Raw genomic sequence first — 288,358 nt, 5'->3', positions numbered from 1 at the left:
CCGTATCCTCTCCTCAATCAATCCCTAGAGTTTTTACACGGTGGAAAAAATCACCCTGTATATCTGTCGTAGGCACAATACAGCCCGCTGATTGCTCCACCCAACTGTGTCGTATGTTACATGGGGATGGAAATTTCAAGTCGTCTGATAGCTCGGAAGAAAACTGTTTTACATTAAGCAATGCTACATGCGTTCTCTGTAGCTAGTTTCTGGGTAAAATTTTTACTTTTCGCATAAAAAATTAAAAACCAGTGTTTTGGGATTAACAGGTATTTTCTACTACGCAACGTTTCTCATTCATTTTGAGAAAGCAATTTGGTAAAAAAATGTATTTTTTCCCATCTCAGTTTGATATCACAGCTTGACCATGAATTGGTTATTTTTCGCTATTACCATTAGTTATCGTGATACTTCAAAATTAAGTAAAACACAGCACATACTTTCAAAAGTCTGCAGTACAAGATGGATTCGCTGACCACATTTACGTTTGGCCCATTTTAGGTCTGGAAGGAGAGCAGTACTTCTTTCCAGTCTAGAGTAAATACGTGACAGTCCAAAGCCGGTGTTGACGGGCACAGGCGACGCGTAAAGCTTTGTGTCGTGCAGTCATCAAGGGTACACGAGTGGGCCTTCGGCTCCAAAAGCCCAATCGACGATGTCTCGTTGAATGGTCCGCACATTGACGTTGATGGCTTAGTACCGAAATCTGCAGCAACTTGCGGAAGGCTTGCACTTCTGTGACGCTGAACGATTCTCTTCAGTCGTCGTCGATCCCGTTCTTGCAGGATCTTTTTCCGGCCTCAACGATGTCGGAGATTTGATGTTTTACCGGATTCCTGGCATTGATGGCACACTCGTGAAATGGTCGTAAGGGGGAATCCCCACTTCATCGCTACCTCGGAGATTCTGTGTCCTATCGCTCGTGCGACGACTATAACACCACGTTCAAACACACTTAAATCTTGATGGCCTGCCATTGTAGCAGCAGTAACCGATGTAACAACTGCGCCAGACACTTCGCCGTATTCTGTCTATTTACATATCTCTGCATTTGAATACGCATGCCAATACCAGTTTCTTTGGCGCTTCAGTGTATTTCGTAGTTACATTTTCTTTCTTGTGTACGTCTATTCCGACGAGCCCAGAACGCACATCAACACGGCTTTGGTTTGTGCTTTGTTGTGCTTTTTAATCCACGCGAATAATAAATTTTCATGGGATATTAATGTCTGTTCAGAAATCATTATTCAACGCAAATAACTTACTTTAATCAACAAAGATTTTAATTCTTTCCTGTAGTCTTGGAAAAAAGGGCATAAAAAAGCTAAATGATTGTGAAAAAAGCCGTACTTCCATAACGCAGCTAAATCACTCATCTGCCAGCTAAATGTTATTAAAAGGAAGCCAGAGTTAGCTCTAAGAAAGCTGATTTGACAACACTGACCTCAAACACTGTCGGCGCGACACGACAATGCTTCAGCGTAACAGCAAAAACATGATTTAAGATTCACGTAATAGCGCATGATACGCAAAAGAGTAAAATGTCAAAGACATCTCACACAGTAGCTTTCGTCATCACATTTATTTTTCTTTATTTAAGCACTCGATAATTACCAAAAAGATCGAAAACGGTCGTGCTACAATGAAATTGACAGTTTCCATATTACTGGCTATGGCGTTTTCCCAGAACGTCTTTCTAACCCAGTTGTTCTGTTTTCTAAAATAAGTAATTCTCTATGCGAAAGACATTGGATCTTGTTTAATATGTAACTGGGCACACATGACCAACAGGGCAAACGCGAGGCTTAAACAACTCTATCCTATGCTCAACAGGAAAGTACACTGAATAGGAGGATGTCTAGGACATTATACATGACACTGATTAGACCGCTGATGACATACGGCAGCTCCTGTCTGGGGATACACAGCGTCCACACATCTGGACCGCCTCCAGAAAATACAGAACAAGGTATTACGTATCATAAGCAATGCTCCCCGATACACGCGGACAGCGGACCTTCACCGAGAATACCGACTGGAGACTCTCCAGGAGGTATTCAAAAAACTCGCCACACGACTGTACAAGAAATCAAGTCACTCGAACAATCCTCACATCCTACACCTGGGCAACTACGATCACAACCATAGATGGAAACACAAGCGCCCAAAGACACACCTTAGGGCTCGGCTCGGCTCTGAGCACTATGGGACTTAACATCTATGGTCATCAGTCCCCTAGAACTTAGAACTACTTAAACCTAACTAACCTAAGGACATCACACAACACCCAGTCATCACGAGGCAGAGAAAATTCCTGACCCCGCCGGGAATCGAACCCGGGAACCCGGGCGCGGGAAGTAAGAACGCTACCGCACGACCACGAGCTCCGGACACACACCTTAGGGTTCAAAATGGCTCTGAGCACTATGGGACTCAACTGCTGAGGTCATTAGTCCCCTAGAACTTAGAACTAGTTAAACCTAACTAACCTAAGGACAACACAAACATCCATGCCCGAGGCAGGATTCGAACCTGCGACCGTAGCGGTCTTGCGGTTCCAGACTGCAGCGCCTTTAACCGCACGGCCACTTCGGCCGGCACACACCTTAGGGACTAACCACCTATGGTAATTCCGTAACTACGCAAACGACACAACGAGGCGAGCCCCTGCACATTAGCCACTGACTAGCTTGCTAGCTGAGCCTCTGCCATGAGAACTGGCAATCGCAGGGAAGCCACACACGACTCACAAACAAACTCCCAACATATATCACACTGCCAGCTCTTTTGAGGACCATCGAACTGACAAACCTGCAACGACATGGCTATGTTACAGGAGCAGCAGCAGCAGCGCTCACCTCCTCGACAGGACTGATCATTCTATGACAATCTGGCATTGATTTTATGGTACTGATGCATGATACCCAACCACTGACATGACCTTACCTTGCACGATCTGTCGCAGATAGCAAGAAACCGCTACTGCCCTTACTACCCAACCTGACACTGTCGCCAAGGTTTTTTTCCCCTTGGCACTTTTATCCCTCTTCCCTTAAAACCGCTCTTCTTTCAAACTTGATTATGTCAGGCATTTTCGACCACTTCTATCACCCAGATGCGCCTGTATTAATGGGTAATCTTACCCAGGCGTAAGGAAAACGTCGAAGTTCCTCGCTCCTGCGACCTCCTCGATTCTAAACACTAACAATGCAGAGGTGACAGTATACCTTTTTAGTTGGTCACCATGCTTGTGCGAGCGTGGAAGGGCTCACACCTTATTGGAAACAAAAAGAGATCCGAATAAATGAAAATCAGAACGTGACTTGTATCCCTGAGAACTACAAGAACCCCACTGACACACCGGCTGAAATCAGCAACAAACCCGTAGCAACAACACGGAGCGTCGTGATTAAATGATGCTAGTTAGCGGTCCCCGTCGAGGCCGGACCGTTCGATGCTGCCGCCCCTTTCGCGACTTCCCGCCTGCTGACACCACCTGTTTGCGAACGCTACCGACTGCACGAGGCCGCTTCTAAATTATTCCGCGCCGCTGTCCACGAATTGCGGACAAACGGTGCGGCCGCTGTAGGCGGCTCAATGGGCTCAATTTCCCGTCGCTGTTGCGGGAACGGCACTTCACGGGCGCAGCAACTGTAGAGGTATCCATCCCCGCCGCTACAAATGGCAACTTCGCGTCATCTCATTAATAGCGGAGACTCGTTCGCGTGCCCAAAGAACATTAAGCGCCTGCAGATACGGTCTAACTTCGTGACTTCTCTGTATTTCAGTCCTTATTTCCTGTTATTTAGAGGATGTTTTAATGTTAATCGCAAACTTAATTCTTTCGTGGGAAACATTTCCAACGTAACAAAAATAACGCTTTTACGTGAGATAGAAGTGCTCCGCTATCAAAGCTATGCAATTAAACTGCTTCACTTTCTGAGTACTCGAGAGATGAAAACGCAGAAACGGCAATTAGTTCAGAAGTCGAAAGTGCAGAAATTTATTCTTCAGTCCGAAGGAAACACGTCTAATGCGCAAGATCAGGTAAAGCGGACGCATCATGCATCGACCGTATTATCTGAGTCGCAATATCTATGACAGCGGTTAACAAAAGTAGTTCCGTTCGGTGGCAATGTCTACTTCTAATTTGTTCTCGATCTGTAGACTTGTAGAATGGTTGGCAGCGTCTCTGTCCTCCATTTGCCCCTACCTTCCCGACGTCTCCGCACTTCACAGTGCTTTGTTAACTTTGTTGTGTTATCTGCTTGATCAGAAGAAATAAAAACTTTGAGATTTGCCGTTCAAGTTATAATTCTGTCAGAGACAGCAAAAGACTTGGAAGAACAGTTGAATGGAATTGACAATGTCTTGAAGTGGGGTTACGGGATGAACATCGACAAACTAAATGAGCGGTAATGGAACGTAATAGAATTAAATCAGGTGGTGCTGAAGAAATTATACTAGCAAAAATCAGGTGATGCTGAAGAAATTATATTAGCAAATCAGACACTAAAAATAGTAGATCAGTTTTTCTGTACTTGGGCCGAATTGTGGAGAGGATATAAAATGCGGACAAGCTATAGCACGGAGAGAATTTCTGAAAATGAGGTCTAGTATTAGGAAGTTTTTTCTGCACGTATTTGTATGGAGTGTAGTCTTGTGCGGAAGTGAAAGGTGGACGATAACAATTTTACAAGCACAAGAAGAAGAAAACAGAAGTTTTTGAAATGCGCTGCTACAGAACAGTGTTGAAAATTAAATGGGTAGATAAATAAACTAATGAGGTTGTACGAAACTGAACTGGAGAAAAAATAAGTTTATGGTGCACATATTGACCAAAATAAGGGATCGGTTGATAGGAAATGTCTTGGAGTATGGAGGAATCGTCAGCTTGACAATGGAGGTGGGTGTGTGTGTGTGTGTGTGTGTGTGTGTGTGTGTGTGTGTGTGTGTGTGTCTGGCGGGGGAGGGGGGGGTGGAGGAAGTGGGGAGTGATTAAAATCGTGAGAAAGACCATGGGATGAACACAGTAATCCAGTTCAAATGGATGTAGGATGTAGTAGTATTTTGTGAATGAAAAGACGTGCACAGGATAGAGTAGCGTGGAAACGTGCATCAAACCATCTTAGGGCTGAAGAAGACAACAGCAACAAACAACAACAACAACAACAACTGCGTGGTATACTGAAGTCTGGGCCTTCGTAACGCATTATTTTCTGACAATTTTTCTTCAGTTATTTGACAATCCAAAATGCTCCTTTCTCTCCTATGTTATTGAAGACTACTTCACTGTTCATTCTGTCTGCCTATGAGGTTTCTGCCTGTCTTTTTTTTTTTTTTGTTTATTTGGCCTTTGAGTGTGCACTCAATTTAATCATCCGCAACACACAATGACAATGAACACATAATTGAATAAACAAATACAGAAATGCATATTTACAAGAATAAAAAGCTTAACTGTTACAGTTTTGTACATAATTTTTTTTAAAATTGAATTGAATTGGAAAATAATTAAAAGTGTCTTGGCTTACAATTCACACCAATTCTGAAATATCTTCATCAGCAAGACATATTTATGATTTACGTACACCATTAAAGCCTACAGGTTGTAACCAGTACTCTTGATGAAGTTAACTATCACTTTATACACTTTAGTACACAAAAGAGAAGAAGCTGATTGAGGAAGATGGTAGCCCATACTCAGCAATGTCTTCAGAAAGACCAACCGTTCACGGTCAAATTTGGGGCACATAAATAAGATGTGGTTGACATCAGCTTCCGACTCAGGATCACATTCACATGCTGGTGAACTGTAAACGTTGATCCGATGTAGATGTTGTAAGAAAGAGGCATGATTTCTGCGTGTCTACTCCTACATCACGCCTGAAGGGCCCCATACCCTTGTTGTTACGTCTCGGCTACCTTATTTTCAGGTCACAGAGCACAACGCTCCTTAAGAAACATTTTACACGTTTTATGTTTTGTAACTTGAAAACGTCATTTCTTACAGCAATAGAAAGACGTTTTCAGGCTAAAAAAAGAATATCTACACACTTGCCGCGGAAGATGGCCACGCAAACAAGTTAGTTTTTACTGTCTTTTCATCCTGCCGGAATTACCAGTATGATGTACGCCATAACCGGATAGTTGCAGCTTACTGTCCTTCATGCCTTGTCATTCTCCCTTACTCAGCCGCATAGCTCTCTGACTCAACAGTAAAATCATAAAAAATGGAAGAGAGGGAACAGGTGGAGAAATAATACTAAATGCGAGGTTGCTGAAAACTTTTGTTAAAGTGATGGCGGGGGGAAAAATCGAAGGGTGTTTAAACTGCTATTCTATAATGTAATAGTTTATTCTTGTTAGTGATACTACTGTATGAGGCAGATGGTTGATGATGTCGGATGCAAGTGACAGGAATGGAGAGTTGCAATTGCATCAAACCAACCTCAGGGACTATGATGGAAATACACGACAGGTGATGATGTGACCAAACGAAATATCATCTGACGAGGCTATCCAGACGGTGGACAGACAGACTGCGGACAGATTCAGTTTTATTGGAACGGAAATTGCCTTTCACCCCTTTTAGATTGCTAAATAACGCTTGTAGGTTAATAACCATCGCGTTGAGAGCAGTTATCCAACCGGATGTCCGCATGGGCCGAACAGGACGGACGTATTTTTCAACCTATGGCTCTCCACTGTATAAGCGTGGCAATCTCGATAAAAATGAAGATCGACTTTCATTTTTATGGATCGTGAATGGAGTTTCTTTTGATGGTGATCACGGGATCAAGTAACACTCCAGGCAAGTCAGTATTTTGATACATACCTATCGACAATCACACATCCCAGTAACTGTCGTAGCTGCGTGGTCCAATGTCCCAGGTTACCTACAGTTATTCACCTTTGAACAAACAGCGGCGCATTTATTTACTTTTAATGTCCGCTAGTTTCATGAAGTAGTTCGTAAAGTCATACCCAGTGCAGATGGAAATAAACTACGACATATGTTGTCAGACACCAGTCTTTGTCAGAATTATTGTTTTAAATAACTACATAATATTAACTGGAAATCATTACACCGAATGGTGATTTATAGGAAAACAAAAAAGGGCAAATCTTTAAATATAATGAAGATATGAAGTTGTGGAACGAAAAACGTACGGAAAAGGAGTACTTCGGGAGAATATATGTAAATCCCATCTACGTATATACGGCCCAACACAAAAATTAAGCACCCAGAAGGAATGGAGGAAACGAAATCAGATTTCACAGCTTGAGAGGGTATGTGATGTTATTCCAGTCATTACAAAATCGAGTCAACTTATAAAGAACTTGACAGCATGAATCCACTTACTTGTACGACGTTGCATACGCTCTAGCCTGGAGGCATGCACTGATTTGGCGTCATAAAATAGTTGTGCCCCACACTGTTGTAACTACTCCTCAATATACTGGCTACTGACACTGGTACAGAGTTGATATCCAAGCTGGTCTCATAGGTGTTCTGTTGAGAACAGATCAGGGGATGGAACTCACGGAGTTCGAACGTGGTCAGGTGATTGGGTGTCACTTGTGTCATACATCTCTACGCGATATTTCCACACTCCTAAACATCCCTAGGTACATTGTTTCCGATGTGATAGTGAAGTGAAAACGTGAAGGCACACGTACAGCACAAAAGCGTACAGGCCGACCTCGTCCGTTGACTGACAGAGCCTGCCGACAGTTGAAGAGGGTCGTAATGTGTAATAGGCAGACATCTATCCAGACCATCACACAGGAATTCCACACTGCATCAGGATCCACTGCAAGTACTCAAATGGTTCAAATGCCTCTGAGCACTATGGGACTTAACATCTGTGGTCATCAGTCCCCTAGAACTTAGAACTACTTAAACCTAAATAACCTAAGGACATCACACACATCCATGCTCGAGGCAGGATTCGAACCTGCGACCGTAGCAGTCGCACGGTTCCGGACTGAGCGCCTAGAACCGCTCGTCCACCGCGGCCGGCCCACTGCAAGTACTATGACAGTTACGTGGGAGGTGAGAAAACTTGGCCGGCCCTTGTGGCCGAGCGGTTCTAGGTGCATCAGTCCGAAACCGCGCTGCTGCTCGGTCGCAGGTTCGAATCCTGCCTCGGGCATTGATGTGTGTGATGTCCTTAGGTTATTTAGGCTTAAGTAGCTCTAAGTCTAGGGGACTGATGACCTCAGATGTTAAGTCCCATAGTGCTCAGAGTCATTTGAACCATTTTTGAGAAAAGTTGGATTTCATGGCCGAGCGGATGCTCGTAAGTCACACATCACGCCGGTAAACGCCGAACGATGCCGCGCTTGGTGTAAGGAGCGTAAACATTGGACGATTGAACAGTGAAATCCTATAGAATACCTTTGGGTTATTTTTGAGCGCCGACTTCGTGCAAGGACTCACCGACCGACTTCGATACCTCTCCTCAGTGCAGCAAAGAATGGGCTGCCATTCACCAAGAAAGCTTCCAGCACCTGATTGAACGTACGCATGCGCGAGTGGAAGCTGTCATCAAGACTAAGGGTGGGCCAACACCATACTGAATCCCAGTATTACCGATGGAGGGCGCCACGAACTTGTAAGTCATTTTCAGCCAGGTGTCCGGATACTTTTGATCTCATAGTGTACCTCATCCCCCATCGAACATAGACTGAAGTCGTACGTGTTGGCCCACACACTATGAGGCCAGTAGTAACACTGTTGTGCCTCTCCAAAACATTGGCTGTGTGAGACTTCTCCCCAGGTCGCCAACACACTCGCCAACGATGATCATCTGACGTAATGCAGAACCGTAATGCAATGTTATTCATCAGCATTCCACACTTCCCACTCGCAACACCACTCAAAATGCTATCACGTGTGTTGTGATGCTAACAGCAGCCTACGCATGCGACCATAATTCGTTAAGTCTGGCTGCCGACGGTCTCCGATCAGTGATGCAGAATGTTGGAGGGAGTGTGTTATTCGTTCTCAGATGGCAGGCGCAGATGTGAAGGGGGCTACAATGTGCCTGGTGCACAACACGACGATACTTCCTTGTAGCGGTCAGGTAAGGCTGAACGGAACATTGACAACAAGTATGCCTACCCTTGTGTTTCCATGCAGGCCAACAATCAGAATCTGTCACATTTGAATGCCACACAAATCTGGATATTGCAGAAGTCAACTAGCCGGTCAAACGGAGACCCACAATGAATCCATTTCCTAATTGTGTCAGGTGCTGATAACACTGTCTCACGTGAGTAATCGGCCTCTCCATGTCGTCCACGGTTACTACTCAACATTTGATGTGTTCATGGCTGATAGTGAACTGCCCATAATTTCGATAATACTCATACTTATTGTGATATCCTCTAAAGTGAGATGTTGCACGGAATTGTTAAAAGTATTCAGTGACAAATATGGGTCGCTACTATTACCTTACGTTTGGTGCATATTACACTGTATGTCGCTGCGAATGAAATTTAGCTAAGAATTTCCCTTTAGACTTGGGAGTAGGTCTCTATCTGTCTCCAATCCTGAGAAAATGGAATTTATGTAGCACGTACACTTTTGACCACACACGCGCAAGAATGAAATATTCACAACATATCTCACATCTACTATCTACTACGCTGTTCAAGATATCGATATGAGATTTTGGCAAATGATAGTACGCAAAGAGGAGATTATTTTGCTGAATCGTTAACAAATGGAACTTTCTTATCTACAGCGATATGGCAGAAGCTATAGTTTTTTTCATCCAGTAGTGTAACTTTTTAAGAGTTTTCGACAGCTAATGAAAAGAGAATTTGCAAGTATGAAAATAGACGTGAAATAATACACCACAGCAAACTGACACAATGAGTTTTTCTGTATGGTATTGACCACACTGGTCGTCTATTTCTTGTCTAATACGACAACCTATTTCAAGATTATTTTATGAACTGCTTGAGACTACTGATTACGATTAAAACAGATTATAAAAATCTATACCTCAAATGATAATATGTGGAGTTCACCACTTCACTCTGAATGGGGATAGGAATAAAAATATGTTACACTATTACTGCGAATTATTTTCGTATTTCTCAGATGAAAAAAAAAACGGAGAAAATCCTTTAGTAAGTTTCCATTCCATTGCTGACTATTAAAAATCGGTGCGTTACACGATTCCGCCAAAACTGCAACAGAATTGGCGATATATTTTTTTTCTGAATTATTAACCATTTCTAATTTTAAGTAGCTTCGAAAGATATGAGGAACAGCTTCATTTTTCTTGTTGACAGGTTTAATTTTGCTTTTTTTGCCAAAACACAGCATGAACTGCACAAACACACCTTGTAATAGCTACTGCACCAGAATCTTGAAACAGAGTGTCTTATTATATAAGCAATAGGCGACCAGGGTAGTCAATACCTTACACAATGCTTCATTGTATCAGTTTGCTATAAGATAAGACCATAATTGTTTATTTTCATACTAGCAAATTTCTCTTTTCATTAACTGTCAAAAGCTCTTTAAAAAATTACAGTATTGGACTGAAAAAAAAATTAAATAGAAACTGTAGCTTTCAGCTATATTAACGTAAATAAGAAAGTTCTGTATGTGAACCATATGGCAAAATACTCTCTCATTGAGTACTATCATTTCGAAAATCTCATATCGACATTTCAAATCGTTTACGAGATATGAAGCAGGTTACGAATATTTCAGTATCGCGTGGATGCGGTCGGAAGTGTACTTAAATACAATTTTCTCGAGACTAGAGACAGAGATGTCCTCCCAAGTCTAAAGAAAAATTTAATACCTTAGCTAAATCCCACCCCCATGAACCATGGATCTTCCCGTTGGTGGGGAGGCTTGCGTGCCTCTACGATACAGATAGCCGTACCGTAGGTGCAACCACAACGGAGGGGTATCTGTTGAGAGGCCAGACAAACGGGTGGTTCCTGAAGAGGGGCAGCAGCCTTTTCAGTAGTTGCAGGGGCAACAGTCTGGATGATTGACTGATCTGGCCTTGTAACACTAACCAAAACAGCCTTGCTGTGCTGGTACTGCGAACGGCTGAAAGCAAGGGGAAACTACGGCCGTAATTTTTCCCGAGGGCATGCAGCTTTACTGTATGATTAAATGATGATGGCGTCCTCTTGGGTAAAATATTCCGGAGGTAAAATAGTCCCCCATTCGGATCTCCGGGCGGGGACTACTCAAGAGGACGTCGTTATCAAGAGAAAGAAAACTGGCGATCTACGGATCGGAGCGTGGAATGTCAGATCCCTTAATCGGGCAGGTAGGTCAGAAAATTTAAAAAGGCAAATGGATAGGTTAAAGTTAGATATAGTGGGAATTAGTGAAGTTCGGTGGCAGGAGGAACAAGACTTTTGGTCAGGCGAATACAGGGTTATAAATACAAAATCAAATAGGGGTAATGGAGGAGTAGGTTTAATAATGAATAAAAAAATAGGAGAGCGGGTAAGCTACTACAAACAGCATAGTGAACGCATTATTGTGGTTCAAAATGGCTCTGAGCACTATGGGACTCAACTGCTGTGGCCATTAGTCCCCTAGAACTTAGAACTACTTAAACCTAACTAACCTAAGGACATCACACACATCCATGCCCGAGGCAGGATTCGAACCTGCGACCGTAGCAGTCGCACGGTTCCGGACTGCGCGCCTAGAACCGCGAGACCACCGCCGCCGGCGCGCATTATTGTGGCCAAGATAGACACGAAGCCCACGCCTACTACTGTAGTACAAGCTTATATGCCAACTAGCTCTGCAGATGATGAAGAAATTGATGAAATGTATGATGAGAGAAAAGAAATTATTCAGGTAGTGCAGGGAGACGAAAATTTAATAGTCATGGGTGACTGGAATTCGATAGTAGGAAAAGGGAGAGAAGGAAACATAGTGGGTGAATATGGATTGGGGCTAAGAAATGAAAGAGGAAGCCACCTGGTAGAATTTTGCGCAGAGCATAACTTAATCATAGCTACCACTTGGTTTAAGAATCATAAAAGAAGGTTGTATACATGGAAGAACCCCGGAGATACTAGAAGGTTTCAGAGAGATTATACGAGGGCGGTTCAGAAAGTAACCTCCGATTGGTCACAGTGCGGGTTGTGGGGGGAGTAGCGACGCCATCTGTGCGTTCACGCACTCAACAGGTCAGTCGGCATCAAGCCGTGGTCGAGTGAACGTCGTACCTGCGCTAGTTTAGTTTTTGTGGCAGTTTGAAATGTGTGCTGCAATAGAAAACCCCGCCAAATGTGAAGTGCGTGCTGTCATAAGGTTTTTTACGGCCAAAGGATATTCTGCAGCAGCTATTCATCGTGAGCTTTGTGCCGTGTACGGACCAAGAGTTATGAGTGAAGGAGTTGTCCGTGAATGGGTACGTTTATTTAAAAGTGGACGAGAAAACGTTCATGATGAAGAGAGGAGTGGTAGACCATCATTGGTGACTGACGAACTCGTTCAGACAGTTGATGCAAAAGTTCGTGAAAATCGACGTTTCTCAATGTCGGAGTTGTCTACTGGTTTTCCACAGATTTCTAAGACTCTCTTGTACGAGATAGTGACAGCAAGATTGGGTTACCGTAAGTTCTGTGCACGATGGGTGCCCAAAATTCTTACCGACCACCACAAAACTCAAAGAATGGCCTCTGCATTAGACTTTCTGTCACGTTATGAGGACGAAGGAGAACCATTGTTAAACAGAATCGTGACCGGTGACGAAACCTGGATTAAGTACGTGAACCCTGAGACAAAAGAACAATCAAAGATGTGGGCACATTCAAATTCGCCTACCAAACCAAGAAAAGCCTCGCAAGATTTTTCTGCCAGAAAACTGATGGCAACGGTGTTTTGGGATGCCAAAGGGGTGTTGTTGGTTGAATTCATGGAACGTGGTACGACCATTAATCAAGACGTGTACTGTGAAACAATAAAAAAGTTACGACGGGCTATACAGAACAAACGCCGTGGTATGCTGACTTCCGGTATCGTTTTTTTGCACGATAACGCCCGTCCTCACTCTGCTCGCAGAACAACGGCCCTTCTTGAGTCCTTCAAGTGGGACGTTATCAACCATCCACCTTACAGCCCAGACCTGGCGCCAAGTGATTATCATCTCTTCATGCATTTGAAGAAATGGCTCGGGTCACAGCGGTTTGATGACGACGAAGAGCTCAAAGATGCAGTCACAGGCTGGCTCCAGGAACAAGCGGGTGATTTTTATGCAGAAGGAATTTCAAAGCTTGTGAAGAGATACCATAAGTGCCTCAATCGCTATGGAGACTATGTAGAAAAATAGTGCAAAGATGTAGTTGTAAGATGTATATATTAAAATATTTTTATTTAACTTGGTGTATTTTTTTAAATCAACCGGAGGTTACTTTCTGAACGGCCCTCGTATAATGGTAAGACAGAGATTTAGGAACCAGATTTTAAATTGTAAGACATTTCCAGGGGCAGATGTGGACTCTGACCACAGTCTATTGGTTATGAACTGTAGAGTAAAACTGAAGAAACTGCAAAAAGGTGGGAATTTAAGGAGATGGGACCCAGATAAACTGACTAAACCAGAGGTTGTACAGAGTTTCAGGGAGAGCATAAGGGAACAACTGACAGGAATGGGGGAAAGAAATACAGTGGAAGAAGAATGGGTAGCTTTGAGGAATGAAATAGTGAAGGCAGCAGAGGATCAAGTAGGTAAAAAGACGAGGGCTAGTAGAAATCCTTGGGTAGTAGAAGAGATACTGAATTTAATTGATGAAAGGAGGAAATACAAAAATGCAGTAAGTGAAGCAGGTAAATAGGAATACAAACGTCTCAAAAATGAGATAGACAGGAAGTGCAAAATGGCTAAGCAGGCATGGCTAGAGGACAAATGTAAGGATGTAGAGGCTTATCTCACTAGGGGTAAGATAGATACCGCCTACAGGAAAATTAAAGAGACCTTTGGGGAAATGAGAACCACTTGTATGAATATCAAGAGCTCAGATGGAAACCCAGTTCCAAGCAAAGAAGGGAAAGCAGAAAGGTGGAAGGAGTATATAGAGGGACTATACAGGGGCGATGTTCTTGAGGACAATATTATGGAAATGGAAGAGGAGGTAGATGAAGATGAAATGGGAGATATGATACTGCGTGAAGAGTTTGACAGAGCACTGAAAGACCTAAGTCGAAACAAGGCCCCGGGAGTAGACAACATTCCATTAGAACTATTGACAGCCTTGGGAGAGCCAGGCCTAACAAAACTCTACCATCTGGTGAGCAAGATGTATGAGACAGGCGAAATTCACTCAGGCTTCAAGAAGAATACAGTAATTCCAATCCCAAAGAAAGCAGGTGTTGACAGATGTGAAAAATAACGAACTATCAGTTTAATAAGTCACAGCTGCAAAATACTAACACGAATTCTTTACAGACGAATGGAAAAACTGGCAGAAGCTGACCTCGCGGAAGATCAGTTTGGATTCCGTAGAAATGTTGGAACACGTGAGGAAATACTGACCCTACGACTTATCTTAGAAGAAAGATTAAGGAAAGGCAAACCTACATTTCTTGCATTAGTAGACTTAGAGAAAGCGTTTGACAAAGTTGACTGGAATACTCTCTTTCAAATTCTGAAGGTGGCAGGGGTTAAAATACAGGGAGCGAAAGGCTATTTACAATTTGTACAGAAACCAGATGGCAGTTATAAGAGTCGAGGGGCATGAAAGGGAAGCAGTGGTTGGGAAGGGAGTGAGACGGGGTTGTAGCCTCTCCCCAATGCTATTCAATCTGTATATTGAGCAAGCAGTAAAGGAAACAAAAGAAAAATTTGGAGTAGGTATTAAAATCCATGGAGAAAATAAAAACTTTGAGGTTCGCCGATGACATTGTAATTCTGTCAGAGACAGCAAAGGATTTGGAAGAGCAGTTGAACGGAATGGACAGTGTCTTGAAAGGAGGGTATAAGATGAACATCAACAAAAGCAAAACGAGGATAATTGAATGTAGTCGAATTAAATTGGGTGATGTTGAGGGAATTAGATTAGGAAATTAGTAAAGGAGTTTTGCTATTTAGGGAGCAAAATAACTGATGATGGTCGAAGTAGATAGGATATAAAATGTAGACTGGCAATGGAAGGAAAGCGTTTCTGAAGAAGAGAAATTTGTTAACATCGAGTATTGATTTAAATGTCAGGAAGTCGTTTCTGAAAGTATTTGTATGGAGTGTAGCCATGTATGGAAGTGAAACATGGACGATAAATAGTTTAGACAAGAAGAGAATAGAAGCTTTCGAAATGTGGTGCTACAGAAGAATGCTGAAGATTAGATGGGTAGATCACATAACTAATGAGGAGGTATTGAACAGAGTTGGGGAGAAGAGGAGTTTGTGGTACAACTTGACTAGAAGAAGGGATCGGTTGGTAGGGCATATTCTGAGGCATCAAGGGATCACCAATTTAGTACTGGAGGGCAGCGTGGAGGGTAAAAATCGTAGAGGGAGACCAAGAGATGAATACACTAAGCAGATTCAGAAGGATGTAGGCTGCAGTAGGTACTGGGAGATGAAGAAGCTTGCACAGGATAGAGTAGCATGGAGAGCTGCATCAAACCAGTCTCAGGACTGAAGACCACAACAACAACAACAACAACAGCTAAATTTCATTCACAGCAATATAGAGAAATAAGCACCAAATGCAAAATCATAGGGAGGGACCCACATTTTTAATTTCAAACTTTTTCAAATGTAGCGCAACGTCTTACTTAAATGAGAACACCACAATAAATATCAGCATTAGCAAGATGATGGGCACTTCATCACGAAGCTGACATACAAAGCTACAAATAATGTAAAAATAATTTATTATGAATAGTTTCTGTAAAATCGTGTGAGAAAGGAGGGCTGATGACACCTTGTCCAAAATGCCACTGTTGCACCTTGACTTAGCAGGCTAAATAGTGTTCTCTGTCTGCACACACAGCCGCGTACAGTTGCACGGGACAGCCCGGCAGTTCGGGACGCAGACTACCAGCTTTCTTTTTGTTCTTAAACCACGTGTGCGACATTAATTTGACATCCGACCATGTCTTCTAGGCGCTTCGCTTGTTTTGGCATGGAATACGTAGATGCCAAAACCAATGTATAGTGAATACCGGGGGTATTTTGCACCAGTATTAGTGCATTTACGCACTATTTCATTAGCGTACTGAGTGAAGAAAAAATTTTTATCTACATGCCTCTGTGCGTGGCCTAAATGTACCTTAGTTTCACAATTCCTAGACAAGAAATACTACTGTGCTAGTAGAATGATCGTTGAGTCTTCCTCAAACGATGGTTCTCAGAATTTACCCGTGAGTGATTTGCAAGAGCTGCGTCTTGTTTCCTTTACGGATTCCCAGTTACATTTACAAAATATTCTACCACAATTGCATCTGGACTGTTACGAACCTAGCAGCCTGTCTCTGAATTCGTTCTTCGCCTAGTGTCATCGCTACTTATAAAGTCTCCAAACGCTGAAAAAATATTCTAGAACTTGCCGCACCACTGCCTTGTACACTATTTTCTTTCCAGATGCATTGAACTTGCTCAGATCCCTTCCAACAAATCTAAGTCTTCCATTCGCCATCCCTAGTACCGATTTTATCTGTTAATTCTATTTCATAGCGCTTCTTGGTATTAGCCCTAAATAGGAGGGGCATTTATCATATAATGCAACCTATTTTTTTTCTAAAAACAGGTTGTTTTTATTCAGGATTCCAGTACACCATATTATTCCCACCTCTTTTTGCTACAAAATCATGCTTTTCAACATAATCTCCGTTCAATGCGACGGCCTTCCGTCACCTTGCCGGGAGGACTTCTATGCCCACGTGGTACTACTCTATTGGTCGCCAGGAGCCAACATCTTGCTGCATCCAGAAGGTCCCTATTATCAATGTACAGCTTCCTGTGGAGTGCTTTCTTCATTGTGCCAGGCACATGACTTGTGTAAGGTCTTGCGTTGTCATGGAGAAGGAGAATTTCATAACCATTTTTTTGGCGACCAACACGCTGAAGTCGTTCGAACATTGCAGGAGTGACAGCTGTGTGTGTGTGTGTGTGTGTGTGTGTGTGTGTGTGTGTGGCCGGCCGGCAAGAGGAAGGTAGGACAGGTTTGCGCAAACTTGTTGCGATGCTGACGGACGCCTCTCCCAACAACTCAGCGAGCTTTTGTTCAATGCCAGGTCTCCGTAGACATTCTGCAAGCGCCTATGAATATCTGCGATGTCTAGTTTTCCGCCAAAAGAAATTCAACGGCAGTTCTCTGACTGGAACGCACCGCCGTCACAGACGACATTTTGAAGGCTTCTTATAGCGTCGCCCCCAGTCATAAGTTCATGAAATTATTAGGGCTAAAGTGGGAGTATTCCACAATGTTCCACAAGAAATTCCGCATTTTTTCAACCGAAATTGGCCGAGAAAAAAATTGTGTTGCATTACTTACTGAACGCCCCTCGTTCATACGCAGTATGTAGTGCTCACGATATCCCCTACTACAGTTGTAATCGAATACTGTCGGGTACTCTCTCTTTGTTATAAATATTATCTTGCATCTACTTGCCTTTAAAGAGAGCTGTCATTCATTACCCAGGGCCACTTGGTCCAAGTCTTTCTGCATATTCTTACGACACTCCAACGATGATAGTTTATTGTGAACAACAGTATCGCTAAGGAACGATCTTACAGTTGTGCTTACGCTATCGGATAAATCGTTTATGTATACTGGCAACATTTTAATACTCTTTGTTGTGGGGATACCAGATATTACTTTCGTTTCTATTAAACATTCACCGTCGATTATTGTGTATGGGGTTCTATTAGTCAAATATTCATCGAACCAAACACATATCTGCCAAGATACTCCGTATGATTGTGTTTAGCTAGCAGTAGACGATGTGATATAGTGTCGAACGCCTTCGGAAATTTAGGAAGACAATCTTCCCGTTCAACTGCATATACGAGATGTTTGCAAGACATCTTGTATGGTTAAAGCAAGCTTTGTTTCGCATGAGTGGGCTTTCCCGAATCCGTGCTGACGGAAGGAAGCATGTATTTTCTCCAGGAATGTATAATAGCTGAACCTCTAGGATTCTGCAAGAGACGTACATCAGTGATGTTGGCCTGTAATTCTGTGCATCCAATCCATAACACTTTTTGTAAATAGCAGTGGCATGCTCTCATTTTGAGACACGCGAGACTAGTCTTTTTGTTTTGTTTTAGGGCGCAAAAAAGAACTAAGCCCATACGCACCCACGTCAGAATCTTGGAACACTAATAGGAATAAGGAGTTAAAAAACGACTACACGTTAAACCCATTCACCCTCTTGGAGAAATGTCCATAAAATACGCTGTAGACACAATGGAGGTTTCGGTCTAAACATTAAATGTTTTTCGCCAAATTTCCACGCCGCATAAAAAGTAAAATGCGGGCTACATTTCGCGCGTCGTTCGATAGAACGGCCTATAACTCTGAGGGCAAACATACATTAGAACGTAAGTGGATCAAACAAGGGCGTTCGGTCAGGAAATAGCGAACTGTCAAAGGCTGATGACAATGAGCACAAAATGGTGGGAGATCACCACTTAACAAATGGCGATGGCTAAAACGACAGTGCCCAATACGCAACCTAGTTAAAATGATCTTCTCGCAGCGAGAGGAGGTGGTCCAAGCCACTGGGAGACATTTAATTCCTTGGAGCTTGTTCCCGTGCAGGGAAAACTAGGTGAGATTCCAAATTCACACCACCTGCTGACAGACGGCAACACGAAGATCATCGGAAGAAATACTAACGGGTCAAGGTGCGAGGACTGCAGCCTTGGCAGCAGCCTCGTTTCCCGTCAGACCGACGTGACCAGGAACCCACAAACACATCACAGTGGATCCCTGAAGAGTGAGCAAGTGGAAGCCTTCTCGGATCCATTGCACTAAGGGATGGACTGTGTACAGCACACAGAGGCTCTGAAGGGCAGTGAGAGGGTCAAACCAGATGACATAATTGAAAAGCCTGTGTCCTGGATGTATTGCGTGGACTGATACAGGGTGAAGAGCGCTGCTGTAAATACTGAGCCGTGTTCCGGAGCCGATACCGAAAATGGTCGGTACCAATGACGAAGGCACACTCGATACCATAGTCAGTCCGAGAGCCATCAGTATACACAAAGGTACTATAGCTACGTTCCATGGGAAGGTCGAGAAACTTAGAGTGATAGATAGAATCTGGAGTAGTTTCCTTAGGAAGTGAATTAAGCATAAGGTGAACACGGGTTACAGCACCAAGGTGGTGATGGGTTCACACGTATCGGGAAAGTGGCAGGTAGCGTGAAATTAAGCTGCTGGAGCAATAGCCAAAAGCGAACTCCAGGAGGAAACAGAGAAGAGGGACGTGCCCCATACTGGCAGTCAAAGGAGCTATTGAAGAAGCAGGCATAGGATGGGAGGCCGGGCATCGCCGTCAAATGGTCTATGTATCTGCTGAGTAGAACATCAAGCCAGTGTGACAGAAGTAGTGCAACAGCTTCTGCATAAAGACTCTCAGCTGGGTTAGTGCAAAAAGGTACCAGCGGCCAAATGGATTCCACAATGATGGATTGTACTTAGACGGCGTAAGGTGGACGGACGTGCAGATGCATAAACGAAACACCTGTAGTTTAGTTTCGAACAGACAACGGATCAGTACAAACGGTGGAGGGTGGTCCGATTCGCTCTCCGGTAAGTAACACTTATGACACGCAGGACACTGAAGGACTGGGTGCAGCGGGTGGCCAGGTAAGACACGTGAGAGGATCAAGAAGGTCCTCTACCAAGCATGCACCCAGGGAATTTCGTAGTTTCAGCGAATCGAAGAGCAACAGGCCCAAGATATAAAGAAGGTGGAAGAAACCCATTGCCTGCGAAAGGCAAAGGTCCCGAGTTCGAGTCTCGGTCCAGCACACAGTTTTAATCTGCCAGGAAGTTTCACATACAAACGGCTTTGTCAGTGGAAAATCGAAAGTCATTGTCGATGCTACACGAGTAAAAACGATCGAGTTATCGCTGAAGACGCCGCTGAAGGAGACAAGTCCGTGGAGAACTGCAATAGATCGCAAAATCGTAGACGAAATGGGAGCCAGAGACGCCCGGCGGGATACGAGCCGTAATAGGGTAAATGGCTATAACAAAGAGGACTATGCTCAGGACGGAATCCTGAGGCATCCCATTTTCCTGAATAAAGATGTCCGACAAGGCAGAACCAAACGGACCTTGAAAACTCTTTTAAAAATTCCTGAAGTAGATGGGGCACGCGGCCTCAGAAGCCCCACATGTTTAGAGTATGGAGGATACCAGTTCTCCAGCAGACGTCATAGGCCTTCTCCAAATCAAAAAACACTGTCATAGTCTGGTATTTACGCAGAAAAACATTCATGACATGGGTTGATAAAGTGACGAGATGGTCAACTGCAGAACGGCGCGCTCGGAATCCACATTGTGCAGCGGTTAGTAAACTACGAGACTCAAGCCACCATACCAGCTGGGCATGAATCATTCATTCCAACACCTTGCAAATACAGCTGATGAGAGAAATGGGGCGGTATGTAGAAGGAAGGCGTTTGTCCTTGCCGGGCTTAGGTATGGGCATGACAGTGGCTTCACGCCAGCGTCTGGGAAATGTGCCCTCTGTCCAGATGCGATTGTACGTATGAAGCAGAATGTGCTTGCCCACAAGAGAAAGTTGCTGCAACATCTGAATGTTAACATCGTCAGGCCATAGGGTGGAAGGTCAGAACGAAGTGAGAGCGTGATCTAGCTTCCTTACAGTAAAGGCGGCATTGTAGCATTCACGATTCTGAGAGGAGAAGGGTATCACCCAAGCCTCCGTCACTCGTTTCCGATGGAGGAAGGCAGGGTGATAGCGGGAGAAGCTCGAAATCTCAGCAAAATAGCGGGCCAAGGTGTTGGAGATAGCGATGGGTTCACAATGACATCATCTGCTACGATCAGGCCGGAGGGTGGGGATGGACCTTTGGTCCCACAGAGCCGCCAGAGAATGGCCCACACGACAGAAGAGGGAGTGGAATTGTTAAAAGAACAAGTAAATTACATCCAGCTAGCTTTTCTGCTATCCTGAACAATGCGACGACACTGTGCACGTAACTGTTTATAACGAATACAGTTCTCCGTCGGAGAATGATGGTTAAAAACCTGGAGAGCACGTCCCTGCACGCGAATTGCGTCGAGGTACGCCTTGGTCCACCAAGGCACTGGGACACGGCACAGCAAAGGTGAAGCGCGGGGAATGGAACGTTCTGCGGCAGTAACGATAACGTCTGTAACGTATTCTACCGGAGTATTACAATTGGGGAAATGTTGTTCGTCGAAGATCACCAGGGAGGGATAAAGCCTCGAGTCAACCTGAGAAAGCTGCAAGGTGGGTTTACACATAGGTGGAATAGGAGTCAGCAAATGGATAGCACACGGGAAATGGCTGCTTGAGTATGTGTCAGAGGGAATGGAGCATTCGAGACGACGGGTAAGCTGCGCAGTGCAGAGCGAGAGGTCCGAATGGGAACAGATGTGCGTGGAGTTTGAAAGCAATGTTAGTGCTCCAGTGTTAAGGCAGAGTTGAGTTGATTGAGAAGGTCAGGCACAAGGACACCTCTCGGACAGGTTCTGGAAGAGCCCCATAGAGGATGGTGTGCATTGAAGTCGCCGAGCAGCAGAAAGGGGTGAAGGAGTTGACCAATAAACTGCAGGAAATCTTCCCTGGTGACGCCAAATGACAAAGGGATGTAGACGTTACAAAGAGAGAGGATAAAGTGAGGAAAGAAAATGGATACTGCAACAGCTTGCAGCCAGGTGTTCAGTGAGATGGTGTGACTATGAACGTCATCTTGGATAATCAGCATGACTCCCCCAAGTTGCAATGCCATCCTCAGGGGGAGGCAGAAAACAAGTGAACGTTTCGATTCCACGAGTAGCTGTTACCTCCTTGTTGGATCTAATGCTGCGAACGTTCCATTGGAGGAGAGTCGTGATGGGGAAAGGGGAAGAAGGAAAAAACGAAGGGTTGTCACCATGGCGGCTGCTGAAGGCCAGCATTCAAAGACTCACTGCTACAGGGTGCAGAGGCTGGAGGAACCTGTTCCGTGAGATCTACACAGGCATCAGCATTCTCAGTGGGTCAGTCTGTGGATTCCTGTGCAGAAAAATGGTTGGCGGTATGCACCGACTAAATGTTGGTTGGTTGGATGAGAGTATCACGTGGTGACACACCGTTGAAGAGGATTGCAGTCAGTGAAGGAAAAGACTATTTGCCTTTGTTTGACTTTTTGAAGCCTTTCCACTTGGCAGAGGAAGACTGATGTTTGTCGGCTGGAGGGATGTGAAAAGTCTTCATGGGAAGTCTTCACAGCAGTATTCCTCCTGTTCTGTCTGGTCTGCGGTTGTGTAGCAGGTGATTTTGCTGCTGGAGGAAAGAATGTGGTGGCTTGTTTCACAGCTGGAGGAGGAGACGGGGAAGTTACCGCGACACTGGGAGATTTTACAACTATGGTGCTGAATTTGAGGTCGCTAATCTGTGGCGTCGTGTCCTTCACGGAGCTAGGTGTAGCAAGAAAAGAAAGAGTGGCAGATGTAACAACAACTAGCGAGCGACAGAATAAGGCACTTTTTCCTTCACTCGGATCTCCTGGAAGGCCTGATCATCGAGATTCGTGGGGCATTATCAGATGAGGCTGCATGGTCACCATTGCAATTGATACAGTGGGGAGACGGAGGCACGCAATCGTCCACGTGAGCTTCCCTACTACAAGTAACACATCTGGCCAGGTTTCAACAGGACATTCGAGTGTGGGTATAACACTGACACTGGTAGCAGTGCACTGGATTTAGAATGTATGGTCGGACTGTGATGACTTCATAGCCGGCTTTGATCTTTGATGGAAGCACTATCCTATCAAACGTGGGAAAAAGTGTGAGTAGGCAGTAAGGTTTCATCAGTCTTTTTCATTACCCGATGGACTGCAGTGACATCCTGTTCAGAAAGGTAATTTTGGATTTCTCCCTCGGTCAGCCTGTGAAGAATTCAGTATTCGATGAGTCTCAATATGAACAGGAGAGTCGTGGAGGAGTGAAGCTGCAAGCAGTTGTTGGGCTTGAGAATCGCAATTCGTCTCCAAAAGCAAAGTGCCATTACGTAAACGAGATCAGGATTTCACAGGGCCGGCAAGTGCATCATGGCCTTTATGAATTACAAACGGATTAACTGTAGCGAGGGACTGACTGTCTTCATTGTGTGATACCTCGAGGAACCGAGGTGCAGTCGGGACAGTCTTGAAATCTTTAGCCCCATTCCGTTTATTTTTGGTAGATGTAAACTGAGACAGTGATTGGCTCATTGTGAGAAAAATCCCCATTATTGGCAGCGTCTCCGATGGCACGCTCCTTCCAACTGGTGGCCCTCTCGGGGAGTGGGGGGGGGGGGGGGGTGCTCACCCGCCTTAGGTGATTGTTCACACTTCCTGAACTTCTGACAGAGGGACCAACTGGCAATTTGGAAAGGCAAACAGCTCAGGAAATCATCCCTCCCTGTCGACCTGGGGCTGGGAATTACACGTTACCCAGTCACCTGCTCCGCGGCAGACGAGAGGGCCGGGCTTCAGGAGTGCACAGGGAGGAAGAAGAAACAAAGAGGAACCACGAATGCTCAAGCGGAGGAAGGATAGCACTTGGGGAACGAAGAAAGAAATAGTGTGGAGACTGTTCTGATGTCAGGCTACTGAAAATTCAGAACACATTTCCAAAAATATCCCAGACATGTTCCCGAAGGGAGTGGAAAAAGAATAGCAAGAGGATCGACATTAAGCACATAAGGGAAAAGATGCTGCAAAGGCTGGGGCCCCATGGTAGCCAAGCAGGAACTCTTGGAGTGAGGGAGGGAGGAAGAGGGGGAGGGGGGGGGGCGAGCCTATTCGCTGCGAAAGAAATTTGTCATAAATATGAGCTAGGAAAAGGGGGCTAATTTAGCAGTGTATTCAACATAAATCCAACTGGTATTCTGTCATATTCTGGTGTCTAGTTTGCTTTATGCAGTCTAGATTTTTTTTCAATACGAGGATTGCTATTATTGATATCTTTCATTTGTGTGCCTGTGCGGTGATCAAACGTTCTCTTTTTCTGACCGTTAAGGAATATTGCACGCCACTTGATATGACCTGTCAAGCCCTTTTACCTATGCCAAACAATATTCATGGCATGAATTCCTAAATCGTGAATCTGACAAGATAAATGATTGATTGACTGATTGATTGATTGAGGGTGGGTTATGGGACTAAACGGCGAGGTCATCAGTCCCTAATAAAGTAAAACCAAGGTGCATCATCTTAATGCGAAAAAGAGACCGAGCCGCAATGTTGTGAGCATAATCATCCACATTCACAATGACCGCAGTTTCAGCAGTTTTCATCGCCACTTAGTGAGGAAAGCGTGGAATGACAGCGGTGTTACAAACACGGGTAGCCAGTTACTAGAGGAAGAGTGTCGCAGCTGCTGCCGTACCTCACGCCTGGTGTTTTATAAATATTTGTGCGGACGAGTACACACACGTGGCAGGCGCGCCGTGTAACGGACCGGGCCTGTGGGCACAGACACAGACAGGCCGTTTACTCGCTCTGCCAGCAGACTACGGTCATTGAGCCGCAGCTGTGTCCATTCATCGCTTCTACGAACTCTTAGTAGCCTCCTTCGGATTTTGCTTTAGTATTCAACGTCCAGTCATCACTGAATCTCCTTCAATACGTCTAAGACATCTGCAAGAACAGAAACTTTGTCAATTTTCCGAAAAAAGGAATCAAAGTATAATATTACCGTTCCTCGACATCAAAATAATTGGTAAAGAAGCATGAATTAGAACATGGAAAACAAAAGGGAATTACCTCAGCATTTATGTGAAGAAATTAAGGTTAAGCATAAGAAAGGCACTACATACGTAGTGTAATTTTCAGTCCGTGCTTGGAGGGGAATGCGGCGTGACGAAAGGTAAGGGAATCTCCCTATTCCTCCGCTCCCATAATCCACCTCACCTGAAGTGTTAAGTAGCATTGCATTCACAGTAATTCACGATGGACCAATGAGGATTCTAACATCCCTCATTGCGAACATAATATTTCGTAACAATATTCCGATAAAACTCGTCCGTAAAAGAGAAGGGGGAAGCGGGGATGAGAAGATATGACAGGACTCCAAACAAGGCCTTACCAGACGTGGCACAGGTGTCTTATCTCAGGCACGGAAACGTAAGCGCTGACGCAGGCAAAACAGCAGTAAGTAAAATCCACACCTGACTCCAAAAGCATGACTGAATTCAATATCTGCAAAGAGGAAAATCTTTACGAAGAGTTACAGAAATTGATAGACGAAACAAAACCTCCATATCAAGACTATGGCAAATTTTAATGTAGAGTACGACAAAAACTAAAGAACGGGTCTTCAATGGGAAACTGAGTACGAAAGTAGAAATGACGCAAGTTGCACATTAAAAGGATTTGCCGGGAGGATCAAGACAACTATGCTTTACGTCCTCTCTCATATGCATACAAATACAAAATGGGCCTGGAAATGGCCAAATGGTACTAAGAATGAGACTGACAAGATGAGTATTTATGAAACAACAAGGAAGTTTTATTTAATCGTATGGCTAAGGCCCCCCGTCGGGCAGACCGTTCGCCGGATGCCGATCTTTCAAGTTGATGCTACTGCGGCGACCTGCAGTCGATGATGATGATAGGATGATGATGATGGTGACAGCACAACACCCAGTCCTGGGCGGAGAAAATTCCCCGACCCAGCCGGGAATCGAACCCGAGCCCAGAGCATTAACAATCCATCACGCTGACCATTCAGCTGCAGGGGGCGGACAACAAGGAAGCAACACAGTATCAATACGGAGCGTGGCGAAGCTGTGATGGATATCATCTACTTGTAGGGCAGACATGTCTTTACCTGATGGCCACATACTCATATGGAGAGAGAGGAGTGTTTTTGTGATTGCTGTAACATATGGACTACTAGGGGCGTGCTTTCCTGGTCCACAGTGTTTGGTGGGCAACTGACAAGTTGTCAGATTGAGATCGTGGTATGGCAGGTACTGTGTACAGTGAAGGCAGCCTTTGGCTGGTGTAAATGTTTTGAATAACGAAGTTCCGATATTACACGGCGTGACCATGGGGGCCACAAGAGAGTGCGTTTGTATCGTGTCTTATCACCAAGGTGAGGACGTGTTCTACTGTTGTAAAAGAGAGAGTTACGTATTCTGTTTGTTATAACGCTGAAGGCGTGTCCAAGTACTGTGCGTAGCTTTAAGTTTCCTGGATTTTGTGTCGCTGTTGTTGTCCATAGTTTAGGTAGCCTTGGTAGTCATACTGTATGTAGCAGTGTTAAGTTGCTGGCGGAGGTCCTAGCTAGTGGAGGTAGATTCTGCATGATTTTATTCATTTACTGTACTGCATTATTATCGTGGTTGCCCGATTGTAACCTACTGTGGGGTGCAAAATGTGAATATTCCGCTTTCTTTTCTGTTGTTCTTAGTTGATGCCCACTTGTATGGCACAAATTTCAGTTGTCTGTACACGCTGTATTGCTTCGGAATTTGTTGTTTACTTTATTATTCTGTTGAGCTCATTTTTGCATAAGCCTAGGCTGTCGGCTGAACACTGTTGATTGATTATTAATTGTCTAACATTATACTGATGCCACTGTCTTCGTAAAAAAATATTTACGTTGCTCTTAAATGATTTTATAAAATAATCCCGCGACAGAAGAACCCGCAGCCCACACCCTACTCTACGCAAACAATGCGCAACACTTTACAGGTGCACTGTACTTTCCCTGAACCTTTACACTGAGGCCGGCCGGAGTGGCCGTGCGGTTCTAGGCGCTACAGTCTGGAGCCGCGTGACCGCTACGGTCGCAGGATCGAATCCTGCCTCGGGCATGGATGTGTGTGATGTCCTTAGGTTAGTTAGGGTTAAGTAGTTCTAAGTTCTAGGGGACTGATGACCACAGCAGTTAAGTCCCATAGTGCTCAGAGCCATTTGAGCCTTTACACTGAGAGAGTCCTCGATTGGTCTTGTGTTCTTTCCATTTCAGATAGTTTCTTGGCACTATTCCTAAGTCCCATAAGAAGTTAGCAACGTTATGAATTTCACGACCAACTGCCTTCTATTCTCCTCGGCGGTATTCCAACGCCATACCAGAAAGAGGCGATGAACTTGACTGCAACATTTGGTGAGATCTTCAGCTGGGCAGGAAATATTATCATTACGTATAAGAAGACTTCCACTTACCTCTATGCCATCTAAAAAATTCTAACTGTGCTTCTGCAGGGCGTCAATCGTACACTTAAGCAATCACTGGTTCTGCCAAACCTCCACTACTGCGATGAAATCTAAACTCGCACGAGTAGTGGAAACCCTAAGTCATTTATAACTAACCAGGAATACTTATGTAAGCTACATTTGTATCAAACGTCAATTTGAACAAGTCAGTGCCTCACACACCAGTTATGGTTACGGCCATTTAAGTTACATAACTGCAATTCACTATGCTAGCATATCGGCTGCCTGGTGGCCACGCACCCCAATACCTCACATTAGAGATCAAGCACAGCGACCTTATCATAATCACAACATAAGATCTCACTTATCCAGCATCCTAGCAGCACCCATTCGCAAAAGGAAATTTGGTATTCTCGACATACTCTTGACACTGTGGATCTCAGAATATAGAATTCTCTTACGATTTTCGAAACAGAGTGTCCCACGCGTCTAGTTCCAACTACCGGCCGGAGTGGCCGTGCGGTTCTAGGCACTTCAGTCCGGAACCGCGCTGCTGCTACGGTCGCAGGTTCGAATCCTGCCTCGGGCACGGATGTGTGTGATGTCCTTAGGTTAGTTAGGTTTAAGTAGTTCTAAGTTCTAGGCGACTGATGACCTCAGAAGTTAAGTCGCATAGTGCTCAGAACCATTTTGAACTAGTTCCAACTATCATTCCGTGTTCAAAGTCTGTTAATTCCCAACGTGCGGCCATAATCACGTCGGAGAGCTTTTCACATCAATGAGTATTTGTGACAGCTCCTCCAACGCACTGTACTTTTACACCATGTGTACGCAATAGCACCTCTATCTGTGTATGTGGATATCGCTATCCCATGACTTTTGTCACCTGAGTGTATTAGATGGAATACACTCTTCGTAATGAATACAAGGTAAAATACGTAGAACGCCTGATTAGATGTAAGAGCCTAATCTTACCAGGTTAATTAAATCAACAGAGTAAAGAAATATGTTTAAAGAATGTGACTTGCATCAGCTGTTTACAAGAAATCGTTTGTGAATAAAGCAAGGGACGGACATTAGCGATATTACACTGGACATCTGTGCGTCGTCTTTTTTACCCTTTTAGTAAACAGGACTCACCTGTAATTTTGTCCAGAAACGTAGAACTTTTCTTTTCGCGAGCGATTCTCGAGAAATGTAGTGTACTCCATCATTTAACAGTTACGCAACACAACATAACCATAAAACGAGAACAAAGACTGAAAACTCAGTAGTCGAACTAAACATGGGAACCGAACAAAAGCGGAGGAAACGTAATTTACGCTTACAAGAAAAGAAACGGGGGGCTGCCAAGGACAAAAGGGACAGCGGTGGTGAGACGCAGCGTCAGCTGAACAGACGATGATAAGGAGGCGTGGTGGTCCCAGGGGATGCACTACAGACAGGGAGCAGCGAGTGCTGGTGGGGAGGCGGGAGAGAGTGGTCAGACGACGGACGGACACTGCCTGCGGTAGCAGTCAGCAGCCAATACCAGCCTCTCCCAGAAATCGACGTCTTCCTCACAGCTCACGACAAGCAGCAATCGAGCTGCAAGGCTCCCCTATATTTGCTGCAAGGGACACAAGGACGAGGCACAGTGTCTTAAATAAACTGTTGTTGTTGTTGTCTTCAGTCCTGAGACTGGTTTGATGCAGCTCTCCATGCTACTCTATCCTGTGCAAGCTTCTTCATCTCCCAGTACCTACTGCAACCTACATCCTTCTGAATCTGCTTAGTGTATTCATCTCTTGGTCTCCCCCTACGATTTTTACCCTCCACGCTGCCCTCCAATACTAAATTGGTGATCCCTTGATGCCTCAGAACATGTCCTACCAACCGATCCCTTCTTCTGGTCAAGTTGTGCCACAAACTCCTCTTCTCCCCAATCCTATTCAGTACCTCCTCATTAGTTATGTGATCTACCCACCTAATCTTCAGCATTCTTCTGTAGCACCACATTTCGAAAGCTTCTATTCTCTTCTTGTCCAAACTATTTACCGTCCATGTTTCACTTCCATAAATGGCTACACTCCATACAAATACTTCCAGAAATGACTTCCTGACACTTAAATCTATACTCGATGTTAACAAATTTCTCTTCTTCAGAAACGCTTTCCTTGCCATTGCCAGTCTACATTTTATATCCTCTCTACTTCGACCATCATCAGTTATTTTGCTCCCCAAATAGCAAAACTCCTTTACTACTTTAAGTGTCTCATTTCCTAATCTAATACCCTCAACATCACCCGACTTAATTCGACTACATTCCATTATCCTCGTTTTGCTTTTGTTGATGTTCATCTTAAATAAACTGCTTGCTGCAAATTGGCCGAAAATGAAAGACGGGTTTTCATATTGTACCTTACACAAACGGGAAACAGAACAAAAAAAGTCGTCCATACACGTACCCAGTACTCTCTTTGTAAAACACGAGTTTGGGGATACTCTCACATCAAATACAACGCGGTAACAATTCCTGAAGATTTCAATATAACGGGTTATTTATTTAACTATAAGCTTTTGACAATGTTGACTGTAATACTCTCTTTCAAATTCTGAAGGTGGCAGGGGTAAAATACAGGGAGCGAAAGGCTATTTACAATTTGTACAGAAAGCAGATGGCAGTTATAAGTTTCGAGGGGCATGAAAGGGAAGCAGTGGTTGAGAAGGCAGTGAAACAGGGTTGTAGCCTCTGCCCGATGTTACTCGATCTGTATATTGAGCAAGCAGTAAAGGAAACAAAAGAAAAATTTGGAACAGGAATTAAAATCTATGGAGAAGAAATAAAAATTGTGAGGTTCGCCCATGACATTGTAATTCTGTCAGAGACAGCAAAGGACTTGAAAGAGCAGTTGAACGGAATGGATGGTGTCTTGAAGGGAGGATATAAGATGAACATCAACAAAAGCAAAACGAGGATAATGGAATGTAGTCGAATTAAGTCGGGTGATGCTGCGGGAATTAGATTAGGAAATGAGACACTTAAAGTAGTAAAGGAGTTTTGCTATTTGGGGAGCAAAATAACTGATGATGGTCGAAGTAGAGAGGATATCAAATGTAGACTGGCAATGGCAAGCAAAGCATTTCTGAAGAAGAGAAAATTGTTAACACCGAGCATTGATTTAAATGTCAGGAAGTCCTTTCTGAAAGTGTTTGTATGGAGTGTAGCCATGTATGGAAGTGAAACATGGACGATAAATAGTTTGGACAAGAAGAGAATAGAAGCTTTCGAAATGTGGTGCTACCGAAGATTGCTGAAGATTAGATGGGTAGATCACATAACTAATGAGGAGGTATTGAATAGAATTGGGGAGGAGTTTGTGGCACAACTTTACTAGAAGAAGGGTTCGGTTGGTAGGACATGTTCTGAGGCATCAAGGGATCACCAATTTAATACTGGAGGGCAGCGTGGAGGGTAAAAATCGTAGAGGGAGACCAGGAGATGAATACACCAAGCAGATTCAGAAGGATGTAGGCTGCAGTAGGTACTGGGAGATGAAGAGGCTTGCACAGGATAGAGTAGCATGGAGAGCTGCATCAAACCAGTCTCAGTACTGAAGACCACAACAACAACAAGAGTACATTGTAATTAACATTATGATGGTTTCTAAATTGACATCAGTGCATGGCTGACGCAGTGTTCACGCCTTCTTACTTTACTCTTCGTATCAGTGACAAGAAGTCTGCCTTTCATAAACGAATAGTGTACATAACCCATAGGTTTAAAGAAGGGCAGTGGAGGGCCAACTAATTTAACGAACGTCAAATTGCCGATGATTGAAAGAATGAAAATCTTGTGGGTGTTATAATGAGATTAATTCACGGTAACTCCGCACACAGTCACTGGTACATATGGGAACACTTCTCACTGCATTGAGAAGGAGGGATGCTGGTATATTCTTCTGTATCACTGGTGAGCTGAACGTACTTTATGTTTAAATATTTTTTAATCTTATGAATATAACGCAGATACGGTAGCCCAATGTTGTGCAATGTTCAAGCCTTGTTATTTCTTTCTATGCCCAAATTTCTTATTTCTTTGCAAATTCTCCAATCAGTTTTTTGTCTGAAACGATTAAACAGCTATTTTTCCCACAAAATACCATTTATTGATTCAAAGTCCAACATTCTACAGGTAATTTGACTTACTATCGTGTATAAGTTCGTACACTACATTTTCACCGTGGGTTCAGTGTACAGGTTTACTTTTTTACTTTCGTCGTCAACGCACAACTTCGAAACTCCTGACTTCTCACTGGCAGAGGAATTATTGACAAGTTTTATCTTTTTAGACTGAACAGAACGAGTGAAATAGTTTTTTTTTCCATTTTGCTGCTCATTCTACCTTAATCGCTACGTTAACTGGCAAGGAGAGGCAGGACACACAGTACATTCGTGCTTACAGACAAGTAGCGAACACTAAGCGAATAACTGAGTATGCCGTGTCCCGTGTGTAGGCTCACACACAGAACAAGTACACTCACCTACTGGCTGGCAGCGATTCAAACGCCGAGAACGGTTGCCTGGCACTTCAAAACAGTTCTTAATTGTATCGCTTTTACCAACCACAGACTATACTGGCACCGTTCATCTTGCGATTACCAACAAGAAAAAATGAAATGAATAAAACTTAGCCCGTGAAGTAAATTGTCGGCAAACTTTTAGGCCGCGTGGGATTAGCCGAGCGGTTTAAAGCGCTACAGTCATGGACTGTGCGGCTGGTCCCGGCGGAGGTTCGAGTCCTCTCTCGGGCATGGGTGTGTGTGTTTGTCCTTAGGATAATTTAGGTTAAGTAGTGTGTAAGCTTAGGGACTGATGACCTTAGCAGTTAAGTCCCATAAGATTTCACACACATTTGAACATTTTGAACAAACTTTTAATTCTCCAAGATCGTAAAGTAGTTACTTTGCGGACATTAAAGTTTAGGGGGCGCTTTTCCTAGCGATCCCGTTCATATAAACAGCCGTTTAACGTATAAAATGAAGAAGCGTTACACGAAGTCTCTCTCGACAGCCAAACCAGTAAGCCCCATTTCTGTTTTCCGTGAGGCGTCTAAGCAGCACCGCATACACGACACGCCGCCACGGCCGTTTCACATATACCCGGCTGCTATTGTGCACGGTGCAGTAGCTCCCTTCGTTTTATTCCTTACCAGTCTCTCAGTACAGATTCAGAGAAATGGAACGTCAACAAATGCTTCCACAGCATTTAGTTTATCGTTGTTTAAAAAGGAGAAATGGAACACTGTGGATTCAGGCAATTAATTCAAAAAGAAAGGAATGCGGGACGTTTCGCGTCCTATTTCCAAAGTACCGTAGCGATCCTCGGAAACTCATTCAGTACTTTCGAAAGAGTGTATCAACAATTTCAGCAAACAGCGTTAGCTACATAATGAAGGATTACTTTTTGACTTCAGATGGGTCTGTAAACAGCAGTTTTCTAAAATATAATTTTCGGAAATATTTTTATGTATTGCGTTCAGCGTGAACATATTTTTGTAAATGCCACAATAAAACATCTGTAACCACTTAAACAATTTACTTGCCACACTCATTTTTCTCTTTATCGTTCATTTTTAGAAATGATCCACTCAATTCCTTAATACATCGATCCACACATTTTCTGTATGAATCCTGTCCTTGTAATTTTCTACAGTTTGTGCTATAAAACTGGTCGTTCGTCTGCTAAAAAAGTTAATCTCTCAACCTCTACGAGTAGAAGTTACGAAAACAGAAAGAAAGGCGGATAGCAGTAGAACGAGTGAACTGATTTACACGCTGTTGCTGCCTGGAAGAAGACCGTGTCGTACGAAGGCACCAACTTTTACTAAGCCTCCCGTACCCCACACGTCGGTGTGCGGACATTTGCCACGCCGGACATTTGCCATGCCAGACATTTGCCACGATTTTACCTGCTCCGAAGGGTTGGGTCCCTGTCTCCCCCTCCTCCTTCTCCTCCTCCCCATCGCTTACTGAGCCTTTCCGCTGGTTTACTTAACATAGAACCAGAATCTCTTTAGATTTTCCGCCACATGTCTAGAGAGAGTTTCGTTGTGGAAACCATTAAATCCATCTCGCATTCAAATCCGCACCAGATTTCCAGCCTCAGTAAAACTTCGCCAATCTTGGAGATTTTGCGTTCGTCTAAATTATACTTGCCTTTTTCGGTGCTCCTGCAGCAGCTTTCTGTAGTGTGTTGTGTACCACGGGGAATCAGTTCCGTCTCTTATTAATTTATTTGGTATAAATCTCTCGAGTGCTATTGATACTATTTCTTTGAACTTAAGCCACACATGGTCTTCACTTACGTAGTTTGGAAGGATTGGAGACTGTCTCTTAGAAAGACGTCAACCGAATTTTTAGTTGCTTTTATAAATAGATATATTTCGCGTTTAGTTTTGGTGAATCTCTTTGTTACGGAATTGAGCCTCGCTACGGTTGTGTGTTCACTAATCCCTGTATGTCGTGATGCTCAAGATTATTTGTGGCTAAGAGGTCAAGTCTGTTTTCGTAACCATTTACAATATGAATGGCCTCGTGAACTAACTCTTCAAAATAATATTAAAAAAAGCATTTAGAACACTTACGGAAGTTGGTTTCTATCTACAATAGGGTCTGAAAATGTATTTTTGTCAACATACGGAAGGTAGATTGAAGTCACTGCCAGTGTATGAGTAGGGTACCTATTTGTGATGAGGCTCAAGTTTTCTTTGAACTGACAAACTGCCTATTGGCTTCTGTCTCGGGTTCTTCGGCCGACGTTCATCTAATGATTTTTCTGACGTTTCGCCAGCACGAGTGGCTGGCATTGTCAAAGCTTCACCCTCCATTGCCGGTGGTGAACTGGAGCCGAGCTCGCGGGCGCAGGCTATATGTACCTGGCGCGCCAACGTCCGAGGGCTTCTCCGCGGTCATTTCCGGTGCGGTTCTCCTCTTGCTACCTGCGACGGTCGTTCGCTGCAGTACGGGAAGCCAGGATCCGTTGACCTTAAGGCTTTCCTCTTTCTTGTTCAAACTGTTCGCGTGTTTTTGTATTTCTACAGCTTCTCTGAACAAGCGCGTGTGATAGTGCTTCTCTACAGCCAGAACTTCCGTGTCGGCGAATTTTATTACATGGTCGGTCTCATTCAGTGCGTGCTCTGCCACGGCCGATTTCTCCACCTGCCCCAACCTGCAATGTCGCTTATGCTCTTTGATCCTGGTGTTAATGGATCGTCCAGTCATTCCGACATAAACTTTTCCGCATGTGCATGGTATGCGGTATATTCCCGACATTGCAAGTGGGTCTCTTTTCTCCTTCGCCGATCTAAGACACTCTTTGATCTTCCTTGTCGGTTTGAAAATCGTCTTTACGCCATGTTTGCGCAATATACGGCCGATTCTGTCCGTCACTCTGGGAATGTATGGCAGAAAGGCCGTACCCGACAATTCTTTTTCCGGTTCCTTACTTCGCCGAGGGTTGGGCTCTGTTACACTTCTAATATAATTTGTGGAGTAACCATTGCTCCCCAGGACAGTTTCCAGGTGTTGCATTTCTCGTTTGAGGTGTTGCGGCTCACATATTCGTCCTGCTCTCGTTACGAGCGTACTAATCATGCCTCTTTTCTGGCTCGGGTGGTGGTTTGACAGTTTGTGCAGGTATCGGTCCGTGTGAGTCGGTTTTCGATACACGCTGTGTCCCAGATCTTCGCCGTCCCTTGTGACCAGAACATCTAGAAATGGCAGTTTCTTGTCCTTTTCTACTTCCATGGTAAATGTTATGTTGGCATGGAGGCTGTTCAAGTGTCTTAGGAAGTCACTGAGCTGTTCTTCACCATGGCTCCACACCACGAAAGTATCATCGACGTACCTGTACCACACCTTAGGTTTGCCAGTCGCCGAGTCCAGTGCCTGTGCTTCGAATTGTTCCATGAAGAAGTTGGCCACCACTGGACTGAGAGGACTACCCATGGCGACGCCTTCCAGCTGTTCATAGAAATCGCCATTCCACGTGAAATAGCTCGTGGTGAGACATGCATGGAAGAGCTTTCTGATGTCTAGCGGAAAAATGGAACCGATGTGCTCCAGAGCGTCACTGAGTGGCACTTTCGTAAATAACGAAACAACATCAAAGCTGACCAGGATGTCGTTTGGTGCAAGTAACGAGAGCAGGACGAATATGTGAGCCGCAACACCTCAAACGAGAAATGCAACACCTGGAAACTGTCCTGAGGAGCAATGGTTACTCCACAAATTATATTAGAAGTGTAACAGAGCCCAACCCTCGGCGAAGTAAGGAACCGGAAAAAGAATTGTCGGGTACGGCCTTTCTGCCATACATTCCCAGAGTGACGGACAGAATCGGCCGTATATTGCGCAAACATGGCGTAAAGACGATTTTCAAACCGACAAGGAAGATCAAAGAGTGTCTTAGATCGGCGAAGGAGAAAAGAGACCCACTTGCAATGTCGGGAATATACCGCATACCATGCACATGCGGAAAAGTTTATGTCGGAATGACTGGACGATCCATTAACACCAGGATCAAAGAGCATAAGCGACATTGCAGGTTGGGGCAGGTGGAGAAATCGGCCGTGGCAGAGCACGCACTGAATGAGACCGACCATGTAATAAAATTCGCCGACACGGAAGTTCTGGCTGTAGAGAAGCACTATCACACGCGCTTGTTCAGAGAAGCTGTAGAAATACAAAAACACGCGAACAGTTTGAACAAGAAAGAGGAAAGCCTTAAGGTCAACGGATCCTGGCTTCCCGTACTGCAGCGAACGACCGTCGCAGGTAGCAAGAGGAGAACCGCACCGGAAATGACCGCGGAGAAGCCCTCGGACGTTGGCGCGCCAGGTACATATAGCCTGCGCCCGCGAGCTCGGCTCCAGTTCACCACCGGCAATGGAGGGTGAAGCTTTGACAATGCCAGCCACTCGTGCTGGCGAAACGTCAGAAAAATCATTAGATGAACGTCGGCCGAAGAACCCGAGACAGAAGCCAATAGGCAGTTTGTCAACAAGTGGCCACGAAAGCCTCAACAATTTTGTATTACGCCTCTACGGGGAGGAGATTTGCAGATTGTACCGACGCCTTGACCAACGACGGAAGAAGAAAGCGCGACTGATGTCCTCTCTCGCCTTTCTGTCACGTTGCCGAGATGAATGTGCTACACCGAAGTTCTTGAGATGTAAGCGCCTATTCACCACCGCCCAAGCACATCGTATCTACGACAGAATGGAACGAGCTTTTCTTCGTGAGCGAATACATACAACACGGAGAGACTTGGCAAGAACGGATCAGGAACTTCTGGACCTTTTCTATCAACTAAGTAGCAGAATGCATCGAGACGACTGGGACAAGATTGACAGCATCACTCACAGGAGCATGCAGAACGAACTCGAGCGCTGCACCGATCGACAGAAGAAAAAGTTTGAAAGATGCCGGAAGCACACCGACAAGGCGACTCCCGACATGTCACACACAGTGGTCAACCTCACTGAACGACAATTGACCGAAGAGGAAGTGTCTGTTCTTCAAAAAGGAGGGAATTTCGCTATCATCCCGAGAACTATACCTATGGAGGACATCATTGCCAACACCGAAGCAGCCATTCGTACCCTTCCGTGTGAAAGGGCAGAGGAAATACGCACGGAAACAGCCAGGATACTGCGCCGAGCAAAACCACCAGCTTGCAACCTGAAGAAAGAAGAGGTACAAGCCATTAAGAATCTCAACGCCGACAAGAGTATATTGGTACTGCCTGCCGATAAGGGGAATGCGACCGTCGTAATGAAGACCGAAGATTATGAGCAAAAGATCCGAGACCTACTAGATCCGACGACGTACCGAAAACTAAGCGCAGATCCGACGCAACGTATCACACGGAATACGAATCGATTAATCAAGGCGTCTTCTCTGCCGGCGGACATACAGAGAAACCTGCGCAACACAGAAGCCCTACCACCTCGGCTGTATGGATTACCCAAGATCCATAAGAACAACGTTCCACTGAGACCGATCGTTAGCGCTCCTGGATCACCGACATATAAACTGGCAAAACACTTGGCCTCTCTGCTCCAGCCACACGTGGGGAAGACCGACACATACATTAAGGACTCAGGACATTTCATTGAGAAGCTGAAGAAACTGAAACTTGCACCAAACGACATCCTGGTCAGCTTTGATGTTGTTTCGTTATTTACGAAAGTGCCACTCAGTGACGCTCTGGAGCACATCGGTTCCATTTTTCCGCTAGACATCAGAAAGCTCTTCCATGCATGTCTCACCACGAGCTATTTCACGGGGAATGGCGATTTCTATGAACAGCTGGAAGGCGTCGCCATGGGTAGTCCTCTCAGTCCAGTGGTGGCCAACTTCTTCATGGAACAATTCGAAGCACAGGCACTGGACTCGGCGACTTGCAAACCTAAGGTGTGGTACAGGTACGTCGATGATACTTTCGTGGTGTGGAGCCATGGTGAAGAACAGCTCAGTGACTTCCTAAGACACTTGAACAGCCTCCATGCCAACATAACATTTACCATGGAAGTAGAAAAGGACAAGAAACTGCCATTTCTAGATGTTCTGGTCACAAGGGACGGCGAAGATCTGGGACACAGCGTGTATCGAAAACCGACTCACACGGACCGATACCTGCACAAACTGTCAAACCACCACCCGAGCCAGAAAAGAGGCATGATTAGTACGCTCGTAACGAGAGCAGGACGAATATGTGAGCCGCAACACCTCAAACGAGAAATGCAACACCTGGAAACTGTCCTGAGGAGCAATGGTTACTCCACAAATTATATTAGAAGTGTAACAGAGCCCAACCCTCGGCGAAGTAAGGAACCGGAAAAAGAATTGTCGGGTACGGCCTTTCTGCCATACATTCCCAGAGTGACGGACAGAATCGGCCGTATATTGCGCAAACATGGCGTAAAGACGATTTTCAAACCGACAAGGAAGATCAAAGAGTGTCTTAGATCGGCGAAGGAGAAAAGAGACCCACTTGCAATGTCGGGAATATACCGCATACCATGCACATGCGGAAAAGTTTATGTCGGAATGACTGGACGATCCATTAACACCAGGATCAAAGAGCATAAGCGACATTGCAGGTTGGGGCAGGTGGAGAAATCGGCCGTGGCAGAGCACGCACTGAATGAGACCGACCATGTAATAAAATTCGCCGACACGGAAGTTCTGGCTGTAGAGAAGCACTATCACACGCGCTTGTTCAGAGAAGCTGTAGAAATACAAAAACACGCGAACAGTTTGAACAAGAAAGAGGAAAGCCTTAAGGTCAACGGATCCTGGCTTCCCGTACTGCAGCGAACGACCGTCGCAGGTAGCAAGAGGAGAACCGCACCGGAAATGACCGCGGAGAAGCCCTCGGACGTTGGCGCGCCAGGTACATATAGCCTGCGCCCGCGAGCTCGGCTCCAGTTCACCACCGGCAACGGAGGGTGAAGCTTTGACAATGCCAGCCACTCGTGCTGGCGAAACGTCAGAAAAATCATTAGATGAACGTCGGCCGAAGAACCCGAGACAGAAGCCAATAGGCAGTTTGTCAACAAGTGGCCACGAAAGCCTCAACAATTTTGTATTACGCCTCTACGGGGAGGAGATTTGCAGATTGTACCGACGCCTTGACCAACGACGGAAGAAGAAAGCGCGACTGATGTCCTCTCTCGCCTTTCTGTCACGTTGCCGAGATGAATGTGCTACACCGAAGTTCTTGAGATGTAAGCGCCTATTCACCACCGCCCAAGCACATCGTATCTACGACAGAATGGAACGAGCTTTTCTTCGTGAGCGAATACATACAACACGGAGAGACTTGGCAAGAACGGATCAGGAACTTCTGGACCTTTTCTATCAACTAAGTAGCAGAATGCATCGAGACGACTGGGACAAGATTGACAGCATCACTCACAGGAGCATGCAGAACGAACTCGAGCGCTGCACCGATCGACAGAAGAAAAAGTTTGAAAGATGCCGGAAGCACACCGACAAGGCGACTCCCGACATGTCACACACAGTGGTCAACCTCACTGAACGACAATTGACCGAAGAGGAAGTGTCTGTTCTTCAAAAAGGAGGGAATTTCGCTATCATCCCGAGAACTATACCTATGGAGGACATCATTGCCAACACCGAAGCAGCCATTCGTACCCTTCCGTGTGAAAGGGCAGAGGAAATACGCACGGAAACAGCCAGGATACTGCGCCGAGCAAAACCACCAGCTTGCAACCTGAAGAAAGAAGAGGTACAAGCCATTAAGAATCTCAACGCCGACAAGAGTATATTGGTACTGCCTGCCGATAAGGGGAATGCGACCGTCGTAATGAAGACCGAAGATTATGAGCAAAAGATCCGAGACCTACTAGATCCGACGACGTACCGAAAACTAAGCGCAGATCCGACGCAACGTATCACACGGAATACGAATCGATTAATCAAGGCGTCTTCTCTGCCGGCGGACATACAGAGAAACCTGCGCAACACAGAAGCCCTACCACCTCGGCTGTATGGATTACCCAAGATCCATAAGAACAACGTTCCACTGAGACCGATCGTTAGCGCTCCTGGATCACCGACATATAAACTGGCAAAACACTTGGCCTCTCTGCTCCAGCCACACGTGGGGAAGACCGACACATACATTAAGGACTCAGGACATTTCATTGAGAAGCTGAAGAAACTGAAACTTGCACCAAACGACATCCTGGTCAGCTTTGATGTTGTTTCGTTATTTACGAAAGTGCCACTCAGTGACGCTCTGGAGCACATCGGTTCCATTTTTCCGCTAGACATCAGAAAGCTCTTCCATGCATGTCTCACCACGAGCTATTTCACGGGGAATGGCGATTTCTATGAACAGCTGGAAGGCGTCGCCATGGGTAGTCCTCTCAGTCCAGTGGTGGCCAACTTCTTCATGGAACAATTCGAAGCACAGGCACTGGACTCGGCGACTTGCAAACCTAAGGTGTGGTACAGGTACGTCGATGATACTTTCGTGGTGTGGAGCCATGGTGAAGAACAGCTCAGTGACTTCCTAAGACACTTGAACAGCCTCCATGCCAACATAACATTTACCATGGAAGTAGAAAAGGACAAGAAACTGCCATTTCTAGATGTTCTGGTCACAAGGGACGGCGAAGATCTGGGACACAGCGTGTATCGAAAACCGACTCACACGGACCGATACCTGCACAAACTGTCAAACCACCACCCGAGCCAGAAAAGAGGCATGATTAGTACGCTCGTAACGAGAGCAGGACGAATATGTGAGCCGCAACACCTCAAACGAGAAATGCAACACCTGGAAACTGTCCTGAGGAGCAATGGTTACTCCACAAATTATATTAGAAGTGTAACAGAGCCCAACCCTCGGCGAAGTAAGGAACCGGAAAAAGAATTGTCGGGTACGGCCTTTCTGCCATACATTCCCAGAGTGACGGACAGAATCGGCCGTATATTGCGCAAACATGGCGTAAAGACGATTTTCAAACCGACAAGGAAGATCAAAGAGTGTCTTAGATCGGCGAAGGAGAAAAGAGACCCACTTGCAATGTCGGGAATATACCGCATACCATGCACATGCGGAAAAGTTTATGTCGGAATGACTGGACGATCCATTAACACCAGGATCAAAGAGCATAAGCGACATTGCAGGTTGGGGCAGGTGGAGAAATCGGCCGTGGCAGAGCACGCACTGAATGAGACCGACCATGTAATAAAATTCGCCGACACGGAAGTTCTGGCTGTAGAGAAGCACTATCACACGCGCTTGTTCAGAGAAGCTGTAGAAATACAAAAACACGCGAACAGTTTGAACAAGAAAGAGGAAAGCCTTAAGGTCAACGGATCCTGGCTTCCCGTACTGCAGCGAACGACCGTCGCAGGTAGCAAGAGGAGAACCGCACCGGAAATGACCGCGGAGAAGCCCTCGGACGTTGGCGCGCCAGGTACATATAGCCTGCGCCCGCGAGCTCGGCTCCAGTTCACCACCGGCAATGGAGGGTGAAGCTTTGACAATGCCAGCCACTCGTGCTGGCGAAACGTCAGAAAAATCATTAGATGAACGTCGGCCGAAGAACCCGAGACAGAAGCCAATAGGCAGTTTGTCAACAAGTGGCCACGAAAGCCTCAACAATTTTGTATTTCTTTGAACTGTTCAGCAACTGTTCCATCTGAGACCGGAGTCGGTAAAAGAAGCCAGTTACTAATTTATTCCCGTTGTCGAATATAACCTCTGCCCATACTAAGTCATAGGAACTATCCTCTTCAATGTCGCTTGCGAGCTGGAACATACATTACATTATTTTTCCTTAAGTTGTGCTTCTTGTTTCTGTTGTAGTGCAGATCATTACAATTACGGATTTTCCCCTCCAAAACTTAGGATGCTTCCTCTGTAACGTAAATACCAGAGCTAAACAATGTAGAACAACAACGTACGTTACAAGCATAGCATTCTGTATTACTTCATTTCCTTATTTCTAACATTTTAAAATTGTACGTCGACTTTTAGATGACATGTCAATCATAGATGTTCTTATCTCTATTTAGTGAACGTATTTACAGTCATGTTTTGAACATTGTCCCGCTACACTCTATTAACTAATGTTTCGCCGCAAGGGATACCGCATTTTAGAGAGTAAATTAATATGGAGTACGTCGTTCTTCTTTTCAAACATTCACATACTCATTTCTTCTTTCCTTGTTGTCTTTTAGGCATGCAGTTGTAGTAATTAAAGTAGGCACAAATGCAGTGATCAAAAAGAAATGATTAGCGTACATTCGCATTCTCTTTACATCGTCCCTTTCTTGTTGCTCCCATGGCGATGGACTGTTTATATCGCAATCAGTAAGCGTGAAAGGAAGCTACCGTACAGACAGAGGAATCTATACTTATACTTGGCAGAACTAATTACATACTGACATAATCATCGGTATTGCTTTCGTTTCCCAAAAGTTATAAATATTTCGATTTCGGAAAAGAAGCTCTGTATTTGGCCAAGATGTCGAAGAAGAAGGTCCCTTACGTACTGGTTGTATCGAGTAAGATGTGGAGACGGCGGTCTGAAAGCGGACAGAAGTAGTACGAGGGAGGGAGTCCCGTACCTGAGGGATCGCTACCTGGCGAAGGGGCAAGTGTGGCAAATGTCCGGCGTGGCAAATGTCTGGCATTCCACACGTCACCGTACTAACGGCACGACAGTCATTTACTACTGTGTGAGTGCCCGGCAGTTCCAAGGCTGACGTGTGTCGTTTGGACGGCACCGACCCGTGCCGTGTAGATGTGAAGACTACCATATGGCTTCCCATACCACGGCCAACACGGTGCCGCACAGGCGGCCGCCGAACATGTGTGAAGTTCATTAAAAGTATTCGCAGTTGCGAGTATTGACAACCATCAGTTATAGAATGGAATGACGGCGATGAAAATTTGTGCCGGATCGGGACTCGGAAGTGGATTTCCCGCTTATCCTTTGGCTATCTGAGTACGACTTCACGGCCAGACCCAAACTAACATTCGTCGTCAATCATGAGTCTACAACATGCGTCATTTTGCATATTCCCGTACAGGAGACACATTTTAATGGAAGGTCGCCTTCCCGGTGTCGGCGGATAAATATAATATAGCATTGGCTGTGTTATTCCGAATCATGATGCTATGTTTCTCCGGAAATGCATTCATGTCCAAAGGAACAGGCACTTCGGCTACTACAACCTTTTTATGAAATACATGAAATGTTTTCGCAGCTGTGAATACGGACAATCATCAGCTGTATAATGGAATCACGGACAAGTGACTTTCAACTAAAATGTCTCCCCTGTACGGGAATGTACATAACGGATATACCAGTGAAGGTTGTAGACACGTGATATTCTAGTGGTAAGGCGACCGCTCGCAATACCCGAAAATCCTGGTTCGAGTCCGTGTTCACAAAGGTTCACTGCCGTCATTCCACAGCTGAAGGTACATTGCATCGTTCTTCTGAACAACACAGGCACTGCAATATCGATCGTATCGTTTGAGTGAAATTGGCCTTTTCCTAAATTTATTGGCTTGCGGGACGTGCTCGTACAGCCACCTCAAAAAAGTAATGTGAATTTCGACGATACGAACGTAAGGACTACACAACATCCAATCCCCGAGCGGAGGAAATCTCATACCAGGCCGGGGACCGAACCCGGTCCCCTTCGGTTAGAAATCCACAGCCCTGACCGAGGTGTACTTGGAGCAGGGTTCGGTGCTCGCATATGCAATGTAAATGACTGAAACAGTTCCACTAATGCACCATAAATCTGTATCTTAACACAATGTTGCAGTGCTTTGCACTCACACGTGGAACGTCTACGCTTTTTGTCATCCCTCGGTGATTCTGCTGACATCGACTCAGTAATAAACATCATTTCGCAATAGACTAATTATGTTCTTATCGATAAGTTCGAAAGCGCCTTTGATGTGAGTTCATAGTTGTGGCTGGTCGACTGATCAAACAGCTACGATCTATTCTCATATAAATCCAAACAAAACAAAAAAAACGTCGTATAGGATTAAGTAGAGTAATCGGTGAGTAGTGAACATAGTACACGGTAGTGCTATCATTTTCTGATCCGCAGATCAGCACACTGTGTATGTCCACAGTACCATTTGCAATAAATTTTGCTCCACTGCTGCGAATAAGCTTGTGACGAAAGGCATGCTTTTCCTTATGATTTTCCATTCGCACAGGAAACTGGCAGCAACTCACTCGCCTTCTGTATCACAGATCGTAGCAATTATAAGCCGCGACGTTTCTGCTTCAATCGTTTCTGTAACACTGTACAAACGGTCAGATGTGATATGTTCAGCACTTTGCTACCTCCGCAAGTTGCCTTTTTCTATTCATTTGCTTTACAGTACCCGGACATTAGGCAGCTCCATCTGTCTTTGTTGGGACATTCTCTGTAGACACTGTTACAGTGTAAAGTCAAGCCGCCGGTACGCCAGTCGGGAACGATAGAGAAGAGATGGCTGTGAGAAGACATCAGTCAATCGCACGCTGACACACCCCCTCTTCAGGACGACAACGTGTCAGCAGCGGCCCCTATGTGAAGAGAACATAGCGCCGCGACCGACTGGCGGCGCCACAGTTGAATAGCAGCTTCAAGATCAGCGAGTTCTATAGCTGCATCGACACTAGTTAATTTGCTACTACTATCTATGTAGCACAGACTTGTGATTGTTAATACTGAAGAAGATTGCTTATTTTGTAGGTCGTCCTTTCCTTGCGACACTTTTGTGTAGTTCTCAAAGTTAGGCATTGTCATTTACTTTTTCTAATAAAACTCATTAATACGGTTTGTTTTTAAAGTTGTCTTGCGATCCGAGTAAGCAGGTTCCCCTGACACCCCATATTTGACGACTAGCAGGGAGACACAATAGACACATTTCATCATAGGCATATAAATGATATGACTAACAGGGTACACCTTATCACAATTGTTGCACTCTCTCTGTCTATTACGTCCGAAAATTTAATGACAGAAACTCAGTGCATGTGGAATAAATGGATACTAAGTTCTCGCTCCTTGTATTATCGTGTTTAGGCCTATTCTGTCTTACCTTTAATGACAATTTGTCTATCAATTTCAGGCACAAGTCTAAAATGAATGCAGCATGCCACATGCATGTTATGATTATGCTCCTATCCGAAAATTAATCTCAAAGTTCAGCACAAGTCAAACATCCACTGGGGAAAGAAGATTCGCCGTGTCGCAACTACGGCAGTTACTGTTGTAGCAGACCTGCTCCGAAGCTTGGGGTATGATGGCATCCTGATACGTATCATTCCAAATTCTGAGTTAAGTGAAAAGTTGTTTTTGTACTCTCCATAGAGCTACCCTAACATAGTGTGTGGAAGCGCGGGCATTCTTCTACAACCATACATATTTGGCTTCACGTATTTGCATGCCGTGACTTAAAGTAGTACAGTGGGGCTTTAACATGAAAATGACGAAATCTGCTATCACAATAATTATTTTCAACAACCATAAGCGGAATGAATACATTCAATAATTACAGAAAATCTGTGAACTCTCGTAAGAATTTTATACGTTATTGGTTACAGTCTCACCATAATGGCACATTCCGCACTGAACGAGTTAACGAGTTTCAGTCTTTCTAGATATGTCGCATTAGCGCCATGTCCTGTTACGAAGTACCCCGTGCCACAAGCGGAGTTACCATGTCATATCATTCAAATTTCTTCCATCTTTGCATTAGAAAGAAGCAGTCTTCGACTCTTATGCTGGTCTCCCACTTACTATGCTACATGAGCATCTCAAAATCACGCAGACAGTTCACAGAGTCACGTACCGCGTTTGTCTTGTTGGAAAATAGCACCCGACGCCGTCGCTTGAGAAGTAACACATGCGAACGAAGGATATGCGTGACTTACAGTTGTGCCATCAGACCCTCAGTCTCTACCATCCGTGACCTGAAACTGTGCCCATTGGCTTCCCATACCGTTACGCCAGGAGTAACACCAACGTGCCTCTCCAAAACAATGGAAGAATGGACTCTCTATTCAGGTCGCCACTGTATTCGCCGACAGTGATCATGCAGGGATTCATCGGTGAACGCAATGCTACATCATTCATCAGCAGTTCATGCTTCCCGGTCACGGCACCGCTCCAAACGCAGCCGTTTGTTTTTTGGTGTTTATAGCAGCCTGTACATGGAATGGTAATTCCTTTGTCTGGCTTTCGCTAGTCTTCGACCCAATGGTGCGGCATGACACAAAATCTTGCAGGGACTCCATTACCTACTATCGGATGGTAGGCGCTACTGCGAAAGAATTATGATGTGCTTGGTGCGCAATACGGCGATTCTCGCGTGTAGTTGTCGTACATGGTCTGCCCGTACGTTCGCATGAAGCACATCATCGGTCCACTGACATATACGTAACGCCACAAAAATGCATATTGCACTATTCGAGAAGCCGGCCAAATGGAGACACAAGTGTCATGACTTAAGGCCTCATACAAGCCTGTGTACCAGAGAGGAGCTCATGAAACTTCCTTGGACTGTTCTTCCTCATCCCCCTACAGCCCGGAACTCGCACCTTCCGACTTCCATCTGTTTGGCCCAATGAAGGATGCACTCTGCGGAAAGCAGTACGTGGGTGGTGGGGAGGTTGTTGGCGCCCTCTGAAATCGACGATCAGAGTGGTACCATGCGGGCATATGCGTCCTACCAGTAGGGTGGCGTAAGGCCGTCGCATTGAACGGAGAGTACGTTGAAAGGGAGATATTATGTACTCGTTTGAGACGAAGTTATCCGCACCTGGCAGAATTTCAAAGGGACCTTGTTGTGTGTCTCCATTTGGAGAAGGAGAAGTTCGTTTACATCTTTCGTGGTGATGAACGCGCTGCACTCTTTTCTTAAATTTCCTGAGGGTAGAGCATCAAACAGAATAACTCTTTCCGAGTCCAGAAGATCGTCACCATGACCTCACCGGCTGAGGGAGCGGTTTTGAACTTTTTCTTCGGAGGAGCGGTGGCGTGGTGCCATTCCATGGATTGCCGTTTTGTTTCCAGTTCGAAGTGATGAACCAGCGTTTCACTGCCTCTGACGATGTTCGACAAAAAATTGTCACGATCAGCCTCATAATGCGCAAGGGATTCCGCACAGATGGTCATTCGTTGCTCGTCATAGTCTTCTGTTAAGGGGCGAGAGGAAACCAGTGGGCACAAATCCTTGAGTACCCTAATTAGTGGACGAGTATGTCAGCACTAACAACAGACACATCCAGTTGAGCGGCGAAACGTCCGATTGTGATCCGTCGACCATCTCTATTCGGAGTATCTGCACGTCCCAAGATTGCAGGAGTCACAGCTCTGGTCGGCCGTCCGGCGGGCGGAATATCGGACAGGTTTGCGCGACCTCGGTTTCACCTAAAAATTTCTGCAATGCTCTGATTTCCCCCCAAAATAAACTCAATGACAGCTCTCTGCTTGAAACACATTACAGACGCCATTTGGAATGCTACGTATAGCGCCGCTACCTATCTGAACTTCAAGAAACTATAGGAGCTGAAACGGGAATATTCCACTATGTCCCACAACAAATCCTGCAGTTTTTCAACCGAAAATTGCCAAGAGAAAAAAGGTAAATCGAAGCACTAGTTTTATTTTCTAAGGTTTGAATATGAGTTCGTACACAGTTCTTTGAATAGGTGCTACCGACACACGAAACTTATGTGCTAAATGGTGCAACGATTTCTTAACATTCTTTTTTTTTTTTTCAAGTCAGCTTCTAGCTCAAGATATTCTCTCTCTCTCTCTCTCTCACTCACTCACTCACTCACTCACTCACTATTTCACTATTACAAAAAGGTACGGCCAAACTTTCAGGAAACATTCCTTACACACAAATAAAGAAAAGATGTTACGTGGACATGTGTCCGGAAACGCTTAATTTCCATGTTAGAGCTCATTTTAGTTTCGTCCACCTACGCTCAATGGAGCACGTTATCATGATTTCATACGGGATACTCTACCTGTGCTGCTAGAACATGTGCCTTTACAAGTACGACACAACATGTGGTTCATGCACGATGGAGCTTCTCAACAACAGATTCGGTGACCGATGGATTGGTAGAGGCGGACCAATTCCATGGCCTCCACGCTCTCCTGACCTCAACCCTCTTGACTTTCATTTATGGGGGCATTTGAAAGCTCTTGTCTACGAAACCCCGGTACCAAATGTAGAGACTCTTCGTGCTCGTATTGTGGACGGCTGTGATACAATACGCCATTCTCCAGGGCTGCATCAGCGCATCAGGGATTCCATGCGACGGAGGGTGGATGCATGTATCCTCGCTAACGGAGGACATTTTGAACATTTCCTGTAACAAAGTGTTTGATGTCACGCTTGTACGTTCTGTTGCTGTGTGTTTCAATTCCATGATTAATGTGATTTGAAGAGAAGTAATAAAATGAGCTCTAACACGGAAAGTAAGCGTACCCGGACACATGCCCACATAACATATTTTCTTTCTTTGTGTGTGAGTAATGTTTCCTGAAAGTTTGGCCGTACCTTTTTGTAACACCCTGTATATATATAGGCTCGTCCATTGATCGTGATCGAGCGAAACATCTCACGAAATAAGCGTCAAGTGAAAAAACTACAAAGAACGAAACTTGTCTAGCTTGAAGGGGGAAACCAGATGGCGCTATGGTTGGCTCGCTAGATGGCACTGCCATAGGTCAAACTGATATCAACTGTGTTTTTTAAAAAATAGGAACCCCCACTTTTTATTACACATTCGTCTAGTACGTAAAGAAATATGAATGTTTTAGTTGGACCACTTTTTTCCCTTTGTGATAGATGGCGCTGTAATAGTCACGAACATATGACACAATTTTAGACGAACAGTTGGTAACAGGTAGGTTTTTTAAATTAAAATACAGAACGTAGGTACGTTTGACCATTTTATTTCGGTTGTTCCAATGTGATACATGTACCTTTGCGAACTTATCATTTCTGAGAACGCATGCTGTTACAGCGTGAGTACCTGTAAATACCACATTAATGCAATAAATGCTCAAAATGATGTCCGTCAACCTCAATGCATTTGGCAATACGTGTAACGACATTCCTCTCAACAGCGAGTAGTTCGCCTTCCGTAATGTTCGCACATGCATTGACAATGCGCTGACACATGTTGTCAGCGTTGTCGGTGGATCACGATACCAAATATCCTTCAACTTTCCCCACAGAAAGAAATCCGGGGGCGTCACATCCGGTGAACGTGCGGGCCATGGTATGGTGCTTCGACGACCAATCCAGCTGTCATGAAATATGCTATTCAATACCGCTTCAACCGCAAGCGAGCTGTGCCGGACATCCATCATGTTGGAAGTACATAGCCATTCTGTCGCGCAGTGAAACATCTTGAAGTAACATCGGTAGAACATTACGTAGGAAATCAGCATACATTGCACCATTTAGATTGCCATCGACAAAATGGGGGCCAATTATCATTCCTCCCACAATGCCGCACCATACATTAACCTTCCAAGGTCGCTGATCTTCCACTTGTCGCAGACACCGTGGATTTTCAGTTGCCCAATAGTGCATATTAAGCCGGTTTACGTTACCGCTGTTGGTGAATGACGCTTCGTCGCTAAATAGAACGCGTGCAAAAATCTGTCATCGTCCCGTAATTTCTCTTGTGCCCAGTGGCAGAACTGCACACGACGTTCAAAGTCGTCGCCATGCAATTCCTGGTGCATAGAAATATGGTACGGGTGCAATCGATGTTGATGTAGCATTCTCAACACCGACGTTTTCGAGATTCCCGATTCTCGCGCAATTTGTCTGCTACTGATGTGCAGATTAGCCGCGACAGCAGCTAAAACACCTACTTGGGCATCATCATTTGTTGCAGGTCGTGGTTGACTTTTCACATATGGGTGTCTCCTTAAGTAACCTAACTATCCGGCGAACTGTCCTGACACTTGGATGATGTCGTCCAGGATACCGAGCAGCACACATAGCACACGCTCGTTGGGCATTTTGATCACAATAGCCATACATCAACACGATGTCGACCTTTTCCGCAATTGGTAAACGGTTCATTTCAACACGGTTAATGTATCACGAAGCAAATACCGTCCGCACTGACGAAATGTTACGTGATACCACGTACTTATACGTTTCTGACTATTACAACGCCATCTATCACAAAGTGAAAAAAGAGGTCCAACTAAAACATTCATATTTTTTTACTTACTACACGAATATGTAATAAAAAATGGGGGCTCCCATTTGAAAAAAAACGCAGTTGATATCCGTTTGACCTATGGCAGCGCCATCTAGCGGGCCAACCATAGCGCCATCTGGTCTCCCCCTTCAAGGTAGCCGAGTTTCGTTCTTTGTAGTTTTTTCGTTTGATGCTTATTTCGTGATATATTTGGCCCGGTCACTATAAATGGACCACCATATACACTACTGGCCATTAAAATTACTACACCAAGAAGAAATGCAGATGATAAACGGGTATTCATTGGACAAATATATTATACTAGAACTGACATGTGATTACATTTTCACGCAATTTGGGTGCATAGATCCTGAGAAATCAGTACCCAGAACAACCACCTCTGGCTATAATAACGGCCCTGATACGCCTGGGCATTGTCAAACAGAGCTTGGATGGCGTGTACAGGTACAGCTGCCCATGCAGCTTCAACACGATACCACAGTTCATCCAGAGTAGTAACTGGCGTATTCTGACGAGCCAGTTGCTCGGCCACCATTCACCAGACGTTTTCAATTGGGGAGAGATCTGGAGAATGTGCTGGATAGGTCAGCAGTCGAACATTTTCTCTATCCAGAAAGGCCCGTACAGGACCTGCAACATGCGGTCGTGCATTATCCTGCTAAAGTGTAGGGTTTCGCAGCGATCGAATGAAGGGTAGAGCCACGGGTCGTAACACATCTGAAATGTAACGTCCACTGTTCAAAGTGTCGTCAATGCGAACAAGAGGTGATCGAGACGTGTAACGAATGGCAACCCCATACCATCAAATGGCTCTGAGCACTATGGGACTTAACATCTATGGTCATCAGTCCCCTAGAACTTAGAACTACTTAAACCTAACTAAGCTAAGGACATCACACAACACCCAGTCATCACGAGGCAGAGAAAACCCCTGACCCCGCCGGGAATCGAACCCGGGAACCCGGGCGTGGGAAGCGAGAACGCTACCGCACGACCACAAGCTGCGGACCATACCATCACGCCGGGTGATACGCCAGTATGGCGATGACGAATACACGCATCCAATGTGCGTTCACCGCGATGTCGCCGAACACGGATGCGACCATCATGATGCTGTAAACAGAACCTGGATACATCGGAAAAAAGACGTTTTGCCATTCGTGCACCCAGGTTCGTCGTTGAGTACACCATCGCAGGCGCTCCTGTCTGTGATGCAGCGTCAAGGGTAACCGCAGCCATGTTCTACGAGCTGATAGTCCATGCTGCTGCAAACGTCGTCGAACTGTTCGTGCAGATGGTTGTTGTCTTGTAAACGTCCCCATCTGTTGACTCAGGGATCGAGACGTGGCTGCACGATCCGTTACAGCCATGCGGATAAGATGCCTGTCATCTCGACAGCTAGTGATACGAGGCCGTTGGGATCCAGCACGGCGTTCCGTACTACCCTCCTGAACCCACCGATTCCATATTCTGCTAACAGTCATTGGATCTCGACCAACGCGAGCAGCAATGTCGCGATATGATAAATCGTAATCGCGATAGGTCACAATCCGACCTTTATCGAAGTCGGGAACGTGATGGTACGAATTTCTCCTCCTTACACGAGGCATTGCAACAACGTTTCACCAGGCAACGCCGGTCAACTGCTGTTTGTGTATGAGAAATCGATCGGAAAGTTTCCTCATGTCAGCACGTTGTAGGTGTCGCCACCGGCGCCAACCTTGTGTGAATGCTCTGAAAAGCTGATCATTTGCGTATCACACCATCTTCTTCCCTTCCTGTCGGTTATCTTTCGCGTCTGTAGCACATCTCCTTCGTGGTGTAGGAATTTTAATGGCCAGTAGTATATATATATATATATATATCAAAACCGAAACGCCATGCACCGCACTGGCCCTGCATAGGACTGGTGCTGCATCGTATGTGAAACGCAATGTATATCGTAGCCAGTAGAGATTACTTTCCAGGCAAACAATGATATTTTGTATGTATCTAAGTTTTCTCATTTAGACACGCGTAGCAAAACTTCCGAACAGCTTGATAGGTTCAGCGAACAACCAGGATAGTTTTCAATCTCGTCACGCACTTGGTGTACAGCTCATGCAGCCCCACGGCGCAGCCCGCGGCCGGGAACATCAGTATTCAGGGCGCGAACGCCGAGCTGGGTCTAATGCACTCGCCGGTAATTTGATGGAGCCTGCCCGCTACAGGAATTCTCGTCCAGCATAAATTTCCTACCGCAAGCCGTAATCTAGGCTCCGCACATAGGCAGATTTTCGCCGGGGGTGATCAAGTTTAGACCATAGCAATGTGCAAGCAAACTTTATTTTCAGTTCACCGATACGCCAGCACAGGAACATAGTCACATATGAGCACCACATTATTCTCTGAGAGAGATGGTGTAATGGTTAACACACTGGAATCGTATTCAATGGAAGTCTGGTTCAGGCATCCAGATTTCCATGCTCTCTCTAATTCAATTTTGTCATATGACGACATGGTTGGAGACCGTGGCTGTTATTTGAAGACAAATGTTGATGGTGTTGGGACAGCATCCAGTCACTAATTTACGTTCAGTTCCTTTATTCAAAGGGTACCGTTACCGGTTTCGAATCGTTATGATTCACCTTTAGGCGGTTTACATGCTTTCCTTACAACATGTGGTGCATTTTTTTACAGATTAATTGTCCTGAAATATAAATAATACATAATTATAAGCACGCCACACAGATGGTTGCGTTACAGATTTTCATTGCATGTGACTTACGTATAATGTCGGTTTGGAGTGTTTGTTTTCATAACATTCGTCCATCAGATGTGAATACCTTCCTACTGCATTCTTATCGTTGCACACGTAAATTTTTCTCACTGAACAATTTAGATTTGTCACCGAAAAGATTTATACCACCCACCACATGTTTTGATACATAAAAAGTGCTTACAAACATATGAGTATCAAAGATGCTATGATATGTCGTAACACTTGAAGATGTCTTATGTTTGGAAAAAGATCATATATTCACTTATGCAACTGAAACGCCTTTTACACTAGTACAGAGAGACATTGATTTTTTGAGTTTTTGAGCGGATACTGTTACATTAATTATAAAGCTGTTCCATTTTTTAAGTACTGTATAGGTAAAACAGTACATTATTTACTTACATTTAGCATTTCATGAGAATTATAGTAACATAAAATTTGCTACTTGATCTGCAGATAGACGCAGGAATATTATTTGCTTTGGAGGGTGGAAAATAATTTTTGGAAATTTTACTGAAAAGGGGTGTTAGCTAACTCGGTTTGTTCATCAAGGATATAGTCTGGGGTAATGTTTGTGTGTGTGTGTATTTCTATTTCTTCTAATATATTCATAGTGGCTCCTTTTTCTGCTAGATGTAAAATTTTTAAGTTGTTCTCAATGTTTCTCACTGAATGGTTCTCTTCAGCAATATGGGCTACAAATACAGATTTGTTCAAGTTGCCAAGCCTTATAGCATCAATGTGTTCTTTGTATCTAATTTAAAAACTTCTGCATGTCTGTCCAATGTAGAATTTTGGGCATGTATCGCATTTGAGTTTTTATATTCCTGATTTGCGGTAGGGACTCTTGGAGGTATTTACATCATGGATTACTTTTTGTTGTAATTTATTATTTGTGGAAAAGCTGATTTTGATATTTTTCTTTTTAAATAAGTTTGCTATTTAGTGTGCACCTATGTATGGGAGAGTAGCATATTTAGGTTTGGCTTCTGTGGCACACTGATTTGACTTGAAGTGACTGCTGTGAAGTGGATCTGTGGTTTTTGTGAACAACTTTATAATTAATGTAACAGTATCCGCTCAAAAACTCAAAAAATCAATGTCTATCTGTACTAGTGTAAAAGGCGTTTCAGTTGCATAAGTGAATATATGATCTTTTTCCAAACATAGGACATTTCAAACGTTACGATGTATCATAGCATCTTTGATACTCATATGTTTGTAAGCACTTTGTATGTATCAAAACATGTGGCGGGTGGTAAAAATATTTTCAGTGACAAATCTAAATTGTTCAGTGAGAAAAATTTACGTGTGCAACGATAAGAATGCAGTGGGAATGTATTCACATCTGTTGGACGAATGTTATGAAAACAGACACTCCAAACCGACATTATACGTAAGTCACATCCAATGAAAATCTGTAACGCAACCATCTGTGTGTGGCGTACTTATAATTATGTATTATTTATATTTTAGGATGATTAATCTGTAAAAAAACGCACCACATGTTGTAAGGAAAGCATGTAAACCGTCTGAAGATGAATCGTAACGATTCGAAACCGATAACGGTACCCTTTGAACAAAGGAACTGAACGTAAATTTGTGACTGGATGGTGTCCCAACACCATCAACATTTGGCTCTCTAATTCATCTCAGAACCAGAGTTTCCAGACTCACATTTATACATTTGCCGATTTCTGTCATCACGAAATTTTGTATCATCATCAAGAGAACACCTACTGCGACTATCCAATACGTTGAATAGTCTTAAGAAAGACTTTATCGTCGTGATGGGTCCATTTATATATAGGGTGCTAAGGAATTCAACAAATGATTATTTCATTGTGTGAAACCTGGGAAGTATTATTGTTGACCTGAAATTGCACAGTCACGGTTTTTAGTGAAACTACTGCCTGAAGCAAACATGGAAACCAAATGGTGTCATTCGATAATCTTACACTTTATCACTTTATGCAAGATTCGTAATGATGGCACCGACTGTAACTGCCTGTCACAATACTCATCAAAACATTGTCTCCTTCATTTCCAAATTTCAGGTTTCGGGTAATGGTTCTCTGATAACTTTGAGGTCTTCGATCAATAACGTGGGACCCACCGGGGTAAACGTTTTGTTAATCCAAGCTTTGAATCATTTGCTGAAGCCTTCAATACTATGTCCTGTTGCAAATTTTCTTGTAAGTTCGTTCACAGCGACACGCCTTTCTCCGCCAATGAACTTAACTCTTTCTTTCGATGATCTTATTGCCGCGAGCTGCGGTACATCCACTGCGGCATACTGGCTAGTGTCACTGCCCGGCGTGCTGCGGGTCGCCAGTTCAAACCCGACCATCATTGATTATTTCTTACGTAGTATTCATCAATCCGGGAGAGTTCTTGAAATATTCTGCGGGCCGGCCGTGGTGGCAGAGCGGTTCTAGGCGCTTCAGTCCGGAACCGCGCGACTGCTACGGTCGCAGGTTCGAATCCTGCCTCGGGCATGGATGTGTGTGATGTCCTTAGGTTAGTTAGGTTTAAGTAGTTCAAAGTTCCAGGGGGCTGATGACCTCAGATTTTAAGTCCCATAGTGCTCAGAACCATTTGAGCCAATATTCTGTGTTTCTATATTCTGCAATATTCGATGTTTCTATACAAATCAGCATTCTGGAATATCCGATGGTTGTATAAATAGCAGTACTCTCCATCTAGAAGTTCAGTTTTGTTCTGGCTGCACTTTGGTGTCAGTAATAAACATGTTTTCAGTGCTAAGTACTGTATTTCTTTGAAGATCCTGCTTCTGAATTTGTTTACAACGTGGAATTATGTATAACTGTCTAAATGATAATGCTTTTGCCATTTGGCTGTTACAGTATTTCATTTTGGATATGCTATTGCAATTTCGGATTTGTAGCCATTTTCAAGTGATTTATTATTGTCGATTCGACATTAGTTACATTCTACGCCGTAGTACGCTGCTTGACACTTGCAAAGGAACAGAGACATTGTTGGACAGGAAGAATCAATGGCAATCATGGTCGATGTGAAACACAGTAAAGACATAATACAGGTGGAATCGTATATTTATAGGTTGCATCACATGGGAAGGCAGAGTAACAGACATAAATAAGAATCATGTCTGACACGTGTCAGACTCCATACATAAAGGTCGACATCGGACTCAGTAAGGAATACGACCTCCTATGGCACTAATGCACTTTTTGCAACTGTATTTCACGCTAGCTACCAAACTGTAGAAGAAGGGAGACTTTGTCCCATTCCTCTCTCAAGCTAGTTTATAGTTCTTGCACGGTTCGGTGATGGGAGCGTTCGTTAAGAAACACGTCTGCCAAGAGCATCCCAGGCATACTCCATACGGTTTAGGTCCGAAGAGTAAGCAGGCCAGTTCATACGTTCAATATCTTCACTTTCCATTGTGTCCAATAACTCAGTGATCCTGTGTGGACGCATTGTTGTCCATAAACGGAAAGCCAAGGCCTATCGCACCTCTAATCAGACGGACATGATCCAGAATAATCTCCCTGCAATAACGCTGTGCTCTAACGCTATCTCGCACTAATATATGCAGCACTGTTTGGCCATTGAGCTTAATGCCTGCCGACACAATGACGTCTAGGCCATATAGATTATGTTCGTGAACTTCCTGTGGCGTGTAATGTGTTCCCCTCTACCTCCACACTAAATAGCGGTCACAATCACTTGCCACAGCAAGTGTGGAGTCATCGGAAAACATCTTGCTGCTGACGCCAGTCAACATGCTCCCTACATCGACGAACTATTTCTCGGTGATAGCGGTGGTGGTGGTGGTTAGTGTTTAACGTCCCGTCGACAACGAGGTCATTAGAGACGGAGCGCAAGCTCGGGTGAGGGAGGGATGGGGAAGGAAATCGGCCGTGCCCTTTCAAAGGAACCATCCCGGCATTTGCCTGAAGCGATTTAGGGAAATCACGGAAAACCTAAATCAGGATGGCCGGAGACGGGATTGAACCGTCGTCCTCCCGAATGCGAGTCCAGTGTGCTAACCACTGCGCCACCTCGCTCGGTCGGTGATAGCATGGTTCATGTGGGATGCATTTACGGTTTCAGGGCACACAAACCTCAAACCTGCTTCATTTAATAGCCGTGAAACGGTTCTGGCGGAGACACGTGGACTAGTTAAGGGTCTGCAGCGACCCGCCCAGAAGTGAGACGTATTTTCCTTTCGCCACTAGGGCTGCGTATCGGTCCCCTTGCGGTGTGGTGGTTCGCCAACGACCACGGCAGGCTTATGCTTAGCACTTCCACCTTTTTAGTTCAGAGATGACATTCTTGGTCACAACCACTTCTGTGGCCACAGTAGCGACATTTTGAGTTGAGTTGATTTGGGGGAAGAAACCAAACAGCGAGGACACTGGTCTCATCGGATTATGGAAGGATGGGAAAGGAAGTCGGCTGTGCCCTGTCAAAGGAACCATCGCGGCAATTGCCTGAAGCGCGACATTTTGACCGGCTTCGAGCTGTCCAACTGGTCGCCCACGGTCGTAAGCACTCAAATGATGTCTAGCAGACATGTTACCATACCACTCATAACGTAGCACTAAACGATTCCACAATAACCATCCTCAAACACCGTACTGCATGACCTGTCGAATACATACAATGTGATCATGCACAGGCTTCGCTGTAGTTAACGCGTCCTGCCTTCTACGTTTCCTTTTAGTAGCATTGGCCGGATGTTCCGTAGCAAATGTCGGTTGTTTCGTAACAACAGGCAATTATTCCTTAGCAAGTGTCAACTGTTCCCTATCAATTGTCAATCAGTGATATGAGAGGAGAAAAAAGTGATGTATGCCAACTGTTACTTTAGTTCTACATAGTAGTTGCGCTTCTGCAATTTTTTTAATAATAAAATGAGAAGACGAAGTGAACAGAAAAAGTTACTGTAAACGTACTTGCCTTACATTACGGCTTTATTATTTTCAATTCACGTTAAAATAGTGACGATACAAGAGGGGTTTCTGAAGATCTTGGTGACAGAAGGGAGAAAGGTTAGAGTTTAAAATCCCGTCGACGACGAGATCTTTAAAGACGGAACACCAAATGGTATTGGGCAAGGGTGGTGAAGAAAACCTGTTGTGTCTTTTCGTCGGAACCATCCCGGCATTTGTCTTATGCGGTTTAGGGGAACACAAAAACTCTAAGTCTGCTTGGTCGAACAGTGATATTCCAGTCTGTCCCGTATGTGAATCCAGTACCTTAACCACGGCGTTAACTCACTCCGTGATCAGGAATCTGTGAAATATAAAATGTCGTCAAATGGTAACGGGAACTTTTGTTTTTCTTTAAAAAACTTTGTTTATTCATCAACATGAACTTTGTCCCCTTCAAAGTACTCCCCCTCACAAATAACACACTTGTGTATTTTTCAATCTTTGAAACACTTATGGAACTCACTTCTCGTTATGGTGTTCAGCTCCTTCAGAGATTTTGTTTTTATCACATCAATGGTGGCAAAATGACGTCCTATCATGGTTGTCTTCAGTCTCGGGAATACAAAGAAGTCGCGTGACTTTCAGGAAGTGTTTCTTATTGACCGTATAATCATAAGGAAAGGCCGCGCGGGGTAGCCGCGCGGTCTAAGGGTGTCTTGTCACGGTACGCGCGACTCCCCCGCCGGAGGTTCGAGTCCTCCCTCGGGCATGGGAATGTGTGTCGTCCTTAGCGTAAATTAGTTTAAGTTAGATTAAATAGTGTGTAAGCTTAGGGACCGATGACCTCTGCAGTTTGGTCCCATAAGACCTTACCACAAATTTCCAAATTTCCATTAGGCAGCAACTCATGCTGTACTATCCCATTGTAATCAAAGAAAACAATAAGAACAATCTTCATATACGACCGAACATGTCGATTTTTTTTTTCGGTCTTGATTCTTCAGGCAGTTTCCACTAGGACGATTGGGCCTTGATTTCGAAGTCATACCCGTATACCCATCTTTCGTCACCTGTTATCACACTTTACACGTTCGAGATCGTTGTGGATTTCATACATCAATTTCTGAGCGATGTCTACGCAACGTCGCCTTGGTCGAAATTCAACAATTTCGGTACAAACTACGCCGCTACGCGTTTCAAGCCCAAAACATCCGAAAAATTGCTTGCCATGTATCAACCGATATGCCGACATCATCATCATCAACCTTTCTGATGAGATTCGGCTATTTTCCAGAACAATTTTCTTTACTTCTTCCACACTGTCGTCAGTATGTGATGTGGTGGGGCGTCAAGGGCGCTGGTAGTTTTCAACGTTTTCTCCACCCTCGTTGACACGTTTATAGCACTATTACACTCTTGTCTTACTCATAGTAAATTTGCTAACAGCCACAGCCAACTTTTCGAATGCGGAGCCGCACTTCATTCCATTTTTCAAGCAAAATTTAATGCAAATTCTGTGAGCCATCTTTTTCGCAAGTAAAAATTTGTCAAGCACTCGAAAACACGTGTAACATTTTTAACTAACAGCAATAAACTAAATATTCAAAACAAATGAAAATTCAAACATACGTAAGGAACATGTTTACCAACAAGACAAAAACAAAACAAAACAAAAAAATTAAAATCTGAGCCGATCGGGGTGGCCGAGCGGTTCTAGGTCTGGAACCGCGAGACCGCTACGGTCGCAGGTTCGAATCCTGCCTCGGGCATGGATGTGTGTGACGTTAGTTAGGTTTAAGTAGTTCTATGTTCTAAGGGACTGATGACCTCAGAAGTTAAGTCCCATAGTGCCCAGACCCATTTGAACCACTTTTTTTGAAAATCTGATGTATAAAGCCTGTGAAATTAAAAAAATTCCCGTTACGTCTTGATCGCATCTCGTACGCATTCTTTTTTCCCTAGAACGTTTAATAAAATATTAGGTGTTGCGCAATTGGCGTATATGTAGTTTTTTTCGTTTAGTTATATAACAACAAGACAACATTCAGAATCAGTAAGACAGATACGTTTTTCCAACGACTAAATATGACGATGCACTCCATATTCGTGTAGGGGTCTCTATCGTTAGGAACTAATGAATTCATTGGTGTGGCGTGGCTGCGGCGGCGGTGGTGGTGTTTTGTGTGTGTCTGCGTGTATACAGAGTCCGGATCATCAGGCAGGCAGGTTGGCCCGTAAGCGCGGCGTTTCCGGCCACTTAGCTGCGACCCCATTTCTACTAATGGCCAGCCCGTGGTCACACAGTGGTGAACGCGACTTCCCGTCAGTATCTGTTCTCTGCCAACTCCGCAAAACGCTCCCCAAGTTGGCGGACAGCAAGTTAGCTATGTTGCAATTCATCCGGAAAAGCCGGCTGCACGTTACCTATTAGCACGGATACCACCACAATGACGTGTACAGGAAAGCGGACGCCGCGAGATTTAAGCGGATGTGCAAATGCGTACGGCTGCATAATGAAATTGCGGGACAGTTGTCGACTTTCGCGTAGACAGAACTCAGAGGGTTATAAATCAATGCATACCACAGCTCTCTCGTTTCCCGTTTCCGCCATTTCGAGTCGTAACTACAGTTGAACTACATGCTGAAGACAAGTTGACTGTTACTTATCGAAATGGAATAAAGACTAGCGCCCTACAATATTTCTCAACTTATATGTGTGATTCGCCATTTACGTGCAAGCTTAAGCAAAATTTTGTAAAACCTAACAGCTGGCTAAACGTCCTCGTTATCACTCAAAAGACAAATACAAATTAAATTTTATATGACAACATTTTATTTGGAACATGTTTTTACAGTCATAAGCTTCATGTCCACGCTATAAATGCGATCAGACAAGACAGTTGTGGGAGGCGAGTTGGCAGTGATACTTAATGAAAATGTTCAAGTGGGTGTGAAATCTTATGGGTCATCAGTCCCTAAGCTTACACACTACTTAACCTAAATTATCCTAAGGACAAACACAAACACCCATGCCCGAGGGAGGACTCGAACCTCCGCCCGGACCAGCCGCACACTCCATGACCGCAGCGCCTACGACCGCTCGGCTAATCACGCGCGGCTATACTTAAAGACACTTATGGCTCAGATTGATACTTTTCTGCTGGTAGCCCTGTAGCCATTTCGTCACTATCTAAATCTGCCAAATGAGGATAGACTATGTGCTAAATTAATGGGAAGAAATGTTGTGCTGCAAATATGTGGTAGGTGTTTGAAATAACATCCTCAGACACATCCCACAAAATAACAGATAACATACATCGCACAGTAGGTACGTGTGCTTCTTTTTTATGGAATGAAAGTCTTATGGCACTGCTGACTGTTAAGTCCCCTTAGGTTTCAACCGCATGATTGCCCGCACTACTACTTTCGCAACTCATGGCGCACAGTTTTTGTGAGCTATCACCGCTGTACCTTAAATGCAACGGTCTCCTGAAAAAAAAGTATAGTGTTATCTTTGTGTTGTTAGTGTTAGTGAGAGAATGGGGAGAATGAAGTTTAGTATCGGAATACATCTCAATCCTCTACAGAAGTACAAACGTGGCCAGCTAGCTTCATCTCCCTAGCAAACGAACAATAGTCAAAGTAAGTATGCACACATACTTTCAATACTTAACAACGTGGTGTTTGTATGTAAAAATAACGTAAAATAGTGGTAAATAATTATGCGCATGGGGTCTCTGACTGGGTTAATTCTAACCACCATGTATTATTTTCCATCACCAGAATGAAAGTGAATGTTTTAGTCCGTGATCTGTTACTGCAGCACACACACGACTCTACTCTGGATTTTAGTGCTCAAATTGGGAAAAAGCAACCACATCATTTCAAATCTTTCTATTTAAGATCACACCAATACAAAGTTAACACCACACAGCTTACTTCAGGAGCTCCAATTTCATTTATTAATATATCAGCAAAGTGAATACATCCTCAATAGATACATGGCTAACGCAGTATTGCATTCTTGGGAGAAACCTCCGTGCCCATATCGAGCATAGGTCTGATTAGGCCTGAAGTGTGTCTGTTCTCTGGTTTTCTGTGTCGGAGCCGGCCGGAGTGGCCGTGCGGTTCTAGGCGCTACAGTCTGGAACCGAGCGACCGCTACAGTCGCAGGTTCGAATCCTGCCTCGGGCATGGATGTGTGTGATCTCCTTAGGTTCGTTAGGTTTAATTAGTTCTAAGTTCTAGGCGACTGATGACCTCAGAAGTTAAGTCGCATATTGCTCAGAGCCATTTTCTGTGTCGGAGTTTAAAACCTTCCACGAGTTCTAAGTGACCTGAATGAAACATGCACATAAGGAATATGAACACAGTCTGTTCTTCATCAAAAGGTGATATCAGAAGTCAATCGTTTACACATACAGGGAATACCTGGTGGACTGGAACGCTTTGATGTCTGGCCACGATAAGTGTAGCTAACGTCCCGTAAATATTACGTAAGGTGTGGACCTATGACAAGGAAGAGGCTCACTTTTCTACGTTTTATTGCAGAATAACTTACTAACATATGCGTATTATTCAATATAAACAGCAATAATATCAGGTTTTCAAAATGATTATTTGCAGGTACATCTGTTTCGTCCAAAGTTTGACATACTTAGTTGCATGAAACCAAAATCACAAAAAGTTAATGTTTTAAAATCTTGAAAGATAGAGCATACTAATAAATAATAAATTACACATTAAATGATGTCACAAAGAGAGGAACAACATACTTTCGTGTTGCAAACAAGTAGGTCCTAAATCATACTGTCGCCGCGCGGGATTAGCCGAGCGGTCTGGGGCGCTGCAGTCATGAACTGTGCTGCTGGTCCCGGCGGAGGTTCGAGTCCTCCCTTGGGCATGGGTGTATGTGTTCGTCCTTAGGATAATTTAGGTTAAGTAGTGTGTAAGTTTAGGGACTGATGACCTTAGCAGTTAAGTTTAAAAAAAAATCATACTGTCAACTCAAGTATCTTTCTAAAAGTAGCAGGAAGTTTTATTAATCGTCTTCTTAGTTCCCTTTCCTTCTTAGTATGACTTATGTCACAGTTCGAATGTCAAAATGTTTGCGAACGGGTTGCTAACAAAACTGAGTAGTACATGAGCTGATTATATCCTATAAGGCAATTGAGCTTTTCCTAGTTCCACATGTTTATTCATGCATTCTGCGCCGCGTTCTTACTCAGCGCTGCCGGCCGGGGTGGCCGAGGGGTTCTAGGCGCTACAGTCTGGAATTGCGCGACCAATACGGTCGCAGGTTCGAATCCTGCCTCAGGCATGGATGTGTGTGTAGTCCTTAGGTTAGTTAGGTTTAAGTAGTTCTAAGTTCTAGGGGACTGATGACCTTAGAAGTTAAGTCCCATAGTGCTCAGAGCCACTTACTCAGCGCTAGATCGGGTGTACTGCCGACATTAAAAAGGTTCTGCGTTCGCCACCCAGATTTCATACCTTACACCAAGCGACTTATTTCTTTGGGATCTTGATATTTTTTATGCGCAAAAAATGTAAATGCCGTGTGACGAAGGCCTCCCGTCGGGTAGACCGTTCGCCTGGTGCAAGTCTTTCGATTTAACGCCACTTCGGCGACTTGCGCGTCGATGGGGATGAAATGATGATGATTAGGACAACACGACACCCAGTCCCTGAGCGGAGAAAATCTCCGACCCAGCCGGGAATCGAACCCGGGCCCTGTGGATTGACAGTCTGTCGCGCTGACCACTCAGCTACCGGGGGCGGACTTTATGCACAACTGTTGTCTACATGCAACCAACAGCTTCACGATTCGATAATGCAATGCAAGCCGCAACAGTAAAATTGCAACACAGCGTCTGTAATGCGACGAATTACCATGTGGATGTGCGTCGTGTGACCCTGAAGGAACGCACTGGAAACTTGCAGATCACACATCGCAACGCGGACGCTTGCCACTACTAATGCTCTGCTCTAACTAGTGCTAAAGAGTGGAAATGTTACATGGAGGGCTGTATCGGTAGAGACCTAAAACAAATGTTCAAATGTGGGTGAAATCTTATGTGATTTAACTGCTAAGGTCATCAGTCCCTAAGCTTACACACCACTTAACCTAAATTATCCTAAGGACAAACACTCACACCCATGCCCGAGGGAGGACTCGAACCTCCACCGGGACCAGCCGCACAGTCCATGACTGCAGCGCCATCAGACCGCTCGGCTAATCCCGCGAGCAGACCTAAAACCCAACAAAGAAAACAAATAGGAGTGAAATAAGTTTTTATTAATCTGCTAGCTGACAAACCCGGCGTTACCCACTTATTCATTTTGCCAATTTTCTATTACAAACAAAAACAAAAAATGAACTGTGTTTGTAGTACAACATCACAAGAGTTTCTGTACGCTGGACGCGGCTGCTTCACGTGTCTCCAACGGGATTTTGCAAACCTCTCTGTGGCGACGCCGCTTCTTAGCTCTACAGACGGCTATCGTAGTCGCCTACAGCCGTCTGCGTTTCGCAGTTGAAAGCTGAGAAAAGCGCTGCCAGATGTCAGGGATTATTCCATTAAGTTGACTCGACTGCAGGAGTGTGGCAATAATAGAGAACAAATGTTTTAAAACTTCATGCATGATGTGGCATTGTTTCAAGCATTTCAGTGTTTATGACCTAGAACTGTGTGTCACACAATGATATATTTGTGTAGATATATTCAGCAGCATACAGGCACGTGGTTATTCTCAACAAAATATGTCGCGAACAGAGTTCGTAGGAAAGAAGCAATAAAGTTAAACGTCATGCACACAGATTTAGTGATCCACTTCGGACCACAATGGTGTAAATAGTCACATCACAGTACTTTCGCGGAAATTCGGAGATTGGGCACTCCGAAGATGAGGCAAATAGCTTTGTATCCTAAGTTTGTGAGGCACTGATCACTTCATATAACGGATCTCTTCGTTGCATCTGGTAGAATGGGAGCGAAAGACGATGTCGATTGTGATGGAGATTCCGGCGGCTCCGTTGGTGTTTACCTGTCATTTCCGTCCTTTGGCATCTCCCAAACGTCTCATCAAAGTCAAACACTGCTGCAAGACTAAGACTTACACCAAAGCATTAAATGGATTTGCGACATCTGTCTTATGCCCTTAATGACGCAAATCTTATTGAATATAAGAGTACTGGTAATCAACAGTGATGGAGAACAAAGAATTTAATTTCTTTCTTATTTGTGACTTTCTATTTATTCCAAATAACACAGGTGAATACACAGGGTGTCTCAGGCGGAATGGTCAACAATCAGGGCTATGACATGAATGATCATTAGAAACAAAAACTTCTATTAGACATATGCCCTAAAATGCATACCTTAACTTTAGCAACACCAACGCATTTTAAGTTACCTGTATGTCCAACGTGGAGGATACTTTATACCCACCCTAAAACAATTTAGCCGGCCGGAGTGGCCGTGCGGTTCTAGGCGCTACAGTCTGGAGCCGAGCGACCGCTACGGTCGCAGGTTCGAATGCTACCTCGGGCATGGATGTGTGTGATGTCCTTAGGTTAGTTAGGTTTAATTAGTTCTAAGTTCTATGCTACTGATGACCTCAGAAGTTAAGTCGCATAGTGCTCAGAGCCATTTGAACCATTTTTTAAAAACAATTTAATTAAATTATTAATTGTTGTTGACCTATATTAACAACATACCTTTTTAAAGAGGTATTGATGTGTAAGTATGATCCAGAACCTGAACATATCTTTTAGCACACACTTAGCACTACCAACGCACTTTCAATAGCGTACTACTAGCGGTGGTGTACTTTAGCACAAAAATTTTAAAAAACGCAAATTTCGTTAACTGTTGCTAACTTTTATTTGCAACAGTTTTTAAAGATATTCTGACGTGTAAGTGGGGTCTCGAATCTGAAAATATTGAATAAGACATTCGTTGTGTAAAGTCACATCTACTACTAAGACTTAAAATTTAGGTTAAATAGTTTAACTGATACATTTGAAAACTTTATGGATCTTGGTAAAAGGATTCGTTAAAAAGAATATTTTATTTTATCAAATTTTAAAATCTAAAATATCTGACTAGATTTCAATATTTTCAAACGGTAGGAACAAAGTACCTCCCCCCTCCCCGCAGTATCGCGAGGGTTAAGAGCTATGAGCACTTGTTCAGTAGAAGAGATGTGATTCACAGCAGCGAAGATGATTAAGTGATCATAGATCGGTATGCACTTTGGAGCGTATGTTTAGTGGATATTTATTTCTTTTTTTGGTCCATAATACCAACACTCCAAATATGAAAAGCAAAGAACTTGCAGCAGAAGAGATTTGTTTTAAAGTAGCCTATCGAAGATGAAGAAGTGCTCATAGCTCTTAAGGTATGTATTTTAGAGCGTATGTTTACTAGACTATCTTGATTCGAATGGTCGTTCCTGTAATATCCCTGAACACTGAACATTCCTCCTGGGATTCAGTGTACACCTATTCTACACAGCTCGAACCTCTCATGAGATACACCATGACGAGGAGACACATCCACCCATTCTTAACTGGTAAGCCGTTTTCAAGCCGGGATCTCCTGTATTGGAAACTGGATACAAAATCATCTTCCGAGCCGCAAAATTAATGCAGGATGGGTCGAGCTTAAATAGCCAATTTAGGCATTTGGAAAGAAAAAGTAAAGTGATCAGGTAAGCAATTGTGCAAAATTGACTATCAAGGTCGCGCTTCTAATTTACCGACAGCCCTCTGCGTGCACTTAAAGTGGGTAAAATTGATTAGTCACGGAGGGGCCCACACCGAAAAGTGCCGTTCCATAATGAGGAATCAACGTGTTCCCAGACGTGCCCAAGGCGGTTCTTGATTGAGCTCTTAACGGATAACTCGGAGAAGATTATGCAGGAAGTAATCATTAGGCAAATGGCGCGCATATCTGATGCGGTGTATGAGTACGGTTCTACGACCAGCACGGCAGCTGGTCCTGAACTACTACTGCTGCTCACCTTTAACGCCTAAAACCAGAAACTAATTTCCAGGGCTTTGAGTGAAAAAGTATTTACTGTTATATCGTACGAACTTATGGCATATGAACAAATACACTGACGAAAAATATCGTTAACACCACAAAATTATAAATGTACAGTCCTGAAATTTCGGGAGTACATTTGTCTAGGCAATATATTTAAGTGATATGGCAAGATCACTGGCTAAAGCAAGCGCGAGATAGGCCATTGCGAATGCAAAAAATGGTTCAAATGGCTCTGAGCACTATGCGACTTACCTTCTGAGGTCATCAGTCGCCTAGAACTTAGAACTACTTAAACCTAACTAAGCTAAGGACATCACACACATCCATTGCAAATGCAAAATGCTGGTACATTAGTAACCGGTGTAATAAATAGAATGCTGAATGCAAGCATGCAGACGTGCATGCATTGTGTTATATAGGTGCCGTATGTCAGTTTGTGGGATGCAGTTCCATGCACTTGGACGGGACAGTTAAGGTTGGTTGTGGATGACGCTGGAATTGTCGTCCGATGATATCCCCATATGTGCTCGACTGGAGACATATCTGATGATCCAGTAGGCCAAAGCAACGTGTCGACACTCTGTAGACCATGTTGAGTTCCAACAGCGGTACGTGGTCGAGCGTTATCCTGTTGGAAAACACCCCTCGGAATGCTGTTCATGAATGGCAGCACAAAGGGTTGAATCACCAGACTGACGTAGAAATTTGCAGTCAGGGTGCGTACGACGACCACGAGAATGCTGCCGCTGTAAATACGAAATCGCATCCCAGATCGTAACTCCAGGTGTAGGTCCACTGTGTCCTGCTCACCGACAGGTTGGTTGCTGGCCTTCATCTGTCCTCTTCCTGCCCAACACACGGCCATCACTGGCAACAAAGCAGAACCAGCTTTCATCAGAAAACACAACAGACCTCCACACTGCCCTCCAATGAGGTCTTGCTTGATACCACTGAAGTCGCTAATGGCAGTGGTTTAAGGTCAGTGAAATGCATGCTATAGGGCGTCAGGCTCGGAGCTGTCCTTCAAGTAACCGATTTGTAACAGTTCGTTGTGCCACTGTGGTGCCAAAACGCGGCTCACATTGCTGCTGCAAATGCCGTGCGATGAGCCAGAACCACAAGCCGGACACGGTCGCCTTCCCTCTCGGTAGTGCCACGTGTCCGTCCGCAGCCCGGTCTTGTTCCGACGAACATTCCCGTGACCACTGCTACCAGCTATCACGTGCAGTGGCTACATTCCTGCCACGTCTTCCTGCAATGTCGCAGAAGGAACAGCAAGCTTGTCGTAGTCCTATTACACAACCTCGTTCAAACTCAATGAGGTACTGATAGCGGCGTCTTTGTCGCCTTAAAGGCTTTATTGACAAACATCAGCTTACCACGTCCAGTTTCAAAGGTAATTAACGCTCACGACCGTTACAGCGTGTATTTAAAGCAAACCTCATTTGCGCCCTCATAGTGGCGCTACTAGCACTGGCGACTGGCACGAAATCTGAATAGATATCATCTTTCGCATGTAGAAACACTCCTACCAACTTTCATTTGTCTTGCACAAATTATTGCAGGTGTTATGACTTTTGTGGTGGCAGTGCGTTGCGAATCCAGCATTAAACTAGAGATCCTATACAGTTATTTGGGTTGACTCACCCATCGGCAGAACACAAAGGCGTGCTACTCTTGGAAGATACGCCTAGTAAACTCTTAACACCTTTTGAGAGAAGATAAAGATGCGACCACGCCACTTCCAAACAATACGTGAGTCCGCAACAATGTGTGTTTTACGCGAGATGAAACAGAAAATATTACGCAAACGACCACTTAATTGTCTTCCTGGAAGTATTATATAAGGAAAACGTGTAGACAAAGAACTTGCGGTAATTATTTACTGGTAAACGTTATTATGTCGCAAGAGAAAGCAAGAGAAAGCTTGGGAACGACAGTGGACTAGCCACTAGCCACGCCCGTTGAGATGCTGTGACGTCACAATCGAAGCTATCGTACCCAGACGCCACGTGAAAGTAGCAGCGGCCATGTTTCTCTATTGGCTGCCCAGATGTGCGCGCTACTCCAAGATTCCTTAAGAGATAAATAACGCAATTTAACTAATGACAGTAATCCAAAAAAAGTTTGTCTAGATGATCCGAGAAAAACTTTCGAATGTTATGGTACTTAGGGTGACTCAACTGAGAATCGGTCCAATTTTGTTAGTCGTCTATTAAAGTGCACACCATTACTATATCTCCTCGAAAGAAGGTAATTTTCAAGTAGTTGATAGATCGATAAGTATATTAGTAGATAAATAAAGAGAGTTGAGAACACAGCCTCCAAAGAGTTTTTATGGTAATCAAGAAACGAGAAAATACTACTTTCTGAGCTTTTCCTGATCGCTTACGTGGCGGGGAGCGAACGATACACGCTCCTCCCAGCAGACAGACAGACGAACATACTATAATAGAACTGCAGTGTATAGAGCCACCACAACTCTAACAATACACTATAGCAGATCGCATCGTAGCACCTGGCAAACACAACTGGGAGAAAACTTGTGTTTACAAACATATTAGTGAAATGAAGAACGAAAATTTTAAAATATGAACGCAAAAGTTAATGTTAGGACACTGTGGAATGAGCAAGAGAAAAAAATACAGTTCCATTGCGGCGCCGATGTGTGAGAATGGGCCATACGAAGTTGTAAGTGAAACCAATAAACGTTAGAAATTAGTGTAACGTGTGCTAAAATACCTTGTTTTATCTCGACAGTGGAAGGCTAATACCGAAAATTCAAGTCGATAATATGTTGTCACATATCTAGTATACACATTCTTTCCCCTTTTTTTCCTGGCCTTTATCCCGTATTTTCACGTGGTCGCCATGGTAATCTAGATTTGGCACTGGAATGAGATTTTCACTCTGCAGCGGAGTGTGCGCTGATATGAAACTTCCTGGCAGATTAAAACTGTGTGCCCGACCGAGACTCGAACTCGGGACCTTTGCCTTTCGCGGGCAAGTGCGCTACCATCTGAGCTACCGAAGCACGACTCACGCCCGGTCCTCACAGCTTTACTTCTGCCAGTATCTCGTCTCCTACCTTCCAAACTTTACAGACGCTCTCATTCTGGAAACATCCCCCCAGGCTGTGGCTAAGCCATGTCTCCGCAGTATCCTTTCTTTCAGGAGTGCTAGTTCTGCAAGGTTCGCAGAAGAGCTTCTGTAAAGTTTGGAAGGTAGGAGACGAGATACTTGCAGAAGTAAAGCTGTGAGGACCGGGCGTGAGTCGTGCTTCGGTAGCTCAGATGGTAGAGTACTTGCCCGCGAAAGGCAAAGGTCCCGAGTTCGAGTCTCGATCGGGCACACAGTTTTAATCTGCCAGGAAGTTTTAGATTTGGCACTGTTAGTGAAAGTGGGTGGCCGAATATACTCTTTCTGGTCCCCCCCCCCTCCCCCAACCCCGCCACCAGAGGACGGGATTTGTGGCCCCCACCATCTTCATTAAGGGTTAAACTGACTGTATATCCCGTAGAACGGACAGTTTTATGCCTAACGATCATGACGTTGGTAATATTTCGAAGAAGATGTGGTGTCACTGCCAGACACCACACTTGCTAGGTGGTAGCTTAAATCGGCCGCGGTCCATTAGTACATGTCGGACCCGCGTGTCGCCACTGTGTGATCGTAGACCGAGCGCCACCACACGGCAGGTCTCGAGAGACGTACGAGAACTCGGCCCAGTTGTACGACGACGTTGCTAGCGACTATACGGACGAAGCCTTTGCTCTCATTTGCCGAGAGACAGTAGAATAGCCTTCAGCTAAGTTCATGTCTACGACCTAGCAAGGCGCCATTAGCCTTAGATAGCTTGTATCAAAAGAGTCGCACTTGTATCGCCACAATCTCCAGATGTCTCATCAAGAACGATGTATACAAAGGAAGGATTAAAAGTTAAGTAGTCCAGAAGATATGTACTTTTCTTTATAGCATTCATTAAGTCTCCTGTTTCAGACCTCACTCCATCCTTCGTGAGTTAGCGCGTGCATCTTGGCTGCCTCTCTCAATTAGTGTGCGTAGTGTTGGCAAGTCTGCCGACACAACAGAAGATTTCTGCGACTTCGACAGTCCTGGGGCGCTCTGTTGATACTTGTTCGTTTTTCTTGCACTTTCCTATCAGATTCCGAATCACAACCCTGGGAAGCAAAGCTAAATTTTCGAAGCGGTAACAATAGACAGAGTTCAGTTACAGATGTTGGTGCTTCTTTAGTTGGTATGAAAAGTATTTTTTTAACGTTTTTATATTTTCCCATATGTACAGAGCTGGCGAAGTAAAATAGATACGCTTCTCATTTTCTTTTATAGTTATGATGACGCCCAATGGCGCTCAACAGCTGTAAAAAATATGGAACAGAGTTTGTCACTGCGTCAAACAAAATATTAAGTGTACAATAAAAAAGTAAATCATTCTCCTCAGGGCAAAATGTAATTTTTTTCTAAAAGTTATGGGTTATCTAAGTCTGTGAATCTTTCATTAGATTACGATGTTTATGAATAATAACCATCAGCCGTCTGACATCCTCTGCTGGATAAAAATCGACTCTAGAACTCTCCACGCAATTCCAGTCTTCACCCTGTACGCATCCCCATTGTTCCAGTACATTCTCAAATGTGATCTATCCATCTTACTTAAGGTCGTCGTCTCTAAATCTTTTTATCCCTTGGAATCCAGAAAACAACTTCCTCGATCCATCTACCATGCATTTCATTTTCACTGCAGCCATAATTACGTCCTCTACTCCAATCTGTCCCTTGGTCCATTTGGTGGTTTTTCTTCAATGGTTTTCGCATTAAAAGTCGATACATCACTGCCATAAATCACAGCTGACAACACACACTGGCTGTAAACTTACCCTTTCAAATAAATGGACAGTTTGGTTACCGCCATATTTGTTTATTGGAAGAATTATTCTCTTTACTTGTATTTTTTTGCTCTCTACTGAATGGTAGTAGCCAGCGCTTATCATTAGCAGTAACTTCTTGAAATCCATGAATTTAATACAGTGAAAACATATTCCGATAAAACGCAATCGGTAGCGAAGATGCAAAGCAAGCATTCGTTATTGATAGAATAGCCGTAAGTACACCGATTCCATAACTGGCATGTATGCGAGATTGTTCGACTTTGATAACACTGAAAATAACTGCAAGGAGCCGAATGAACTAAAGAGTATAGCTTACAATGTGTAGTAGCCAGCGTCTAATGTATCAGAATGATATTAGTAGGCATTAGGAAGTATAACATTACCGCCTGTAATTACGTGAAATTTGCTTTATATTCTGAGTCTGATAACCAAGAGTATTAAATGGGTCGTGAAATTATTTATATAAGAAAACTGAAACCTAGTTTTTACTTTTCGTTTAATCTCATTTGTTTTCGTAAAAATAAAGAATGATAATAATAATACTGTTAACCTTCATTTACTTTAAAACTGCAAAATAGCTATGGCCCATAGTTAGCTTGAAAAAATTCGTTTGGTATTTGACTGACCATGAAACGAACTGAGTTTACTTTTGTAATAACTGCACTTAGAAAACTTATCGCACTTCGAGAAAAATACATTACTACAGGTTCTATGGAATGTAATATGCAAATAGTAATTACATACAAAAGGCTCTTGAAAAAATCAGAACGAAACGAAAAGCTTCAGTATTTAAGTTCCACACTTTTCATGAATGAAATCTATTTCTTCTTTTCATCCAAAATGAAAGAGGATCTTCATATAACGTAGTCGTAATACGCATTTCACCATTTTGTGCTCCAATGAACACTAGTCTACACACTTAAATACAACTCATACAACTCACATTTAGAAATACAGCTTAGCAATCAAATAAGGCCTAATTCCCAACAAGACCTAATCGTCAGAGAAAAAGAGCGCAATGGAAAGCTACAGAACAAAAGTGTTTTACACACGTGTACATGTCCTACAGTGTTATCTTTGCATAATTTTACCTACGTACTAGTTACAACGTTCATGCATCACTGCATTACATAGATGTTGGAATCGGTAAAATTAAATACTGTGTCACTTAAGCGTTCTAGACACTGTCATTCAGTAATTATTTTTCTTGATAGAGGGAAAATTCGTTGAAGTCTGGTTGTGACACGAAAATATGATTGGTTCATTATTTCTTGTTTTAGAAAAAACCTACTAAAACAATTGTTTTTGTTTCTGGGTTCAATAATTATTATTTATTCCTGGTCTCTTTAAAAGTATCAGAGATAGGTGCTACAATTAGTTGCAAGTATTGGTAGATATTTCGCTCCCTTCATGGGTAATGGTCTCAGGAAGGGATACTCTGTTAGGTTATGACACATGAGCGACATAAATTTGTCGGAATTGAAACAGGAAGCCGGATTAGACATAAAGATACTATTAGACTCCTGCATGAGCGAGTAAGCAAGAACAAAATGCAACGTGGGCCGAGCACAGCCTAACTCGATAGGCTGCCTGCACCAGAAATCGTGGCCGGGCGTAGAAGGCATCACCGAACCCTTGGTAATGTTTGGTTGCGAAGACGTTAAACGCGCGTCCCTCTACGATATAGCCAGCACAGGCTTCTTATTCATAGTTTTATCCGGCCGTTGTGGCCGAGCGGTTCTAGGCGCTTCAATCTGGAACCGCGCGACCGCTACGGTCGCAGGTTCGAATCCTGCCTCGGGTATGGAAGTGTGTGATGTCCTTAGGTTAGTTAAGTCTAAGTAGTTCTAAGTTCTAGGGGACTGATGACCTCAGATGTTAAGCCCATAATGCTCAGAGCCATTTGAACCATTTTTATTCATTGTTTGTGTGTGTCTGTAACATGCATCGTGAAGAAGCCAGAGCAGTAAGAAGTAAGGTTGAAGCCAATGCGTACAAAGTGAAAAAAAACGAGAGGGTCTAAAAAGCGATGTACGGAATTTCTGTTGATTGTAGACGAAAAGCAACTCTAATTAATATGTATCCTGCATAAACTGCTTTACATTACGTGTTTACATTAGGGAAGAATTCATTTAAAGAAACAATAACTCCTACACTGACACAGCTCCCCCAGAGACACCGGTACTAATAATAAATACAAAGTGTGTTATAATGTGGCCTAAAGGCATGAGAGCCTTCAATGCTCTTGTCATGAAGGTTTCAAAGAACTATGCGAAGATTCGGGTGAAATTTATGGATAAGCAGTATTTCAGATGTTATTTGAGACATCATGTCACGTTCCTCTACTGTAAGTACACGAATCAAAGAGCAGGTTGTTGCCAATCGAAACATAATGCCTTCTGTTATAACGGAAGTTACTGGTACAACAGGTGCTGCGAAATTTGATACGTGGACTGATACGCACAATCAGGTGCATTATTTGACGCTTACAGCACATTGCATAAACACACACTGGTCTCTTGTCAATAATGTTTTACTTAAAACTAAGTTAAGAAGACGGGAGTAACTAGTACAAAAGGAACAGAAGAAAGGATGGCTGATTGGAACTTTTTACAGGCCATGTTCCGTAATTTTATTTTAGTCTCTGGCGAGGATACCAATATAATAAAAGACTTGGAAAATCACGAAAGGCTTCCTTATGCTCCTGATTGTACAAACCATACTTCCGATGAACATGGCATCTTGTTAAATCATGCCCCGTACATCGCAGCGACAATAAATACTGAAAAATGCTTGATACAGTACATGAAGGAAGATGGCCTCTGGTTGTCTTTGAAATTACTTTTTGAAGCAAGAAGTAAGCACACGTTGGAACAGACTGTACATTACGCTAGAGTCGTTAGACACTTTGTGTAACGAAGCCACTGCTTTAACGACGAAAAAGAATTCCTCTCGCAGATTGCGGGAATGTGATAATGAGCTTGAAGGAAGAGTTCTGAATTTCTGCAAACCATGTAGAGGACGTAGCTGACTCAGAAGACGAAAAAAACCTGTAATCCAGTTAGTTAGTTCTTTGATTTCAAAAACTTCAGCAAATCTATAGTTGTAGAATGAAGCATTCGGCTAGCAATACTCACCCTTTTCCATTGCCTGTGCGTTAATTACATAAAGTTGTCCTTGTGATAGCTTTGTAAGCCCGCCAGCAACTGCGCAACATTTGTTCAAAAATGGCTCTGAGCACTATGGGACTCAACTGCTGAGGTCATTAGTCCCCTAGAACTTAGAACTAGTTAAACCTAACTAACCTAAGGACATCACAAACATCCATGCCCGAGGCAGGATTCGAACCTGCGACCGTAGCGGTCTTGCGGTTCCAGACTGCAGCGCCTTTAACCGCACGGCCACTTCGGCCGGCCGCAACATTTGTTGACTAGTGACAGTCGGTATACTTCTTTCGACTCCTTCTTTGCGAAGAGAGTAAATCTGGCTTAAGTCCAGTAATGGCTGTCACGCTCTCGGACAAAATCCGAAATTCAATCTTTCCATACCTGCTCGACAGCCGAGTGGGAAGGAAAAGGGATCCGGAATTGTATGTGTTAAGTGCCAAAGATATAATTTCTTACTATTTTATTGAAGGAGTATCAACTGAAGACCGCACGAGAGCAACTCATAGAGAGAATTCGCTGTCGAAGGTGTGAGAATTCTTTCTTTTAGAACAACGATGCCATGAACACTATTTTCAATAACATATGCTCTGGTAACTGGCTACCCACTACTCATTGCAACGATCTCCTCTAGGATGCCACATTTAAATAATGAAATAAGTACAATTAGGAAATCTATGCTTGGCGCAAATAAATGTGTTTGCGCAGAATACCATCTTCAGTGTCATTCATCCCCCAGTTTGTAGAACTCCTTTAGTGAACTTTAAGCACCAGGAGACGTGATCGTCGGTACGATCCATCGCCTGTGTTTGGTAAATCGAAAAGAATAAACTGACAGCGACGTCGACACGCGGTAGATGAAACACTGCTTCTATTCCAGCCTTTCACTGACGCAGCACCAATCTGGAATGTACCCTACACTTATCAGAGGTCAATAAGGGAGCAAGTACATGTAATTTCCTCCTCGCCATCCATCACACACCCAGTGACAATCAATCAATCAACTGGATTCGGCCTTTCAGGTTAATGCCATGTGCCATAACCTGACCTTCGATACAGTTCCGTACTGTCGATTAGTGAACAAAATACGAGCGTACGGGGTATCGGACCAGCTGTGTGGCGATTGAAGCGTTGCTAGCAAACAGAACACAGAATGTTATTGTTAACGGAGAGAACTGTTTGACACTTAAATACCTTCGGGCGTACCCCAAGGGCATGTTTCAGGACCATTGCATAATATATAAATCATCTAGTAGATAACATCAGAAGCTCCATGAGGCGGTTCGCGAATGATGCTGTTGAACACAGAGAAGTCACAATGGTAGAAAATTATAGTGAAATGCAAAAAGATCTGCAAAGCATCGACCCTTGGTGCAGGAATTGGCAGTTTACCGCACAAAACAAAGAAGTGTAACGAATTGCGCACAAATAGCCGAAAAGATTCATTTTTGTAATTATGATTACACGATTACCGAACAATCAAGCGGCAAGTCACATCCATTATATATTTGGGAATATGTGTACGGAGCGATTTCAACTGGAACGACCGCATGAAACTATTGCGTTGGTGATAAGTTCGTAGCGTTTATCCATAAATTAGCAAACACAAAAAAATGGTTCAAATGGCTCTGAGCACTATGGGACTCAACTGCTGTGGTCATAAGTCCCCTAGAACTTAGAACTACTTAAACCTAACTAACCTAAGGACAGCACACAACACCCAGCCATCACGAGGCAGAGAAAATCCCTGACCCCGCCGGGAATCGAACCCGGGAACCCGGGAACCCGGGCGTGGGAAGCGAGAACGCTACCGCACGACCACGAGATGCGGGCTAGCAAACACAACAGATACATATAACACAGACTTTAGTCATCATTAACATATTATTTTTCACCATTTCCAAAAGTCTGCCAGCACTGCTGTAACTTTTTGATTCCGCGACTGTAGAAATCATGTGGTTGTGAGGCGTAGAACTCGTCGAGCCATGTTTGGAGCACATTTTTACCGGAAAGGAAGTTCCTTGAAGGTTGTTCGATAGCGGAAATGGTGAAGATCTGAGGACGCAAGAGAATGTGAATAACTCATTTTACTAAGGTTTGAAGCTCCTCTTTTCTTTCTTCCGTGTTTGCGATTTAAAAACTGGGTGGTTTTGGAAATCAGCCTTATGCAAACTAATTGTGTTTGCGTAAGGCTGATTTCCAAAACCACCCAGAATGTGAATAAGGTAGGTGCAGAATCACTTCCCAACCCAACTCCTGTACAGTGTTTTCTGTCAGCCTAGCAGAATGCTGGCGGGCGTTACCGACGAGTAGCATCACTTCCCTGAGTCCTCTGGGTCGTTGTTCTTCAACTGCGTCTGCAAGACTTCTCAGCTGTTGACAGTAAATGTCAACAGTGACGATTACACCTCGGGGAAGCAATTCGTAGCACACCACTTCGTCGCTATTCCACCAGATGCATAACATTATCTTCTGTAGGTGCGCGCAGGTCTCTGTGCGGGTAGCTGCTGCTTTGTTTGGGCTCAACCATCCCTTTCTTTTCCTTATTTTAGCATAAAGACACCATTTCTCGTCACAAGTAACGATACAATTTTCGCTTAAAGCATGCCTTACCCATAGACCCGATTTTTTGAACCTTCCCCATTGCATCCAAATGTCGCACGGTGGTGGAATGAGCACAGTTCATCACATCTGCAACTTCTCGAGCACACTGACGTGAACCACTGTCGACTAATGCTTTTAAACAATCTTCATCAAACCCCGAAGATCTTCCTGAAAGTGGAGAACCACTAGTGTCAATACGATCCTCTTTTAAATGAGGAAACCATTTTCTTGCGGTGCTCTGTCCAATGGCATTATTCTCATACGCGGCTGCCTCTGCTGCTGTCACCGCTCTATTGAATCCAAACAGAGGAACACGTCGGAAATGTTACAATTTCTCCACTTGGCACTCATTTTCTAGGTCACAGCTCTACTATCTTAAAATGACAATACGTAAACTTAAATAGCAAGAGTGAACTACAAATAAAAAGTGACAATCGATAAATAAACTCATAGCAACCGGAACATCAACATACAAAACAAAAACGCCACGAACTTGTGCACCAACCTAATAGTTGCAGAAAAGGCAGACGCAAGACATAGTCATTGAAAGAATCGAAAGGAAATGTAGTCCATCCACAATGGAGGTTTCGCAAAAAATCTTCGTTCGACCAATACTTGAATATAGCTCCTCAGTCTGGAAACAGTAACACAGAGGACTGATACAGAAAATAGCTCTCTGAAGAAGAGCAGCGCGTTTCGTCACAGGTGCGTTTCGTTAACAGGAAAAGCGTCAATGAGATGCTCACCGAACACCAGTGGCGGCCGCTACAAGAGAGGCGTTGTGCATCACGGAGTGATTTACTGTTGAAATCCCGAAAGAGTACGTTCCTAGAAGAGTCAGCCGATATATTGCTTTCCCTTACGTTTAAATGGCGGAAAGACAATGAAGATCAAATTAGAGGTGAGGGTATCATCTGGAGTGCCCCAGGGACGTTTGGTAGGTCCGCTGTTGTTTTCTATCTACATAAATGATCTTTTGGATAGGGTGGGTAGCAATGTGCGGCTGTTTGCTGATGATGCTGTGGTGTACGGGAATGTGTCGTCGTTGAGTGACTGTAGGAGGATACATGATGACTTGGACAGGATTTGTGATTGGTGTAAAGAATTGCAGCTAACTCTAAATATAGATAAATGTAAATTAATGCAGATGAATAGGAAAAAGAATCCCGTAATGTTTGAATACTCCATTAGTAGTGTAGCGCTTGACACAGTCACGTCGATTAAGTATTTGGGCGTAACATTGCACAGCGATACGAAGCGGGACAAGCACGTAATGGCAATTGTGGGAAAGGCGGATAGTCGTCTTCGGTTCATTGGTAGAATTTTGGGAAGATGTGGTTCATCTGTAAAGGAGACCGCTTATAAAACACTAATACGACCTATTATTGAGTACTGCTCGAGCGTTGGGATCCCTATCAGGTCGGATTGAGGGAGGACATAGAAGCAATTCGGAGGCGGGCTGCTAGATTTGTTACTGGTAGGTTTGATCATCACGCGAGTGTTACGGAAATGCTTCAGGAACTCGGGTGGGAGTCTCTAGAGGAAAAGAGGCGTTCTTTTCGTGAATCGCTACTGAGGAAATTTAGAGAACCAGCATTTGAGGCTGACTGCAGTACAATTTTACTGCCGCCAACTTACATTTCGCGGAAAGACCACAAAGATAAGATAAGAGAGATTAGGGCTCGTGCAGAGGCATATAGGCAGTCATTTTTCCCTCGTTCTGTTTGGGAGTGGAACAGGGAGATAAGATGCTAGTTGTGGTACGAGGTACCCTCCGCCACGCACCGTATGGTGGATTGCGGAGTACGTATGTAGATGTAGATGTAGAGAGATTCGAGCTCACACGGTAGTAACTGGAGGGGGGGCGGTGGTTGACAGTGGTACGCTCGCGAAGTATCTTCCACCACACAAAGTAACGAGGGTTGCGGAGTATACATGCAGAAACTCGTGGGACTGCTTGTGTTTCGCATAATTAACGCTCGTTCGTTCTCTCTCCCCTCTCTCTGCTTTACGCACCGTGTTAAGGTCCAGCCGCAGGGGAACACTGCCACGAAAGGCATCCGAGCTACCTGGAACGCCGTATGTGGCCCGTGTGAGCGATAACACGCGCCGTGACCAGAGTCCGCACTTAGGCGTCCGACTACAATCGGCCTCCTCCGGCCCAGCCAGCAGCCACGAGCACGCACTAACTCAGCCCCCCCCCCCCCTCTCTACCCCGTGGCCCTATCAAGATTACTCCATGCGGTGCCTTCAAGGTCTCCCCGCAAGTCGGCACGGACTACAGGCCCGTATATGAACACGCGATTGTGTACACTGCCTTGTCATCCAAGGATACCATCGGCAGCCTACAGATCATCTCGCTTGTATCACATGAAATTCTTGCCGTCGTGGTTTGCTGCTTTGTTATATACTGAGATGACAAAAGTCATGGGATAGCGATATGCACATATATACCGGGTGATCAAAAAGTCAGTATAAATTTGAAAACTCAATAAATCACGGAATAATGTAGATAGAGAGGTACAAATTGACACACATGCTTGCAATCACATGGGATTTTATTAGAACCAAAAAAATACAATACAAAAGTTCAAAAATGTCCGACAGATGGCGCTTCATCTGATCAGAATAGCAATAATTAGCATAACAAAGTAAGACAAAGCAAAGATGATGTTCTTTACAGGAAATGCTCAATATGGCCACCATCATTCCTCAACAATAGCTGTAGTCGAGGAATAATGTTGTGAACAGCACTGTAAAGCATTGGCGTATGATGTTGTCTTTCAGCATCCCTAGAGATGTCGGTCGATCACGATACACTTGCGACTTCAGGTAACCCCAAAGCCAATAATCGCACGGACTAAGGTCTGGGGACCTGGGAGGCCAAATATGACGAAAGTGGCGGCTGAGCACACGGTCATCACCAAACGACGCACGCAAGAGATCTTTCACGCGTTTAGCAATATGGGGTGGAGCGCCACCCTGCGTAAACATCGTACGTTCCAGCAGGTGTTTATCAGCCAGGCTGGGGAAAAAAATGGTTCAAATGGCTCTGAGCACTATGGGACTCAACTGCTGTGGTCATCAGTCCCCTAGAACTTAGAACTACTTAAACCTAACTAACCTAAGGACATCACACACATCCATGCCCGAGGCAGGATTCGAACCTGCGACCGTAGCAGTCGCACGGTTCCGGACTGCGCGCCTAGAACCGCGAGACCACCGCGGCCGGCAGGCTGGGGATGATGCGATTCCGTAACATATCGGCGTACCTCTCAACCGTCACGGTAGCAGTTACAAAACCAAAATCACGCAAATCCTCGAAGAAAAAAGGCCCGATAACAGTAGATGTGGTAAATCCAACCCATACCGTGACTTTCTCGTCGTGACTTTCTCGTCGTGAAATGGGGTTTCCATGACAGTTCTAGGATTTTCGGTAGCCCAAATTCTGCAGTTGTGGGCGTTGACAGACCCTTGGAGAGTGAAATGAGCTTTGTCGGTCCACAACACGTTAGTCAACCAATTGTCATCTTCCGCCATCTTTTGAAACGCCCACACCACAAATGCCCTCCGCTTCACTAAATCGCCAGGTAACAATTCATGAAACCGATGGATTTTGTACGGATAGCATCGGATGGTACGCCTAAGTGCCAACCAAATTGTAGTGTGTGGAATGCCGCTGTGACGTGCGACTGCACGAGCGCTGACTTCCCCGTGCATAGACGAACCTGCTTCAGTCTCCATTTCTTCCTGAACTGTCTCAGCAGCATTGCGCCTTGTGCTCGGTCGGCCGCTACGGGGTCTATCGTCTAAACAACCCGTGGCTTCGAACTTCGAAATCATTCTCGCCACAGCTGCATTTGTCAACGGACCTTTGCCCGTTCGAATCCCTTTCCATGGCGATAGAATCGTAACGCTGAACTAGCACATTCCTCATTCTGATAATACTGCTTCACTAAAAGCGCCTTTTCAGGCAAAATCAACATGCTGCGACTGCTGGCGCATATGATTCTCTCTCTGTCTCATTACAGCTCCTTTTGTGTTATTCCAAGCATGTGTGTCAATTTTTACCTCTCTATCTACATTATTCCGTGGTTTATTAGGTTTTCAAATTTATACTGACTTTTTGATCACCCGGCAGATGGCGGTAGTACCACGTACACAAAGTATAAAAGGTCAGTGCATTGGCGGAGCCGTCATTTGTACTCAGGTGATTCATGTGAAAAGGTTTCCGACGTCCTTACGGCCACACGATGGGAATTACAGATTTTCACCGCGGAACTGTGGTTGAAGCTAGACGCTTGGGACATTCCATTTTGAAAATCGTAAGAGAATTCAATATTCCGAGATCCGTAGCGTCAAGAGTGTGCCGAGAATGCCAAATTTCAGGCATTACTTCTCACGACGGTCAATGCAGTGGCCGACGGCCTTCACTCAACGAGCAGTGGCGTCTGCGTAGAGTTTTCATATCGGTTGGACCCTAGACCAACGGAAAACTGTGGCCTGGTCAGACGAGTCTTGATTTCAGTTGGTAAGAGGTGATGGTAGAGTTCGAGTGTGGCGCATGGCCTACGAAGCCATGGACCAAAGTTGTCAACAAGGCACTGTGAAAGCTGGTGATGGCTCAATAATGGTGTGGGCTATGTTTACATGGAATGGACTGAGTCATCGACTGGAAATGGGTTCGGCTACTTGGAGACCATTTTCAGCCTTTGATGGACTTCGTGTTCCAAACGATGACGGAATTTTTCTGGATGACAATGCACCATATCACTGGGCCACAACTGTTCGCGATAGATTCGAAGAACATTTGGACAATTAGAGCGAATGATTTGGTCAGCCAGATTCATCTATATCTACATCTACGTGATTACTCTGCTATTCACAATAAAGTGCCTGGCAGAGGGTTCAATGAACCACCTTCATGCTGTCTCTCTACCGTTCCACTCTCCAACGGCACGCGGGAAAAACGAGCACTTAAATTTTTCCGTGCGAGCCCTGATTTCTCTTATTTTATCGTGATGATCATTTCTCCCTATGTAGGTGGGTGCCAGCAGAATGTTTTCGCAATCGGAGGAGAAAACTGAAATTTCATGAGAAGATCCCGTCGAAACGAAAAACGCCTTTGTTTTAATGTCCAATTCACGTGTCATGTCTGTGACACCATCTCCCCTATTTCGCGATAATATAAAACGAGCTGCCCTTCTCTGTACTTTTTCGATGTCATCCGCCAGTCCCACCTGATGCGGATCCCACATCGCACAGCAGTACTCCAGATTATGGCAGACAAGCGTAGTGTAAACAGTCTCTTTGGTAGACCTGTTGCACCTTCTAAGTGTTCTGCCAATGAATCGCAATCTTTGGTCTGCTCTACCCACAATATTATCTATGTGATCGTTCCAATTTAGGTTATTTGTAATTGTAATCCCTAAGTATTTAGTTGAATTTACAGCCCTCGGATTGGTGTGACTTATCGCGTAATCTAAATTTAGCTGATTTATTTTAGTACTCATGTGAATAACTTCACACTTTTCTTTATTCAAGGTCAATTGCCACTTTTTGCACCATACAGATATCTTATCTAAATCATTTTGCAAGTCGTTTTTATCATCTGATGACTTTACAAGACGGTAAGTGACAGCATCATCTGCAAACCATCTAAGACGGCTACTCAGATTGTCTGCCATGTCGTTAATACAGGTCAGGAACAATAGAGGGCCTACAACACTTCCTAGCCGGCCGAAGTGGCCGTGCGGTTAAAGGCGCTGCAGTCTGGAACCGCAAGACCGCTACGGTCGCAGGTTCGAATCCTGCCTCGGGCATGGATGTTTGTGATGTCCTTAGGTTAGTTAGGTTTAACTAGTTCTAAGTTCTAGGGGACTAATGACCTCAGAAGTTGAGTCCCATAGTGCTCAGAGCCATTTGAACCATTTGAACAACACTTCCTTGTGGAACGCCGGATATTACATCCGTTTTACTCGATGACTTTCCGCTATTACTATGACATGAATCCTGTCGAACATTTATGGGACATAATCGAGAGGTCAGTTCGTGCACAAGATCCTGCACCGGCAGTGCTCGCAATTATGGACGGCTATAGAGCCAGCATGGCTCGGTATTTCTGCAGGGGATTTCCAACGATTTGTTGACTCCATGCCACGTCGAGCTGCAGGGCAAAAAGAGGTTCGATAGGACTTTAGGAGGCAACTTATTTTTGTCACATTCGTCGCCCTGTGTGATACAATGACTTTTTCCACATCAAAACGACGGGTGCTCTACTTCGCGGAAACTCGTCCGTAGAAAATTCCATGTCTGAAGTAATGATTGAAACAAGAAATGGTAGATATCAATATATAAGTCTGTCATCTTCTACACGTCTTAATTATTTCCTGCACTGACAAACAGAGTCATAAAATTTCCGACCGCCGGATGTCACAAGATTTAGTGTAGTTTCTAGAAAAATTGCATTCTGTAGCGCGCTGTCAGCTGGAACTTGCTGTCAGATTAAAGCTGTGTGTCAGAGCGGGATTCGAAGCCGGAACCTTTGCCCGGTTAAATGATTTGAATCTCACGAGGATCATTTATAGGGTGTTTTATGGGTACTTTGGCATAAGACACCTGTGGTCTGCGGTTGCTCGTTGCAGGCTAATTTTATTTCGTTTCATTTCTTCCTCTCATTCATCTTTGTATCTGTATTGCACAGAATAGATCAGCACAACAGTGCAAATGTCGTAGTATATGCTGTATGTCTTGTTTGAAAATAAATTTCTTTTCTTAAGGGTCGGCAACACAGAGTGGTAGAGGAGCAGCATCGCAGGAACACGGTAGTATGTAAACTCACGTTGTTTGTATCCTGTTGCGTGAAACATTAGTAAGAAATCCAGCCAAGGGTGATCCACATGCTGTGATCCGCTGCCTACTCGCGAAAGGAATAACACCTACCGAAATTTTTTCGCGAATTAAAAAGGTTTATTGCGAAGGTGCTATGAGCAGAAAGTGTGTGTTTCAGTGTAGAACTAACGTTCCAGATGAACAGAGGAGTGGAAGACCTTCCATTTTGACAACTGCAAAAAACTGAGGAAACTGTTCGTGATGACCGTCGACTGACAGTGGATGAAATGTCTGCGATGTTTTCACAATTCTCCTGAAGTGCAAGATGGGTTCCAAAACAGCTGACAGAGCAACACAAAAAAAAAAAAAAAATTGGATGAACAGTGCCCCCGAGTTATTTGAGCGACTTGAACTGAAAGGTAAGGATTTTCAGATCTCTACTGTGACTCGAGATGAAACGTGGGTGGCTCATTAGACGCCTGAGGCAAAAAGATAGCTGTCACAGTGGCGTCACCCCAATTCCGCATCTGCCAAAAATTCAGAACCACAATCTTGGGCAAAACAATCGTGTCCTCAGTGTTTTGGGATCGAAAAGGCATAATTTTGGTCCAATTTATGCCTCAGACGGAGACCATCAATGCACAATGATATTGTGTGACAGTAGAAATACTCAAAAGGAGCATTCAAAACAAAAGGAGGAGAATGCTGACGAGAATAGTGTGCTCGTTGTAAAACGCCCGTTCTTACACAGCCTTTGCCACCAAGGCGCACTTGGACTCTTTTAGCTGGGATATTTTGGACCACCTTCAGTATCCCCCCTGATATGGCGCCTTCAGATTCTCATCTTTTCGCCTCCCTGGAGGCATATACGCGTGGAATTACATACTCAACCGACGAGCAGGTGCAGAAAGAGGTTCTGAAGTGAGGTAAGGAACCGGCGGGAGAGTTCTTTGAGGAGGGTATAAAGAAGATTGTGCCGAAGCTCACCACATGCACTGAATGGGATGGCAATTATGTGGAAAAAATAGTCAACAAGTGTATAAACAATATCCTACAATTTTTCTAACATACTTTTTCTAAAAAATATAAAATCCTAGTATACTGAACATATCTCGTATGGCAGCAGTGATACACAGCAATATGTATATTTTTACTGACGAAAAGTTGAACGATATGCATCTCGTGCATCTGTTCACTGAATCCAATACAAGAGCGACACAACGACGCTATAGTAAACTGTTCCCGCAGCGGCCGCAACCGCATCACAGTACTTTTGTATGTTATTGTTGTTGCATTATTCTGTATATTGTGCTACATTTTTTGGTGACAACGTATTACAGAATTTTTCACTACTGTGGCGGTAGTTTTCACCGAACAAAGGTAACTGCAATAATAAACAGAATAAATTATAATTATAGTATTATTCTGCAACGAGCCCCTAGCCCCAAAACACCCAGAAACATCTATGAACAAGCACCGAAATTTTGTCGGTTCTGAACGGCTTCACCTCGAATAACCGACCGCTCGCTTGGTGTGTATCGTGTCAGTAGGTTCATAAACATACTGAACGATCAAAAAGTTACCGTTCGAATGTCGTACAGTGAAAAATCGGTACGCCAATCAGGCAAGCTCGCCGTGAACACTGAAGAAATCATTCCACCGACGGACCAGGCTAAGCCACCCGTTTGGTGAAACAACGTGAAGAAGTCCGTAACTGCCTGCTGCACATCTTCGACAGGAATCGTCAACCCTTCGAGGCCTTTTTTAAAGGACCGAAAGCGCGATAATCGCATGGGGGAGATGAGGACTAAAGAGCGAGTGCTCGAGAGCCTCCCACTTGAGTTGGCGTAACTTCTGCGTTACGACATTTGCGATGTGGGAACGTACGTTTACATGAAGCAGCAACACCTCTTGTCGCACCGTTCCACAACGGTAGATATCGACAGACATGCTACCCCCATAAACATTCTTTATTCTGCCATGAATGCCTACCGGCGTCTGTCATTCGGCAGCTAAGAAACAACAGCACGTTGGCTTTGTTTGGACGCATTTGATGATAATAGTGCTCGTTTACGCATTTACTACACGCTCGTCGGAAAGACACGAATCCACACTAATCACTTGCCTACATGTCGGTGCTCGTAAACCCGCATCGGAGTCGCACTAAGGTGCATATACGCTGCAGCAACGCTCCCAAACGGAAACTTTTTGATCGCCCCTTACAGCGGGTGATTATATTTAAAGTGCAGTTACTCACAGAGGTCCACTGTGGGCTGTAATTATCGAATGACAGAGAAATTAGGTAAATATTCTAATGTGTTAATGTGGAACCGATTTCCACTGGAAAAAAATTAGTTCCAATTTCTGCCACCAGGTGCAAATCTGGCGCTGTGAATGCAAGATTGACGCATAGAGATGTTTTCACATGTAATGGTTTAGGAACGGAACACGATCAGAAAAGGTCAAACAAGTGAGAAAGTCACAATGTTGATTTTATTATTAACTGCCACTTACACTATTTGTTCAATATGTACAGCACCAGATTTGCACCTAGTGGCCAAAATTGTAACTTTTTTTCGAGCTAAATCGGTTCCGCACTAACACATTAGCGTATCTAGCAAGGTTCACTGCCATACGGTAACTGCAAAGCCATACTGAACCTTTGAGTAGGTACACTTTAATTATAACCAGCCGGTATAACAATTTTTCAGTGTAAATGTGGCCACATATTTACCATTTATGTAAGTGAAATTATAGCATAACCGTTAACAGAATTTAATACATATAATTCACCGCAATAGCGAGAGAGATGGCATAGTCGTTATGAGACTGACTTCTCATTCGGGAGGACGGTGCTTCATATCTCCAAGCACTATGGGACTTAACATCTGAGGTCATCAGTACCCTAGACTTAGAACTACTTAAACCTAACTAACCTGAGGACATTACACACATCCATGCCCGAGGCAGGTTTCGAACCTGCGACCGTAGCGGTCACGCGGTTCCAGAGTGAAGCGCCTAGAACCACTCGGCCACAGCGGCCGGCTATGCGTTCCGTTATTTCCCTGTATCGTTAATGCAAATGCTGGGAAGGCTCCTTCGAGACGGATACGACACATTTCCTTTGACATCCTTCCCCAATCCCAGCTCTAATGCTCTCGTTGTCAACGGGACCTTGAACTCCAATCTCCCTTCTCTTCCTCCCAAGCGCACACATTCATCTACTCAACAAATGCAGCTGTCAAGCAAAGAACTTTTCAATCTGTTTTTAAAATGGGTTTTATTGTCTGCCAGCACCTACGCTTCATAAAAGGAATAGTCGAACATTTGTATCACTGAATACCTTCTAACCTTTTGAAAACGATATTAAACTGAGATATTGAAAGTGGGACCTTTCATATTAATTAATACTTTGTTCCTTCTGTACACGAGTAAGGTTAACTTATGCACAGGGGACCATTTTTGTTCTTAGTGTTATGTTTATCAGTGCTACTACATATTTAAAATTGTGACCACTTCTTCACTCAACTTTTATAATATAGTTAATGTATTGTGACGCTGTAGCTGACATACCTAGTTTGTGGAGCACTTGCTTAGATCAGGTTAGAGGATGAACAGAAAATATAGTCCTTAGAGAAAATTTTTGCGCACTGAATACTGTGTGTCTAATTGCAGAATTTCCCCCAAAATTATTCCATGCGACATTAATGAAGGGAAGTATGCGAAAGGAAGCGAATTTTCTGATGTTTTCATTATCAAAATCAGCTAGTCATGACAAGCAAAACCCTAAAGACAACCGCCAACTGATATCGCACGATGACGGTGCTACGATAGAAGTCGGAACTCTGTGTTCACAATGAGAAAGAAAAAAAAAATTAATCAGTTTCCTATAACCATAAATCTGAATTACCCTACCCAAAATATGAAAACAGAGCCTTTCCACTTTATGAAGCCTAGTGCACCCGATAGACACTTCATTTTTTCTATTCACATCGTACAAGTCGTTTCCATATCCGGCCTTTCTCGCCCACTCACTTTATCCTTACCAGGTAACTTTGTCACCTAGTCACTGGTGACCAAGTGATGGCATTAATGCAGAATATATAGTTCGTGGCGAAAAGAAGGGAGATCAACAAGTCTAGGAATAGTAATCTTCATTACCAAAGAGTTAGCTAGCTGCATACTCAACCATAACGACTTTCTTGTTCTAGTGGTTAACGTCGTTAGCAGCGAACATGGATTCTGCATTGTTTTAAATAATCTAATAATAACTTTAGAATCCCTGATCGCTCTTGTTAGACGTAATCATTTCAATGCGGTTCAGCAATAATTACGAATGTGAGAACTTACGGTACAGGGCTACCAGTACTCAGTGAACTCATTTCCGTCAAAATTATATCTTACTATCCTCACATCTCGAACTGGCAGGCTTTATTACCAGATCGAATGCATAGTGTTTCAAAAATACAGAAGCAAATATACAAATTTCAGTTCACCAAGGAGCCTGCAAAAGCATACTTTCCGTATAAAGTTGCGTGAACATGAAAGCCGAAAATAATTATCTTCCAAACGTCGAACGTATTGTCATATGTCTGCTTATTTCTTTTTAATTTTGCTATCAAAACTTCAATCCCATCAGGAAGATACCGACCGGTAAACTCCGCAAACTATTTTATATCAGTCCCGAGTTCACACTTTTTTCATACTTTTCACAGTGTAATAAGCGTATCTATAGGAAATTGTGTTATAGAGTCACTTTGGTATCTTACTTCGTTGAAAATTCTTGCTAGCGATAAACGCAACTTCCTTTAAATCCCACAATGACACTTTATTACGCGTATATGGCTGAGCTCTGGTTGTTACGCCCGTTCAATAATGAGTACAGGTAGTTATTCCGGCATTCAGTAATCTTGATCGTTTTGCAAATGTGCATAATGTACAGTGTGGTCAGACAGCTTCAGGAGAAATGTGCTTCATCATATCTGTTATAACTAATTGCAGTCAATTTATTTGTAAATCGGTCAACAGTCTTGGTGCAGCGGTAACACAGTCAGATCTCCAAAGCTATGTGCTGTCAAGCTTGGCTAGCACTTGATTGGGTGACCGTCCGGGTCTGCCGAGAGCTGTTGGCAAGCGGGGTGCACTCAGTCTTGTGAGGCCAATTGGGGAGCTACTTGATTGAGGAGTAGTGGCTCCGGTCACGAAAGCTGACACCAGCAGGGAAAGCAATGTGCTGACCAATACCCCTCCATCTCTGCATCCAGTGACACCTAACGGATGAGGCTGACACGGTGGTCGGTCGGTACCGTTCGGCCTTCTGAGGCCTCTTCGGACAGAGCTTAGTTTTAGTTTATTTATCAACTGGCCTGAAGTGCACGTGTTGCACCGTTTGATAGTTGTTACGGAAATATCTAGAACATGTGTATTGGAACCATATGAGGTTCTGGAGAACATGTACATATAATTTAATAGTACGGCGGGAATTTCCTCACTACACACGAACACAAAACAACGAAAAACTGAATGCTGCACTCTGAGTAGTACAATGCAAAGTAACTGTCATCGTCACTTGAGGGACAGCAGATAAGTAGTCAGTACACTCAACATGGACAGTAGTGCACGATCTGCATCTGTTTGTGACACTCAACACGAGTCTCCTTGTACGTCCAGCAGGTATGTTTGTTCCATGTCTCAATCAATGCAATTTGTAGGTCCGAGAGCATCCCACAAACCTTTTATTGGATTCAGATATAGCGAATATGTAATAGATTTATTCATGCGATGTCCTCACTCTTCAGTACCTCTGCAACGCACGTAGTTCTTGCGTGGACGGGCATTATTGTCCATGCGAATGAAGTCATAGCAAGTACACCACGGAAATGTTGAAACTGTCCCTCCCCTATCACGAGCAACAGCTGCAAATGAGCTGCTGCTCTTGTTGTTGGTGGTGTGATCCATTCGCCTAGTCGCTGTGCGCCTGCGACTGCCTCGCAAGATGAGCAAACGTGTAGGTTCATGCCTCCTTATCGACATGTGCGCATGCCTGATCCCATTCGCACTTAGACAGAACCACATAAGATGTTCCAGTGATCAATACAAAATACACAGTTTCTACAAAAGTGATGACAGAGTTAGGTCTGACAATTCGAATTCTTGGTACCAGCGGCAATTACCGCCCATTTGAGGTTCCAGTTCGAAATTTCCACTGCATCGAAATCCAACATCATTCCTGAAATTCTCCAGGCTCTCGTGAAATTCCTGCAAAACTAGATTAAGCTAACTTGATTACCACTTAATGTTACTTTGAGAAACGAAACACACTGAGATGATAAAAGTCATAGGATTGCGATATGCACATACCAAGATGGGGAGGGGGGGGGGGGGGCAGTATCGCATACACAAAGTATTAAAGGGGAATGCACTGGCGGATCTGTCGTTTACTCATGTTAAACGGTTTCCGAGGTATTTATAACCGAATGACGAGAATTAACAGACTTTGAACGCTGAATGTTTGTTGGTTCTAGACGTATGGGACATTCAGTTTCGAAAACTTTGTGAATTCATTATTGCGAGCTCCACAGTGCGAAGAGTGTGCTGAGAATAAGAAATTTCGGGGAGTACCTCTCACCAAAGACAAAGCGATGGCCGACAGCCTTGAATTGACGACCGACAACAGCGCAGTCGCAGTGCTGTCCGTGCTTACAGACAAGCAACACTGCGTGTTCGCTATATGGGAGCCGAAGCAATTGCTGTCTCTGAAATTCAGAAGAGAATAATTGGCGAGAGACGAAAACAAAACGGCATACGTATTTTCTGCAGGTGGCTGCACGTGACAGCATCTCAGAAACACATACATAAACTGGGCTAGAGAGATTCCACATGATCCATCTGGCTTAGTGTAGTGATTTTCGAGTCCTGAGAACTTAACACTGTAACAGGTAGTTTGGATACAACCTCCGCCACAGCAAGTACATTTTCCTGCGGCTGCGAAAAAACACACTGCTGGGAGGATTAAACAACGGAATCGTAAGGGCGTTCTATGAGGTTGATGTCTTCAAAGTTTTGCAGAGAATTATAACGTGTATAACAATCTTTAAGGATAGATGTTAACAATTTCGAGGCAAACAACCGGACGCTTTTACGGTAAGAATCATGAATGACATCTGAGAGTAATAATTATCTGGTGCCACCTTCAAACCACAGAGAAAGTTAGTGCACAGAAGAATATTTCTAGAAGTTTGACGCTTTACGTGTGTTAGAGCTCTGTGTATGGCTGCTAATTCCGCAGTGTAGATAATGTATACAGTCAAGTAGTGGTGGTGTTCGAGAAAGAGTACTGTTAACATATATTTCATGACCGAGCCTGTGTGCCCTTTCTGTGGCCGTCGATAAGATCGATTTATAGGGTAAGGTGGCTCTCTTCAACCTGTAGTTGAAGGGCCAGTGTTTCCCTTATCTTCCTGGGTAGATATTTTGGCACACGAGGCTGGCTCAAGGACGAGGGTTCAAATGGCTCTGACAAGGGAACCTCCCCATCGTACACCCCTCAGATTTAGTTATAAGTTGGCACAGTGGATAGGCCTTGAAAAACTAAGCACAGATCAATCGAGAAAACAGGAAGAAGCTGTGTGGAACTATGAAAAAATAAGCAAAATATACGAACTGAGTAGTCCATGTGCAAGATAGGCAACATCAAGGATAGTGTGAGCTCAGGAGCAACGTGGTCCCGTGGTTAGCGTGAGCAGCTGTGGAACGAGAGGTCCTTGGTTCAAGTCTTCCCTTGGGTGAAAAGTTTACTTTCTTTATTTTCGCAAAGTTATGATCTGTCCGTTCGATCATTGACGTCTCTGTTCACTGTAATAAGTTTAGTGTCTGTGTTTTGCGATCGCACCGCAAAACCGTGCGATTAGTCGACGAAAGGACGTGCCTCTCCAATGGGAACCGAAAACATTTGATCGCAAGGTCATAGGTCAACAGATTCCTCCACAGGAAAACACGTCTGATATATTCTATACGATACTGGTGACGGCATGTGCGTCACATGACAGGAATATGTTGTCGACCCACCTAACTTGTACACTTGGCGAATGGGTAAAAAGTTTCTTCTACCTTGCCCGATTTAGGTTTTCTTGTGGATGTGATAATCACTCCCAAAAAAGTGATGAAAACATAAGTGTGTCACATAAACTGAAAATAAAAAGTTAACATTTTCATGCGAGGGAAGGCTTGAACCAAGGACCTCTCATTCCACAGCTGCTCACGCTAACCACAGGACCACAGTGCTCCTGAGCTCATACTATCCTTGATGTTGCCTATCATCTTGCTCATGGACTACTCAGTTCGTATATTTTGCTTATTTTTTCATAGTTCCACACAACTTCTTCCTGTTTTCTCGATTGATCTGTGTTCAGTTTTTCAAGGCCTATCCACTGTGCCAACTTATAACTAAATCCGAGGGGGGTGCGATGGGGAGGTTCCCTTGTGAGCGCTGTGGGACTTAATGGTGGAATGGTAGGGAGTTTGGGAACTCCAGTCCATGTTAGGAATGTTGTCCACAACATTTGTCTCTCAGATGCTGCTTTATGACACAGTGCATAGTCATGCTGATCCACGCAATCATCAGTACCCTAGAACTTAGAACTACTTAAACTTAACTAACATAAGGATACCACACACATCCATGCCCGAGCAGGATTCGAACCTGCGACCGTAGCGGTCGCGCGGTTCCAGACTGTAGCGCCAAGAACCGCTCGGCCACTCCGGCCGGCAAGGACGAGGGATTTTTTTTTTTTTTCGCCATAACGGCCAGTGTCTTCCAGTAGTCACAGATGAACTTCAGGAAGTTTGCAATGAGAAGCAGCACTTTACAGAAGCGCTGTAAGTTGGAGCAGAAAATGGCCAACGAAAATGGTTACATTTTGCTCCTTATTTTGATGGCTGAAAGACCTAACGTCGAATAATTCCGTGGAGCAGTTTTGGAGTTCGGGAAATCGGGAATTGTCCGGCAAACCTCGTGTGGTGTGGACGTTGCGTGCCATCTCAAGCGTAGCTGCCGTTTTAGTAGCGTATTACACAAGTCGCAAGGTGGTGGTCATTCGTGCATCCAAAAAGTCGAGAGATTCTGAATGTGCGTTCTCGTGCGCGGGTGTGAAATTCAGGTAGAACATTTACAGTTTTCTACGAGACTGTTGCAGTTTTAGCGAATAAGCAGAAGTTAAACTAGACAAAGGCCTCAAATTACGTCGTGGAGCCAGGTAGCTGGCTGGACGATGGTGTTTAATGAACGAGACGGACTTGGCGCGGCTTTCACTGAAGTCAATAAGTTATAGTCATTTCTGTGGAAAGTTGTGTGAGGTGTTTTTGTGTAACTCTTCATCTGTTGCCGAGGAGCTGCAATCTTGTTTTGTTGTTTTGGGGATTAACGATGGAACTTGTCAAGAGGCGTTTGGAGGCCATGTATGATGTATTACTGGTGTACACCATCTGATTAACAGTATCTGGACACCTATTAGTGGGCATTAATAAGGGGTGTGTCCGCCCAACGGTCTTAGGGCGACTTGATCTCTGCTGGGGACAATTTAAATGAGGCGCCTGAATGCCTGTGGGAGAAAGGCAGCCCATTCTACCCCAAGAGACGAAACAGAGAAGGTCGGACGCTGGGATCTGGAGCGAAATCGACGTTCTAACACATTCTTCATGTAGGGAGTTTGGGAACTCCAGTCCATGTTAGGAATGTTGTCCACAACATTTGTCTCTCAGATGCTGCTTTATGACACAGTGCATAGTCATGCTGATCCACGCGATCACTGTCTCCGAATTGTTCGTCAACTGTCCGCAGTACACAACGCCGTAAGATGTGTTCACATTCTTCCACCACCGTAACACCGCCTCCTCCGTACTCCACTACCGGCAGTATATGTCAATGCTCTCCTGACATTCGCCAGTCCTAAATCATTCCATCGACTTGCGATAGGTTATAGCGTGCTTCATCACTCCAATCACTCCAATTCGACAACCACTACCCAGCGGAGTCGCTCATTGCACGACCTCCAGCTAGTATCTACATCTACATGGTTACTCTGCAATTCACACTTAAGTGCCTGGAAGAGGGTTCATCGAACCATCTTCATACTACTTCTCTACCATTCCACTCTCGAATGGCACGTGGGAAAAAGGAACACCTAAATCTTTCCGTACGAGCTCTGATTTCTCTTATTTTATTATGATGATCATTTCTCCCTACGTAGGTGGGCGTCAACAAAATATTTACGTATTCGGAAGAGAAAGTTGGTGACTGAAATTTCGTAAATAGAACTCGCCGCAAAGGAAACCGCCTTTGTTTCAGTGACTGCCACCCCAACTCGCGTATCATATCAGTGGCACTTTCACACTTACTTCGCGATAAAACGAAACGAGCTGCCCTTCTTTGCACTTTTTCGATGTCCTCCGTCAATCCTACCTCGTAAGGATCCCACACCGCACAGCAACATTCCAGTAGAGGACGGACAAGTGTAACGTAGGCTGTCTCTTTAGTGGGTTTATCGCATTTTTAAGTGTTCTGACAACAAAGCGCAGTTCTTTGTTTCGCCTTCCCCACAACATTATCTGTGTGTTCTTTCCTATTTAAGTTGCTTGTAATTGCAATTCCTAGGTATTTAGTCGAATTGACAGCCCTTAGATTTGTGCCATTTATCGTATACCGAAAATTTATCGGATTTCTTTTAGTGCCCATGTGGATGACCTCGCACTTTTCCATTTATATAGCACTGACTACAGAAATATGTGGCTCATGAGGAGCAGCTCGACCACAATACATTATTTCCAGTTCCCTTTGCACTTTCAGCTGAACTACTGGTAACAGTTTTCAGCTCACGAGTGATTCCTTCCGCTGGTTTTTACAACCATCCTCGGCAATGCTCGACGGTCCCTGTCCATCAGTACTAGTCGTCTGTATGGTCTTGGGTTAGCTGTGGCTGTTCCTTCAAGTTTCCACATCACGATCACTCACCAACAGTCGACACAGGCAACTTTAGAAGCGTTGAAATGTCCCTGATGGCTTTGTTACTCCGGTGACATCCAATGACCAGTCCACGTTTAAAAGTTACTGACCAATCCCTTATGGTGTCACCGCTTCTCTAGTCACAACCGTACACTCACCGCCTCCTTTCATACTGGCGGGTCCGCCTCTCGTGGCTTCTAGAGGTCGGTACCGCATTACATAGGGGTGTCCGAATACTTTTGATCAGAAAGTATAAACACTTCTGTCTAATAGTCTGACTGCGGGAGGTTTCTGAAAGTAGAGGGACTTTTAATTATTTACATTGGAGTAGCGAGAATTTAACCGTATCTCGCGAGTCAAAGCCTTGTGCTGACCATTATTGACACTGATTTTACATACGTAGCAGAGTAGAGAATTAATCTGGGTCCGGCAATAAACGTTTGCAATTAATCTGCGAGCCAGTAAGTCGCATAGTTTGTCTCTTGCGTCACACATCGCCAAGGGTGGATGGAGCTTGGCCGCGGCCGCAGTGCGATTTCGCGCTGAAAACGGTCAAAAAGGACATGTTCTGAGGCATCAAGGTTCAAAAAATGGCTCTGAGCACTATGGGACTTAACATCTCAGGTCATCAGTCCCCTAGAACTTAGAACTACTTAAACCTAACTAACCTAAGGACACCACACACATCCACGCCCGAGGCAGGATTCGAACCTGCGACCGTAGCGGTCGCGCGGTTCCAGACTGAAGCGCCTAGAACCGCTCGGCCACACAGGCTGGCAGGCATCATGGGATCACAAATTTAGCTTTGGAGGGCAGCGTGGAGGGTAAAAATCGTAGAGGGAGACCAAGAGATGAATACACTAAGCAGATTCAGAAGGATGTAGGTTGCAGTAAGTACTGGGAGATGAAGAAACTTGCACAGGTTAGGGTAGCATGGAGAGCTGCATCAAACCAGTCTCAGGACTGAAGACTACAACAATAACAACAACAACTCTGAAATCCTTTTAAACGTGTTTATCTTCAAGGTCGATAACCTGCCCGTCTTTCGCAGCCAGAACCTTTCTCTCCGCTCACACCACCTGTTGCACACTCAGTAGCCAACCAGACGTAATGAGTAATACGTGCTCGTTCGTGAGCTCTTGTTTGTAACATTTGTTTCTCTCGCTTTTGTGGTTACGTTTAGATGAGAACACCTACTGAATATGGAAATGAAAGATATGTACTTTATCTTACATCATACCTTTATTGTTTTATTGCTTAAACTGTAGGTTTATAGAGAGCATGAGTATTTTTGTTACCTAAAAATCTTGAGATTTCAATGTTTATAGTCGCCTGTCGGATCTTGGCGTGATATATTTCTTTTATAGGCATGACATTTAGACAGATGCAATTCTTTCAGACAGTAACATTGTCCGCACTCATCCGTCATTTTCTTCTTTATTCATTCAAAGTGAAAGGTTAGATTAGTTACTCTATTGCAAATAGCAATTTTCCGTTGTAGATTCCTTCAGAGCAATCAAGGAATTTACCAGCAGAGCTTTGTACAATCAGAATCCTCTTCTCGAATCGCTGGACTCAATGTGGATTGAAATAAACGATCCAGATTAATCCTGGAAGTAGTTTCCAGGGCACCAGTATAGACACTGAGAAATTTTATGCTCTTCCTCGTGAAACTGAAAAATATACAGAGATTTTTGGAATGGTACCCTATGTCACCAACTCGTCATAAAATTTTAGTGCGAAGTGCCGAAGTCGTATCTAAAGCAATTCACCTACAGGCCAATTGACGGAGGAAGCAGCAGAGGCCCGAAACGAGCAGGTACGGCAATACGGAATACATTTTTCTCGCAAAGTTTCACATGTGGATTGCAACAGAGATGTCATACGCAGATTTTTACCAAATCCAGATGCATAACGAAGTCGAAGCAGACCAAGGCATTATAAGAAAAATGGTCGATTCTCACAAGAGGCAATCAGTCTGAAGGTCGCAAGCACACACTCGTTACTCTAGATGAACATTATAGCGACGAAACTATTGAGGCACGCGAAGATGACGAAGAGGAAGATGGACAATAGTTTGACAATTAATTAAGATACAGGGTGATTCGAGAGGAATGCCACATTGTTTCTAAGATAGTTCCTCATGTGAAAACAAAAAACGAAAATGTCCTATGAACATGTGTCCGATTTTCGATCGTTACGCAACTGTAGCAGGTTGAAGAACACACACACACCCATGAGTGAGGCTAGCGTTGCTGCCTCTGGATCACGGGGTCCCGGGTTCGATTCCCGGCCGGGTTGGGGATTTTCTCTGACAGGGGACAGGGTGTTTGTGTTGTCTTCATCATTATCATCAACATGCGTGACAGTGGCTAGATTGGACTGTGTAAAAATTGGACTTTGTACGGGCGCTAATGACCGCGCAGTTGAGCGTCCCATAAACCAAACATCATCATCATCATCATCATCATCATCATCATCATCATCATCATCGATGAGAGATTATGAAGACAAGTGTCAACATTTCATACCAAAATTTTTTGTAGGCGCTGTGGTGGACAGTGTAATGATGGGGCAGATGAGTAATCCCGCCTATAAAAGGTGTTTAAAAAGAGACCCACCCATCTCAATGCATTTGTCAGTGCGTTGGAGGGGGTGTTTCATATCGACATCATTTCGGTGGGTTTTAAAGCGGGCAACAGCGTCACAGATACGAGCAACACGTTCTTCATGTGTATCCACCTTCGCAGGGCGCACATCCCACTTTAGCCAGCCCATAAACAGAAAATCTTATGGGGTTCGGTTGGGTAATGTAGCAGGTCAGTTAATGGATCTGCCATGGTCAATTCACCACCGAGGGAAGGTGTTATTCAAATACTGTGATACTTGTCTGGTACAGTGAATCGGTCATCCGTCATGTTACAGGTACATTTGCCCCCTTGCTATAATGTCATGTCTTCCAAAAGTGCAGGTAGGTATTCTATCAGGAAATGTGCAAATGCTACAGCTGTCATGCGATTTGGCAGGAACACAGGCCCTATCACCAGGTCGTCATACTACACCAGACGTTCACTGAGAACCTGACTTGGAATCTTGTGTCATGTAGTTTATCCACCACCCATGTATGAGAACAGCGGGTGTTCATGGTACCACTGCGTGTAAATGTGGCCTCACCTGTAAATAAAGTGTATTGCATGACATCTCTGTGTACAGCGAACCATTCACAAAATTATTGTCTGGTTACTGAATCACCTGGATATAAACTTCTGGCCATTAAAGTTGCTACACCACGAAGATGACGTGCTACAGACGCGAAATTTAACCGACAGGAAGACGATGCTGTGGTATGCAAATGATTAGCTTTTCAGAGCATTCACACAAGGTTGGCGCCGGTGGCGACACCTACAACGTGAAGGCATGAGGAAAGTTTCCAACCGATTTCTCATACACAAACAACCAGCAGTTGACCGGCGTTTCCTGGTGAAACGTTGTTGTGATGCCTCGTGTAAGGAGGAGAAATGAGTACCATCACGTTTCCGACTTTGATAAAGGTCGGATTGTAGCCTATCGCGCTTGCGGTTTATCGTATCCCGACATTTCTGCTCGCGTTGGTCGAGATCCAATGACTGTTAGCAGAATATGGAATCGGTTGGTTCAGGAGGGTAATACGGAACGCCGTGCTGGATCCCAACGGCCTCGTATCACTAGCAGTCGAGATGACAGGCATCTTATCCGCATGGCTGTAATGGTTCGTCCAGGCACGTCTCGATCCCTGAGTCAACAGATGGGGACGTTTGCAAGACAATAACCATCTGCACGAACAGTTCGATGACGTTTGCAGCAGCATGGACTATCAGCTCAGAGACCATGGCTGCGGTTACCACAGACAGGAGCGCCCGCAATGGTTTACTCTACAACGAACCTGGGTGCACGACTGGCAAAACGTTATTTTTTCGAATGAATCCAGGTTCTGTTTACAGCATCATGATCGTCGCACCCGTATCTGGCGACATCGCGGTGAACACACATTAGAAGCGTGTATTCGTCATCGCCATACTGGCTTATCACCCGGCGTGATGGTATGGGGTGCCATTGGGTACACGTCTTGGTCACCTCTTGTTCGCATTGACGGCACTTTGAACAGTGGACGTTACATTTGAGATGTTTTACGACCCGTGGATCTACCCTTCATTCGATCCCTGCGAAACCCTACATTTCAGCAGGATAATGCACGACCGCATGTTGCAGGTCCTGCACGGGCCTTTCTTGATACAGAAACTATTCGACTGCTGCCCTGGTCAGCACATTCTCCAGATCTTTCACCAATTGGAAACGTCTGGTCAATGGTGGCCGAGCAACTGGCTCGTCACAATACGCCAGTCACTACTCTTGATGAACTGTGGTATCGTGTTGAAGCTGCATGGGCAGCTGTACCTGTACACGCCATCCAAGCTCTGTTTGACTCAATGCCCAGGCGTATCAAGGCCGTTATTACGGCCAGAGGTGGTTGTTCTGGGTACTGATTTCTCAGGATCTGTGCACCCAAACTGCGTGAAAATGTAATCACGTGTCAGTTCTAGTATATTTGTCCAATGAACACCCGTTTATCATCTGCATTTCTTCTTGGTGTAGCAATTTTAATGGCCAGTAGTGTACATGTTGCACAGCCTGCACATGGAATGGGTCCAAGCCATCAGAATTAATGTAAGCCACAGTCGCGTTTGTGAGACATGGAGCTGACACTTGATGTGGTGGTGGGGCTCAATTCTACCATAGTAATAATTTCTTCCCTTTCCTCAACTGACTGAATGGTCTCGCGTCCTGGTGTTACATGTATACCCGGTAGTTTAATGCTTGAAAAACCGTGGGGATTCGTTGACCAGGGAAAGTTTTCTAGTATTCTGTCACAGCCACACGGGCGCTGCTATTACAGTACCTGTAGACAAAGAATGTAATGGACTTGCTCAATTGAAGAACACTAGAGCACGACACGCACATGGCCTCATGACTGCTCACTGATCCAATCCACCATTGCACACTGGGTGTGCAGCTGTTGCCTCAGTGCGATGTGACTGTGCTGCCATCTGTTGGAGAACCCACACACCTCTTGAAGGATGGATCAGTCAACTGTCCACCATTATTCTGTCCACCACAGCGCCTATGCAGCATTTCGGTAAGTAATATTCGCACTTGTCTTCTTATCCATTCATGGACGTGTAGAGTCTTCAACCCGCTCCAGTTCCGTAAAGATCGAACATCGGGCACATGTTTCAAATGTAAAATCACGTCAGAAATTATGTGACACTTCTCCAGAATCACCCTGTATATTGTAATAGTTTGCATGTCAGATCTGTATATTTTGTAAATAAACATACAATTAGGGTCAAATAACGCGTTTCACTTGATTCCATTGCCGGAAGAAAGATATAAAATAATTTTGACCAGTTTTTTAGTGCCACGGAGCTCCGAGCCCAACGTTTAGCCGGGAAATGACAAGTGCATTACGAACGTGGTGACCTCGCGGTGTGCACAGGTGCGAGTGGCGGCAGCCGACTTACCCATGACGCCGAGCTGCTGCGGTGTGAGTCCGGCGGGCGCTTCGGAGGCGGAGGGCAGTCCGAGGCCGAGCGAGGCGGGCAGCGAGCCGCGGTCCGACGACAGCACGGAGCCCTGGCGAGTCAGCGGGCGCGCGCCGCCCGGGCTGCCGCTGCGGCGGCCGCTCTGCACGCTGCCCGCGTCTGCAACACACGCCGCCCGCCATGAGGGCACACTTATAATGTCATCTCCAGTCGCTTCGGGGAATGGCCCACACAACCGAGCGCGAAATCCACTAACACGAGAGTAATTTAAATCGCACACCGCCTTACAAAACAAAACAAAAAAATAATAACTCCCACAAACACACAAAAACAATAAAGCAAGTGGTGAAGACTCCATTATAGCAGAATTATTGAAGTGGTCAGAACCAAAAATCATAAGGGATCTACAGCTGCTTTTTGAGTACACTTGGAAAACTGAAAAGATTCCAGTTGAATGGAAAGCGGCATTAATCCACCCGCTACATAAAAAAGTAGACAAACAAAATGTCAGTAATGACAGAGGAGTGTCACTTCTGCCAGTGGCATACAAAAATTATCAAAAATTCTCCTCAACAGAGTGGTAGATACTTTAGACAAACAACTAGGAGAATATCAGGGTGGTTTTCGAAAGGGAAGATCCTGTGCAGAACGAATTTTTAACTTAAAGTCAATAATTCGCCATAGAATGTTAACCAGCAAACCAATACTAGTGTCATTTATAGATTTCAAGAGAGCATTTGATTGTATAGACAGAGAAACGGTAGACAAGGTCATTAGAGAATTTGGTGTTAAATCAAAACTAGCAAAGATAATTCCTGAAACACTAACAGGTACAGTATCTAAAGTCAAATTTATGGGAGAAGTATCTCAGCCTTTTGATATAAAAACTGGTGTTAGACAAGGTGATGGTTTATAACCTTTAATGTTTAACTGTGTTCTAGAAAAAATTGTAAGGATCTGGAATTCGGAGCTAAAAAAAAATCACAAAATTGAACCAATAACTCTGGGAAGGAAAACAAATGGAATTAAGGTAAACTGCTTGGCTTTTGCGGATGATTTCGCAATACTTTCAGAAAACCTGACAGAAGCAGTTACTCAAAAATTCTGGAAAAATTAGCAAAACTGAACTGGTCTCAAAATTTCAGCTGAAAAAACAAAATTCATGACATATAAAAATGCACCAAAATACATAGAAACACAAATAGGTAAAATAGAGCGAATAAATAAATTTCAGTATCTTGGAGAAACTATACAACAGAATGGACTAGGAAAATCTGCAATAGATGTAAGAATTAACAAAATGGAAAGAGCATATCGTTTGACCAAAAATATTTACAACAAGATATGTATATCTAGAAAAACAAAACTGAAACACTACACCACAGTGGTACGACTAGAATGTTTATATGAATCTGAATGCCTACCGACTAACTATAAGATGGACAAACTAGAGGTACTGGCAAGAAGGATTATTAGAAAAATAATGGGTACAATGAGAACTGCAGATGGTTGGAAAATAAGAAGTAATGAGCAGATCTACAAAAATATAGAGAAAATATCTGAAGTAATGGCCAAACGAAGATTAACCTTTTTTGGACATCTCTACCGAATGGATGGAAATAGACTAACAAAACAAATACTCCTATATTTCTGGAAGAAGAAATCGACAATAGCATGGATTACAGAAGTAAGAAAAAAATCTTGAAAGAAACAACATCAAAGAATCACAAATAGCAGAAAGAAACCGTTTTAAAAACAAAATTCTACATTTGGAAAGCTTTCAAAGCAGAAGAAATAAAAAATCGGGAACAACCTGGACAGAAGAAAGGAAGAGACTTCATGGGGAGAAAATGAGGGACTACTGGAAAAATAGGAAACAACAACAAACGAAGAAGAGGAACTGAAGTTGTTAACGTGATCCTAGTTGGTCAATACGATGGTTAAAAAAAATCCCAGAAAAAGTGGAGAAAATGAAATTGAATTTCACCGGTTGAGAGAGTATACACTGAGGTGACAAAAGTCATGGGATAGCGGTATGCACATATACAGGTGGTGGTGGTGGTGGTGGTGGTGGTGGTGGTGGTGGTGGTGGTGGTAACGTGTACACAAGGTACAAAAGGACAGTGCACTGACAGAGCTGTCATTTGTACTCAGGTGTTTACAGCGTGATTATGGCCGTACGTCGACAATTAACAGACTCCGAAGACATTGTCAAGAGTGTTTTTTTCCCCATACGCGCCCATGTGAGAAACGTAGAACACAAAGACAAAGAAGGAGTTAAAAGGGCAACCCGTTAAGCCCAATCGGCGGAAAGAGTGGCAGCTAAAAACATGGACTTTCTCTTCGAGAAAGGATCATACTATACGTCATAAAGACAAGGGCAGTCCTCAGCTAGAGATTAAACGTTCTTCGCCATATTACTATGACGGATAAAAAGTGGAACGCGGTCAACAGCCAGCGCGTCGTTAGCGAAAACGGCCGATACCTCAGACGGCAAAATTTGGAGTTAATGGGCTACGGCAGCAGGCGACGTACGCGAGTACCTCTGCTAACAGCACGACATCGGCTGCAGCGCCTTTCCTGGGCTCGGGGGCATGTTGGTTGAACCCTAGACCAATGGAAAACTGTGCCCTGGTCAGATGAATCCTGATTTCAGTTGGTAAGAGCTGTGTCACCAGGCCACAGCTGTTCGTGATTACTTTGAAGGACATTCTAGACAATTCGAGAAAGTGATCTGGCCACCCAGATCGCCTGACATCAATTCAAGCGAACATTTATGGGACATAATCCAGAGGTCAGTTCGTGCACAAAATCCTGCACCGGCAACACTTCCGCAATGATGGATAGCTATAAAGCCAGCATGGCTCAATATTTCTGCAGGGAGCTTCTAATGACTTGGTGAGTTCATGCCATGTCGAGTTGCTGCACTAATCTGGGCAAAAAGAGGTCCAACACGATATCTGGAGGTTCCCATGATTTCCATGATTTTTGTCGCCTCAGTGTATTTCAGTGAGTATAATATCGAATCAGCTCCTCAAAGAACTTGTCAGAATGAGCCCAGTTATTAGTATGACGTTGCACCCACTCTGGCCTGGACACATTGGTTCAAATGGCTCTGAGCACAATGGGACATAACTTCTGAGGTCGTCAGTCCCTTAAAATTTACAACTACATAAACCTAAATGACCTAAGGACATCACAAACATCCATGCCCGAGGCAGGATTCGTACCTGCGACCGTAGCAGTCGCGCGGTTCCAGACTGTAGCGCCTAGAACCGCTCGGTCGTCACGGCCGGCCCTGGACACATTCACTTATTCGGTTCGGAAGAGTGTTCATAAAGCGGTTGTATCCTCTTTCGAGGCAAACTGGCCCACAACTGTTCTAACTGGTCCTTGATATCCTGGATGCTGGCACTGCGAAGGAGTGACGTCCAAGCAGGTCCCATAGATGTCCAGCCGGGTCCGATCTGGGGATCTAGCTCGCCACGGGGGTATCTCAACATCACGCAGACAGTTCACGGAGACACGTGTCACGTGTGGACGAGCATTTCCCTGTTGCCGGACGAAGTGGCCGTGCGGTTAAAGGCGCTGCAGTCTGGAACCGCAAGACCGCTACGGTCGCAGGTTCGAATCCTGCCTCGGGCATGGATGTTTGTGATATCCTTAGGTTAGTTAGGTTTAACTAGTTCTAAGTTCTAGGGGACTAATGACCTCAGCAGTTGGGTCCCATAGTGCTCAGAGCCATTTCCCTGTTAAAAAATGGCAGCACAATACTGTAGCATGAGAGGTAACACATAAGGATGAAGGATACCCGTAACGGCCGTTATGACCACAGAGTGCCCTCCATCACTACCATCTGTGACCTGAAGTCATAAGACGGCCGGAGTGGCTGAGCGGTTCTAGGCGTTTCCGTCTGGAACCGCACGACCGCTACGGTCACAGGTTCGAATTCTGCCTCGGGCATGGATGTGTGTGATGTCCTTAGGTTAGTTAGGTTTAAGTAGTTCTAAGTTCTAGGGGACTGATGACCTCAGATGTTAAGTCCCATAGTGCTCAGAGCCATTTGAACCATTTATGAAGTCCTAACCAATGGTTCCCAATATAGTGACGCCAGAAGTAACACTGTGATGGCTCTCCAACATTGGAAGATCTACCCAAGTCGTTGCCATACTCGCTGACGACGAGGGCCATGCGGTAGAGTGCAATTCATCACTGAACACGAGATACATGTTTGCCTAGGCAGTGTGCTTGCAATAAAACAGGAGTGAGAGTCACCTTGTGTTGCGTGTTTCTATTTGTTGTTCCATTGCCGGTTTTAAGCCGATCTCGGTTACCTTCGGACGGACTTGCTTATTAGCAAACTAACATCACATGTTACTTTCCCTATAAGCATGGGACTTAAAACTGGCAGTGGAACATCAAAGAAAAAAGGTAAACCAAACGTTGATTGGCTGCTCTTTTTTAGGACACACTGTCTTGAAATCTTTAAAAAAATAGTTGACCTGTTTCTAATGCAAAATGTACAGCGGAAGCAGAAATGTAATTACGCTGGAGGGAAGCGTATAACAAGACCGCTAATGTTCTCAGTACGTTAAAGAAATTGTCTGGCGCAATCTGCAGAACCGTACGATTGTTCATTGATGATACCGTTATTTAAAAATAGTTGTAGTATGATTGAAAAGAATTGCATAATGACATAGTGCACTAAATGAAATCTAAGGATATGTATAAGGTAACGCCCAGTAAAATGAGACAGAACCCGATTGTGTCATATTACAACAATAGTGCCACATATTCGGAGCAATACTAAAAAGCTACACGAAGTGGGACAAGCACACTAAATCATAAGGGACGATCAAAAAGTTTCCGTTCGATGGCCGTACAGGCCACAACAGGTACGCCAATCACGCAAAATCGCCGTGAGCATTGAGGCAGTCATTACAGCGACGTACCAGGTTGAAGATAGCCTTTTAGTAAAACAACGTGTCCTGCTGCTTGAAGAAGCCCGTAACTGTCTGCTGCACATACTCATCAGTCAGGAGTCGTCGACCCTTCGAAGCCTTTTTTTAAGGGACCGAAGGCGTGGTAATCACATGCGGAGGGATCAGGACTATACAGCGGGTGCTCGAATGTCTCCCACTTGACTTGCCGTAACTTTTGCGTTATGGCATTTGCGATACGGGGACGTGCTTTATCATGAAGAAGCAGCAGCCCTTGTCGAAGTTTTCTCAAACAGTTCGCTTGCCCCATGTATATTCTCGATCCTCCGATGGATGTTTACCGGTGTTTGTCCTTCGACAGATAAGAAAAAAAAATAACAGCACGTTGGCCCTGTTTGGACGCATTTGGTAATAATATCGCCACATTTCATCTTTCCGCATTTCCCGTACGCACGTTTGAAAGACACGAATCCCGCACTGGATCCCTTGCCGGTGCTTACGTACCGTCACCAGAGTCGCGCTGCGTTCCATATACGCTGTAGCAAAGACCTCAAATGAAAACTTCATGATCGCCCCGTATCGTATTAGGTCATGCGACCATTTCTAAAACACTACTTGTCTGGGACCAGTATTCTTCTCCCACAGTTTTGCATTAAGCGGTGACCCCACATGTACAATTACACGAAAAAAGTGTTACAAACATACGTGTCGCTGACTTTTATCATACGTAATGAATGTGGTAAGAGAAGATTCCCATACACTTTTCTTTTCCTTAGCGTTCATCCCGTCTTGTACGGGGTGCGCGATTTCAGGATTGGCAGGTTTTATTATTTAACTCTGTGGCTGGATGCCCTTTCTGCGTCACAGTCGTCAAGGTAACCAAGGGAGGGAAGTCGTGTGCGCCATCTGTCTGTGGATCGAGTAAACTTTGATCTGTGTGTCGTCGTATTTTAACTGTTTATGTATGTTATTCTCTCAACCGTAGTTTGAGGAACAGCGCAGCATCGGCCTGAATGAGCGTGGTAAACCGCCTAAAAACCATACTCAGGCTGGTCTGTGTACCAGTCACGGACGAATAGGCCGCGCGGATTCGATTATGGTCTTGCCACCTTCCAGTCTCGCAAGCTAGTGCACTACGCGTTACGCTGTAGGAGGGATTCACTAGATTCTGACACAATGAGGGGTCAAACATTATGACCAGTGGTCACCGCGAGGACGAATGCCGCCCTGTGGCGGCACGGGACGCGGTAAGGAAAGAATGTACACTACTGGCCATTAAAATTGCTACACCAAGAAGAAATGCAGATGATAAACGGGTATTCATTGGACAAATATATTATACTAGAACTGACATGTGATTACATTTTCACGCAATTTGAGTGCATAGATCCTGAGAAATCAGTACCCAAAATTGCTACCTCTGGCCGTAATAACGGCCTTGATACGCCTGGGCAATGAGTCAAACAGAGCTTGGATGGCGTGTACAGGTACAGCTGCCGCTGCATCTTCCAGTCGGATAACTGTCGGTTTATAAGCCTTGAATTGTGCGACAGTGGTTTGAGGAGTACAACAGTGAACTAAAGTTGATGTCTTGGTGTCCAAATTCGCCTGATCTGAACCCGATGGAACACATCTGACACGTTATCGGTCGCCAGCTCCGCACCAACAAACCAGCCATCGGATCTTAATGTATGGGAATTGAATGAGCTGTGCACAGATGCCTTGTGCTACGTACCTGCGGATACCTAACAAGGACATTTCGATAACATTTTGGCTCATGAGTGTATGTGTGAAAATTATTTCCATGAACATTATGTAATTCTGAAGTCAAGGAATAATGTCGGTAAGAACTGGAATTCACTGTGGAAAGAGAGACGACTCAGTACTACTGTAGTCCTTTAACAGCACGTCACACACAGACGCAAGCCAACAAAAAATAAAATTTGTAACCTAAGTATTTAAAGAGTACAGTATAATTTACATATAATGTATTAGGCACGAATCGTCGTAAGTCACAAATAAGAACAAAAATGCATTTTTTGTACACTTAGTCTTTTTTTGCTATGTCTTAGGACAAAACATGTTAGCACTGATCAGAAACACGTCACTGTAATTACATTTACTAACCGTCTAAAAAATGTAATTTAGCTATATTGTTCGTAAAAAAATGTGAGTTACGGACGTAAAGGTTGCTTGTCAATACGAGGTGAATTGTAAATGTCTTGCTGAATGACATACGTACAGCTGAGTTATCGTTTTATTCTGGAGAAATAAAAAGGAGAATAACAGAAATATTTTTTAATCTGATGACGCTTATAATTTGTAGGGTTAAGAGTTGAGACTGGGCTCTCCATCATTTGCTGACTACTGCAAAAACATATTACGAACAGTGAAGGAAATTGTGTACAAAGTAGAAAAAAGGTATATATTCATTTGTTTAGTTTTTCAAAGTACTCAGTGTTTGTTGAATTTTAAGATTTTTAAATTCTAATAACGTGGTTCGTCAATATTATCCCACATCGCCTACGATTATTGTGTGAACTGGGAAATTATCGATTAGCAGCCTGTCAAGAACTAAATCCAAATGAGAAGCACAGTTTCTACATCGTGACAGAGTTGAGTTATTTACATGTAGTTGACATGTTTCATTTTAAGCGGTCAGCATCCAAAGAGATAATAAGCGCCCTTCCACATTACATATCTTTGGTAAAGGATAGCTTTTAAGTCAGACATATACACTAAACACATTTTATACCTTTTTAAAAAAATATTTCTTCGTGTTGCTTGCTAACGCCTCGCGCGAGAACACAACAAAAATTTACAAGGGGCTTTCAAAAATGATTTACAGTTGTAGTTTTTATACGTTATTTATAAATAAACATGAGTTATATACGAGGTCGTTCAGTAAGTAATACCCCACATTCTTTTAAAAAGCCTATAATATACATTGGCAAACGTCCTTGATGGTACTTCACATCTGATGTTTGTTCAGTGCGCTGGTGAAGTTTCGAACCGTTCTGGCAGAGGGCAGAGCCGTAGTACAGCGTCAAAATGGCGTCTACATACGACTCACGTTACAAGCAGCGTGCTGTTGTTGAATTCTTATGTGCAGAAAAAGAAACCGTGGTGAACATCCATAAAAGTTTGTGTGCAGAATATGGCGGTACTGCAGTTGATAGGAGTAAAGCTGGGCGATGGGTAAACAAAGTTAGAGCCTCAGGAAATGCAGAGAAACAGCTCCATGATCAGCCACGCTCGGGGCGTCATGTCACAGCCACTGCTCCAGACATGCTGAATCGTGCGGATGCCATTATTCGTGCCGACCTGTGCATCACAACTCGACAATTGGCTATACAGTTGTCGGTCGGCATTGGAAGTGCGTCTGCAATGATCGAGACTCTCGGATATTCAAAGAGGTGCTCACGATGGGTTCCACAAATGCTCACAGCGGACCACAAGAGTGACACAAAGGTCATTTTATCTGAATTGTTGGAGCGTTTTGAGACCGACAGAGAGGCCTTTCTGTCACGGATCGTTACGGGGCACGAAAGCTCGGTGCACCACTTTGCGCCGGAAACAAAAAGGCAGTCCATGGAGTGGCATCATCCTCATTCACCACAAAAGAAGAAATTCAAGACAACCCCTTCTGCCGGAAAAGTCATGGTGACAGTCTTCTGGGATTGTGATGGCATCGTTCTTGTGGATCTGTTGCCACGAGGAACAACCATCAATTCAGAGGCATACGTGAAGACTCCGAATGAACTAAAGAACCGTTTCCGACGTGTTCGATCACACAAGAATCCAGCAGAAATCTTGCTCCAACACGGTAGTGCACGCCCACACACACGTCTGAGAACCCGGAAATGCATCGCCAAATTGGGATGGACCTCATTGCCTCATCGACCCTACATTCCAGACCTGGCACCCTCGGACTTCCATCTCTTTGGGCCGCTTACAGATTCTCTACGGGGAGTGTCAGTCATGCAGTGAAAACACGGCTACGCCAACAGGACAGGAGCTTTTACCAGCAGGGAATACATGCTCTTCCACAACGTTGGCGTACGGCCATAGAGCGTGATGAAGACCACGTAGAAAAATTGGACATGGACAAGACACGTTGATGTATATTGTCACCAAATTCTGACTTTTAACAATAAAGATGTTCTGAGAAAAAAATGTGGGGCATTAATTATTGAACAACACTCGTAAATCGCTACCATCTGCCTAGCAAGATCAGCACTGCGTCATGGAACAATTATTTGAGGGTACTATATACACACTCGTGGACAGCTGGCTGCAATTCTTCGTTCTTAACGGACCTCTTACCCTTTTTTTTTACTATACTCAGTGTTTACAACTGCCATCTAGTGTCTGCGCAGTGACATTGACTCAGTTGATAGCCCAATGAGAGTATATGCACGAAGATTGAGTGGTATTTACGAAACAACGCAACTGTATGTCATTTCCGAACGCCTCTTGTATTTTAGGCTAATTGATGGTGTTTTTCGATAAACTCTGGTGTTGTGTAGAGGCTAATTTCTAATAGCAGCGGTTGGTTCGACAATATTAGCAAATATCATTGATAACACATGGATATGGAAGTCATATGAATTGGCCTCACGCAGCTGCAACTTTTCCACTGCTGCCGAAAACAAATTACCGCATGATATTGCACTTCATCAACGGGCTGCGCCATTCTGTTTGGCTCCGCCAGTGGCGTGCTACGATACTGAACTGCGGGGATTTCAGTCTATACGAGTATTGCAGACACGTACCCACAAATATACGAAAGATTAATTACGTAACTTTATTTTTCGAGATGTCTATACTCTTCGTAAAACAAAAAACCGTGCCTTCAGAAAGGAGATATTTTTCGGATCCTAGAAATGAGATGAATTTGTAATCTCATATTCTGGTCTAACGTGTTAAAAAATCTACACCTCTTCGCAGTCTCCACACAACTATGTTGCAGGGGAGGGAGGGAGAGGGGGGGAGGGAAAGGGGGAGAGAGAGAGAGAGGGAGAGAGAGAGGGGGGGGGGGAGGGAGGGGGGAGGAGAGAGAGAGAGAGAGAGAGAGAGAGAGAGAGAGAGAGAGAGAGAGAGAGAGACAGAGACAGAGATATGGATAATGTAATATGTTATCGGCTGAGTCTTCCAAATACACGATGAGGGTGATTGCTCATTGAGAAAATATGTTCACCTTGATAATGCTTTTCGGGGTTGAGTTGACAACATGTTGCCACATAGTTGCGCCTTCTACTATTCTACATAGTAACATCGTAAACGCACTCATTACAGCTATACAACATGCTTTGGTACGGGGTTTATTGTAGAGAAAAGGTATAAGGATGGCATAACAAAGGAAGAGTTGGTCAGCAAGGATATTAACACTGACAATCCGAGCAGGGAACTATTTATGGGGGGAACTACACGATACACGCAAAAGCACAGCCCACAGACAAGTAAAGACACTCGCAGGTTATTATAATGCACATATAGGAAGGGGAACCACATAGTAAGGGAATAGTAGGCGAGTACTTAGCACACCAGAGGACAAACAAGAACGGGGGAAACGTTAATCGAACTGTGTCGACAACACAAAATGACAATGATGATAACTTACTTCAGAACCAAAACAAGTACGAAAACGATGTAGGTAAGCCCATGCACCAGCCTTGAAGAATTTCAGACTGACCTCATAGCAATCAGTTGGACATAAGGGCAGACACAGACGAATTAAGACACAGTCAAACCAAATACGAGGAAGGGCTGAAATGATGACATGAAACTGAACATAGGAAACAGGCTGAACTATAGGGAAAGCAAGAAAAGAAGAGGCACTGGTGGTGGAGCAAGGACTATGAGGAGGCGGTAGGGGCCGTTGTACATTTACCGTAAGGATCACAAAGATAAGAGAAATTTGGGCTCGTACGTAGGCATATAGACAGTAGTTTTTTTCTCGCTCCACTTGCGAATGGAAAAGGAAAGGAAAAGACTAATAGTACAATGACTTGCTGAATATGTATGTATATGTAGATTTGGATGTATATTTAGATGTAGATGAATCGTAGGAAAGTCTGCAGAGACTAATGCAGGAAGAAGGACCCGGAAAATTTGGAAACACGGCAGAATAACAAGATGGAACAGAAAACAGACGGTAGAGTCGGGATTGGACGCGATGAGAAATTTTTTAGGAAAAACAACAGTTCGGGAAGCTCAAAAAGTATCTGATTGGATACATGGGCAGAGAAATGTTTATAAGAGGCAAGAAAGAGAAAATTGGCCGTTAGTGAGAAGGACAACTGTGGGATACTCGCAGCGCACTTTCATGAGTCGCTGAAGTGCGAAGCACCTGAAAAAGAGCTGGAATTGAGGGCAGGACAGAATAGAGATAGTCACGTTTCCCAAACAGGGATGAGGTCAAAATTGGCCTCAAATGGCTCTGAGCACTATGGGACTTAACATCTGTGGTCATCAGTCCCCTAGAACTTAGAACTACTTAAACCTAACTAACCTAAGGACACCACACATCCATGCCCGAGGCAGGATTCGAACCTGCGACCGTAGCGGTCACGCGGTTCCAGACTGAAGCGCCTAGAACCGCTCGGCCACACACACCGGCCGGCAGGGATGAGGTCGCAGTGGCCATAAGCGATCTAGGCAACTGGAAAAGATCGGATAACAGCCGAGATGATAAAAATGTGGAGGCCACAAGGCGGTCAACGATACGGTTAACTTTATATGCCAGGTCTGGAGAACAAGAAAAAAAACCGGAAGAAGGGAAGAAAACGATCATAGTGATAATACATACGAAGGGGAACAAGAGGAATGCAAACAATTACACAGGAATATCACTACTACAAGTCAGCTACAAGTTGCTGTCGAGACTCCTCCTCAAGAGATTAGAAGAAGAGATAGGAAGTTCAGTTAGATACTGTTAAGCGGAATTTAGGAATGGAACAGGAAACGTAGAACAGGTATTTATCATGAAACAACTAACAGAATGTAGTGTCTTAAAGAACGTAAAAGACGGTAGTAACTATCGTTGACTTCATGAAGACGTATGACTCCATCGACAAACAGACTCTTGGAAGGATCTTGAAAAATAGAGGACCAGACGGCACTACACGAGAACTAACCATGGAAATTCTGACAGACGCAAAAGTAAGGGTGGGATTCAGAGGATCCCTGTCAGAAAATTTCGAGACCAGTACCGATATCAAACAGGGAGATGGACTCCCACCAATTTTATTCGAAGCAGCACTGGACGAAGTGATAAGCCTGTGGAAAGTAATAAACTGGAAAATACGAATACCAAAGGTAGACGTGGGACCAGAGCCCAAGCGGATTGCCTAGCCTTTGCGGGCAACATAGCGATAGTGACATGGAAAAAGATGCAAAGCCACAACTCGATAACAGAAGCAAGATAGCGAAGAATGGGACTGAGGATCGCTACAAGACAAAGGTATTGAATATCACTGGGGATTGGGAAACACCAGAAGGCACCATGCAAAAGGGGGTCAAATTTATATATCTGCGAGAACATATAACAGCAAGAAAGAGGAGCAATGAGCGAACAGAGAGGATCAAGACGATAAAATCAGCCTTCAGTATGACCAGATTATAGAAAGTAAAAGTAATACAAAGGCCAGACACTACAAGACAAAGATGAGGAATTCGGTATTACATGCTGCTCAGACGATAACACTAAGAAGAAATGGTGCAGAACAACGAGATAAAAATAACGAGGACAATACTAGGCCCTCAAAGAGGCGACGAGAGATGGATGCGAAGACTTAGGGAAGAACTGTACCGGAATATGAGGACCAGATCAGGAACAATCAGACTGAAAAGGGAAAGGTTTGTCGGACATGTGAGCAGGATGAATATGGACAGAACGACGAAGAGAGTATGGAAAACAACAGGGAGGACAAGGGGAAAGACAGGAAACAAGTGGGTTGTTGAATTCCGGAAGGAGTGGTCAGAACTAGAGATCAAGGTGGAAGGAAAGACAAATTGAGAAGAAAGTACACACCGTCCAATATGGCAGACCGACGACAGAGAAGGATACAGGAAAAGCATAGTCACCAGTGGAGCACACAAGAGAAGAGAATGCTGCAGATCTCGGAAGAAGGACGGGAGAGAAGAAGAGAAAGCATGAAAAAGTTGTGGGAGGAGAAGACGAAAATACAATTAATGAAGGGGCTACATGTGGTAACGCAAAAGCAAGAAGGTATAAAATTTCCATGGTAGTTGCGCCTCTGACGCAGTATTACAGCCATTAACGACATACCATGCAACATTCAAACGCCTTACTACGCACTTCTGCGACAGAGGAAATGCAAGCACCTTACGCAACACTGGTTTTCTGCGTTATCCAGCTCGCAGTTTTATTATCCATTTTGTTACGATTCGTAATGACTTTTTAATGAATTCTCTTCGAGGGACGACGACGACAGTATAATACGATAAATAATGGCATACAAGCCTGCGAACGTAGAAAATTCCTTTCGCGGACTCACGGCGTATTACGTCGTTAATGCTAGAGATACGTACATAAAAAGCAGGACAGAAACAAACACGTTTTCTGGGAGTATCAAGACGTTAACTTCACAATGGGCATCTTACCCAACTTACCTGGTATTATTTCGGTTTTTTGTTCTTATCACTTATAGCTTCCGGAATTTAACGTAGTGGCTTTACAAATAATTAGTCAAGCGCTGAAAATGAAGATGACCAAATAACGTCTATCTTGAATTCAAGGTGTGATGTAACAGGGTCTACCATATTCGTCGTTTTTGTGAGTGACTACCAAGGATAGTTGTCAAATGAATTAGCTGTTCAATGGTCTTACGCTTCTACAAGATAAAAACTAGGAAACAAATACGACACTGGAAGTTTTGTATTTCACTGATATACAATGGCAAAACATAAGCTCATTAAAACGGATTTTGTCGCTGCGGATATTGTAAACCACTTATTGAAAATTATGATACTGTTAGAAGAATCTGATTACAGTCTTTAAATGTAGTCATGTTAAGAGAAAAAAATGGAACTATTTAGAATGTGCAAGCACTCAAACGACAAAATATCCAAACATTTCATCTGATACGACTGATACAGAACCTAAATTTTGAGAGCGAAGAATGTCACATCGATGAAACATGTCCTGGAGTTATCGAGACAGTGAAAGTGTTTAAGAGCCATCCTAACCAACGGCTTCTCAATAGCCCAAAACAACTAACCGTACAATGGTCGCAGAAGGGTGTGACGTGATCACAACTCATTTGAAGATGTCCCATACGAGCGGGGCAGGACTGAGGTCATGTCGATGACGTGATAGTGTTAAATATGTAATATAACACTAAAACGCGTTTGTTTTCATGTTTTCTTTGTTGCATGAGCACCGCAGAGCGAGAAATGACGGTTGTCCGCGCGGCACGGCGACTTCAAATCACCGCATTAAATCTTCACCGAGTCGACGCCATGTACCACAAGAAGCAGCCAGAAGCCCTGCCATATACCCTCCAGCTGTTATTAATAATAATACAACAAAAATGAATTTAAAAATTGTAATGTTGACATTAATGTTGATATCAGTTATGATCTACCACGTTTAAGTCTACACGCATGTTTTGCTTCACCAAAAGATTTTTTAATACTTTTTTACTCAGTGGTGAAAAATAAACTAATTTGAACTGTTCGTGAATAAAAAATATTCTTTGAGTTCTGAATATTTTTGGAAGTTGATACGAGGAATTAATCGAAAATGTGTCTTTTGAATGGTAACTCATAAGTAATGACATCGGAATCAGATTTGACAGTAAAGCCTTGGGGAAAGCGATCACTTTGTGGGATGGGGTTCCACGCCTGTTCCGCTCGGTCGGTCAATACAGGAACGGTTAATGCTGTTTGTGGATGACGCTGGAGCTGTCGTCCGATGATGTCCCGTATGTGCCCGATTGGAGACAGATCTGGTGAGCGAACAGGCCAAGGCAACATGTCGACACTCTGTGATTCCCAATCTTTCTCAGACCATTGTTCATGAGTGCAGACAGACATTAGCTAGTACCCTCGCCGTTCCCCCTCCCCTGCCGTCTGTTGCCCCCACCTCCGTCCCCCACATTATCACCAACTTTAGCACCTAACTAAACTGTAGAATGAAAAACTTTTCTTGGAACACTTTCATTTTTAAAATCATGAAAGATGATCGATATTTAGTTGGTGTGTGTGTGTGAGCACCCTCTGAAACCCTACTAAAATGTGTGCACTACACTTACTGTTCGTAAATCACTTGATTGCTGCACTCTTTACTTCTGAACTGTCAGAAATTGGAAGACTTCAGGCCGTTAATGCTTTGTGTCTGACCACAGCCACTAATAGTAGTAGAAGTAGTAGGAATAGTACTCATACTACATACAACACTATAGTAACCCTTATGTAGTTATGCTGTATCGTGCTGTCAATTAGTTTGTCTCTTTCGAAGCCAGTAGTGAAGCAATTTCTGGGCTTTTTTTTCACTTGCCGCCCTTATTTTACGACCTCCCACCTAATTGCTTACGGTGAGTCTTTATTGACCTCTTAGCCGCTGCGATTGGTGTACGGGCCCTGATGTGGATTGCCGGCCAGTGTGGCCGAGCGGTTCTAGGCGCGTCAGTCTGGAACCGCGCGACCGCTACGGTCGCAGGTTCGAATCCTGCCGCGGGCATGGATGTGTGTGATGTCCTTAGGTTAGTTAGGTTTAAGTAGTTCTAAGTTCTAGGGGACTGATGACCACAGCAGTTGAGTCCCATAGTGCTCAGAGCGATTTGAACCTGATGTGGATTGTAACTTCTTCACCAGTTCCCGCATCCGGTCGCACCGTTGCCTGTGTCCCGCCACGTGGAAAATGTTCAAATGTGTGTGAAATCTTTTCGGACTTAACTCCTAAGGTCATCAGTCCCTAAGCTTACACACTGCTTAACCTACATTATCCTAAGGACAAACACACACACACCCATGCCCGAGAGAGGACTCGAACCTCCGCCGGGACCAGCCACACAGTCCATGACTGCAGCGCCTTAGACCCTCGGCTAATCCCGCGCGGCCCGCCACGTGGAGGCGGGTCTTATTCGATCTTATTTTGATTGTATCTTTTTATTATTTTCATTAATTTCCATTTTTTTCTTTTGTTTTTCTTTGTTTTTCTTTCTTTGGCAGCTTACACAAAACCATTTCACAAAGTGTTTTGAAAATTGGAAGAGAAATACAAATAAATAGTTATGAATGAAGAAGAAGAAAGAAGGTAGGAAAGGAAGAAGTTCGAAGTCCCTCCATCGTGGGGTACTGAGGATGAAAGCCTTGGAATTCAGCGCCAAGCCGCTGATCCTCAGGCTCCAATACCCTTTAATTTTACCCTTAAACCAGGAAAATCAATGCTAGACTAGTGCTACTTCTAAACTAATTACACTATTTACAGGTTTAAAGTGTCGTGTTTGCCTATGGCAACTGCGACGGTGCGCCGACACTGTTTACGTCTATGTACAGGCTTGGATCTATTCTAGCATTGTCCACTATCTTGGAAATACTTGTGTTAGATCTAGGATGACCATTCTAGGTTAAGGATATTTCTGTCGGGTCATTTGTTCTGTCTTATTCCTCACCCTCCATACTATGGTGTCTGTATAGGTGCTGCACATAGGTTTTTCATCTATACGGCCTCTCACGTCTGTATTCTTTATGGCATTCGTCTGATACTTTTTTTGTGAGTGCGTTTCAGTTCGTCCCATAGTTCTGGTATTCTGGTTGCGTCGCACATGTGGCGTTCGGTTTGCATGTGTTGAATCCCAAGTATGTTCTTGTGTTGTCTATATTTCCCTCAGAATAGGACTGTGTGTTCGTGGATTCCCATACCTCCGCATGTACATCTGGTAGTGTCTCTTAGACTCACGCGGTACAAGTGGGTGGGATAAGGTCCGTGCCCTGTCAAGAAATGCACCATGCCGCGGCTAGTATCCGCATGTTTCATTCTTAACCTTTTCGTTATATCCGTAAGAAATGTGTGTACTCTCCGTCCCTTATCACTTGTGCCCCATTCTCCCTGTCATGTGTCAATTTTCCATTTTCTGAGGTCCCGCTTGTTATTCAGAGGTGACACAGTTGTTTTGTTAACCAGTACAAAGCGGCTCGATATCTGATTGTAATATCTATCGGGAAGATTCCGAGCACAACACTAAGTGCTTCGACTGGTGCTGTACCAAAAGCTCCAGATAGTCGCAATAGGACGTTTCTCTGTCCTCGCCTCACCGCTGTTCTGTTTGTGGGGGTTGAGTCTGTGCAGCCATGAACTGGCCGCGAAACTTAGTACTGATTCGAAGATTGCGCAGTGGTATGTTCGTGTGACTGGCAGAGGGGGGGGGGGGGGGGGGTCTGTATTGCCCTGAATTTATCCTTGCTAGTTTGTGTAGTATTTTTTCTGTCTTGTCCGTTGCGATTCTGATGTGTTCATGGTAGTTCAATTTTTCATCTATGTGTACGCACAAGTAACGGGTGACTTTAGATCTTTTTATGTTGCTGTCTCCGATTTTTACTGATGGGTTACGTCTTAGTTGGCCTTTCAAAAGTGTGCATTTTGTTTTGTTATCCGCTATCTTGAGCTTGTTTGTGTCGTACCTCTACGTTATTGTTTGCAGTATACTACTCGCCTTCTCCTCTAGCTGCGTTCTTGTATTTGCTGTAATTGACCACAAGTAGGTCATCTGTATATGCGACAACTGCATCTGTCCGATGTCCCCATCCAGCAGCTGCAAGGAGGGTTCAATAGTTATGTCCCAAAGGATGGGCCCACAGAACCCTGTGGACAACCCTTTGTAATTTTCCTTATTACCTTCCGGTTGCCCGCACGCCATTCCACTACTCTATCCCCGCAGTAGTCTAGCAGACTATTGTATAGGGCTGCGGGTACTTCCATCTGGCATAACCTCAAAAACAGTGCTGGCCACCACAGGTTATCAAATGCCCCTGCGATATTAATCATATTTGCCCATGAGTATGTGTTGTCTGTATTTTGTGTAATTTCGAAAGCTCTGTTAATTGCGCCACCAATGCTTTTACCTTTTCTTAATCCAAATTGGTGTGGGCTGAGTTCCAGTGGACCTGCAAGCGGACAGACACACAGTAGTCTCTCTTGGATTTTTGCCACGGTGTTTATTAGACATACAGTATGGGTCTATAGGATTTTGCATCTGAAAGGTCTTTGTCTGTTGATTTTCGTATGACAACTGCATTTGATGTTTTCCAGATTGTCGGTACTCGGCCTAGCCGTAAGGCGTCATTTAGTAATTCTGTTAAGTATGGGGGTGATCTGTGGTGATAGCTTCTTCAGCATTTTGCATGGCTGCTGTCCGGTCCTGGTGCTTTCTTGTTTTTAGTTCTCTTATCGCTACCGCAACTTCCTCGTGCGCAAAGGGACAGGTGACAGTATTCGTGTTATACGGTGCATGTAACTCGCTCCTTAGTGCAGTCTGTTTCTCTCTGTCTGTGTCGATGATACCCTCCGGAAGTAGTTCATTCAGCAGATGATGCGCTGTGTTTCTCCAATCCGTTGTCATCGTACCGCCACCCTGCCGTAGCATGCCTAGTACCAATGGGGTCTTGATTCTGTCTTTTAACATCTTATATTGTTCCTCCAGATGTTTTGTTGTGTGTGTGGCCACATAACTTTCCAAGTGTTGTTTTCTGGTTTGTAGCAGAGTCTTTATGAAAATGTCTTTTGCTTCCCTACATACAGTAAGTCTTATTAGTTTATCCCTTAGTATCCAGGTCTTTTAATACAGTTTTCGCTTTCGTGTCATGTCGCGTTTAAGTCTGGTTAGTTCGTCTGACCATGGTGTTTCCCGTTGTTTGCTGTTTGTGATCTTTGGTATGGCTATTCCTTGTGCTTTTTGTATTACATCTGTTAGTTTGTGTGCCCTATAGTCATGTACGTTTTCGTCTTGTACAATGTGTTCTAGTCTATTCTAGCTTGTCCTTTTAAAATTGAAATGTGTCGTGTTGTGTATCGTGTGCTTATTGTTTGATGTGAATTTAATTTCTATTACATTGTGATCACTGGTGGTCAAAGATTCGTGTACAGTCCATCTTTTTACCCGTCCTAGTGCTCTGCCGTTCATTAAATAAATGTCAATTTTGATACTGGATCCGTCTGCTCCCCGGTAGGCGGGTGTAGGTCCATCTTCATTTATAATATGTAGCTGTGTCTCCTGCATGGCATCAGTGACTATCCGTTCCCTGTCGTCTGTTTTGTCAGAGTGCCATAGTGTGGATTTGGCGTTAATGTCTGCACATATAATTAGGTTCTTATATATAGAGTGCTGCGCTGTATCTTTTATCAGTTCTACATATGGTTCTATATTATCACTATTGTGCGTACAGTGATGCGACCACCAATGTACCTCTACACTTAGTTATTTCTGCCGTATCCAGGTGACTATTGCACAGCTGGGAGATCTTTATAGTGCTTAATGTTCTGTTAAGAACAACTAAGGCAGCCTACTGACCTGGACTACAGCAGGTACTATCTACAAACTGGAGAAGACATTTTCTTGAGATATTTAGCATTTGTTAAGTGTATGTCTCACTTTTATCATCAGCGATATACGAGACAAACCACAAGATATGTGTTTAGTGAGTGGACTATGTGGGGAACCTGTAAGGCTCACCGCATTAATGCTACTAATTGAGAAAAAGTAATTATTGGTAACTTATATAATCAGTATTAGAGTCTTACAATACTGTGATAACAGTAACTATCTTTCGAAAATAATTTAGTTTCGTGAATGAAATAGGATCGAATCGTTTAGTTTTTATCCCTCAGCAAGTTTCCTTTTACTCCTCAGGGGATAATTACCCCCCAGGTTGGGAACCACTGCTGTAGAGCATGTTGGGTTACAACAGCGGTGTGTGGGCGAGCGTTATCCTGTTGGAAAAAAATCTTTGGAATGCTGTTCATGAATGGCAGCACAACAGATGAAACCACCAGATTGACGTACAAATTTGCAGTCAGGGTGCGTGCAATGACCACGAGATTGCTTCCGCTGTAATACGAAATCGCACCCCAGATCGTAACTCCAGGTGAAGGTCCAGTGCGTCTAGCACGCAGACAGGTTGGTTGCTGGCCTTCATCTGGCCTCTTCCTAACCAACATACGGCCATCACTGGCACCGAGGCAGAACCAGCTTTCATCAGAAAACACAACACACCTCCTCCCTGCCTTCCAATGAGATTCTCACTTGACACCACTAAAGTCGCAAATGGCGGTGGTTTGGGGTGAGTGGAAGGTATGCTACCGGGCGTCTGGCTCGAAGCCGTCCTTAAAGTAATCGATTTGTAACAGCTCGTTGCGTCATTGTAATGCCAACTGTTGCTCAGATTGCTGCTGATGATGCAGTGCGATGTATCCAAGCTATACTCCAAACATGATGGTCTTCCCTCTCGGTAGTGCCATGTGGCCGTCCGGGACACAGACTTCTTGTGGCTGCATATTCCCGTAACCACCGCTGCCAACCATCATGTACAGTGGCTACGTTCCTGCCAAGTCTTTCTGCAGTATTGCAGAAGGAACATCCAGCTTCTTGTAGCCCTGTTGAACGACCTCGTCCAAACTCAGTGAGGTGTTAATAATGGCGTCTTTGTCGCCTTAAAGGCATTGTAACATCGAGTCACAACGTGCAGTATCAAAGGCAACTAACGCTCACGACCGTAACGTGTATTTCAACCGAACCTGATTTGCAGCCTCAAAATCGCTACTAGCGCCACTCTTATGCGACTGCCGCGATATCTGAATAGCAATTTTTTTCTGAAATGTAGAAACACTCCAACCAACTTTCCTGTAAATTGTACGACTCCTTCTTGGTATTGCGATTATTATTATTTTGCCGTTAGTGTACTTCCGGAATATGTTAAAGTGGAAAATATTGAAGATTACGTTGGAATGACAGCGCACAATCCGGAGATCCTGAGTCTTTAGGTGACCGCTATGTTAAACACAATCGGTGGTTATATATGCAAAGTAACAATCAACAACTATACTACGATGACTTTAATTTAAAATTTTCACAAGAAGTCATTATCCTTTCTCCCCATTATTCTATCTTAAGAAAAGATGAACCTGCACACTACCGCATAAAATGAGTGGTGGAGTGCACATAACTGTACACGGTTTAAATAAAGGTTCAATAAATTGTAATTCGTAACAAAATTTCACTGCTACATGTAATATCTCCATCACTACAAAAACCACAATTCAACAAAAAATTCAGCAATTAAAAGCGGTAAGGCAATGTCTTCAAATTTCAGATAAAATTCTGAATGTCGCTGCTGACTCTGTAATACGTTGTAATCAGCTCTGGGTAATCACTGATCAGATTGAGCGTTTGTTAAACGCGTGTGGTACAAAAAAAAGTCTGTTTTCTTCAGCAATTCTACGTGGTGGATGCTTGGACTGGATCCACAGCTGTATAACAAATTTTATAGGTTAAGAAGAGCTACCGAAAAGCTACATTTTTCCATGAATAGTACTATGAATAAAAAATTTGAAACAAAAGTTTGAATTCGACCTTCGCCCCCCCCCCCCCCCCCCTCCTCTGGCTGCACTCCATTCTTACATCAGCTAGCCAACTATGCCAAAGCAATGCACTACTATTGGTTTTGAACATTGCCACTCCTTTATCATTCACTGATCTTATTGAAAGAGAGAGATAAACACACACACACACACACACACACACACAGAGAGAGAGAGAGAGAGAGAGAGAGAGAGAGAGAGAGAGAGAGCGCAAGCAGGACTTCAAGTATCTGTGCTGCTGGGAGTAGACGTCAGTGACACTTGCAATCTGCTCCGATGCTCCGAATGATTTCTGCACAGATCTCAGAACTTATTTGACTCCAGCCGGAAAGAATACTTACAAGATCAGGGTGAAGATTCCCGGCCTAGTAGTGAGAGACTGTGGATGTTTAGGTAACAAATAACACTTATTTCTCGAACCCTTTCACTTCAACACACTTGATCCAACTTCTGTCTCCGACAACATTCCATCGTTCATGTGCTGTTCCGGAAGATCCGAAAAACACCCGTTTACGACTGCCATGAGGTCTTCGCTGCACTCTGAATGTTCCAACAATTGCTCCTCCAATTCCCTCAGTATTCTCACTGACAAAAAAACCGTTTTTGGGAAGTTGTACTTGTTAAGTAACTATTCTCACTGACAAAAAAACAGTTTTTGGGAAGTCGTACTTGTAAACTAACTACACTCACCAGATTGGCCACGTATCGGGACGCGTATGTATGCGCTCGCACAAGACTTCTACCACAGAGGGAGCCAATTAATGATTAATAACCAGTCCATCTAATTACGGCCAACCCATGGGTGAATTTGTTTTCGAGCTATTCATTTTATTTCGACTTACCCAACATACTGCCTGACAAAAACAAAAATGAAGCACCCAGAAGGGAAGGAGGAAACAAAACAAAACTTCAAGGATTGAGATTGTATGTGATGTTACTTCAGTGATTATAAAATCGAGTCACATTCGCAAAGAGCTAGGCAGTATTTTAGATCTGTGACTGATTTCGGCTAGCAGCCACGGAACACACACAATGTAATACAAAAGGTAAAGTTCATATATAATTTAAATAACAACAAAGTCAGCATGATGTTGCAGCCCTTCTAACCTGGTTTCATTCACTGATTCGTTGGAAAGGCGTCATAAAGCCGTTGTATCAACCCCTGAGGCAAGCTGGACCACAACTGTCGTATCTGGTCCCTGATATCTTGAATAATTGTAGTGGAACGGACTTGACATCCGAGCTGAGCCCGCTCATGTTCTATCGCGGACAGATCTGCGGATCTTGTTGGCCACGGGAGTACCTCAATATCACGTAAACAGTTCATAGACACAGGTACCATGTGTGGACTAGCACTGCAGTATTAAGAACAGTAGCACGATACTGATGCATGAGAGGGTGTTAACACATGGGGACGCAGCATGTCCGTGACGTACCGGGGCACCGTCAAGAGTTCCCTCAGTCACTACCAGCCATGTCTTGAAGTCATACCCGATGGCTCGCCACACAATGGCGCCAGTAGCCTAAATATTCTTCTCCATTAACATTGGAAGAACGGATCTTCTCGCCAGTGTTGCAGCCCTATTCGCCGAGGATGTCATCTGGGCCAGTTCTGAAGTGCGATTCATCGCTGAACACGGTTGGTTGGCTGGCTGGTTGGTTGGTTGATTTGGGGCAGGGGCCCAAACAGCGAGGTCATCGGTGCCATCGGGATAGGGAAGGATGGAGAAGGAAGTTGGCCGTGCCCTTTCAAAGGAACAGTACCGGCATTTGCCTGAAGCGTTTCAGGGAAATCAACGGAAAACCTAAATCAGGATGGCCGAACATGGGTCTGAACCGTCGTCCTCCCGAATGGCTAAACAGAGTGCGACGCAGTTCATCAACAATCCTTGCTTCCCTTTCACGGCACCATTTCAAACGCAGAATGGAGGGCGGAAAAAATAGATTTCTGAAGTTAGGAGGTCCGCAATATTATTTAAGTTGGCAGCATTCATAAAACTAACTTGCTTATAATGCCGGTGAATGTTAAAAAGTACGTATCGTTACAAATGACTGTCTCTGTCTTGTGGATGCGCAGAGATGCAGGACCAACCGTTTTCGACAGGTGGAAATGAGGTACAATGAGAAACCAGTGTCTGGACAAGACACTGTCAGTTCTCTATGCCGCAATTTTAAAATCGCGATGTAACCGCTATCCGCCTCCAACAAAAAAATGGTTCAAATGGCTCTGAGCACTATGGGACTTAACATCTGTGGTCATCAGTCCCCTAGAACTTAGAACTACTTAAATCTAACCAACCTAAGGACATCACACACATCCATGCCCGAGGCAGGATTCGAACCTGCGACCGCAGCAGTCGCGCGGTTCCGGACTGAGCGCCTAGAACCGCGAGACCACCGCGGCCGGCAGCCTCCAACAGCGTCCTAATTAATTAAGAAGTCCCTGGATGTAGGTAGCAAGCCGATTCTTTCCGCAGTTGTCACTCAGTAGCACTCCGTCTTCAGGCCACGAGTGGCCTACCGGGATCATCCGACCGCCGTGTCATCCTCAGAGGAGGATGCGGATAGGAGGGGCGTGGGGTCAGCACACCGCTCTCCCAGTCGTTATGATGGTATTCTTGACCGAAGCCGCTACTATTCGGTCGAGTAGCTCCTCAATTGGCATCACGAGGCTGAGTGCACCCCGAAAAATGGCAACAGCGCATGGCGGCCTGGATGGTCACCCATCCAAGTGCCGACCACGCCCGACAGCGCTTAACTTCGGTGATCTCACGGGAACCGGTGTATCCACTGCGGCAAGTTCGAATTTAGATCTCAGCAGCGCGTTAATGTTATCCGTCCTGTAAGCAAGAACAAGTTTTATAGAAACTGTCGTCCGGCAGTGGCCGCTACAACAGGAGGAAGTTAAACATTGTCCTGTCTACATCCATACTCCGCAAGCCACCTGACGATGGGTCGCGGAGGGTACTTTGAGTACCTCTATCTGTTCTCCATTCTACTCCAGTCTCGTATTGTTCGTGGAAAGAAAGATTGTCGGTATGCCTCTGTGTGGACTGTAATCTCTCTGATTTTATCCTCATGGTCTCTTCGCGAGATATACGTAGGAGGGAGCAATATACTGCCTGACTCCTCGGTGAAGTTATGTTCTCGAAACTTCAACAAAAGCCCGTACCGAGCTACTGATCGTCTCTCTTGCAGAGTCTTCCACTGGAGTTTATCTATCATCTCCGTAACGCTTTCGCGATTACTAAATGATCCCGTAACGAAGCGCGATGCTCTCCGTTGGATCTTCTCTATCTCTTCTATCAACCCTATCTGGTACGGATCCCACACCGGTGAGCAGTATTCACGCAGTGGGTGAACAACTGTATTGTAACCTACTTCCTTTGTTTTCGGATTGCATTTCCTTAGGATTCTTCCAATGAATCTCAGTCTGGCATCTGCTTTACCGACGATTAATTTTATATGGTCATTCCATTTTAAATCAGTCCTAATGCCTACTCCCAGATAATTTATGAAATTAACTGCTTCTATTGCTGATCTGCTATATTGTAGCTAAATGATAAAGGATCTTTCTTTCTATGTTTTCGCAGCACATTACACTTGTCTACACTGAGATTCAATTGCCATTCCCTGCGCCATGCGTCATGCGTCAATTCGTTGCAGATCTTCCTGCATCTCAGTACAATTTTCCATTGTTACAACCTTTCGATATAGTACACCATCATCCGTAAAAAGCCTCAGTGAACTTCCGATGTTATCCACAAGGTCATTTATGTATATTGTGAATAGCAACGGACGACACTCCCCTGCGGCACAACTGAAATCACTCTTACTTCGGAAGACTGCTCTCCATTGAGAATGACACGCTGCATTCTGTTGTCTAGGAATTCTCATTCTTGGTCGGTAGCAAAATAAAATTTTACGTCTTGCCCGGATGAAGGTCATACTGTATGAGCGCCAGCTGGATTGGATATGAGTCGTACAGGAAGCCCGTGGTCATCTGCGTTAAGCAACCGTGTCGCAAGGGCAGCTAAGGCACTAGCGAGTAATCTCCTGTTGTGAAAACATTTAACTATAGTTCAATTCTTTTATCTTGGCGGTTCGCACATGCCTGCCCAGACGCGGGAGATTGCTGCGTTGCCAGATGTACGCGCCAAGAGAAGCAGCGCCATAGTATAGTACGCAAACTTACGTTTGGGAGCGCGCAGTTCATGAAGTCAAGTCACCATGGCCCCATTAAGCCTTTCGCTGCTACAGAGACGTGCTCCCCGCATTCCGCGCTGTGCGCGATTTTGTCACTGCACTGCTCGCCTGTGCAGACACATGGTGTTTCGACTGCTTTGACACACTTTATCATTCGATTTCACAAAAACTATTTGGCCTAAAAATTTGATTTTTACACATCTTCTTGACTGATACCTTCCCCCTATAAATGACTTAATTTTGTTTCGATGTTCAAAGCAGTTATTGTGCAGCATTAGATGTAGTAAACCATTGCACGACATTCTGAAGAGTTTGCAGAGGTAAAAGTCCATAGCGTATACTTTCCGTATGGTCGATTTTAGTTGCCACCAGAAATTTCAAAAAATTACAATCAAACGAATAACATTCATGAAGTAAGACACTTCGATATTGTTTTTAAATAAAGAAAATTTTAAGCACCAAACAAGGTTTGAACTCAGAACCTTTCACTTAGCAGCGATACTCTTTAACCATGACGCTAACACAACTCGTCACTCAAAAGATCTCCCGGTGGATGACTTTAAAATATCACGCAAAATACCGACAAACACTGTTGGTATGATTATGAATTACTCACGTTTCGTCGAAGTACAATAGTTAATAAACAATTTCCGCTGTTCTTTATTGCGAAAAAGCGGTTAGTGAGAATGATACAAACACCTTTCCTTGCTATCGCCTGAATTAGGAGGCTTATTGCTTATTTGGTTTAATTAATTAATTAATACAATATGAAGCAATTGGTATAACGAATGCTTGTCCCAAACTTTCTATAAAAGAAAGTCTGCTATCAAGACATTGCTTTTGTTAAATTACTTTATTTATGACTGTTGTTGTTGTGGTCTTCAGTCCTGAGACTAGTTTGGTGCGGCTCTCCATGCTACTCTATCCTGTGCAAGCTTCTTCATGTCCCAGTACCTACTGCAATCTACATCCTTCTGAATCTACTTAGTGTATTCATCTCTTGGTCTCCCTCTACGATTTTTACCCTCCACGCTGCCCTCCAGTACTAAATTGGTGATCCCTTGATGCCTCAGAACATGTCCTACCAACCAGTCCCTTCTTCTTGTCAAGTTGTACCACAAACTCCTCTTCTCCCCAATTCTATTCAATACCTCATCATTAGTTATGTGATCAACCCATCTAATCTTCAGCATTCTTCGGTAGCACCACATTTCGAAAGCTTCTATTCTCTTCTTGTCCAAACTATCTATCGTCCATGCTTCCATGTTTCACTTCCATACATGGCTACACTCCATAAAAATACTTTCAGAAATGACTTCCTGACACTTAAATCTATACTCGATGTTAACAAATTTCTCTTCTTCAGAAACGCTTTCCTTGCCATTGCCAGTCTACATTTTATATCCTCTCTACTTCGACCATCATCAGTTATTTTGCTCCCCAAATAGCAAAACTCCTTTACTACTTTAAGTGTCTCATTTCCTAATCTAATTCGCTCAGCATCACCACACTTAATTCGACTACATTCCATTATCCTCGTTTTGCTTTTGTTGATGTTCATCTTATATCCTCCTTTCAAGACGCCATCCATTCCATTCAACTGCTTTTCCAAGTCCTTTGCTGTCTCAGACAGAATTACAATGTCATCGTCGAACCTCAAAGTTTTTATTTCTTCTCCATGGATTTTAATACCTACTCCGAATTTTTATTTTGTTTCCTTAGCTGCTTGCTCAATATACAGATTGAATAACATCGAGGAGAGACTGAACGTTTCTAAAACTTACACTCGTCCGTGCTCTGCACTACAGTCCAGCTCTGGCAACGTCGTTTTCTGTTCATTGGCTGACTGTGTTTTGTGACAGATGCGCAGAACGAACCTAAACTCGGCCGCCGTCGTAAATGACGCGCACTTTAGTCGCACAAGCTAAGGGTGAAAAATTTCTGACTGATGCCCGGAAAAGAAAATAGAATGCTGATGAATTAGGGCCCAGACGGAACCTTTTTTTAATAAATAATGAAAAAATAATAAGAAAGAAAGAAAAAAGCTCAGGAGCAGCTAGCCGTCTGGGGCTGACTATAAGCCGAAAACGAGCAAGTATTCAAAGTGCTGTTGTTGAAGTAAACATTTACACTTTGCCGTCGGTACCGTATGTGGAGAGAGGGCGAGCCGGCGAAGCCTCTCGCCGGCACACGGGCCACGCCTTCCTGGCAAATACCGCGACGCTCTGGCGGGGGACCGCAGCCGCGGCCCCCGGCGGCCCGTATCCGCCCACCGGCGCGTGTGGAGGCGCGCCGCGTCCGGTCCCACCGGCCCTTCAGCCTTTCCGCTTCCTCGCAGGTGTTCCGCGGCCGCGTGACGTCACACTAGGACGGCCGCGCCTCGGATGCACTCGTCATACTAATAAAACACTGGCACGGCACAGCACAGCACCGCTATTTACCTGACAGGTGACACGTACGTAAGCATCCTGTCTATCACCTGTATCCAAAACTTCCTGGCAGATTAAAACTGTGTGCCGGACCGAGACTCGAACTGGGGACCTTTGCCTTTCGCGGGCAAGTGCTCTACCAACTGAGCTACCCAAGCACGACTCACGCCCCGTCCTCACAGCTTTACTTCTGCCAGTACCTCGTCTCCTACCTTCCAAACTTTACACAAGCTCTCCTGCAAACCTTGCAGAACTAGTACTCCTGAAAGAAAGGATATTGCGGAGACATGGCTTAGCCACAGCCTGGGGGATGTTTCCAGAATGAGATTTTCACTCTGCAGCTGAGTGTGCGCTGATATGCCGGTCCGGCACACAGTTTTAATCTGCCAGGAAGTTTCATATCAGCGCACACTCCGCTGCAGAGTAAAATCTCATTCTGGAAGCACCTGTATCCATTCTCCATTGCGCATTCCTATGCAGTTGGGCAATTCCAGCAGAACTGCTATAGAGTATCTCCAGAACACCCTTCTGAGTTTAAACACTTCAACTGGCTACCATACTCCCCAGACATGAACATTACTGAGAATATCTGCTGGGATGTCCTGCAACGTGCTGTTCAGAAGAGATCGCCCCCCCCCCCCCCCCGCTCTCTTACAGATTCATGGACAGTCCTGCACGATTCATGGTGTCATTTCCGTCCAGCACTGCTTCAGATAGTCGAGTCCATGCCACGTCATGTTGCGGCGCTTCTGTGGGGTCCTACACGATGTTACGCAGGTGTATCAGTTTCTTCGGCTCTTCAGTCTATATATTACGTATCTCGAGCGTGAGTGGCAATGTTGTTAACAGTTCCCTTGCACTAATCTAACTTTCAGCACCTGTCTGGTCCCGAATCCAGTGAATAACTGAATAACTAGTAACATGTGGAGCTGGGCTCTTCTGGACGGTGACCGTTACATTAACTATTAGATACACTTTGCTTGAGTGGAGCTGTGCTGCCGCTTATATCGGTATTTGGCTGATGACTGCTCACTTGGGAAGTATCTGCGTGACGTAAGGGACAAGCATAACATAGTGTCGTGTGCGGCATCTGTGGTGTCTGGCCTTTACTACTTTGGTGTGAAAGATTTCAGAACGTAAGTAACTAACGTACAGAAGGTAACTGAAAGAAATACGCAATGAGACGAAGAGAAATGACACTTTTATTCTGATACAATAATTACACTGATGTCACTGCGATTTGTGATGGTCCCCTGGACATAACGAAAAGCGGCAAAATGGTTCTTAATAGGGTGTGTGATCATCACAGACGACAATGCGCGCTCTGATACGTGCTCCCACACTGGCCACAACGTTAATAAGGAATTCGTGCAGTATGCCGTTCCGTTCCTCCACCAGCCTGGTTGACAGCTGCAGGATTCATATGGAAGTGTGATGAAATACATCTCCCCAATTCATCCTATGCATGCTCGATGGGATTTAATTCGGGGAAACGGCCACGCCACTCTACTCACCGAATATCCTCTCGTTCAAAGAGCTCTCTCCCACCTGCGCAGGCCGGCCGCTGTGACAGAGTGGTTCTAGGCGCTTTAGTCCGGAACCGCGCTGCTGCTATGGGTCGCAGGTTCGAATCCTGCCTCGGGCATGGATGTGTGTGATGTCCTTAGGTTAGTTAGGTTTAAGTAGTTCTAAGTCTAGGGGAGGCAACGGCCTTGCCGCAGTGGATACACCGGTTCCCGTGAGATCACCGAAGTTAAGTGGTGTCGGGCGTGGTCGGCACTTGGATGGGTGACCATCCAGGCCGCCATGCGCTGTTGCCATTTTTCGGGGTGCACTCAGCCTCGTGATGCCAACTGAGGAGCTACTCGACCGAATAGTAGCGGCTTCGGTCAAGAATACCATCATACCGACCGGGAGAGCGGTGTGGTGACCCCACGCCCCTCCTATCCGCATCCTCCTCTGAGGATGACACGGCGGTCGGATGGTCCCGGGAGGCCACTCGTGGCCTGAAGACGGAGTGCTAAGTCTAGGGGACTGATGACCTCAGATGTTAAGTCCCATTGTGCTCAGAGCCATTTGAACCATTTTGAACCACCTGCGCAGAAAAATGAACTCAAGCACGAATGCACACGTGAAAAGACGAGCATGGGAAGCAGTACTGTGGCACAACAACGCTGAGCGGTGACTGGACCGTGTTCGAAGATTTGGAGGCCACTACGCCGCTTACCGTAACACCCCGACCACCAACATTGTTCAACAATGCTGCACTATCCTCAAATGGCGAGACGTGGGAGCACGTAATGCACGCAGGACCGTTCTGGTTGTGCAGGTGTTATCGTATGGACAATGCCGTATGTCCATTGGCGCACTGATCTTCAAGTCAGAACACGGTACACTCACCAGTCAACTTAATTGTGACACCGTACTCCTTCCAGATAATCGTCTTTTCTGGTATGCATTCGGCAAGGACTTCATTTTTATGGATGACGTGCGCGACCACATCGAACAGAGCAGGTGAAGGAGCTCTTGGAACGAGGGGATATTCAGCGAATGGACTTGCCTGCCCGTTTCCCCGAATTAAATCCCACCGAGCACGTGTGGGATGCGCTGGTGGGAAATATTTCAGCACGCTCATATGCACCAGCAGTTGTCAACTGCACTGACGGACGAATGGGGAGCCCTACCATAAGAACTCTTTACCAACCTCGTGGCTAGCATGGAAGCACGTTGCAGACCATGCTTCGCCGTCCATGATCACACACCCTATTACGAACTATGTTTCCCCTTCTGTAATGTTCAGGGAACCATCATAAATCGCCGTGACTTCAAAATAATTGCCTCTGAATAAAAGTGTCATTTCTCTTCTTCTAATTATACGTTTCTTTCAGTTAACTCGCCGCGCGGGATTAGCCGAGCGGTCAGAGGGGCTGCAGTCATGGACTGTGCGGCTGGTCCCGGCGAAGGTTCGAGTCCTCCCTTGGGCACGGGTGTGTGTGTTTGTCCCTAGGATAATTTACGTTAAGTAGTGTGTGAGCTCAGGGACTGATGACCTTAGCAGTTAAGTCCCATAAGATTTCACACACATTTGAACATTTTTTTTTTCAGTTACTTCCCTTATTATACTGTAGCAACACTTTCTATGTATAGTCCAAGTTTCATCGAGTTATATTCCCTGGCAGTGACACATCATGTGAAAGTTACTTTCGCCATTAAAGTTCTGCGCACTATTGTACGGGGCAGCACAGACAACCGCACCCCAGTTGATGTTTTTCCTGACTTCTGGAAGGCGTTCGACGCAGTTCTGCACTGTAGGCTAGTGAACAAAATACGAGTTTATGGAATATCGCGCTAGGTGATTGGGTTCAGGACTTCCTAACAAACAGATCTCAACACTTTGTTTCTAAGGAGCGGAAATCCTCAGATGAGTGATACGCTTCGAGCTACTTCATAAAACTGAGCCAAAATACAAGACGACTTGCAGGACGGGCAGTTGACACTTTTAGTGGAAATATTGATCAGAAAATGGCAACCCTTGGGATCCTAACGAATCAGAGGAATTATTGTTCCATGGAATTTGTGCGAACTGCCATGTGTCAGTATCTTGCTACCACGATATTTCGGCATAGATTCTTCTGGCCGTATTTACATGTTTACTGGAGGAACTTTACTGAGCTCCCCTACTTAACCTGTCAACCGAAACGTCGGCATGAGACACCTTTACGGTTGTTTTTTTAAATGTATTGAGTGGCAACACTGTTCTGTTTGCTTCTATCCCGTATACATTACCTCATCACAGGCAAATTATTTACGTAACTAAAAATGTAAATGTCATGAGACTAGGGCCTCTCGTCGGCTAGACCGTTCGCCGGGTGCAAGTCTTTCGATTTAACGCCACTTCGGTGACTTGCTCGTCAATGGGGATGAAATCATGATGATTCGGAAAACACAACAACCAGTCCCTGAGCGGAGAAAATCTCCGACCCAGCCGGGAATAGAACCCGGACAATTAGGATTTACGTAGCTGAAGCACTGCAGTTCGGTTTGTCGCTTCTCGTTGTCAGGTATGTATTAATTTCATAAAACGTAAAGGTCTATCCGACCACGTGTTTCGTATTTCGTTTTAACTGGCTCGATCTGTTAGAACGGACCGGATGTTACTAGACTAATTTATTTTTTCTATTACTCCTTTTGTTTTGTGATTTCTCTGTATGGCTTAGAAGATGCTATAATGAATAATTCTTCAGAGTGTGCACGTAAATCTACAAGAGGCCCAAGGATGACTGAATACAGTGTAGCGGTGTCAATTTTGACAACAATCTTTCAGAATGGTTGCACCTCTGCTGCAAGTACACTATGTGATCAAAAGTATCCGGAAACCTGGCTGAAAATGACTTACAAGATCGTGGCGCCCTCCATCGGTAACGCTGGAATTCAATATGGTATTGGTCCACCCTTAGCCTTGATGACAGCCTCCACTCTCGCAGTCTACGTTCAATCAGGTGCTGGAAGGTTTCTTGGGGAATGGCAGCCTATTCTTCATGGAGTGCTGCACTGAGGAGAGGTATCGATGTCGGTCGGTGAGGCCTGGCACGAAGTCGGCGTTCCAAAACATCCCAAAGGTGTTCTATAGGAATCAAGTCAGGACTCTGTGCAGACCAGTCCATTATAGGGATGTTATTGTCGTGTAACCATTATGCCACAGGCCGTGAATAATGAACAGGTGTTCGGTAGTGTTGAAAGATGCAATCGCCATCCCCAAATTTCTCTTGAACAGTGGGAAGCAAGAATGTGCTTAAAACGTCAATGTAGGCCTGTGCTGTGATAGTGTCACGCGAAACAACAAGGGGTGCAAACCCCCTCCATGAAAAACACGACTACACCATAACACCACCGCCTCCGAATTTTACTGTTGGCACTACATACGCTGGCAGGTAACGTTCAGATGTTCACCGGGCATTTGGCATACCCACAAAAATCGTTCAAATGGCTCTGAGCACTCTGCGACTTCTGAGGTCATCAGTCGCCTAGAACTTAGAACTAATTAAACCTAACTAACTTAAGGACATCACACACATCCATGCCCGAGGCAGGATTCGAACCTGCGACCGTAGCGGTCGCTCGGCTCCACACTGTAGTGCCTAGAACCGCATGGCCACTCCGGCCGGCGGCATACCCCCACTCTGCCATCGGATCGCCACATTGTGCACCGTGATTCGTCACTTCCCAAAACTTTTATTTTTACCGTTCAATCGTCCAGTGTTTACGCTGCTTACACTAAGCGAGGCGTCGTTTAGCATTTACCGGCGTGATCTGCAGATTTTAAAATCCAAGTTTTCTCACCTTCCGCCTAACTGACATAGTACTTGCAGTGGATCCTCATGCAGTTTGGAATTCTTGTGTGATGGTCTGGATAGATGTCTACCTATTACACATTACGAACCTCTCCATCTGTCGGCGGTCTCTGTAGGTCAACAGACGAGGGCGGCCTGTACGCTTTTGTGCTGTACGTGTCCCTTCACGTTTCCTCGTCACTACCACATCGGAAAGAGTGGACCTAGGAATGTTTTAGGAGTGTGGAAATCTCGCGTACAGACGTATGACACAAGTGACACCCAATCATCTGACCACGTTCGAAGTCTATGAGTTCCGCGGAGCGCCCCATTCTGCTCTCTCGCGATTTCTAGTGACTACTGAGGTCACATATGAAGTACCTGGCAGTAGGTGGCAGCGCAATGCGCCTAATATGAAAAATATATGTTTCTGGGGCTGTCCGGATACTTTTGATCACATAGTGTATGTGCACTGCTGTGAATGACCACGTGTTGAATGCATCGAGTCCTGATTTAGAAAAACTTCGTGCTCTACGTATCCGGCATCGATCTGCGATTTTACCTTATGAAGACGATCGATCTGATATCGACAAGGCGAGCTTTCACCACGAGGGCGCCCACAGCAACGCAGACGTGCAGCCGGAGGCCTTATGCGCTTGCATTAACGCAGGCGCACTGAAAACTAGGTACATCACGCATGCGCAAGCTGGATTTTAGCAGGTGAGCTCACTGTAGTTTCGCCAGTATATACTTGAAGAACGCCCAAAGACTTTAAGATGAAATATCGTGACAGCAAGTTATTGCCATCCGGCAGTTCGCTCGATATTTCATAGCATAGTCTATGCGCCGGGAAATTTTTAAATTTCACATGGAGTAACTGTTACTTCTTTAGTCAGTATTGTATCGCTGGACGTAGATGGATGTGGCTTTCCAGATGTTTTACTGCAGTGCATCCGGTGGCTAAGATGGCGAAAATTCGGGTTTTGCGAAGTCCCAGCGGCGGTAGAAATTTGCAGCAAGTAATGACAAACACGTCGTCCGAGTACCAGGTTGCAGACGGCAGCTTAGCACCGTTCAATCCGCCCGGCTAGTTCCCAGAATTGCCTGCAGACAGGCTGCACGGACGGCTGAGTCACCAGCTATTGCCAAGAGGCCAGTGCGTCTTAATGCTTTCCTAGCCCGCAGCAAGAGCCGTTGCGCTCCGCATCGCGGACGCTAGCAGATGCTCTGCACCGGCGAAACGTCAACTCTCTACGCGTTTCTTTATCTGATTCAGTCCGATCTCTCGATTTCGTGTCTAGGGATCACTGAAGAATGGAGCATGTTCTACGCGACTAAACTGTGTACCACAGTTAAGGAAAAAAAGCGGGAGCGTAGCCAGGGTCAGGAACACAGCCGTCTTAAATGAAATTGAGCCGTGCCTGCTGGCTTCGCAGCCAGATTAGTGTCTCCCTGGTTATCGATGGTCGTCCGTGGTTTATTTTTCCGATCAGAAACGCGCGTCTGAGGGCCTTTGACTGGAAGACTAATCGCGCGCGGCGTGTCGGTTGCTCTCGAGTCCTTCAAGTTTGGTTTCGCGGTGGTGCGGGGATAATCCGCAAGGTGGTGGGTCACGCAGCTGCGGGCAGAGTGACAGAACAAGCGGACAGTGCAGTGAGGGGCCTGTTGTCCGCTGTGATTGTGCTGAGCCGGAGTGACCGCTGAGTACGAGTCCGACGAGAGTACTGTACTCGAGTCTGAGGGGCAAATTTCCACTGGTTTTCACAAACAGCAGTGGCTGTTTGTTAGTCTGCTGGCCAAAAGGCTCTTTAAAGCATTAGTGTGTCCCACAGCCTGGTTACAGTAAAAGTACGAATACAGTTACGCTATTACATACTAGTCTGTGACCGGATTGCACTACTGAGCGTACAGGGGACAGGCAAAATAATGTGAGCACCTGTACTTACTTGGGAATGGTTTATTAATAAGGGGTTGGACCCGCATTTGCCCGTAATACAGTTGCGATTATTCTTGGAATACTGGCATATAATGATTTTATAGCCTCCAGTGAAATGTTATGCCAATCTTCTATCAGAACCTCTTCTAAATCCTGTAGTGACGAAGGAGACGGAAATCTGCTCCGGAGTCTGCGCTCCATTACCGCCCGCAAGGGTTCGATAATGTTCGAGTCCGAAAGAACAGATACCATCTTCATATAGTTAAGGCTAACCGTCCATTGACCTCCTCCTCCTCCTTCTTCTTCTTCTTCTTCTTCTTCTTCTTCTGTGCTGGATGTACACGCATTGCCCGAACTCTTGCGGGACTCGGTAAGATTGTCTACCGCGAGTAATGAGTGTAATGGGCAGGGGCACTACAAATGTAGTGTGTGGACATTGAGTTGGGAATGTGGGTCTCACGGGGAGCGTGCAAGGGATAAATCCCTGCAGTCACACTATCCTCTGTGCCCTCCGTGTCTCAGATGGATAGAGCGTCTGCCATGTAAGCAGGAGATTCCGGGTTCAAGTCCCGGTCGGAGCACACATTTTCAACTGTCCCCGTTGATGTATATCAACGCCTGTCGACAGCTTAGGGTCTTCATTTAATTATCATTTCATTCTAAGAGAGCTGCATGGTCACCGATGGTATCTGTTCTTTCGGATATGTCCGAAAGAACAGATACCATCTTCATATAAGGAACTAATGGCTAGATATTAATAATTAATGTTGTAGTTCTTCTTATTTTCCGTGCTTGCTAAGAAAAACCGGATAGAAATCTCACCGTATGAAAGACACCGTTTCATTTGTTTTCCTATTACCCAAACACGTTTCAGCACTTTAAGTGCTACCTTCAGTGGGATTTCATGTTTAGTTTCTTTCCTACATAACACTATCCGTTATGTATACTATTAGTTTTACAGTTACCATGGATCTACAACTTTTTATGCTGTTTTTGAAGCTGTGGTCTTGTTTCTCTTGTCTATGACGTATTAAAGCACTTTTCTTTTGCTGTTCTCGTTTTTAGCTGTTACTCATACATTTCGTTAATAGTTCAAAACAATAAGTGTTTTATCACTTCCTAAACATAGGTAGAAGATGACGGCACATGAAAATAACGAGAGTCTGTAGAATACACAGTAGCTTTAAAAGTAGCAGCATACGTAACTCTTAGCGCTAATTGAGAAACGAAATAAACAAAAAATTCCAAGAAACACGTTTGGGTAATAACAAAACTGATGAATCAGCGTCTTCCATCAGGAGGAATCTCTCTCCAGCATTTTATTTAGTTTTTTATTGAGATAAACTGATAAACAACTTACTTTCATAGCAACAGCTCAGTGACAACCGCCAACCTCAATTATACAACACAACCGAGTGACGCGACCGAACTCTTTCTTGAAAATCATTTGGCTCGATGTTTGTACAGGTTTTTTTTTTTTTTTTTTTTTTTTTTTTACGATAGGATGTGTAATTGCTGCTCCATGAGCATTCTCCACACTGTGTACTTCGAAGTGTGCATTTTTTTGACAAACTGGAGGGTACTTACTGATGAATCTTCTCGCAAACACTTAACCAGCACCTCAATTTTTCCTATGTTAATTTTTCGTTCTCTGGAACCTTGACCAGCTCTCTGCGGCTTGAACGACCAGGTTTCTACCCACAACGATAAATTTCTTCCAATTGGAAGGGCATCTATGCGAAACTTTCTCTGCGCATTAGTTCGGATTTCCGTGCACTACATCCCCTCCTGCAACATCCATTATCCCTGCTGTTATCTTCGAGTCAGTATTATCTGGAAAAGAGTTTGTTTTTCCGTAACAATTTCATATTTAAGCACTTGCGCTCGAAACTTTGACACTATTTTTCCATTCAATCTAAATAGCTGAAGGATCAAATTAAAAAAATCGTTACATTCGCACCTCTTACGCCTTTATGACTTGGGCGTTTAAAAAATCACAACATATACGAATATCGGCAGTAAAATTTTATTTCTGAGTGTCTGAGATATTGTACATGCGTAACGATTACAAAACATTATTGCCACCCCACAGTTTCATCAACTGTTAGGTGCGGACACAGTTCGTGTATCTCACGTAGTAATTCATGTGGGGGCTATCACGATGAAATGAGTTCTTCCTGTCGAGCAGTTAGAAGCAATAGTACATGCATACGAAAGCGAGGACAATATTTCTTAAGAAGAAAATCGTGCCAGTAACGACAGCGTTTACTCTGCATCTGAATCCGACAACGCTTGAGACATTGATAGCACATACGGCAACGGGTAATTAGGGCAAGTGATTCTGTCGAAAGAAAAAAATGATGTGGAAGTTAGAACTTTCCTACAACATGAAGAGAATCCAGTGCTAACTGTCACCTGGTCCAAAAAGATATGCTACAACCAGAGTAAGTGATACAAAAGCCTTTTTTCAAGCCCTTATGAACGACAACATTCAGAGATGTCTGGTGAAAATGATTAATAACGAGGGTCAAAAAGCTTGTCGTTTCAGCTGGGAAGAATTAGGCCGAATTACATTTGAAACCTATACTAGTTTGATATTACCGGCTGGTTTGTATAAATCGTATGCTGATTGAAGATAGAGTCTGTGGGGACCAGAAACAGGGTAAGGCCACGTTTCGGGCTGTAATGTCACAGAAACGATTCTGTTGCATTTCCTCTGTGTCACGTTTCGAAGATAAGTCTGATCGAAGAACAAATGGCAATTGACATAAAAGTTTTCTGAGTGTGGAATCGCGCCATAATATAAAAACCGATACCGGAGAAACCAACTTTTTCAGTAGACCCTGAAGAAGGCCACTGCAACCGCAGCCGAAACGTTGGTTTCTCCAGTATAGTTTTTTTTCTTTTTTAACATTATGACGCGGTATCATACTCAGAAAACTTTTATGTCGACTGGCTCCGGCCGCGGAAACCTACGCAATTACATCAGCAAAAGACAAATTATCACCTGTAAGTGTTCCCTGGGAAAAGTGGTTGGATATATTTTCGAAACTCTATAATCCTGGAATAAATGTACTTGTAGCTGAGCAAACAGAAGGCAAAGTAAAATTTTAGAAACTTCGAATAACTGATTGGCTTCAACATCAGTCGGGTCAATATGAAAGAGAATATGTATATAGCTTTTTTAAGGAAAGGAACAGGGTTACAGGCATGTACTGTGTGCAAATTCGTGTGACGACTAATACTATTAATAAAATCTTTTCGGGCTTCAAGCAGTGTCACACAGTCAAAAATCTCACGAAATTTCGAATGGTAAATGATGGCCGTGTCCCCATGGCCTCGCAATTACAGAGCCACTCTGCTTGCTGTGACGTCACTGGTGCTCTCTTCCTCCTCAAATTTGGTAACGTTTTCGTCCCGCATCCGTCATGCCCGCATCAACCTCGAGGTGGTCGGGTACCAGGTTGTGATGAGCTGCAAACCGCCGTCCTTACTAATAGTGTTTGCAAATATTTTTATTTCTATAGTCTCTTTTTATAACACTATCCCAAATGCCTTTCTTCTCCTAATGACAATGTTTCGTCGAATAGAATTCGGTGTCGATTCTCCAGAGCATGTTCTTCCACGGCTGAGTTTTCAGGATAGCGTAAGCGTACGAATCTCTCGCATTCCGTGCGTACTGTTTGGCCCACTCAGTTGCAGCCACAATGACATGATATCTTGTACACCCCATGCGTTCTAAGCCCTAGATCGTCCTTCAAGGACCTCATGAACTGTCGTATTTTTGCTGTGGGCCTCAAACGATTTGCCTTGCTGCGTTTCTTCAGGAGCAGGCTAATCATTACCGACACAGTGCCACAGAAAGCCAAGAACACAATTTTCTTGGTCTCTTCTACTGCGGTGTCTTCCCTGCGCGTCTAACCGGAAATAGCCTGTTATACCTGGCGGTGATTATAGCTATTTTCCCGACAGAGTTTCCGGAGGTGGCTTAGTTCTAATGGCAGATTTTCAGCGTCTGAGACGACTTTAGCACGCTTGACGACGGTGTTCGGAACGCCACGTGTTTGTGCCGGATGGTGGTGGCTAAGAGCGTGCAGATAGCGATCTGTGTGTGCAGGTTTCCTGTAGACACTGTGGCTGAGGTGCCGATTGGTTTTTCGGCGAAAGCGGACGTTCAGGGACGGCAACGCATCATCTACCTCTACTTCCATCGTAAACCTAATGTAGACGCGAATGCCGTTCAGATGTTCTAAGAATTCTTCCAGTTTTTCACCTCTATGGAGCCAGATGATAAAAGTGTCGATGTAACGATACAAGCAACTTGCCTTAGCAGGAGTTGTGTCCAAAATGTTGTCTTTAAATTTCTCCATACAAGGGTTGGCTGTGGGTCGAGCTAACGGACATCTCAACGTCACGCCGTCCAACTGGTCAAAATACTGGCCGCCATACAGGAAATACGACGATGTTAATGTGTGCTTAAACAATACTACAATTTTACTACCAAATAACTGGAAGAAAAGATCTATACAGTCTTTGACAGTAACACGCGTAAATAAAGAGACTACATCAAAACTGACCATTATATCATCTTTTTCAAGACGCTGATGCTTAATTCGGTTGATAAAATCGTGTGTGTTTTTGATGTGATGCACGCAACGACCCACAGGCGGCGTAAGGAGGATGGCCTGACGTTCTGCCAGTCTGTAAGATCACAACAAGGCGGAGGGGAGAATCCGTTCTGTGGATCTTTGGTAGCCTATAAAGCGTAGGTGGTTTCAGCGCCTGAGGGGGGAGAGTCCTAATAACGGCGTCTTCCAATAACGGCTGTTTTAGGAACTCTGATATCTTCCCCATTATTCCTGACGTCGGCTCCCGTGGCCGTTTCCGGTACGTACCTTCCTCGAGAATCAACTGTATCTTAGCGTCGTAGTCAGCTTTATTCGGAATCTACATCTACATTTATACTCCGCAAGCCACCCAACGGTGTGTGGCGGAGGGCACTTTACGTTCCACTGTGATTGCCTCCCGTTCCTGTTCCAGTCGCGTATGGTTCGCGAGAAGAACGACTGCCGGAAAACGACTGCCGGAAAGCCTCCGTGCGCGCTCGAATCTCTCTAATTTTACATTCGTGATCTCCTCTGGAGGTATAAGTAGGGGAAGCAACATATTCGATACCTCATCCAGAAACGCACCCTCTCGAAACCTGGACAGCAAGCTACACCGCTCTTCTTTGGATCTTCTCTATCTCCTCCGTCAACCCGACCTGGTACGGATCCCACACTGATGAGCAATACTCAAGTATAGGTCGAACGAGCGTTTTGTAAGCCACCTCCTTTGTTGATGGACTACATTTTCTAAGGACTTTCCCAATGAATCTCAACCTGGCACCCACCTTACCAACAATTAATTTTATATGATCATTCCACTTCCAATCGTTCCGTACGCATACTCCCAGATATTTTACAGAAATAACTGCTACCAGAGTTTGTTCCGCTATCATATACTCATACAATAAAGGATCCTTCTTTCTATGTATTCGCAATACATTACATTTGCCTATGTTAAGGGACAGTTGCCACTCCCTGCACCAAGTGCCTATCCGCTGCAGATATTCCTGCATTTCGCTGCAATTTTCTAATGCTGCAACTTCTCTGTATACTACAGCATCATCCGCGAAAAGCCGCATGGAACTTCCGACACTATCTACTAGTTGCATTTATATACACTCCTGGAAATTGAAATAAGAACACCGTGAATTCATTGTCCCAGGAAGGGGAAACTTTATTGACACATTCCTGGGGTCAGATACATCACATGATCACACTGACAGAACCACAGGCACATAGACACAGGCAACAGAGCATGCACAATGTCGGCACTAGTACAGTGTATATCCACCTTTCGCAGCAATGCAGGCTGCTATTCTCCCATGGAGACGATCGTAGAGATGCTGGATGTAGTCCTGTGGAACGGCTTGCCATGCCATTTCCACCTGGCGCCTCAGTTGGACCAGCGTTCGTGCTGGACGTGCAGACCGCGTGAGACGACGCTTCATCCAGGCCCAAACATGCTCAATGGGGGACAGATCCGGAGATCTTGCTGGCCAGGGTAGTTGACTTACACCTTCTAGAGCACGTTGGGTGGCACGGGATACATGCGGACGTGCATTGTCCTGTTGGAACAGCAAGTTCCCTTGCCGGTCTAGGAATGGTAGAACGATGGGTTCGATGACGGTTTGGATGTACCGTGCACTATTCAGTGTCCCCTCGACGATCACCAGTGGTGTACGGCCAGTGTAGGAGATCGCTCCCCACACCATGATGCCGGGTGTTGGCCCTGTGTGCCTCGGTCGTATGCAGTCCTGATTGTGGCGCTCACCTGCACGGCGCCAAACACGCATACGACCATCATTGGCACCAAGGCAGAAGCGACTCTCATCGCTGAAGACGACACGTCTCCATTCGTCCCTCCATTCACGCCTGTCGCGACACCACTGGAGGCGGGCTGCACGATGTTGGGGCGTGAGCGGAAGACGGCCTAACGGTGTGCGGGACCGTAGCCCAGCTTCATGGAGACGGTTGCGAATGGTCCTCGCCGATACCCCAGGAGCAACAGTGTCCCTAATTTGCTGGGAAGTGGCGCTGCGGTCCCCTACGGCACTGCGTAGGATCCTACGGTCTTGGCGTGCATCCGTGCGTCGCTGCGGTCCGGTCCCAGGTCGACGGGCACGTGCACCTTCCGCCGACCACTGGCGACAACATCGATGTACTGTGGAGACCTCACGCCCCACGTGTTGAGCAATTCGGCGGTACGTCCACCCGGCCTCCCGCATGCCCACTATACGCCCTCGCTCAAAGTCCGTCAACTGCACATACGGTTCACGTCCACGCTGTCGCGGCATGCTACCAGTGTTAAAGACTGCGATGGAGCTCCGTATGCCACGGCAAACTGGCTGACACTGACGGCGGCGGTGCACAAATGCTGCGCAGCTAGCGCCATTCGACGGCCAACACCGCGGTTCCTGGTGTGTCCGCTGTGCCGTGCGTGTGATCATTGCTTGTACAGCCCTCTCGCAGTGTCCGGAGCAAGTATGGTGGGTCTGACACACCGGTGTCAATGTGTTCTTTTTTCCATTTCCAGGAGTGTATATTATGAAAAGCAATGGTCCCATAACACTCACATGCGGCACGCCAGAGGTTACTTTAACGTCTGTAGACGTCTCTCCATTGAGAACAACATGCTGTGTTCTGTTTGCTAAACACTCCTTCAATCCAGCCATACACCTGGTCTGATATTCCGTAGGCTCTTACTTTGTTTATCAGGCGACAGTGCGGAACTGACGGATACATTGCTCTTGTCAGCTGGCAGAACCTGGAAGAGGGGGCCGTTCCGGAGAGTGCGAAGTACGTTGCGATCAGCCAAAGTAAAGACAGAGGTCGCTGATTTACAGTTGGAAAAAAATACGATAGCTTTCACGCCGAGTACTGTGTCTTTGGCTCCCAGTCACAAAATGTAAAAAGTAGTATAGTCCACTGTGAACAAACCTCAGACGACTGTGCGTTATTTTGTAAGTTGGCGCCAGTGCCGTAAGTGAGTATAACGATGATCGAAACAACAATTGCATGCAATCTGAAGTGAGTAAGATGCGAGAGTGTTGAAGATTACCAAGGTAGAAGCAGCAACCCCAACGAAGGAGCGCAGCAGCTTCCCAGCGCTGTTTTCGCTACGCGGCGGATTCTGCCTGAGCCGCGGACAAAAGGACGACCCGGTAAACAGGAGGAACAGATGAATGGGGGTGATAAAAGGGCAACCAACAACCGGGCCCATTCAGGCCAGCTGCTGCCGGCGGGGTCTATCCAGTTCGTTTCTCTCGCACTATAACCACACTGCTCACACTCGCGCCAACCTTCCACGCGCTTTACTGCCGCCATTGTCATATATCTCGCTTTATATATCGCCTTCTTCCCTTACATCCTCGTGTCTCGGAAAATCCATTGTCTGCCTTACGTTTTTCTTGAAAGTCTTACACATTGTGCTCAGATACAAACACGCAGCAGCCAGCAGTGTCTCTATCCTGCCAAATTTCTGATAGCAGATACTGTCCGTTCACAATCTTGCAATAGCTGATGTTCACATTTTATGTCCCATTGTTTGCCTTACGTTTTTCTTGAAAGTCTTACACATTGTGCTCAGATACAAACACGCAGCAGCCAGCAGTGTCTGCATCCTGCCAAATTTCTGATAGCAGATACTGTCCGTTCATAATCTTGCAAGAGCTGATCTTCACATTTTATGTCCCTGGATCTAATCTATCCGATTTTATGCGTTTGCGCTTGCATCAAATTGTAGTCGTCTCCCATAGGTCGACCGCCTTGAGGTTTTAACAATGGAAAATTGTACTGAAATGCGGAAGGATCTGCAACGAACTGACGCATGGCGCAGGGAGTGGCAACTGAATCTCGATGTAGACAAGTGTAATGTGCTGCGAATACATAGAAAGAAAGATCCTTTTATCATTTAGCTACAATATAGCAGGTCAGCAACTGGAAGCAGTTACTTCCATAAATTATGTGGGAGTAGGCATTAGGCGTGATTTAAAATGGAATGACCATATAAAGTTGATCGTCGGTAAAGCAGATGCCAGACTGAGATTCATTGGAAGAATCCTAAAGAAATGCAATCCGAAAACAAAGGAAGTAGGTTACAGTACACTTGTTCGCCCACTGCTTGAATACTGCTCACCAGTGTGGGATCCGTACCAGATAGGGTTGATAGAAGAGATAGAGAAGATCCAACGGAGAGCAGCGCGCTTCGTTACAGGGTCATTTAGTAACCTCGAAAGCGTTACCGAGATGATAAATAAACTCCAGTGGAAGACTCTGCAATAGACACGCTCAGTAGCTCGGTACGGGCTTTTGTTGAAGTTTCGAGAACATCCCTTCACCGAGGAGTCAAGCAGCATATTGCTCCCTGCTACGTATATCTCGTGAAGAGACCATGAGGATAAAATCAGAGAGATTAGAGCCCACACAGAGGCATACCGACAATCTTTCTTTCCACGAACAATACGAGACTGGAATAGAAGGGAGAACCGATAGAGGTACTCAAGGTACCCTCCGCCACACACAGTCAGGTGGCTTGCGGAGAATGGATGTAGATGTAGATGCTGTTTTTCATTTTGCATGTACGGGAATGTTCTCTTAGATACATTACGCACTTTGAATACAAAGAAGGAATACATGTTAATGGAACAGATCCGAACCATCACCGTTTTAGTAATGGTGTTGGGTACCAGTTTAATACGCCGACTTAACATTCCCAGTCATCTTAGCCGTATAAACGATATAAAAAGTGACCCATTTTGGAGAGATCTTCAGTGCTATGTATCACTGAAACCGCATATTTCCGTAATACGCTTGTATGAATACGAAAACCACCGAACACGCGACGTTAACACAACGAGAAGAAGACAATATAAAGTAAAAATGAATATATGAAATTGTTGAGAGTTTTTGTTCTCACTGTAGTCGAAGGTAACGACTGGATGGACAAGGAAATAAACATTAGATTAAAAATGGCCTATATCTATTTTTTAAACTAAATACATTTTTAATTAAGCATCGGATGTACTGGAAAAGGAGAGTTTTCAATCAGTACCATCAGTTTTCGTTTACGTTAGTGCCAACGATCTAAAATCTAAGGGTTGGAGAGACGGATGTCGGAATTACTATTAGAGATATGAAAACAAACAAATGGATCAGCTAACAGACTGTTGTGGAAGACGTATTGATGAGCGTAATGGAAATGATTTGATGTAAGTGGAACATGTAGTCAGACGAATGGATGCTAGTTCTTCGCCGGGTTCCAGCAATATGAAAAGAACGAAACCTAGTGGAAGGTGGGAGTACGACGATTAAACCAACGAAGTGAACTGACAGTTGCGCACGGAAGGGAGTGATGTTGTTGGTTCACGTTTATCTACACACACAATATGGCTGCGACAGTACCGCGCGTGGTAGCAGCGTGGTTTAAGGCGTCTTGTCACGGTCCGCGCGGCTCCCGCCGTCGGAGGTTCGAGTCCTCCCTCGGGCATGGGTATATGTGTTGTCCATAGCGTAAGTTAGATTAAGTAGTGTGTAAGCTTAGGAACCGATCACCTAAGCAGTTTGGTCCCAAAGATTTTACCACAAATTCAATTCGCTGCGACAGTAACAGATCGGCATTTGCGTTCCTGATACGTTCACACGCTGCCCATCAACGTGCACCATTTCGTTCACTTAACAGGTTGTTAGTACTTTTATCAGGATGTTAGTACTATTATCGCTTTTCTCCGCACTTTCAGGACCAGTTTACAGCATTTTGTCGCGTAAAATACACTGAGGTGGCAAAAGTCACGGGATACCTTCCAGATCATGTAGACCCCCTTTTGTTCGGCGTAGTGCAGTAACGACGTGGCAAGGAATCAACAAGTCGTTGGAAGTCACCCTTGAGTCATGCTGCCTCTATATAGTCGTCCATAATTGCTAAAATTTAGACGGTGCAGGATTTTGTGCAAGAATGGACCTTTTGATTATGTCCCATAAATGTTCGATGGGATTCATGTCGGATGAGCTGGGTGGCCAAATCATTCTATCGAACTGTCCAGAATGTTCTTCAAACCAACTGCAAACAATAGGCTATTTCTCCGTGTTAAAAATATTGTTGGGACAATTGTTATTCTGATTACAACATTTAAATAGCGCTTACGGTCAATATCCTCACTAAATATATTTATGTAATTAAAGCTTAAAAATCATTAAATATCAAGATCTGGTCACGCGGTCGACAACGCTCTGTTATTGGCTGGTGTCCTGCTGACGTAACAGGCTAGGAGTAAGATGAATCTATATGTGCGTTAGCCGAAGTTACGAGGTTCTTATGTACTTTTACTGCACACAGTTTAGGTATTTAGTGATGGAAAACGCAATTACAACTTTTAAGTAAAAATAGTTATTTTGTGAACGCTGACAGTGGAAGCCTTGCGGAAGTTGACGTGCTTATGCTCCACCTATTTAGAGCGGCGATATGTGCAACGACGAACAGTCTTTTCCCTGCTCCCAGCGACGTCATTAAACTCTCTCAAAACTAGGGAACTGCAGAACTTTTGCAAATGGGTCCGTATATTACAACTAGTTTGTCGACTATCAGTGATGGGCTACGAGCCAAAGCACAACAAAATCACTGTTGGCAAAACTTAGTGCTGCTTTCCGACGGCACTCAGCACAGAGCTCCCATCCAGCAGACGTTCCGTGGCGTTACGGACAGCGCATTCGACTGCACATGTTCGAATCGTGGAAGGGTCATAAATTTTAAACGTTTTACACGAAATACGAAAACAGTGCTAGCAAGAACTGACTGTAGCAGTTGTTTCCATTGGGGGATGTATTATATATAGCATTACATTCGTCTTACTCTGAGAATAATCCAGAATGTTTTTCAAACCAGTTAAGAGCAATGGTGGCCCGGTGACATGGCACATTGTCATCCGTAAAATGAATAGCTGCAAATGGTCTCGCCGGCCGTGGTGGCCGAGCGGTTCTAGGCGCTACAGTCTGGAACCGCGCGACCGCTACGGTCGCAGGTTCGAATCCTGCCTAGGGCATGGATGTGTGTGATGTCTTTAGGTTAGTTAGGTTTAAGTAGTTCTAAGTTCTAGGGGACTGATGACCTCAGAAGTTAAGTCCCATAGTCCTCAGAGTCATTAATATTTTTTTTTTGCAAATGGTCTCCAGGTAACCGAACATAAAAATTTCCAGTCTATGATCGGTTTAGATGGATCAGAGGACCTAGTCCATTTCATGTAAACACAGCCCACACCATTATGGAGCCGCCACCAGCTTACACAGTGCCTTTCTGACAGCTTGGAACCATGGCTTCATGGATTCTTGCCACACTCAAACCCCACCACCAGCTCTTATCAACTGAATTCGGGACTCATCTGACCAGGTCACGGGTTTCCGGCCCTCTATGGTCCAACCGATATGGTCACGAGCCTAGGAGAGGAGCTGTGGGCTATGTCGTAGGAAAGGCACTTGTGTCAGTCGTCTGCTGCCGTAATCCATTAACGCCAGATTTCCCCACACTGTCCTAACGAATTCGTAGAACAGTGCGACGTTCGTCGTGCGTCCCATATTGATTTACGCCGTAATTTCAGGCAATGTTGCTTGTCTGTTAGCACTGACAATTCTACGTAAATGCTACTGCACTCGGTCGTTAAGTGAAGGCCATCGGGCACTGCGTTGTCTGTGGTGAGAGGTAATGGCTGAAATTTGGTAATCTCGTCACACTCTTGACACTATGGATCTCAGAGTATTGAATTCTGTAACTATTTCCGAAATGGAATGTTCCATGCGTCTGTTAATTCGTATTGTGCGGCCATAATTTTGTCGGAAACCTTTTACATGAATCACTTGAGTACAAATGAAAGATCAGCCAATGCACTGCTCTTTTATACCTTGGGTACGTCACACTACTGCCATCTGTATATATGCGTATTGCTATCCCATGAATTTTTCAACTCAGTGTAAAGGCGCCGCACAGAAAAACAATGCAAAAAATGAAAGTGAAACACATTGTTGCGTTACTCGCAGAAAGTGACGTCTACAAATGACTGTGGCAGCTGGCACCTGGAGCAGCAGAGGGACATGACAATGGTGAACAGAACTGAAGCCATGACCAACCTCATTTTCTGATTGTTTCTACGGTAGCTGTCCTGTAAACAACTAACTGTCCCATTCTGATCCAGATGGCTGATGTGGTGTCACCGCCAGACACCACTCGTGCTAGGTGGTAGCCTTTAAATCGGCCGCGGTCCGTTAGTACACATCGGACCCGCGTGTCGCCATCAGTGATTGCAGACCGAGCGCCGCCACACGGCAGGACTAGTCTAGATACTCCCCAGCACTCGCCCCAGTTAAGACAGCCGACTTTGCTAGCGATGGTTCACTGTCTACCTACGCTCTCATTTGCCGAGACGTCAGTTTAGCATAGCCTTCAGCTACGTCATTTGCTACGACCCAGCAAGGCACCATATTCAGTTACTATTCTGAACAGACAATATTGTGAGTCATGTACCGTCAAGAGCGACGTTCATCATTAATGGATTAAAGTTAAGTATGAAACTAATTGCTTCCACTTTCTGAATTCTCATTCCTTGTCATGTTCCAGACCTCACATCAATTTAGTTCTTCCCTCTTCACGCGAGCCTGCGTGAGCTAAACGCGTGCCTTTCGGCCTCCTCTAGTAACACGGTGTTGGCTCTTCTGCCAACACAACAGCTAACATTTGGAAACACACAATAGCTGCATTGAGATATGTACCTTTAGACCACAATGTGAGGGAAAGACCAGGGAAGCCTTCATCCAACAGTGGACCCCAAATGGTTGGCTGCATCTGCTGTTTTTATACATCCATCTGAGAAATATAGAGCACGCACGCAAGTATTGTACATGTGTGTCGTCCACTCTAGTGAAATTAAACTCTCACTAATAATCAGCTGCGGTATCAAAACGTAACAGGAGATGGAATGGAGGGGCCGGCCGCTGTGGTCGAGCGGTTCTTGGCGCTTCAGTCCGGAACCGAGCGGCTGCTACGGACGCAGGTTCGAATCCTGCCTCAGGCACGGATGTGTGTGATGTCCTTGGGTTAGTTATGTTTAAGTAGTTCTAAGTCTAGGGGACTGATGACCTCAGATGTTAAGTCCCAGAGTGCTTAGAGCCATTTGAACCATTTGCAATGGAGGGTTCCATATGATACACCAGAGCACCTACGCAGTATAATATTACTATTTGCTGCAGAATTTAGGAATTTTAACTGTCAAAAATGTTTTAAAAAGATATGTTCTTGGCAAATGGAAAAACTTAAGCCATAAGATGTAGAAATAGTAGGGAATTGCCGAACATGTTTCAGGACAGCAAAATCTAGTTTTGACCACATCCTTACCACGAGACAGATATGAGAATCTGTATTCGTCACATCTGCAGATTTTTCAAGGACATACGATAGTTTCTATAAAGTGAACCGTACAACATCCTCAGGGGGTAATGATAAATTAATCAACCTAGTAAAAGCATGTCCAACAAAGACGGAAGCTAAGGTAAGATATCAAGGAGGAATGACAAAGGAAGTGGAAGTATGAACTGGCACGACAAGGTGGTGCATTGTCACCCGTATTATTTAATTTTGTCTTTGAAAAAGTTGTACGCGAGATCAAAAGAGTAGATCAAAAGAGTCCGAATGGAAGTATCTGCAAATGATAGCAAATGCGGATGATATGGCTGCTGTGTCAGAGCCAGAATCAAGTGAAGGATCTGAGCAGTAGTGCATGAAAAGTGGGCTTGAGAATCAACTTAGAAAAGACAGAAGTAATGAAACTAAGTAGAACGATGAATCACAACGTGCCTGTCGATTTACACGTGGAAGACATTAAGCTGAAGATAATTAAGAACCAATCGGAAAAATAATGTCCAGCTAGAAGGAAATCAATGAATCACTAATGCTTCCAGATCACATTACACCCTAAAACCTAACATGTATTCATGGGTGACGTCAACGAAAGTTAAAATGAAGTCATATAACGCAATATGCTAGTCGTCGCAAAGATTGCGATATTCTGACATTCGAAGCGAATGAATAGGCGCAGGGGAAAGGTTTGTTAATACATCACAATCTCACCCCATGACGCCCTGAACGCTCGTTCTTCATTCAAAGTTAAACGGTTTCACGGTGAGAAGTCCTTCGTACCTTGCAAAGAGAGAAAAATTACGAGTGAGGGTGGAAGAATTCATCCAATCGAAGTCCATGGATCTAGAGAGACGGTAGCCGTAAAGCGATAGCGTGCAACCAACGCAGCCAGCCCACTGGCCGGTGTCCCTCGACGTAAGTGCACTGGTACATGTTCCGACAGTTGGTACCCCTGACGGAGGATTTCGCGCTTCACTAACAAGCTGCACAAACATAACCGTTCCGTCTGAAAGACGTACTGCGTGCAGTCGACATCCTCATTTAGAGTTCATAATTCAGGGGTAGCTCAACTACGTGGACTGAGATGTTTTAAAATCCATAATATATTTAGCTGCCTCTGCCTCGTCTCCTAGGTAATTTTTCCCATTGCATTTATAACCTTTTTTTTCCTCCAGCTTTAGTTCGCTAATTTGGTAATAATTTTAATTCTGTACTCTGACGTTTTTCCTCCTACAGTAAATTTCAGGTATTCGAAAGGGTGAAAGTCATATACATATGTCTATGAATCCTTTTAACATCGTTTCATGGGTATTCCTATTTTAGCCGTTTGTGATATGTATAGCTGACAGTAAAATGAATACGAGACAGATGGAAGAAAAGTAAGTAAACTATTTATTATTTCAAAAGTAAGCGCCCAAACTTAATACATTTATTCTGGTGTGAGACAAGATAGTGCCTTAATGGAAAAACGTTTATGGTTGCCTGCGCTATCGTGATTGTACTTAGGCGTGCACCCATCTCTCCTCATGTGATTTCCATACTTTTTTGGAGCCCTGACGAACGACATTCGTGGCCGTCGATTTGCTTCGGACAAAGAAGTGTACGGCTAAGCACAATCACTGTTCCGCAGACAACCGCGAACATGTTTGCAGCACCGAGCGAGGTGGCGCAGTGGCTAGCACACTAGACTCGCATTCGGGAGGACGACGGTTCAATCCCGCGTCCGGCCATCCTGATTTAGGTTTTCCGTGATTTCCCTAAATGGCTCCAGGCAAATGCCGGGATGGTTCCTTTGAAAGGGCACGGGCGACTTCTTTCCTCGTCCTTCCCTAGTCCGATGAGACCGATGACCTCGCTGTCTGGTCTCCTTCCCTAAAGCAACTCTATGTTTCCAGCAGTGACCGTCTTATCTCTTTTTCCGTCTGTCTCGTTTTCGTTAAGTGCCCATTATACTACTGAGGCGCAGGTGGGAACCAGGGCGGCACAGTCAAGAATGGGAAACCAACGCACGGAACAGCTTCGTCAACTTACGATTCGTGAGTAAATTTTCTCTCGTTACCACACATACTCACATACTCAGAAAAGTATAGAGAAGAAAAAGAAAGAGTAAAACTTTTCGGCGATAGCTAATCTTCGTTGTTGGAAACAATAATTGTGAACTAAGACTTGGGACAACCTCCTGCTTTTATTGTGGAAAATCGTATAGCGGCAGTTTCAGAAGTATAGAAACGTTGGATAAAAGCTATATACTTAAAGCCATTAGAACGTTCTTAATGTCAACGATGGTGGATCTGAATAAATTTATCTGTCCCTGGATTATTTGCGAAAAGTGAACTGATAGGCGTTCTCAATGGAACACAAGTTTACGTCGTGCTGTGACTGTACTCCTGGAGAACGCCGTGAAACGTCTTCCCACTCTTCTTTCTAGATTCTGCAGTAGTGAATCAATGGTTCTTTTCTTGGTGAGAGCTTTGTTACCAGGACACACACAAAATGATAATATTCCTTAGTGGTGACCAAATTTCGTACAACAGATAACAATTGCACGTACTGTTCTTTATAACTTAGCAGTATTTGCAATAAAAAACGACATCTCATCTGACCCATCTCAATACAAACAAAATTCTGATTTCATTAAATACATCATGCCACGTTCACCAAAAAATTATTTTTAGAATTTTGTATTTCAAGAGAAAAGTATTCATTTTTTACTTTTAAATATCACATATACTGTCTTCATCTCGTAAATCCAGTAACAGTAGTTCCATACCAAAAGAAATGACATTCTGCGACTAACACCATTTAATTTTTCAACCTACTTATGTGCATGTTTGACTGGCCTTCAGCCAACAATAACGTTGGTGAAAGAGATTTGTGAATCCTAAACGAAACCTCATATGTTTTATAACCAACAAGCAACTGCATTGCAAGCACACGCGGATTACATGTAAACAGCGTGTGCGCGTTGGGAGGGAATGAGCACAATTATACCATTTGGCAAGATGATCGCGATAATAAAAAATTCTGCAAATACAGGTGAAGAAAAAGAGCGCTATGGTACGGGAATAAGTTTGTAACCTACTGCGTGAGGCACTTTCTCGGGGCAAAAACTACAACAGGCGGCGGTCAGTCCAACACCGCCTAGCGGACTGAAGGCTGTACCTGGAGTGCTCGTTAGTACAGTGGGAGAACGTGTGTCCAAACCTTTTTTTTTAATTCCCTTATGCTTCGAACGGCCGGGTAATCTAACTCCAGTCGAGACTAATATTATTGCTCCCAATCACTTTTACCTCCACTTGGGTGATTAGATCAGGGTAGAGTGATTTGTTGGTCACTTTCCCAGTGGTTCAACTGATCATCAAACGGCTGGTAGTCGTTTCCCTCCTTACTCACTTAGGGATGATTTTCCAAACAATTATCAGGTGGCTGACTGCAGTGGTTTCCCACTGGGCGATGGGGTTGTCACACACCTTTGCCATGTGCCCACACGTCTTGCACCTAAAACGTCTCATAGGAGGACGAAAATAGTGCTTGAATCACAGCTTTAAGCCATGACCTTAACTTTTTCTGGAAATCCGAAGGCTTCGATGAATGTTCTAGTTCTATTAACGTTCCTGTTATCCTTAGGTGTTCTCTGAATGCGACGAACAAAACTAACAACACACCACTCTAGGTTAGAAGTTCATCTGTTTGTAGTGTTAGGTCCCGATGGAATTCGACATCTTGAATCCTGTTGAGTTTGCTATGAGGGGGGTGGGTGAGGGGGTGATGGTAACCAGTACATCCAGAAACTTGTCATAGGCTTGAAGTGCCTGTGATTGGTTATCATTCAAAGTTTTGAGCAACCCACTTTCTTTACTGCGGCAACTTCTCCGAGCGTATCCTCAATCTTTTCAATGAAAACCAGTGGCTTAGTTGCTGCAAGAGGTTTTCCGTCAATTAGGGAGCATACCAAGAATAAGGCAAACTGTCCACCTCCAGTTCTCCTTACCTGATTCCCATCCAATGCCGTGTCGAAAGACAGAAACGCCAGGGGTTTGTGAGCCTCTGCATTAAAAACTTGCTTTCTATCTGCTGAGGCGGTCCTGTTGGCATGGCCACCCATATGGTTGAGTTGGATACGTTTCATTGCGGCTCGTCTGCCCCGATGGCACTCATTCCGATCATGGGCTTTCCCTACGGGCGCCACACAGCCACGTCAAAGGCTAAATGGTGTAGCAGCCATTGCCCGGTTCCGGTACCCCAGACTGGAGAGGCACCTCGGCACGTGTATAGAGGCTATAATTCAGGCATTAGCAACGCGATCCCTGCATTTTCAGAGGGCTAAAATCGTGACGGTACATGATGACCCCACACGAAAAAATGACTACTGTCCTGAATTTAGGATACGAACATAGACGCACTCCACCCCGACTGTAGCGCACCTCATAAGGCAACCTTTCTCAAACTGTCAGCGCTAATGTAAAATTTATACAAGCGGACTTCAAATCCTAAATGGGGGACCACAAGTAATTAAAGCCAAAAAGGCTGAGGGAAAGGTTGTGAAATGAGCTCAAACTGACAGGTATCCGAATAACAATCTGGTCATCAACGCAAAATCTTCACTAGCGTTAGAATTCCTTTTAGTCGCCTCTTACGACAGGCGAGGAATTACTGCGGGTCTGTTCCAGCCCTTGACGTCGCAGGGGGAATTTGAATTTGAAAAGCTGTGCTAAATATGAAAGTCATTCACATATACGCAAGCTGAAGCCTTAGGCCCCACAACCTCTGCAAGCCCATTAATCACTACCAGAAAAAGTGTCACACTGAACACGGAGCCCTGTGTGACCCATTTCTCCTGTATATAGAGAGTACTACAGGACGTCCCAACTCTGACGCGAAACAACCGGAGGAACAGAAAATTCCAGATAAAAATATGGAGTGGTCCTTGAAACACCACCCGTACAGTGTGGCAAGGATGTGGCTACGCCATCGGAGCTCATAGTCCTTCTTGAAGTCAAGTAATACAGCAGTGGGATGTTGGCGACGCGTAAATGCTGTCCTTACGGCCAGTTGTGGTTTGACCCTCTCTAAATCCACATTGGCTGTTAGATAAAACGCCCCTCATCTCAAGAGCCCAACACAGCCATCGGTTCACCATTCGTTTAAGCAACTTAAACAGAACATTTGTGGGGCTGATGGGCCTACTGCTATTCATTTCACATGCAAGTTTACCTGGTCTCAAAACTCTTTTCTCCACAGTGTTGGAAACACATCATCATCCGAAATGCACTGAAGAGCAAAAGCATATGATGTCTGTAATCTACGGTTACATGTTGTAACATTTCATAGTGTACTTCATGAGCTTCAGGCTCAAAGCCATGGCCAAGGGCCAGAGCTTTGAGGAGTTCCCACACACTAATAGGAGTGTTATATGGTTCCAGTCGTTGAGTAGTGAAGGCTAGGTTCCCATCTTCTTCAGCTCGAAGGCTGACGGGTAGTTGTCGGATGTGATGATGATGATGGAACGAAGTGTACCGCAAAGTGCGATAACAGTAGGATCAAAATAAATACTGTGGTCTGAGAGGATACCGCCAATACCAGTTGCTTGCTGGCAATAATAGAAGTCTACATCCACACTCTGCAAACCACTGTAAAGTGTGGGGTAGTGGGTACTTTCCTTTACATCAGTTTTAGGGCTTTTCCCGTTCCCTTCACGTATGGAGCGCGGGAAGATAACCGTTTAAATGCCTCCGTCAGTGCTGTAATCAATATAATCCCCTCCACATGATCCCTTTGGGAGTAATACGTAGGGAGTTTCGGTATATTCCTAGATTCAAAATTTAAAGTTAGCTCTTGAAATTTTGTAAGTAGGTTTTTTCGGGATAGTTTGCGTTCATTTTCAGGTGTCTCCCAGTTTAGTTTCTTCGACATCAAAATGACGCTCCCCCAAGGAGGAAACAATCCTACAAACATTCGTGCTGCCATTCTCTGTACACGTTCAATACCTCTCTGTTAGTTTTATCTGGCATGGGTCATCGAAGTTGAGCAATATCCTGGACTGGGTCGCACGAGTGATATGTAAGCTATCTCTTTTGTAGATTGACTGCATTTCCCTAGTAATATACCAATGAACAGCAGTATTACCGCTTTACTTACAAATGAGCCTACATGATCGTTCCTTTTCATATTCCTACATGGAATTTCACCCAGGTATTTGTATGAGTTGACCGATTCCAACCGTGACTCGTTGATACTGTTGCCATAGGATACTACTTTTTTTTCGTTTTTTGAGGTGCACAATTTTACTATGCTGAACATTTAAAGCAAGATGCAGTCTTTGCACCACATTGGAATCTTATCAAGATACGACTGAATATTTGTGCAGCTTTTTCATACAGTATTACATTAGAGATAATTGCATCATCCATGAAAAGTCTGAAGTTGGTATTTATATTGTCTGCTATGTCATTAATTTACAGCACTAACAGCAAGGGTACCAACACAATTCCCTGGGGCACGCCTAAAGTTACTTCTACATTTGTCTTCATCTACAGCTACATAACTATTCTGCAGTTCACACTTAAGTGCTTGGCAGAGGGGAGGGTTCGTCGAACCACTTCCAGACTGTTCCACTCTCGAGTAGCGCATGGGAAAAACAAACACGTAAATCACTCCGTGCGAGTTCTGATTTTTCTTATTTTATTACGATGATCATTGATCATTTCTCCTTATGAAGGTGGGCGTCAACAAAATATTTTCGCCTTCGGGGGAGAAAGCTGGTGACTGACATTTTGTAAAAATTCTTGCCACAATGAAAAACGCTTTTGTTTTAACAACTGCCACGCAACATCCGTGACACACCTTTCCGTCTTTCGCAATAATACAAGACAGCTGTCTTTGAACTTTTTCGATATCCTCCATCAATCCTATTTGATAAGAATCCCACGCCGCCATGCAATATTCCAGACAAGGATGGTCAAGTGAAGTGCAGGGAGTCTCTTTAGAAGATCTGCTGCATCTTATTTATGTATTTATTCTGATCTGATTAGGGCCATCGCGCCCTCTCTTACATAAGACCAGGGTTTCAGACAAACAGTATCCATTACACCACAGTTTCCTAAGAAAACAATAATTTTAATATGAGGGTGGTTCTCGTAATCACCACGCTAGCGCAACGAGCTGTTCACGAGGTATTCGTTGGACTGTTGCCTGTAAACACGTGCCACGTCAGTGCTCTTGGAAGAGAGCTGTGGCAGTGACGTAGCTTTGTTGTTTGCTCCCGCGTTGTGCTTAGCGAAGATGGAAAAAATCGAGATTCGGGCAGTGATTAAGTCCTCGTAAAGTAAGGTACGAAAGCAAAGGACATTCATGCCGATTTCCACAATACACTGGGGGACTCTGCTCCTTCATATGCATATTGCTAAGTGGACAAATGAATTTAAATTTGGTCGGGAGAGCTTAGATGATGATCCCCGCTGTGGCCGGCCAAAATGTGTCACTACTCCAGAAATCATTGTAAAAGTGCACAAAGTGGTCATGGAGGATCGCCGATTGAAAGCACGTGCAACTGCTCACGCTTGCCAGATGTCATCTGAAAGGGTATATCACATTTTAACTGAAGAAATAGAAATGAAAAAAATATGTGCAAGATGGGTGCCGCGACTCTTGACGCTGGCTCAAAAACGTATGAGAATGGACATATCGGAACAATGTTTGGCCCATTTTAGGAGAAATGAACAAGATTTTTTGCGCCTAGTTTGTGACCACAGATGAAACTTGGGTGCACAGACAAAACAGTCAAAGCACTGGAAGCATGCTGATTCTCCGCCACCAGAGAAAGCAAAGACAATTCCTTCGGCGGGAAAGGTCATGGCATCATTGTTCTGGGATGCAAAGGGGTTCTGTTTGTAGATTATCTCCCCACTGGACAAAGAATTACTGGGTAATACTATGCTAACCTCCTGGACAAATTGCAACAAAAGATGCGCGAAAAAAGGCCAGGTTTAGCAAGGAAGAAAGTCACCTTCCATCAAGGCAACGCGCCCGCACACATGTGCCGTCGCCATAGCAAAATTACACGAACTAAGGTATGAATTGTTGCCACACCCGCCTTATTCACATGATATGGCGCCGTCAGACTTCCATTTCTTCCCAAAACTGAATATTTTTCTTGGTGGACGAAGACTCACTTCAAACGAAGAATTGATAGCCGGAGTTGACAACTATTTTACAGGCCTGGAGGAAACACATTTTCGAGATGGGATCAGGGCACTGGAACATCGCTATAACAAGTGCATTAATCTACAAGGAGATTACACTGAAAAATAAAAAAAAGTTTCAGTGATGTAAGTACTTTTTCTCTATTCCGTTCCGAGAACTTTTCAAACCACCCTCGTATGACAATTAGTATTAAAATGATTTTAGTGTCTGAAGTGGCAGTTTGAGTAAATTATACTATGAACTAACAAAGTTAATACTGGCATTACTCGTACTAGTGCAGCTGCAGCCATTGATAGTGGTGATGATGATGATGATGATATTAAACGCAGACTCGCAATTCGAGACAGCACGCTGGGGCTTTCCTCACAAGAAATCCTCAATTTAGTCACTAATTTCGCATGATACCCATCCGATCGTATGTTTGATAATAAGCATAGGAGTGGTAACGAGTCAAATACTTTTCGAAAATCAAGAAGAACTGCAGCTTCTAAATATCCTCCCAGTAAAACGCAGTCTTTGGGTCGATTTTACCATGACTTTTTTCTGGTCGTTCCAATTTAAGTTGTTCGTAATTGTAATCGCTGACTCGCAATTGAAGATAATGTGCTGAGTCTTCCCTCCCGAGAAATCCTCAATCAAGTCACAAACTTCGCTTGAGAGCCCATAGGATCGTGCTCTTGATAATAAGCATAGGTGTGGTACCGAGTTAAATGCTTTTCGAAAATCGAAAAATTTGCATCTACCGGACTGCACTGACCTGTAGCGTTCAGGATGGTACGTGGACACTTTGCAAAAACTGAAGCGCGCCATCAAGTCCTAACACCCAGGAATGTTGATGGACCGCATAATTGTGTTGCAAGATAACGCCCATTCACATATTGCCAAGATTGTTTCCACTAGGCTGTATAAGTCCCACTGCGAAGCACTTACACGTCCTCCGTACAGTCCCGGGCTCTCCCCATGCGATTTCCATATTTTTGTAGCCCGGAAGAAAGACATTAGTGGCCATCGACTAGCTTCGTACAATGGAATTACTTTTGAAATAATAAATAGTTTACTTTTTTTTTTTGTCTGTCTCGTTTTCACTTGACTGCACCTTATAAAACATATAGACGTGAAGGTTAATGGACAGTAGATTTTTGGATCACTTTTGTTAGTCTTTTTGTAGACGGCTGAGTATTCGATCGATTGCTGTAACTGTATGAATTGCCAAACAATGCGTAAGGCAAATTTTACATTACCAGTTTAATATGAGAAAAGTGTGTGCGAAACTGGTGCCGACAATTCTCACGCTCGAGCAAAAAAAACTTGTGAAAATATTTGTACTGATATTTGTATTGACACTATTATGAATAGCACTGAAAATGATACAAACTTCTTAGGAAGAGTGATCACATGCGAAGAATCTTTTTTTTTTTTTTTTTTTACTTTTGATCCAGAAACTAAGCGTGAATCTGTGCATTGGAAGGGCCCAACTTCACCGAGAGCGAAAAAAGCTGGAATGATTAAAATTATGATTCAAAGCGATGATGATTTTTTTCGATATTCATTAAATTCTTTATCTTCGCTGGGTAATTGAAGGTCAAGCGGTGGTCTAGCGGTTCTGGCGCTGCAGTCCGGAACCGCGGGACTGCTACGGTCGCAGGTTCGAATCCTGTCTCGGGCATGGGTGTGTGTGATGTCCTTAGATTAGTTAGGTTTAAGTAGTTCTAAGTTCTAGGGGACTTATGACCTAAGATGTTGAGTCCCATAGTGCTCAGAGCCATTATTAATCAACATTATTACCGTGCAGTTCCTGCTCTACTCCATGAGAAAGTAAGAATTGTGGGTTCTGCGTTAGGACTCTGAATTGCCCCATACCGCATTGTCTGTTAAAGAGGTATCTGGCGTAGTACAGCATTCCAGTGTTAGACCACTCATTTTATTCACATGACCCAGCACCATGTGTTTTTATGCATTCCCTATGGTCAAATCTGCTTTAAAAGGAACGAGATTTCCATCCGTTGAAGTACTGAAAGAGGAAGCGGCATGTGTCATCAAGGAAACCACAGAGGAAAACTTACAGCATTGTTTCCATCAACGGAAAATTCACATGGAGCGCTGTAGGCACAAGGGAGGGGAGTACAAGGTTGGTTTGATAAGTCCTGTAAAGTTCCATGGAAAAATGTAATATTTTTCTTGCGCTTTCATGATTGGTAAGCTTGATTATTCCAACAATGTGCAGCGAAAAGTTCATTGCTGACAGGGGCCGAAAACTGGAAGCCGTGGGCTAGAGCCCATGACTGCGTCTTGTGGATGGCTCCCTATAGGCGCCGCTCAGCAACACCAATACCGGTGAAGCAGTACGAAATGCAGAAGTCGTCTGCATACAGAGAGGGTGAGATAGACAGCCCTACAGCTGCTGCTAGACCGTTAATGGCAACTAAAAATAGTGATACACTCAATACAGAGCCCTGCGGGACCCCATTCTCCTGGAAATGTGAACTATGGGAGGCACCAACTTGGACACGGAAGATACGGAGCAACAGGAAATTCTGGATAAAAATCGAGAGCGGGCCTCGGAGACCCCACCCATATAATGTGGCAAGGATATAATGCCGCCAGGTGATGTCAAACACTGCGTAGATCAAAAGAGACGGCAAACAGGTGTTGGCGTCTGGAAAATGCTGTTCGGATGGCAGACTCGAGGGACAAGATTATTAGTGGTAGAGCGATCCTGGTGGAAGCCGCCCTAACATAGAGCCAGTAGGCCAACTGACTCCAGGACCCAACCAAACCGCCGACACACCATACGTTCCAGCAGCTTACAAAGGACGTTGGTGAAGCTGATGGACCGATAGCTATCCACATCAAGCCGGCTTTTACCGGGTTTGAGCACCGGAACGATGGTGCTCTCCCGCCATTGCGATGGAAAGATGCAATCGCACCAAATCCGGTTGAAGATGGCGAGATAGCACTTGTAGTCAAACGAGAGATGTTTAATCATCTGACCCGGCCCAGGAGCTGTGTCGGGACAATGTGGAAGTGCGCTGAAGAGCTCCCACTCCGTAAATGGGGCTTTATAGGGTTCGCTGTTGCGTGTAGTGAACGAGAGGACTTTCCTTTCCATCCGCCGTTTGAGGGTGCGAAAGGTTGGGGGGTAGTTCTCCGACGCAGAGGCTCGAGCATAGTGCTCAGCAAAGTGCTCGGCTATAACGTCTGCGTCAGTACATAGCAAGCCATTGATGGTAACGCCAGGGACACCTGTTGTGGTTTGGTACACAAAAAGACGTCTAATCTTCGTCCAGACTTGGGAAGGTGACGTATGGCACCCAATGGTCGACACGTACCTCTCCCAACATTTCTCTTTCCATCGTTTTATAAGCTGGCGTACACAGGCATAGAGCCACTTAAAGGATATCAGGTGCTCTACGCAAGGGTGTCGCTTATGTCGCTGTAGAGCTCGCCGACGCTCTGTAATTGCCTCAGCGACTTCCAGTGACCACCAAGGAACTGTCTTTCGCCGGGAGCACCCTAAAGAGCGAGGGATCGCGTTTTCTGCTGCAGAAACGATTGTGGTAGTCACCTGCTCAACATCACATCGATGTTACCATGTGGGGGAGAGACAACGGTGACATCAAAGGAGAAAGTTTCCCAGTCCGCCTAGTTTAATGCCCATCTGGGCAGGCGTCCATGGGCCTGAGGCCAGGGCAGTGACAGGAAGAAGGGGAAGTGGTCACTACCTCACAGGTCGTCATGTGCTCTCCGGTGGATAGATGAGAGAAGCCCTGGACTGCAAATTAATAAATCAAAGGCCGAGTAACTACCTCGAGCCACACTGAAATGTGTGGCGGCCTCGGTATTTAAGAGGCAGAGATCGCACTGAGACAGTGAAGTTTAGACATCTCTCCTCGGCCAGTAAGCACGGTGTCACCCCACGAGGGGTTACAGGCGTTAAAATCTCCCAAAAGTAGGAAAGGTTTAGGGAGTTGATCAATCAGTGCAGCTAATACATTCAGGGATACTGCATCATCTGGAGGGAGATATACATTGCACACAGTTATTTCCTGCATAGTCCGTATTCTGACAGCCACAGCTTCAAGAGGGTGTTTACCAGAAATCCTTCTTACGGCTTCCCATACTTTTGTAGAACAAGTGGAACGATTGATTGTATCCAGGAACGCTTGCCGTAAGCTTTTCTGGCTCTTCTTAATTACTCATCACTTCTTGGCTCTTGCGACTCGAAAGGCGATGAGGTTGTCTGCTGTTGGATGGCATTTAAACTGTCAGACAGCCACATGCCTGGCCCAGATTATTGAACTGCACTCATATGTCCACCAAGGTACATGTCACCTCCTAAGATGACCTAAGGCTTTTGGGATCGACAGGTCAGCAGCATGACCAGAGAAGCCGCCACAGTTGCTGCATTATTTTATTACTGAAGAAAAATAATGAGACATACTGAAAGCAGAGCAAACGCTCTCCGAATGTGGAGGTGACTGTATACAGCCAACTGCAGTGCTATATCACACGTCCTGATCAATGCATTTGGGCTAGGTGGTGGCTCTGTGCTATATTTACAATCAATTTTAGAACACAGAACGAGATGTTATGTCATGATCGCATATACAGGGTGTTACAAAATGGTACGGCTAAACTTTGAGGAAACATTCCTAACACACAAAGAAAGAAATTATGTTATGTGGACATGTGTCCGGAAACGCTTACTTTCCATGTTAGAGCTCATTTTATTACTTCTCTTCAAATCACATTAATCATGGAATGGAAACACACAGCAACAGAACGTACCAGCGTGACTTCAAACACTTTGTTACAGGAAATGTTCAAAATGTCCTCCGAGGATACATACATCCACCGTTCGTCGCATGTAATCCCTGATGCGCTGATGCAGTCCTGGAGAACTGCGTATTGTATCACAGCCGTCCACAATACGAGCACGAAGAGTCTCTACATTTGGTACCGGGGTTGCGTAGACAAGAGCTTCCAAATGCCCCCATAAATGAAAGTCAAGAGGGTTGAGGTCAGGAGAGCGTGGAGGCCATGGAATTAGTCCGCCTCTACCAACCCATCGGTCACCCACTCTATTGTTGAGAAGCGTACGAACACTTCAACTGAAATGTGCAGGAGCTCCATCGCGCATGAACCACATGTTGTGTCGTAAAGGCACATGTTCTAGCAGCACAGGTAGAGTATCCCGTATGAAATCATGATAACGTGCTCCATTGAGCGTAATTGGAAAAACATGGGGCCCAATCAAGACAGCACCAACAATGCCTGCCCAAACGTTCACAGAAAATCTGTGTTGATGACGTGATTGCACAGTTGCGTGAGGATTCTCGTCAGCCCACACATGTTGATTGTGAAAATTTACAATTTGATCACGTTGGAATGAAGCCTCATCCACAAAGAGAACATTTGCACTGAAATGAGGATTGGCACATTGTTGGATGAACCATTCGCAGAAGTGTACCCGTGGAGGCCAATCAGCTGCTGATAGTGCCTGCACACGCTGTACATGGTACCTAAACAACTGGTTCTCCCGTAGCACTCTTCAACAGTGACGTGGTCAACGTTACCTTGTACAGCAGCAACTTCTTTGACGCTGACATTAGGGTTATCGTCAACTGCACGAAGAATTGCCTCGTCCATTGCAGGTGTCCTCGTCGTTCTACGTCTTCCCCAGTCGCGAGTCATAGGCTGGAATGTTCCGTGCTCCCTAAGACGCCGATCAATTGCTTCGAACGTCTGCCTGTCGGGACACCTTCGTTCTGGAAATCTGTCTCGATACAAACGTACCGCGCCACGGCTATTGCCCCGTGCTAATCCATACATCAAATGGGCATCTGCCAACTCCGCATTTGTAAACATTGCACTGACTGCAAAACCACGTTCGTGATGAACACTAACCTGTTGATGCTACGTACTGATGTGCTTGATGCTAGTACTGTAGAGCAATGAGTCGCATGTTAACACAAGCACCGAAGTCAATATTACCTTCCTTCAATTGGGCCAACTGGCGGTGAATCGAGGAAGTACAGTACATACTGACAAAACTAAAATGAGCTCTAACATGGAAATGAAGCGTTTCCGGACACATGTCCACATAACATCTTTTCTTTATTTGTGTGTGAGGAATGTTTCCTGAATGTTTGGCCGCACCTTTTTGTAACACCCTGTATAGATCTGACGTCAAATTGATAGAATTGCGAAAAGTGACCAGGAAATAGGTATATATTGACCGAATACAGAGCCTAATGCAGTGAAGTTGAGGAAGTACTTTGCTATCTTCTCGTTCACACCGAACAATTTGTATATCGGACCAAGTATGCTGCAACAGGAGGAATCCCGGAAAACGTAGACATCGAAACGAAGGGAATAAGGGACGCAGTCAATTTTTTTCCCACTGAGGCTGCATTATACTATATGTCTATTGAGGTACCAGTGATTCTAAATGCATCAGCCACGTGACATAGCCTGCGTTCTACTCGTATACAGCTACATGTTCCGTGTGTGTTTTAAAGCACTGTCTACTTGCGATCGTTAATGGTAAACCTGTTGATCATCAGAGGACTGCCATCTCATGTGTGAAGAAACTTGACACACTCCTCTAATGGAGCTTTGATTTATGCGATCGCCACTGTCGCAGCATGGGTGTAAAATCGAGACTTCAGGGTCATAACTAACTTAGCGGTAAGAGCTTGTGATGCGCTGCAATCCCTGTGTACACATTTGCCAAACTGATGCCCTGTTTACAGAATTAGTGACGGAATGACTTGTAATTTTCACATGTCGGACGCTGCTGCTTTGCATTTATCTGATTCTTTGTACGACGTAGCCCCCGCTACTAACTATCATTTTATGTAGGCCTTATGCAGGCATGGTATAATTTCTGAACCGTGGGCGGATCTGAACAGGAGACACTATACGTCTCAGCAAAGCTATATTGCGCTCCTATCATGCAAAGGAAATGTTTTACCATTCGATAACATAGTTCACCGTAGTGAAAGTGTGAAGAAGGATGTATGTCTGATAGGCGGGAAAGGTATTCGATCTAATATTATAGCCCGTTTTTAAGTGCAGAACATTGTAGTCTTAGGAGTGTGTGTGTTTATGTTCTCTATCTTACCAATACCTTCCAGGTACAGATCCTAGACTCTAGAACAATAATTTAGAGTTGATAGATTCGTTGATTTAGGTAGAAATGTGTCCAACTCAATTCGTCTCGAACTCCATCGCGTATAAAAATAAGTCTTTTCTTGTTCTTCTTAAATGTATGCTATTACATTACGGCACTTTGAAATCTGTTACTATACATCGACAAGGAGTGCTAAGCTCCTTGACATGGTCACATCTCGAGAAATCTCATGCACTTGGATGGGTTGGGACTTGGAAAGCTATATTCATTCACGAGACATGGAGAGTAGCGCTCTTTTTCTGATCGCTTGGAGATTAATTCTATAACAGTGCTGCAGGACGGGTTGGTCAATGACTGTGTCAGGTTGGTCTTTTATCCTAAGACAGGGAGATTGCTTTGTGACTCTCATACGCTGAAAGATAGATCGTAAATTAAACACTATGCTCGAGGTGATAGAAATATGCAGAGCACTGTCTCGTATACTTTGATCATGTTCGAGAATTAAGAGTTAATAGACGTACTGCTCAGTCATCTATCGATGTTCGCAATGATGCTCGCACCGTGGAAAGGGGCATGGTTTAGCTATGATACTGAAATTGGGGAAACATGCTGTCACATCATTGGCTGGTGCTGAACTTAGTTTAAAATCCATCACACTATCAAGGCTGTTGCTTAATATTACAGTACATCGACGGTGTCTTTTTCCATCACATCTGCGCATTGGTTACCACATAATGATTGAGTGACATAGCTTGTTTGAGTTGGGAAAGAAGTTTTGTGGATGGGTGACAACTTCTGAGGGTTGCTAGCAGCTAAATAGCGATCGCGTACATGAGTGCAAAATTACGAATAACACAAAATGGGACGCCGAGCCATCATCTATTCCGTCACGGTGACATATGGATTTAACTGTAGAGGTCATGAACCACTTTCAGACGGTAGTTTGGAAACTCTCCACAACGCTGCCAAACTCTTCCCGTTTCCTTATGTTGTAAGTGTGTTTTATTTAAAAATAATTAAGTGTTATGCTATTCGAGGTAAGCATATGATTTACATAGTGTGATGTCTAGTTTTCTGTGAGAGGTCGTGGATCAGAGCGTCTTAATGCCAGTTTAGAGTCCGCCCCCGGTAGCTGAGTGGTCAACGCGACGGACTCAATCCTAAGAGCCCGGGTTCGATTCCCGTCTGGGTCGGAGATTTTCTCCGCTCAGGGACAGGGTGTTGTGTTGTCCTAATCATCATCATTTCATCCACATCGACACGCAAGTCGCCGAAGTGGCGTCAAATCGAAAGACTTGCACCAGGCGAGCGGTCTACCCGACGGGAGGCCCTCGTCACGCGCCATTCCTTCATTCATTCATTCATCTGACATAGACCTCAAAGTCGTGGCAGAAAAATAAATGTTTGGCTGTGTACAAAGCATGTTAGAAAACAGTGTTTCAAACAACTAAACAGGACCACTGGGGGCGTTTCTTGCGATTTACAGTATAGTACGGGGGGTACGATCATTCTCCCAGAGTAGAGGTGATGAAACTTTAAACTATCCTCTGTAGTGTATCAATACGTTTGTATTTAATAGGTCTGTTCCACACAGGGAGCAGTAGCAGCAACAGTTTGACAGGTGAATTCAGTGAGGGACAAAGTATGCTGTTAGGAATGCCTGGAGGGCTGCACGCTGTGCTATTCTGGAAGCATTGCGAAATCTCTCTCTGTCTCTCTCTCTCTCTCTCTACGCACTGGACCCCGAACGCAGCTTTGCGTCATCACCTGAGTAATGGCATCTATGTGAGTTCTATATCGGATGAAGTTGTATGAGCTTCTATAGTTTTTAATTTTTGTATGCTGTGGGGTAGAGAATAACGATGATAACATGTTGGGCTTACAGATTTGAATGGACGTGGATCTGTGGTAATTGTATGTAGTTTGGGAACGTACCACAATGCGCGTATTTCCGCCTAATGGTCGAAACACGGCCCTGTCGCAGTAACTCAGTTCACTCTGCTTCTAGACGGGCTGCAGAAGGTGGTGGGTATGGCTTTGACCAATTTTTTCTCAGTTCCGCAAAGCTGTAGAAATGGAAGCAGTTGCAAGATGTGTAGGGACTGACTCAGACCTTGTTGGATTTTTACTGTAGCAGATAGGATCGAGAAAGGTGACTCGTTTCGAGATATGAGAGCGCCAGAGATATGATTCACTTGTGGCTATGATCCGGCGCAGGGGGGGGAGGGGGGGGGGAGATTAGTGTTTAACGTCCCGTCGACAACGTGGTCATTAGAGACGGAGCGCAAGCTCGGGGGAGGGAAGGATGGGGAAGGAAATCGGCCGCGCCCTTTCAAAGGAACCATCCCGGCATTTGCCTGAAGCGATTTAGGGAAATCACGGAAAACCTAAATCAGGATGGCCGGAGACGGGATTGAACCGTCGTCCTCCCGAATGCGAGTCCAGTGTGCTAACCAGTGCGCCACCTCGCTCGGTCCGGCGCAGGTATGTGGCTGAATGGGAGGACATGATTCCAAATCATAGACATCATTTCTAGCGGATAGCGTAACACTAGAGGTGTGAAAAGCTAGTGTACATTTCTTACGACCTCAATAACCAGACGATTTACTACTGTTTGTGATCCTTGTCAATGAGTCATCGCCTTTAACTCACTGGATATTTAACGGAGCCTCTGACATGGTATCTCGACAGAATACGTAACACATACTGGATAAATATTTAGCAGTGTGAGGGAGTTGCAAATACCGGTCACATACCGTGTTCCTTTGCCGAATGACTTTCGAAAATTGACCGATTTTATCATGAAGTTGGATTGCCTGTTTGTTTCTAGTTATTGAGCTGTTTAGAGCAGGGTCCACTTAGCTAAAGTTTCGTGTTTGTAAAGAAATAATTCCCAGTCTATATGTTCAGAATTATGTTGCGTGAGTGATCGGTAGGACGCTGCCTGGTGCTTGATATCGAGAAGTACAGCTAAAAGGTATAATATTATAGCGAAAATATGGGTGTTCTTGTAATCGACGAGTCTGGAGATGTATGTAGAAATGCGAGCAAGAAAGCGGAACCCGTAACGCGTTTGTGCTGCGGGGAGATGCCCCTCTCCTTGCACATCTGTTCTGAGAGTGACTTCGGTTCGCTGTTGTAAAGGGGATGATTTGGTATGGTGAGGGATATGAATTGCATGTTTACTAGATCGAGACGGTACTCGGTGATATATTCCCTGGTTGGGGACTGGTTTGAGGTTCCAATATTCCTGCAAGTCTGGTATGTATTTGATGACTTGTAGACAACTTTACGATGTTTAGTTGTCGGTGCAAAATGGTGAACAGTGTTAAAATAGTTTATTACTGTTGAGTGTAGCGTCTGTAGAAAGAAAGAAAGAACAGGATGACAGTGCTTCCCTAGGACTCGGGGAGCATCGTGACATATAGGCAGTGTGAGTGTGGGCATAAGATAATTTTTTCGGGTGCTGTACAGATCTAAAAGATAACTGCGCTGTTTGTGTCGAATGTGCATATATTGTATTTTAAAATTAGTGTGGCTTACACTATATGAACTGTGTATATATCGCATTGTAAAGTTACTGTTGTTTATGTTATGGGATGACTAGAGAGGATGACCGTGTCCTATCGCGAAGGACATATAGATTGAGTACATGGATAATGGTGAACGATTTTTTACATGGAAAATTATATGCGCTATAGATAGTGAGGCACAGTCGTCAAGCGGAGACATTAACTGTACACTGTCCGGTGTCAGAATGTAGCAGCAATGGTAATATTTAATTTTTTTTACACTGGTAATTGCCTTCCTCTCTTCCAGCATTCTTGTGAATCTGGCATGTATTTGATAATGTGTAGGCAATTTTGCGTGTTTAACTGTCAGTGCAATTTAGCGATCTGTGCGAAATAAGCACAGAAAGCCTCGGAAAGAAAAAGTGGATCGTGCTTCAATACTGGCTGAATCACTAATTCGGCGCGTAAATTCGATAAGAGCGAATCAGAATGCTCGATTGATTGTGGTGGGATATAGGAGGGAACGTTTGTGTATGTTGAGAGTTGAGAGCTGAAAGGGTACCACGTTAGGGGCGTTGGGAAGAGTGGATTCGATGCTATTTTCGTAAACAGGTTCTTTTATGGGAAGAATTTCCGTGTTCACAACCTGAGATATCTAGAAAGCAAGCGTTAACTATTTATGGGACATCATACAATTTCCGAGAGGTTGACTTGGGTGTTATTTTTTTACGATGTGAGGTAAGAATAACGTTGAGAATGTTTTAGATGGCAAATCGTCACACAGACGTTTCGCGGCGAGGCGAGAGCCGTGTTGGGTAGTTAAGTAGGGTTAAACGTGTGTGTATGTCAACATGCCCTGCCTTCAATGGTAGGGACAAGTGGCACCTGGAGATGCCTGGCATATGAGACTGGCGTGAGTGCTGCTTGGAATGCAACTTTTACCGGTGTTCGACGACGCCGACTCAGGGCCCGAGCTGTGGCTGCCTCACTTCACGAGGGATGTGGTGCGCGTGGGTCAGCTTCGCTCGCATCATCATCTGTGTAGGTGAACATGTATTTGGATGGGAATTTCACGGGTGTGGAGTATGAATGCGGCTGTCGCCACTTCATGTTTGCGGAAACCGAGCAGGGACCCGTGCGTAGTTTGACGGCTGTCGGGCATGTGACTTTGCGGGTGACAGGGTGTGGAGGTGGGTTCTTGCGCGTGTCTGTTGCGTTATTTTGCGAGCGGCCCTGTAGGCTGTGCGATGCATTATTTGGACAGTTTACGAGTACTGAGCATGTTTGCAGATATGTGTACTGCATTATTTAGGAGCAGTTTGCTATTGTGTACCGAAATTAGGAGTTGTTTGCGCGTCTGTGAGCTGTGCAACATGAATCCAGGCACATCTGGGTGAGTGTTTTGTGATACTGTGATCATATAATCCATGCCTAAATAAAATGTTCGAAAATAAATAGAGTGCACTCATTCCTTACTCTCCCCAGCAGCGAGCAGGCTGGGTGCTTTTCCCTAACCACCTTGGTTTACGTCAGGAAAGGGACAACAGCATCCTTTGCTGGTGGTACTGAGTAATAGACCTTGTGGAGAACATACTGTTTGCCACCATCACGGATGGCGTCATCAGTTGATGTCACGGTGGCGTCCTCTGACGGCAACGAAATGTACTAAGCCAGTTGGGGTCTGGAACTCGTGGTGAATCCACTAGGTGGCGCCGTCTTAGATTACGGAACTTGCGTCACTATAGCGTCCTCTAGTGGCATCGATATGAACTACGTCAGTTGGGCTATGGACACAGTGGCGAATATACTTGGTGCTGGTGCTGCTTCTAATTGTTTTAATAAAGGCTGGTGTATGATTTCGACAGTTGGCGATTAGAAAGCATAGTCTTTTAGTTGTGAAAATGCAAGTGAACTTTGTTTACTGGCAGAATTCAAACTTGGCGCCGCTTCCTAGGAGGAAGTGTCGGTCGGGTGGCTGAGATTAGTACAAGTGTCCTTTCTTTCCCACAGTTTTCTTAGGTTGGTAGAGAAAGTGCAAGTCACCTTTCTTTACTGCCAGAATTCAAACTCAGCGCCGGTTCCTAGGAAGAGGTGGCGGTCTGGACCTTGAAAAGTAGTTGAAATTAGATAGTTGAACACCTTTTCATAGATATATGAAATTGTAAATTGAATTATTTAGTATAATTAAAATTGAAATGGAATTAAGTACTTAGGTAATTGATAGGTTTGATGCGCGATGTGGGTGTTAGCAGATTTACAGAAGACTATGTCCGGTGCGTGTATGGAGGTGGCGGCCGAGGGTGTGTGACGTAAGCAGTAGGACGCCCGTGGGCCGGCGGCGCGGCGTGACAGAGAGAGTAGGCGATCTTGTGTCATCACGCGACGTCACAGTAGCGTCCTCTGGTGCCAGCGATATGAAGTAGACTCTGGACCTCGTGGTGGTGCACACAGTGGGTGCAGCCACATTGAATAACGGTACATACGTCATGTTCTGACGTAAGGGTAGCACCCTCTGCTGACGAGAATATGAACTAGGCCAGTTGGAGTCCGGACTTCGTGGCGAACACACCTGCATGATATTGTTTAAATAGTAATAAAGACAAGTCAGTTTTTCCCGCCATTATCGTAGGTGTGCCGCATTATCATTTGGAATTTGAACTTCCTGCGATTTTTATTGGGGAGGGGGTTAGGTTGGTGGGGGTAGGCCAAGTGTACAAACTTACACCACCTGGTGGATACACTGGGTGCAGCCATCTTGAATAACGGTACTTCCGTCATGATCTGACGTCACGGTGGCGTCCTCTAGAGGTGGCGCTGTGTGCTAAGTCAGTTGGAGTCCAGACCTCATGGTGAATAGCCACACTGGGTGTCGGCATCTTGGATTAAGTAACAGACGAGAGCGCCCTCTGGTGGTGGCGATATGAACTAAGCCAGTTGGGGTCCAGACCCAGTGGAGAAAACAACTGCTTGAAATTGGTTAAATAATAAAGACAAGTCCGGTTTCACCACCATTATCGTGCTGGAATTTGAACTTGCCGCCATTTTCTAGGGGGTTGGCGGTTAGGTTAGTGGACGTAGCCCAATTGCTCTATTTTCCCGCCATTTTCGTGGTGAGACGCATTATCCTGCTGGAATTTGAATTTCCTGCCAATTTTTTTCAGGAGAGTTAGGCTAGTGGAGGTAGCACAGTTGACCTATCTTCCCGCCAAAATTCAAAATTCCCGCCAAAATCCGCCATCTGGGATGATGTCACAGTGTCGCTCTCTCGTGGCGACAATATCAGCTAAGCCAGTTGGGCTCTAGAGCTCGTGGAAAACACACATACTTGAAACTGGTTACATAATAAAGACATGTCCATTCTTCCCGCTATTTTCCTAGGTGTGACGCATTATCCTGTTGGAATTTGAGCTTCCTGTCATTTTTCTGGGGCAGGAGGGTGTGGCACTTTCCCACCAAAATTCAAACTTCTCGCCAAAATCCGCCATCTTGGACGAAGTCACAGCCACCATCTTGGATGACATCATCGCCGCCATCTTGGATAACGATACTTTCGGGTAGAATCGGTGTAGTCCCAATACTAACATGGAATGCAGTCAATAAGTCACTGGAAATCCCTGCATAAATATTGAGATATGCTGCCTCTATAGCCAACCATAACTGCGAAAGTGTTACCAGTGTGGGATTTTGTGCACAAACTGACCTTTAATTTTTTTTTTTCATCAGTCTCCTAACTGGTTTGATGCAGCCCGCCTCGAATTCCTCTCATGCGTCTTTTCATCGCAGAGTAGCATTTGAACCTATGTCTCAATTATTTGCTGATGTACCCCTATCTCAGTCTTCCTTTACAGTTTTTACCCACTACAGCTGCCTCTAGAACCATGGAAGGTACTCCCTGATGCCTTAACAGATGTCGTATCATCCTGTCCCTTCTTCTTGTCAGTGTTTTCCATATATTCGTATCTACGCGGATTCTGTGGTGATCTTCCTCATTACATACCACTCCACCTGATTTTCAACACTGTTCTGCAGCACCACAACTCAAATGCTTCGATTCTCTTCTGCTCCGGTTTTCCCACAGTCCACGTCTCACTGCCTCACAATGCTGTGCTCCACACGTATTTTCACAAATTTCTTCCTCAAATTAAGACCTACGTTTGATACTGGTAGACTTCTCTTGACCTAGAATGCCCTTTTTGCTAGTGCTATTCTGTTTTTCATCTCCTCTTTGCTGCGTCCATCATAGGTTATTTTGCTGCCTAGGTAGCAGACTTCCTTAACTTCATCTACTTCATGATTCCCAGTTATGTTGTTAAGTTTCTCGCTGGTTTTATTACTGCACTACTTTCGTCTTTCTGCGATTTACTCTCAAATTTTCTTTCCCATTCTTCTGTGTATTATTCTTCTCAGCAACTTGGATGATAAGTTGTTAAGCTGATTGTGCGATAATTCTCGCACTTGTCAGTCTTGCAATCTTGGAAATTGTGTGGACGACGTTTTTTCCGAAAGTCTGATGGTCTATCGCCAATTCTCATACTTTCTGCACACCAGCGTGAGTAATCGTTTTGTTGCCACTTCCACCAAGGATTTTAGAAATTCCGATGGAATATTATCTATCCCTTCTGGTTTGTTTGATTTTAAGTCTTCCAAAGATTTTCTGATACTGGATCCCCTATCGACTCCTGTTTCTTCTTGTCATGTGATCAGAAAAGTCCTCTGCCTTACAGAGGCCCTGAATGTACTCTTTCCACATATCCGCCCTCTCCTCTGCATTTAACAATGGAATTCCCATTGCACTTTTAATGTTACCACCCTCGCTTTTAATTTCATCACAGGTTGCTTTGACTTTTCCATATGCTGAATCAGTCCTACTGCCAAGCATTTCTTTTTCGATTTCTTCACATTTTTCATGCAGCCATTTCTCCTTCGCTTCCCTGCCCTTCCTACTTATTTCATTCATAAGTAATTTCTATTTATGTATTCCTATACTTGCCTGAACTTTTTTTTACTTCCTTCTTTCATCGATCAACTGAAGTATTTCTTCTGTTAACCATGGTTTCCTTGCAGTTACCTTCTTTGTACCTATGTTCTTCTTTCCAACTTCTGTTATTGCCCTTTTTTGATATGTCCATTACTGTTACTGAACTGCCTATTCATTATCGCAGTACCTATAGGTACCTATAGCCTCACAAAACTTCAAGTGTATCCCTTCATTCCTTAATACTCCCGTATCTCACTTCTTTGCACACGGATTCTTCCTGACCATTCTCTTAAACTTCCGCCTACTCTTCACCATTATCGGGTTGGTTGGTTGGTTGGTTGATTGGGGAGGGAGGGGTGCAGAGGACCAAACAGTGAGGTCATCGGTCCTATCATCTAAGATGGCAAAAATCAAGGGAGGAAAAACACAAACAGCACAATCCAGTAAAGGGGAAGGGATAATGAGTAAACAAAGAGGGAAAAGAGACGTCAGAGTAGCAGAAAGAGTAAAGAACAGCAGAGCACCACCACTGACCCGTCCCGACACCCACACCATACCATTATCACGATACAATGGGGACACCACCAAGGGAAGAAGACACGAGAAAAGGGAAAACAGAACTACACAATAGACCAGACAAAATGTAGGGAAAAGGCAGGGAGAACCTGGCCAACGTGGAGGCAAGATCAAGGTCTTCACAACCAACGTCTATGCTAACAGGACTCAAATCTAACAGGGGAAAATTCCAAAGGAAATTTCAAGTACTTGAATCTGAGAGGAAAAACCTCTTTCACGATCAAAACTGAGTACAGACATAACCATGCAAGGGTCATCCGCTAACACCTGAGACAAGGAAGGTGAGAGGACATATTTAGTACGAAAAGCCAAAAGGGGGGGGGGGAGGAGGAGGAGGAGGAGGGATGAAGTCCAACAAAATATGAATCACCTTGAGTGGAGCCCCATTACTACAAAGGAGGGGGGGGGGGAGACTCATTGTGGAGTAGAAAACCATAGATCAACTAGTATGGCCAACGCAATGACAGCACAGGATGGTAGATTCCCGCTGAAAGAGACAAAGGGAAGAATGCCACGTGGCTGGAGTCTTTTTGATTGCGCGAAGTTGGGGAGGGGATAGGGGCAGCCGCCCGAGAGTCAGCCCACGATTAAGCAAAAAGGGATTTGATGCAAAGCCACAAATCTACCCCTGGAGGGGACATAGAGAACGGGGAGCACCGTCATGGGCAGGAACCCAAAGGAAATAAGGAAATCAACTGAACAAGCAGCATCACCAAGAACAGAAGGAGGTCATGGACGGCACAGACCATGGGGTGGTGGGAAAAACTCTGAGCAAGAGCCTGAAGGCCATTCATTTAGGCCGTACATAACAAAGCTTGTGTAAGTGAGGACCGTTTAATGAAGCAGAGGGCCAGATAGATGGCCATCAATTCCGCAGAGGCAGAGCTCCATGTCAACAAATGTGAAGGCATATCACACATGATCGGCAGTCATTGGTGTAAAATATGGTGGCATCCTGAAACTTCTGTAAGAGTGTTTGGAATAAATGACAGAACACTATTGAAGTGATGGAGGCTTTTGGATCCTGTGTGAGATCTATCCAAATCTGGGGCCAAGGAACTAACCAAGGGGGGAGGGGGGTCGGGAGAAAATGTGGGTAAGGGGGCAAGGAAGGGAAATGGAAGTCGTGGTGGAGAAAAGCAGTAAACCCACGCGAGGACAGGCAGCAAGCAGGCGATGGCCCAAAGCTGTGAACAGAATAGAATAGCAGGGGCCAGCAGGGCTAGAATGGATAGTGATAGTATAGGTAACTACGAGCTGGGACCGCTGCATTGAAACGGAAGGGATCCCAGTGTCAACCAGAAGATTATGGACAGGGATAGTGTGAGAGGCACCGACGACTAAATGGATACCACAATGGTGAACTGGGTCCAAGAGGAGTAGCATGGAATGAGCAGCTGATCCATAAACTTGACAACCATAGTCCAGATGAGACGGACCTAATTCCCAGTAAAGGTGGAGAAGGTTGAATGATCTGTGCCCCAAGAGGTGTGGGCAAGGAAGCAAAGGACATTGAGTTAATGGAAACAGCCAACCTGCACCCTCAACTCAAGGGGGCGAGAACTGAAATCAATGCAAGAAATTCAATGTGGAAGTGTGCCAGATGGCAAACTGGAGCTGTCGTTCTACAGAGGTCACTGAGTGGGAGCTAGCCCAAATACAGAAATCATCCACATAGAGAGGAGGGGTGACCAACAGTCTGCCAGGGCCACAAGTCCATTAATAACGATGAGAAAAACGAGGACGCTTATTACGGAGACCTGTGGAATGTCATTCTCCTCAGTCTGTGGAGAGCTGGGAACGGTGTTAACCAGGATTCAACGACTGGTGTGACAGGAACTGGCCCCGAAGACTCCACTTGTGGAGCACAAGGAGGATGTGATGTTGCCAAGCAGTGTCAGATGCTTTATGAAGAGCGAAGAAAATTGCGACAAGATGGCGGCGCCGAGAAAAGGACTGCCGAATTGTGCTTTCCAATCAAAGCAGATTACTGACTGGGGACTGTCCCTCCCAAAAGACACAGTGGTAAGGAGATAAAATGTCTCGAGATTCGAGGACCCTGTTGAGCCAACGAGCCAACAGCTGTTCTAGTAACTTGCAGGAGACATTGGTCAGAGTGACTGACCAGTAACTATCAACAGAGGACAGATCCTTGCCACGTTTAAGGACATGAACTACAATACTGCCTCTCCGTTGGGAGACTAAAATGCATTGGAGCCAAATATGGTTAAATATGTGGAGGAGATACTGTCATTGTGGAGAACTGAGGTGTTGGAGCAATTGGTTATAGATGGAATCAGAGCCATGAGATGAATTGTGGGAAGAAGAGGGGGGCCAGAAGAAGCTCCCATTCAGTAAAAGGTTCATTGTAGGATTCTGCCTGACAAAGTATAAAACGTAAGCAGGAAGCTTCAGAACATTATTCCCAGAGAAGAATGGTGGCTGGATAGAAGGATGACGCTGATGTCGTAGCAAAATGGATCTCAAGGTGATCCATGAGAACTGATGGATCTTTACAAAGGCTAACTGGAAGGGTAAGGCTAGGAGTGGAAGAATGCCACTGACAACCCTGGAAGGTGCACAGTGTAGCCCACACCTGTGACAAAGGGACATAAGACACTAGAGAGGACATAAAGCAAGCCCAACACACCCACTTGCTCTGTTTGATTAAGTAATGGGCTTTGGCGCATAGATGTTTAAAGGTAATAAGACCGGTGATGGACGGTTGCCACTTGAGATGTTGCAAGGTGCAATGATGATCACTGATAGCTGTGGCAATGGCTGTGTTCCACCACGGAACTGGCCAATGGTGAACAGGTCCTTTCATGTGGGGAATGTCAATGCCAACAGTGTGGATTATCTTATTGGACAGGTCACGAACGACCTCAGCAATACAACCTGACAAAGATGGTGGAAACACGACCTGGGAAGTATATACAGGTCAATCAGCGTGATGGGAAGCCCACCATGGTAACCTGGTCATCAGTAGGTGGTAAGGGAGAAAGGGAGTCAACAGGAAGTGGTCACTATCACAGAGACCAGGGTAAAGAAGAAAGAAGGGGAGGGTAAGTCAGCGAAAGATGAATGGCAGAAAAAGTGCCATATGTGGGACTAAAATGAGTAGGGGAACCAATGAACAGGTCATAGTCTCCAAAAAACCCCCGACTAGACGAAAAAGCATTGTCCCACACTGACCCCTCCCGGGTCGCCATCCATCACCAACGAGGACTGGGTGGCATCCATAAATGAGAGGTCAGACTCAGGTTGCAAGAGGAGAGATAACGCCTCCAGGGCACCAAGGGTACGCATCTTGTCCTGGAACTTATATTTCTTCTTTTTTGTCTTCTTCTTCTCCTCTTTCATAGGCTGAGGAGCGCAGATTTCTGCAAGATCCAAAACCGAAAGAGAGTGGGGTCCATAGACTGTGTGTCCCATAGCTGAATTGTGATAGAAGATCTCTAGACTGAGAGACACTGAGGGGAGAGGTTCTGGGGGAAGCCCCATCACTGGCGGGTGCCGAAGTACTGGGACACTTCTTTAAGCAAGGAGGGGGAACGACACCCAGAGACTCTTCCCATGGCCACCATCCAGCCACAGCAAGGGCCATCTGGCACAGTGGTCGTTCGCTGGAAGCCCCAATGGTCCAGAATGACAAGCAACCACTCTTATGCATACCTGGGGAGGTAACAACTCACATATCAGAAGTGCGTCCTTTGTGGTGTCACGGGGCCCAGCCGGATGGGTACATAACAGCCCCACCACATGGACTGGCTATATATGCTGGTGACCCAGCCGAGTGGAGAGGGCTATGGCAGGGAAGGAAGGAGGAGGGAGTTCTTCCCCAAATGGCTTACACTACTGAGAAAAAATTTAGAAGTGGACCACAAACGCCAAAAAGGATTAAAAAGAAAATGCAAGGGGAACAAAGCTGCAAGGAATACAGGAAACCAGATGGATAGCCAGGTCAACATAAAAAAGAATAATGAGACGGGGGAAAGAGGGGGCAACAGGGAAGGAGCAAGGACAGGGAGGGAGAGGTATGGGGAGGGAGAGGTATGGGGAAGGAAATGCAGTCTGGGAAGGAATAATGGGCTGCAATAGCTCAGGGCCGAAGGTGCCACACACACGAACTCATGAAAGAACTGTGAGCCCCCTGAGGGGCTATATCTGCCCCTGGATACGCCTTACAATCAAATATATGATTTTGGAATCTCTGTGTGACCACAATGTAATCTACCTGAAATCTTCTTGTATTTCCAATTGTTCTTCCTCCTCTTGTGATTCTTAATCAGAATATTCGCTACTACCATCTGAAATTTATTGCAGGACGCAAATGAGTCTCTCTTCTCTCAGTCCTACTAGCAAGCCCATATTCTCCCCTAATGCTTTCTTCTACTCCTTCCCTTAAAACCACATTCCAATATCCCAAGACTATTACATTTTCATCTCCCTTTACAACTGAATTACCCATTCAATATCTTCATATACTTTCTACAGCTCTTCATCTTCTGCTTGTCACACCAGAATGTATACCTGAACTATTGTTGTTGGCTCAAAATGGCTCTGAGCACTATGGGACTTAACATCTGAGGTCTTCAGTTCCCTAGAACTTAGAACTACGAGGGCAGTTCAATAAGTAATGCAACACATTTTTTTTCTCGGCCAATTTTGGTTGAAAAAACCGGAAATTTCTTGTGGAATATTTTCAAACATTCCCGCTTCGTCTCGTATAGTTTCATTGACTTCCGACAGGTGGCAGCGCTGTACGGAGCTGTTAAAATGGCGTCTGTAACGGATGTGCGTTGCAAACAACGGGCAGTGATCGAGTTTCTTTTGGCGGAAAACCAGGGCATCTCAGATATTCATAGGCGCTTGCAGAATGTCTACGGTGATCAGGCAGTGGACAAAAGCACGGTGAGTCGTTGGGCAAAGCGTGTGTCATCATCGCCGCAAGGTCAAGCAAGACTGTCTGATCTCCCGCGTGCGGGCCGGCCGTGCACAGCTGTGACTCCTGCAATGGCGGAGCGTGCGAACACACTCGTTCGAGATGATCGACGGATCACCATCAAACAACTCAGTGCTCAACTTGATATCTCTGTTGGTAGTGCTGTCACAATTGTTCACCAGTTGGGATATTCAAAGGTTTGTTCCCGCTGGGTACCTCGTTGTCTAACCGAACACCATAAAGAGCAAAGGAGAACCATCTGTGCGGAATTGCTTGCTCGTCATGTGGCTGAGGGTGACAATTTCTTGTCAAAGATTGTTACAGGCGATGAAACATGGGTTCATCACTTCGAACCTGAAACAAAACGGCAATCAATGGAGTGGCGCCACACCCACTCCCCTACCAAGAAAAAGTTTAAAGCCATACCCTCGGCCGGTAAAGTCATGGTTACAGTCTTCTGGGACGCTGAAGGGGTTATTCTGTTCGATGTCCTTCTCCACGGTCAAACGATCAACTCTGAAGTGTATTGTGCTACTCTTCAGAAATTGAAGAAACGACTTCAGCGTGTTCGTAGGCACAAAGATCTGAACGAACTTCTCCTTCTTCATGACAACGCAAGACCTCACACAAGTCTTCGCACCCGAGAGGAGCTCACAAAACTTCAGTGGACTGTTCTTCCTCATGCACCCTACAGCCCCGATCTCGCACCGTCGGATTTACATATGTTTGGCCCAATGAAGGACGCAATCCGTGGGAGGCACTACGCGGATGATGAAGTTATTGATGCAGTACGACGTTGGCTCCGACATCGACCAGTGGAATGGTACCGTGCAGGCATACAGGCCCTCATTTCAAGGTGGCGTAAGGCCGTAGCATTGAATGGAGATTACGTTGAAAAATAGTGTTGTGTAGCTAAAAGATTGGGGAATAACCTGGTGTATTTCAATGCTGAATAAAACAACCCCTGTTTCAGATAAAAAAGTGTTGCATTACTTATTGAACTGCCCTCGTACTTAAACCTAACTAACCTAAGGACATCACACACATCCATGCCCGAGGCAGGATTCGAACCTGCGACCGTAGTGGTCGCGCGGTTCAGAATGAAGCGCCTAGAACCGCTCGGCCACACGGCCGGCTATTGTTGTTGGTTTTATCAAAGAGGGCTGAGGAGCAGATGTAAGTTCTGGGCACTGTCTCTCTCGCCCCTGGGGTGGGAAACTGCCTGTAACAGGCGGAAGAATCAGCAATGATCAACGGCATGAGGATGTGGAAGGAAATGGAAACCACTGCATTAAACACACATAATGTGTATTCAGGACACACTGCCTGTAAGTGGAAAAGTGTCTTGATGATCTCTCCCCGAGCCAGTGTGTGGAATGTCAGAAGTTATGACACGACAGCGAAGCTAGAAAATACGAAAAGGGAAATGCTAAGGCTCAATATACAGTGGGCGTCAGTGAAGCAAAATGGAAAGACGACAAGGATTTCTGGTCAAATGAGTACAGCATAACACCAACAGCAGCGGAAAATGGAATAACGGCAGTAGGTATCGTTATGAATAGGAAGGTAGGACAAAGAGTCAGTTACTGTGAACAGTTCAGTGATATGATATCGACAGCAAATCAACACCTCTCTATTATGTCCCATATGTTACAGCGTTAAGTCAGCGCCGGCACGCCAGTCGGGAATGACAGAGAAGAGACAGCTGTGAGAAGAGGTCAGCCAATCGCATGCATCGACCTCCCTCCAGGACGACACTGTGACAGCAGGGGACCCTACGTGAAGACAACATAATCCCCGTGCCCGACTAGTGGCGCCCACTTCGATAACAGTTTTAACGTTAGCCACTTTGTTAGCCGACACATTGTAGCCTCTATCATCAGTAATTTCTACGAAGCACAGTTAGAGATCAGTAGTCGCTGCAGTTCATTTGAGAAACTTTTGTAGTAGGATCAAAGTTAAGAATTTGTACTTGTCTTGTTGTAATGAAACTCATTAGTAAGTTGTTTGATTGTTTGTCTATCGAACTGAGTATACAGGATTCCTAGACACAACACCATAAAATTTCGATGGGATTCATGTTGGGCAATCTGGGTAGCCAAATAATTCGCTCAGACTGTCCACAATGTTCTTCAAACCAGTTGCGAGCAACTATGGCCCGGTGACATGGAGCATTGTCATGGGAACATGAAGTCCATGGCTGCAAATCGTCTCTAAGTAACCAAGCATAACCATTTCGTTGGACCGGAGGACCCAGTCCATGCCATGAAAATACTGCTCACACCGAAAAGGAGCCACCACCAGCTTACACAGTGCCTCACTGACGACTTGGAACCATGGCTCTGTGGGGTCTACGCCACACTAGAACCCTACTATCAGCTCTTACCAAGTGAAATCGGGACTCATCTAACCAGGTCACAGTTTCCTCGTCGTCCACGATCCAACTGATATAGTCACGAGCTTAAGACAGGCGCTACAGTCGATGTCGTGCTGTTAGCAAGGACACTCGCGTCGGTCGTCTGCTGCCATAGCTCATTAACGCCATTTTTGCCGCCTGTCCTAACAGACACATTCCTCGTACGTCCCACAATTATTTCTGCGGCTGTTTCAAGCGGTACTGCTTGTCTGTTATCACTGACAACCCTACGGAAACACCGCTGCTCTTGTTCGTTAAGTGAAGGCCGTCGGATTATTGTGTTTCCTATGGTGAAAGGTGATGCCTGAATGTTGGTATTCTCGGCACACTCTTGACAGTGTGGATCTCAGGATATCGAATTCTCTAACGATTTCCGCGATGGCATATCCCATGCGTCTAACTCCATCAATTATTCCGCATTCAAGTCTGTTAAATCCCGTCGTGCAGCCACAATCACGTCAAAAACCTTTTCACATGAATCATCCGAGTACAAATGAGAGCTCCACCAATGCACGGCTGTTTTATTATATCTTGTGTACTCGGTACTACCGCCATCTATATAAGCGCATATCGATATGCGGTGACTTCTGTGTTTGCCCAGTAACGGTAGTTCTGTTTTTTCATATAACCTTTGAGATGAAAATGTACATCTGACATCCACAACTTGCTTAGAAATTCAGCGTCATTGTTTATTTTTGTTATCATTTGTTGACAGAATCCGAATCGTAACCGGTAATCGTTGTCCTTCAATTGTTGCACCATCTGTAGTTTGTACGGATGAAATTTTAAATCAAAATGAAGAACTCTGCGAACACTCTCTCGGGCCATTTCAACCACTGCTGCTTGCTTACGAATTGAACGGCGTATAGGCTCCGTTAAGACAAACATCAATGTTCGCTGGAGAATGCACCCTTCTTGGTCGTCCTGCTGGTTTCTTCTTGAGGGCAGATCCAGTCTCTTCAAAGTTATTAATTCAACATTTTATCGCGTGTTTCGACGGAACGGCATCTTGACGTCCTAAACTACAAAAACGTCGAAGCTCCCTCTGTGCCGCTAGAAAACTATCATTTTTTTTTATAAAACATTTTTATGGCTCACGCACGTTGTTGTCCATTCCACTGATCCATGATTACTGAAATGGCGGACTGTTTACTCGCTGTCACCAACACGCAGTGCTGCCACCTGCCCATGGCTGCCACTACTCATTTCAGACATTCCCAGTATTCTGTGTCACCCTGTACAATTGAGACGAGGATTTAATCTGGAAAGTCACCTATTATTGGTGGACTATGAAAAAGCACTTGACAGAATTCACACAAATAAGCAATGGGCAGTAATGGAAGAAAAAGGAATACCAAAAGAAGTCAAAAAAAGCCTACAATATATGAACAACAAAATAAAAATGACATAGGTAAAGAGATAACAGTTGAAATACAAACACATCAATAAGTAAAACAAAGGTGTAGCTTGTCACCAACATTATTGAGTATCTATGTATGTAGATATGATCAGAGAATGGAAGAGAGGTAGATCATCATCAGGCATAAATACTGGAAAGTATCAACTTATTAACACGATGTTATTACCACTCAGGACAGTAAAGATAAATAACAAACGATATTACATAAAATAAATGAGATGAAATTAAATGAGCATATGGCATTATTGGCCGAAAGACCCCATCTAAGGTTGTTCGGCCAGCTAGTGCAACTCTTTTTATATCTACGTCTGCGTCTACATTTATACTCCACAGCCCACCATATGGTGCGTGGCGGAGGTTATCTTGTACCACTACTTATCATTTTCGCTCTGCAGTGAGCTTCAAACGTCGGTTCTCTATATTTCCCCAATAGTTTTCCTCGAAAAGTACGTTGCCTTCCCTCCAGGGACTCACATTTGTGTTCCCGAAGCATCTCCGCCACATTTACTCGAACTTTCCGGTAACAAATCTGACAGCCCGCCTCTGAATTGCTTCAATGTCTTCCTTTAATCCCAAACACTCGAGCAGAACATAAGAACCGGTCGCACTAGTGTCCTATATGCGGTTTCCTTTACAGACGAACAACATTGTCTCAAAATTCTCCCAAAAACCCGAGGTCACCCATTCGCCTTCCCTACTAAAATCCTTACAATATGCTCCCTCCATTTCATATCGCTTTGCAACATTACGCCTGGATATTTAATCGACGTGATTGTGTCAAGCAGCACACCACTAATGCTGTATTCGTACATTACCGAATTGTTTTTCCTACTAATCTGCATTAACTTACATTTTTCTACATTTAGAGCTAGCCATTCAGCACAAAAACTAGAAATTTTGTCTAAATCATCTCGTATCCTTCTAAACTCACTCCATGACCTTCCCATACGTCGCACTACCATCAGCTAACAGCCACAAATTGTTGCTCACCCTGTCCGTCAGATCGTTTATGTATATAGAGAGTAATAGTGGTCCTATCACACTTCCCTGGGGCACTCTTGACGATCTCCTTGTCTCTGATGAACACTCGCCGTCGAGGACAACGTACTATGCTCTATTACTTAAGAAGTCTTCGAGCCACTTACATATCTGGGAATCTAATCTGTATGTTTGTACCTTCATTAACAGTCTGCAGTGGGGCTCCGTGTTAAAGGCTTTTCGGAAATCTCGGAATATGGAATCTTCCTGTTGCCTTTCAGTCGTAATTCACTGAGTATCATGTGAGAAAAGAGCAAACTGAATCTCGCACCAGTGATGCTTCCGAAAACCGTGCTTATTTGTAGATAGAAGTTTTTCAAAAATGGTTCAAATGGCTCTGAGCACTGTGGGGCTTAACTTCTGAGGTCTTCAGTCCCCTAGAACTTAGAACTACTTAAACCGAACTAACCTAAGGACATCACAAACATCCATGCCCGAGGCAGGATTCGAACCTGCGACCGTATCGGTCGAGCGGTTCCAGGCTGTAGCGCCTAGAACCGCTCGGCCACCCCGGCCAGCGAAGTTTTTCCGTCTCAAGGAAATATACCGGTATTGTATTCGAACTGAGAATATATTCAAGAATTCTGCAACAAACCTGTGTTACGGATATTGGTCTCTAATTTTAGTTTTGCCGGTCGCTTCTTTTACGCTTCCTATATAAGGAGTCACCTGCGCTTTTTACCAGTCGCTTGAGATTTTGCGCTGGGCGAGAGATTTGCGATAAATGTAAGCTAAGTAAGGCGTCAATGCCGTAGAGTAGGCTTTGTAAAACCGAATTGGGTTTCCATCCGGGCCTAGCGACTTATATATTTTCAAATCTTTCAGTTGATTTTCTACGATAAGGACGCCTATTAGTATGTTTTCCAAACGGGAGTACTTTTGTACGATTTTCCTGCGGGAACGATTTCTTAAACGCGAAATTCAGAATTTCGGCTCACCTTTTGCTACCTTCTACTGCCACACCAGACTTGTTAACGAGTGACTACAGAAGGTTTTGAACCGCTTAGTGGTTCTCCGTAGGACCAGAATTTCCGCGTGTTCTCGGCAAAACTTTTTGCTACGGTATGAGGATTGTAGTTCTTCTATGGTTCGCGCATCGATCTTTTTACATACTCACGAATTTGCACTAACTGTTGCCTGTCGTCATTTACGCTTTCTCTGTTGCATCGAGAGTGCAACAGTCATTGCTTCTTCAGCATTTACCTAATTTTGTTGTTAAACCACGGTGGGTCTTTTCTGTCCTTAATACAATTACTCGGCAAGATTTATAGTCAGTTTAAATTTTGCCCATAATTCCTCTACGTGCCGGCTGAAGTGGCCAAGCGGTTCTAGGCGCTACAGTTTGGAACCGCGCGACCGCTACGGTCGCAGGTTCGAATCCTGCCTCGGGCATGGATGTGTGTGATGTCCTTAGGTTAGTTAGGTTTAAGTAGTTCTAAGTTCTAGGGGACTGATGACCTCAGAAGTTAAGTCCCATAGTGCTCAGAGCCAATTCCTTAACGTCCATCAGAATTAAACTAAATGACGTCAGTTCATTGTCTAAGTAGGATGCTAACAACTGCTTATCTGCTCTTTCTAACAAAAATACTCTATCCTTCTCGAATGATTCATTAACGTTAGTAACCTTCGTCGCTACGATGACATCATGATCACCAATCCCCGTCTCTACAATGGGTCAGGCCTGTTCGTAGCAACAAGGTCTAAAATATTTCCATTGCGTGTGGGCTGTCGAACTAGCTGCTCAAAGTAGTTTTCGGAAAACGTGTTCAAAAGTACTTCACAAGATTGACCATATCACCTGCATTGAATACTTAGACGACCCAGCCTATATTCGGATGGTTGAAGTCGCCTCCAATTAATATTGCACTAGAATGAGATTTTCACTCTGCAGCGGAGTGTGCGCTGATATGAAACTTCCTGGCAGATTAAAACTGTGTGCCGGACCGAGACTCGAACTCGGGACCTTTGCCTTTCACGGAAAAGTGCTTTTCCAACTGAGCTACCCAAGCACGACTCACGCCCCGTCCTCACAGCTTTATTTCTGCCAATATCTCGTATATTGCACTATCTGGCTATTTCTGCGCTAGCGCTACTGAGCTTAGACTTTATTTCAAAGACTCCAAAACTGTCATAGCGGAACCGCGCGACAGGTAAAAACATCCAACAATTAACTTGATTTCACCTTGACCTGTTACATACGTGCATATAACTTTCCTGACACACTAAAATTCGATCTCAGTAGAGAGAATATTTTTGTCAACTGCGATCAACACTCCCTCTCCTATGGCGTCTAATCTATCTTTTAGCATGACTCGCTAAATATTTCAGAACTTTACTTCGGGTTTCAGCCTGCTTTCGGTACCGAATATAATTATGAATAATCCGACAATTTGCTGATAAAATTTTCACAGTCGAAGTGTCTTTACTATGAACGCAGTCTGATTTCGCTATCCTCGTGACGACTGGCGAGTGTTCATCAAGAGTACCTAAAACTACCACCTAGCCTAAAGAACCCCCACGTGCACTTCACAAGTACTCTGCCACCTGAGTAGCTGTTTCCTTTGTGTAGTGCACCCCTGACCTGTCACCTGTCCACCCGATAACGCAGGTCCAGAAATCTGCAGCCAAGACTGCCACAGAATCGACGAAGCCTTTCGTTTGACGCCACTTCGACGATTTGAGCGTCGATGATGAGGGCGATCTCCAATCTGGAACTGAAGTAGTCCAGTGAAAGCGTTAAAGAGCACCCAGTATTCCACAGACTGCCATCTCTAGAAAAGAAAAGATGGTGCAGCGGAAAAGGAGACAAACTACATCCTGAAGTACTTGAAACAGAGGAAAGAAGGGATGAAAGATTCAGATGGTCAAGGAAGTACCGTCACGAGTCTTCCAGGCCCAGTATGAGACGCCCAACCCCACCCACCTCACCCCTGTCCTGAAGATAGCTTAAAATCTTGTGTCTGAAAATAAAAACCACTCTCACGGAGAAAACGGAGAACCACTTCCAACTGCTCGTGACTTGTCTGCCAATATTTGAGGCAGAGGATTTGCATATACTTAGCATGGAAGGCCAAAAGAAGGGGACATTCCATCAAAATATTAGCTACTGTCTGTAAGACTCCACAACTACAATGTGGAGGTGGCTCATACATAAAATAAAATTATGGATTAGCCTGGTATGACCAATGCAGAAAGACATAGGATGGTGGATTCCGACTGGGCGGAACAGAAGGAATAGCGTCTCGTAGCAGTAGTCTCCTTGATAGTGCACTGTTTATCAGAGGGAGCAGTAACCAACCAGATGTGAGAAGAGGTTCTATTCGCTCCCGCAGATCCACACCTAGGATCGGCAAAACGAATGGGGTGTGTGTAATCGATCCTCCAGCCAAATGGTCAGCCAGTTCATTCCCTGGAATACCTACACGACTTGGGACCCAGATAAAGACAACAGATCAGTAAGTTCAGCGAGAAGAGCATGAATAGCAGCGACCAAAGGGTGACAAAAGTAACATCGCTCAATGACCTGAAGACTCCTCACTGAGTCACTATGTATTAAAATGTGGTCAAGTAAGGGCCATTAGAAAAACGGGGGGGGGGGGGGGGGGCCTCTGTTAACGGCTATCAACTTCTCCATAAGAACACTATATGTTCCTGGCAATAGATGGTATTCCTGACCAGCAGGGGACGTAATAGCATATTGTGTCTTATCCACAGTTTTAGAGCCATCAGTGTAATATATGGTAGCACTCTGAAACTGCTGAAGAACTGAACATCACAGACACCGAAAGGTCATGGGGGTGGCTAAGATTCAACAAGGGAGGGGGGGGGGGGGATGCACGAGGAAACACGTGGAGCATATTCCTGGGAAGGTAGGTGGGGATCCTGCCAGAAGGCTGTGAGGTGCATTCCAACTGGTAATCCCACCCAAGGGGTGGGTATCATAGCTCCTCATACGTAAAAAGAATGCGATATGTTGGATGATAACGGACTTGTCGAATGGCAATTACCTAAGAGACCAAGAGTTGGTAGAGGTAAGCACTGCAGCGAGGAGACTGTCTATGGGACTATTCCATACGGCACCATGACCAGAGGAACTCTACGGTACTGGACTGGGTCTAACAATGTCAAAGCTGAAAGGACTGTTGGACCACAAACCTGGAAACCGTGGTCCAGTCAGTATGAGACCAGAGCCATGGGAATATGGAGAAGATTAACGCAATCCGCACTCCAAGAAGTTTGGGCAGGAATCAGAGTGTTAAACTTCTCCATGCAACTAGTCTTTAGTTAACAAATATGGTACAGCCAAGTTAGCTTTTTAGAAAAAAAGTGGCCCAAAAAACGGGACTGGGCAACAACTTCCAAGTACTGGGTGTCCACATACAATGTTGGGTCAGGATGGACCGTGCTATGAGTGTAGAAATGCATTACCTACGTTTTTGCAGGAGAGAACTGGGAACCATAGGAATGGATCCGTGGAGGGGCCTGTCAGATGGCACCTTGGAGTTGGTGTTCAGCCGAGGCTACTTACTGAGTGGAAGCAGTGCTAGTTGCAAAAGTTGTCGACACACAGTTCAGAAATGACCAGCAGACCAACTGAGGTCACTAGCCCATTGATGACTATGAGTAAAAGTAAGATACTCAGGACAGAGATCTATGGGACACCTTTCTCTTGGACCCATGGAGAGCTGGGTGAAGTACCAACTCAAACCCAGAAAAATTAGTGGTATAAATACTGATGAATAAAAATTAGTAGAAACCGTCTAAAGCACATGTCAGGGAGGGTAAGTAAAATGTGATGGTGCCAAGTGGTTCACACGCTTGATGTAGGTCAAAAAAGGCTGCAGTGAGGTATTTCCATTTAGAGGAAGCCCTTGGGATCGCTATTTCCAAATTGGACTAGATGGTCGCCTATCGATTGTCACTGCTAGAAATCACATTGTTAAGGGGATAAAAGGCTATGAGGCTCAAGAACCCAACATAATCTGCCTTTCAAGTAATTTCCTGAGTACGTTGGTGAAGCTAGTTGGTCAGTAGCTGTTGTGATGCGCTGGGTTTTTGTCTGGCTTAAGGATTTAGATGACAATACTGTAGCCATTGTGAAGGGAAGACATCTGCAAGCCAAATACAGTTGTAGTCCTTGAGTAGATGTAGCCTTTGAGTAACACCCAGGTGTTGGATAACCTGATTATGAACTGAATATGGGCCTGGGACAGTATCTTGAGACAAGGCAAGAGCCTGAAGCAGTTCCCAGTCAGTGAAAGGTTCATCACGCAATTCTGCTTGGCAGGAAGTGAAACAAGGGGGAGGGGGGGGGGGAGGGGTTGGTAGTCTTCAATTTGTCGTTTATGCAGTAGTAAGGTAACCAGATCAGAAGAGGACTCCAATGCCGTCACAAGGTGGGTTGCACAGTGTTCAGGAAGAGCCACATCAGTACAAAGACCACCCTGAAGGACAAGATCTGGAACAGTTTTAATTGTTGGTCATCCAGAAGACAACAGAGCTTGGCCCACACCTCAGATGAAGAGGCATACTTTCCCAGGGAGGAGGTGTAGTGCTCCCATCAATTCCTTCTCATTGCGTTTAATCAGATAGCAATCCTTAGCATGAAGTCACTTACAAGTGATAGGGTTGGTCTGCAAAGGACGTTGCTTGAAACACTGCACGGCTCTTCGGCGATCCTTAACAACTATTTCAACTTCTTTGGTCCACCACGGCACCAGGTGGAAGAAACCCAGTGATGTGGGTGATCACATCAAAGAGGTCTTGCAAGTCATTGTGCAGTCTCACACAGGGGGTGGAGGAGGAGCAGAAGCATACAACTGCCAGCCGGCTTTTCGAAGCACCCATTGTGATAGTGGGTCTGTCTGGTAGTGGCAAGGAAGTGACAGGATCACCAGAAAGTGATCACTGCCATAAAGATCGTCATGTAGTGACCAATGCAGTGAAACCACAGGATTACGGGAACATACAGTTGATTGATAGCTAAAAAGCTGTCATTCGTAACACTGAAGTGGGTAGGAATACCATCACTGATAAGACACAGATCATGGTCACCAAAAAGCTCGTTAAGTAAAAAGCCCCTACCTTATGAAGTGGTACTCCCCTACAGAGGGTGGTGCGCAATGAAATCCCCAAGTAGGAGAAAAGATGGTGAAAGTTGTTGGATTAAGGTGATCAATTTAAGGTAAGTATATGACCTGCCTGGAGGTATGTAAATGTTGCAAATGATGATCGCTAAGGTATTAGCACTTCCACCGCAATTGCTTCCAATGTGGTATGAAGGAAAAGCCACACACTGACCACATCTGCGTGAACTAATCTACAAGCTGCTCAGTGCCAACACGGTTCTGACAGAATGCATAATAACCATGGAGCATTCAGGAATGGTCATCAGCAAAATATGTTCCCTGTACAGCAATGTAAACTGCAGAGGAGGAAAGAAGGTGCTGTAGTTTTGGCAGGTGACGGTAATACTCATTAAAGTTCCATTGAATGATCATGTTTCAGGAGTCCAGGGAAGGTATGAATGGACCAGGAGGACTGGCCACACCCCAGGATCACTGTCTGTCACTAATGGGGGTGGAACCACATCAATGAGCATTGATTCAGAACCCAATGACGTTGATTGATTGGTGTCTCCAGCATCACTGGAGTAGTCTTGTCTCAATTTTTCTTCTTCTTCTCATTCGCAGCCTTTGGTGACCAGGTTTTTTTGTGAGGACCTCTATACAACAAGTGTGGGGACAAAGAGCGGGCAACTCTGGGACCTACAGGTTGCACTTCCTTCAGCCATTGGTTAGTGTCAGGCATCTGATCTGTGGGTTTCCAAGGAAAGAGATTCTGAAAGGGGGCCCTGTCACCGGTAGATGCCAGAGGAGAAGGCTGCTCCTCTGGCTAGGTCGGGAGCGGTTCCCAGAAATTGCGCCGCAGGAACCACAAGAGAGGAAGGTGGTGTGAGAACTGGTTATGAAAAAATTGGATGTAGTTGGAGTGATGACACTTTCGCATAATTGTATGTCACGTCAACAGGATGTAGGAATTTATATTTTTTACATGCCGCAGTATATAGCAGTCAGTCAGTAGATTTATATTCCAGTATTTCCTTGAAGACCGGGCAAAGTGGTGAACGTGAAAGATGGAGTTCTGTGCAATCGACACACAAAGAAGGTTGTTTACAAGGACTACTTTTACGGAGTGATTGTTCGCAGTTACCAAATTTTGGGTCTGCCAGCACGATGACTTATGACCAAAGCATACACACCTCATGGGCAGCGGAATATAAGGTTTCACTTCACACCTGCGTACCATGACATACTTTTTCTGGAAGGACATCCCCTTCGAAGGTTCATATAAAAGAAATCATATCTATTCTATTATCCTTGGGATGTTTTGAATGCATGATACAAAATCTACTCCTCGCCACTCAAGATTAGCCCTTAGGTCCTAGTATGTTTGGGGCATAAGATCTCAGTGAAAGGTGAATCCTTAGATTATATTCAATGTCTTGTGTGATGCAATGGCAATCGTCCCTGGTATGTCACCCAGACCTTCACACACCTGAAGATCTGCAGATTGTGCAGCAGAGGTGGCTTTAATCAATAGCGAGCCACTGCACATTTTTCCTAATGACTCAACTCCAAATTTATCTTCAATGCATTCCACAAAAAATAATGGCCTTGTGACAGAAAAAGTATCCCCATCAGTTCAAGCCTATACTAAGCACTGACTAAACTGTTTCACTCCTAGGTATCTGGCTTGTCCATTTTCGCATGGGACAGCGACAGTAGGGACTGCAGTAAGGTTATAAAGTTCTACCCGCATTGAAATTCTATACGTGTCTGATCAGAATGGCCATTGACTTGCTGTAACTTAACATTTCACATGTGGAATATCCAACTCGATGCCACCTACCCTCATCAAGGGCTCTCCCCATCTGAGGTTCAAACAAAAGGGTATATAATGACCCCACCACATTGGACTGGCTACCACATTGGCTTTGAAGCACAAGTAACAGTCTACACTGGTACTGTGCACAGACAATCTTTATCAGTGTGTGTAGTAGGTGCTATTTAAGGTGTTCTTCCCCATTCAACCCCCACTACAGAAAAATTTGGAAAATGAAGGTCAAATCAAGTAGGGTACAACAAATTAATTCAGCCAAAAGGTGGTGAGTGCAAGAATATTCCAAGAAAGGAAGGCAGAACGTAGGGAATAGCCATGCTGATATCAAATGCTGTCACTGTGAGAAACAAAGAGAGAGAAGAAAAGAAAAGCCAAAGATGAGAGATTGCAGCACAGAAGAGGGAGTAGGGGCCACTGTGATCACAAAAAAGTCGTGAGCCCTGTGTGAGGAAAAGAAGTGATAAATTACAGAAAAAAATCCTAGACTTGAATGGGGCTTGAACCCTTGATGCTGGAAACTGTGGTCACAAATTTACCTATCATGTTGCACAATAAAAATAAAATGAGTTTTGTGAACAGGATGTGTTATAAATGCACCTTGCAGCAAGTATAGAGCACATAGTGAGAGACATGGTCTGTTCGTGTCACAGAACCCAAATAAATCAACAAAATAAAAAACATTACATTTAATTTCATACTGGTCAATCCTGCAGATTAATCACGAACGTCACTTGAATCTGAGATTTACACATATTATGTTGTACTGTGATCCAGACAGAATCCTACAGCTTTGTGATTTGATCGGAGCAGGATTAGTAGGGTGAATGGATTGTTGCTTTTGGATATTTGATAAATTGGTCTTCAGCATTCTTGCATAAAGCAGTAAAGGGCCAAATGTTATTTAAATGCTCTACAGGAAGCAGTTTCTCAGGTTTGTCCAGTGTGACTAATAGAACATACACTTTGTAGGTATCCAGTCAGCTGGTCAGCAGATAATACGCACCAGACAATGCTTAAACTATGGTAGAATGAAATTTTATAGTTACATTGTAGTGATCAAATTATACACTAAAATTTAAATCAGTTTTGGAGCAAAAGAACTCTTACTTCATGTTCCTGACTGATCACAAATGAGTGACTAGAATTCTACAATGTAACATCCTAAAATCTCCAACTACAAACAGAAATTTAAAATTTGCACTACAGCTGTCCCATAATCACCCAAAATAGGGTAGAACACTTGCCCTGCTATTGATTAGAATGACAACCAGTTTGAGCAGATGATATGATCCCTCAAAAAAAGTTTTACTTTTCCATACCAAGAGGTGGTCTACAGGACCATTCACAGTAAAATCAGTATATTTAATTTCTCATTTGATGATAAGTGCATGTGGAATCATCTAACTATTATTTTTCTTAGGTGCTAAGTGAGCTGCTTGAGCGTTTCCACCCATCACGGTGGATTCTAGCAAGAAGGGGAGGGGGAGTGAAGGTTCATGAGCGAGAGGAGGAAAGGAGACTTTGGTGTAGGTCATACTCTGTTAATAATTTGACAAAATGTTAAGTTCTTTTTAGATGATCATTTGTAAAAGTCTTGCATTAATTTTTGGAAGGAAACAGAAGGTTCAATATTTCATTGTTAGGAAGTTTCATCTCAGGTAAAACTATAAAGTACATGGGGAACCAAATCTGATGCGCAGCGATTAAGCTAGTTTTCTTGTTACATATGTCTAACTGTGGAAACTTGGTGCTCCCAAAATGAGAGTAAGCTTGAAGATTCTTTCATAATGTAGGCTGCAATCAGTGTGTATCAACTTTTGAGTGGAACTTAGTACAGTAATGTATCCTACTGCTCTACACCACAACCATAAAGCTAACCAGAAAATTTAAATTATCTGAGTCATGAATACAGAAACAGCCATCAGAAACTGTCAAATGTATACAAACAGTAATGTTCAGTGGATACAGGCAGGTAAGTCATAGTTGCCAGTGTATCAAGCTTGCAAGAACACGTAACAGAATCCACAAAGTGTTTGCCTGTCCAGGTTCCAAACTGAGGTTTGCTCATAATTATTATACATTTAAGAATTAAAATCTGTTATAACCATTTCTCGACTCTTTTGAAGAAAAATTATTGGAGCGTAGGGGATTTTGACCGAACAAGATTTTTAGTCTTTCCTACAACTTTGTTTCACAATCAAGATCACTGCAGTTTCTGATCTGTTTAGTTACATGTCACTCTATTTGTTAACAGTTCATCAGTGGTATGAAGGGTGAAATTGAAAGTTTCATACTCAATATGATTCTCTGCCATGGAGTGGCTGTTAGAATTGCTGGCTAAGAAAAAGCATGTCAGGTTTGATTTCAACCTGTCTGATGTTATACATAAACTGGACAGCTCTGCATATATGCTCTGTGCTGTCCTTATATCATAAACTTTATTTCAGTATTAAGGGCTGACACTGATGAAACATCCTCAAACTGATGGAAGAACAACATCGGGGTATAAACAACAGACTTTATTATACAGTGAGATTTCTGGAAAGATGTGACTTATCTGTTAATTAGTGGCCCTTGCAAACCACTCTTCAGAAATGTCAGCATGGAATATTAAGAAAAACATTGAGAATCATCTGAAAGGAATTGCCATGTTAAAAAAAAAATTCTGTTCAGTAACTGCGAAGAGGTTACAGAAATTCCAAGAAGTTAGGCTGTGCCCCATCTGAAGACCTATTCCATGTATGTCAAGAAGTGTTATCAGACAGAAACCAAAAATACTTCATACCCCATTCCCTCCTCTACATATGAAGGAGATAGCTAGAACATTACCGTAATAATGGCACCCATCCCAGATGGATGGTGGAGGGTATTTTGCACTTACTGCAGAAAGTAGATGGCTACAGTCAAGTTTAACATTGCTCTCTAACTACCACCATCACCTCATCCCTCCCCCCCCCCCCCCCCCACACACACACACAGCAAAAAATCAGAGTTACAATGTAAGTTACAGGTTACACTCAAAAGTGACAATTTGGTGACAAGATAAAGGTTGTAGTACCAGGTTGATCTGTAGTATACCCTGACATCTACGTTCATTGTTGGTAACAAGATAACTATTCTTGAAATATGAAACAAAATGAAAGTAATCTGCTAATACCACACATAGTCACTGATGGTCATACACTGACAAAGTGAAACTACGTGTAAAATTTCATAAGGTCAAATTGGGGATTTGAATAAAGCTGTCACAAGGTTTATACATCTCTTGCATATGCAATGAAAATGGAGAGAGGGCAGACAAATTTGCATCATACACCTCATGCTACTGGTTCTGTGGTGACCTGCTGAGTCTCATGCAAGAGTGAAACAAGTTTTTATTGTCACTTCTTTGATAGCTAGGAAAACACTTAACAACAGCACTGACAATGGATTGTGTTACAACTAGGTGGTGTACAGAATGCAGCTGATTTTAATATAGCAATAGCCTAAAAGATTAATCTCAGTTACCATTAAAAAACTGAAAGTGAAATACTGGTCATGCACTCACTTGTTAAAACCTCTGTTCAAAAAGGCAATGCAACACTAATACAAATGTATTCTTACACATAGGATGTAACATTTCAAAAATACATCAGATAAAATTCAATGTCCATTCAACTAGGCTATCATAGAAATCTGTGGCTAGACTATGGTTGAAGCACAAATTTCATTGTAAATAGAAAACAGATACCATACTATGACAAATTACACTAAAATTTCAAGTGTTGAGTCTGCACTCGAAGTGGTGTTGGGGAGTAATGCCCAAGGACTCACACCAGGTACAATTTCCAATGGTACTGAAACAGGGTGAGTCCATTCAAATTACACTTCAGGGTACAATATTTATGGCCGAAATAAAACTGTATAGGTACCACGGAGAGAATTTGAATGACACGACAAATGGTTTCACAGTAATGCTGTTGTAATAAATATTTTATTGGTAAAATATCGGCCATAACTTAACAAATATGCCGTGTAAATTTATTACTCATTTATTTTATATGACATCCTGACTGCGGCCCTTTTCTGGTAAACGGGAAATATGCATTCAGCATGGGTTTATTGCTGAAATGATGAAATACTTCACTCCACTGGAATTAATATTGGCGTCTGACACTGAAACAAACACAACTGGGACCCAAACAAATACCTCTTCTAATAGAAAGTCACAAATAACAGTGGTCGGACTTATCCATTGAAACAACAATCGATTTCGTTGTATTGAAAATTAATGGACATAATTACAACGTTAAGTGAGATTTACCCTAACTAAAACAAAACACCAAATAGAAACAGGCCATAGATGACAGAACACGTAACTATGAACCTTCTTGTACCAACCTGGTCACTTGATAATGATGAACGTACCTCCATTCGGACTTTTTGCGCCTCGGGAAGAGTAGATACGTTGATTAGCTCCACGTTTGTTGTAATTAATCACCCTTCTTCTGCGACGCAAGTATCTCGCTAAAAAACCGATTAAGACCACTCCGACTGTCACCGACACTACGGTTATCTGAAATAAATGGAAAGACGGAGATTATCACAACAATGACAGTATTCAAGAAGATACTGTAGCTCCTCAAGAAATTTTCACTTAGAACGGCAACAGACAAACGACACTATCAATCATTGTAGAAAATTGCTTTTAATTTCAGTAGGAACAGTCCTTTACGTATGACAGTAACTGAAATATTGTTTAATAATTGATCGGTAGAACTATACCTTTTGAGGGACCGATAAATTAATGTTTCTGAAAGGTGCTGCAAATCGAATATTTGGAATTTTTATAAGTAAAGGATTTATCTGAGTAAGCATCGACATGTCGCCTCTGTCTTTACGATACGGCCTAGTCGCAAAATTTCACTTAAGTTGCTACAGAACGAATACTTTCAACTATAACATGTTCGCGTGCTGTTTACATTTTGAACCGAACAGCTGATTCCAGTGCCTTGTGCGAGGCGATAGTCATATGTTTAGCGATGCCAGACGCTACAGAAGTGTTGTTGCCTATTTAGAAGAAAATGTGCCCATAATAACCACTATCAGCATGCATCAGTCACCAAGAACTAAGCTTTGCCGGTAGAAGCTGATGAATGTGTTTACATGTGCCGAAAAATTAAAAGATCGCGGGAAGTTGGTACTTTGTTAACAGAATGCAGTTGCAAATCCCGATGAGATGGCGCTAAAAGCAGTTTACATTGTGTGTTTACAAGTGGTGGCTGAAAAGTGATGAAGCGATTTAGTTTCCCCGGCTAAAAGTTGCAATGTACTTAATATATGCCGAAATTTGACAGCAAAAATGTCATCCTCTCTCACTGCTGTGCCCGTGAACAGATACGAAAGGTCAATAGATGATCTTCCTGATGAAGTTTTGGAATATATTCTTAGTCTTGTTCCCCCATACAAAGACTTAGAAGAATGTTCCGTTGTTTGTAGACGATGGCATAAAGCTGTAAAAAGTATGTATGTCCTAATAATCGAACAGTGCGCCAATTTTATTCTCTTGTAAAGATTCTTAAAATATGTATACTACGGTGTATTAAGGATTCGTAACCTTTACTAACTTCCACATTTGAATAACGCATAGGCCTATACCTTGCAACCGACTTATTAATTAAACTGTTACAGGTTTACCCATTTGTACATATTTCTTGCCTTACATTTTTATGCAAATGAATTATTGTCCAACATACCAAGTCTGCTTGTTAAAGCATTTTCATTTGTTACAGATGTTATTCGCCATACACAGAAGAAGTTTAATCGGTCTGTGACGGAGTTCCTCATAGAATGTGAAGAATTAACTCCTGAGTCGTACACACCATCTATTACCAAAAGATATTCACATTCTGCATGCTTTTGTGGTATGATGGACTTCACTTGTTATAGTGGCAGAACTCTCTCGTGAAGGATGTCGTATTCTTTCAGTTTTTCAGACCTTTCTGCTGCAGTTTGTTTAGCTTTACAAAATATATTTACTTGTATGGTATTTTTTAGTATATCTGGGACCATTGACTAGGCTACTCTGTGAAATAGACAAGAAGAATCAAAAGAGAATTATCAGTGTAATGTAGCAACTGCCTTAAAATTTCAACATTCTCTGTATGAGAAAATGAGTTGCGCCACGATTTTGACTGCACTAGGAGGACATGTCGAATTGTACCACATATTATGGTTTCGTCCCATTCAGTTCATATCAAAGAATTATTAAATGCATATTTGTGCACCATAATTAATTTAATCTTGTCTTTAAAGACTGTATGGGAGCAATACATAAGGGGGCTATAGTTATTGGCGTGGTCTTCAGTTAAAAGACTGGTTTGAAGCAGCTCTACTTGCTAGTCTACACTTTGAAAGCCGTCTCTGAAACCCAGGACATTGTCTTCAACTGTATGCCAGGGAGCACACTGTTAGTCAGCCGTGTCGAGAAAACCTCAGGGAACAGAACTACCTTACTGGACTGAACTGTTCAAATATGCCTTGCAGGCTGTCTCTCAGCTTCAGCCTACCTGCTTTTGATTCTTTATAGAAGCTCTCCTGCATACTTTGCAGAACTAGCACTCCTGTGAGAAGAGTCTGTTGTAGTGCATTGTGGAGATGGGCTAGCTAAGGTCTGCAGTTTCTTTCCAGAATGAAAATTTCACTCTTCAGCTGATGTGTTTGAAAAAGAGATGAGCAGGCTTGACCATGAGGTGAATTGAGGCTTGTCTGTACATTCAGGCCTTAGTAAGAACACTCTCTGTGATAGTCAAGGACTCGGGTTTGAGTCTGTGGGCACCCAGCCTCAATCTGTCATAAAGTTTCAGTCATATTCCTATCTTGAACAAGCACCAGCCCTATTGTCAGTCAGAACACTTTGTCTTTAGATCATTCCCATTCCCTAATACTGCTTCTTTTTATTAATGAATTTACATACAGTTGAAATGAGACCTTCGCTATGTTAAAGTGACAACTCAGACATTTATCTCATTGATTTCATTTGCTTTGGTGGGGATACTCAGGACCATAAAGAAATGGCATTTGTATATCCATAAGCTCCATTTTCCCATATTAATCAACGTAATTTGGGAGCTTAAGAAAAAAATGTATATTGATATAAGACCACTGTCTACCATTCTAAAACAAAAAAAAAGTTCCCATGTGGTAAGATGTTGCTCATGGCTTTTGGGGCATTTTTTGCTTTCTTTCTTTCTTTCTCTGGGAACCTTGTCTGTGCCTTTAGTGGATGCTGTTCCATATATGCCCAAAGGTACCCTAAAGAACTAAATTTTACAATGGGACATTAGGGAGTGGTTCCCTTTCTTCATACTCACAGCATATGAAGGGCTCATTGCCCAGAGATAAATTTCCTACAGCTGCATGACACACTTCTGAAAAAAACTGAACAATCACTTTCATTGGTTTTGAAGAATTGTAAGCTACAAAACATTTCAAGCATTTGAACAGAACTAGTGGTAACTGAGTGTGTACTGTATAAGTCTTGTCATTACAAAGCCACTGGTTCAGATCTTGCCAGCAGCAACATTTTATTTTTACTTGTACTTGAATTGTGTATTTGTTGCTAATTGCACTGTTAAATAATGAATAGTTATTCACACTTTTTTCATAGAAAGACATCTTTATTTTAATTAATAATCATACAAAAATAAATTATGAAGTGTTTTGTCACAGGAATATATGACATATTTAAGACCTAATTTTGCTAACTGGTGCAACATTCTTTGAGAGAACATTCATCTTTATAACATAACATGCAAGCTTTACTCTCTCTAGAGTCAAAAATAAAATGTAACTTCAGGAAAATATGTTTTATTGACTATCAGCATCTTTGAGCCCATGGTAGAGAGAGGTATCTTTCAGCCCTTTGGTGGAATATGTCCACATTGTAAACAGCTTTGTAGATGCCAGTACACTTGGAGCAGACAGTGGCAGCCCTAAAGTAGTGCTGCAGTGCTGTGCCAGCCATTGAAATGAAACTTGGTTACGTAGGTATCTGTTGTCCACAACAGATTTCTGAGTTTGTGATCTACAGCCACGTTTTATCTCTTGTTGGGGTATAGTGACTGTCAACACACACAAAAAACATGCTTTTAGTTTGAATAAGCAAGTATGAAATTGTGAACACATTGCACAACAGCTTCTTCAAAAAAAAAAAAAAAAAGGTGTAGGCTGGCAGATATATGTTTAACTTAATTTTTTTATTATTATTTTACCTGTTATATCTTTCACCTTCTTTCAAACTGTCTCCCCTCCCTCCTCACTTCCAAAATATATACATACTTTTATCATTCTATATGTACCATCCACCTGAATTCTTCTTCCCACCTCTCTTCATCTTCTGCCTTGTATTATTGCATTGTTGTAAGGCACTGGATCAGCCACTAGCAACACATAACATCAAAGTCCTTTGTTCTTCTGTTGTAGGCAATTCAATGTATGTGTTTGGCGGATGTACTTCCACAAGCACAACTTTTAATGACTTATGGCGACTTGATCTTGACAAGCGGCAATGGGTGAGGCCTCTAACTATGGGGTCGTATCCTTCACCTAAGGCATGTGCTACAATTGTTTGTTATAAGGATACCTTAATCCTCTTTGGAGGCTGGACTCATCCATCTCCTTATCCACTCCACCAGGTAAGTATATATCACAGTTTCTGTAATGTCCATAATTTACGCAATGCAGTCATATTGAATCTCTGATTTGCCTAATTAAATTTTAATATAGAGTTCTCACACAAAGTAAAGCAGAAAAAAAGTGTAGAAGAAAATGAAAAGCAGCAGTTGTTCACTGGACACTGTTAACTATGTAATCACACATTTCTGTAGCTGTGGTTCTCTCATCTTTCAGTTATGGAGGGCTAGAGTAGAAATCTTGAAACCACGTCAGTCTAACATGGTGAAGTGATTTAATGACAATTTGAGAAAGATACCACATGATCAAGTAGAACAAATATGGTGATTGTTCAGAAAGTAACTTCTATTTAGCTATAGATAAAAAAAACTGCAACAGTAGGAGCAGATAATGTTGATGCGAAGTCTTACATTCTGTTAGGAAAAGCAGAAAGATGACCCCACTGGAAATCAACAGACAGACACACAGAATGCCAGTTTCCTTTTTCCTTCTGGTACAGTAATAAATTAAATGACGATAGATTAAAATTGTAAATTCAGCTCTACTTTTCGTCATTTGTTAAATGCATCTCCATTTAATCCTAGAGCACCAAGCTATTTTAGGTTACATGGGCACTAACCAAGGCAAAATTTTGCTCATGTTACATAAGCTGTAAGTTCTGTAATACTTATTATTTTAAGTAATTTTGTTTCCCATGTGAAATTAGTTAACAGGAAATAGTGACAATATAACCAGAAACATAATTTTTTGAACACACAGTGTGAATATGACAAGCAACAGTGGTCAAATCTTGAACAATGAAAGTTTGTATAAACTAGAAACATACAGTTTGTACTTAATTACACAGTCTGTCCAAAGTTTCTAAGCACCCTCTGATCTAATAACTAAATAACACAGTTTTCTCCATTTCAGAAAATATAAAAAACAGAAATAAAAACAGTTATACAAATATAGTTATGATACATGGAAAACTTTCAAAACAGACTCTTCATTTGGAGATAATACTGTCATTTACAGATGACATTTACCTCCTGCACACAAAATGATTGATTCTGAATGAGTCTTACACAGATGGAGACCACAGCTTCCACACGTTAACTTGGTTTTTGTGATGTTGTCTCAGGCTCTCTGGTTACTTGCATTCTTCAAGCATATGTAGCATTTGCTTTCGTAGTTGGTTCCTTCATTTGCAGCAATTTTTGTTACCTCTAGTTTTTGATCCAAGGGTCTCTCCGATCGTGCAAATAATAGGCTACTGGAGGCACTTTCAAGTCCTTGGATCGCTCTTCTACATATGGTTTCAAAAGTTCAAGGCCTAAGTCATGGAGATACAGTTTTATGGCATTTGATTTCTCTTTCTTCCATTGAGGCACATTCATCTTGAACAGTGTGTATGAGTTTATGGCAGCCATATCAAGTAGGCTGTAGAACATGACAGTGGCCATCTTCTCATACCCCTTTTTGTACAGTATGTCTTAGCCAATTGATCTATGGCATCCACTCCTCCCATTGTGGAATAATAGTATAGGTTTATATGGGTTTTCTTTTTTGGTGTATCAACTTCTACTCCTGCATCACGATGTTGTATTGACAACAACAGATTTTTTTTTTCCTTTGTGATGTAAGAGACCTGTTGCTGGAGGCATCTTAGTAGGTGGATCTGTGAGTGCAAATTTGGAGGAATAAAGCTCTGTGCCTGTTCTCATCTTAAGTTCTTGTAGTATGTGTTTTCTGTTGGATTTGACTGTCCCAACCAATACAAGTTTTTAATCTTCATACAGAATGTCCGCCAATTCCACAGAAGTGTAGGAATGGTCAGTTGTGATGTAGTAGACTGTATTCTTTGTTGGCTCCATCAGTCTCTTCACAATCTCAAAAGGACCTCGTTCACAGACAGGTCTACTGCCTTTTTCAGGGTACACTTCCATTTTTATTTTGTATCGTTCAATTGCACAACTAAGAATTCTAACAGGTATATCGTATTTTCCGTTTGTCTTTGAGGAAAACTTTAACAGGAGAACAACATCTGAAAAGACATACTATTTCATCATTTGTACTGTGATATCAATTCTGAAGTCCTGGGAGTATTCCGTTCAATTCCTGAAATACCTCATGCAGTGGCACAAATTTGTCACTTACACATCTTTCTACCCAGGTGCCTTTATCATCAAAGCGAAGAATTTTCAGTAGCGGGTGGTGAACTGGTGCCGAGCTCGCAGCTGCTGACTATATGTACCTGGCACGCCAACGTCAGAGGTCTTCTCTGCGGTCATTTCCGGTGCGGTTCTCCTCTTGCTACCTGCCACGGTAATTCGCTGCAGCACGGGAAACCAGGATCCAAGGCTTTCTTCTTTCTTGTTGAAGCCATTCCCATGTTTTTGTGTTTCTATAGCTTCTCTGAACAAGCTGGTGTGATAGTGCTTCTCTACTACCAGAAATCCCTTGTCAGCGAATTTTACTATGTTCAGTCTTTTAAAATACACATAATCTTCTTACATCATGTCATTTTAATGTTACAGAAAGGAAACCACAGCTGTAAATTTTGTGCCCCCTATGGTTCTGCCAGTTATTGGAAGATATCATTTTAATAATTTAACCTTAGTGTCATTATGTCATTTAAAGTTTCAGTATGTGTACAAATTATCCCTTTCTGTATAATTAAAGAACTTTGATACTGAGTATTGATAAACTGCATGAAAAGTCTTTTGTGTTTGTAGGGCTGGCGACTTTTCAATGAGTTACACATTTACTATATCAGCTGCAATCGATGGAGAGCCATAAATAGTACTACTGCACCACCTGCAATGGCTGGTCACTCTGCTTCCGTCCTTGGTGAAACAATGGTGGTTTTTGGTGGACTGCAAAAGACACATTCATTAGGACAATATGTGAGGTAATAGAAAATCACTACCACCTTCTATGGGGCAAAGTAATAAATCATGTAAATGCTAAGTTAGAACTCACAGCTTTTTGACAGTGTTATGGTGTGAAATCACATATGATTTTGCTATTTGGAAGTGTATTTATATAATTGAAGTTGAAAATAATGACTGCATAACTGGACAGCAGAGTCCTCCTTATTTAGTGATGTGATCACCTTCTATTAAAGATAAATGCATTCTTGTTTAATTAATTGGTAATTGAGTTACATAATCATGAGCTAATACTGAGCATCAACAGAGTTACAGGGATTAGTGGACACAGGGTTGTTGTAGCAAGACTGAATACTGGAACTCCTAAATCCTCCAAAATTAAATGAAAAATATATCTATTCAAAAAAGCAGACAAAAATTCACTCGTTCCCTTCCTGGGAGACAATCTCAACTCCGTCCAAATTAATGATATAAGTCTAGACCAGATGTAGCTTGAATTAAAAAAATATTATTGGCAGCAATTTAGAGATTTGTTCCAAATAAATTAAAAAACAATGAAGCTGATCTCCCTTCGTACACAAAGGAGGTCAGAACACTCTTGCAGAAACAACTAAAAAAGCATGCCAAATTTAAAAGAACACAAAACCCCCAAGACTGGTGACTTGTGATCTTTTACAGAAGCTCGAAATTTACTGTGGACTTCAATGAGAGATGTTTGTGATAGTTTCAACAGCGAGGCTTTGTTTCGAAACCTGGCAGAAAATCCAAAAAGATAATGGCTACATGCAAAGTATGCTAGCAGCAAGTCAAAATCGATGCCTCGTCTGCACGATAGCAATGGAAATACTATCAATGACAGTGCTGCTAACCAGAGTTACTTAACACAGCTTTCCAAAATTTCTTCACCAAAGAAGACAAAGTAAATATTCCAGTATTCAAATCAAGAACAGCTGCCAACATGAGTAACTTAAAAGTAGATGTCCTCAGAGTAGTGATTCAACTTAAATCACGTAATAAAATAACTGTTAGATTCCTTTCGGAATATGCTGATGCAACAGCTCCATACTTAACAATCACATACAAACATTCGCTCATCGAAAGATCCATACCCCAAGACTGGAAAGTTGGACAGGTCACACCAATACTCAAGAAAGGCAGTATGAGTAATCCACTAAATTATAAGCTCGTATCATTAATGTCGATATGCATCAGGATTTTAGAATGTGTACTGCATTTGAACATTATGAATCACATTGAAGGGACCCGTCTATTGACACACAGTCAGTACAGATTTAGAAAACATCATTCTTGCGAAATACAACTAGTTCCTTACTTACAGAAAATGTGCTGTCGACAAGGGATTTCAAATATATTCTGTATTACTAGATTTCCAGAAGGCTTTTGACACTATACCTCACAAGGGGCTTGTAATCAAATTTCGTGCTTTTGGAATATTGTCTTAGTTGTGCAACTGGATTCATGATTTCCCGTCAGAAAAGTCACAGTTCATGGTAGTTGGTGGAAAATCATTGAGTAAAACAGAGGTGATTTCTTGTTTTCCCCTTGTGTAGTGTTATAAGACCTCTGCTGTTCCTTTTCTATAAAATGATGTAGGAAGCAATCTGATCAGCCATCTTAGTTTGTTTGCAGATGTTGCTGTCATTTATCTAGTAAAGCCATCAGAAGATCAAAACTAACTGCGGTGTGAAAATTGCCGATTGACCCTAATCAGTGAAAAGAGGTCATCCACCTGAATAGTAAAAGGCCTCCATTAAACTTCAGTTACATGATAAATCAGTCAAATCTAAATCCCTTAAGTTCAACTAAATGCCTGGGAATCACAGTTATGAAGAAGTTAAATGGGAAAGGACACACAGAAAATGTTTTGGAGAAGGCGAACAAAAGACCGCATTTTATTGACAGAACACTTAGAAGATGCAACAGATGTAGATATAGATGCAGATGATGGTTTGTTGCTAATAGGCTTTCTGCTCTGACAGTATACTGCCGATATTGTGACTCTGAAAATATAACAATAGCTGCAGTCCCAGTTAATGTATCCTGTCAACATATATGTTGTCGGCTATCCAGTCTTTAGTTGTCAACAGTGTTTCCATCAGATAGCGCAAAAGAACTTCTGTCCTTGTATCGTTAGAAAATTGTTAGGAAATTCAAATTGATGATCAAGTAACTGTTAATGATCTCCCATTGCTGATGTTTTATTGACAATATAGTCTTTTCCCCAGAGACCCAAGGAAAATGAACCCTTTCACTGGTTAGTCTGGTTTTGAGTATGCTCTACTGAAATTACCACCATATGGGATGGATCATAAATGAGGAAAAATATTTCATACATGTTATCACATATTGAGCTATGTTGCAGAGGTGTTTTTTTTTTTTCCTCCCTTCCTCAGTCTCAAGAAATGGCAGAGTGAGAATGTCTTTAACTTAAGGAAGGAGATATACCTCCACATCTGCAAAAAAGTGGGGAAACAACCTGCAAGACTGTACAACTGACATGCCTTGTGATAGTTCTACAAGGGATGCAGTCTCAAGAAATTCTCCCTTCTCCATCCCTCCCACCTCAAGATTTCAGGTCATATTTGTGAGCGTAAGTGTGGTGAACACAGGGCCCAAGCCATTGTTGCGTATCTTCTTACCCTATGCTGCTGTTCTCCCCCTACCCCTCGGTTATCCTTCCCTTCTGACCCGTACACCATGATGGCTGTTTTGATGCAGGCTTAGCTAATTTCAGTCACAATTCCAATTCTTTGGCTTATATCGTATGTCTTTGTGTGACAAATCAAGTATGATCCCTGTTAGTGAGTTTGACCCTCCAATTTTCAAAATTTTCTCAGTAGTGCAGGGTGTGCATGGAAGATTGCCCATCATGGCACATAGCCCAGTGTCCCACTGAATGTAAAATTCCACCTTAGTCAACAACCTGCACTGCTGTAGCACGGGTTGTGGTACCTGTGCTGTTAACTTCCCATATATGCCTTTATGTGTTTGTCATATTTGGACCACAGGGACTCCATGCAGTCTCAAGACATTCAGCAGTTTCCCCGAAAGATGAGATAGAATTGCAAGAATTTCCTCCCTTTGCTGCACCATAGGAGGGCAACTGATTAAAGAGACAAGGAGAAAAATATGCCCCCCCCCCCAAAACTAGGTCAGTTGCAGAACATGTGGTGAATCCTTCTTGAATATAAAACAATTGATATTAATTAATAGAGGGAAACATTCCACATGGGAAAAATATATCTGAAAACAAAGATGATGTGACTTACCAAACGAAAGCGCTGGCACGTCGATAGACACACAAACATACACACAAAATTCAAGCTTTCGCAACAAACTGTTGCCTCATCAGGAAAGAGGGAAGGAGAGGGAAAGACGAAAGGATGTGGGTTTTAAGGGAGAGAGTAAGGAGTCATTCCAATCCTGGGAGCGGAAAGACTTACCTTAGGGGGAAAAAAGGACGGGTATACACTCGCACGCACACACATATCCATCCACACATATACAGACACCATATAGGCGAAAGCTTGAATTTTGTGTGTATGTTTGTGTTTGTTTGTGTGTCTATCGACGTGCCAGCACTTTCGTTTGGTAAGTCACTTCATCTTTGTTTTTAGATAAACAATTGATATTTGTAGAACAAATTCAAGATAAGTGCAGAGAGTTCTCCTCAATAAATGAAATGAGTAGCAGACCAGTATTAATGCAAACACTGTATCACACTGTGTCCGTCATGTCCAGTGAGTCCCAATGGATAACAGGACAAACACTGGAGCATTCATTCTGACTTTTGAAGATGACATACTCCCCAAAAAAGTAAAGGTACTAGTCTGTCGATGTGATGCCAAACCATTCATGCTGCTAGATACGCACTGTTTTAAATGCTATACATGAGAACACTCCAGGTGGATAAACCACTGATTTGTATGAACTGTGGGGAAGAGCATTCGCCCCACTCGCCAACTTCCCATCTCTTCAAAAATGAACACGAAATACAAGAATAAGAAACTTTCAAACGACTAATGTGCTTCGAGTCTCGAAACGAATATGACTGCTTACATCATGTACAAATGATAACAAATTTTACGTAAGTCATAACGGAGGTACCGCCTATAGCAAAAAATATATCTAACTCTACCCCTTCATCATGAGGCCTCCGAAGCCAGCCACGGTAGGGAAAAGGTGTTCTCCCTGCTGTTATCCCTTGTACACTTATCTCGAGGATCTCAACCTCTGCTCCCTGAGCAAAACATTGTCTTCCCCTCATAGAGTGCTTCTTCCTACCCCCACCCCTTCATCCAGTCACACCCTACAACTCTCATCACCGCATGCTTTGACAACAATCAGTGACTGAAGGTGTGGTAAATGGGCCATAATAGGCCCATTCATCTTCAGTTCCAGAAACCTGGGCAAACATTTCCCAACTGGAAGTAAAACCCTGAGATGAAAAGAAGAGAAAGGAAGAAAAGAAGAAACTGAAGGAAAAGATGGATCTGGTAAATCTAATGGCCCCCTAATCACCAATGCCACCTACAGAAATTAAGCAAATACACAACAATCGCTCAGAACAGCTGGTACTGGCTCACATTGGTTTGTGACATAAATTTTCACTACTGTCACTCTCTCTTCTCCTCCTCCTCCTTTTCTGCTCTACAGCCCCCGTAGACTCTGTTCAGTGTGAAGTCATTGACGACCTTCATTCGAGTGACCACTTCCCGTTCCACATTTATCTACTGGAAGGAGCATTTCCTGTAGAGTAGCCACCAAAACGGGTGATCAGCAAAGCTAACTGGATGCTGTTCAGGAAGCTGGCTGTTTTTGAGCACCACAACAGCATCGAGGAATCGGTGGACCACATCACATGAGTGATCTATTATGCGGCTGATCTGTCGATCCCAAAATCCTCAGGTCATCTTAGGAGGTGGCCTGTACCTTGGTGGACAGATGAGTGCAGTTCAACAATCTGCACCAGGCATGCAGCTGTCTGACAGTTGCCATCCAACAGCAGACAACCTCATCACCTTTCGAGTTGCAAGAGCCAAGAAGTTATGAGTAACTAAGGAGAGTCAGAAAAGCTTATGGCAAGCATTCCTGGATACAATCAATCGTTCCACTTGTTCTACAAAAGTATGGGAAGCTATAAGAAGGATTTCTGGCAAACAAGTCATGTAACAATAGCTGCAGTGTTACAGGGGTGTCTCCAAACAACACCTAGAGACACATCACTCAGACGCTGGCCAATCATTTTGCAAAAACTACAGCCAATGCAAGCCAGGATACGGTGTTTCGTCACTGCCAGGTGACTGTAGAAAGGGGCAAGTTGGACTTCAAATCAGACAGTTCTGAGGCCACACCTCTCATTTCTCCATGTGGAAGCTGGATTCAGTGCTGTCTGAGACTCGTGACACTGCACCCGGTCACGATCAAATCCAGTACTATATGCTTCAACATTTTCCAAAGGCATCACAGAAAATCCTCCTTGAAAGTTTTAATCTTATATGGCAGACAGACACCTTCCCCGGTTCACAGACGGAGGCAATTCTTACACCTCTCCTCAATTTAGGAAAGGACCACACATGTCCCAGTAGTTTCCAGAGTGTTACCATAATGAGCTGTTTCGGAAAGACCCTGAAGTGCATGGTTAAGCATCACTGTCTGGTTGTTAGAGACCAGGCAATTCTTTAGCCACTATCAGTGTGGATTACGGAGATTTCGGTCTACTATCAACAGCTTGATCCTACTAGAGGTGGCTATTCATCAGGATTTCCTGCATAAACATAACTGTCTTGGTATATTCTTTGATGTCAGTAAGGTGTACGCTACTACTTGGCGACACAATATTCTGGTGCATCTCCGTCAGTGGTGCTTTCATGGCCACCCCCCATTTTCATACGTCCTTCCTGTCTAAGAGGTTTTTTAGTTCTCGAGTTGGTGATGTGCTGTCAGATAGTTTTGAGCAGGAGAATGGTGTTCCTCCGGGCCGTGTTTTAAATGTTACCCTCTTTGCCATAGTCATCACCAGACCAGTATCTGGTCTGTGGTACAGAGTCCTGTACAGTGATCCTTATTTGTGGATGAGCAGTGGTTGGAGGAGTGGGCTGCAAAGATGGGTTTTCAGTTTTCTACAGATGTGTGTGTGTGTGTGTGTGTGTGTGTGTGTGTGTGTGTGTGTGTGTGTGTGTGTGAGAGAGAGAGAGAGAGAGAGAGAGAGAGAGAGAGAGTTTATGCATTTTAGTCATTCTTGTCATACTTCTGATTTACCTGACTTGCATCTGAGGGACACCATTGTACATTTTAAATACTCAGTGGGGTTTCTGGGCCTCATTTTTTACTGCAAATTATCATGGTTACCCCACCTGAGGGACCTGAAAACCAGAGTTCAGAAGGCAGTGAATATCATAAAGTGCCTTAGCTGCAGGTCCTGGGGATCAGACAGGGTGTGTCTGCTCCAGTTTTATAGGGTGTTTGTGCGTTCACAGCTAGACTATGGATGCAAGGCCTTCTTACCTAAAGATTATTGATGCTATCCACCACGAGGGACTAGGCTGGCCACAGGTGCTTACACGACCAGCCCCATAACCCGTCTCTGTGCTGAAGTTGGGAAACCACTGCTCACCATCTGATGGCAGCTCTTTATGCTGCATCATGAATGTAACTTCCTTGCAGCTTCCTCTTGACCCGCATACCATACTGTTGCTTGTTCATCTCGGGAATGCCTTTTCTCCAATCGTCCACAAGCAACAATGCTGTTTGGGATCCACATGCAGCATTTGCTGGAGTCACTCAGTGTGGAGCAAGTACAACCTCAAATCCAGGGTTTTAACCATCTGCCGCCCAGGTTACTGCAGAGGCCCAGAGTAATTTTAGATTTGGTGCAGTGCAGGAGAGATTGCACTTCCGATTCTGTTTTTAATGTGATATTTTGTGCCTTTTATATGAGTACCACAGCTATGTAGCTGTCTTTACAAATCAAATTGATCTAAAGAGGGGGACTCCGTTGGTCGCTCTATTGTTTTTCCAGGTCGTGTGCTCAGGGTCTGGTGTTTCAAGACTTTTCTGTCTTCGACGCAGAATTATATGCAATTTTCCGGGCGTTGGAGCAGATGAGACATTCTTTTAGTGCTAAGTTTCTTGTCTGTTCAGATTCTCTGAGTGTCCTTCGCTCTCTTCAGTGTTTGTACTCAGCAGGTACAGCAGTCCATAATATCCAGGATGCCCTTCTCCAACTATTATGACTGGGGAAGGAGGTGTCTTTTTGCTGGGTACCAGGGCACATGGGTATTGCAGGGAATGAAAGGGCAGATCAAGCAGCCAAGGAGGAATGTTGTGATCATCAGTTATTTCAGTGTGCCATCCCCCTGCATGCCATAGCCTCACTGTTGAGATCCAGAGTCTTGCGTTGGTGGGAGGACGACTGGCTGGAATTGACAGACAATAAGCTTTGTCTAGTAGAGCCCATCATAACATGGCCCTTGATGTATCTCGTTCCACCTACATCGATGGCATGTGGTCCTCGTCACTAGTCTTCACATGGTTACTGTCCTATGATACATAACTTCTTGCTCTGGCAAGAGAACCCTCCAATGTGTGTTGCTTGTATTGTACAGATCAGTGTACGCCACATTTTATTGAACTGAGTTTTACGTTCCAACCATTGCAGGTGCAGCAGATTTGCTGACAGATCTACCCTCTATTTTAGGTAACATTCAAACGAATGTGGTTACAGTTTTAAAGTTTTGTAAATTGCCCAACATTTATTCCAAGATTTTAGGGAGATGGTTTTTATGTGTTTTCTGTAAGTGGTAAGCCAGTGAGATTTTCCTGTGCCTTGCCTCTTTGTCATTTTACTTGTGTTTTAATCTTGTGTATAGTATCTTTTAGCTTTTACTCCTTCTCCATTGTATTAGCGTGTGTGAGATAGGGTGATTGTGTGGTCAGTTTGAGTGAGGTGGAAGCGAGAGCATGAGTGTCATTTTTTAGGTTTCTTCCTCCTCACTGTGTGATAACATTTTCATAATTTTGTTCACATTTATTTCTTTTAATGTCCATAAGGGCACTGATAACCTCACTGTGCCCATAATCTCCATACTCTCTCTCTCTCTCTCTCTCTCTCTCTCTCTCTCTCACACACACACACACACACACACACACACACACACACACAAACACAAACAAAGCATGTGCAGCAGATATCCACTCGTACTGTAATGGTTATTTCTGTCACCTCACTTAATTTAAACACTTGACAGCACTCCACTCAGCTGTTGATATAACCCTACAAGAAAGATCATTCCTCGCAGACTACTCTCCTATTCTCAGACATGATGAAGCATATTGGATTGCAAACATAAAGCCAACTTTCGGAGGGCATCAAATTGGGTTTATACATTGATAATGAGAACAGTTTTAGTGCTTCACTGGAAGCAAAATAAATATATGCAGGATGTTCAGAGATTCTGGTTACAAACTGTAGGACTTGTAGAGGGGAGTGAGTACGATAATATTTTGAACAGGAACACAGTTCTGGAAATGTGCCATTCCCATTCTGTGATTGTTTCACTTCAGATGTGTAACTAGTGCACTTCTGCCCGAGATGTGTAACTAGTGCACTTCTGCTCGAGAAACAGAATTAGGCATGACAGAGTAAAATTATTAGGCAACAATTCAAAAGAAACATAGCAAAACATCCATTTATCACTTAAGCACATATTTTTTTTGTATTAATCCTTGAACATTACATGCTTATATTATTCCAAAACTAAAAGGAATCCAGAGTACTGTATGTACAGAACAGTACTGATTACCAGCAGTTCAATGTAATGACCACCAATGTTGTTCCAGATGTAGTACCTATGAAGCGTGTTCTGTTCACTCTCTCCATCCCACCTGGTGTCTCTTCAATTCTTAGTCAGTCACCAGAACTCAAGCCAGCAAATCATCCTCTGTCTCTATAGGAGTCTCGTAAATTATACTTTGCATACAATCCTGTAAGTAGTAGCCCATAGTTAAATCGGGCAATTGTGGTGGTCATGTGATTGGACAGACTTGGCCTATCCATCTTTCACCATATCGTCTGTTGAGATGTCTCCGAACTGCACATGGGAAGTGAAGTGCACCATTATGTTGAAACCACATTTCCGGATGGACATTCAGTGGCACAGCTTCCAAGAAGAGGCCCATTACATTTTGTAGGAAGAGAAAATATGCAGGACCATTTAGCTTGAGTGGAAGGAGGTATGGCCCAACCACATGACTATACACAATACTAGCCTAAGCATAAATACCAATCCTGTGCTGAAATACGTTAACATACATGGCACAAAGACTTTAGTTTGTCCATATGTGGCTGTTTCGCAAATTCAGAATGCAGTCCCTAGTGAACTTGCATTGATCTGTGATCAGAACTAGACATGGAAACAGGAGCGTGTTGATGCAGCAGTGCAGGAATCACGTACAGTAGGCAATGCGTTGTGGAAAATCAGCTGGACCCGTAGCGTGTACATGATATTAGTGGTACAGATATAATTGTTACTCATGCAGATAGTCCCAGACAATACCACTACACGCGCAGTTGTGCAGGTACTTGTTGATGGGTTCTCTTCAGTGTGATGCTGTACACCTACTTCAGGTCTGGGCGTACGCCATTGTCATAGAGCTCCACAATCCTGTCTTCTCACAGTGAAGGTATGTGTTTCTTGGAGCTTGGGCAAAAAGTTTCTGCTAGGACATGCTACATCATGGAAATCGCTTATTATATAGCCAACTAAGCTCTTCCATTACCTCAAGCTTTCCCATACACAAGGAGCATGTCTGTGTTTTCCAAAAACGTGTACCAATCATGTTTACTGTATTGGAGACACATCGGCATTGAATAGTTCTCTCAGCAAGGTAAACGCTGAGTGACATCAGATGACCATCTGAAATATTGCATGTCATCCTGTCTACCCCGTTGCATAACAGGTCAAGCAACTCTGAGACTTTTCTCTTGCCCTCAGCAGACAAGGACACATTACACATCTGAACCGATAGATCAGAAACTGTACATTTCCAGGCTTGGGTTCCTATTCAAAGTATTATGTAGTCACTCCCCTCTACAAGTCTTAGAAGTTTGTTACAGGAATTTCCATATATAGATGATTGATTGTACACACTCTACAACATTATCTATCTCCATATGGGGAGGCCACACACCAGTGATCTTTGACTTGATCTTGCAACTACGGTATTTTAATGCCCACAGCACTCTGTAGGGCAGTTTCAAAACCTGTCTGCAAGCCAATATACTAGAACATGTTCTTCTTCTTCTTCTTTTTTTTAAAAAACTTAGTGTGCATCACATACATTAGTCCAGCATATGGTACCTTCTTGGCTATTGTTCTGTCAGTCTCTAGCCCCAGCTTTCTCCCATCTATGTGGTGGAAGGCGCATGATGATTTACACGAGAGCAACCATTTTCCAATTATTCTTTCTGTCTTACATCAATATCATCAGCATCCTCTCCAAGCTGGAGCTTAAATGATGCCAACTTGCATAGCTTCATCATTTTGTTATATTCTGAATTCTCCTCTGAAGGAGGAAGTAAAATTACCCTCCGACATAACTCTAAAGCAGTATTAAAAATGGCAGAAGTAACATTGCCTCACTTCTCAGGGATCCATCTCAAGAAACTTGTACTGAGGTGGAGCCATGAAATAGCTGCAGCCATAAAAAATTGCATTGAGCACCACTTAAGAAGTGCCTCTCACTAATACTCGACGACATCTACATGTACATCTATATTGTTAAACAACTGTGAGGTGCATGGCAGAGGGTACATCACATTGTACCAATTATTAGGGTTTCTTCCTGTTCCAGTCATGTATGGAGTGTGGGAAGAGTGATTGTATGAGTGCCTCTGTGCGTGCAGTAATCATTCTAATCTTACCCTCACGATCCCTGTGTGAGTGATACGCAGGGGCTTGTAGTATACCCCTAGAGTAATCATTTAAAGCCAGTTCTTGAAACTTCATTAATAGACTTTCTCAGGATAGTTTATGTCTGTCTTCAAGAGTCTGCCATTTCAGTTCCTTCAGTACCTTTCTGACACTGTCCCATGGATTAAACAAACCTGTGGCCATTTGTGCTGCCCTTCTCTGCATACATTCAGTATCCCCTGTTAGTTCTATCTGGTATGGTCCCACCCACTTGAGCAATATTCTAGGATGGGTCACGTATCCACAGTGATTTCCGTAATACTCTGTGTTTGGTGTGTGGTGATTTTACGATGGATCCGCGAACAGAACAGCGCGTGTGTATCAAATTCTGTGCGACATGAGCCGTATGCATATGTTTGAGTGGTATGCTCGGTTCAGGGCTGGCCGTACAGACGTCGAAGATGATGCTCACACTTGAAGGCTCGCTAGCCGCACAATGCCAGACATTGTTGCCAAACTCCAACAATTGGTTCATGCAGATCAACGTTAAACCATTCAAGATCTTGCAGATGAAGTGGGTATTGGTTATGGGACATGTCAACAAATGTTCACTGATGAATTGGGCATGCATCATGTTGTCGCAAAATTTGTGCCAAGGATCTTGACTGCCGATCAGAAGGCAGTGTGTGCTGAAGTGTGCACGGACCATCATCAGACCGCATCTGATGATCCAACCTTCTTGTCATGGGTTATCACTGGTGATGAGAACTGGATTTACAATAATGACCCAGAGACAAAGCAACAATTGTCCCAATGGAAGAGCTCGGGCTCCCCCAGACCCAAAAAAGTGAGACAGGTGAAGAGCAAAATCATCGTTTTCTTTGATACCAAGGAAATTGTGCACAAAGAATTCGTCCCACGCAACCAAATGGTGAATTCTGCATACTACTGTGATGTTTGTGACGGCTCCGTGAAAACTTGCGGCGACAACTGACCAAACTTTGGCATCAAGGGAACTGGTTGCTGCATCACGACGACGCGCCCTGTCACATGTCCTTACTCACCAGGACATTTTCGGCAAAAAACAATATGGCAGTTGTACCCCACCTACTGTACTCGCCAGATTTGGCACCTTGCGACTTCGCGCTGATCCTAAAACTGAAACTCAAATTGAAAGGCTGTCGGTTCGACACTCTACAGAGGATTCAAGCAGCATCACTGTCTGTGATAAACACCCTCAAAGAACAGGACTTCCAGAAAACGTTTGACCAGTGGCAGAAATGCTGGGACCGGTGTGTATATGCAGATGGGAACTACTTCGAGGGTGATAGTGACTGTTAGTCGAAGGGTAAGGTTTTCAACAGATGGCAGCACCAGTCCCGAAAATTTTGGGTGACACCTTGTATCCCTACAAAGAGTTGAACCTAGGTATTTGTGTGGTTGGCTGGTTCCAATTGTGACTTATTGCTATTATAGTTATAGGATACTACATTTTTTTCCTTTTTGTGAAGTGCACAATTTTACATTTCTGAGCATTTAGAGCAAGTTGCCAATCTCTGCTCCATGTTGAAATCTTATTAAGATCTGACTGAATATTTATGCAGCTTCTCTCAGATAGTACTTCAAAAAGCCTGATTTTACTATTAATATTGTCAGAAAAGTCAATAATATAAATCATGAACAGCGAGGATCCCAACACACTTCCCTGGGGCACACCCAAAGTTACTTCTACATCTGACAATGACTCTCCATCCAAGATAACATGCTGTGTCCTCCCTACCAAAAAGTCCTCAATCCAGCTACAAATTTCGCTTGATACTCCATGTGATTGTACTTTTGACAATAAGTGTAGACGCAGTACTGAGTCAAATGCTTTTTGGAAATCAAACATTGCATCTACCTGGTTGCCTTGATTTAAAGCTTTCAGTATGTCATGGGAGAAAAGTGCGAGTTGGGTTTCACATGATGGATGTTTTTGAAAACTATGCTAGATAGTATTGAGGAAGTCATTCTGTTAAAGATACCTCATTATGTGCTAAGATTCTACAACAAATCGATGTCGAGGATATTGGACAGTATTTTTGTGGATCACTTCCACTACTGTTCTTGTAGACGGGTGTGACCTGTGAATTTTTCCAAGAACTGGGGACAGTTTTTTGTTCAAGGGATCTATGATGAATTGTAGTTAGAAGAGGGGCTAACTCAGTCACAAATTCAGTATAGAATCTGACAGGGATTCCATTGGGTCATGGACCATAGTTCAGTTTTAGTGACGTCAGCTGTTTCTCAACACCACTGACACTAATACTTGTTTCATTCTTCTTGTCAGTGGTATGGGGATTAAATTGGGACAATTCTCTTAGGTTTTCCTTTGTAAAGGAACATTTGAAAATGGAGTGAAGCATTTCAGCTTTTGCTTTGCTATCCTCAATTTCAGTTCCTATCTCATTCTCTAGGAACTGGGCACTAACTTTGATACCACTAACAGCCTTTACATATGACCAGAATTTCTTTAGATTTTGTGAAATGTCATTTGACAATATTCTGCTACAGAAGTCGTTTAAGGCATCATGCATTACTCTCTTAACAGCCAAATGCATTTCCCTCCGTATCATCTCTCTATCTATAGCACTACACTTTGTGCTGCACCCATTATGCAGTAATATCTGTTTCTTTAGAAGTTTCTTTACTGTGACTGTACACCATGGAAGTTCCCTCCCATTGTGAACTGTTCTATTAGGTTCATATCTATCCAGTGTGTGGTCAACTATTCTTTTAAACTTGAGCCAGAGTTCCTCTACATGTTCCTGAGCTGTGTTGAAAGTTTCAAGTTCCTCATTAGATATCACATTACTGATTTTTATGAGGGAAGGGAAGTTGCTACTCACCATATAGCGGAGGTGCTGAGTTGCGATAGGCACAATAAAAAGATTCACACAATCATAGCTTTCAGCCATTAAGGCCTTTGTCAGCTGTAGACACACATACACACAAGCACAAACACACTCACGCAAGCGCAACTAGCACACACATCTGCAGAGCTGAAACTACACTGCGAGCGGCAGCACCAGTGCATTATGGGAGTAGCGACTGGGTGGGGGTAAGGAGGAGGCTGGGGCGGGGAGGGGGAGGGATAGTATGTTGGGATCGGCGGACAGTGAAGTGTTGCAGTTTAGACAGAGGGCAGGAGAGAAGGGTGGGGGGGGGGGGTAGTAGCAGAAAGGAGAGAAATAAAAATAAAAAGAAATTAAAGGCTGGGTGTGGCGGTGAAATGGCATCTGTTTAGTGCTGGAATGGGAGCAGGGAGGGGGCTGGATGGGTGAGGACAGTGACTAACAAAGGTTGCGGCCAGGAGAGTTACGGGAACGTAGGGTGTACTGCAGGGAAAGTTCCCACCTGCGCAATTCAGAAAAGCTGCTATTGGTGGGAAGGATCCACATGGCACAGGCTGTGAAGCAGTCATTGAGATGAGGGGTATCACGTTTGGCAGCATGTTCAGCTACAGGGTGGTCCACTTGTTTTTTAGCTATAGTTTGTTGGTGGCCGTTCATGCAGACAGACAGCTTGTTGGTTGTCATGCCTACATAGAATGCAGCACAGTGGTTGCAGCTGAGCTTGTAAATTACATGACTGGTTTCACAGGTAGCCCTGCCTTTGATGGGATAGGTGATGTTAGTAACTGGACTGGAGTAGGAGGTGGTAGGAGGATGTATGAGACAGGTCTTGCATCTAGGTCTATTACAGGGGTATGAGCCATGAGGTAAGGGATTGGGAGCAGGGGTTGTGTGAAGGTGGACGAGTATATTGTGTAGGTTCGGTGGACGGTGGAATACCACGGTGCCCTGTTCGTCACTATTGATGCCAGTGACACTGTACACTAACATTCCTAATGCCCATGGCCTTACTGCTATCGAACACTACCTTTCCAGACGCCCTATGGATTCCAAACCAACAACCTCCTTCCTAGTCTGCGTGACCAACTATATCCTCACCCACAATTACTTCTCCTTTGAAGGCATTACCTCCAAACAAATCCTTGGTACAGCTATGGGCACCCGCATGGCACCATGCTGTGCTAACCTATTCATGGGCCATCTGGAGGAATCCTTCTTAAAAACCCAGATCCTAAACCCCTCACTTGGTTCAGATTCATTGATGACATCTTTGCTATCTGGATTGAAGGTGAGGACACCTTATTCACATTCCTCCAGAACCTCAACAACTTCTCCCCCATTTGCTTCACCTGGTCCTACTCAACCCAACAAGGCATCTTCCTAGATGTTGACCTCCACTCAGAGATGGCTACATCAGTACCTCCGTCCATATCAAATCTACTAACTACCAGCAATACCTCCACTTCAACAGCTGCCACCTGTTTCATACCAAGAAGTCCCTTCCATACAGCATGGCCACCCATGGTTGTTGCATCTGCAGTGACGAGCAGTCCCTCTCTAAATATACCGAGGGTCTCACTGATTGTAATTATCCTCCCATCCTTGTACAAAAACAAATCTCCCGCGCCTTATCTTTCAAGTCTCCCACCACCTCCCAAAGTCCCACACTCTGGCCACAGAGGAGCATTCCCCTCGTAACTCAGCACAATCCGGGACTGGAGCATCTGAATTACATTCTCTGCCAGGATTTCGATTACCTCTCGTCGTGCCCTGAAATGAGAAATATCCTACCCACTATCCTTCCCACCCCGCCTACTGTGGTATTCCGCCGTCCACCAAACCTACACAGTATACTCGTCCATCCTTACACAACCCCTGCTCCCAACCCCTTACCTCATGGCTCATACCCCTGTAATAGACCTAGATGCAAGACCTGTCTCATACATCCTCCTACCACCTCCTACTCCAGTCCAGTTACAAACATCACCTATCCCATCAAAGGCAGGGCTACCTGTGAAACCAGTCATGTAATTTACAAACTCAGCTGCAACCACTGTGCTTAATTCTATTTAGGCATGACAACCAACAAACTGTTTGTCCACATGAACGGCCACCGACAAACTGTGGCCAAAAAACAAGTGCACCAACCTGTAGCTGAACACGCTGCCCAAACATGATACCTCTCATCTCAATGACTGCTTCACAGCCTGTGCCATATGGATCCTTCCCACCAATAGCAGCTTTTCTGAATTGCACAGGTGGGAACTTTCCCTGCAATACATCCTACGTTCCCATAACCCTCCTGTCTACAACCTTTGTTAGTCACTGTCCTCACCCATCCAGCCCCCTCCCTGTTCCCATTCCAGCACTGCACAGCCGTTATTTCACCGCCACATCCAGTCTTTTAATTTATTTTTATTTCTCTCCTTTCCGCTACTTACCCCCTCCCCCTCTGCACCTTCTCTCCTGTCCTCCGTCCAAACTGCAAACTTCACTGTCTGCTACTCCCACCATACTATCCCTCCCCCTCCCCGCCCCAGCCTCCTCCTTACCTCCACCCAATCGCCACTCCCATCATGCACTGGTGCTGCCGCTCGCAGTGTAGTTTCAGCTCTGTGTAGTTGTACTTGCATGAGTGTGTGTGTGTGTGTGTGTGTGTGTGTGTGTGTGTGTGTGTGTGTGTGTCTCCTGGTGACAAAGGCCGTAATGGCCGAAAGCTATGATTGTGTGAATCTTTTTATTGTGCCTATCGTTTCTCAGCACCTCCGCTATATGGTGAGTAGCAACTTTCCTTCCCTCGTATTGTTACATTCCAGCCTGGATTTTCAATTTTTTGACATTACTGATTTTTTTTGTATAGTTTACCGAACATATGTATCTTTCTGCTTGTTTTAGTTGTCCTTTGTACTTTGTTGCCACAACCACGTTATGATCACTGATACCAGTTTCGATGTGAACTTCTTCAAAGAGGTAAGGTCTATTTTTTGCCATTAGATCCAGTATATTTCTATCATGAATGTGATTCCTAACTATCTGTTCTAGGTAGTTTTCAGAGAAGGCATTTAGTAAAGTTTCACATAATGCCTCATGATGCCAACTGCTACCAAAATTGTGATTTTTCCCAATTAATTGTTGGATGATTAAAGTCTCCACTGATGATTATGGTATGATTGGAGAACTTAAGTGCAAGTGAACTGAGGTTTTCTCTGAAGTTTTTGGTTACATCAGGAGATGAGTCTGGTGGGCAATAGAAGAATCCAATTATCATTTTATGCCCACCCCTGATACTGAGTCTTATCCAAACAGTCTTGCATGCGGGGTCAATTTCTATCTCGGTGGATTCGAGTTTTTTGTCTACTGCGACAAATACACCACCTCCATTTCACATTTGTCTATACCTTCAATACACACGTAGATTTTCTCCAAAACTCTTGCTGCTATCAATTTTGGGTTTCAACCAGTTTTCAGTTCCTAGTTATGTGAGATTCACTGCTTTTCATGAACAGTTCAAACTGTGGCACATTGTTGTGAAAGCTTCTGCAGTTTACCATTAGGATTTTAGTACTCTCACCTGTGGGAGGCATTTCTTTCGATCTTACACCAATACTTTTGGGTTTCCTACAGCTGTCGTTATCTGGATTGGATGGAGGTCACCTAATCTAAAAATAACCATGTGTGCACTCTGCACACGGTCAGCTGCATGCCTGAGTAGCAGCCTCTGATGTATAGTGCACACCTGACCTATTTAGGGGGACCCTACAGTTCTCAACCCTATGGCATAAGTCCAGGTAGTCACAGCCTAGCTTGTCACAGAACGTTCAAAATCTCTGGTTCAGTCCTTCTACTCGACTCAGAATCATAGGATCACAATCTGTTCTGGGAAAAATGCTGCATATTGTGAGCTTCGTTGAAACTCCACACTCAAGGCTGGTGTTTTCGACCTTCTGTGCTAGTCACTGGAATGACCCAAGAATGACTACGGAGTCCAGATGACAGGCATCATTTGTTCCAGGATCCGCTACAATCTGCAGTTGGTTGCACCCTGTTCGCCCAATGGCTGCTGGAATAGCCTCGTCAACATACTGAATGAGGCCCCTCCCAGGCATACACACTGAGTGCACATGGTGTCCTATCCTGTCCCTTGCTGCCATTTCCCCAAGGTGTACCATCATTTGCCATACATTGAACTGCCAATGATAATAGACCCCTATCCTTTTGCGTCTGCCTCTTCCTGACATCGGACAAAACAAGTTTTCCTACAACAGGTGAAGTGAGTCCCACCGGGCTAGTTTCAGCTTCAGTGAAAGACAACATCTCAGACTTGTTGGTGAGGGGCTTCAGTACAACACCCTGAGCCTTCCCTGATCCCCATTCACCCTGTACAGGATTCCTAGATCTACTATTGACATGCCACTCACAGTCAAGTAGACTGGTAATGACAGACCCTGTACTTTCTGCAGAGGAGACAGGATCCACAGGAGAGGGTAGAACTTGAGATACCTCTGGTACAGGTGTCACAGGTACACAACTCTTGGGAGCTCTTCCAAACACTGATTTGCAGCAGTTGTCAATTGTTTGACAGTAGTTAGGGCAATTTCCAGCTGCTTACAAATGCCAGTCAACTCGTCCCATGTTAGAGAACAACATACACTTGCCCCAGAGGGCCTTCGACTGTTTTTTGGATAGCATACTTCTCCCACCTTGCAGTCTTTACTTTTCCTGTGTAGCTGGTTTTATCCTTTCCTTTTAATTTTTACGAGGGCTATCCACAAAGTACATTACGTTTTGGAATTAAAAATAAATAAAGTATTGGAAATTTTTTTTTATTATATACAGATAAAAGCCACACTTAAAAATACTACTTTTCTACATAGTTGCCATTTAAATTAAGGCACTTATCGTAGCGATGGACGAGCTTGGAAATTCCTTCGTCATAAAATTCGGCCGCCTGCGCCTTCAACCACGTGGTTACCTCTTCTTGAAGCTGTGCGTCGTCATCAAAACGCTGCATAGCCAACCACTTCTTCATTGCTGGGAATAAGTGGAAGTCGCTCGGTTCCAGGTTGGGACTGTATGGTGGATGAGGAAACAACTCCCACGTAAAATATTCGAGAACTTCACGAGTGGCATTTGCTGTGTGGGCCCGGGCGTTGTCGTGAATCAGCAAGATCTTTGAGCCCAACTTTCCCCTGCGCTTGTTTTGTATTGCTCTTCTGAGGTTGTGCAGAGTTTGGCAATATCTTTGAGAGTTTATTGTAGTGCCTCTTTCCAGGAAATCCACAAAAATCACACCTTTTCTGTCCCAAAAGACAGTCACCATCACCTTCCTTGCCGACATTGTCTGCATGCGTTTCTTGGGTTTTTGGGGGAATTTGTGTGCCCCCACTGCATTGACTGCAATTTTGTCTCGCAGTTCACATGCTTAACCCATGTTTTGTCACCAGTAATGATGCGATCGAGTAATGAGTCACCATCTTTCTCGTAAGCGTCCAAAAACGTTAACGGTGCAGCCATTCGCTGATTTTTGTGAATCTCTGTCAAGATTCAACAAGTTCGGCAGTCACTGTGCTGGGTCTTCCACTTCGCTCTTCATCGTGAACGTTAGTTCGGCCATTTTTAAATTTTATGACCCATTGACGCACTCCACCTTTAATGATTATGTTGTCCCCATACACTTCACAAAGCTGCCGATAGATTTCTATCGGTGTACAGTTTCTTGCAGTCAGAAACCTTATTACAGCACGCACTTCACACTTCGCGGCATTTTCAATTAACGCTGACATTTCAAACTGTCGCAGTAACTCAACAGAGTACAGCACGAACCTCTCACTAGCACGGCAGGATGCCGACTGAGCGGCGGAATGCCATGACACCAAGATGGCCGCGCTAGCCCCGCCCCTAACGGACACAAACGAAAACATAATGTACTTTGTGGATAGCCCTTGTATATCTGAGACAAACACAGTAATGATCATTTTGGCTGTCCATCTATTTTCCCTAAGAAGAACTTAATTGATTTGACACTTAGAGGAGAGAGAGACTAATCACCTAGTAATTTGATCCCTTAAACCCCCTGCCCCTGCCCCCGCCCCCTCACCGTCCCGCCCTCTCCATCCCCCTCTGTGTGTGTGTGTGTGTGTGTGTGTGTGTGTGTGTGTGTGTGTGTCAGTCATACTTCCATTCCACATTCACTTGGAAGTTGTAGATCACGATCTATCATTACTGTTATGCTTTGCGAAATGTCACAGATATGTTACATTCTGAATATGAAAATGATGTCAGAAATAATATTCTTCATATATCATGGTTTCAAGTGGCTTCATAAAAATAATGAAGTAGATTCCAGCCTCACGGTTTAGTTGACCGTACTCCGGAGTCCAACTAAATCATTCCGTTTGAAGAGGACATATTGTCCTGGTAACTTTGCAGTGCTGCACGGAAGTGGAATGTACACTGGTGTCCAAAATTAAAGCAACAAATGGAAATTTTTGCAAGGTTGGGTTTATTTTGCCACAAAACAATACAAACAGATGATAGTAAAGGAAAAACCAATGTAAAGAATACAAAACGTAAGCAACTGAAACATGCATGATAGTAAACAAAAAGTCTTTGATTTTATCCAACTTAACATATTCACACACACATTCCGACGACTGGTTAATGTGCTTGGTGCGGGGTGCGCCCACCTCTAGCAGCAATACAGGCCTGACGACGACAGGGCATGCTGTGAATATCATCAGTCTTATGTTGAGGTAATAATGCCCACTCTTCCTGCAGAGCTGCTCGCAGTCTTGAAGAATGGTTGGTGGATGCTGACATGATGCAAGCCGCCTCCCTAGTGCATCCCAGACATTCTCTATGGGATTCAAATCAAGAGACCAAGCAGGCCACACTATGCGTGCAATATCTTCCATTTCCAAGAAAACATCTACCACCCGTGCTCTATGAGGTCAAGCATTATCATTCACCAATACAAAGTCTGGGTCCACAGCACCTCAAAACTGCAAATGAGTTCCCAAGATGATGTCACAATATGTGACAGCAGTTAAACCTTGCCGATTCACCCGTACAATTCCATGAAGAGGTGTTCGAGTGGTAAACATAATCCCTGCCCACACCATTAAGGTATCTTCCTCAACATCGGTCTCTTTCCACAATGTTTGTGTTCCGGAATAGTGTTCTATGTTCCCTCCAGATGCAAATCCATCGAGAATCACTCTCCAGACTAAATCAGGACTCATCTGTGACAACTACATTGGCCCACTGTTCGACTGTCCAGGTGGCATGTAGATGACTCCACTCTAGACGTTCTCTTCTGTGAAGACGCATAAGAGGTAGACATACAGCAGGTCTCTGACATTGAAGGCCACTCTGCCAAAGCCTTCTGCACACCATTTTTCTCGATTCAACACATCCAATGGATGCTGCAAGTTCACACACCAGTTGCCATGCAGTACTAAGGTGATACTGTTGTGCCCTCACAGCCAAATAATGGTCCTCTGTTCTGAAGCTACATGTGGTCGGCCCTCCCGTGGTCTTCAGGATACAGTTTCAGTCTCTATAAACTGTTGCCAAATCTGAGAAACTACAGTACGATTCACATTAAGCCATTGAGCCACATCAGTTTGCAACTGTCCCGCTTCCTTTATTTCTATAGCCCTCCATCACAGAGAATGGTTGTCAGTTTGTGTGACTATAATGTGAATTAGACACAGGAGGGGGAAATAGCAGTTTGTTGCTGTAACTTTGGACATCAGTGTATATAAAATGCAGCATATGTCAGAGGGGTTCATATGATGTGCCAAACTTAACTTCATAAAATTATTCCAATAAAGAAGTATTCCAGAATTGCAGATGCAGTAGAAACCCACTAATCCACTACTGTCAGGACCTTGACAGTGCCGGACTACTGAAAATGACAGATTGCCAAGCTTCATCTGGAAATAGCAGTGTGCAGATTCTGAGATGTGAGATAAACAAAGAGCAAACAGCCTGCAATTGTTTATCATACAGTCTCTGTTTCGTTACCGTGATAAAAAATGTATAATACTGTACAAAACAACTGTTTGGAGGAAATTAAACTTAATTGCACACATCCTGTAGTTTACTTTTAAGATTTTATCTCAAGTACATTACAGTAGTATATTGTACAGTGCCATGTATGTTTTTTACTACAGTACATACAGCATTTCTCTATTTTATGACTTGAAATAAGACCAAATCCCCCCTCCCCCCAAAAAAAACCTTGTTATATATAGTACAAATTTACAAGTTGTATAGTGTTGTACAATTTGGTGCTTTCAGCAAATCTTATAAATGTATCAAAGGCAGCAGCTGCTTCATTCCAGGAAGATGAAAATGTTGGATTTGTTGCATCAGCCCCCTCTTTTTCACTGGATTTGATAGAACCACGTGTACAAAATTTCATTCATCTTATCTAGTTTGAGCTTCTTCAAAGTTTTTTGTGATTCATTGTCATGTGTGAGGCAAACTGTTGAAGCTGACCTTTATTTTTTTTAATATCATAGATTGCTGAAGAACCAACTTTATATTCTTCCATAACCTTATTTCCATTCTCACCTTTCTCAGTCCTATTAATGATGTCAAGCTTTTGTTGTATTGTAAGTGTTACCTGTTTATGTGACACTTTCACTCTGTTTTGAGAGGTGCTAGGTTCAAAAAACATTCCCATAATAATATGCAGCAGTATTGTAATTGCAATAAGAACAGCGCTAATTATGTTTACACTTTAAAACACTACTTCTTAATCGCTGTAGACAATTGGTGCATGACGAAAGCTGCCTGACAAGTCACTGAAACAATTGTTGGCACGACTCAACTCGAAATTGTTCGCCACTTCCCAGTGCAACCGAATTCCACTGAAAGCATCTGAAATATTCAGTATGTATAAAGCGATGCCAGATTATTGAACGAACTGGACTGTTAAATGACAAATTGATGGGTGTGTACTGCGTCATTATTTTTGTCTGATAGTAGCATAAAGATTGCACAGATACACTTCATTTTTATGCCCTCATGCATAACTGTTGTGGGAATTTCCTTCTGGTAACTAGAGACTCTGACTTACACTGAAGTGGCAGAATTTCAGCCTCTGTTGGGAGTCCCCCAATAGGAATACTTGCACAAGTATGCTATGTGACTTTGCTGAGAGTTTCTATTATTATTTAGATTCAGTAACATTTTGCAACATATCTTCATCACAAGTAACAAAATCCTAGATGGGCCAAAAAGGCATTATGCCTCCCTTCACTAGTATGTCAATATAAAATCCCTGAAGAAGGAATTAGACTGTAGCCTAACTGTTTGACATCTTTTTTTTTTTGTGCCTGTCTTCTGCTCAATGACTCTCTTTTTTGGTGACAGGAGATCTGTGCCAATATTTGCTAAGTACAATATTTTTGGTAATGGAAGTTACTGTATAAGGAAAATGTTCCTGATGTAGGCCTCTTGCCACTCACATTCTCCGTCTACAAGCCTACATATTACTAGGTGCATAAAATTTGTTAAAGATGCAAAGCATTTGCTGGCAGCTGTTGCTCCACTTTCCTTATCTTTCATGGATACTGAAATGTTATTGTACACAGGAATTTAAAGCTAAGCCAGTGGCGACTGTAGCAAGTTGTAAAACAATTTTACATAAGTGAAAAATAAGAAGATAAAAAACTATTAAACTCTATTTGTAGTAGTTGTCCAGCTTATTTAAGAGGGAATTTCTTTTATTACAGCCTGTTTCTAAAACATGTAGCCTGTAGTGGTGCACGTTTGAGACCCGAAAGTTGATAAACAAAAAGATTTACTACTTTAGATGTTTAATTAATTAGCTTCTGTTGCTGGATTGCTGTTAGTACTTTTTTTACCATATCTATTAAGACTTTCTGTTGTCTTGGTTCTAGTTCAAATGATGTTTGGTGCTTTGATATGGATGACATGCTGTGGAGCAAAAAGGCAACTACGGAACTAAAACCGCATGTTCGATATGGACAGTCACAACTGACTTTGGATGACAGCAGCATTTTAATACTGGGTAAGTGAAATTTTTATCAGTGTAACAAAGTATTTCCTGAAGACTAATAGATAAATATGAAGCAGTAACAACATGGTAGTTGAAAATTAGACACAGTAAGGAGGACTTCAGGAGGAACTGATTTTCTTGTAAGTCATCAGTCTTTAGAGGGGTTTGTTAATGCCCTCGATCTTTTCGTATCATATGCTAATTTTTTCATCTCTGTATAATTACTACACTTAACATTGTCTATTAATCCTTACTCTTTGTCTACCCTTACTAATTTTCTGCATCTACTGCTCCTTCAATCACTAACAAGGGGAGGCCGCCAATTGTGAAATTCAGATTCGATTCATACTGCGCATAATAAAAGCTCATGGCCAGAGGTGTAATGTGGCAAAGCACCAAGATGCACTTCTCAGCCGTTGTCGAGAAAATCGACAGTTAAAAGAAACCGTTGCCGTGAAATACTCTCTACGATTAATAATTTCCTACAGCGTTGTGGCGCAGCGGTAAGCGCTCGGGTTCGTAATCCGAAGGTCGCCGGATCGAATCTCGCGCCATGCAACGTTTTTTTTTATTGTTTGTTTTTTGTAATTCAAATATATATATATCCCGGCAATCAGTTGCAACAATTATGCATATAATAAGTTGTTGAAAGTCGTCTGTCGTGGAAAAACTGGCGACATCGAACATCATTATGTTTTCCGCAAACAAAGTTGTATTTCACAAATGTTATTAATTATCTTCATAATGTTATCCACGTATAGTTAACGGAAGACGTAGAAACGATATTCCGAAACGAATACGTATAGCGTAAGTCAAACGTTCGAATTAGAATAGAGACCCCACGAACACAAATTTGCTGTGGCAGGTATGAAATATAAACTCCATTACTCGCTCGTTACACTTGAAGGACAGATGTTGAATGGGCCGAAATGAGCCGCCGCATAACAGCGTAGTTGCGTGCTAACTTCGAAAGAAGGTAGATGTGGTCCCTAGCGCAACTTATAACATCGTCGAAAATCAGTGCAGACGGGAGAGCTTTGGTATATATATATATATATATATATATATATATATATATATATATATATATATATATATATATAAAATTAATCGTAGAGAGTATTTCACCGCAGCGGCTTCTTTTAACTGTCGATTTTCTCGACAACGGCTGAGAAGTGCATCTTGGTGCTTTGCCACATCACACCTCTGGCCATGAGCTTTTATTATGCGCAGTATGAATCGAATCTGAATTTCACAATTGGCGGCCTCCCCTTGTAAGTTAAATTTTCATGGATGCTTTAGCTGTTGTCTGCCAAATATATCTCTTCTGGTCTCCATAGACTTCTCAAATTCCTTATTTATTTTATTACTTCTTCATTCCATGTTTTATCTGTCCAATTGGTTTTTTAACATTCTGTGATAGCACCACATTTCAACTTTGTCCAGTGTCTTCTTCAGATTTCAAACAGTTCATGTTCCACTTCTGTACAATATTGTGTTTTAAGACCTATACTTCAGGAACTGCTTCATCATTTCTGCATCATTGCTAGTAGATATCTTTGTTGAAGAATGTTTTCTTCAACTGTGCCATACTTGTAATATCTTCCATGCTTTGACCGTCCTGTGTAATCTTGCTTCCTAAGAGGAGAATTCTGTGGATTCTTCTGTCACTATGTGTTTCCCAATTTTGCTGTTAAGCGAGTTGCTATTCCTCTTACAAGTACTCATTAACACGTTTGTTGCCATCTTCTTCTTCTTCTTCTTCTTCTTCTTCTTCTTCTTCAAGCATTTCCCTGTTGTGATACCTGTCATTCCCTTGTTCTTTGTTGACTTCTTTCCACTTTGGCCCGTATCTTATGATTTTGGAAGGTTATCGTCAGGTGTTCAGTCTGTATTATTTTGTTTTTGTGGATTTTTTTTCCCAGTTTATAGATGTTCATTTCATTTCTAATATTATCATTTCTAATTATCTTTAATCTACTATATCCTTTTACTGCTCTGAGAAATCTCATTTCTGCTGCCTGCATTCTACTCTCTCGTTGTTTATGTTTGATCCATGACTCGCTTTTTCATACTGCAAATGAGGAACAGCAATGCTTTATAAAATATGTCTCCCCCCCCCCCTCCTCCCCACCCTCCGCGGGCACCAATTTATTGTACCACATATATTTGAGAATTTTGTAAGTTTCTTATTTGTATCTTTATTATGTTTACCCATAATTTCACATCCTGGATTGTTAAAATATTTAACTTGTTTTAATATTTCATTAATACCATTTTTTTTTTATCTTCGGACATATTTTTCCTTAAAAGCCATAGGTTTTGATTCTTATTCTTACATTTTCTGTCCTATACAAATAAATTCTTTTTTGTAGGATACTTTCCTTTTGGTCAAAACAGTTGCATCCCCTACATATAAGAGACAAGATAAAATCGTGTCTGTCTGAATATCTGCATCAAACTGGGCTTTCCATTATCATAATGCACCATATACATCAGATACATCTTAGAAAATGTGACTGATATTCTGCATCTGTACCTGACCTCTTTGTTTGTTAATATAGCATATTCTGTGCTAAATCCTTCTCTCTCCCCAACCAAATCTTGTTATCTGTTGGATATTTTTCTTCCTGAACCATGTGTTTTTCACAATCAAGCCATTTCTTTCACAAAACTCAGCCAGTTTGTCCTTTCTCATTTTTCCCCATATCCATATGGATCAATTCTCTCTTCATTCCATGGTCTTTCATTTCCCACAAAGGCATTTAAGTCACTCATCATTACCACTTCCACACCTATAATTTCATTTTATAATTCCTCTAGGAATTCCTCATTGTTCTCTTCTGTATTTCCTGTCTATGGTGCATATACTTGGATGAAGTTGTTCACACCATTACTTGTACTCAGCCACATATTAATCCTGTCACTTGTGGATTCCACTGCTTCCAAATATTCTTTTACAGTTGATTTTACTATTGTATGCACTCCATTTTTAGCCTCTTGTCTGCTACTCCAATAAAGTATGTGTCCTCTCCTCATTTTTCTCCTTTCTCTTCCCTTCCACCTGACTTCATTAAGCTCCAAGATTTCTACATTCTCCCTCACCATGAAACCTATCAGCTCTTCTGCCTTCAGTAAGAAACATCACATTAATGATATCTGCCTTCAATGCAGCTGTGACTAGTCGCCCACTTCTCACAGATCCCCAGCATCTCAAGGATTGTGCGTTGCCTGCAGGAGCACCAGGTCAATTTTGAAGTCCCATTCCATATGTAGGGTATGCCAAGTATGCTGAGCTGAGTTTGCTGTCCATTTCTTTCAACAGGTTTTCTAGATCTTCCATGTCTGGCCAGAATGGCTATTTTTTCTGAAGACCTTCGCTTTCTGCTTGCACTTTTATTCCTCTTCCAAAATGTTCTTTCAGTTCCTGTTTTTGATTCTTTGATGTATAATCTGAACAAAGTCATGGTAAACTGCAACTTTGCCTTACTCCCTTCATAACACAAACTTGTTTGTATTGCTCTTCCACTTTTCTGATTGACACGTATAAAAGTATATGGCACTACCCTAGCTGTTAGAGCTACTAGTCCCTGTCTTGGGAAGGGAGAAGTTGAAAAGGAAAGGCAGTTTACTCAGACCCCAGGATGAATGTGAGACCTGTTGTCATTTGTGAATACACTGTTATTTGTTTGACATATAAATATCAGACAGTGGAATGTGCAGGATGGAGTAGCAACAATATGGAAAGGGTAGACTGCTACTTATGACATAAAGGAGACGTTGAGTCACAGGCAGGCCTGTCTGCGATGCAGAGTCTCCTTTATGTGGTAACATATCAACAGCAATAATATGAGCTTTTGACTGAAAATTAATAGGTGTTTCATTTATTCAAGAAAGATGTAAATTAAGAATCAGTTTGGTTTAGTTAAATGAAACTATTGGAATTCATCTCTACTGACAGCTAATAGTTGTGAAAGAACAGACAGTTACTTAAACATTTTGTTGCTATTGCTCCATTTCCTCAACATGTGATTTTATATTTCTCATTAGTAGCACATAACGCATAATCTTCATAGGTGGCTGTGGTGGTCCGAATATGGTTTTCAGTGATGTCTGGCTGCTCACTGCCACTGAACCTGTGTGGACGTGGCTGGAGGTTCAAGTAGAAAATCCTCAGTGGTCTGCCTCTCATATGTGGTGTCATCCAGCCTGTAAGGTGTGTGCTACCTTGGATGAAACAATGTAAATATCATTAACTTATGGGTACAATGTACACTTGCATACAAATATCTTATTTTCCCCAGATTGGCCAGCAAGTTGTGGTATTCAGTAGAAATCCTGTATCTAATGCACCTGCACCCCCATATTCACCGCAGTGGAATAGGCCTTCAGTCTGCCGTGTCAACACTGTACAGCCTATTCGTAGAATGGAGGATGGAACAGAAGTGCCAAGGTTTGTTTTTTAAGAAATTATTCATAGCAGAAAAAAATATCTGATCAAATGGAGAAATATCTTTTAGTCACTACTGGTACAATTCATTAGTTTTTCAATAGTTATGGGATTCTGGTGAACTCTGGTTTATGATATTTCAGTTTCTTTTTACATGGTTTGCTGAAATGTGAGTTGCTGACATCTTGTTTTGAGTATTGTAGATGGGGTTGTTAGAGTAAAACACTAAGTTCTAAACCATTTGTATTTAACTCTATCAAGCAGCCTTCCTGTAGTGAAGTATTCACAACCAGTTTCTTTTATTTTGGAAAAAAAGTGACATTCCATTTGTGGATATTATGTTGACTTATCGTAAGGTATTAGATTTTTTTATTTTTGACACAGTCACTTTTTTTGTGATACAGTCATAACTGGTTTAAGCCTTCAAAGGCCATTATTAGATGCTGCAGTAAAGAACAGAAAATCTTAAATGAAGACTTGAAACAAGTGCAGTTACTTTCACTATGTCTATTTGTGAGCTTAGTAAAGTGTTATTAATGTGGTGTCACTGCCAGACACCACACTTGCTAGGTGGTAGCTTAAATCGGCCGCGGTCCATTAGTACATGTCGGACCCGCGTGTCGCCACTGTCAGGATCGCAGATCGAGCGCCACCACACGGCAGGTCTCGAGAGACTGACTAGCACTCGCCCCAGTTGTACGACGACGTTGCTAGCGACTAAACGTACGAAGCCTTTCTCTCATTTGCCGAGAGACAGTTAGAATAGCCTTCAGCCAAGTCCATGGCTACGACCTAGCAAGGCGCCATTAGTTACTTCATGAATCTAAAGAGTCTCACTTGTATCATCAAGAATGCTGTATACCAAAGGACGATATAAAAGTTAAGTGTTCTAGTAGCTACGTTCTTTTCTTTATCACATTCATTACGAATCCTGTTCCAGACTTAACGCCAGATGGCGTGAGTTGACGCGTGCCCTTTCGGCTACTTCACTGTGGACTGGCTGCCTTAACAGTCCACTACAATTAACATGCATGTGGTTTATACATATGGGTGGCATTTGATGAACAAGTGTTCATGTGTTGTCAGATTGACAAAAATCAGAAATCAGGTAATTATTTACATACTATCAAGTGTACTTTCCCATCCCTACTCTTTACACTAGCTGCGCACGTCCTCTGTAAGACAGTCTTCAATCATAAAAACCATAAAATATGACAGTTATCATGATAATATTTCAATCATTTATTCATCAAATATGAAAGTAAATACAGTCTGTTAAAACAGTAAACCCTATTTTAACAAAGTGAGGTGTTTAACAATAAAAGAGGCATAGTAGCAACCCTTATGGTGTGTTTTTTGGTGCCCGGTGATCCTGTACTTCAGGCTTTATGCAGCTGCACATAAGTAGGAACGATTGCACAGAATGGATGACCAAGACAGTTCCTTGTTGCAGCTCTCTGGCTGTGAGGTATTTATGTTAGCTGTTAGCTGGGTAGATGTTAGGAAACACAAACATGGCCTGGCCAGCACTGTGTGGCACTTGTTCACAAGGTGGCCCATGATAAGCTGGAGCATGCATGGAAGGAGCAGCAACTAACGCAGCCAAGTTAATCATTGTAGGTATTAAAATATGCAATAGTTGCAAACTCATTTTGTTCGTTTCGTGATGTAAACCTCCAGTTCTTCTAAGATATCTAACTGTCTACTTTTTATTTAATTGTTGTTCAACGTTACCAGTATCAAGTCTCTCTCTGTCCATCTTTATACAGTTGGTTGTGGGACCTTGACTGTTCAGTACATCAAATGAAAACACCTTTCAGCCATCTAAATATCCAAATTGTTATTTTATTGAGCAACCAGTTTCGCTGATACATTATGCCATCTTTGGGCCCTCTGATTGACTGACGTGTAGGAAGATTCTCACCTTATGTCCAATCAAAATAGGGACCAGCATTCAAAGACTAATATCTGTAGATATTTTAGCTAGTGATCAGTTCAGTCATTCCTACCGGCTGAACAGTCAGTAAGTGAAGATTGAAGTTATCGCTGTCTCAAAAATCTACATACAGCAGTCATTGAATGCTGGCACCGGGGCCCAAAGGTGGTGTAATATATCAGCGAAACTGATAGCTCAGTAAAATAAAAATTTGGATATTTAGATGGCTGAAAGGTGTTTTTATTTGACATTCTGTACTGAACAGTCAAGGTCCCACAACCATCTGTATAAAGATGGACATACAGAGACTTGACATTGGTAACACTCAACAACAACTAAAAATTTTAAATTTTGTTGAAAAATGTAGGCAATTAAACATTTTAGAAGAAATGTAGATTTGTGTCATGAAATGATGAACAAAATGAGTTTGCAACTACTGCATATTTTAATATTTACAGCAATTTATGTAGCTGAGTTATTTGTCAGGTACCTTCAAAAATGTTATTCTTCCTAAAGAGTCCTTGAGTCTTTCAAAATGTAATCATTATGGTGAATCAGTATGGCTGTAATCCCCTTGTCCCCCATTATAACAAGAACTTTCTCATCTTGTAGATTGTTATTTAGTTTTTGAATAATGTTATCGTCAGTAACTTCTTTTTGTGAAAGTTTCTGTGGTCTCTCTAGGAACTTTTGCTTTTGACTGCTGTACTGAGTTGTTCACATCATCTCGATTTTCCTACTTCACTGTCCATTTTAATCTCCTAGACAGGTTTATTGAGAAGTTAGGCTTTCTTCAATCTTAAAATTAAAGAACTTACAAACAAAGCTAAGACTGACTTTAATAAGAACTGTTTAAATTTAGGGATAATTTCGAAAGATGCGAGAATAAAAATTAATAATTCTTCCCATAGTGTTCAAAAGATCAAACGTGAATGTAAGTTAAGGGTGAGTAAAAACATTTGAGGGATGCCTATAAGATACAACATATCTTAAGTGAAAAAATAATGATTGGACACCTATCACCCAGTAACAACCACACCAGTATAATTATCCAAACCAAGGAATATGATTGAGGATCATGTGCTCAAGGAAGTAGTTTTAGTTGGGGCAAGACAAGAAAAGAAAATGGTTAATTTAATTTTTAACTGAAATAGACTGCAAAAAAGTAAAATACCCTAAGTCCACACATTTTTTAAATGTGTTGGAAATTTATCTACTATGGTTTGAAACATTGACAAAGAATGGCTTTTAAACAAATATGACCTGTTGAGTAGCAGACAGGCACAACTAAAAGACTGTTAAACATTATAGCTTTCTAATATTGTTGATTTCTAACCTGGAGTTTCCATTGTTTGGTTTAGCTTTTAAGCAGAGGTTTACAGTCAATCTGTGCTACTACAAACAGACAAATCATAATTTAACTTTGTTACAAACAACCTCCAAAAGGTCTTGACCGATTTACTTCAAATTTTTACACGATACTCTAATAGAAGTTCAGGAGAGAGAGTGATACTCTGTATGTCTGTATAAATGGCAAAGGTTGTTACCAAAAATCTCCTATATTTTTATGCAATACTTAAATAAATGTTCAGAGGTACAAATGCCATCTTTTTAAAATATATATGCTATATAAATATGTATATACACACATATAAAAAAGAAAAACATTGTTAGCAAAATTCTCCAAATATTCTTGATTGGTTTATTTCATATTTTTACACAATGCTCTAATAAATGTTCAGACGGGCGTAGGCTACATATGAGGTTTATATGGTATGGAAGTTTGTGCTACTATGTAAAGCCAAGTCATTGTTTAAAGTTGTTACCAAAAATTTCGAAAAGTTCTTGATTGACTTACTTAAGATTTTTAAACATTCGGTTGGACATGGCCTTATATTTTTAATGTATATCACACACACACACACACACACACACACAGATTTTTAAACATTCAGTTGGACATGGCCTTATATTTTTAATGTATATCACACACACACACACACACACACAGAGAGAGAGAGAGAGAGAGAGAGAGAGAGAGAGAGAGAGAGAGAGAGAGAGGAGAAGAAGAAACATTTATACTAGAAATTTCTTAACTGTTTTACTTCACATTTTTACATGATGCTCTACTTCAAAGTTTTATGTGATACAGTAATAAATATTCAGTAGGAAATAGGCTACATATGCTATGTGATCAAAAGTATCCGGACACCCCCCCCCCCCCAAAAAAAACATACGTTATTCATATTAGGTGCATTGTGCTGCAACCTACTGTCAGGTACTCCATATCAGCGACCTCAGTAACCATTAGACATCGTGAGAGAGCATAATGGGACTGGGTCAGCCTCTTCTGTTGACTGACAGACACCGCCGACAGTTGAACAGGGTCATAATGTGTAATAGGCAGACATCTATCCAGACACTCACACAGGAGTTCCAAACTGCATCAGGATCCACTGTGAATACTATGACAAGGAAGAGGGAGGTGAGAAAACTTGGATTTCATGGTCAAGCAGCTGCTCATAAGCCACACATCATGCCAGTAAATGCCAAACGACGCCTCACTTGGTGTAAGTAGTGAAAACATAGGATGATTAAACAGTAGAAGAATGTTGTGTGGAGTGACGAATCATGGTACACAATGTGGCGATCCAATGGCAGGGTGTGGATATGCTGAATGCCTGGTGAACGTCATCTGTTGCTGTTGTTGTTGTTGTTGTTGTTGTTGTTGTTATTTTGTGTGGCACTATCACAGCACAGGCCTACATTGATGTTTTAAGCACCTTCTTGCTTCCCACTGTTGAAGAGCAATTTGAGGATGGCGATTGCATCTTTCAACATGATCGGGTACTTGTTTATAATGCACAGCCTGTGGCAGAGTGGTTACAGGACAGTAACACCCCTGTAATGGACTGGCCTGCACAGAGTCCTGACCTGAATCCTATAGAACACCTTTGGGATGTTTTGGAACACCGACTTTGTGCCAGGCCTCACCAACCGACATCAATACCTCTCCCCAGTGTAGCACTCCGTGAAGAATGGGCTGCCATTCCCCAAGAAAGCTTCCAGCATCTGATTGAATGTATGCCTGCGAGATTAGAAGCTGTCATCGGGGCTATGGGTGGGCCGACACCATACTGACTTCCAGCATTACCGATGGAGGGCATCACGAACTTGGACATCATTTTCAGCCAGGTGTCAGGATACTTTTGATCACATAGTGTATTTTTAAGATGCTGTTAGTAAAAATCTCAAAGTTTTTGGCCATTTTACTTCATATTTATGCATGAAAACCTACAAAATGTTCTGAGGGACATAGGCTCTTTTCTCCTCCTGTGCTGTCCTGTGAGGTTTAATTTTCTTTCTTGCAGTCATTTTGACCTTAGATGGCTGGGCATTGAAAGCATTAGACAAATTATTTCTTCCACAAAAATTGTTTACTCAACAATTTTCTGTTATGTTTTCTTCCTCACAGGAAGTTTTAAGAGGAATGAGGAAAGTCATATTTATGATGTATCGACTTTGCCTAAAATACTACTATTGGACCCTGTATCATCCAAAATTTCATAACAGTACCTAGAGAACTGAGTAATACTGTCATTGAAACTTCTATTCTTACCCCTTTCACTAATGATTCCAATTGAGTTACCCATTCATTTTAAGCGATTTCATTTCCCAGTGAAGGTTTCATTTATAACAACTAGGGACAGGAAAATTTTGCAAAAGTAATGCAAAATTTGCAGATTTTAGCAAAATAAAGTGAAATAGGCAACTTTCACAGTAAATTGTAAAATTTGTAATCTTGCAGAGTATAAAAATGTTATAAAAATGAGGACAGCAATTTACTAACATTCATAACTGATAGTTACTGAATATTAAAATTGCATTTTGGCTTCTAATCTTCCCAAGCCTGGGGGTTCATGTATGATTGTAAAATAACAGTTCATTTCCTGCCTAACAAACTTTCATTTGACACTGTAAATAGTGCCGAAATTAGCAAAAAGGCATCATTAAATTTGGCAAAAAAAGCACCACCAAATTTGGCAGAAAACACAATGGAATGTGGTAAAAAAAAGAACACCACTGAACTTGGCAAGAAAACAGCTCCAAATTTGGCAAAGAAAAAGAATTTGGCAAAAATGCTGTGTGCGGATGCAAGCCTACTTAGTGACACCACTCTCAGTTCCAGGCTGTGGTGGCTTCAGTTACACAACTTGAGGTTGCAGTGTATTGTCATCATTGTTGTGAGCCAGCTGTGGTGATCCAATTGACATCCAGCACAACCCACAAGTCTGCTGATTTACATCTATGTGTACATCATGGCAGAGGGTACACCCCTTTGTACCAGTTAGTAGGCATTCTTCCTGTTTCATTCACATATGGAGTGCGGGATGAATGGTTGTTTGAATGCCTGTGTGCATGTAGTAATTATTCTGACCTTATCCTTATGATCCCACAGTGAGCAATACATAAGGAGTAGTGGTATATCCGTAGAGTATTCATTTAAAGCTGGCTCTTGAAACTTTGTTAATATGATAGTTTATGTCTGTCTTCAGGAGTCTGCCAGTGCAGGTGGTGGCTCACGTCAGGACCAATGATGTGTGTCGCTTTGGATCAGAAGAGATTCTCTCTGTATTTCCGAGTGGGTAACAGAAGTAGTAAACCCCCACCTTTCTTGCTAGCGAGATGAAAGCAGAGCTCACCATTTTCAGTGTAGTCGACATGACTGATTGTGTTCCTCTGGTACAGAGCCAAGTGGAAGGTCTGAATCAGAGGCTTAGACAGTTCTGCGACAGTGTAGGCTGCATATTTCTCATCTTGCGCCATATGGTGGTGGGGTTTTGGGTTCTACAAAATAGGTCAGAAGTCCATTACATGGAGGAGGCAGTAGTGGGGACTGTGTGGTGTGGATTCAGTGGTTTTTTAAATTAGAGTAGCTCGGGGAAACACAAAAAAGGCTTCAGTCTCAAAGCATGCAGGGTGAACACAGGAAGAACATGGATCTATGTACCATCAGTATAACAGTTGTAAATTGTTATAGTTGTGTTGGGAAAGTACCAGAGCTCGAAGTGCTAATAGAAAGCACCAACATTCAAATCGATACAGGTGCTGAAAGCTGGCTAAAGCTGGAGATATGTTCAGCCAAAATTTTTGCAAAGGACCTAACAGTGTTAGAAAGGATAGGCTGAATACAGTTGGTGGTGGTGTTTGTTGCTATTAGAAGTAGTTTATTTGTAGCATACTGAAATAGGTAGTTCCTGTGAGTTCGTATAGATAGAGAATAAAATAATATTTGGATCCTTTTACTGCCCTCCCAACTCTCACAAAATGATTGCTGAGGGGTTCAAAGGAATTTCAAGCATGTACCAGAGTCATACAACTGTGGTAGGTGGTGACTTCAATTTACCCTAGATGTGTTGGCGAAATACATGTTTAAATCTGAAGGTATGCATAAAACATCATCTGAAATTGCGCTAAACACATTCTTTGAAAATTATTTCAAGCAGTTAGTTTGTGAGCGTCCTCAAATAATATATGATTGTGAAAACAATAATCCTGAGCTAATAATGAGCATCAAAACGGATGCAAGGATTAGTGAATACAGGATTATCGTAGAAAGACTGAATACTGTAACTCCCAAGTCCTCCTTGAATAAATGAAGAATACAGTGGAACCTCACATAATTTGTTTCAGAATCTTACTTGTTAAGTGAAACAATTTGTCCCATATAAATTAATGTAAAATATGATAATGCATTCCACACAGAAAAAATACTAAAAGTTGTATCTTATTCATGCCATTTATTCAAAGAAAATTATACATACAGTATTATGTACTTTATTATAGATAACTTCTTTTTTTAACCAGGAAGCTATCTGTAGTCATTTGTTTCTGCCGACGCTTAAATACGTGGAGAAAATGTGACACAATTATCATCAAATAAATTTGTAGCACTCGTAGCCACTGATTTATTGGGGTGGTGATTTTCAGTGTACGATGCAACCGGCTTCAGTGCTCCTTGTTGACATCAGCCTCCACAGGTACTGACTCAGATGCCTCAGTCACATTCGACAACACACTCTGGCCAAAGCTTCTTCCAAGCAGAAGTAAGAGTTCGCTTGGTAACCCCTTCCAATGCATTTTCAATCATCTTTACAAAACAATGTTGAAGTGATATTTCCAGAAAAACTCTGAGAGTGGGATTGGTAGCTTCAGTCAACTCAAAGCAGTGCTCGAAGATTGCTTTAGTGTAGAGCTTCTTAAAGTTAGAAATAATCTGCTGGTCCACAGGCTGGAGTAACGGATTGGTGTTGGGGGCAAAAATTGGTTCTTGATGAATTGAAATGCTTTGAGGAGGAGGTCGTAAAAGCCTGGAGAATGGGCATGAGCATTGCCCATAACAAGCAAGACATAGAATGGCAGATTCATCTCTCAACCAAATATTTTTTTTTCACCAAGGACCAATCACTTTATTGATACAATCACAAAGAAGATCACGTGTCACCCAAGCCTTGTTGTTGGCCCTCTACACCACATTTTACCTACTCTTCTGGACTTTACACTTCTTGAAGGCTCGTGAAGTTTCTGAATGGTAAACAAACAGCAGTTTAATTTTGAAATCAGTGCTTGCATTGGCAAAGAATAGCAATATGAGATGGTCTTTCATTGGCTTGTGACTGGACAATGCATTCTCCTCTGCTGTTATAAAGGTACACTTCGGCGTCTTTTTCTGGAATAGACTTATCTCATCATAATTAAAAATCTGTTGCGGTAGATAACCCTCAGAATCTATGAACATCATGAAGTTGCCAGTGAAGTTCTTTGCTGCCTTGGTGTTGGAGCTGGCTGCTTTGCTGTGGCTCACAACACCATGGATGCCGGTTCTTCTCTTAAACTTCTTGAACCACCAACAGCTTCCTTTAAACACTTCTTCAGCTGTGGATGATTCTGGCATCGTCTTAATGATGTCGGTGAAAATCATTCTCGCCTTCTCAAAAATGATGTTCTCGTTAATAGTGTTGCCTTTCAATTGCTTTTCATTTATCCATATAAGGAACAATATTTCAGCATTGTCCAGAATACAAAACCGTTGTTTAGATACTCTTGTCACTACCTTTAAAGCATCTGACTCCTTAATCTTGTCCTTGTTCTTGAGGATGGTGCAAATATTTTATGTAAATTGATTGTATGTGCATGCTAAATCAGTAATGCTCACACCACGTTTGCATTTTTCAGTGATTTTATGTTTCATTTTTAAGGTCATTTTCTTTCTCGTGTGGTCCTGTTCTTGTGGTTTTATCTTCAGGGACATTTCTATGTAGGTTATTACAATTTGCACACAAAGAAAACACTATGTGATCACAAGTTTAGAAAAATGTGTGATCACAAGCTGCACTGTGATGGTAGCAGAAAGAGCGCTAACCGCAGACTGCAGTATGTACTAAAGACATTGTTCATAAGCTGTCGGTGACAATGAAAGGTGCTCATATTGCTGAATGAGATCCCACCATGCATGAACGGCTGATGTTGTCATGCTAAACTGTCGTCACTCGTTATGCGAAACATCGCTCATTAAGCGAGTCATTTATTTATGATTTGTTGTGCTCATTATGCGAATTGTGCATTATGGGAGGTGCTCGTTAAGCAACATTCCACTGTATATCTATTCAGAAAGGCGGATATAAATTCGCTTGATGCCTACATGAAAGACAGTTTCCACTTCTTCCAAATTAACAATGTAAGTGTAGACCAGATGTGACTTGAATGCAAATAAATAGTATGAACAGCAATTGAGAGACTCGTAGCAAATAAATTAATGAATGATGGAGCAGATCCCCTGTGTTACACAAAAGAGGTTTGAACATTGTTGCAGAAACAACAAAAAAAACCTGCCAAATTTAAATGAACGCAAAATACTCAAGATTGGCAATCTTTTACAGAAGCTCAAAATTTAGCGCAGACTTCAATGCAAGTTCCTTATAGTAGTTTCGGCAATGAAGCTTTGTCTCGAAAACTGGCAGAAAATCCAAAGACATTTTGGCCATATGTAAAGTATGCTAGCAGCAGCAAGACACGATCAGTGCCTTCTCTGCGAGATATCTGTGGAAATACTACCAATTACAGTGCAGCTAAAGCAGAGTTACTGAACATAGCCTTCCGAAATACCTTCACCAAGGACAACAAAGTAAATATTCCAGAATTTGAATCAAGAACAGCTGCCAGCATGAGTTACTTAGAAGTAGATATCCTAGGAGTAGTGAAGCAACTTAAATCGCTTAATAAAAGAAAGTCCTTGGTCCCGACTTTATATTAATTAGGTTCTTGTGACAGTATGCTGATGCAATAGCTCCATACTTAACAATGAATGACAACTCCTTCTACTCCATAGAGGAATTTTTAGATATAAATTAAGAAAAAAAAATATAAAAAAATAAAAATAAAAAAATAAAGGAAAACAAAAAAACACAAAAATAAAGTTGTTATATTAACTTAAGTATGTTGTTAAATTAACCTAATTATGTCATGTATTGGAAAATTCAACTCGTTCCACATCATTACGAAATATCGTATTCATGATCCATGGAACTTGTATTAATCAAATCTAATCTAATCTACAATCATATACAACCACTCACTCAACGACAGATCCATAGTCAAAGACTGGAAAGTTTCACAAGGCACACCAATGCTCAAGAAAGGCAATAGGAGTAATTCACTTTATTACAGGCCCATATAATTAACCATGATATGCAGCAGGATTTTGGAACATATATTGTGTGCGAACATTATGAATTACCTCGAAGAGAACAGTCTATTCACACACAGACAACATGGATATAGAGCACATCTTTCTTGTGAAACACAAATAGCTATTTACTCACACGAAACATTGAGTGCTATCACCAAGGGATTTAAAATTGATTCCGTATTTCTAGATTTCCAGAAGGTTTTTGACATCATACCTCACAGGTGACTTGTAATCAGGTTGCAGGCTTATGGAATATCATCTCAGTTATGCGACTGGATTCATGATTTTCTGTCAGAAAGGTCACAGTTCATAGTAATTGATGGAAAGTCATTTAGTAAAACAGAAGTGACCTTTGCCATTCCCTAAGGTAGTGTTATAGGCCCTCTGCTGTTCCTTTTCTATAAAATGATTTAGGAGACAATCTTATCAGCCGTCTTACTTTTTTTGCAGATGATGCTGTCATGTATCATCTAGTAAAGCAATCAGAAGATCAAAACAAACTGCAAAAAGATTTAGAAAAGATATCTGTAGGGTGTCGAAATTGGCAACGGACACTAATCAGTGAAAAGTGTGAGGTCATTCATGTGAGTAGTAAAGGGACTCCATTAAACTTCGGTTACACAATAAATCAATCAAATCTAAATGCCGTAAATTCAACTAAATACCTGGGAATTACAATTATGAACAACTTAAATTGGAAAGAACACACAGAAAATGTTGTGGGGAAGGCAAACCAGAGAATCTACATCTACATGACTACTCTGCAATTCACATTTGGCAGAGGGTTCATCGAACCACAATCATACTATCTCTCTACCATTCCACTCCCGAACAGCGCGTGGGAAAAACGAACACCTAAACCTTTCTGTTCGAGCTCTGATTTCTCTTATTTTTTTTGTTGATCATTCCTACCTATGTAGGTTGGGCTCAACAAAATATTTTCGCATTCGGAAGAGAAAGTTGGTGACTGAAATTTCGTAAATAGATCTCGCCGCGACGAAAAACATCTTTGCTGTAATGACTTCCATCCCAATTCGCGTATCATATCTGCCACACTCTCTCCCCTATTACGTGATAATACAAAACGAGCTGCCCTTTTTTGCACCCTTTCGATGTCCTCCGTCAATCCCACCTGGTAAGGAGCCCACACCGCGCAGCAATATTCTAAGATAGGACGAACGAGTGTAGTGTAAGCTGTCTCTTTAGTGGACTTGTTGCATCTTCTAATTGTCCTGCCAATGAAACGCAACCTTTGGCTAGCCTTCCCCACAATATTATCTATGTGGTCTTTCCAACTGAAGTTGTTCGTAATTTTAACACCCAGGTACTTAGTTGAATTGACAGCCTTGAGAATTGTACTATTTATCGAGTAATCGAATTCCAACGGATTTCTTTTGGAACTCATGTGGATCACCTCACACTTTTCGTTATTTAGCGTCAACTGCCACCTGCCACACCATACAGCAATCTTTTCTAAATCGCTTTGCAACTGATACTGGTCTTCGGATGACCTTACTAGACGGTAAATTACAACATCATCTGCGAACAACCTAAGAGAACTGCTCAGATTGTCACCCAGGTCATTTATATAGATCAGGAGCAGCAGAGGTCCCAGGACGCTTCCCTGGGGAACACCTGACATCACTTCAATTTTACTCGATGATTTGCCATCTATTACTACGAACTGCGACCTTCCTGACAGGAAATCACGAATCCAGTCACACAACTGAGACGATACCCCATAGGCCCGCAGCTTGATTAGAAGTCGCTTGTGAGGAACGGTGTCAAAAGCTTCCCGGAAATCTAGAAATACGGAATCAACTTGAGATCCCCTGTCGATAGCGGCCATTACTTCGTGCGAATAAAGAGCTAGCTGCGTTGCACAAGAACGATGTTTTCTGAAACCATGCTGATTACGTATCAATAGATTGTTCCCTTCGAGGTGATTCATAATGTTTGAATACAGTATATGCTCCAAAACCCTACTGCAAACCGACGTCAATGATATAGGTCTGTAGTTAGATGGATTACTCCTACTACCCTTCTTAAACACTGGTGCGACCTGCGCAATTTTCCAATCTGTAGGTACAGATCTATCGGTGAGCGAGCGGTTGAATATGATTGCTAAGTAGGGAGCTATTGTATCAGCGTAATCTGAAAGGAACCTACTCAGTAGACAATCTGGACCTGAAGACTTGCCCGTATCAAGCGATTTGAGTTGCTTCGCAACCCCTAAGGTATCTACTTCTAAGGAACTCATGCTAGCAGCTGTTCGTGTTTCAAATTCTGGAATATTCCATTCGTCTTCCCTGGTGAAAAATTTCGGAAAACTGTGCTCAATAACTCCGCTTTAGCGGCACAGTCGTCGGTAACAGTACCATAGGCACTGCGCAGCGAAGGTATTGACTACGTCTTGCGGCTTGTGTACTTTACATACGACCAGAATTTCTTCGGAGTTTCTACCAAATTTCGAGACAATGTTTCGTTGTGGAACCTATTAAAGGCATCTTGCATTGAAGTCCGAGCCAAATTTCGGGCGTCTGTAAATTTTAGCCAATCTTCGGGATTTCGCGTTCTTCTGAACTTTGCATGCTTTTTCCGTTGCCTCTGCAACAGCGTTCGGACCTGTTTTGTGTACCTCGGGGGGATCAGTTCCATCTCTTACCAATTTATGAGGTATGAATCTCTCAATTGCTGTTGCTACTATATCTTTGAATTTGAGCCACATCTCGTCTACATTTGCATAGTCAGTTCGGAAGGAATGGAGATTGTCTCTTAGGAAGGCTTCCAGTGACACTTTATCCGCTTTTTTAAATAAAATTATTTTGCGTTTGTTTCTGGTGGATTTGGAAGAAACGTTATTGAGCCTAGCTACAACGACCTTGTGATCACTAATCCCTGTATCAGTCATGATGCTCTCTATCAGCTCCGGATTGTTTGTGGCTAAGGGGTCAAGTGTGTTTTCGCAACCATTTACAATTCGCGTGGGTTCGTGGACTAACTGCTCAAAATAATTTTCGGAGAAAGCATTTAGGACAATCTCGGAAGATGTTTTCTGCCTACCACCGGTTTTGAACAAGTATTTTTGCCAACATATCGAGGGAAGGTTGAAGTCCCCACCAACTATAACCGTATGAGTGGGGTATTTATTTGTTATGAGACTCAGATTTTCTCTGAACTGTTCAGCAACTATATCATCGGAGTCTGGGGGTCTGTAGAAGGAGCCAATTATTAACTTAGTTCGACTGTTAAGTATAACCTCCACCCATACCAATTCGCACGGAGTATCTACTTCGACTTCACTACAAGATAAACCACTACTGACAGACACAAACACTCCACCACCAATTCTGCCTAATCTTTCTTTCCTGAACACCGTCTGAGACTTCGCAAAAATTTCTGCAGAACTTGTTTCAGGCTTTAGCCAGCTTTCTGTACCTATAACGATTTCAGCTTCTGTGCTTTCTATTAGCGCTTGAAGCTCAGGGACTTTCCCAGCACAACTACAACAATACAATTTACAACTACAATTCCGACTGTTCCTTGATCCAAGCACGTCCTGTATTTGTCATGCACCCTTTGAGATTGCAGCCCACCCCGTACTTTCCCGAGGCCTTCTAACCTAAAAAACTGCCCAGTCCACGCCACACAGCCTGCGCTACTCGTGTAGCCGCCAGCTTAGTGTAGTGAACTCCTGACCTATTCGCAAAACCGTCTGAGCCTCTGATTCAGACCCTCCACTCGGCTCTGCACGAAAGGTCTGCAGTCGGTTCTGTCAACGATGCTGCAGATGGTGAGTTCTGCCTTCATCTTGTAAGCGAGACCAGCAGCCTTCACCAAATCAGATAGCCACTGGAATCCAGAGAGAATTTCCTCAGATCCAAAGTGACACATGTCATTAGTGCCGACGTGCCACCACCTGCAGCTGGCTGCACCCTGTGCTCTTCATGGCATCTGGAAGGACCCTTCCCACATCAGGAATGACTCCACCTGGAATGCACACGGAGTGCACACTGGATTTCTTCCCCTCCTTAGCCGCCATATCCCTAAGGGCCCCCATTACGCACCTAACATTGGAGCTCCCAACTACCAATAAGCCCACCCTCTGTGATTGCCCGGACCTTGAAGGCTAATAATCATCCTCTGAAGCAGGGCAGGCAGCTGCATCTGGCTCAGCCAGAGACAGTGCCTGAAACCTGTTTGTCAGACGAACCGGGGAGGCTTTCTGATCAGCCTCCGGGGACGTCTTTCGCTGCCTGCTACGCCTTGGAATGATCTCCCAATCAACCACAGGCGAGGGCTCAGCCCCACTGCGGGCACCAACCGGGGCAACCACAGCGGCAGACTGATCTGGGGGCAGACGGGACGAGGTTGACATCCCCGTGATACCCAAGTCCGGCTCCCCACAGTGGTGCCCATTGGCAACAGCCTCAAGCTGCGCGACCGAAGTCAGCGCCACTTGCAGCTGTGAGCGAAGGGATGCCAACTCAGCCCTCATCCGAACACAGCAATCACAGCCCCTGTCCATTCTAATCAATGCTGAACAACAGTTACTGAAACACAAGTCCATGCCTAGATAACACAAGGGAAACACGCAAAGAATGTATTAACTAACCTGTACAAATGCCTAACGACTGCGCTACAATCTGCCTGAATTTACGATTACAGTAACTAAAACTCGAAATTACACCTCCTGTACGAAACTCACATGCAACTTAAGTAAGAATCTACGAAGTAAACACTAAAGTGGGATGCTACAACTCTCAAATACTATAATATGCCCAAAATTTATGAATTAAACAATGCAAATACCCAAAAACATGCAAAGAAATTAAGAATTAAACTATGTAACAAGTAAGCAAGCTAGGGGTATACGACTTGCTGCTGCAGCTGCTTATCCAACGGTGGCAGGGAGCCGCGTTTTATTTGGCGAACACTTAGATGATCCAACATATATACTAATGAGACTGCCTACACTATGCTTGTCCATCCTTTCTCTGAGTCCTGCTGCATGGTGTGGGATCGTTACCAGATAGGATTAACGGAGTACATTGAGAAAGTTCAAAGAAGTGCAGCACATTTTTTATTATCGAGAAATAGGAGAGAGAGTGTCACGGACATAAGAGATCTGGGATGGACATTATTAAAACAAAGGTGTTTCTCGTTGTGGCAGGATCTTATCACAAATTTTGAATCACCAACTTTCTCCTCTGAATGCAGAAATACAGGGTGTCTTCTGAAAGACACCCGGGAGGGGTCATGCAGCTCAGCCACCAGCTGTTGCCGCCATAAACCATGGCATCCACATAGCCCGCCACCGCTGCACCCAACTCTCGGACACTAATCTACTAGTAGGCAGATGTGCACACACTCCCTTGGAGTTAAGCATAAACAGCATTGCCATCTGATTAACTTATGTGTGCCTTTATTTACAGTAGTTGCTCAAAATGATGCCCCCCCTGTGATAAGAGCACCTGGCATCTCCTGAACACATTAGCAAACACTCAGCAAATTTCGGCTGCCGAAATCTGTGCTATGACTAGCCGAACCCTGTCTTCCAACTCCTCGAGCGTGCGGGGTTTGGTTTGCATGCACCTTGTCTTTTAATGTTCCCCAAAGATAATAATCACATGTATTTAGAATAAGAGAATGTGGAGGCCAACCATTCATCCCATCATCAAAAACACTTTGTATTGCTGTCATAGAAGCATTGGCGGTGTGTTGGCTTGCATTAAATAACGGTACATATTTTCGTTAGTTGTTAATTCTCGAAAAAAGGATGCAGTATATTGTTCACATACCTGTCAGAACATATGGTTTCGTGGAAAAAGATTGGTCCAGTAATTCGTCTTGCAGTAATTGTATACCACGTTGCTGTTTTCACATCGTGGAGAGGTTGTTGATGTAATCCATAAGGATTTTCAGAGCTCCAACGTCAATTGTTCTGAGTATTTATGTATCCTGACAAATGCTGCCATGCTTCATTAGAAAAAAACGCATCCCAGGATCAACTTCCTCATCATGCACAGAGTGTAACAGCAAGTTGCAATAATAACATTGAGCAACAGTATCTGAGTTCCTCAATTTGTGCAGAGTTCTGCAAGTAGATGCTCTTGACACACCAGTCTGAAGTGTCAAACGGCGCAGAAATTTTCTTGGACTTCTTTCCAAGGCCTCTCCTATCTCGTCTAATTTACTTGCAGTTGAAACACTAGGTTCTCTAGGCCTTTGTTTGTGTAACACAGATCCAGTCTCTTGAAATATCTGCACTAATCTGCATATCGTCGAGTCATTGGGAACACGCACACCAGAAAATTTTCATTTGAGTTCAAACCTACATTCCATGTGTAATTCTGTTTTTGCATAGTTCAACACAAGAAACACTCATTGATCTTCGTGTATACCATACCGAATGGAAACTCGACACAGTACAGAAGACACGCGCACAGTGTTTCTGTCTGAGGACTGTACGCAGCAACATACAGGCAGGGAAAGCCCCGGACTCGGTGCAGTTGCAATAATGATGGCTAGCAACAATATTTGAAGTGATTAAATTTGCCAAAAAAAAAAAAAAAAAAAAAAAAAAAAAAAAAAAAACACTCGTAAACTCAGTCACACAGGTAGGCAGCAGGCGCAAAGTGTTGGTATCCAAGAACTATGCATATGCAGATGCAGTGGTAATAGCTGGCAAACACGCCACGCGACCTGCAGACCCCTCCTGGGCATCTTTCATGAGACACCCTGTATTTTTACTGACACCAACCTACATAGAGAGTAACAATCATCATAATAAAATAAGGGAAACCAGAGCTTGCATGGAAAGGTATTGGTGTTCATTTCTTCTGTGCAGTTCTCGAGAGTGAAATAATAGAGAATTATCGTGGAGGTGGTTTTAATTAACACTCTGCCAGGCAGTTAAGTGTGATTTGCAGAGTATCCGTATAGATGAAGATAACAAACACCAAATTCGGCATAAATAACAGAACTGAACTTGGCAAAAAAACACAGAATTTGACAAAAACAATGGTTTTGGCAAGAAATACAGAATTTATCGACATGGGATTTTGCAAATGCACCACCAAATTTGATATAAAAAACAACATTAAAGTTGGTAAAAAAGCACCTCAGCAAAAAAAAAAAAAAAAAAAAAAAAACAAATAATTTGATCATGAAGTAAAACATTTTTTACGCGTCCCTAGTGATAACACTAAATAAGTCTTAATGTCAGAAAGAGAGAGAGAGGTGGGGGAGGGGGGGAGAGGAGATGGCCAGAGAGAGGGGTGATGAGGATATGGAGAGATATTGGAGGGGGGGGGGATTAGTACATTTATACAACATCCATACATATTTTTGCAACTGTGAAGCATTGCCGAGGTCACTAGTACAGTCTGATGAAAGAGCAGGACCTAGGTACAGTTGAAAATGTGATAGCGGAGATTAAAATTGCTCAGTCAGACCAGTAATTAATAATATAGATTGTTCTACATACAAAATTAATATGGAGCTCAACAAAATACTGAAAACGAATTTTATTTATGCAGAATCCTATAATATTGCAAACAGTGCGACCTTCACTCTGGAAATACCAGATGGTGCTCTACTTTCACTTCAGTGGATATCGAGAACATATATACAAATATCCTGGTCAATGAAGCCTTGGAACTGATAAGAATAAATCTGCTCTGTAACAAAACCTAGGCCAGGCTGAGGTAGTAGAACTGATAGAAATATTAGTTTGTTTTGTCATGTAACTATTATATATTTAACAACTAATGTTACAGGCAAAGTGATGGCCTTACCATGGGAAACTGCTTAGCAGGAACCATTGCATGTATCTTTATTAACCTGGTGGAGAAGGCTTATTTCAAGGTGAATCCAGAAATTAACAACAACATAGTATACTACAAAAGCTACATTGATGACTCAGTTGTGCTTTATGGAGGGAGCAAAATGCAAATAGAAAACTTGGCCAAGAAAACAAGTAGTATGCATGCCAAGATCAAATTCATGATGGAACATAAAGCAGACGCAAAGAAGTGTTTTTTTTACAACAAAAACAGCAGACATGCATTTCAAATATTCAGAAAACCAGCATGTACAAACATGATTATCAATCCCCTCTCCAGTCATCATCTATTTCAGAAGCATGCATACTTTTACTCTATGATACATAGAATAATATGGCTTCTCCTATGCTAAGCAAAAGTAAAGAAAGAATTAGACATATTAAGACAGGTCGCAATATCCACTAAAGTCAAGTTAAAAAGTAACATGAAATACATAAGAAAACATCAGGTAGAACTGAGCATATGTTCCAGAGAAAGGGAGTTAAAATTGCGTGCATGAAAGTGTGTAACAGAAAAATAAGATAGTGCCATAACTTGGCACTTACGAGTAATAAATACCAAGCCGTGATTGTGATAAAAGCTATATCGGCCATACAGGCAGGTTCTTTGACTTAAGATTCAAAGAACACACACATACCAGCAGTAAAACAGCGTTAGGTTTACATATGTAAGGGTTTGGATATGATATTGGTAACATTGACCAACTACTAAAAATTCTACATAATGTTGAAAAAATTAGACAGTTGGACATTTTGAAACAACTGGAGATTTATGTCACAAAACACAAAGAGCCGTACAAACTCCTCAATGAACAACGCATATTTTAAAATTTACGACGATTTACTTAGCTGAGTTAGTCACAGCTCCCTTCGCACATGCTCCAGTTGATCATAGGCCGCCTTGTGAATGAATGAGTCCATGCCGCGTTTATGCTTCCTAACATGAACTAGCTAATATAAATCCCTTGCAGTCAGAGGAAGAGTGCCAGAAAGCTGCAACAAGGAACTGCCAGCTTTCCAAAAGTTATGTGCATTTGTGTAAAGCCTGAGTGTAGCACCACTGAGCACCGAAAAATATACCATAAAGATTGCTACTCTATCTCCTTTATTGTAAAAGCATTACTTTGTTGTAAATGGGTTTTACAGTTTTAAAGACCTATATTTACTGTCATACTTTATGAATAAATGATTGAAATAGCATTATGATAATTGTTGTATTTTATGATTTCCATGGTTGAAGGTTGTTCTATAGGGGTCATGCGTAGCTAGCGCAAAGAGTAGGGAAGGATAAGTACATTTTGTTGTATGTGCATAATTCCCTGGTTTCTGATTTTATATTTAAATGACAGTGCAAGAAGACTTGTTCATCAAATGAAGCCCATATGTATATACCATATGCATGTTAATAGCATTTTACTAATTTCACAATCAGACATAGTGAAAATAACTGCACTTATTTCAGGTCTTAATTTAAACTTTTCTGTTCTCTGTTGTAGCATTGATGATGGCCTTTTAAGGCCGAAACTGGTTATGACTGTATTATAAAAAATTAATAATAATAATAATAAGTTACTTTTATCACTGATCATATTCTTGAATGAAGTGTCTGCATACTGTTACTGCTCGAAAGTGAGTGCACTGGTGTTTGTTGACTAAGGAATAGCGTAAACAGTGAGGGGAGCATGTGACGGATACACTCCGTTTCAAAATATTGCAAATTATCATTGTACGTTTTCTGAGCTTGTAAGTTGCTAAACCGATGTATTACATACTAATATTGTTTTATAACTGATCATTACATGCAGTCATAAATTATCTAGTAAATAGTAATCTTGTACTAAATTGTAGCTTTTGTACCATACAAAGGCCTGCATTACAATGTGACTATACTCGCCATTGTTGGTACATGGCTCTCACCTTCACCACTAAATATTCATCAAATGTGTTATAGAGATTCTTTATCTGAGATGTCTGTCATTGTTTATATGGGTAATGTGTTTGACAAAGGCAAACAGATAAATTAAGACCTCTGATTGAATAATAGTAAATCATCATTGCTGTGGCATAATTATAACTTTTTACGGGATACAAAAGGAAGTAAAACATAATCATTAAGCAAGTGTTTGCCATGGCAGATGCATATTCCCTCTTGTGGTCAGAGGCCATGCTCATGCAAAGCAAGAAAAACTCACAGTACTATTGACACATGTATGAGAAGTGAAATGTGACACAGAAATTGCCAACTTGGAGCTAGGCACAAACTGCATACATGAAAAGAAACGTGCAAGCAACAAAAATATTTGGGAGTACAAAATCAATACTTCATCAAGTGGGTGAACTATTACTCAGTAATGAAAACACGCCATGTGCAATAGAGCTAATCATAAAGTAATTTTAAGTAGTTCAGTTTCTTTCCTGACCTTACTCAGTATTGTCTCGTAGTTTCCCAGGCACTTCATATGCCAGGATTAATTCACTCAGTAATCTATTATTTCCACAACCCTCACTCTGTTCATACTTACTATCTTACTATGGGTGTTTTATTATCTGTACTTCCGTTCAACTTCTTGCTGTTTGTTTCCCCCCTGTCTCATCACTTTCTTTAATCATGCGTGATGGGTTTAATGCCTTTTTACTGTAATAAATTTACCAACATTATTTCATTATTCTGCTGCACAATTTTTACTTGTGTATGTCAGTTGCTGCCTTCTCATCTTGTATGTTTCCACATTTGACCTTGGTTTTATTCACAACTTCTCATGTTGTCTGCAGTTACCAACTCTCTCTCTCTCTCTCTCTCTCTCTCTCTCTCTCTCTCCCTCCCTCCCTCCCTCCCTCCCTCCCTCTAGCCCCTGAAAAGGTGAAAAGGAAGCCTCGAGTTCTGAAAGTTTAAACTGAAGAATTCTCCAACCCCACATGTTTGCTCTATGCCCCATTTCGAGTGTGGAGCAAATAAGTGCAACAGAGTGACAACAGTGTTTCTATTATAGCCATGTCAACTGTCCAAGGTAACAGGCTTTTACTTTAATGGTAGAGTCTAAAATACTGGACTATTATTTGTAGTTACTGATAAGGAATGATGACGCATTGTGTCTGTACACACGGTAGATAAGCTATGCCTACAATCTCATGTCCTGATAAATTTAGTATTAATATTTCATTATGTATGTTTGAATGGATCTGTGAAGTATGTTCAATTAAAGTGGTTTTTTCGTTTTGCAGAAACACCGAAAATACATCGGATAAAGAATTTAATGTCAATGGCCGAAGAGGAAGTCTGACAACGAGACATGCAAGTAACACACAACCAAATGCATCTACAAGCTCAAGCAGTGGTGATGAAAGTGATCCTGAAAGCCTTTGTCAACAAAGGCTAACTAGTGGTTCTCAGAGTGATCTCAGTGCAAGTCATTCCACTTCAAAGACAGTAAAAAATTCTGAAGCAAATAATCAACAAAAATTGAGATTGGGGGCTTCCAAAAAGTATGAGAATCCTGAAAATTTGTCAATGGGGATGCCAGTTTGCCGCGAGCCTGAAAATTTAGATTCTAATATGTGCCGAAGAATTGGAAATATGGTAGCATTTCGAGATCATGATACATCTAGAAGTAATGTCAACACAAATAGGCAAAGACAGTTAGAATCATTACGTCGAATGGAAGAAAGACTACTTAGCTTGTCACGCAGAAGCAACAGTTCATCCTCTGGCGCTGCGAAAGCTGAAGAGACAAGTAAATCAACCGACACACCTGCATTTGTAAGGAGAAGGCTTCCACCTTCAAAGTCATCAATGTCAATGTATGTTTTAGATATTTCAAATGTCCTTTCACACTGTGTTGTGAGATGGTTGCCTGTTAAGGAAAATAGAGGGCCTGAAGAAATGATTTTGTATACTTTAGTCGCAGGTAAAGGTGAACTCATTATGTTTGGTGGTATTCAAAAAGATGCAACTTCCATTGCTGCTAGTGCCCAGCAGTCATCTTATGGATCAAATACAGTCTCAAATTCTCTCTACTTCATTACGTCACCAAAAGGAATCATTTAATTCTATTCAAAAATAATAAGAGTACTCGGAAGACTGCAGGCACGAAACACTTATATCTGTGTTAAGAAACTTATTTATTTTTATGTTATGTTTTGTTCCTTTTTTCCTTTTTTTTACCCTCCTATAAAATACTGCCGATGGAAGAAATTCTTTTCACAGTTTGTAAATATTGAAAATTATGGTACAGAAAAAGTTAAAATTAAATAAAGAAATGAGTGTAAACATTTGATGTTAAGTCTATGGATATTTTCGGACATATAACATGTGCAGCTGTACAACAAATAAAGTACTGTCATAAAATAATCTGAATTAATTAACTCATATAATCTTAACGTAGTTACAGGGATTCCACCCCAAGATCTTGCTTTTTGAAGGCTGATGCAAAGACAGTAACCACTTTCAAGTTTTTGCTTCTACTTTTTTGGTGTCACATTATGATACTTTTTAGAGCTTTAATCTAAGAAGGTTTTTAAATCTTTAAACACAAACCATTCCATCTTATGAGCTTTAGTATTGATTATTTGCCACATACTGAATCTGCATTTCAATAGGTGTGTGTGTGTTCCAAAGAGACAAGGTGGTGGGCCAGTACTTGCTTTCAGAAGGCAAAATTGGATGTACTGCACTGTACAGAAACACTTAAATGTAGAGTATACTATTCTTAGCCTTCCGAACTTCTTCTCTCCTTTCTCAGGAAAGAAAGAAGCATTGATTGGTTAGGAGAAGATTGGAAAGGATGGGCAGGTCACTCAGAACATAAATTGAGAGGACACACCTTTTGTGTGGAGCCATTCACACTCTTTGTAATTTAACATTTTTCTCGACTGAATTTTCTCATATATGTATGAAGAATAGCAGGCTGGAAATGAGCTGGCTGAAAATGAGTGTAATAGGTTGGCCACATTAATACATGATATGAAATTGTCTTTCTCTGTAAAACAAATTAGTAAATTAGTACTAGTGCAATCTCTGGTGTTCATGATTTTTGCTTACAGCACCATATTGACTGTTTTCCAATTAGAGACCAAATTATAATGCTTGTAGTGACTATTTAAATTTGGGTCAGCTTAAAGAATATCTTATATGTGACCTGTACGGACCAGCTGCTATCAGTTCAGTGACAATTGCTGAGAGTATAAAGTGCTAAATCTTACACAGTAAAATTATATATGTTATTTTGCTTTAATTTTAATGCTTTCAAATAACTAGTGTCGTATAATCTTAGTTGTTATACAATTATAACTATGTTCAAAACATGTACGTTCTTAGATATGAATTACAGTATAATGATGTGTGGTTTCTCTAGAATTACAATAGTGTAAACAAAAAAACAGTGCCTGATCAGGTAAATAGAGAAGGTATACCAGTGGCAAATACATGTGCATTTGAAGTGGCAGTAAATTTTTATAGATAAACTGGGATGGATTTATGAAATTTTTGTTGCACATAAGAGTATTTTTGCTTTTGGAAATCAATCACTGAAAACTATTCATTTTGGCAAAATAAATGAAAAACTCAAATGTAAAAATGCATCTATTAAAGAGTAAGTGAACATTTCATATAAACCATAATAGGAACTTGATAGAACCAAACAGTACTAATTGGTAATGCATTAGAGAAGATTGGAAAGAAAATAATTACAGTTTTGATTTCAGAAACTATTGAAAATAACAGAAGAAACTTACATTGCATAGTCATCACATTTCATCAGAGAAACCAACAACACAGAGAAAATTGTATAAGCATTCATATATTTAATGAAATGGTTCTACAGTTAAAGAGATTAATCCAAACCCCATAGTTAATGATGACATCCTATAAACAGTGTCAAATGAGATGTGTAAAACCATTCTAGATATGAAGAAAGGGAAGGTGCCTGCAAATGATGTGTCAATAGAAAGGCTTCAACCTAAAAATAAAGTAATACAAAAGGAATTTCAAAATTTTTACAGGATATCTGTGCAGGTGAACAATTCCCCAAATCTGGAAGACTGCTGTAATTATTCTGCTTTACGAGAAAGGAGGTACACAAGATACAAAATGCTATATGAGGGATGTTAAGTGAAGACTTGCACAGAATTTTTTCCTTTTGTTAAGTGCCTGCGTGTGACATCAGTCCGTGTGCCATTGAACTACATACTTTAATTGCTAATCACTGCAAATTTCACAGCGATAGCTCTGTTAGTTGAGTGTTTGCAGCATACGAGAGCGAAATTGGCTCTAGACATGTCTGATTTTCATAAACAGCATTATGCAATAAAGTTTTGTGTTCTCTTGAAGAAAAATGCTTCTGAAACTGACTATGATGGAAGAGAGCTTATGGAGACTGCAATATTTTGTCAAGCATGTTCCCATTGGCATCATGCTTCCAGCAGTGACTGGGGAAATGCTGATTTTCAAGTAGGAACAAGTGCACCTGTTACTGCTATAACAGAAACAATAATCAACACAGCAGATGCCATTATTTGTGATGACTCACCTCTCACTGTGACACTGCATGCACAAATCCTTGGGGTATCAGTTGGGAGCACTCACACTGTTTTAAAAGAACATTTGTAAATGTCTAGGATTTGTGCATGATGGGTACCACGACTGCTTTCTCCACAGCAAATGCAGGCTGACATTGATGTGTGCCACTATTTGAAACTATGTGTTGAGGACAAGGGTGTTGCTTGGCGGCAAAACATCATCACTGCTGATGAAGCATGGATGTACTGTTATGACCCAGAGATGAAGTGGAGCAGCACAGAATGAGTGCGACATGGTCAGCCCCCACCACAAATGGCACAAGTGCAGAAGTCAGCCAGTAAGGCCGTGGTCACCAGATTTTTTATTACCAGGGGACAGTGACATGCACACAGTTCCAAACACACTGCAGATTATTATAAGAATGTTCTGAAGCAATTAGCAAAGGATTATATCCCCAGAAAACAAGGAACCTCATTGTACAATTGAAGCTTCGTCACAGCAATGTCAGGCCCATTGTTGCTAATACTCTTCTCAAGTTCATGCCAAGAAAATGCATCTGTATGTTACCCCATCTATCTTATAGTCCTGACCTGACCCCATGTGATTTTTTCTTAACCCGATGGCCAAAAAGGAACTTATGGGACGTTGGTTCAACAACAAGTCCGAGAGAGTGAAAGCTTTAGAGGCAACCCCAAAGATGTTGTCAAGGAATGGCTTCCTGCATGTCTTCCAGGAATGCAAAGGAGGTGGGACAAGTGCATTTCATTGGGGGGGGGGGGGGGGGGGGACAAAAGTCTGTATGAGTGATATTTTACAATAAATGGTTGTATGAACAATAATGCCAGTCTTTATTGAACACCCCTTGTAGCCCCTCTATAATCTAAAAGATATTCATTAAAATTATCATTAGCAGTGCCAGAAAATGTTGGATTTTAATCATGCAAAGGAATGAGCCGACTTCAGAAGTTGATGTAGTACAATGAACCATTTGCAAGTCGCACACAAAATTATGGAACAGACAGTGAACAAGGGGGGAGTGCGCGCGCGCGCGCGCGCGCACACACACACACACACACACACACACACACACACACACACACACACACACACACAAACTGATGGAATAATAACACAGCCGTGGGGGGAGCATGAGTACACAAGTCATTGTCAGTTCAGTGCCACCACATGTGTTGCCAGCTGGGCTTGTTCTGTTCATCGGCAGTGATTGTTTTTGGCAGCACTGTTTTGTTCTTGTTTTGTTTTTTATGATGGCAAGCTTAAGTCAACAACATACAGCTGTGAAATTTTGTTTTCTACTCAGTAAGAATGTTCCTGAAACTGTTTTAATGTTGAGAGCAGCATACAAAGATGACGCTAAGGTAAAAACTCAAGTGTATGAGTGGTTTGCTCGATTTAAAAATAGCGACATGTCGATTGATGACGAACCTCATTCTGGATGTCCATCAACTGTTCAAATCGAAAAAGCTATTGAAAAAATTCAAGAGATTGTGTTCACAGACCATCAACAATTGATCAACTGTCTGAGATTAGTGGGCCATCTTAGAGCTCAGTCCAGCAAATTTTAATGAAAGATTTGTGAATGAAGAGGGTTGCTGCCAAGTTTTCTCTACAGGTTCTGACCGACAATCAAAAGGAACGTCGAATTGAAACACATCATGCTTTGAAACAACAGCTTGAAACTGATCCAGATTTTCTGTCAAAGGTCATTACTGATGATGAGTCATGGTGCTATGGTCATGGCCCAGAAACAAAACAACAGTCAAGCCAATGGAAGAAGTCATTCTCACCCTAACCAAAAAATGACGTTGAGTCAAATCAAACATCAAAACAATGCTGATGTACTTTTTCTGATGCCATGGGCATAGTTCATTTAGAGTTTTTCCCCCCGGTCAGATCATCAATCAAACCTTTGATTTGGAAGTTTTAAGAATATTGCACAACAGTGTTCATAAAAAAAAAGACCCAATTTGTGGCAGACAGGAGACTTGCTCTTTCACCACAACAACGAAGCTACACACACAGCCCTCTCTGTTAGACAGTTTTTGGCTAAAAGTGGCATGGTTCCACTGCCCCATGCACCTTACTCACCTGACCTGGCTCTGTGCGACTTTTTCTTATTTACACGCATGAAAAGAAGTATGAAAGGACACCAATTTGACAACACTGGAGAAGTCAAGGAAAAAACAAGAGAGGAGTTGTCAACCATTTCTAAAGATGACTACAAAAACTGTTTCAAACAGTGGAAGCACTGGTGGAACAAATGTATTGGTTGTAATTGAGAGTATTTTGAAGGGGATAAGGTTGTTTTGTAAACAATTTGAAAATATATACCTTTTAAAATATAATTCTGGTTTTTTTGGGTCCCCTTCATATGTGAATGATCACCGTACCTGGAATTTAGAGATTTTGCAAAATAATCTGTACTAATAGTCATTAAGAAACTAGACAATGATTCATCCTATGCTAATTTATACCTTCACTTTCCATTAGACATAACTATAACAGTGAGCAATTCAAAATCAAGAGAGTTGGGCCAAAAGACTCCATCTCACTAAAACCATTCTCAGCATTCATACAGGAACTCTTCACACCCCTAAACTAGAAAAAAGAAGGAATACAGTATGTGCTAACTGAACATACTATATCCATCTTCATTGTACTGACTTTGTGTAGTTTGGCTGTAGAACGAATAAACCTCAGCAACTAATGCAAGAAGAGGGTAAGTTTGAGAGTAAGCTTCAAGACAAATTATATTAAGAATAAAATAATGTATCAACACCACATGAAGATGAAGTCATTGAAGGAGTTTTTGCATTTAGGGCAGTTGAGGATAGCCACATTGCCAAGAAACTAAATGAGCAGAAGAATAGCCTGGTGTTCTTTTGGTAACTAAAATTATTTCAAAACTCAAGGTAATGTGCCTGAAACAGTAAATTTACGATCAATATGTCTTACCACTTTTGAGTTACGGTAGTAAGACATAGGTTTTCAACACAAAACTGAGGTTTGCTGAGTGAGCAGTGGTTGGTAGCATATTAGAAATTACTAAGAGAGACAAACAGGTGATTGAGGGAAGAGACTGGAGAGAAAGACATAATTATGACTGTAATGCAAATGCAATGGAGGTGAGCGAAAAAGTGTTGCTCATTATGTGTGAAAAGACTGAGACAAAGCAGAACCACATAGGCTAATTAAGATTCCAGGGAAGTCACTGATCGTATAATAACATACACTGGACAGCCAAAGAAACTGGTACACCTGTGTAATATCATGTAGGGCCCCCGTGAGCACACAGAAGTCATGTTGAATTATTCTCTTCAGTTGTCGTTGGTCCTGTTCTTGCAGGATCTTTTTCCAGCTGCAGCAATGTCTGAGATTTGATGTTTCACTGGATTCCTGATGTTCGCGGTACACGCTTGAAACAGTCATAAGGGAAAATCCCCACTTCATTGCTACCTCAGAGATGCTGTGTCCCATCGCTCATGTGCTGACTATAACACCACGTTCAAACTCTCTTAAATCTTGATAACCTGCCAATGTAGCAGCAGTGACCGATCTAACAACTGTGCCAAACACTTGTTGTCTTATATGGGTGTTGCCAAACGCAGTGCCGTATTCTGCCTGTTTACATAACTCTGTATTTGAATACACATTCATGTACCAGTTTCTTTGGCACTTACACGTATATAATAATGCTTCACAGATGATGCAAGTCCAAAACATTCACAAAGTAAATATGATGAAAGAAGTGCCAATGTGTGGTGTGTGTTCTTTTGGACATGTCCAAAAGAACAGACACCGCACATACAAAGTAAATACTTGCTAAGTAAGTTCCACAATGAAACTGTGAAATAGTTGAGTAGTGACTTCTCAAAGTATGAATAATTTAACACTTGTAGTCACGGACTATAACTACCGAATGTTCACTCAGAGTCTAAGTCCAACAAGGACAGTGGTCAGAGGAGAGCAGTTGCTTCCAAGGTGATTGCTTGACTGCTCTTAGTGGTGCTTCTGCGCTGATCATATGGGACTGGAGCTTCAGTTGGAACTGTCACACTGGTGCTAGATTCTTTAACACACCGACTACTGGCACACATAGTGATGGATGTTTCACAGACAGGTCAGGCCACGCCCACAGCATCAGGTGTGAGGCTCTGCTATAGCCGCCTCGTAGCATTCACTGTGTTAAATACGGGGCAGGCAGATGGGTTTCTTGCTCTCTGGCGGACACATGGTCTGCACAAGCAAACTAGTTCCATGAATGCAGGGGCGACAGACACACCACAGCTGACGATGCTGGTGCTGTGAGTTTCAGTGGATCCATCATTAAATTAGCTTGCCAACATGCCAGTGTGTGTATGTTGGTCAGTGTGTGTACTTACATTGGTGTACACTGGTCCATGTTGTGATGCCTGTGGGAGACCTCTAGCTAGACAACCCACTGCTCTCGGCTGCATTGTAGGAACTGCAGTCTCAGATATAGCGTCCTTCACCCCCTAGGGGAGGGACGGTGAAACCATCTCGATGCCCCAAAGTTCCTATGCGACCTTGGCATCCACTGGAGGATGTGTCTGTGGGGATAGGGTCAAATGTTGCACCTGCGTCCCTGTCCTTGGAGCAGTGGTCGCAAGGTAGAGGGGGCTCCAACTGTGTAAGCTGCTGTTTCTGGCCCATGTTGTTATCCTCTTTGTTTACACAGTTCCCCAGTGTCCCTAATGAAGTATATCCAGCACCTGATTGTACAGGATGTTTTGAATGAAGACCCAAGTATTTCCATCTCGAAAGAGGACGACCCCATGGAAGACAGGCACCTCATGGCATTGGTGCCAATATGTCACTACTTTCTCATCACAGATGAGCTTCCTGTTGGTTGGCCACCACTGTGTGACTTAGTGCACCACTTCTAACAGAATAGGATCATGCAGAAATATCTTAGCAATGGACTTTGCATTAATGGGAAACTGCATTATTGCCTCTGTGGATTCCACGTCCATGTGAAAACAGATTTCTGGTGCAGTATCAGAGGATGAGTACTGTTCAGCAGAGAGGCAAGATAGGATGTCTTTGTTAATCTGCTGAGTAGCGGTGCAGTATGGTATATCATAATTATACGTGAATAAGAACACGGCCCATCATGCTAGGTGCCTTGCCAGCTTTAGGTGTACCACCTCTCTTTGTGGAACAGACAGTAGTGGCTTGTGATTTGTCAGGAGGATGAAATGCCACTTAAAGATAAAATCATGGTTTTTTATGTATTTTTTAGGGAAAAGGCAATTGCCAAAGCTTCCTTCTCTGCTTGACTGCAATTACGTTGTGTTATTGTTAGCAGTTTGGAAGCAAGAGCGTTAGGTCTTTCCATACCATTGACCTTATGAAAGGTGACTGCCCCCAACCCATAATCCAGTGCACTCACAGCTACTGTAAGTAATTTTTGGGGTTAATATGCAATTGGACAGGTGCCTGTTTGAAATCCTGAAAAGCAAATTGGCAAGCAGATGACCAAAGCCACTTCATGTTCTTATGCGCAACAGGTTGTTTAATGGCTCCACAGCGTTGGCTGCATGAAGGATAAATTTCCTATAGTAATACAGTGGGCCAAGAACTGACTCCAGCTATCTGGAATTCGTGGGGGCTGAAAGAATTTTGTATGGTCTCAACTTGCAGAGGCATTGGGCGGTTACTCAAAGCAGTAAAGATATGTTCTAGGTACTTCACATGTTGGACAAAAAACCACACTTTTATGTTTATTACACTTCAGATTAGTTTTTCCAGTGCTTAAAAAAGTGTCTCCTAGTTTCAAGACCTATCACGTGACAGATCTCATGACAATTATGTCATTTAAATAATTTGTGCCATGCCTGGGATAACGTGTCAGTTCCTCCACATAGCATTGAGAAATGGTAGGAGCACAATAAATTTGAAATGGCAGATTGTTGTTTTGGAACAACCTAAAAAGTATGTTTATCACAAGAGGAGTCTGGTCTAATCATCTAAGGATAATTGGAGGTAAGCTTCCCAACGGTAAATCTTACCAAAATGGTGTTGCTTGATCATGATGTCCTCCACTTGGAGAATTGAATAGGTATCCACAACTGTTTGAACATTTATTTTGGACTGAAAGAGAGACCTGTCTGGTTTTTTCACCAACATGATGGGTGTGGCCCACAAACTCTCGGAGTGAGGACACCTCCGTCATGCAGCCACTGTAGTTTCAACCTTAATTTGTCTCATAAGGCAAAAAGGCTGTTCATAGCTTTACAGCATTTTGTAATTGCTGATGGTTTCAACGTATCGTGAGCCTCACTGTCAAGAGCACACATTTTTGACTATCGAAGATGGTGGCATAAACCATGGTGACTTCAGTGTAATTACTGCATTTGAATAAAAGTGTCATTTCTCCTCTTATAATTGCATATGGCTTTCAGTTACCTTACGTACTATACTGTAGCAGTTCTTTTTATTTGTGGTTCAAGTTTCAAGCGATGTGACTTGGCAGTAACACATAAAGTGAAAATTACTTTCATCCTTAAGTTTTGAACATCAGTGTATTAGTGGCAACTAGCATCTTGACAACCAATAATTTGGCTATAAGAACTGAATCCATATATTTGATAGTAGGACAGAAAGGGTCTTTCACGGCAATAACATCATTGCTGTAACCGTTTACTTCTTTGTAAAATGGCCGAAGAGGTGGCAAACATAACTGCTTGTATGTGTGCTTACTGAGGATTGTTGTGGAGGATCTGATGTTGTTGTTGTGGTCTTCGGTCCTGAGACTGGTTTGATGCAGCTCTCCATGCTACTCTATCCTGTGCAAGCTTCTTCATCTCCCAGTACATACTGCAGCCGACATCCTTCTGAATCTGCTTAGTGTATTCATCTCTTGGTCTCCCTCTACGACGTTTGTATTCCTTTTTGCCTGCTTCATTTACTGCGTTTTTATATTTTCTCCTTTCATCAATTAAATTCAATATTTCTTCTGTTACCCAAGGATTTCTACTAGCCCTTGTCTTTTTACCTCCTTGATCCTCTGCTGCCTTCACAACTTCATCCCTCAGAGCTCCCCATTCTTCTTCTACTGTATTTCTTTCCCCTATTCCTGTCAATTGTTCCCTTATGCTCTCCCTGAAACACTCTACAACCTCTGGTTCTTTCAGTTTATCCAGGTCCCATCTCCTTAAATTCCCACCTTTTTGCAGTTTCTTCAGTTTTAATCTACAGTTCATAATCAATAGATTGTGGTCAGAATCCACATCTGCCCCTGGAAATGTTTTACAATTTAAAACCTGGTTCCTAAATCTCTGTCTTACCATTATATAATCTATCTGAAACCTTTTAGTATCTCCAGGGTTCTTCCATGTATACAACCTTCTTTTATGATTCTTGAACCAAGTGTTAGCTATGATTAAGTTGTGCTCTGTACAAAATTCGACCAGGCGGTTTCCTCTTTCATTTCTTACCCCCAATCCATATTCACCTACTACGTTTCCTTCTCTCCCTTTTCCTACTGCCGAATTCCCGTCACCCATGACTATTAATTTTTCGTCTCCCTTCACAATCTGAATAATTTCTTTTATTTCATCATACATTTCTTCAATTTCTTCGTCATCTGCAGAGCTAGTTGGCATATAAACTTGTACTACTGTAGTAGGCGTGGGCTTTGTGTCTATCTTGGCCACAATAATGCGTTCACTATGCTGTTTGTAGTAGCTTACCCGCATTCCTACTTTTTTATTCATTATTAAACCTACTCCTGCATTACCCCTATTTGATTTTGTGTTTATAACCCTGTAGTCACCTGACCAGAAGTCTTGCTCCTCCTTCCACCGAACTAATTCCCACTATATCTAACTTTAACCTATCCATTTCCCTTTTTAAATTTTCTAACCTACCTGCCCGATTAAGGGATCTGACATTCCACGCTCCGATCCATAGAACGCCAGTTTTCTTTCTCCTGATAACGACATCCTCTTGAGTAGTCCCTGCCCGGAGATCTGAATGGGGGACTATTTTACCGCCGGAATATTTTACCCTTGGGTAACAGAAGAAATATGGAATTTAATTGATGCAAGGAGAAAATACAAAAATGCAGTAAATGAAGCAGGCAAAAAGGAATACAAACGTCTCAAAAATGATATCGACAGGAAGTGCAAAATGGCTAAGCAGGCATGGCTAGAGGACAAATGTAAGGATGTAGAGGCTTATCCCACTAGGGGTAAGATAGATACTGTCTACAGGAATTTAAAGAGACCTTTGCAGAAAAGAGAACCACTTGTATGAATATCAAGAGCTCAGATGGAAACCCAGTTCTAAGCAAAGAAGGGAAAGCAGAAAGGTGGCAGGAGTATACAGTGTGTCTATACAAGGGCGATGTACTTGAGGACAATATTATGGAAATGGAAGAGGATGTAGATGAAGATGAAATGGGAGATACGATACTGCGTGAAGAGTTTGACAGAGCACTGAAAGACCTGAGTCAAAACAAGGCCCCAGGAGTAGACAACATTCCATTAGAACTACTGACGGCCTTGGGAGAGCCAGTCCTAACAAAACTCTACCATCTGGTTAGCAAAATGTATGAGACAGGTGAAATACCCTCAGACTTCAAGAAGAATATAATAATTCCAATCCCAAGGAAAGCAGCTGTTGACAGATGTGAAAATTACCGAACAATCAGTTTAATAAGTCATGGCTGCAAAATACTAACGCGAATTCTTTACAGACGAATGGAAAAACTAGTAGAAGCTGACCTCGGGGAAGATCAGTTTGGATTCCGTAGAAATGTTGGAACACGTGAGGCAATACTGACCCTACGACTTATCTTAGAAGCTAGATTAAGGAAAGGCAGACCTACGTTTCTAGCATTTGTAGACTTAGAGAAAGCTTTTGACAATGTTGACTGGAATAAAATGTAGACTGGCAATGGCAAGGAAAGCGTTTCTTAAGAAGAGAAATTTGTTAACATCGAGTATAGATTTAAGTGTCAGTAAGTCATTTCTGAAAGTATTTGTATGGAGTGTAGCCATGTATGGAAGTGAAACATGGATGATAAATGGTTTGGACAAGAAGAGAATAGAAGCTTTTGAAATGTGGTGCTACAGAAGAATGCTGAAGATTAGATGGGTAGATCACATAACTAATGAGGAGGTATTGAATAGGATTGGGGAGAAGAGAAGTTTGTGGCACAACTTGACTAGAAGAAGGGATCGGTTGGTAGGACATGTGTTGAGGCATCAAGGTATCACCAATTTAGTATTGGAGGGCAGCGTGGAGGGTAAAAATCGTAGAGGGAGACCAAGAGATGAATACACTAAGCCGATTCAGAAGCATGTAGGTTGCAGTAGGTGCTGGGAGATGAAGAAGCTTGCACAGGATAGAGTAGCATGGAGAGCTGCATCAAACCAGTCTCAGGACTGAAGACCACAACAACAACAACCCAAGGGTTTTTGCAGTTTCTTTAGTTTTAATCTACAGTTCATAACCAATAGATTGTGGTCAGAGTCCACATCTGCCCCTGGAAATGTCCTACAATTTAAAACCTGGTTCCTAAATCTCTGTCTTACCATTATATAATCTATCTGAAACCTGTCAGTACATCGATCTTGAATTGTACTGGAGTCCCATTAACAAACACCAACAAGGTCAAGGCAAGGTAAACTAGGTAAGACTGCATGCACTTGCAGTATATCAGGACCCACCCCTGATATGTTGGGTTTGCTGTCTGAATCCACATCTGGGAGGTGCGTACTACCCACTTTCATCCTGCAGGCAAGATTGTAGATCTTATGACCTGACTTACGACAAACTGAACACTAAGCCTTCCAGAAGAAACGCTATTGATACTGGTGTGTGACAAAACAATTGAACTGCAACATAACTTCCTGGGGGCTTGGAAAACCAATGCATCCAGAGGGCAGGTGGAAGCTCAGGGGTCACTGTGGTTTCAGACAATGGGAGCAAGCTGAACTTTGGCGAAGTTTCGTAGTCAAAAAGATTTTCAAGGGATCCTGCAGGGCCATTGATGACATCATGGTTTGTTAAAATGCCCAAATAAGCAGTAAACAGGCAGCCAAGTTGGGGTTGCATAATTTCAGCTAGTCATTTCGAAGAGCTTCATCTGGCGAATGGACCAAAATCAAATTGTGCACTAAGGAGTCAGCATGTGATTGTTTATAGTTGGCATTCTGACACTGAATGTTGCAATGGTGAGACAGTCCCAGCAACTTTGTTATCCACTTGCAATAGCTTTGGCCATTTTTCTCAGTGCAACTAAAAATTTGTGGCATGCTGCTGCTACATGAATTTGAGAACCAAACTAGTCCCCCAGCTTGTCCTCAAGTTGCACATACGTTAGTTCATTTGGTTCTACCTCTTCCACTCCACTACTGCATATGCTAACAAAAAATATTTTTGATGGGTGTCACCTTTACAACATGGGCCACAAAATGCTGCTGTAACCAAGCAATGTATTCCCAGCCACCACAGCGAAGCTGTCTCCTTTGTGTAGGAATGTGTGTTCAGCACCATGTGATCATCAAAATTCCAAACTGTCATGCAAAGCATAATTTTTCTTTGGCCCTTATCTTGCTCCAAGTAAGTGGACCAGACTTTGAACTGCTTTCACAGCACTGTGTGTCCTCATGTGTTGACTTGTCCCGACTTTGCTCGTAGTTCATCCACGGTTCCAACTTCTTGCTAAAGCTGGGAAATGGCAGTAACGTTAGCTAGATCCCTTGATCACAGTGTCAGTCATGCAGAGGTGATTGTACACTCTTTCAGGCACCTTGATAATACAGGCCAGCTTCTCCAAAAGCAGTTCTTGGGCTGTTGTGTATCTTGTAATAGTAAAAGCACTTGAGTAGACGCATCTCCACTATGCAAGACCATACTGTAACAAAAAATCATAGAATTAGTTATTATTACATGGGTGAATTGTTCTGCCAAAACCAAAGAATTTTCTGAATGAATCTTTGTACTGGGTAACTAAACTGAAAATGTATGCAAACCCAAAAGTTCCATCACCCCCATGGCCATTAAGTCTGGTGACCCCAGATGAACCAGACATATTAACTAAGATTCCCAAGAAGTAATGTATAATCAATACTTTTAATGAAACACTGACCAGACAATAAAATGTATAATGATGATTAACTGGGGACGCAACTCTGAAATTTCACAAAGTAAATAGTTCTTCAATAATTTTCACAAGGAAATTGGAAAGTAACTGTTCAATTAGTTCACAATGTATGAATAATTTAATATCGTTAGACACTGATTACGGCTACTGAACATTCACTCAAATTCAAAGACCAACTGTGCTGTACGCTGTCCTTGAATGACAGAGTCCAATGAGGCAGTGGTCAGAGGAGAGGGACGACTGCTCATAGTGGTGCTTCTGCGCTGATCCTCCGATCCTCTCTGGTGCCGATGGGGCCCTTTAAATACATGCTAGGTCAACGGTTACTTGCTCTGTGCAGTAGTGGACACATGATAAGTGCGAGCAAAATAGTCCTGCAACTGTAGCACCGCATGCAATGACGTGGACGCCACGGTTGGCATTGCTGGCACCAGTTTCAGTGGATCCATTCTTAAGCTAGCTTGTCAGCATGCTGGTGTGTGTATGTCAACTGATATGTTTATTTACATCAGTGTATGCCAGCATGTGTTGTGATGCCAATGGTAGACCTGTAGCCCAGTGACCCCACAAGTCCCAGCTATATTGGTGAGTAGTTGCAGTCACAGGATATAGAAACTGTAGTGCATGAAGAGGACTGCAAAAGGCCTTTACCCAGAAGTGTACATTGAATGGCTGATGACTATGAATTCACCTTGTTTGCATTAGTTTTCGCTTTTTATTCCCTTTGTTTTGTGGAAAAAATTCCTTGGGGTGGTGATGCCCTACAACTAAAGTACAGTGTGATAAATTGCCTATTTAACAATCAATGTGAACAGCTGTTTGAAAAACAAAGAGATAGAGCGAGATCATTGTCTAGCACAAGACAGTGTTGTTAACCGTCATTCTGCACAAAAAACATGGCATGTGCCGAAAAAAACAAATAAACAGACAGTGAGTACATTTCTGGCGATACCGCTATTAAATAAATTCACAGCACTAGATGAAGACTGTGATAAGACAACGAACAATGACTAACAAAAATCAGTGATGAAACTTCCAATCGAGTGCACAGTCAAGAAAACATCTAATACGAAAAATAAACCAGTGAACATCAAATGATGAGTTGTTGTACTTGGTGATAGCCACGCCAAGAAAATTGCCGAAAAAATAAATGAATACAGTACGTTATTCATGGCAACAGGTATGACGAAACCCAGTGCACCTTTGACTGAGATAATTAAGAGCAGCAACTCGCTTAATGAGCTATCTAAGAATGATGCCGTCATAATCATGGGTGGAAGTAATGATGTATACAGAAATGAGAGCAAACATGCAACCCAGTGTTTAAAAACTACATTACTTGATCTGAAAGTTCCGAACATCATAGTTACTAGCTTGCCTCACAGATACGGCCTGCAAGACAATTCCATCGTAAATCTGGAGCTTGCAAAAGTAAACAGACAGTTCTAGAAAATATGCAAGTCCCAACAAAATGTAACATTTTTTGATCTTCCAGATGCAAGAGATTTGTTTACGAAACATGGACTACATTATAATAACACTGGCAAGTCATATGTTGGTAAAATGCTAGCGAAATTAATACAAAAAGGTGACAACATTGCAAGAAAACCAATTGCTATGCAACCAGTTTCGACCAAGGAAATGGATAAACGGGAAAACAATTTCAAAATCGCAGCCACAGTGCCATCTGAAACAGGAACATCACGTCCAGAAGATGAGACGGTGCCAGAACCAGCCTCAGAACATACAGCAGAGACTGAAATTATCGTCAAGAAAACTGTACCTACTCATCATCCAGATGCTCACACACAGGGAAACTGATGAATGGGGCCAGTTCTTTCCGAATTTGGCCCAATACAACGAATCCAGAACAAGCAGTCAACACTAAGGTGGACGTTCCATTACTTTATAGTCAAATTAGTTTTAAAGACCCTCTACCAAATAATATATGCAGCAGTAGTAATTTCGTTATGCACTTAAACATCAGAGGTCTGTCTGAAGGAATGATCAGGAAGCTTTATGATATAGAAATTTTGCTAGAAAGTGTGAAACAATCTGTGAAAGTAATATGCCTTTATGAACATTGGCTAAAATCTGAAAATATCAGTCTCCTAAATACACTTACAGGTTATAAACTGGCTACCAGCTTTTGTAGGACCAATGGGTATGGAGGCTCTTGCATACTAGTTCATTCCACGGTAGACTATGATATCAGACAGAATTTTAGCCATCTGAATGAAGAAGGTACATTTGAAAGTTGTTGTGTAGAACTTGAAGAGTATAACATACTAATTATCAGCATATATCGCACCCCTGGGTACCATATAAGCTCTGTATTTTTAGATAAGTTTGATACATTGCTACATAAATTAAAATGTGAGAAACTGTACAAGAAAGTGGTTATATGTGCTGACTTCAACATAGATGTAAGGACTGATGACAAATTTTCTTCACACTTAAAGAACCTGGTAGCCACAAATGGGCTAAATCTCAATTTTGATCAGTATACAAGAATTACAGTAACCTCTGCAACATGTATTGACAATATTGTAAGTAGTTATAATTATTATGTAAAAGAAAAGTTTCTTCTAGATTTAGGAGTATCAGACCATAAAGCACTATTTGTATCACTACCAAAGCAAAATTCAGTCTGCACAACAAAAAGATGTAGGAATTTCAGTCAAGAAAATGTGGAAGTATTTTGCAAAAAACTAAGCCAAACCAAGTGGACAGTCAGCAAACACACTTCCACAAGTGACAATTACAATAACTTTTTAACTGAATTCTTGGGTATATTCAATGAATGCTTCCCTTTTGTAACAGTGAGGACCAGGTCCCAAAAAAGTAGATCCTGGGTAACAAAAGGAATTAGAGTATCTAGTGCTACTAATAGGAAACTGCATATGGAGGCAAAAGTAAATCGAAGGCCTAAATTTCTTCAGTATGTAAGCACATACAAAAAAAAAAAAAAAAAAAAAAAAAAAAAAAAAAAAAAAAAAAAAACATTTGACAAAATAGTTAAACTAGCAAAACGTACTGCGAATAATAACTTCATTTCAATTGCAAAAAACAAATCAAAAGCTGTTTGGTCTGTTATAAGAAGCGAAGTTGGCAGTGAGGCAGAGAGAAAATGCCCTTCTAAAATAGTGATAAATGGTAGAGCTGTTATAGAACCCAGTGCCATTTGTGAATCATTCAATGACTTTTTTATAAACTGTAACAAATTTGGTGACTGTTCACCACCAAAAACAAAGCCCAATATGACAGATAGCAATTGCCCATGTTTTAAGTTTTCTCATGTTTCCATCTCAGATGTCATCAAAATCATAATGTCCCTAAAAAATTCAGAATCTGTGGGGTGGGATGAGGTCCCCACTGAAATAATAAAAACAGTCCGCCACAGTATTGCATATCCACTCTCTTTTATAATCAACCAATCTTTTGATGAGGGATGTTTCCCAGATCGATTAAAATATGCAGAAGTTCGGCCCATACATAAAAAAGGCAAACAAGATGAATTGGGAAACTATAGGCCAATCTCGCTGTTACCAATTTTCTCAAAAATATTTGAAAGAGCTGCATGTGATCAGATCGAAAATCACAATTCATCTAACAGCATTATCTTAGGCAATCAATATGGTTATAGTATGGAGGTTTTCACGACCGGATGACATATCTTCTGGTAAACCTTCCGGGATGTAAGGTCGTGGTCCATGAAACATTAGGAGCTGAAGAGTTTCATGGACCACGACCTTATATCCCGGAAGGTTTACCAGAAGATAAATCAATATGGTTTCAGAAAAGGCCGCAGCACAATCCGTGCAATAAATGAATTAGTCACAAAAGTCAGCAAATGTCTTGATGATAGAATGTGTGTGTCAGGCATCTTTTGTGACCCGTCCAAAGCCTTCGACACAGTAAATCATGACCTGCTTCTCCAAAAATTGGCACGCTATGGTTTTCAAGGTAAATCTCTTAGCTGGATGTCATCATACTTGGCAAACAGAAGAAAAAGTGTACTTATTAACATCAACAGCAAGAAATTTCTCTCTGGCTGGAAAAACACTCAATTAGGTGTTCCACGAGGTTCAATATTAGGGCCACTGCTTTTTCTATATTATATTAATGATATGCCATGTCAGGTCCAGTCTGATACTATCCTCTATGCGGATGACTCAACAGCTGTAGTCTGTTGTAAAAATGAGGTAGACCTAATTCGTCATATTGAACAAGTACTTGGGGAAGTGGAGGCATGGGTCAAAAACAATAACTTGACATTAAATTTTACAAAAACAGAAATTGTTCATTTTACCACAAAACAATCTGCACAGTCTATAAGTGAAATAATAAGGTATATGGACAAAAAATTAGAGACTGCAGACTGTGTCAAATTCCTTGGCGTGTTAGTCAATTAAAACCTGTTATGGAGTCACCATGTGGACAACATACTGGGTTGACTGAATAGCCTTGTATATATTATGAATATCTTGTATAGTATTACTGATTTAGCTGTAAGAAAAACTGTATATAATGCATATTTTGCTTCAGTCATTAGGTATAGTATAATTTTCTTGGGGGTCTGAAAAAACAAATTTACTTAGAGCTTTTAGACTTCAAAAACAAATCATCTGAGCAATGGTGGGAGCAAAACCAAAGCAACATTGCAAACCTTTATTTGTAAAACTAGATCTAATGAGCATTCCAAGGGTATACATCTATGAAATTCTCACTTTCACGAAAAGAAACCCACAACTTTTTGAGGGCAACTTCTTCTTGCATCAATATGATACTAGATATAGAACAAGCTACATGTTACCTACCCACCATTTAAAATCATATGAAAAAACCCCGTACTATATGGGCATGAAATTTGTAAATAAAATATGGAAAGATATGGATGACCCAAATGTAAAAGGTACCAAAAGAGACCTGGAAAAATATCTGAAAGATAAATGTTACTATATTGTAGAAGATTTCATGAATGGCAACAATGCATTATAATTGTAATTAAAATACCTCTCTAAAGATGTTACACCATATATATTATTAGTTTACTGTCTATTTTTAGTATTATTATATACAGTGTAAAACTGACAAGTCACCTATGTCACAATCTTTGATTGTATAAGACATGTTATGTGATAATAAAAATTGAATTGAATTGAAAAAAGGATGAACGCGTCAGCTCAAACTAGTAACAGCACTATTTACGTGAATAAATAGTGGCACTAAAAGTGGCTGGTTTATGTTTCCTTCTCTGCAAGAATCAACCTGTATTTTGTACACAGCCATGGTCTCAAAATGTTAGTTTTTGCAAAGCAGCATCCTAGTTTCCACTACATCTGCTACGATTTTCAGTTTTCATTGGGAATACACAATTTTTTGTGTGGTGCTTTCTTTATGTGCCCCTCCCCCAACAATACTTCTACAATTTTCTTGGTTTTTTAGGACTGCTACTCACATACAAGGTAAGACTGTATGCAGACACGGCTTGTTTCAAGGCCAAAAATGCAAAATATCTTACCGGTTTGAGACATTTCAGGAAAGCTAGTTTTGTAATTATTTATTTAGTTTTTTGAAATGAATATTCAACACAAGTTAAAAGAAATTTTATGTCATTTGGACGTACAGGTAAATTTGAATGTTGATGACAGATTATATCCTTTTAATGTTCCTCTCACTGTAGCGTGTTTGAGACATTGTCAACTTTCTGTCCATTTGTTGAAATTTACTGACACTGAAATTCGCAGGCACCAAGTTCTAACACTCTTGCACACTAGGTAGCATCCAAAATGGTCAGTTCTGGGTAACATTTTGTATAATGCCTACTGATTCACTTCTTGTCACAAAAACAAACAATGGGTTTGTGCTCAGAGGCAGGCAGACAGCAAAAGACTCTGTTTCAGGAACATTTTACTTGTTAATACTCTTAATGGTACATCAGTAAATGAGATAAACTAAGACCACACTTCATTTAGACCCATGCTTTTACAAGCACATTACATACAATGAAACGATTAGCCCAGGACACTGCATTAGTGTCTAGTGCAATAGTCCTTCTCACCATTGAGTAGTAGACCACTCGTATTTTTCGTTTAGCTGTTAAAGAAGTCCCTCTGCAAACTGCCATTTCTTTCATGTTTGCAATAGTGCAGATTACCACACTGTAGTGACTAGTTAGCAATCATATTTGTTGTCAAATACTGTACACCTAATTTCCAATAGTAATGTAACAATGTGCTGAACAGAAGCTGAATGGTGTTACATCTGATGGCAGGGGTAACAAAGGTGCTGGCACCCCAGAAACTCAATGGTAGCATCTTCTCCCATAAACCCCATGGTGTGGGTTGGTCCTTATGAGAGTGTTCCAGACTTCCGCTAAATAAAGGAAGAATAATTGTTGCTGAACTTACACTTTACCTCTGTAGTTCTCAAACTATTGTATTGTAATAATAATAACAATGTATTTGAAATTAAATGCCATGTAAAATTGTCATGGTTGAAGTAACTGGCCATTACCAATATGAGAAAATGATTCATTCCACTCTTACTTTCTGTCCTCCTCCTCCTCCTCTTCCTCCTCCTCCTCCTCCTCTAGCTTTTCCTTCTGTCCATCTCCTTCTGCCTCATCACTCTTTCCATTTACTCCTGCTCCCCTCTCTTCTCCTCTCCACATCCTTCACTCCACCTCTCTATCTACTCCTCCTCCTCCCTCTTGCTATCTGTCTCCTCTACCCCACCTCTCCCTATCTGTACCACTCACCGCCAACTTTCTGTTTGCCCATCTCCTCCTCCCCCTCTCTTACTGTCAATTTTCGCCTCCTACTTCTCACTGGCACACCATGTCAGTCGTCCTCCTCTCATTCCCCTCTCTCCTCATCCACCACTCTCTCTGTCCATCCGCTTCTCTATCCATATCAACTTCCCCCAGATGTGCCCATCTGCACATGTAGACCCTGCAAAATAGGTTGATAAAGCAGGCCCCATAATACTCCACCACCACACACCTGTCATTTAGGGCAACCTACAAGTCAGGGGCTGAAAAACCATTTTTTCCCATATCCCCACTCTTATGGGAGCTAGTATGTTCTAATCCCCACAGTGCTGTTACCTGTGAAGTGTCCAGTTTGAGTGCCATATTTGGCTGAAATTAATGCACGGGTTTGGGAGGATATGCTAGACATACATATAGACATACTGCTTTATAATCTTTACATTCACTCCTCCCAACCCCCCTGTCTCTCTGTCCGTTCACTACTCCTATCTCTTAACTCTTCTCTCTCCTCGTCATTCTGCTCCTCCCTCTTCTCTTTCTGTCAGTCTTGTTCTTCCCCATTCCCTGTCCATCTCCTCCTGCCCCAATCTCTGTGTACACCTCCTCCTACTTTCTCTGCCCCTCTCATCCTATCAATCTCCTCCTCCATCTCCCTCTGTTCCTATTCCTGCCCCCCCCCCTCTCTCTGCCAGTCACCACCAGTCTCCCCCCCACCCCCTCTATCCACCTCAACCTTCAATCTCCATGTGTAGCCCTGCACATCAGGTTGTTGTAGCATGTCAATACAACTTCAACATAACACACCTTTCATGCAGGACAACCTACATGATGGGGGCTGGCAAACCACTTCTTGCCCCTGATGTGTAGGCCAGAGCTAAACCCACAAAACATGGCTGTCATGCAGGGCAGCCTGTATGTGAGGTGACAAAAAACACATTTTGCCTATATCTCCAGTCCTGTTGGAGCTAAGAGGTTACAAACACCACATTGATGATTCTTGTGCAGTTTTCTATTGGTACGCCAGCATTTGATAGTTGGAAAGAGAAAATAATAGAAACATGGGCACAACATTTTGAAGTGTTACTGTCAAACAGACACATTGTAAGTGAAGAGAGAAATGGAGGGGCTAGAGAAGAAACTCAAGAAGAACAAGTTGTGGATGGAGATGGTGATGTAGTAGACACAGAACCAACCTCGATAGAAGAGTTAAGAAAAATTAGAAAGCAACTTATGAATAAAAAAGCTCCTGGATACGACCTCAGAATGGTGGAAATGGTGAAACACGGAGGTGAAATATTAGTGAGGAGGATACATAAAATAATTGCAATGGCCTGGGAAACAGAGAAAATGTCAGAGGATTGGACATTAGCAACCATCTGCCCTATACATAACAAAGGATCACACATGCAGTGTAAGAACTACTGAGGAATACCTCTGCTGAGCATCATCTACAAAATCCTTTCTAGTGCTATAACAAAGAGAGTAAGCAGAAGAGCAGAAAGGGGAGTACCAGGCAGGCTTCAGATCTGGGAGGTCTACAACCGACCATATCTTTACAGTACATATGATGCTGGAGAAGACCTGCAAATATAATGTACGATTAGAACATCTCTTTATAGATTTTAAACAGGCCTATGACAGAGTTAAAAGATCAGCTGCATGGGAAACAATGCAGACATTCAAATCTCCTAAGAAGTTAATAAGATTAACTCAGATGACTCTGGAAAACAGCAGAAGCCAGGTTAAAGTTCAGGGATGTCTGTTGAGATAGTTCCAATGGAATAAGGCCTAAGAAGAGGGGACCCATTATCCCCAGTACTATTCAACCTGGTATAAGAGAATGCAGCAAGATCAATAACTACAAACCCAGGAAGCAATATTTACAGGAGACTTCTTCAAATTTTAGCGTATGCGGATGATGTAGTAATGAGTGCTAGAAGTGCGGAGGCACTTACATCAGCTTTCAAAGAGTTTGAAGCTGCTGCGAAGAACCTTGGTTTAGAAATTAGTGAGACACAATCTAAGTACATGGTAACAGAGAGAGTTAGAAGAAACATAAATGATCTCCAGCTAGAAGAGTACAGCTTCAACAGAGTAGACAGTTTTACATATCTTGGCTCAGTAATAACATCAGAAAACGAAGTGGAGGCAGATTTAGTAAACCAAATTAAGGCTGCCAACAGATTATAGAGAGCACTATACTCCATGCTCAAAAGTAAGAACCTACGTAGGAAATTAAAGCTGGCACTTTACAAAACAATGATCAAACCAGTTGTTACGTATGGCAGTGAGGCATGGGTACTGACGGAGGCTTTGCAGAAGAAGCTAAATATCTGGGAAAGGAAAGTGCTGAGGAAGACTTTTGGTCCTCTAAAAGAAGGAGAGGTATGGAGAATAAAATGGGAAGGCTAAGATAGAACATGTCCACCAGATGACAGAAGAAAGGCTCCCAAAAAAGCTGGTGATAGGACATCCTGGTGGTACAAGAAGGAGAAGAAGACCACGTGTCAGATGGCAGGAAGATGTGGAAGCTGACCTGAGAGCAGTAGGAGTGAGGAGGTGGCGCAGGGTGCTGAAGACTGAGATGACTGGAAGTCTGTGATTGAGGAGGCCAAGGTCCTCAGAGGACCGTAGTGCCATGGCGTAAGTAAGTAAAAATGCCAGATTTGGCTGAACTCGATTCATCTAATCTTGTCCCTCTCCCTGTCCATCTCCTCCTCCTCCTCTCCCTGTCCATCTCATTCTGTTGCCCTTTCACTCTTTCACTGCCCACTCCTCTCCTCCTCGTCCCACCCTCCGTCCACCCCTACACCCCTCTGTCCATCTCCTCCTACCCCTCTTTGCCCACCTGCTGTTCAGACACACTCTGCCCACTCCCTCCCACCTCATCTTTCCTACCATCTTTGCCCATCTACTTCACCATTCTTATCTGTTCATCTCCCCCTATCCTAATCACCCTGTCCATTTTCTCCTTCTCCCCTTGCCATATCCACACCCACCTGCTCAGCTCTCCCTACCCCTCCTGCTCCCCACGTACCCTGCTCTCCCTATCCATCCCCATTTCTCTATTCCTCCCTCATTCCTCCTCTCACTGTGAATCTCATCCTCCCCCTCTCACTGGCTATCTCTACCTTCCCTTTTCTGTCCCCCCTTCTGCCCCCTCTCTCTGTTCATGCCCTATTCTATCCATCTCAATCTTCCCCCAGACATGCCCATCTGCACATGTAGCCCCTGCATGACAAGTCCGTATAGCATGCCAATACTAGTCTCAAACAATGTACTTGTCATGCAGGGTAGCCAGTATTGCAGGAACCCATAAAAAAGTTTTTATCTATATCTTTGCTCGTATTGGAACCAGGAGGTTATAAACACCACATTGCTGATATTTGTGAAGTTTGCTGTTTGAGCACCAAATTTGCTTGAAATCAATTTATGGGTTTGGGAGGAGATCCTGGACATACACACTTAGCTATAGTCTACTTTATACATACAGACATGAGTCTTTTCCCCAGAACTTCACCCATGTATGCATTCGAAACATATATTGATCACACCTTCTCCTTCCCCTCTCTCTTGTCTCTTCATCTCCTCCTCCTCCTCTCTTTGCCTATTTCCTCCATCCCCTCCCTCTGACCATATCTTCCTCCCCTCTCTTGTTATTTATGCAAAAGGAAGTGTACTGAGTGTCAAATACACAATGTTTGACAGTCAAATGATATGTGCCTTTATTGCTTATTCAGTGCATTATTAAATAATACACTTGTAACAATAAATTTTAACACAATAATAAAGTCATCGACAGGAAGTGCAAAATGGCTAAGCAGGGATGGCTAGAGGACAAATGTAAGGATGTAGAGGCTTATCTCACTAGGGGTAAGATAGACACTGCCTACAGAAAAATTAAAAGAGACCTTTGGAGAAAAGAGAACCACTTGTATGAATATCAAGAGCTCAGATGGAAACCCAGTTCTAAGCAAAGAAGGGAAAGCAGAACTTGAGGACAATATTATGGAAATGGAAGAGGATGTAGATGAAGATGAAATGGGAGATATGATACGGCGTGAAGAGTTTGACAGAGCACTGAAAGACCTGAGTCGAAACAAGGCCCCGGGAGTAGATAACATTCCATTAGAACTACTGACAGCCTTGGGGGAGCCAGTCCTGACGAAACTCTACCATCTGGTGAGCAAGATGTATGAGACAAGCGAAATACCCTCAGACTTCAAGAAGAATATAATAATTCCGATCCCAAAGAAAGCAGGCGTTTACAGATGTGAAAATTACCGAACTATCAGTTTAATAAGTCACGGTTGCAAAATACTAACGCGAATTCTTTACAGACGAATGGAAAAACTAGTAGAAGCTGACCTCGGGGAAGATCAGTTTGGTTTCCATAGAAATATTGGAACACATGAGGCAATACTCACCCTACAACTTACCTTGGAAGCTAGATTAAGGAAAGGCAAACCTACGTTTCTAGCATTTGTAGACTTAGAGAAAGCTTTTGACAATGTTCACTGGAATACTCTCTTTCAGATTCTGAAGGTGGCAGGGGTAAAATACAGAGCGAAAGGCTCTTTACAATTTGTACAGAAACCAAATGGCAGTTATAAGAGTTGAGGGGCATGAAAGGGAAGCAGGGGTTGGGAAGGGAGTGAGACAGGGTTGTAGCCTCTCCCCGATGTTATTCAATTTGTATATTGAGCAAGCAGTGAAGGAAACAAAAAAAAAAAATTGGAGTAGGTATTAAAATCCAAGGAGAAGAAATAAAAAATTCGAGGTTCGCTGATGACATTGTAATTCTGTCAAAGACAGCAAAGGACTTGGAAGAGCAGTTGAACAGAATGGATAGCATCTTGAAAAGAGGATATAAGATGAGCATCAACAAAAGCAAAACGAGGATAATGGAATGTAGTCGAACTAAGTCGGGAGATGCTGAGGGTATTAGATTAGGAAATGAGACATTTAAAGTAGTAAAGGAGTTTTGCTATTTGGGGAGCAAAATAACTGATGATGGTCAAAGTAGAGAGGATAGAAAATGTAGACTGGCAATAGCAAGGAAAGCGTTTCTGAAGAAGAGAAATTTGTTAACATCGAGTATAGATTTAAGTGTCAGGAAGTCATTTCTGAAAGTATTTGTATGGAGTGTAGCCATGTATGGAAGTGAAACATGCATGATAAATAGTTTGGACAAGAAGAGAATAGAAGCTTTCGAAATGTGGTGCTACAGAAGAATGCTGAAGATTTGATGGGTAGATCACATAACTAATGAGGAGGTATTGAATAGAATTGGGGAGAAGAGGAGCTTGTGGCACAACTTGACTAGAAGAAGGGATCGATTGGTAGGACATGTTCTCAGGCATCAAGGGATCACCAATTTAGCATTGGAGGGCAGCGTGGGGGGTAAAAATCGTAGAGGGAGACCAAGAGATGAATACACCAAGCAGATTCAGAAGGATGTAGGTTGCAGTAGGTACTGGGAGATGAAGTAGCTTGCACAGGATAGAGTAGCATGGAGAGCTGCATCAAACCAGTCTTAGGACTGAAGACCACAACAACAACAAAGTCATCTTCTTTTCCCCCTCTATTTATCCATTTCCTCCACTTCCCTCTGATGGTATCATCTCCTCTCTCTCTCTCTCTCTCTCTCTCTCTCTCTCTTTCTCTCTCCCCCCATCTCCTCCTATTTCTTTCCCAACTGCCCACTACCCCTCCACACCTTCCATCTGCCTCGTACATCTCCCACTCCTCCTGCCTCTGTCTATTTCCTCATCCCCGCTCTTTGTCCATCTCCTCCTACCCCCTCCCTCTGTCCATCTCCTCCTCCCTCCCCTCTACATCCAACTCCTCCTCTCCTACTCTATATACCCATCCCCTCCAATCTCTATCCATTTCCCCCGCCCACTTCTCTCAGCTCATCTCTTCCTCCCCCTACCTCCATCCACCTCCTCCCTCCTCTCCCCTTGAGCATACCCTCTTCCCCCATTACTGTCCATCTCCTTCTCCCTGTCCATCTCCTCCTCTCCCATCTCAGTTTTTCCCATTCTCCCTGCTCAGCCTATGTGGAAGGGGCAGGGAAATCATTCCATGCCCCTAACATGTGGGCTGAACTGCAAAGCACGGCAGTAAGGCACACCACTACTATTCCCACACAATCTGCCTGTCTTGCAGGGTAGCCTATATGCCAGAGGCTGTAAAAACAGATTTTTGCCTGTACCTCCAACACTATTCAAGGATGTTATAAATTGCACGGTGCTGATAGTCATAAGACCTGATGTTTCTGTGTCAGATTTTGTTGAAATCGAGCCCAGAGTTTGAGAGGAGATCCCAGACTTGTTCATATAGACTCTGCTTCATATATGTAATAAAAGACTATTTCAGGACTTCACCTTAGTAGCAGTTTTCAGCAAGTGATCTTTGATGTTGAGCACCATGTCAAGAGTGACCCTAGATAACGTGGACTTCTGTTATGGCACAGCTGTTTCCCTTCAAAATATATCTTGATATCCTTGTTTGTGATCTTGTTGTTAAGGTGGAAGCTAGCGACCTATGTTTTGGCAGCAATTGGCTGTAACCTCCAGTTACAAAATTATTTGCCAACAATTTGTAGGTCTTCAGTCAAGACAGACTCAATAATGCCCACAACTTCGTGGGTCATAGCAAAAGCCCAATTGTCAGCATATCCAAATTTAATTGATGTTATATTAGGCATGTCTGTGCTGTGTAGAGAGAAAACAGAAGAGGGGCGAAGTTACTTGCATCTGCAGTATACCCCAAGCTGTATGTGTCCCCTGGGTTTTAAATGATTAACAATAATGGCGCCAGACAATTTCAACTATCTCACCATGCACAAAGTGCTTATATATATAAGCCTTGACTCCATGGCTTTTTCCATCTATGTGTTTGGCACTTAAACTGCACAATTTCCTCCTCCGTCCTCCACCCATGTCTGCCCCTGCCCCTCTCGCAGACAATCTCCGCCTTCCCCCATCTCTCTGTCCACACTCTTCTCCCTATCTGACCACCTCCTCCTTGACCCCTCATCTCATATCCTTCTCCCCTTCTGCCTGTCTCCTTCTTCCCCATCCCATCTCTTCCTCCCTCCCTCTCTGCCCACCTCCTCCTCTCACCCTCTCTGGCCATCCTCTGCTTCCCCCTTATCTCTGTCTATCTACCGCTTCTCCCCATCTCTCTCTGTCCACCTCTTGCTCCCCCTCACTCTCTGCCCCTCTCTTCCTGCCCCAGCTCTCTGAGCTCGCCCCCTCCCGCTCCTCTCTCCCTGACCATCTCCTCCTATCTCCCCCCCCCCCTTATCCATCTCTTCCCGCACCCCTCTCCCTAGATCCCACCTAATTCTATTCATTTCCTCTCGCCCCCTCTCCTTATCCATATCCTCTTGCCTCCTCTCCTTAGCCATCTCCTCTTGCCCCTCTATGTATCTACATCTATGTCGATAATCTGCAATACAGCTTATGTCACATGGCAGAGGGTACCCCATACCTCTACTAGCCATTTCCTTTCCTGTTCCTCTCACAAATGGAATGAGGGAAAAACGACTGCCTATATGCCTCTGTATGAGACCTCGTATCTCTAATCTTTTCTTTGTAATTGTAATATGCGATGTGTGTTGGAGGTAACAGAATTGTTCTGCAGTCAGCCTCAAATGCTGATTCTCTACATTTTCTCAACAGTGTTCCTCAAAAAGAATGTTGCCTACTCTACAGGGATTCGCATTTGAGTTCCTGGGTGCACATCCTTAACACTTGCATGTTCTTCAGACCTACCAGTAACACACCTAGCAGCCCACCTTTGAACTGATTCGATATCTTCCTTTAATCCGACCCGATACAGACTGGAGCAGTACTCAAGTATGTGTCACAATGCTTTTTAAAATTGTGCTGATTCAAGAGCATAAGCTTCTCAGTCTCAAGAAAATTTATTGTATTCAGACTGAGAATATGCTCAAGGATTCTTCAGCAAACCAATGTTAGGGTTATTGGTCTGTAATTTTGCAGGCCCGTTCTTTTGACTTTCTTATACACAGGAGTCACCTGTGCTTGTTTCCAGCCACCTGGGACTGTGTGTTGGGTAAGAGATTCATGATAAATGGAAGTTGAATGAGGGCCCAATGCCATGGAGTACTCTTTGAGAAACTGAACTGGGATTCCATCCCAACCTGGTGACTTATTTGTTTTCAACTCCTTCAATTGTTTCTCTATACCAGGGATGCTTATTACTGTCATCCATGCAGGAGTCTGTTCGATGGCCAAATGACAGTATGTTTGTAAAATTCTCCTGCATGAATAATTTCTTGAATGTAAAATTTAAAACTTCGACTTTCATTTTCCAATTCTCAACTGCCAAACCAGATTGGTCAACAAGTGACTGGATGGCAGCCTTAGACTGACTTTAATGTTTTACATAGTAGCAGAGTTTTCTTGGGTTCTCTGCCAGATCTTTTGGTAAGGTATGACAGTGATAGTAGTTGTATGCTTCGCGCATATATTTTTTCACAGATGCACGAATCTATACTAACCTTTGATTGTCTTAATTTGTTCTTTTTCAAACTGAGAGTGCAACAGCCTCTGTTTCCTCAGCAGTTTCCAAATCTTGTTATTAAACCATGGGCTTTTCCATGCTTAATCCATTTACTAGCCACATAATTCTCCACCATGATTTACAGTTTGCTTATCTTTGACAATAATTCCTCTACGTTAATCTTACTGGAACTAAGTGATGTCAATTCACTGTCTAAGTGAGATGCGAACAACTGCTTATCTGCTCTTTCTAGCAGAAATACTCTCCTAGACTTCCCAATTTTTGTATTAATCCCCCTCCTAGCCCCTCTCTCTATCCATTCCATCCTGCTCACTTCTCTCCCTATCCATCCCCTCCTCCCCCTCAGTCTATCCATCGTAACTCTTCCCCAGACATGCCCATCCACATGTGTAGCCCCTGCACAACAGGTCAATAAAGCAGGCTGATACTTCTACAGCACAACGCACGTCGTGCGTGGAAACCTACACGTCTGGAGCTGGAAAACCTTTTCTTGCTTTAACATGTAGGCTGCCCTCCAAACAGGTGGCTAAGGCTGGCTGATACTATTCCCAAGCAACATGCATGTCACGCAGGGTGCCTATATGGCAGGGACTGAAAAAAAAAAGTTTTTGCCCTTATCCTCACTCCCATTGGAGATACGAGATTATAAATCCCACAGAGTAGATGCTTGTGAAGTTTGCTGTTTGCATGCTGGATTTTGTTGAAATTGGTCTTGGTAGTATGGGAGAAAATTGCAGACTTACATATACATACTCTCTCTCTACAGCTTCATTCATGTACATATTCAACACATATACTGCACACATCTCCTCCTCCCCCCACTCTCTGCCCATCTATTTCTCCCCACCTATTTTCTATGTGTAGTTAGATATGCAAATAATAATTTTTTGAAGCTATTGAATTGAAACAATTATTCAAAGACCTTACTGCATATAAGTGCCACAAAATAAATAAATAGTTAATTCATTTAATAACATCCCTGCTGTTCAGCTGTGCTTTAGAATACATAATGAGGGAATGGTACAAGATTAACCCAAAGAACATCCAAATTAAAAGACCCAAAGACAACATAAGTTTAAATTGTGTAGGATTTGCTGATGACCTTGCTCTCTTGTCCAACAGTATTCAGGAAACCAAACAACAAGTTATCTCACTACAGGAAATAGCACAGAAAATTAGTCTTGGAATATCCTTTGAAAAAATGGTCATCATGTTAACTGGCCCACCACTCATAAACAAAATTGCCATAGGAAACCAAGAAATGAAAATTGTAGATAAATTTAAATATCTGGGATAAATCATAACATATAACCTCAATGAAAAGCCAACATGGCATAACAGAATAAACAAATTGACTACAGCACAATATATCACCAGGAACACCTACAGCAAAAAGAGCCTGTCAAGAGCAACAAAATTAAAACACTACAAAACAGTCACTCAACCAGAAATAACACATGCAAGTGAAACCATCTTCAAAACAACTAACACTGCACAAACAGACAAACTACTCAAAATATAGAGAATAATCATCAGAATGTGCATCAACAAATCATAGCAGAAAGTCGAAAGGAGAGTAGCTACAAATGAAACAGTCTACATGGAAATAGAACCAGCAATGAGTACAATCAGAAAGAAACGCATTTCATTTTTTGGACATCTAATCAGAACACCAGAGAACAAGATCATCAGGAGAATAATAGAAAAATTGTGGAATAGTAAGTGCAACATTAAGTGGATTACAGAAATCAAGGAAGATATGGATGGGCCACAGATTACATTGGAAGACCTAAGAAACAAAACTTACAATATCAGGAAACTCACAGACAAGCAAACCAGACTGCAAATGAGAATCAACAAACAGACAATAGGAAGGGTTATTTCTGATGAAGAAAGAAGGATGAGATCCAAGAGAATGAAGAAGTACTGGGCTGATAGGAAACTGAAAATTCTTTGTATAAAGTTGGCTAGAGTGGTCCAATGAAGGCCATAAAATGTAAATAAATAAATCAAACAATTTCAGTCTATTGCATATTGTTATTTGTGTGTTAACCATTTTACGAGCAAAAACATAATTACAATGAGGACTTGAGAACACTGAATGCCCATCTTTGGTTTTCATATGCATTTTTGCCCACAGGTCACTCATGGTGTTAACAAGTGTCTGCCCCATGATGTGCTTGTAGCAGGGAATCACCGACATCTAAGACGTTCGCATTACATCATTTCAGGTGAGTCTCAGAGTCTATGAACACTGTGCAACAATTAATGTAAATTAATGTAAATCCTGAATTAATGTAAATTAATGTAAATCTTGAATTTTTATAGACTCATACAAGTATTTTCATGTTCATATTGTGATGTTTAATATACAGTCCATAGTTGAACAGGCTTTAGTACACAGCTTTTTATATTATTTTCATGTTCATATTGTGATGTCTAATATACAGTCCACAGTTGAACAGGCTTAAGGACACAGCTTTTAATCCTTTTTGTTTTCCATTTGTGTCCTCATGATCCCATACACCACCGCATTTAACTTACTTTCTTAATTTTTGGTTTCTGCTAGATTATCAATTTTTGTATGACTATTTCCTTATTGATTAAGGGCTTTCCTTTTACAGTTGCATGTTTTCACAACAGCTAAGACTCGACCTTTCTTTTATAGTGGAAATATGGGTAATCGACACAAAACGCCTCAACTATTCACTAGTGGTTCCCAGAAGAGGAAATTACATGCAGAACATGAAAAGAAAACTGAAGTAACTTTAGCTAAAGCACCCAAACTGACCAATTATTTTGTCATGTCAACCAACCAAGAAGTTCCACAAGATTATAAAAATAAAAGAGGAGAATCGACAGCAGATGGAGATTTGGTGGATAGTATTCAAAATAATCCAAATGTTGCACCAAGCGACACCACAGAATTGTTGAAAACATCATATCAAAATCAAGAACAAGCAGAATTTTGTGGTTTCAAAAATGACATTGGTCTTTGGTTTGACAGTATTACAGAAGAAACAATTAAACATTGGGTGCAAAAAGTTCCATAGAACTTAAAAATTAAGATGAAATATCTTTGCAGAATTCAGTTCTGCACCATCAGTTGTGAGATGATTCAAACTTTGTTTGGAAATTTTCAAAGAATATGTTCACACAAGAATAAACATCAAGAGACAATCAATCGATTTTGGCTTTGTTTTTCTCCACTTATGGGTAGAATATGTTCACTCAATACACGAAATAAAGTAGAAAAAGCTATTGTGACTGAAAGCATGTATCTGATTGTCTATACGAGCATGAGACTTCAAAGACTCACTTGGAATTCTTCATGACCTTAGTGCAATAGGGAAAAGATTCATCGACCAAGAGATAGCAAGACATGAGGCACAACAAATCCAATATCGGCAGAAAATTCTCAGAATTATCATCAGTACTATTAAATTCATTGCTGAACATGGATTGCTGTCTGAGGCGGTGATGAAATTACTGGTTCAACAAGGAATGGAAATTTCCTCAGTGTTTTGGAATTGTTAGTCGAGTATGAACCCATTCTAGAAACCCATTCGAAAGAGTATGCAAACACAGGAAGTGGTCATGTCAGTTATCTTTCGTCTACAATTTGTGAAGGCCTATCAGTTCCATGGGTGATAAAGTCCTCATTGAATTAATATCGAGAATTAAAAAATCTAAATATTACTTTGTATCAGTGGACTCTATGTCCTACGAATCTTATATCAATCCACTGACTACAGTTGGTTGATATATTGAAGGATCGATGCCAAAGGAAAGATTTCTAACCTTTCTATCAACTGTGGCCCCACTGGTGAAGCCCCAACAAACATTTTGCTACAATTTTTATGCGACCATCAAATTGACATACTCGACTGCTACAGCCGATCATGAGATAATGCTACAAATATCAGTGGCAAATACAGAGGGATGCAACCTTCGATTTTTGGAAAAAATCATATATCAATTTATATTTAACTGATAGATGAAAAAATCTATTCACCAAGCTGCAGCAGAACACGCATATAAAAAACTGTTGTGATTGGCAAGCTTTCGGAGACAGTGGCTCCTTCTTCAGACAGAAGGGTTGAAGGTGAAGGAAGAAGGGTGAAGGAGAAGGACTGAAGGGGTCTAGGAAAACGGGTGGATTTCGTGAAAGTCAACCAGAACTGCGGGTCAGGGGAGACTTACCATACGGGATGAGAAGGAAACACTGATTGTTGAGGACTGCATTGGGCGAGATTTGAAAACCTGAGAGCTTAAAGGTGGAAGACAGGGTAACATGCAAGACAGAGATTACTTATTAAAACACAGTGCATGAGTTAATAAGAGTGAAAAGCTAAGTGCATTGTACATAACAGAGGTGGCAGTGGGGC

At 43.1% G+C, this 288,358-nt stretch overlaps 2 protein-coding genes and 1 pseudogene across 2 annotated transcripts; 2 read left to right on the top strand and 1 right to left on the bottom strand.

The window, feature by feature from the left end:
* Positions 1-100,332: 100,332 nt before the first annotated feature.
* Positions 100,333-197,602, bottom strand: LOC126263471 (uncharacterized). The gene is made up of 4 exons (XM_049960564.1): positions 197,341-197,602; positions 196,984-197,131; positions 100,987-101,166; positions 100,333-100,364 (listed from the first exon to the last, which is right to left on the bottom strand). Exons 1-4 carry the CDS (start codon positions 197,437-197,439, stop codon positions 100,333-100,335), a joined length of 459 nt encoding a protein of 152 aa, XP_049816521.1. The 5' UTR covers positions 197,440-197,602.
* Positions 130,888-131,005, top strand: LOC126191932 (5S ribosomal RNA; annotated as a pseudogene).
* Positions 197,589-255,312, top strand: LOC126262922 (F-box only protein 42). The gene is made up of 8 exons (XM_049959843.1): positions 197,589-198,077; positions 198,348-198,479; positions 201,040-201,251; positions 203,967-204,142; positions 227,865-227,995; positions 232,060-232,199; positions 232,288-232,436; positions 254,187-255,312. Exons 1-8 carry the CDS (start codon positions 197,918-197,920, stop codon positions 255,007-255,009), a joined length of 1,923 nt encoding a protein of 640 aa, XP_049815800.1. The 5' UTR covers positions 197,589-197,917; the 3' UTR covers positions 255,010-255,312.
* The last annotated feature ends 33,046 nt before the right edge of the window (positions 255,313-288,358 follow it).

The sequence above is a fragment of the Schistocerca nitens genome, chromosome 6, assembly GCF_023898315.1.
Source record: "Schistocerca nitens isolate TAMUIC-IGC-003100 chromosome 6, iqSchNite1.1, whole genome shotgun sequence".
NCBI classification, from domain to species: domain Eukaryota; kingdom Metazoa; phylum Arthropoda; class Insecta; order Orthoptera; family Acrididae; genus Schistocerca; species Schistocerca nitens.
Note: the sequence above shows the minus strand (reverse complement) of the source record. Positions and strands in the feature narration are given on the sequence as shown.

What these genes read in the sequence shown, in the direction of transcription:
- LOC126263471 (XM_049960564.1), bottom strand. Translation starts at nt 197,439, where the DNA reads ATGTCGATGCTTACTCAGATAAATCCTTTACTTATAAAAATTCCAAAT. An exon ending in ATTTATCGGTCCCTCAAAAG is followed by an intron (nt 197,132 to 197,340) that starts GTATAGTTCTAC and finishes CATTTATTTCAG; the next exon opens with ATAACCGTAGTGTCGGTGAC. An exon ending in CGCAAAAAGTCCGAATGGAG is followed by an intron (nt 101,167 to 196,983) that starts GTACGTTCATCA and finishes CGTGTGTTGCAG; the next exon opens with ACGCGGGCAGCGTGCAGAGC.
- LOC126262922 (XM_049959843.1), top strand. Translation starts at nt 197,918, where the DNA reads ATGTCATCCTCTCTCACTGCTGTGCCCGTGAACAGATACGAAAGGTCA. An exon ending in ATGGCATAAAGCTGTAAAAA is followed by an intron (nt 198,078 to 198,347) that starts GTATGTATGTCC and finishes CATTTGTTACAG; the next exon opens with ATGTTATTCGCCATACACAG. An exon ending in CAGCAGCATTTTAATACTGG is followed by an intron (nt 227,996 to 232,059) that starts GTAAGTGAAATT and finishes TAATCTTCATAG; the next exon opens with GTGGCTGTGGTGGTCCGAAT.